This window comes from Aquila chrysaetos, chromosome 12 (genome assembly GCF_900496995.4).
Source record: "Aquila chrysaetos chrysaetos chromosome 12, bAquChr1.4, whole genome shotgun sequence".
In the NCBI taxonomy this organism is placed as follows: domain Eukaryota; kingdom Metazoa; phylum Chordata; class Aves; order Accipitriformes; family Accipitridae; genus Aquila; species Aquila chrysaetos.
In genome coordinates, this window is record NC_044015.1 from 17994636 (window position 1) to 18196654 (window position 202019).

The 202019-nt window shown below is 39.1% G+C and overlaps 6 long non-coding RNA genes across 7 annotated transcripts; 2 read left to right on the forward strand and 4 right to left on the reverse strand.

Annotated features, from left to right (window-relative positions):
* Positions 1 to 61174: 61174 nt before the first annotated feature.
* On the forward strand, positions 61175 to 77520 carry LOC115349208. Its single transcript, XR_003926032.1, has 5 exons — positions 61175 to 61353; positions 62771 to 62913; positions 69310 to 69413; positions 76023 to 76254; positions 76657 to 77520. It is a non-coding gene; the product is annotated as an uncharacterized LOC115349208 (long non-coding RNA).
* Positions 77521 to 81738: 4218 nt separating this feature from the next.
* LOC115349209 lies at positions 81739 to 113582 on the forward strand. Its single transcript, XR_005933713.1, has 4 exons — positions 81739 to 81776; positions 99519 to 99620; positions 111803 to 111854; positions 112643 to 113582. It is a non-coding gene; the product is annotated as an uncharacterized LOC115349209 (long non-coding RNA).
* LOC121233711 lies at positions 93273 to 107773 on the reverse strand. Its single transcript, XR_005933710.1, has 3 exons — positions 99356 to 107773; positions 94758 to 94826; positions 93273 to 94560 (listed from the first exon to the last, which is right to left on the reverse strand). It is a non-coding gene; the product is annotated as an uncharacterized LOC121233711 (long non-coding RNA).
* Positions 112148 to 114102, reverse strand: LOC121233713. Its single transcript, XR_005933714.1, has 2 exons — positions 113944 to 114102; positions 112148 to 112234 (listed from the first exon to the last, which is right to left on the reverse strand). It is a non-coding gene; the product is annotated as an uncharacterized LOC121233713 (long non-coding RNA).
* Positions 114103 to 114780: 678 nt separating this feature from the next.
* Positions 114781 to 128054, reverse strand: LOC121233712. Of its 2 annotated transcripts, none has more exons than XR_005933712.1 (4): positions 127504 to 128054; positions 126575 to 126930; positions 119747 to 119871; positions 114781 to 114807 (listed from the first exon to the last, which is right to left on the reverse strand). It is a non-coding gene; the product is annotated as an uncharacterized LOC121233712 (long non-coding RNA). The 2 variants fall into 2 exon arrangements; XR_005933711.1 differs by lacking the exon at positions 114781 to 114807 and adding an exon at positions 118388 to 118575.
* A 602-nt stretch (positions 128055 to 128656) lies between these two features.
* LOC115349210 lies at positions 128657 to 190815 on the reverse strand. Its single transcript, XR_003926034.2, has 5 exons — positions 190680 to 190815; positions 145481 to 145564; positions 144332 to 144499; positions 137485 to 137563; positions 128657 to 128739 (listed from the first exon to the last, which is right to left on the reverse strand). It is a non-coding gene; the product is annotated as an uncharacterized LOC115349210 (long non-coding RNA).
* Between the last annotated feature and the right edge of the window lie 11204 nt (positions 190816 to 202019).

Genomic DNA, 202019 nt, shown 5'->3' on the forward strand with positions numbered 1-202019 from the left:
GCTGCGATGTTTGATCTGCTGCAGTAGGAAGAGCTGACCTTCTCAATGCCCCCAAAAAGATATTTTTATTTTTCTTCTGTCAAGTCACTGGAATATGATCTGGTGTCAGATTCTTCTTTTCCTTAATTAATTGAAAACTTAGTCCTATAAATGGCTATTTGTTTAACACATTTTTTTCCTCATGTTTCCTCATCCTAATGCTCAGTAATTCTAAAATACTTTTGGAATGAGCAATAAAGGAATTTATTTTCACATTTGAATGCAATATTTGTTTGTATAGCAGCATCCTTTCTGGGTAAGAAATTGCTGTATTCATTAATTTCTAAATTCATTCATTTCATTACTAAAGTAATTGAATGATGGTTTGATCTTTATTATAATCTTCTTTAGAAGCCTTTAGTGGCTAGTTTCACTGCGTCTTGTTCTCTGATTCAGACTTTGCTGTTAGTTACTATGTTGATAAGAGAGCTCTGTGTGCTCTACAGAAAGCAATTAATGTTGACTTCTAATGAAGTTTGAGCTGTGAGCTTTCAGGATGCCAGACAACTGATCACGCTGTCCACCACAGTAGGATACCTTTTCAGCAAGGCTTTGGCAGAAGACACCGCCTCTCTCTGGAGAACTTTGCCTTCGTAGCACCTCCAACGCAGGGTAGTATTTGGGCCACTAGGACTTACTGCTCATTCTCTTCTCTTTGGGATATGAGTCTTCTCCCTAGCAAAATTTCTTCACTACCCACTCCCCTCACAGGTCCCATAGATCACCACCAACATATACAGCAACTTCTGTTTGGCTCCTCTTCTTTCCTGGGGAGAGAGGAGAAGGGAGGGGAGTCCTGGGCACCCCTGGGGCTCCTTGCCTCTCAGCTGCAGTATCAGAGAAGCCACACTGCCCTAGCTGTGACAGAGGCAAAAAAGAAGTAGCCACAGCCCTGCTGTGCTGTTGGGGCTGCACAAGGTGGCACAGTGAGTATTACTGTTACCTTGGTCTTAGCAAAATCTGGTACTCGGGGTCTTGCTTGCTCCTGTTGAGCTATGAAAGTGTCATGGTGTCAGTTAGTAGCAGATACAGGAGTGAGAGACGTAGGTAGGGATATTGCAGAAGGAAAATGAGTTGTCATGGGGAAAAAAGGGCCTGAGACTGATCGTTGTGAAGAAAATGCCTCTATCCCTGCAAGACAGCAAAATCCTTAATGAGAAAACCACTAAGCTAAGCCATATTTTTGGAAGCCATTATGTGCCTTTTCTCATTCAACATCCCAAGGCCTGCTGTCATTACCTTTTACTTCTCAGAGATAGGCCCTGACACAGGGCCCCACTACCAGCTTACATTGCCTTTAAGATGTGGTAAACTAAATGCTCCCTGGTTGACAATACTGGGAAAAGGCAGGAGGTCTGAAAGGTTCCTGCCTAATTCTGCTCCTCCCAGGAAAGTTTCTGGAAGAGTATTCCATTAAAATGGATTATTTGTTAACTTTTAAAACAAAGATCCAAACCTGTTGCACCTTTTCCCCTGCGAATGCTGTATGTGTTTGATAGTTCATGTTAGTCCTGCCTCTCAGTTGTTTGAAGGTCTGGGCAGTGCTTCTGCCTCATTTAAAATGTGTGATGCTGCAATGCATTGCACACAGTAGACTTTTGAACCTGAAAGGCCTATGAATATGTTACAGTCTCTGTTCTCACCCCCAATTTCTCCCATGCCCTCCCTGTGTAAGCTGTATGCTGAGTGCAGGGCCATGCCACATGCAACAGAAGTTCTAAAAAGATCTAGATATTTATATTCTGAGAGTAGTGTGCAGGAAAGGGAAAGAAAACCCGAAACAAACCAAATCTGAGTTGCCAGCAAAAGGCAATTGTTGTTTTCTTCCTTTTTCCCCTCAACTAATTTTCTTCTAAGGTGAAAAGATGTGTTTCCTGTAAAGCTAACTTCTCATCCCTGAAACACCACAGTCACTTGTGTTCTGTGAACAACAACAACAATAAACAAGCAAATAAAACCAGGGGCTGTAGGGATCACAGATCCTGGTAAGGAATTAATCAAAGCTAAACAGAGCAAAAGGCGGGGAGGAAAAGGAGGTATATTTCCTTGTAAAACTCCTTCCTCTCCCAACCCACCCTAGGGGATGCACTGCACAAAAACCTCTTCAGCCATATTTTCCCTCCAATACTCTGCCTTGGATATCTTGACTTACATTCAGGTTGCATTTCCAGAGAAACAAGAGTATACCAATGTGAACAAAAGCCACTGCATTCCCTCTCAGATTCAGTGCTTTAAGTTATTTTGCTTAATGTACGTTGGCTATTTTTGTCTGAGATATGTTGATTTCATGCTTAAATAATTCAGCAAACTCTTTTTGTTGTTGTTGCAAATTGTACTGTTGCCAAAACCTCATGGAACTCCGCTGTTAGTGCCCACGTGGGAAACCTATAACGCTGCTCTGAATGGTCTGCAATTCACTCTGCTCCATTCATTGGGGTTTCACATTTCTTTTAGCACAGACCCCAATTCTCTATGCTCTTTTACATTCTGTGTTTAGTCTAGTACTATTCCTTGCTTGTTGGCGGTTGTACTGGAAAAAGATTGTTGATATTATTCTGGCATATATAAGCAGTAAGGATTACACTGCAGTCACTTTGTTGCTTTTAACTTATATTTGAGCTTGCTGATGGAATCCTCTACTTTTTTTCCTATTCAGATGCAGTAAACTTGGCCGTCTCTCAGAGTACAAAAGGTATACCAGGCACAACAGAAGGTATAATCGCTATTTACTAGATGTATTACACTGTTCACTGTACTGCAATGTGCTATCGTTCCCCTTAAGCATTACAGGAGTCCTCTAGAGGGAGGAATTCAAGTAGTTAAAAAAATTCAGATGCCTGTTTCTTTCAATTCATTGATGCCTGTATGTTGAGGGTCCTGGTTTTTACATTTGCAAGTCAGTTAAATGTTAATTATTATGCTGACTAGAACATTATCTCTCTTGATTAGTATTGCAGACATTTATAGTAATGAACGATATGAATTTATAGTAATGAACTATAGTAATGAACTCCAAATATTAAATTCTGCTCTTAGCATAGCTCTGTCTCTGAAATGCAGGGACTAAATGCTCAAACAAATTTAGCTACTTACATCCATCAACTGAAATAACCATTCAGGTTACTATTCTGCAAGACATTTGCTTGATACAAATGAAAACTCCTTTATACTTTGGATTATATCAACAGACTTTTCATGCAAGTGAAATACATACTATTTTTCCTTTCAAGCTTCAAGTCAACATAGGACTCAAGCATACATGTAATCCAACTGGAACTGATTTTTGTGTACACTAAGATTTTTTTCCTCTGCAAAAGTGTTACTAAAGAGTCTGTAGTGAAAATGAGAATTAGGATCTTTCACCTTAAAATGCCTTGCTGAATCAGTGTTACAGAAAAAATAGATCATGGGCCTATAATCTTAAATCATAAAAACAGAACTGTCATTTAGTATTAAAGTTTATAACTTTTTATACTCTCGTATACTGTTGTAACTGGTTTTGTCCTACTGTGGCTGTAGTTATATTTGAATTAAATTAGATTGGTTGAGGCACAGATTATTTTCTTCCAGAAGATGAGATATGCCATTACATGAATTTATATCAGCTTGGATAGTAGATATTGTACCTATTTATTGAAAAATTATAAAAGATATTCCTAGAAATTGGGAACCAGAGGACTTCACTGAAGTCCCAGGTAAATGGACTAAAATAGTAGATAGAGACAATAATAAAACATCTGCAGAAATAAAAAGAAGTTATAACAGCAATAGAGGATATTTTAGTGAAAAGAAAAAAATACCCTCAAATTTACTAGTATCCGTTTGTTGTGTCAACATAAGAGTGAATAAAGGGACTGTTTGTTTTATGGTATTTTAATTTTTTTTAGTGTTTTTTCAAAGTCTCTCAAAAGCGGTTAGTAAAGCATCTATGTATACAAAGGTTTAGAGGTAGATTGTTCTCATAGATTAGAGATTGGTACGGTGGTGGAAAATAAAACAGAAAAATTGGTAAAATTCCAAAGTGGCAAAGAATTAACTGAGGAGTGCCCATAATAAGACCAGTTGTTTAATAGAGTCTGGAAATCAGGGAGAACATTTGCAAATTAAAATTTGCATATGGCACAGAATTTGTTAGGTTAGCCAAGAATAGAGAACTCTTGAGGGACCTATACAATTTAGGCACTTGGGCAGCACAATGGCAGATGGGATTAAATGCTGACAAATACATATTGGAAAGGATAATTGGGTTAAAATGTGATTACATCAGCTCCCTTAGCTGTTTAATGGTCTCATTTTTAAACACTTCCTTTGAAGCAGTTGGCAAACACCCATTTGTTTCAGTTAGAGAAGACCCAGATCTACTGTCTGAAATCCGAGTGCGGCCCTGTAGCTTGTTTGGGAAAATTATGCAGATAACAGACTCTGCTGCTGCATTTTCTTTCAACCAGATGCAGAGATTTCGCATTTTTTTATTTGCTGTGTGCTACCACTATTCTCCTCACCAGTCCCTGCAATATTATTATTGGGTCGCATCGCAATGGCCACACTCAACTTTTACTCATACAAACAGCTATTGAGTTCGATGGAGTTTTTCATTCAGTGGGATCTGCGGGATATTTTGTGCCACCACCATTATATCTGGTGCCAGCTGCTGTGAGCAGCCATGTCCTGCCGCCCGTGGCGTGGCTTGAGCCGGGCTCTCCCAGGGCTGTGGGTAGTGCCTGTCTGGCCAGCACATACCAACTGATGCACCAGAGGGCCAGATATGTGCAGCTCTGTGTGTGCCACCACTAATCTGCCAGACACGCCATATGCTTGTTGTATGATTTAGGGTAACTTAGGAGCTCACCCAGCAGGAGGAGAAAGCAAGCAGTGTTGTGCTCATTTCAGTTTTCCCTCGCTCAGGTGTTAGTGGTTTATTTGTCTTCTAGGCCATGGCGAAGATTCTGAATGCTGAAGACACCCAAACAGGCCTGGCTGTGGGCAATCATTTTGTGTTAATAGTTTGGATGCTGTCCCTGGACCACAAACTTTGTTGTTGTTGCCAGCTTAGTCAAATCAGCCAGTTGTGAATTCTGATACACTGTGGTCTGCGAGGGTGTCAAAATCAGCTAGCTACTGCAATATTTGTGACTCAAAAGGATGGATGCTGAACTAACAAATCTCCAGGAAACTTCTCCAAAAGAGCCAAACTATGCCTATAAATGAAAGTGATTTCAGGTTCACTGCCACCTCCCTGCAGTTCATTTGACTAGGTATTCCCCAGCACAGTGTTTTCTCTGGGTGTCGCTTAAGTTCTGGGATCATATGAAGAAATGATTATTCATATTATCTCTTGGTTCCTGAAATTATCTATTCACACTGTGTAGCTCAGAAAGGTATCTTCCTATTCGAGGACAAAGTCTCCCTTTCTCCCATTTCACCCACTTTTTCCAGGAACTTATATAATCATCTTGATGCCTTTTTTTCCCTTACTTGTCGCAACTCCCTAAAATTACTTTTCTCACTAGATTCATTTTCTTTACCAGATTTCCTTCCAGCCCAACACTGCCCTTCCTCCTGTCCCTTGCCAGCTCTTAGACGTCCTCTGGAGGGACCATGTGTGCCCGCACCCTCTGAGGCTGAGGCCATGAGCACTGGCCTCTTCATCCTGAGCAGAGTCATCACCACCTGCCCCGCAGGGAAGGGCTGGGGGAGGTCCCACTCTGGGGACTCATTCCTCTGGAGCTGGCTGCAAAGCTGTTCCCACACTTGCCTTTGCCTCTTCAGCCCATCCCTAGTCTTCCCTCTCCACTGTAGGCACCAGGTCCAGACTGGCCCCTGGCACTGGTCTCTTCTCTCATTTCTTCAGGAGCTTGGGGAAGGGTCAAGAGTGAGCAGTAGGCACATGGGATGGAGGAAGAGGACACTTCTGCTGGTGTGGGGTGGAAGCAGAAAATAGGGCTGAGGAGAGCAGGTATCTCAGACATCCTGGCAGAAGTAGCAGTCCCTTATTCCAAGCAAACAGGGGAGGACTGAGAAGTAGTACAGGTAGGGAAGAAGGAGAAAGGAAGGGCAGTGTCCGTCTCCACAGCTCTCTTGTAGCCCCCTCCACCCAGGCCCGTCTGATGCCTTTCTGCTTGCCTCTAGATTCTCCTGAGATTGCACTCTCCTCTCTCCATCCTGGTGTTTGGCTAACCTTGGAGATCCTTCCTGCCCTGGAACTACTCTGTCCCTGATTTCTTCTTGAATCCAGCTGACCTCTCCAATCCTCTTCCCCTCCAGCTCCCTAAACTCCATTTGCCAGAAAATTAGACTTTGCTTACATGGCTGAGATGTTCTGAGCCAGCTCTGCACTCCTTGAATTCTTCCCTAGTGAGTCTGGTAATATCAAACAGATGTCTGAAGGAACTGGGAACTTTGCCCATTCCTGAGGGAAGCAGAGCCCAGGCTTTTACATGAGTAATGTCCTTGGTGTCCAAAACTCAACTTGTCCCAGGCTCTGACTATTCACCAGAACCGTCTTCCTTTTCTCTAATGACCATTTCAAATCTTTCTAACATACTTTTTTTGTCAAGTGGAATAGATGACTGGCTTTACAAAACATTTCATTTGGCCATCGGGTATGTGAATAAACCGGATAAAATAAGGCAGCAGGTAGGCTTGCTAGTGTGTGTGTGTAAAGTGAGTGTAATGACTATAGAGCTGTTGTCAAGTCATGCCCAGCCATGCTTTTTGCTAAGAAAGGGACAATTTTGCATGTGTACTATAACTTCATGGGACTTTTGAAAATAGTATATAAAGTCCCAAGATTATGGTAATGTCTGCTTTGCTTTAGCTTCTATTGAAATTTCATTCTCCATTGTTAACCAACTTCTATTTTAAGGATGAAAATGCTAAAATATTTACAATATTTACAAATACACCACAGCTCACTGGTATCTTAACATAGTTACAGTTTGCATTATGTGTTCATCACACCATATTTATTCTTGATTTCTAATTCACTCCATTCAGATTTGCAGTAGGTTTGCCTCAATATGGCTAACAGCTGAAATAACTGGTTTGAAACTTCACCCAGATATTTAGGAGGTTTAAAGATGTCTAGAGAAGCTTTTTCTCTCCACTTTTTATGTTCACACAGTTTCTCTTTTCTGATTCTTGCTCAAATTGGAGGCAACATGCACCAGAAAATATACATTTTTAGCCTAATTTTTAAAATCACCAGGTAGAGATAAATATGGAAACTTATTCAAATGAAAAATTTAGATATTTCTGATTTCTGCGAGGGATGAAAGTGGACCAAGCTGCTGAGTCAGAGACACTTTGAAGTCTGGATAACTGAAATAAAGACCAAAATGTCTCAAATTTAGTCCATTTCTGGTCTTCAGAAATTTTGCTGAAAGAAAAAGCATATACTATTAAATGTGACTGCTGTTGATGAGTACAAAATTGCTAGATTTATTATTTTTAATTTTTACACTGCATTGTACCAAAAGCTAAATCGGACTGAAGTAGAATGTCTGTTCTTATTAAAATGGGACTTTTATTTTCATAAAACTTAAAACTTGTGATGTAAATAGTCCTGAGAGTATCTGCAGACCTTACCCAATCTGTTTTCTGCTTTGGTTGCTCTTGCTGCTGGGGTTGCTATATCTGAGCTGTTACTCATTCTTTTTCATTGACATTTAATGTAACGGGCTGTTTTCTTTAAAGGGTTGCTGTCAACCAAGCTCATACTTTTTATAAAAAATAGAAAATGCTGACCTTCCAATGCAGTTTATTACAATGGAAACAATTTAAAAATACTTCTTTTGTGATCTATCATTCTCTAGTTTGTTTTCTGTATTTCACAAAGCCCAGACTGTGACAGTGGAAGACACTCAGCCTGACTTTTCTCTCCATCCAGTTTTATTTTCTGCTTCACTTACCCCTGCATAATAGTACTGTTAGACTTCTTAGTACTTGAGATGGATGTTTATATTAAAAGACATAAAATAACTGTTTTGAGTTTTAATTGATATTTTGTATTTCATCTTAAGTTTTGTAAAATCCTCTTGCAGTTTGGGGGCCCCAGACTAGGGGATAGTGTCCCTTTAACAATGGTGGAAGTTTCACAGACTTCCAACTTGGCTCCCTTACAGTTTATTCTCAATATAAATATACCATCTGGGAATGCTTGATTCAATGTTTCCCACATAATTGCTTTCTCATGTCAATTCTCCATTCTTTTACTGTGTGAAGTAGCCTTTTACTGCACTATTTTGGGGGACAACGATAGCAGCCACCAGTACATCAGATACTGAATCAGTTGAAAATAATGGTAGCAGCATGAAATGTTCATGGTTTGCAGCATTTTGTCAGTAAGATCAGTAGCCTTAGGATGGGAAGGGATGAGACTACATGTGTGCGGAAAAGTGAAACAAATAGGCTCCTTCAGAAAAAGTATTGAAAAAATGCACAATATTAACTGTATATAGATGCACTTGGAACTTCATGGAATTTAAGCTTATGCTTAAAGATAAGCGTGTATTTAAATGTATTCTTAAACTGAAGCTTCTTGCAATTTTTTTCTAACAGGAGTTTTCTAAATTAATTTAAGAAAGACTGTAGCAAGTTACTAGAAATTGGTAGAAAGGTAGAGGTAGAAATCAGTTTTACTCTGTATTTAAAACTAATATCTCCAAAGACTGAATTTATTTCTTTCTTTTTCTATGGCTTATTTGTCTCCCACGTGACTAAAATGTTGATTTTTGTCATTGAGGTGGTATAGCACAAATGCAAGGTCCTGTTCTGTAATCAATAAACTAAGAGATTTTTGCCACAGAAAAAAAAAACCAGTAACATTTCAGTTGGTCATGCTGAGACACACAACAAAGAAAAAGGGTAATTTTTAGCATATTATAAAAGAACAAATGCCACATTTAACATTTTGGTTATTTATTTCAAATTAGTGGCTAAACTTGTTCCCTTGAAAATCACATCTTCTGTTGGGGCCTCTGGTAGTTTGTGTCCATATTGAGTGCTCTGTTGACTCTTATCAAACTTTCTAATAAATACCCTTTGGGCAAGCTTTAGTCAGCACCCAGATGGGGACTGGACAAAAGGATCTTCTCTATCCTCTGGAGGCTTCTCAAGAAAATAATCATAGAAAACTAAGACTGGAGTGGACCTTTGAAAGTCACCTTGTCCTGCCTCATGCTCAAAGCAGGGACAGCTTCAAAGGTAGGTTGGGGCCTTGTTCACATAGATTTTGGAAATTTCTGAGGATGGAGGTTGTGCTCTCTCTCTGGGCAATCTGCTCCACTGCTTAACTTTTGACGGTGTGAGCACTGTGAAAAATTTCTTCTTTACATCCAATACAAATTTTTGTTGCTGCAAATAGTGATTGTTGCCTGGTGTCCTTTTGCTGTACATCTCTGAGACGCCTCACCTCTTGTGATGGCTTTCCATGGCTACTGGCTTCCCTGTGGCCTGGGGATGAGACCTTCAGCTGGTCTGGCAAAGCCATTCTGTAGTCAGTTTGTGCAGAAAGTTACCAAAACAGCTATGAATCTGTATATTTCCCTTTGTCATGTAATACCTTATTGACCTGTTCTATTCTGTCAGAAATACATGTAGTATAACCTGATGGCAGGAAGTGAACTAAGCTTAAGAACCTTTTATTTCATGTATGGTGTCTATGAGTACACGGTGTAATACACAACAAATTCCAGTTTTGAAAGAAAGTACTGTTTACTATTTAATGATGCCAGTGCCATTTGGGTTATGTCTATTTTTAAAGTAGCCATGTATAAATTAGGTGAGTTTTATTGTTCAGCTTCTGTGTTAGTGCTAGATGTCATGGACCTAAACCTATAAATAGCCTGTAAGACAATATTGGGCCCTATCTAATTCAATGGAGTGCTGGACTAGTGCTTAAGACTTCAGTTGAAGTAGAAAGCATGTAATATTAATTAGTTGCATATTAAATCATCAGCAAGGACTTTTCTCATAAATGATTTTTTTGTAACTACATAAATTCTGTAGATCTTTTAGAACATTTAAAAAATTCCTGTAGAAATCCATCTGCATCTTTAGGCACCCAAGAATCTTTAAAAGTATCTCAAAAGTACTGTCAAAAACTTTCCACTGACTTTCACATTGGGTAGCTTGTTTTTGTTAGAATATACACATACTTTGGTGCTTAGATGTTGCATATTTATCTTTCTTTTGATATGCAATATTTAAATAAATACAGATTTTGCATCTAGACGGACCATGACTTTGAAAAGGTTCTTAAGATATTTGGATAGCTGTCAAAAATTATGTTGACTTATTAATAACTACCACATGGCTTAAATATTTCTTTTTAGTCACATTCACATCATGCTTTTATTCTACCTAATTGTTATTAATCTAAACATTATTCAACATAATAAAGCTTAATAAATTCTAGCTCATACCCTGTAGTCTTTCCATTATAATAAAACTGTGTCATAGAGGAGAAACATTTCAAATATACTTTTATAGCTTGCTTCATAAGAAAGCCCTCAAGTGCTTTAGAGTGCATTGCAAAATCTTTAATCCACCAACAGAAATAATAAAATGTGCTACACTCCTCCATGCCCACAGAAATAACCTTAACAGTAAGACTTTTCTTAACGCAGGTGAAGGGATTCACTGCGGAATTGGGACAGATTGATAGACATTGTAATAATTTGAGTTTGCCCTGTATTCCTTCCCTCAGAAAACTATAGAAATACATAGTCCTTTTTTGTATGAAGTAGTAGTCAGCTTTGGCAGAGAGCATTAGCATGTTGTGTCTGGACAGTTGACTTTGAGAATTGGTATATTTTGAGCAAGAAGATGAAAAGAGTAAGTAAGGAAGGATTCATCAAGCAGTCCGAGAAATATCATCAACTGGTGGAACCTTAGCTGAATTTCTGGATACTTCGTTTTTCAATTTTATTTTACTTTGTAATATATTTATAATCTTTTTTAATTATAGGTCAAAATTTTCTGGAGGTGACATAGTGACCTCTTCCCTCCATATGCACCTTCCTTTTCCCCCTTTCAGTCTTCCCCCATCCAATTTAAAATCAATGCTATTTATTCTGTTACACCAAAGAAACAGAAATATAATGGCATATTAGCGTCTTAAGTATGTGCCAGGTTGGTGATAATCAAGCCTTTAAGATCTCAGAAATGTCATTGTCTTGGGTTTAAACAAATGGGTTCCATAAAATTTTAATTTTGGTTACTGAGTCTAGATGTCTGTTTGATTAACTGAATGTTGCTCAGAGCTCTAAGCATCTCCTGTCCTCCTGTCTGTCTTCAGCAAAACAATGCCCATCAGGAACCATTCAACACGCTTGTGTTTTCACATTCTGTGAGCATTTCAGTTCATTCCACAGATACTGCTTTAGGAAGTCCTGTGATCTCTCTTGTAGTAAAGGTATTCGCTCTCAGTCTTCTCTCAGTAGGAAAGGTACTCTTCTTTAAAGGCAGCACCTTTGGTTAAGTAGTCATTCATGGTAAAAGTTCAAGTGACCTGGAAGATTTAAGACAGAAAATAAGGGAAATTGGCCTAAGAAATCTGCAGATGATGTGTTGTTTAAATTGCAATGTTTTAATCTTCCACCTTTTTGAAACCGATAATTCATGTATCTAACAATTTCATTCAAATATGAATGAATTGCAAAAGATGAAATTGTGTTGCACCAACAATTTTTCCTAAAAGGTTCTTGGTGTTAAAAATAGCATACCTTATTGTCAGGGCTTTGATTAGAGACACTAATGCTTCTTGAATCTTTTCTTGAGGCTGTAGCAAGTTATGCAGTGACAGTAAGATATTTTATATGTTCTTGGTGGAGGAGCAGGGGCAGAAGGCACTCCACCACAATACCCCTTTTGAATCTCTAGGCAGTCTTCTGACTCCTTCACACAACACAGTGGAAATGAGTTTCCAATATCTGTGACTGTAATGGTTTATTTATTTTGATTTCTGCATTAGCCTTCATCATCTGGCTTAATAAATCTCTTTTTATAACAACGATCTCTCCTTCATTCAGAGTCCTGCAGAACCACTCTGTGGGCTTGCAGCTTTTCCTACCAATGGCAAGAAAGTGAGGCAGGTCACTGTTCCCCAGATGATATCTACGTGAGCTCCTCCCTAGCATACTTCAGTCCAGTACAACCTCGGGTGAAGTTGTCACTCCTATGTCCATGGCCAGTATAACTTCAGCTCATGTGAGCAGCACAGAATGCTTCCCTGATGCTCTGCCATGGCTTTCCGCTCTCTGTCGTCTTATCCGTCTCACCTGTACTGCTGCACTTTAGCATTTGGGTGCCTTAATTCCTGCACTGATAATGGACAGTTGCTTTCCTAGTGAGAGTCAACACTAATAAAATGGTTACCTATGTTCTAATACGGAAGCAATTGTATACACAACTGTTACAGCCTCTGTTTGCCTGTCATGCCTGATCATGCAGTGCCTGGCTAGAGCATGCAGAAGGCAATAGCACTTCACCTGTGATTAATAACTACCAGAGGCCATGGTGCTATCATAGGCACCCTTGTCTATTTGTGGGTTTTAACATAGATCACTCAATGAAAAGACAAGTGCACTTACCCAAGCTAGCTGTCTTTTTCCTACGGTCAGAAAAATGTGTGTGTGTGTGTGTCTGTCTCAAGAGGAAAAGAGGGAGGAGTAAAGGCTGGTAGCTAAAGTTGGTAAAAACATAGGAAAGTGAAGGATCTGCCCCTCTGCCTTTAATTTCCGAGCTTATTTTGCATTGCCTTTTACCTGATCCTTTAGAAAACTGGGCACAGAAGTCAGTTTGCAAGCCAGGTGACAAAAGATTTTATGTAAACTATGTTAGTTTTCAAAGCACTCTCCATCTCAAAAGGTTATACAAACTATGGGGAATTCAGTCCCCCGCAATGTCACGAAGGGAGTCTTCTTTTTGTTACGTAGGCTTATAAATCAGTATAACCACAAACAAAGAAATTAAATGACAGGATTTATCCCTGACCTAGAAACCTGATCCCTTTGCCTTAAATCCCTGCTTACCCCATAGACCACACCTGTTTCTCTTTGCCTTCCAATAAACACAGGTATAACAATGTATTCACTACAGCTGCACAGCATTTATCACTGCTGATGTTTCCATTACATGGGAGTACATGACTTTTCACTTTACATTTAATTAAATGTTTTTATGGTTTTATTATGAGATAATTAATCTGTCAGAAAACAACTAGAGATTGTATATGAAATCTTGGAGATATACCAGCTTTTCTCAAGCACTATTTACATTATATTTATAGCCTTTAATTTTATAGGTAATAACTATCTTCTCTAACAGTGGATTCATTTGGGACAGAGTTCTGTTATTAGATACACTACTAGCTTTTTTCACCTACTGTTCTCTGTCTTCGTTTCTTTCTCACAATGACAATGAGCAGTTTTTTTAAGCAGCTAGAGTAACTATTTTCAACTGCACATGCGATTGGTTTAATTCTTCCCAAATAGCCCAAAATTCACCAGAAATATTGTCTGTGCTGTCTCCCCTTTGTTTAATTATGCTTCAGAAGTGTTACTTTACTTTTAACTTTTACATCTGGAGAGCAAGCCATTCTCTTCACAACAATGTGTGAAGGCAAGTACTAGCTTTTGTTATCTAGAACCTGAACTAGTGAGAGAGTAAATAAGTGATTTATCTCCTGGGTTGTGGATCCTTCATCTCCTTCAGACAGAGAATTCACTACTATTCTGCTTTAAGACAGTGACCCAAATCAGCAAGTAAAATGAAATTTTGTGTTAAGTTGGGCCAAATTTAGCCCTGAAGTAATCCAGGAGAAAAGGTTGTGTTATACCTGAGCTGACCTTATTACTCTGTCATTAATCTGCTTTGTTATGCCTGAAGAATCGTGGGGGTCTCAGAACTGCTGGTAATCTCCTCTACCATATGTGTGGTAATATCTGAACACAGCGGGATAAATTAAGAATAGTCCCATCCTTGCTTTATTACTTGTAAATCAGCCCATTAATGTTATCTGAATGCAGTTTGTTAGGATTAACATAGATGATATTTGAATTGCCACAGTGATTACTTCTTAAAAACTCTTTACTAACTGAATTTTGAAACTTAGAAATAAATTAGTACTGAAAGTTAAAAACCCCCTCAACTGCAGCAAAAGGAAGAATAAAGAGTTGTCCTATCAATAGGAAGAAACAACTTGAATTAAGGATATGTAAAATGTATTTTGCTGTAGTTTATTTGAATGCCAAAAGACAAACTAAAGACAAAGTATTGGCTTGGGAGCCAGAGTACTTCTTGGTGAGGCAGCAGAGCTCATAAATCACAGCTCAGTTTGAATTAGTGAAGTAAATTAATCTTATGGCTTTCCTTTTTTTTTTTTTTTTTTTTTGTAAACATGTCTTTTGTCTGATTTACAAAGAAAACATTTTACAGTACTCCCCACCATGTTCTGATCTGGCTTGTCCTCTGCACTCTCGTTTTCTACTGTGGGGTTTCAGTCAGCTGCACTTGAATTTGAGAGATGATTAAATTTTTCTGATTTTTACAGCTTCTTTTTTAGAAAAAAATCCTATGATTGTCATAAAAGATCATGAGCAAAGATGGCCCAGGATGAGCAGTGACTACCCATGGGCACAGACATTAATAAAAATATGCCTCCTCTGTAAAAGGCAGCACCGTCTTTCTCTTGTAAAGATATGCCAAGGAACAATATATAAACAATATGTCCGTAATGTGATGAAAACTAAACAGAAAAAAAAGTCTGTTACGCTATTAGAACTACTTCATAGCATTAACATTTTTATTTGCCAAGGTCCTGCCAAAATTCTTGTTTTTATTGAGCATTACGTATAAAAGTTTCTGAAACTTTTCCACTGTGATTGACTTTGTTATATTAATAAAAAGCAGCGCTTTGGCACTGTACAGTTTGATGGCTTTCTTTGTCTTTTTAGTTTTGTAATTGTTTACAGGAATATGGTAGAGACTTTATAGTGATGAGCACGTTGTGACAGCCCAGTGCTTAGAAGGGAGGAGAGGATATGAACTGCCTCATCTCAGTAAGTGAGTTGCAGGGGGTAGTGCGAGGGGGAGTGTCCTGCTGAGAGCCCACACCTCTCTCTCTCTCTCTGCATGTACACCCTTTGTAAGGAGGGCAGCAAGTTCTTCTGCTGTGACCAGCCTTGCTGGTCAAGCGTTTCATGTCCTTCTGCATACTTTGACCTGAAAGCCTCTAGGAAGCCTCAGTCAGAGTGTGAGGGGAACCTTAAGGCAGCTGATGTTATAGCATACACATAATTACCCACAGTTACTCAGTCTTGTCTTGAAGCCTGTGTGGACAGTATGGGCATAGGCTGGCAGGTCTCTCTGTTTTAATAAGCCTTTAGTTTAAATGTAGGAGATGTTTTTAAGAAGTTCATAACAATAAGTTGGTTTCTACAATAGAGTGTCTCAGATTTTTTTCCACCTGCAGTGATTTTTTTAGAATCCCAACAGGCTAGATAAAGTGTGAAATTGAAAAATGGCACAAAAAGGGGTGAGCCTTTTTGCAGGGGGTCTTGTCTGCTAGAACAGGTCCTGCCATTCCATAGCAAGCTTGGCAGCCATCAACAGGCAGGAGGGCATCTTGTTATTAACTCCTGTCCTGCTGCACCATGAGACCAAAACCTGTGAGAAACTTTGTTTCCAAACAGAGCAAGACTTGTACCTTCAGATTTTTTCTGTTTACTTTTCCTCTTAAAAATAGCACTCTTGCTACCAATGTCATGGTACTTGCAATCAGATCTTATCTGGATATTTGTTTTATGTTCTTTCTAAAGGTGGCAGTTTGAGCAGCATGTTATACCATACCTTATCCTGGGTGATTTGGGGGTATTCATATAGGAATAAATGCTCAAATAACTAATTATCTTTTGTACCAGTGTATGAAAAATTTAGTCACTGATAATCTCTGAAAGTACTAATCCTACCTGATCCAGTTTAGCTTGTAATATCTGAAAGCAGCACAGAAAATATAGCAAGTCACACTACAAGAGCTCTGTATTCACATTGATGTGAGGTAAGATTTATTTTAATGTACTCGTGGATTCTTAGAACCAGGCATTTGATATCATATTATCCTATAACATGTCAGAGAAGTAATGCTTCCAAGAGAAAGATGGCAGATTGTCAACTACTGGTGATTGTAATTCTGGGATGCAGCATTTTTATGGATAGAATTACAAAAGAACAGCATTAACTGCCTATGGCAAACAACAGTGTTAGGTATTGACAGCATAGTAAATTAAACTGAAAATCTTGTGCTTGTACTAGAAACAGGAACATTATGTTTAAAATCACCTATTAGAAATACTGCTGTTACAAGTAGGGTCTGGGCAGAAAGTTACATCCATTGTTGTTCAGGACAACAAATTAAAAGTACACCAAAAATGATGATTCAGCTATTAAATGTTAAATAGAAAGTGTTCTATTTCACTTACCCTACAGAGGGAACTGCAGTTTGTTTTTTAGTAGGAAAGGCTAGTTTACTCAGCTGAAGAGAAGGCTAAGGGCAACCTAATAGCAGCCAAACCCTGCTTGAAGGGGAGTTACAAAGACAACAGAGTCAGGCTCTTTGTCGTAGTGGCAAGTGGTATAGCAAGGGGCAGTGGCCACAAATTGCAGCTTGGGAGGGTTTAGACAGAACATTGAGAAACACATCTTCATTAGGAGGGTAGAGCAGCACTGGAGCAGGCTGCCCAGTGGAACCGTGGGGTCTGCATCCCTGGAGGTTTTCAAAAGGTGATTATACAAAGCCACAGCTAACCTGATCCAGTGTCACTGTGAGTTCTTAAAAGGGTTACACTAAAATTAAAATTGAATGAAACTGGAATTTAAAAGTAAACCTGAGCACACTTTTAGCACTAGGTATTATAATTAAATACTTTGGGTATGGAAATGTCACAGTCAAAAAAAACATTGGGCACCTACAAATGGCAATTGCAAACTGATAACAGACTACTGTTAAGTCATGTATCTAGGCATGTGTTTCCCAAGGCAGCTGAGTATTCCAGCCTCCATCTCATGTTTTTTTGCTTCTATTTCATTCCTTTTACATAAATCTTCACAAAAAAAAAAAAAAAAAAAAAGCAGAGACAACTTCTTTGTACCAAAAAACAAGAGACAAATTCTTTCAAATGCTGTAAACCAGCACTTTTCGATGGTGGTGTGAATATATTGCAGCCACACATACCAGTTTTTAAAGTGGGACCGATGTCACTGTCAAGATATTGAGAAAAATTGATTGTCTGAGATGACTGTATCCTGACAGAGGTGCAGACGTGGCAGCTTGGAGCAATACAGAGATAATTTGTTAAAAAAAAATTCAGACAGGAGCTTGCATAAGAAGCATCATATCTGGCATAGATTTCATTCTTTCATAAAAAATATTAAATATTTTTATAGTACTTTTGTAAGAGAGATTGGGATTCTGTTCCTTTTACTGTTTGGTTAATGACAGTAGTATCTGCTCTTGCCTGTATTAATTTTTTGAGACTGTCTTGATGTGTTTTCTTACTGCAAGTCAAAGTATCTACAAACCTTAAAACAGATATAGGTATTAATCCTGAGGTGCAGGATGCCTGCAGCTCTCAGAATTGTCACTCCCTGTGACAGTTGCCAGACTTGTGTGTGCAATTAACTGGTTTTGTGTTGTTTAGATGAATCCACAGGGCTGAGATTTAGAGCCAAGAATTGTAGGCCCACCATTTTATTCTTCATGTCCTGAGTTCTATGTTGAGGTGTTCACATTTTATAGTAACAAGCCCTTGATATATAAGGTACATTTTACTCTACACACTGCTGTTATTTATGCACACAAAATAATCTTAGATATTCTCAAATAAACCAGTTGAAGTTAATAAAAGAAAGCAAGACACAAGAAAACTTCTGAATAATCTGAAGTCAAGGGATTCTCAGGGTAATTTTTTTTTTTTTCCATCCAGCACCTAATCCTCTGTTTTCACCTGGCTTTGCCTCATTGAGCCTAATAAGCAAAATCTTGTCTTACTGGACCCTTCAGAAAATAATGTATTTTTTTGAGTTCATTTATATGCTAGCCCCCCTAGTTCAGAGCAGGTCCTTCTTAGGCTCTGTTGCTCAGTGCTGCGCCCACTCCAGTTCTGCCTCTCTCCAAGGATAGAGATTCTTTAGGCAGTCCCTTCCACTGTTTGACAATCATCATGGTGAAGATTTTTTTTTTTCCTATTACCTAATGAGAATTCCCCCTGTCCACAGTTGTGTTCATTGCTGCTTGTTCTGTCATCAAGCACCTCTGAGGAGAGTCTGGCCCCATCTTTTCTGCATCCTCCCCTTGGTAGCTGCAGATAATGGTAGGGTCCTCCCAAAGCCTTCTCTTCTTAGGGCTGAACAAACCCAGCTCTCTCAGCTTCTCTTCCTTCATCACATGTTCCAGCCCCTCACCATCTTGGTGCCCTCCTCTGGACTAGCCCCAGTATGTCAATCTCTCCTTTACTGGGCAGACTACCTCTGGACACTGTTCTCCAGATCTGGTTTCACAAGTGCTACAGAGAGGGGAATAATCACTTTCCTTCACATTCTGGCTACACTTTTGCTAATGCAGGTCCTATGTGGCTGGCCACCGTCATTGGCAGGGCGCACTGGTATGCAACAGTCAACCCTAACTAGTATGTACAAAATCATGGTTGTGGATAATATAGGTTACTTTTTGAGCTCAGCCCATGCTGAACAAGGAGCCTTTAGTGGAAGGTACAAATAAGTGCATTTGGAAGCCACATGATGAAGTATTTTTTCATTCTGCAGTGATATAAATTTCCAAAGGTTTTCTGGACAATGTTTCTGAGGGGAAGGACCCAAAGGTTGTTCAGGAAACAACCAATACCTTGCTAAAGGTTGGAGGTAAGATATCTTTTCCCAATTCCTTTGCATAAGAATAGGCAGATGATCAGTGCCAATGCCCTGATTGAAAGCCCATCTGAAGCATGATGTCTACTAAAATATCCATATTAGAGATGGTGAGAAGAAAAAAATCCAAAAAACATTTTCCTCATCACAGTTTCGTTCCATGAAACAGGCTCATCACTTGTGAAGTAGTAAGCCTTGTAAATGGTGCTGCATTCATTTCCTGACCAAATGACAAATATAAGGGTAAAACATCTCTTTTTACCTGCTCCACTCTTATCCCAATAGAATTCTGCACTCGGAACTTGGCAGATAAACGTCGATTATTCTGCTTGCCCTCTTATACCACCATTTAAATCAATGATGTCTTGGACCAGAAGCTTTTATGCAAGTTCATATGAACACAAGAAGAGCAATTTAGGTAGCTAAATGTAGGGTACCTTGCCTGACCTCCAACTCCTACTCCAGCTGAGCATGCGTCAGCTGTAAGTTCTGGTCATATCTGCCAGTCCTATGCGGATGCTTTAGGTGACTAACAAGTCTGAGTTGAGAATATATTTGTCTTCAAGTCTCAAAATGTTAACTTACAGAAAGTTTGAACTGGAAGTACTTGCTAACGTGTAGCCATTGCAACATGTCCAATCTAAAATGCAAGGCAAGAAAAAAATAAACAAAGAAAATTAAAAAGCCACTATTGTATAAATCATAGTAAAAAATAAGGCCAATAATTTGAGTAAGTGAATTGCCTAATACAAATATCAAGGACTGCAAAAAGAAAAGCAAGCCAATTAAAGCTTTCTGATATTTGGTTTATTCTGCCTAAAAATCCCAATGCAATAAAGGGCACTATCTTCCATATACAACAGAACATATATCTGTGTTCTTATGCCTTGTCAGGAAAAAGACTTCTATGATATTCATATATCAACTTGCAAAATATTATGTATTTTATGTTTTCGCATTAGAAGGGACCCAAAGCAGTTAAAAGAAACTTGCATCTCTGGCTCATGAGTTGACCTAAGTCTAGGATGAATTTTTATACAATCACATGCCAAAGTTTTCATCTCAAGGCCCCCCAGCCTCCTACTGAAACAGTTACTGAAAACGTGAAAAAACAGGATAATGATGCACTGTTTTGTGTTTGGACTGAACCTCTCCTGATGAGGTGAAAATATGTGTTATCTTCCCATCTCATTTTTTGTCCATACACCAGTATTCTTTTAATAAGCAATTTTCTTTCTGCAGTAGAATAGCATAGATAAAGTTAAGGTGCATGTCCAGGAGATGTCGTTAGCTGTCAAGTAGCAAGATTGAAGTATTGATGATTTAAAAGCCTCTTCTCAATACAGAATTTTTAGATTTAGATTTTTTTTTTTTTTAATGGGACACTGGGTTTGTGTACTGGATATTTGGATTGAATTCGTTGCTGGTTTCATTTAGAAGAAAGAGGTTATAAAATGTTCTAACACTTTGTAGAAAGAAAATAATCTATTCTTCTGTGTTGCATACTCATTGTTTTCAAAAAGCTAGTAGGATTTTAACTAATAGCTCTAAAAATAGGTATATCTCAGATAAAGACAAGTTCTTTATCTTTCCATAAAGAGAATGCAAATAAAGGGTCAAGTGAGAGTACTTTTATATAACATACAGATACTTCAGTTTTGGAGTCTCTGACAGGGTTGGTAACATCATTTGCTGTGTGCTGCCATGTGCTTTCTAGTTCATTGGAACCATTTTAGTAATTAGAACATGATTTATTCTGTAGCAAATGTCTGAAATCCATTTTTAATGTCCCTTAGAGAACTTATTTCTACATTATCAAAGCTACAAAGTTTTTTTAATTATTGGCCCATTAATTACATTGTAAATTTCTGCATTACTCTATCAAGTCTTTATAAAGATTATAGTAAGTCTGATTCTTGATTCAAATTGCTTATATATATTCTGGGATCACACCAAAACATTGATCTTTGTCAATATTCATGAGTGCTATTCAGCTGAGAAGCCTAATGTTCTGGCATCTTCTTTCAGTGGGATTTTTTTGGTATAATTTGGAATTCCAGGAAGAAGAAACTTCCATGCAGGAGAAGGAAATCTTAAAATGTCTGGAAAATGCTGTAATTGACAGCACATATATGTATATATTTATATGAAGATTACAGTGACAGCAGTCCATTTACTGACCTGAAACATCTGTGAGCCATGTTTTCACTGGAGTTTATTGGTAGGGGAAAATTGACATTTCTCAGCTGCTTTATAAGACTTTTCACATAATTCAATGAGGCTGATCATTTGTGGCATTTCTTTCACCTAGAGACTTGTTGATAGTTGTCTCATAAAAGTTGTATCAATCTGTTGTTTGTCTGAAAAAAATATGGATTGGCAGTTAATTGCAAAAAGCAACGTTGAGTTCACAAATCAGCTCTAAGATGCTGATTTGGGCTAAGGTAAAAAGTGTACTTTCTTATTCGGACTCTGTGAAAAGGCTCAGTGCTTTGTTAAATTAGGTGGCTAAAGGAAAATGAAAGGAGTGATTTTGTGTTGTGTTTTACTGTTGATGATCTTCAGTTTGGGAGAAAGCATTTGTTTTAATATTTATTAAAATGTGATAGTTAAATTTTGCAGAACAAATCTAGAAATAACTGTAACAACTTGAAGTGTGTGTGATAGTTTCTTTGTAAATTATAATTAATACATAATAGATTCCCATATAAAAATTTGCATACAGTTCAGGCAAAGATTTCAAACTGCTTTACATAGGCATATAAATACTGCTACAATGGGGAAACTCAAAGAAAAGTGACTGAAGGCCAGTTCTAAAGGTATGATGTAGTTCCTACTCTTTTAAACCTCTCAGTTCTTAAACTAGAAATGAAACACAGGTCTCCTAAAGCTCTTCTCTGATCTTCTGCCACAAGAATATATCATCTCCCTTGAGATATAAAGCCCCAGAGGACAGGAATTACTACGCTGAAGAGTCTGTGAGTTGAAAAGACATTTATTAGTCTTTCAAAGAAGTCACATCATTTTTCAGGAGAGATATATAAACAAATTCATTTCATGACCACAGACCAGATCTCATTTTGAATATTTAATTTAGACTAAAAAGAAGACCTCCAATTATGTACCAAGTTTATTCATTTTCAAAAGTAAATGTAATATATGCCCTAACCTACTAAGATATGAGCTCTTTCCATCTAAGACACATCCTGTCTATAAGAAATGAATAAGTACTAGTTAGTATTAACCCAGTCCTTGTCCTCTGCAAAGCTGAGTAAAAACGTGGTTTTGCACTATGTCTTAAAGGTCAATAGATGGAGTGGGCTGTTTTTTCTATGTTTTAGGTTATTGAACACAACAGAAAATGCTAATATAATGTTTTTATTTTTAATGGGTAGAATATTTATTTAAAAAAAAAAAAACCTACAGAAATACAGGCACAAACATTCACACATCTAACAGTAAAATTGATCGAATTTGCTAAATATGTATGTATTTCAGAGCTCAGACCTTGAAGATTTTGAACACCCTGTATTCCCTTACCACAGTGGGAGGCTAGGGAACCCATGATCTTCCAAGATGCAGGATTAGATATTGCAATAATCTCCCACCCCCTCAATATTTACATCCTAATATTTCATCATCCTCCCAAGTCCATAGCCTTCTCTAGTATACAGTGAGACAGATGGCTCATAAGATTACAAGCTATGGAGATTTGGTTCTACAGACAGGTCCCACGGTATCCTAAGAAAATTAACAATTTATTTAAAGAGCTCTGTCAGATGCAATCCTCTTTGCTTCATTTTGTCTCCTGCTGGCTCTGTCTCATGTAGGATTGCCTGCACATAGATTCACTGGTTACAGATTAATGATGAAGGAAAGAAAAGAAACATAGTCATGAGCTATATGACCTATGGGTGCACTGGACAAGCATGTGAGCATAACTGGAATAACAGACAAAAAAATCACACTTCTTATTTTCGTAGCATCTTTATGAAAGAACTCTCCCTTTTCTGGCAGCTGAAACAGATTCTTGCCTGTTGAGCAGCTCTAAAATAAGTCAAAGGATTATCTGTATCACAGTGGTCCCAAGGAACATCAGACTTCAGGTAAGGAGGGCACCAGTCTGACTCTGCACCCTGCAAAACTGTATTTGCTGCTGCCTGCTGATCTGGCCCTCGTGGCCAACAGAACTGCTTGCCGACTGGTGGACAGTGAGTACCCAGGAGCAGGGCACACAATCAGCAGGTTGTTGTTTCGCATAGAAAAATATTACACTTCACTGGTTATTGCAGCATTGGGCAGTCTTCTGAGCTGACCAGCGAAAACAGGTAGCCGAATTAAGTGTCTGGTTGTCACAGGACTGTAGCTGTGCACTGATGAGAGGCCATTTATAAGATGGAGTGATTAGCCACATGGCTCAGTGTCACAGATGGGGATCACGTTCTCCCTTTCCACTTCCTTGTCACTGCTGTGCTGCAGAGGTCTTACTCTGGTCACTTTTTCAAAGGGAAGCATGATCATTTGCTGCCTTGTCATTTAAATCTAATGCCAGAGGTAAATAAGCATGCATGCCAGCCAAAGCTCTTAAATTCAGTATATGATAGTTCTTTCAGCTGGAAGGCAGTCACTTAACTGCAGAGTCTGCTTCCCACTGTGAGGCATGCTGAGAAAGCAGAGCTGTACTCAAGGCTCTCACTCAAGTAAAAGCCTCATGGTTCATACTGCAGCATTTGGCTTTGGCTTGAGGAAGAGCAACATAGTAACTAGGCAGAGACATGGTTGCTCACTGAACTCTCCTGTTTCTCTGCATTTCTGATGAATGCAGATTGGTGGTTAGGCAACAAGGATGCAGCAACACCTGGGAAATGAGAGGCTGCAGCCAGTCACTCTCCAAGACCTGAGCAAAGGGGAGCAGGTGTCTTACGAGAGTGTGCAATAGTCATCTTGGTAGAAAAATGGAAACTGGGATGTGTGATTTTCCAGATTTGCTTACTATGGAAGTTCTCTTTGAAAATAGTGCTGTTCCTCTTTTACTTAGCAAAATAAGCATAGTTTGAGTAACCCTCAACTGTCATGTATTTTAACATAGCTTTTCTGAGTGTGAGTTGTGCATGCTACACAATTTGCCAACAGTATTTGCTTATCACTGGAAATACTACACACTAGGATTGCATTTGCCTTTTTCACAAATGAATTACAAGAGGTGTATAACTATCCTGTGATCCTCCCACAGACTGTCCTTTTCCACTCTATCACTTTGGGTTTAAATGTTCTTGGTTAACAGCATCATTATTCCCTTTGAATTTTCTACTATTGAATTTCTGACTGTTCCTGTCACTTTTTTTCATTATCACCTACAATTTCCTCCTATATTTACAGTTTATCCCTCTTCGGTGCCATCATTAAATTTCATTAACATACTTCTCTCTTTTCTATGACAACCATTACTGGAAACATGAAACAGCATCTGTTCCCACACTGGTCCTTGGGGAAACTCAGCTCCTAGGGAGTCTCCAGTCCAGCAGTTATGTTTTCTGCATAACACAATGGTGTCTCTCTCCACCAGTCCCATCCCCATTTGTACTCTTCTCAGCTGAACTAATGATTTCTCATGTGGCACCATCCTCAAATGCCTTAATCAGAAGCATCTAATCTTTTATAATTCTTTCATCAAGCAAATCAGTTCTGCCAGGTAGTTTGATGGCTTGATCTGGCATGAGTTCTGTACAAAATCAATGCAGCTTTTTATCCCATTTCCTATTTTTTTCTGTGTTTTCGTACTTTTATGCATTTACATGAGTCTAGTCCATGTTTCATCCTTTTTCTCAAATGCTTAGTGACACCACCTTTACTTTCCTTGTTCTATTTGTATACAGTTGAAAATCCTTCAGCAATCTTCTTAACTTCCTTTGCAATACTAGCTAAACTTCATTTTTGTCAATTCTCTGTTTGCTCCTACATTTCTAAGCCTTTAAGAAGTACTTTTTTTCCTGCTGAGTAATGTGGGTTTTTTCTAATTCTTGTAGTTCTTGTTAGTTTTATTCTCGGTCCTTCTCCCTTCTAATGTCTTCTCAGGAACAGTTTTTCATCCAAGGAGGTCTGGAGCCGTTTATTATCAGGTTCTTTTTTTCTTCACTTGGGAAACAGGGTCCAAATAGTTTTCTCAACATTGACAGGAATAAATTTAAACTTCTGCTTAGGGCCATCTCCAGCCTCCCTCTTCTTTCCTACTATGATTATAAAGACACACACTGTCCCACAGAAAACAGATACGTCTTTACTTTCTAATTGGCATTACAGGAGGCAGTTTTCTGTAAATGTATACACATATCCTTTCTCATGTGGTTTTCCACATGCAGTTTGGAAAAACTCATTCAAGGAAAACTGAACTTCCCACAACTCTTCTTCGTTTCAATCCATGATATACTGAGAGTTTTTCTATTCTGCCTGTAGCAGAAAACTGCTGCATTCTTATGCTACAGATATTATTGGCTGCTGTAATAAAAGTTATTTATCATGAAGTAAAAGAATATTGTCAGCAATTCTATTAATCTAAGATCTACAAGCATTACTTATTTTATATTATTGCTTTCTCAGTAATTGCCCCAATATACAGCTATACTAAAGCAAGTAATTTATCATGGTAAATATTTCGGTTCTTAGCTGCCTTATATCACGTTCGGTCCTTTGTACTTTTACAAAGAAAGTTTAACTAGAGTTGTCCACAAACTCACAGTCATCCACCCACTTTTCTCACCTGTGAATTACTATATTAGCTTCAAGGCTATAGAGAGTCAGACACAGAGTCTTATTTTAGGCCCCCACCAAAAAAATCCCAACAGTATGAGTCAATGCACTATTTTAATTTAAAAAAAAAAAGTAAAAAGCATTCCAGCACAGCACCATGTCCTAAACTGAACTGTTTAAAACCAAGTAACAACTCAGACCTGGAAGACCAGGTGTGGAGGAAGAGAGACAGCATCGAGCTATTTCTTAAACCTTTTCTGACAAAGACAAGAGGTTGCGGGAAATCTTTGGCTACAGTGCCAATAAATCTTGCATCAAAGCATAAGCTTTCTGGACTTAATTTTCACTTAGCAGGGACATCTCCTTTCCATGAGAGACCATTAAGGTGTGTATAAGTCTTACAGTCTCTTAACTATCTCTTTGAAATAAGTGGCATTGAAAGGTCTTCATAAAACCAAGAATTCTGACTTTGACATTTCTCTCCACCCCAAAACCTAGAAAAATCAAACGTTTCATGAGTCTCTTAGACTGTATAAAGAAGTTCTCATTTTAATTTATAGGATGTCCTGCTTTCCCTTAGTTTCTCAGACAGCCCTGGTTTTAATTTGGCACCTTTCAGTGGTCTCTGCAATGTGATTCAGCTGTGCACTATAAGAGCCATCTTCCCATATGAAAACATTTCCAAATACAAAGTGTCTTGGATATCATTTCTTAAAGAAAAGCATTGAAAAATCCATAAATCAAGACCAAAGAGTAAAAATACAGTTACTGTCACAGAGTATCCCCTTTTTCTCTCCCCCATCTATGTCTAAGAAGGAAAATACAGGTAACTGGTGTTATAACTGATCACATTGGAGTAAAATCTGTTGAAAAGGCAAGTACTCATTTATCCATTTTCCAAAGGCCATCACCTTGTAAGGGAGGAGGTCTCAATAGCTATCAATGTTCAGGTGAAACAATAACTTCTCCCACGAAAGATTACTGAATATCCAAAGATGACATGATATGACTAGATCTTACACATTTCCTGCAGAAGTATGTTCTGGTTGTAGGAAAATCTCCAGAATAAAATTGATAATTTGTTTCATGGTATAATAAGAAAATGACTCACTGAAGGGGACAAGGGAACTCCTTCCCCCAATGTTTTTTGTTCTCTAGGCTAGCATTTGCTAAAAGCTGTCTGGTGCTTTGGGCTCCAAAACTTTGGGACAAAAATGATGGAGAGAAGATTGAATTGTCCTTGTTCAGAAAAAGGCAGAAAGCACATGGGATGGATATGCCTCTCTGTTAATCCAAGTGTGTCTGTCTCTTCTGCTGTCTTTGCCTTCCTTCTTATATTGATAGTAGCAGCTAAATGTGAGTGATTAGCATTCTAATCTCTGAAGCACCTGCATACAGCTAAAGATTTTCTAGCCTACCTACAGGATTAGCAGGCCTAGTGCTGAAGTTAATGGAATTTGGGTATTAAAATAACAGAGGGAGTTTTGAAAATCACAAGAAGGGTGATTGGCACCCACCCAAGGCTGTTTTTAGCTTAGGGAAGAGTTCCTTAGAGGATAGTCAGCAAGTACAGGCCTGAAAATCCTCCAGCCCAGTTATATGCTGGATATCACTTAGTAGTGGCCTACTTGGGACAGTTTACTTTTCATTCTTAGTACAAATGTCACTAATAAACTTTAATTTCTGAAGTTTAATGCGTTATTCTGAGGGGAAAAATTGAAGCACATCTTTCTTTTATACACAGCAAGAATGTACAGATTTGAGTTGCTTAATTACACTGACATTTTTTAGTAAATGTATAGCAAGTGGCTGGATAAGAATGAAATATGAAGAGCATGGATGTTTTGGTTCAAGCTTGTGGGTAGCAAAGAGAAAAAGTGAGGTTATTCTGCTGTAGAGAGATGCAGTTCCACTGAGATTGTTAACGACTTCAAAGCTGAGAGAATTCTAATTGGTGACCTGGAATAGGAGGTCAGACAAGGTCAAACCAGTAGGAATTCCTGAAGGCACGGGCAACCAGAGCAAATGTGATTCCTCTCTTTGCCATGCAATGTGAAGGAATTGAGTGAAGAGTGATTTTGAACTCCCTCTATGGTATGTCATGGTGTGTTGTATGCCTAGCCAGGCCAATGAAGTAATATTCCGCATGATGCTTACACAAATGGTGAGTTGTGGAAGAATGAAAACATTTTAATAGCACATAAATGTGAGAAGATATCTAGCAGCCCTTCAAGGGAAATCACCATGACGTTAATCTGAAATTTACTTGGAGCTGCCATAACACCTCTGTGGTGTTCCATGAGAAAAAGACTAACTTTTTTTCACCTTGGAGGAAGCTTTGTAATATCAAGATTTCCTACTCCTGTAATGTTTACCCATAAAATATAAATAGTGTATAAAAATACAAAAAGATAATAAGCACACTTGGCACTCAGTATGTCTGGGGCCAATCATTGGGATGCTCAGAATCTGTTCACAGATACTTTGCCTTTCCTGAAGTCTAAAATCTGAGGGATTAAATTTTAAATTATGAGTCCCCCAGAAATGCAGATCTAAATCAGGACTTTTTCCAGCAAGCCTGGGCCCCCTGCACTATTACTTAGGTAGGTCTTCCACTTCAAAATGAATGTCAACTTCACCACCCACTTTTGATCAAAGAACTTTAGCATCCTCACTGAGTGATAAATGAGGGGACAAACATACGAAGTATGTCAGTCAGGTATTTAGTTGTTAATGGGGAGATTTAAGGGAATGTTGGGCAGAGGTTTCATATTAAGAACTGTTCTGAGCCAGGACTAAGGTTGAAGAACAAGAGATGTTCAGGTTCCCCAAGACTCAGGCTATCACTGATAGTTGTCGATCAACAACATGGCAAGAAGGATGAGCAGTAGGTATTGCACACTTCAAACTTCTCCTGTAGGACTTGATAATTCAGTATCTCCTGTGGGAACACATTGATAGCAATAGTCCTAGTGTATATGAGCACACCTTATGTGAAAATATTGAGTGCATTGCTGAAATCTTGCATGTGCAAATGATTGGAATCAGTCATGCTGATAAGAATCTGTGGACTCCTTGCCCTTTCCCTTTCTTGCCAGTCTGATCTCAGTGTAAGAAGTGGGTCAGGATTGTAAAAGATTATGTTTGTCACAGGAAGGCATATGAACTTATTGACTCCAGTTGCAACTGCAACAAATTACATGAACTTATTTATGGAAGCTGGTTTATGTATATACCCATTCCTACATTTTAGTTATTTCACTTGTGCTTCTAAACTTTCACCCTAAAAATCAGAAGTCTATTAATGAGAAAAAGATGCTGGGAATAGTGGTGGTTTATGTCAGCATTAGTGCACTAGAGATGTTGTATTGCAGAAAGTGTATAAAAGGTTTTAAAGAAAGAAGTGACAGTTTGATATTAAGTAATTCATCTTCTTCCCTTGGAACCAGAGAGAACTGACACATTCATTGCAGATATTTTAATAAGAGCATTAGTGAAACTGAATTTTTATCAAATCAAGTTGCTGTAATCTTACTATGATCTTAAATATACTGTATTTCTCAACTTTAGCATCTCTATACAGAGAAAGACCCTATTTATATTATGACAAGTATCTCTGAACACAGTGGCTTTAGGAGCCAGAACTAAATAAATATCAAGAATTTACCTACCAATCTACTATAAGTGTTGCTTTGCACCTGAGCAGTGGGTGCGTGGGTCTCAGTGTTGTGTCTTACTCATGATCCCTGAACCTCCTGTGGGCACTGTTTTCGCTTCTGGAGCCCCCAGCTGTATTACAGACCTCACCTCGGATCCCACCAGACATTTAACACATACCTGCATGTTTACTCTCTATAAGGAGAGAAACTTGCAAGAATCCTAGGAACATACTGAGACAAGTGTGAAGCAGGGTTTTAGTCACAGATAAATTCATGGTCTGAAGGGCACTGGCCATGGCCCTGGAGGGTCTGTGTCTGTGGTGCTTAGGAGACTGCTAGCCATTCAAGCAAGAAGTATTGTGGCAGTGATCAGAGCAAAGGAATAAGAGGTTGGAGAGCATATTTCAGTGTAATTATAATAATTTATAACTTGAGGTTGTTCTCCTGTTAAAATCTCAAAAGGAGAATATTTTTACTTTCTTATAAATTATTCACAGCCATTTGCTTTGTGTCATGACAAGTAACTGCTTTTCTTCAGACAGGATTTTCAACCTGGAAGAATAAAAGTGTTGACCCAGTTATGCCTAACAAACAAAATGTGAAAAGAACTAAAATTAGAAATTGATAAACTAATCTTAATGTGAGCAAGAAGTAAAGCTGTTTTTTTTTTACCTTTCTGTTCAATCTGAATTTAAATTTGGTAATGGTATTTCATTTAAAAAAGAAAATAGACTTTAAAATTAAACCACTCAGAGAAGGATGAGGTAACATGTATGGAACATGCTGTACCTCTTCTTTATAAAAAAAAAAAAAAAGGTTTCAGAAATGCCCTAAACCAGAACTTAATCCCTAACCAGTTCTGCAAAATGTCCATGATGGCTTGCCAGACTCTTATGCCCCATCTGTGGCTTCTCTCCTGCAGACTATAGCCCTTGTCATACATGACATGGATTTCAGATAGAGTATTGAGGGCAGTGTATAGGAATTGAGAAAGTATATACCATGTGATATTTTTTGGGTAAAATGCCCAAGTGGCATTGTTTTCCAGCCTCTAGAGTACTAGATCTAGAACTGGATCTACTCACTCCCAGATTAAGAAAAATCATGAAAATGAAAAATAAAAAAGGCTTCATGGAAAAACTGTGCACCTTTTAACCTTCTGGTATACTCAGTGCTAATACATGGGATGTTATTCATGTATTGATTGCATATTCCATTGAAAGAGTCTCAATTAGTTAATGTAGGTCAAAAAATTACTTACCTTCCAAGACATAGAGATCAAGACATTAAAAATTATGAGACTTTCTTAAAAATCCTAAAGCCATAGTTAAAACATTTAATGGCTAACAATATTTTTTAAAAAAATTGCACTTAAAATTCCCACTAGGATCAAGGATTTAGGTTTTATTATCTGAAGTGCTTCAAAAACTGGTAGTAAATAGCACTTCATTAAATAAGAAAATGATTGTTTACATTATTCTATAAAGAAAAGAATCCCACAATTTTTGTAATGTGGACTGTGTTTGCTCTTCTAAGGAGTTAACAGAAACAGGGTGGCAAGCAGTTTCTTGTCTACTTATTGGAGACATTCATGATCATATTCAAAATAAGAGAGAGGAGTTGTATATATATAAATGACTTGCAGACCCAGTTCGTACATTTTAAATTGGCCAGATGCATCTACTTTTCATTTTTCTGCTACCACTATTCACTGTATTTGAAATCTGTGTATAGTTCATAAGTCAGCTCCCAACATGCTTGAACTGCTATGTAAAGACAACAAAAGATTGGGGTTTTATTCTGCTCTTTGTAATATATATTCCATTTTTGTATCTCCTTGTGCACATACATTTCCTTTTTGGCTAAGTATTTTGCTGAGTTTGCCCTGTTTATAGTAATTTCCAGTGGTTTGGTAATGACCAGTTTAAAAACTCCAGGCAAATACTGTCTGAATTGGGAGCTCTGGATTATTAGAGGTCTTTCGGCTTGCAGTTTAAAAGAATACACTGGAAAAACTATGAAGTGATCACTGCTTTGTGTGTTCCCTATTTACTTTGGATATCAGACCAAAACTTGGCTGTATTTATGGCTACTTTCTTAGGTGTTTAGAAAAGCACGTGTTGGACAGCAGGGAACCATTTCACTTGCAGCTGTTTATTTAGTATTTATCATTTTAACAGTTCAGGAAAAAGAACATTTTCCAACCTCATTTTTTACAAGAATTTCCATTCAGTACAAGCTATCAACACCTTCACCAAGTCAGAAATGTAAAGCTGGCTTCATTCTCCTTACCTTTTAATTTATAATGATGTTTTGGTAACTGGTAATCTCAGCATGTGCAATGGAGTCAGTCAAGAGAATCATGTACACAATTAGTAATGTACATAGTGGCTCTGAAAATGATTATAACATCAGGATTCTCAACTGTATTTTGAAAACATAATTACTCTGTAAAGAACCTGAAACTTTCAAAGAGACAAAGCAAGCCAGCTGCATGGCAGGCAGTGATAAGCAAAACTGAAAATCAGGCTGTGCTAATATAGAATTGTAAGCCTTTTAGCTGCATTTTAAACCTTAGGAATTTACCTCCAAAAGAGGAAGGCATAAATATCTTCTTCATTTAATGACTGTTACTTGATATTCTGATGGAGGAGAAATTAAAAGGGTTTAGTTTGGGCTTTTGTTTAGCGTAGTTTTTGCTTTCTTCTATTTCTTCCAGTTCTTGACTGCTGTGTTCACACTCTGGCTCAGATGTTGTGATTTTCCTGTAAGAAACCTGTGCAGGTTTCCTGAATGTAGGAGATTACTACTGCTTAGGGAACAACATCATCGATGCAATGAAGATAAGTGGATTTGTGACTTAATGATCCCCTTTCTTCCATACTCTCCTCCTTTCAGCAAATGAAAAAGAAGTTCATCTGGATAAAATTAAAGTGGAAGGAGGAAGAGTTGAAATAATATTAAAAAAACTGATCTGAGCTAGGTCAAGCCTTCCACTGACATTACAAAATAATATATAAATTCCCTGAATTATTACATCCTTGCCAAAAGAATTTTTTCCCCTGCAAATGCCCTTCTTCAGTTGCTTTAGTTAGATTTACAGTGAATATTTGTGTATTTCATGCCTTGTTGACCAGGGAAATGGTTGCCATTGATTGCAGTCATAGGAGATGAGAACTTTTAATCCCTTTTAAAGGAAAACTAATTACTGCTGTGCAGTAATGCAGTATGTGAGCTGATCAGATGGGTAAAAAGGGCACTTTCCATGATAGGCAGGAGTCGGTCAGAGATGAATGTTGGAGAGTCTGAATCTTGTCAGCAGAGTAGCCACCAAAGCCTTGATATCTCAGCATTAGCTCATATTTGGGAGACTCCTGCATTTACTGCTGTGCTGTTGACTTCATCTGTTAGGACCACAATTGCCCCTTCAGGGGTCTGTGACACCAGCATATGGAAAGATGTGGGACTGTTTACAGACTTAACATTAGGCATGCACTTAAAGAACTTGCTGATTCAAGCTTATGATTGAAGTTTTCTTCCTGAGAGAAAATATTGCTTGCTTCTCTAGCATGTAGTCAGAGCTGCATTTAATCTCTCATTGACTGTTGTGTGCTATCCCTAATGTGTAAAGGAAATGCTTACATACTCATAACTACCTTTATTTTAGAGATGTGACTGTGGCACTTGCTGCACTAATTCCCCAGGATATTTATTTATAAAAAATTACTTCCAGAGCCTTTTAGTGCATTGACCTTGTTTCAGGGTTTAGCTGGGAGGAGGGAGAGCTGGGGTTTTTTCTTTAGCACTGCAGGGGATTTCTGCCAGGTTGCTTTAACACTTCCCTTCAGATTCTTGCCAGGCTTTGGGGCTAAAGAATTTTTAGATGTAGCTAGCCATCATCACATAGGTCTTTGCATAGTCTCTTTTATTTTATAAATCTAAAATTTAATTGGCTTTCAAGAAAAGAGAAAACAACAGAACATAAATAAAAAGCTACCAGTTCGGAATCATAAATGCACAGAAAAGTATAACTTCTGTTGTATCAGATATGTATGATACAGTGACTGCTGCATGGACTGGCTGCAAAGATCTGGAAGGCTGTTATACCCCTGAAGAATAGAAGAAGGAAAGTGACATGCTAGGCTGTTGAATTTTCCTTTCAAAAACTAGAGGTTTCTTAGTAATAGGACACCAATTTTAGAAATCACTAAAATACTCATTCTTTACAACTATGAAAGTCTTAGTCATCTTTACCCCACTCAACCATGACCCTAACAGGTTAGCACTGCAACTGCTATTAGCAACACCTTTTGCTCTCCCTTCCTGAGTGCTTTTGCATACATACTGATACATGTATGGAAAATGTATCCAGATAATTCTTGAATCTCATTCTCTGACTAAAGTATCTACCATACAGTAGCATAGGGTGCATAGGGGTTTTTTAGTGTGGATTACCAAATTTGAGTCTCTTTCCCTCCCGCAAAATAACTGGTTACATCCAGACTGTGAAGAGGTCCCTTGCATGTTCCTGCATTAATGTTAAAGGAACCCTATTGAAATGGCAACATCCTACCTCTTCATAGAATCATTTAGGTTGGAAAAGACCTTTAAGATCATCGAGTTCAACCATCAACCATGCCCACTAAACCATGTCCTGAAGTGCCTTGTCTATGCACTTTTTTAATACCTCCAGGGATGGTGACTCAACCACTTCCCTGGGGAGCCTGTTCCAATGTCTGACAACCCTTTCGGTGAAGAAATTTTTCCTAATATCCAATCTAAACCTCTCCTGCCACAACTTGAGGCCATTTCCTCTTGTCCTATCTCCAGCCACCTGACAGAAGAGACCAGCACCCACCTCACTACAACCTCCTCTTCAAGTAGTTGTAGAGAGCGATAAGGTCTCTCCTCAGCCTCCTTTCCTCCAGGTTAAACAACCCCAGTTCCCTCAGCCACTCCTCATAAGACTTATGCTCCAGGCCCCTCACTAACTTGGTTGCCCTTCTCTGGACACGTTCCAGCACCTCAATGTCTTTCCTGTAGCGAAGGGCCCAAAACTGAACACAGTACTCGAGGTGCAGCCTCACCAGTGCCAAGTACAGGGGAACAATCACTTCCCTGCTCCTGCTGGCCACACTATTTCTGATACAAGCCACGATGCTGTTGGCCTTCTTGGCCACCTGGGCACACTGCTGGCTCATATTCAGCCAGCTGTCAACCAGCACCCCCAGGTCTTTTTCTGCTGGGCAGCTTTCCAGCCACTCTTCCCCAAGCCTGTAGCGCTGCATGGGGTTGCTGTGACCCAAGTGCAGGACCTGGCACTTGGCCTTGTTGAACCTCATACAGTTGGCCTTGGCCCATCCATCCAGCCTGTCCAGATTCCTCTGTAGAGCCTTTCTACCCTCGAGCAGATCAAGCCTCCCTCCCAACTTGGTGTTGTCTGCAAACTTACTGAGGGTGCACTCAATCCCCTCATCCAAATCATTGATAAAGATATTAAACAGAACTGGCCTCAATACTGAGCCCTGGGGAACACCACTTGTGACCCGCCACCAACTGGATTTAACCCCATTCACCACAACCCTCTGGGCTCGTCCATCCGGCCAGTTTTTTACCCAGCGAAGAGTACACTTGTCTGAGCCATGAGCCGCCAGCTTCTCAAGGAGTATGCCATGAGAGACAGTGTCAAAGGCCTTACTGAAGTCCAGGTAGATAACATCCACAGCCTTTCCCTCAATCACTAGGTGGGTCACCTGGTCATAGAAGGAGATCAGGTTGGTCAAGCAGGACCTGCCTTTCATGAACCCATGCTGATTGGGCCCAATCCCCTAGTTGTCCCGCACATGCCATGTGAGCACACTCAAGACGAACCATTCCATAATGTTCCCTGTACCAAGGTCAGGCTGACAGGCCTATAGTTCCCCGGATCCTCCTCCGACCCTTCTTGTAAATAAATGGGAGTCACATTGGCAAGCCTCCAGTCCTCTGGGACCTCCCCTGTTGACCAGGATTGCTGATAGATGATGGAGAGTGGCTTGGCAAGCACCTCTGCCAGTTCCCTCAGTACTCTTGGATGGATCCCACCTGGTCTCATAGATTTGTGAGTGTCCAGACAGCATAGTAGGTCACTAACTATTTCCTCCTGGATTAAGGGGTGTATATTCTGCTCTTCATCCTTGCCTTCCAGCTCAGGGGGCAAAGTACCCTGAGGATAACTGGTCTCACTATTAAAAACTGAGGCAAAGGCGCCATTAAGTACTTCAGCCTTTTCCTCATCTCTGGTGGCAATGTTCCCCTCTGTATCCAATAAAGGATAGATATTCTCCTTGGCTCTCTTTTTGTTTTTAACATATTTGTAAAAACATTTTTTGTTGTCTCTTACAATAGTGCCAGATTGAGTTCTAGCTGAGCTTTTGCCTTTCTAATTTCCTCTCTGCATGACCTAACAAGGTCCCTGTACTCTTCCTGAGTTGCCTGCCCTTTCTTCCAGAGATGATAAACTCTCCTTTTTTTCTTGAGTCCTAGCAAAAGCTCCCTGTTCAGCCAGGCTGGTCGTCTTCCTCAGCGGTTTGTCTTGCGGCACATGGGAATAGCCTGGTCCTGAGCCATTAAGATTTCCTTCTTGAAGAATGTCCAGCCTTCCTGGACCCCTTTGCCCTTCAGGACTGTCTCCCAAGGAACTCTCTCAACCAGTGTCCTGAACAGGCCAAAGTTTGCCCTCCGGAAGTCCATAGTGGTGGTTTTGGTGACCCCCTTCCTTACCTCACCAAGAATCAAGAATTCTATCATTTCATGGTTGCTAAGCCCAAGACGGCCTCCGACCATCACACCTCCCACCAGTCCTTCCCTGTTCGTAAACAGTAGGTCTAGAGAGGTTCCTCCCTTGGTAGGCTCACCTACCAGCTGTGTCAGAAGTTATCATCTTCCACACACTCCAAGAACCTCCTAGACTGTTTGCTCTCTGCTGTGTTGTATTTCCAGCAGACATCTGGAAAGTTGAAGTCCTCCACGAGAACAAGGGCACACGATTCTGAGACTACTGCCAGCCGCTTGTAGAATGATTCATCTGTCTCTTCAACCTGGCTGGGTGGTCTATAACAGACTCCCAGCACAGCATCTGCCTTGTTGGCCTCCCCTCTCATCCTTACCCATACACACTCAACCTTGTCATCACAATCGTGTAGCTCTGTACAATCAAAACACTCCCTAACATAGAAAGCCACCCCACCACCTCTCCTTCCTTGCTTATCCCTTCTGAAGAGCTTATAGCCATCCACTGCAGCACTCCAGTCACGGGAGTCATCCCACCATGTTTCCGTGATGGTGACTAAGTCATATCTATCCTGCTGCACGATGGCTTCCAGCTCCTCCTGTTTATTGCCCATGCTGCGTGCATTGGCATAGATGCACTTGAGCTGGGCTATCGAATCCACCCCTAACATCGGCATGCTGCCCCCAGGCTCATCTCTGGTGCACCTAGTTTTATCCCTTACCCCCTTCAAACCTAGTTTAAAGCCCTCTCTATGAGCCCCGCCATCTCATGAGCGAGGATCCTTTTCCCACTTTGAGATAGCTGGACTCCATCTGTTGCCAGCAAGCCCGGTGCCGTGTAAACATCCCCATGATCAAAAAAAACCCAGAATTCCACCGATGGCACCAGCCTCTGAGCCACGTATTAACCAGGTGTGTTTTCCTGTTCCTTTCACTATATTTCCCTGCCACTGAAGGGTTTGAGGAAAACACTACCTGTGCTCCTGATCCTTCCACTAATCGCCCCAGTGCCCTGAAGCCCCTTTTGATTGCCTTTGGATTTCTCCCTGCAATCTCATCACTGCCAACCTGCACGACCAATAGCAGGTAATAATCAGAGGTCCGAACCTGACCAGGGAGTTTCCTGGTAATGTCTTTTAGCTGGGCCCCAGGGAGGCAGCAGACTTCCCCGTGGGATGGGTCAGGTCTGCATATTGGGCCCTCTGTCCCGCTCAGAAGGGAATCACCTACGACAATTACCCTCCTTTTTCTCTTAACAGAGGCTTTCAGAATGCGTGGGGCTGCCTGACTCAGCCTAGGCACTCCCCTGGATAGGCCTTCATCTACAGCCTGATCTTCGCTGGCCTGGTCCTCAAGTTCCAGAGCCCCATACCTGTTGTGTAGGGGCAACTGGGAATGCGAGGGAGACCGGGAGGGGATTCGCCTGCCTCCCCGAGCAGGGACCTGTATCCATTCCCCTCCACCTCTTAGTTCCCCTCCTGCCTGGTGGCAGGAGGGCAGGGGGTCCTCCGCTTCTTGCGGAGCCTCCGTCTGCTGCCTCTGCCTCAGGGATGGCAGGGTGCGGGCCCACCAATCGATCTCCCTCTCACGCTCCCTGATACTCCTCAACCTTTCCGCTTCCTCCTTCGGCTCTGCCACCAGGCCGAGCAGATCATCCACAGGAGCTGTCCCTGCTGCCCTCCGGCCGCAGGGATAGGCTCCGGCCCTCCCCGCAGCCGGAGACCCGCACAGCTGCACGTTTGCTTGGGAGCTCTGCCCGCGTCGCCACGTTCTTGCTGGCAGTGGCTTTCGCCCGAGCGGCAGCCGTGCCGGGGTCTCCTTCCGAGACCGACGCCCACCGCTTGAGTAGCCTTCTCCAGCTGGGAAGGGGCGGGGCTGCGTCCTGCCCGCGCGCCCCTTCTGAGGCGCCGCGCTCCTCAGGGCCGTTCAAATCTCCCGCGGTTGCCCCGGCAACGCCCACGCCGCGCCCGCCTCTCTGGCGAGAGCCGCCGGCTCCGGCCGGGTCCCTCCGCTCCTCCCCGGGGCTCCCGGGCCTCGGGAACCTCCCCGTCCGCCTCAAGCTGGCGCTTAGCCGCCCGCTTACACCGCTGCCGCTGCTGGCCTCGCCGCCGAGTGATTGCTGCTGACGGTTACGCCGCGGTTAAATCTCCCGCGGTTCTTACGGTGAAACAGGTATAATTGTAATTCTTTCCTATTACTGCCTGATCTTTGAACTCCATCCCTCACCCCTCTGCCTTCGCTCACCAGTTTCACACAGGGCTGCCACATATGGAGAGTGGATATACAGCCTTGTTCACGGATGGGGCTTAGGCAAAATGCTCAGCTTCATGGCTTTTCTGTGCTAATGCCCGAAGGCCTTTGGATACCCCCTTGCGACAATGTACCTACATATACTAGTACTACTAGAAATCCTGCTTGGCCCCACAGAAGCTTGGCTTTCCTGGGGTTAATACCGAGAAGATTTCAGTGGTAGTTAAGCTAGATGTAGGCAGGTGAAAACGTACAGCACTGCAAAATCTAACTTCACTGCCTCTTGATTTTATTAATGCCTCAAAGAAGGGCTGGGTTATTCTAACTGCAGTGTGAGGTCTAACTAGGAAAAGATACATTTGGAAAAATCATTCATTTATTATATTTTTCAGAAAAAGGTAATCACATCTTTCTTAGCAGAGAATGGAAAGAAAGCAGTAAAAATCACAGCTGCTCCGTGGTAACTAGAAAAAACATTCGAATTCAAAGCTTGCTATTTCTATTCACAGTGAACGACTTAGGAGGGAAAAGATTATCATGATCCTGCTAGGTGTACAGTCTGAAGACAATATTGCTGGTAAAGTTCTAAGGTTGTCTCTTAAAATGGGCAATTGCTAACCATGTCAACTGGGCTCAAGTTTGTCACGCTCGATGTCTATATGCAATATGGTGATATATTCAATTTCAGTCATTCTTTCCATCTCTAAGTGGAATTTATCTGAGTTGCTGTCGTACCCCAAACTGTCTGCACTTTCATTAAAAGAATGAATGTTTCTGTCATCAGCTTGTAAGAACAGCAACAGGAAATAAGCTACCTCTGAATGAAAAGATGTATTTTATTGTTCATGAAGCTGGGGAAATATTAGCCAAACATATAAACTTAGCTGGCAGATAGGCTGTTTGGAAATGGGAGTTAGTGCCCTTGCTGAAGTGGAGTTCTAAAAAACTGCCTGGCATTTCTTATGATGCACTGCCATCCTGTTTGCTGTAAGATCTTATGAAGGTTATTCAACTTCTCTGTACCTCAGTTTCTTCATCAGTAAAATTATGATAATTTTTTTCTACTGAAGTTTCCAAGTAATAGGCTTAATTGTCATGCACTGCAAAACACTTGGAGATCTCAAATTGAAATGTACTACAGAAGTGCAAAGTATCATTACTATTACAAGTCCATTACAGCTCTGGTTTTCTTTGTTCAGACTGGTCCTTTGGTACGTGCAGCTAGACATCTCCTAATGTTATCTTGATGCACAAAGCACTTTTTGTGTGAGGTTTGACTCACAGTAAAATGCCAGTTAGAATTTTTTCCTCAGGAACTCACTGGAGCTTGGCTTACAAAATCTGAAAATTAAATCAACCAAAATAGGTCAAACACAAAACTATATGTCCTTAGGTGTCCTCTTGTCCTCTTTTAGCAGTACAGCAGATAGTTGTTGTTTTCTTTCCCATAAAGTTTAGGCCTGTTTTTTTTCTCAGTTGGCTTTGGTAACTGTATCATAGTTACATTTTGAATACCTGCTCATGCAAGTTTTCATTCCCTATTAAATATAGTTTAAAATGATATGCTCATCTGTTAGTCATCCGGAAATAATGTGCTGGATACACAAGCAGCTGATGCTACTGAACACGACAGAATAGTGTATCGTTGTGTTACAGCTTGTTGGTAGCCATCATTGCAGAGATATTTTTGAACCTTAAAAAACTGAACAAAGCATCTGAAATGTAAGAAAATGTTAATATAAGCTGCAGTTTTGCATATACTTTTCCCCTGTAGCTAATTCTTTAGGAATTTATTCTTATTCACATAATCCTTTAAATTGATATGTTTATTCTGTACCTAGTTTATAATTTCTATTCATTCCTGTGTCAACTAGGTGAAGATGCTGCTTAAATTAGTACTTACTTCAGTATTACACATTTTTTAATTGGTTGTTCGTTACAGTCATAATGCAGTGAACAAATTTGTTAATATTTGAGGTGGGAAAGGAAGTAAAAAGGGAAAAACCTTCTATACCAGTCACAGCCCAGCTTTCTGGCTATAACTTATTATAATTTATTTAAAATCAATCAATACTTAATCTGGACTTTAAATTCTGCTGAAGATCTGTGGCATGGCTAAAAGCAGCTGATGCCAGGGAATAAAATTTTCTTCAGGCTGTAATTCTGATGAATTTATAATGCGCTCTAAGGGTGATGCAATGACCTAAATTCACAAAAGCACTGCTATTCCTATTTATTATTATGAAAGGTATCGTACCCACAGTTTTGTTCTTTAAAATGTTGTGAGGCTATATGGAAAAGATGACAGGTTGCAGCGAGGTTGACTGGAGAGGAAGGAGCTGCACTCACATCCCCAGCATATACTGGGTGCCCAGGCAGCCCCAGGGTTTGGAGGGGTTTGCCACACTCCCCCCTAGGAGGGCAAATCCGTGGTGAGGGGGTGGGGAAGCAGAGGACAGCCTGAGCCCCCTCCCACCCTTGCTCCACCGTGGGAAGCACCCAGCACCCTCTCCAAGGCTTTGTCTGGGCAGCGTGTAACCACAGACAGGGTGGTGTCTCACTAATTCCAGGATTTGGTGCAGGAATAATTTCAGCACTGTAAAAACCCAGCAAATGTTTGAAGCCAGCATTGAGGGCAGACTTCCTGAGAGGTGCGTGTTTGTGGTGATCATTTGGATTTGTTTTGTTGGCAGCATGAAAGATGTTGTTACTGCAGGAAGAAGACAGTTGTGTTGAAAATTGTTTCTCCCATTTTTTTTTTCTCTCCTGTAGCCTTACAGGGGAAATAGAGTTAGATCTGTGCGGGGTTTGGTTTTCTGTATACAGTTCTTTAAAATCCCTCAAGTCCAGCCACCACAGGGCAGTACCCATGAGCAACTCATACTGAGGTGGCTGGGAATCACACACACTGATCTCTTGTAATGATTAGGCCACTTAATTTTTTCCAGTGCGTTTTGGCAAACTTTTCCTCAGCATCATCCAAGGGCTTTTCATAGTAAGTGGTGTTTTCCCAGTGACCTGAGTCCTTATCCAAGCCTTCTTTGTTACCTTGACAGTTTGCAGTCATATTTGTCTATTTTTGTGAAAAGCTATGTGTTTTAGCAGATTCATAAATGTGGGAGACTTGTTTTTTTAAAAAAGCAGAGTGAATAAGGGAAGTGTATAGTGAATAAAGGCTGACAATCCTCCCCACTTCTTTCATGATGTGATATGATGCCTCTCATGTAAAAACCAGGAGAGCTCAATTCTGCTTCTTTATTGGTACTTGACCACTTCTCAATTGTTGCTTTTCCAGACAGAATCTGTAAGGCAGAACTCTCACCTCTGCATTGTTTATCCCCTGCTCTCTCTCCTGACTGCTTTTGGGGCATTAATATCAGACACTGTCTTCCAGCATGTCTATTCTCATTGTATTTTGTGCCCACCTCTGCCCATATTGCTACTGTAGTCAAACTCCTGTTGTGATTTATGCCAGAATAACTGTGGGATAGAATAAATCCACAGAATTTAAAGGCATTAGCCTGCCTTTACTCTCACACAATCGACAGCTGTACCTAGCACTACGACCTTATTCCACCCCGATGGGGCAACATCCAAAGCCATGCTGCTTTGGAAGAGCACCACTGTGTGCTTGCTGAAGTTTGCTCCTCAGGGCCAGCCCAGAGGATGAGAACAGCGTGCAAACACAGCTTCTCAACAGGAGCAACTGTTTGTTTCAGCTCTAGCTTTTACTTAAAAATATGAGGCTATTGAGCAAAAATACAAAGACTTGGAGTTCAAACTCATACCTAACTAACTTGGAGAGCTGGGCTTCTAGATCCAACTGTGCATTTCAGTCTAGCAGCAAGAAAGTCTGGGTTCCACTTCAGTTGGTTTTCTTCTAGCTGTAATGTTCAAAGCGAGTGCTTCAAGATTCACATGCAAGGGTGCAGATATATTTACCTGCTGTAAAGGTGGAATGGCTATTTATAGAGGTCTTGGACACTTTGCTCTCCCTAACATGCCAGTCTGATCCACATCGCAACTTTGAACTGTATCAAGCACAACTACAGATCATGAGTGATCATTGGCAAAGTGATATCTAAAAAGCTGTGTTCTGCCTGGTAGAGTAATAGATTAGGAACATCTGCAATTAAATATCTGGAAAAATAATTTAAATAAAGATAACTGGAAGTTCCAACAAAGGACTAATGTTGTATCTTATTTCTTATCATGGTGGTCTGACCAATTGAATCTTCCTAATCTGCCTTTAATGATTAATTTGTATGTAGATTTTGAATTTTTCTATAATTTTATTAGAATTTATGATCTATCTTGCTTTCTGACAGAAAAAAAAATCTCATGTTTATTATAAGTCTCTGGTATTTCTATTGCAGCCAGTGGAAAAGTGGGCTGAAGCTAGTTCATGTACAAGTCTAGAGAAAAGCATATTCCTTACCCCAAAGAACACCAGCTGATGAGTTGTAACAGATGGATAAGATAAAAATGGAGTATAGGTTGGGAGAGACAAGCTGACAAAAAATGATAGAGTGTGCATAGTTTTTAGCTAATCAAGAGTAGTAATTGTACTTTGCTTACTTGCCTAATCATGATTAGGTACCAATTTTCTCTCCATATAACAAAAGATGTGTCTCTCAAGACTATGATTTGAAGGAGGCTGGGGGGAGTGACAGTGTTTTCTTAAATTCAGAAAGTTTTTACCAGACAGGTCTACAGACTGATTTCTGTCTGTAGTTCACAAAACTGTACAATAATGTTTTTTCTTCCCACTGTGCGATGAAAAAAACTTTTGGCTTCAGTTCACGTGTGAAACCTTTTGCACAACAAAAGTGGTTTCTTGTGGCCAGTAAGACTAAATGTTCTGAGCATTCCAGGAAGCACATAAATAGATTGATACCCTTCCTAAGGTTATGGAGCCTTATTTCTCTCTTTTTTTCTTTCAGGTTTTTTTTTCCCATTTATGTTTTCTTCATCTAGGCAAAGACCAAGCAGAGTACAGTGTTTTAAAATCCTGACTATCATTTTCCATTTTACATGGGTTTTCCTTAGTTATATTTTTGGAAAAAAAAAGTTGTTTCAGTAAATGCAACATAGTAAATTATCTTAAATTACTTCTTACAGTCCAGGCTAGTATTATAACATGAAAATTGTTACTTGGAGTCTCCCACGCCCCCGGCTGCTGCAGACCTATGTCTCCAGGCTGGGGAGAAACCCATCACAGTACTTATCCAGCAGAGCCTGCAGGCCAATCCACAATGTGGAAAGCAGAGTTTACATAAAGATTTCTTATCCTTCCCTCACAATCCTGCTAGATTCAGTAAAGTTGTAGTGATGGTCAAAACCAACTAAAACAGTGACTCTATACCAATGGGTAGGCAAATGTCTGTGTGGAAACCAGATGAGAATTTATTCAAGCCAAAAACATTAAATCTCAGCTCATCTAAGGATACTATAAAACAGCCATCCCATTTCTTTGATCTATGATATTTGAATCGGAACGTGTGTTAATAAGACATATGTGTTGGGCATTGACATTGTCTTCTGTTGAACAAGGGTAAACATTGCATTTGTCTCTGTAAAAATATACTTCAATAGCTGGGAAGAAAGTGGAGATTCATTATTTTTGCAGTTGTAGAAGACATTTAGCAGCTGTGTTTATACTGGCAGACAATTTGGATATTAGGTGGCAAGACAGAGAACTGCAGATGCACAATATTGTACAGACATTGTGCACTTACAGCCCATTTCCAGGGAAACATGTTATTTTATATTTCCCTTGGTGTCATTAATCACATTTCATGATGTATCTCACTATTTCAACTTGTTCCCCTAGATTCATTCATTTTTTGGCCTGTTTGTTTAGTAGTTATTGAGCTCCGTTTCAACAAATTCCATCTCAACTACAGATAATAAAGTTCTTTTTGCTTCAAGGGAGAAAATTAAGATGGCCCTACACTGATTACTGAGACTACCTGTAATAATCAGCATGTCTGCCACATCAGAAAGATATTTAGCTTGCCTTTGTCAGAAAAATATATATACTGTTCTTTGGTATTTAGAAATTAAACTCATTTCCTGAAAGTAAAAATATGATTCTTATCTTGACCTACAAAGGAAAACAGCTGCTCTTTTCGCTGTTCTTGAAGATCTCTAATCTCTCAACAGGCTTTGTTTTGGTTTTACAGGTGAATCCCTTAAACTGTAGCAATGATGGCCCATCCCCTGGGAGAAATATGCTGATACAAACAGTGAGGAATCCCTCTGCTAGGGAGTTACAAGCCTGAGGAACCTCAATGTGAGGGACATAACCCTCGCCTTTTTTTGGCATTACTTCTACATTTAAATAATGGCATTAAATGTTCATGAGTAAATTTGGCTTGTAACTGCTACTGTGGGTGCCCTGTGAGCCACCTCACCCTGGAAGGATCACCTGGTGGCATTGTGCTGCTCCTGCAGCTCCCCAGCCCATGGGAAACAGTCCTGATGCATCACTCTTCAGGGAAAGACAATGTATGTTTCCTACACAGTTGACCAGTTGTGTTGGAGAGGAGCTAAAAAGGGACAAAGCTTGTGCCAAACTTTTGATCTCCTTTGACCAGAGAGCTAGCTGTGCAGGAGCTCTGGCCTGGGGAGGTGGGCAGCTCCCTGGAGGATTCTGAGATGGGAACAAAAGACCTGCCAGGCATGCTCTGTCCTGGCCGAGCCTGGGTGTCTTGCTAGGTAAGGTTTTTCTGTTGGTGGACAAAGAAAAGGAGTTTTACTGACCTCTGAAAAAGAAGGAAACCCAAAGAATTCAGTGCACAGTGAATTAATGGCTCTGCATACGCGATGACTTACCCAAGATGGTGTGATCAGCAGATTGCTTGAAGAAACCACGAACCCTGCCCAGTGCCCCTTCTCATGACTGATTCAGAATGCTAAATATAACTAGGCAGTATTTTTCTTAGGGATAAATGAAAAGCAGAGACAAAAATGAGCTCTGTTTATGTTATGTGGCTTAGCCACACCTAAGGAAATGCAACTTGCTTTCACCCTTTTTGTTTTAGAAGATGGCTGTGAGGAGGCTCTGTCCACTACAGTGAAAGAAGCAAACCAGTGTCTTATAAACACTGTTCTAGCATTGCCACGAGTTGTGTGGAAGAGATGGCCCCATGCATCTGAAGGGTGGGTGGGGTGGATTTTAGGCTGTGCTAAGTGCTCTTCAGAATACTAAAATCTCAAAAAGAGATTTACTTTCAGGAAGGTCATGGGGTTTGGATTTGGGAGGAGAAGACTCTGGCGATCACGTATTTGTTTCTAGAAACTAATATATATTTTATATATCTTCAAAGATTAAGTGGCTTGCAAAAGTACATTGGAAGCTAGTGGCAGAACTGGAAAATTAATACAGCTCTGGGGAACTTGATAGAAGTGCCTTAGTCTAAAAGTCATTTATGCAAAGAAAATAAAATGTCACTATTACTCATGCTTTTGTGGACCCCATAATTTTGCCTTCTCTAAATGCTTGCTCTTTCCTGTGATATTTTCTGTGTTCCGCTCTTTCTCCAGCGTTCAGGTACAGCTCTCTTACGTGATGATGGTTATACAACTGATGCTTAACGCAACCTAGTGGAAGCTGCCTCCAAGCAAGTAATGCTGGCAGCAAGGCTGGAAGTATGATCACCTGCCAGCATACTCCCTACATAGATGGTTTGAGTTTTGTTGTACACAGTATAATTTAGTGGGGTGTTAAATGACCTCTAAATGTCTAGTCCAAGCATGCATAATACAGATTAATGAATTATTCATTAAAAGATCTATCAATGTGTGCTGCAATTCCCACTCCCTTCAAATATGTTGATCCCATTTCTTTCCCTTAATTCCTATGTTTTCATCTGCAAAACGCCTGCCTTTCTACTGCAAATAGCTCAACAGCCCAAATCAAGACCAGGTTTCTATTGCCTCCACTCTCCTAGTAAAGACAGGCTCCTCCAGTTTCTTGCTATGTAGCCTGCTTCTTGCACCCTAGCCCTCTACCACATGGTCACTGTTGCTGAGCCATCATTTTTACACAGCTGAGCAACTTACTGAGGAGGTTCAGGGAAAGGAAAGGGGTCTGTCTTGCCCTGCTTTGCGTGATATTCCTTACAGTCCTTCCGTAACACATCCTTTTCCTTATCTTCAACACAGTGATATCCATCTCCCTGTCCTCCTAGGCACTGCAGTGCCCTCCCTCAACATGACCTGGGCCTGTCACCTGTGCTGTTGCCTTTGTTAACACTGGTCCCCTCTCCAGTCCCCTGGCTCACCTTCCCTTGCAGAGCAAGAGCTGCTCCTGACAATACCATGTCAAAAGAGATGCAGCAAGCTGAACATGTATTGTACCAGTGCCATGTGAAGGTACTTACTCAGCTGCTGGCTGTGCAGGTCTCATCCGTTTCAGATGGCATTGGAGATGGTACCTTCAGAGCTGCGCTCCTCATGCAGATAGCTCAGGCAAGTCACCAGTGCCTCACAGAAACAGAGTAAATTAAATCTCTTACAAAAGCTTTAACAAGAGCCTAACTGAATGATCACTGAACACCACACCTGGAATCATTTAAATTTTAGCATTACTAGGCGTGTGTTTTATTTTTCCTTTTAAAATAAACCTAGGAACTGGCTAGGTTAATGCATACGGCCTTAGCCTAAAGGATAAACAGCCAAACCAATAAATATAATGTTCAGGCTCCTGCCTATTCCTGTCTATACAGGCAATCATCTATAGCACCTGTGTCCTCTCTGATAGATGTTTTATGACCAACACATTAAAGTGTAGAGAAAGAGAAACGCTTGTCAAGTACAATGTATTTAAGTGAATTTTCTCCTAGGAATCAAAGCATTTCGTTGCTGATTGTCAGTTCATGACAATAGTGTTTTTCTTTTCAATTGTGGAATTGAAATATTGCATTTGTCTAGTTGTTTGAAATTTAAGTAAGATAAAGCCTGGGCTGAATACAAGGGACTTTCTGTGCTTAGAGTACTTAGGGGGGGAGAGGGAAGGAGAGTGCAAGGAGAGCCGCTTCAGTATCCCTGTCCAGACCAGCTACTCTCACGTGCTCTGGGTGCCAAAAGTCTCCAAGAGAATGCTGCAGCAATGGTGCCCAAGAGGAGTTAAGGCTCATGAAATAGGCTGTTACCCATTACATTGCACTGACTATGGACTTAGCCAGCCTACAGTGATCTTCTGAACAAAGCAAACGATCAGAGTAAGTGTCTAGTCTGGCCCCACAGTTATTGAGTTCCCTTTACTGTCCTTTAGTCAGATTAAAAAGAACCTCAAATTCCAGCTGTCAGCCACTTCAGGGTCTATCTAAGCAGCAAAAAAATTAGAAACACTTGCATTTCCATCCCTGTCCCAAGCAAACACACACCATCAAGAGAGGGCAAGAAGGAGACAAGGATATAGCTCTGGTCTCTTTTACATGAAGTGGTCAGACCTGGAATAATGAGGAGGAAATCCACCCCCCATTCCTGCTCCCCTCCCCCCAAGACACAAATATTTTCTTTTTGCATGATTCTCTTACAACAACGGAGCTCCCAATGGACTCCATGCTATGGTTTGGTATACCTAAAAGGAACAAGAAGAAAAATGTGGATTTTGCACTTAACAAAAATCAAAGTGTATCATCTGACAGCCACTGTTCTAGCTGAGATGTGAAATGAATTGTATATGTTCATTACTTCATAATAGAGTGCAAATACGTTCTTTGATATTTTTCATCCAGAGTTCAAAAAGTGACAGCAATGCTCTATTGTTGAATTACAATGCTTATCACTCAGATCTGCTACTGTTACATCCATGAGTAACTCCTATATATGTACATGGATGTATATTTAACCTCACTAAAGTAAGACAGCAGAACCAGTCCCTCTTCACATCCACAAGAAATTGCCAAGTGTGATTTTTTTTTTTAATTGGCTTCTGGGGATGTTACCCAATTATCTGCAATTGCAGGTTACATATAATATCTGTATTATTTCACACAGTGCAATATAAAGGAACTGGTAGGAAATGTCATTCAGTAGTTGAGAGGAATGCTGCTGGGCTTAATAGAGGATGATTGAAGGTGATGAATTTGACAATAGCAGAATTTTAAGCACAGCACTCCAGTGACCCAAAAGTGAGGAGAACAGAAGAAATTGCACAGGATGGTCTTTTAACAAAGTCCATTTTCCCTTGCTCTTCTGTGAATCACCTCTGATAGCATGGCCACAGAGGGAGAGAGGCAGTGGGAGGAGGGAGAATTGGGCAATGGAAAGGGAGCTGTGGTTAAGGCAGTTGGCTTTGGAGACCATCTGACTGGATTCCTTTTCTGTCCCTGCCTAAGAAAGTCATTTAGGAGATGTCTGTGGCACAGTGCCATTCTGCATTTAGTTTGGTTACTAAAAGCAGCTGCTTTTGCTGTGCTTACTGTGAGCAGAAGCAGCCAGCTTCCCCCACAGGCTCTGCATTCTCTGCCGATGAAATGGGAGGAGTAATATTTCTTTTCCCTCACTCTGCTTAGTGCATGCTATCTTCTGTCTTAATGTGTTGGTACTAACAGGAGGCCAAGCTCGTGGGTCCCAGTCTTCCTTGGCACCTCTTGGCAGCACTTGGTTTTGCTCCAGAAACGACTGGTATTGGAGTCATCCTGATATAGTTGCCAGAGGCAGTGTACTCTTGTTTTGCTGCTGGAGGTTGACTTCTGCTCACCTATGGAGCCAGTGTGTAGTTGATCTACCAATTAATCTCATACCTGATTGCAGTATTTGTTGTAGCTTTTAGAATCCCTTTAATCACTGTGACCAGATCCTTGTCTATGCCGTAACCCTATAAAAGGAGAGAGCATCCAGCCACAGTTTTCTTGCTATCTAGTCATAAGGGATAGAGACAAAGACTTGTCATGAATAATATATAAAATCCAATTTAAAATTAATTCTGTTGTAATATTTAATTCCAGAAGCATATATGGAAGCAAATATTAATGCATTAGATGCTTTGAAATAATTTAAACTATTTTTATTAAACATATTAAAACTATAAAGTATTAACCTTTAAATTTACGACAGCTATTGTTAAAAATTAATGATTTATTGCTGAGTGTTACTGTATTATTAAGGTTGCACTCATGCATTCAAAACTGAATCATCTTCACCTACTGCCCCTAGAAATTTCTTTAGCAACACATAGGAGACTACATGGAAAAGAGTTAAATACTTTTGTTATCAGTAAGATCAGCTACCCCAATTAGAAGTATCTAGTCGAGTGATAAAAAGGCCTGTTCAGATTTTAGTTTGTTTTTTACCTAGTGTTGAACTGATGCAACATCTGAATGTTGTTGCTCTAAATGAACTGTGGAAACTTAAAAAAAAAAAAAATTTTAAAAGGACATGTCTAAACATGCCCAATGCAAATATTGTAAATGGAATGCAAATGCTAGTACAGAAAATAGTAGTTGGGCTTTTTTTTTCTTGTCTTTCTGGTTTTGAACACCTAATAGGAGGAAAAAATGTCTTCATATGTAGGAAAACCTGCGCAAGAAAAAACAAACATTTTCCCTTTAACACTTTGGAAGATAAGTTTACAATTATGGTTTCAGTTAAAGCTGCAAGGAAAGACCTTTCATCTTTTCAAGCTATGAAGTCCTGTCCTCAGTGTTGGTGCTTATGACTTTTATTTCTTTAAGTACTGCGTGGGGCTTGCAGGAAGGAAACTAAGACAGATGGGAGCAAGCAAGAAGGAACATGACTCTAGGGTTTACCGTTTAAGGCACTCACCTGCAGAGAGGAAAGGAAGGAGGAGAAAACAGTTATATACTGGTCTCTCTTTCAGAAAATATCTGTGCCTTCTACCAGAAGTATCACTAGATGAAAACCAGAAATATTTTAAACGTTTAAACTTAAAAATAGAGCTGGGGGAGGGCATGGTCACATGAAGTCTCCCCAGCTAATTTTAATTTTATCTCATTTTAATCTGTCTTAAAGATTAAGATTTATCTGTATAAATACATGCAGCTTCTGTCTGATCAACATTCAAAATATTTCACTGGGATCTCTAAAACTGCACAAATTCATGACAGAATGCAGTCTCCATCCATTTACATGTGCGGTCAAGTTCCAGTTATTTAACTAGTGTCTTAGCAACTGCATCCTTTAGCAGTACACATAGCAAATCAGAGTTCCATTTAATAAAAAGAACTTCTATTAATCACTCCTAAAGTCCATTTAAACAAGCATCATGTATTTCTTAAAAACAAGAGTATGCCATAAATGACAAGATAATTATTGCGCATGTCTAATTCTGGAAAAAGGACAGGACTTACAATACATGTTTTAAGATATAACAATAAAAAGTTAATTGAAATACTTTTACGACACTCCCACAATTCTTTTCCTTCCTTATTTATTGTAGGCCCACAAACACCAAACCTCATATAAATTAGAGATTAAACATGCCTTTAATAAAACAAATGGCAAGACTGTAGTATGTTTTTATCCGGTATCCTTTAACAGATAATGAATTTGTGTCTAACAGCATATTTGCTTGTAACGTATTAATATACCACCTAATTGACAGCCACATGGTTTGCAAATTAATTCAGTCTTGTTTCCTGTGGTACCTACTTTACATTATTTAGGGATTGACTACATAGTATGATTATTTTGTCCTTATTTAGGTTTGATGCAGTAGGTTTATTTCATTGTTGGCTGCTTCACAATGACATTCGTGTAACAGTGTTCAGGTTGCAAACTATTTAGTTGTTTTACAGTGCCTTCGCAAACTGTTTTGCACATACTTCAGCCAGTTTTACCTTTCTTTCCTGTTCTAGAGACACTTTGATTAGATGCTGCTTTTGTTCAATGTTAGTGTTCAAGCAGATTCAGTCGTCTTTGTTTTTTCTTTTTTTCCCCCCCTTGCTTTCTTTCTTGTTTGTTCCAGAACAAAACCATTAGCATTTTGCACTAGCCCTTTGGTAGGCCATCTGCTTGTGAGAGCTATACGGAAGTCCTGGATCTGTTCAGGATTAGGGATGGGAAGATGAAGCGCGAGAGAGTCTGTAGGGTCAAGAGCCTGAAATGATGTACTCCAAGGAGGCACAAAGGGCAGGACTGTGTGAAGACGTGCATGGGGTACTGGGTACTGCCTCATTAAAACTAACAATATGAAAATGTCTTACAGAAAGCACGACCCACCCATCCATGTTTTCATCAGCTGGGTAGAATTTTGTCTTGGGGCACCAGCACACTCCCCCATCCTCACAGATGCAGCTGGCTTGCATGGGGAGCCGTGGCGGTCGAGCCGCTGCCGCCATGCCTGGCACTGTCTGACAGCAAGTGATGCCCGTGTGACAGTTCTTAACTTCCTTTTCCCTGCTATCCATTCTCATCCATTAACTATTCTTGCAACCTCCCAATTACACTATGGAAGGTAAGAGCATTAATTGGCAAAGTCACATTCCTTAGCATCTGACAATATTGATGTTACCCTTTCTGTTTTCAGGTAGGTCTTTGGCCTTTTATGCTGTTTATTATTTCTTCCATGTTGACGATAGGCAGGAATGGATAAGCAATGACTGTACCTTCTGGTTTGAATTTTGGGCCATTCCTTTTGATTTAGAAGCTTTCTTTCAGTACATTAAAACCTTTAGTTTAGAAAACATTTAGTTTAGTTTCCCATTTTGCGGTATTTCCTCATTAAGATATTGCTCAGCTGAAGTAACATGGTTTAATAACTTCTCTAGCAGGATCAAACAGGCAAGCCCTAGCTTTACTGATGATGATTAAGGGTGGGAGTCATGCTGTGAAAGAGTGACTAAGTGCTGTTATTGAGATCTGACAATTTTCCTGCAAGATGGATCTGATAACTCTATAACAAGCATATTTCAGTGAAATGACCCAATTTTAGAAGATTAGTATATTTTCCTAAATTCATTAAGCTTTTATAAAAATCTCATGTCTACAAACCAGTAGGACTTCTCTAAAAGGAATTCTAAAAAGGGAGACTTGGTAATACATACCTGGCAGTCCCAGAGAACTGCAATACAGAGGAGCATCCTATAGGAGTACTACCATTTTATATTCTGGATCTGTGAAGATGTGTAAGATTAGTCGATGCTGAAGGCGGGAGAAAATCAAGATGAAAAAACAAGGATTCTGGGAGGTCAGCATTTGACAACATTCTTCTTAGAAAAGAAAAGTTAATGCCAAACAAAGCCTCAAGTTGGTCTTACTCTTGTAATTAATTAATGTGGCCATTATAACTAATAGTTTTTATGAGCTGGGAGAACTATCTCACTTGTGTAAATTAATTACATGATAATTTGCAGTTCTTATGCTGATAGAGATTAACGGTTAGACATCAACAAGGATACAGGGTATGACAAGAATACAAATGAGAGTCCCGATATAATTGGACAGTGGATAGTCATAGACCTTATGAACGTGTAAGAAAACATAAGTATTTTTAATAGATATGAGGTATATTATATGGTTTTAAATGTTTGTAGTTTGTTATTTTCTGCAGCTGTAAAAATGCTTTGCCTGAAACAAGCCATTTGGAACTCCCCTTTTGTAGCTAACCAAGTGGAAGCTTAGTTTCAGTCTTCTATAGAGAGAGGATTTGGTTCCTCCTTTATGCCCCTCCCTGCCCCACCACCCGGCCCCAGGATCCTTTTCACATCTGTAATGGGACTTTTATCAAGAAAACGGGTTTCTATCCCATATAACAAACTTTGGCAGGGCTAGCTGGTGGCCCAAATCTTGAATTCAGCATGTAAGATGCTTCCACTGAGTCTACATCTTTTCTTGGAGGAGGCAAGGAGCAGTTGTTCGGGGAATAAAAGATCCCAGGTTATGTCCTAGGAAGAAGGAGGGAAGGCTTCATGCCCATCCATGGCCCTGCAGAACCCTGAGCTGCTGCTGCTGTAGTGCCTGCATCAGTAGAGAGGGGAAGACAAGAGCAGTGACACAGTTACACCCAGATCTGTGGCTGTCACTCTCAGAAGAGCAGTCAGAAAATTGCCCTCAGTCCCAGCTGGCTACTAAGTGTAGTTATCCTTTGGGGCTGCTAAGTGAAGGCCACCCAAACTCACCTGTACCAATGAGTATCGCAGTCAAATCCCGATCTTTTTATCTTAAAAAAAAAAAAAAAAATCCTCAAGTAAATAAAAGATGTATCCTGAGGTTGTTCCAATGGCATTTTCATCTTTTTTTCTGAATAGTAGAGAAAGTCATGACCTAATTGTTTATTCCAGCAGTGGGCTAAGTTCTATGCTGGTATAAATGGGTGCAGCCCTATTAGCAGTAGCTCCTATTTAACTCAGTACTACTGGCCTTTAAAAGTTAAAAAGAACAACCTTGTTTATTGCCTTGGCCTCAGGTTAACAGAGCAACTGTGAAAATGCATAATAGAACCTAATAAATAAAAACCTTCACGTTTGTCCTCCAAGCTAACACAGGTGAATCTATGCTTTCCATCCTTTTCAACCCCCATCTAATTTTTTCTGACCAATATAATTTTCATTATATTGTCCATAATGTTCCATTGATCCAAAAATGTTCTTTCCAGTGTTTTTTCTATTATTCTCACTCTAGGCAAAGTCATGTATTTGAAGATTCATTCTGCAGCAGGACAGTTTGTTTCAGTCTGTCCTTTGAAAGACATTGTAATGCTAGAAAGTTCTGAGTCCTGAACTTTTTTATTTTGCTGCTACAAACAGCAGACAATTCCAGAGATGTCTGTGGTTCTTGGGTACTGGAATTTCATCATTCTGGGTTCTGCCCACTAGTCCACATTTTCAAGTGGCAAAATAACTCCCTGTATGAAACGTAATACTCAGTGTGATCTGAGTTTCTCTTATTCGGGCTTCAAGGAAATCTTTAATATGCTATTTCAGTTTTTCCTGACATTTGCTTCATTTTGTTGCTGCATGTATGACTGGCTCATTAGTCCTTCTCATGTGAATCATGCTCTTTAATATGTGTGTTTGTATCTGTATAAGAAATATTTTTAAGACTCTAAATATGTCTGGAAAACACAGAAGACAGTAGCTCTGGAAAAATAATTTGGGGAGATCCAAGAAAGATTTCAAGAACTTAGCTGCTTTTGCATTTTATTTTTCTGAAATTCTTAGTCTTTGGATTAGGAATTTTATGCTGTGTTCAAAATATCTTTGGGGGAAAAACAGTGTGTGTAATAGTGACAGAATCATTGCCAGATTTAAAAATAACCCCAGCAGCAACAGCAAAATGCTATCCCTTGCAATTTGTCTCCCTGCCCCAACATTCCTTATATATTTTCAGTTATCGTCATTCACAATTAAATAGCTGTAAAATGAATTTTATGGGAACTTAATGTGCTTCTGAATGCACCAAAAAACATGTGGTGTGTATCACATACACAGCTCGCTGAACTAAGGAGAGAAATTATCAAGTGAGTTATGTGGAAGCTTTTCATAGTCTCCTTATGTGACCTTGTACAAGGCCACAAATGTTTGAGGTCAGAGGGAATATAAATATTCATTTCTACATGACTCATTCTGAATACTCTGCTAGACAAATTTTAAAATAATTCTAGTTAACCAGCACTGAAAACATTTTGGACATTGATCATTAATGTTCTACATGTTGGTTTGGCAAAACATTTTTTCCCAATGTTTTTCCTACTAGAAAACAAAACAAAAACTTTGATCAGACTGCCCCCTACAGAAAGTACAGCAATGGTTTTTTAATACCTATAGTTTATTTTCAGTGATAAAAGAGAATTCAGAGGCAACATGTCACAACAGTGAGCTCATCTATAGCTTCCAAAAAATAAATGAAAGTTAGACTAATAGTTATTTTTCAAAATATTTTAAGTCCCTATTTATGGAGGTGCTTAAATGTGTCTAGATGGATATTCATTTCAGGAAATGTCCTTAAAATGCTGTTATTGTACTGCTTCTAAAGTAAAAACACAGTGTGGAAGCACAGGCCCTGCTAGTTACACTACTGTGATTCTACATGCTCCTTGTAATTCCCTTTTTCTTGATCATCGTCAGTTCCCCAGACAGGAATTTACTAGCCCACCCACAGCTTTGTTCTCAGCTGGTATCAAGAGATGTAGTTCCACTGAAATGTCACCATGACTCTGTCTCTGACTGGACCTAAATATGTGTTCATTAAATGACAAGTATTTTGAAAAACTAAAATGTAAAGTCCTGTGAAGCTCATGTCTTAAGTTTCCCTCCCATGAACAGATTGAAAAAAAAGAAAAGTACCATCAACGGCTTACATGTCGTAAGCATTTGCTGTCTTTTCACTCTTCCGAATAGGTTTGTGTATGACAGAGGAACGTTTCTTATGAAACTTCATATAACTAGAAAGGAAGGTTGTAGTTCAGCCTTCACCAAATATGTTTTCAGGAACAAGAGAGGAGGGCATTCAGACATTTCCAGACACTACATAGATTTAGGGTAAAATGCAAATTGGGTTTGGGATGGAAAGAAAAAGACATAAAACAGGCATTACAAGTTCTGATTCCTGATAAAGGCTGTTACTTCTTCCAAGTAGGGGCTTATGTTTTACTTATTTATTCAAATATCAGCTCTGATAGAGCCATTAAAAACGTGAAAGTTAGCTCTAAAATCTTCCCCTATCAGGTACTGAGTCCTCAGACTACATCAGGGCAAAAGTTTTCCATTTGGTAATGCCGATCAAGGAAGATGTACCGAAGTAGGCCATGTTCCTCATGGTTATGGATGAGCTGGGAAACACTGTTGTCTAAAAATGAATTATTTCAATTTTAATGGACCCTAAGTAGTAATAAAAAATTGTAACTTTTTTTTGAGGAAAATGTCAAAACCGTAACCCTGTTTTCTCCACCTTGCAGTGCTTTCCCCAGAGACTACCTGGCTTTTATGACATCTTATGGGATTTCAAGTCCCACCAGCTGAGAAAGGGTAGGAAGTTTCTCAGAGATTGCTGCCTTTCCTATTTTCTTTGGCTCTTGAGCTGTACAGTTTTTAAGGCATGCTAGATGCTGGCTTCATATAAGATACTTGCCCAAAAAAGATCAGAGAAAACATTTAATATTTTCATCACAAATTTGGCACCCTTGAATATTTTGAGAAACTGAATTGTTCAGTTAGGTTCTTTATTTATTGGGGAAGGAGAAGGCTGTTTCTTTCCCACCAAAAATGAAATACTCCATGGTTAAATCTCAGATCCCACAGTTAGGTGACCTTTTCCCAGACAGAGCATAAACCAAATGGACTCTGACATTAGTCCCTTTCTGCTTTGTGAGATTACTGTCCTCTGTTTGGATCTAGAAGGAAACACCCTAGAAGTATAAGTGCTTATTCTTGCTTCAGAATCACATTTAGCACCACTCACTGGAGTAGCATTACAGCTTTTCCAGCTAAGTAAAATGCAGTTATCATATTGAGAAAAAAAAGAAAAACAATACACTAAACATCCATTGTCTTTCATCATCCATTAGGAAGGACATCCTACAAAGTTTTTCACCTGTTGGAAATTCAAACTAAGTAAAGTCCGTGTCTTACTTATTGATGATCATAGTCATTTCCAGATTTTTAAAATGAAGGTGATTGTCATTAGGAAATTTGGTCAAACTGCAGAAAAGCCTGTTTGGATGTTTGCAGCTCTGTTTCTTTAGTCTTGGTTAAGGGCTAATTTCTGAGGAGTGCTGAGCACCCTCAGTCCCCATTCGAAGAAGTTGTAGCTGAGGGTATTTGGCAACTGAAATGAAGACTCCAATGATTGACACGATTTCTCTCCTACTTGCACTTTGGTTATGAGAATGGGACACCTTAAGGTTTAGGGTGACACTTTTAAGTTTTTGAACTACATTTATGGTCATACATATTTTTTAGCCTATTAAATCTACAGCTTGCTTCAAAATCTGGTTGAATATGTGATTCTGTTGGATGTAATCTAACAAAACTCCAAAGTTTTTAAAGGTAAAGTCTGGCTGCTTGAGTTTTATTTTCTTTGAAACACTGCTTCATTTTCTGAAGTTCAGTCTTTTTATTTTCACAAATTTTTCACATTATATTTCTAGGCATGCACCCATTACTCCACTTGTGTTCCTTAGTGGCAGAGAAAAGATTTGTTTTAGAATCAGTATTGTAAGTAAGTGGTAAAAAAATGGAAGGTTAAATTTTAACATAATGCATAAAAGGTATTATTCTTCCAACAAATGTAAGACATTACATCAATGGAAACTGAGTCAAATAGCCTCCTTACTGTTGATCTTCTAGCTCTAGCTAAATTTGCTACAGATTTCTTAAACTGTGTTCCTACACTGTGTCCCTATCATAAAGTTTCTGTTCTAACAGTCTTATTGGATGAAGGACATATTTTACAGAAGTGGATTCTTTCCATTTTCAGTTTAAAAGTGATTCTTGGAATCTCATAGAGGGCTCCATTGCTTTAGAGGCTGTTTATGCAAAAGTCTGAATTCTTGCTTTTCTTTGTGGTGAGACTTGTACCTATAATGTGACAACAAAAAAGTAATGCAAACAGTTTGGGGTTTTTTAATGTTTGGAAACATTTTTTTCCTTCATTTCTTCTGGGCAGGTTGCATAAATAAGTAATTTTATAATTAATTGGCTAAGTTTTGTAATGAGGTGTCTCTGATTTCTTTTTTATTGATTAAACAAGTATGCATATCTTTCAGCTGGGCATTAGAAAATAGTATTGATATATTCAAAACTTGTTGATAATAGCTGGGACAGTAACTGTTTCTGCAGAAAAGATCCTCACAACTTAGCTTATAATATCAACCTTTATACTGTCGTCATGAGTCTTAAGAGATGTTACATTAAATAATTGGGGCAATTAACAAATTTCTCAGGATAATTCTTTTATTTTGACATCTTTCAGTGCTAGTTATATTCAAAATAAATTATTCAAGAAGGACTACAGGGAGGCCTCCTTCATTTTTGCTTTTCAAGGATACATTTTTTGATACATGTAAGTATTTAGAGATTGAAACACCTAAGTTGTAGGCCTAAGCATTTTTAGATCCCTGACCATGTCTCTGTAATAAGAGATAACATTAAAAAGGAAAGAAATATGTACTGAGTTTCAAATATGTTAAATGTGAACAGAAACTTTTTTCTTTCTGACTGGGGCTATTTTCTGTTGACATCAAAATGACCTTTGCCTCATATGCATATTTCCCTCATTTTCCCTTCTCTGAATACGCAAAGGTTTCAACCCAAAAGACATGTAATTCTGTAATTTAAATTAAATTTAAATAATCTATAAATAGATTTATGTTTATCTTGTAAATTAGAGTTATAATCTTGGCAGCAAAAATTCAGGAGCTGGCTGGTGGAAAGAAAAAAACAACTTCTTCCTTCCCTTGTTTTGTCCTAGCTTCTTCCTTCCTCTGCCAACAATCACAATTCTTTCTTCAAAGGGAACACACAGTTAGTCAAAGCCTGACTTTTCAGCTTTTCTGTTGCACTGAGCAAGCTGAAGCAAATTCAGCAGTGTAACTACAGGCCCTTGTTTGCTAGACTCCTAAGGAAACTTCTAAAATGTTTTCAATGACATGTGCCAACACACTTCCTTAAATTACATCTCCACTAGTCTAAGTAAAAGAGAAAACATAAAGCAAAAAGTCTTTTTCTTGACATTTTCAAACTGAAATACCAAAATACCTAGATTCCTTTTTGCAAAAACTAAGGATGGTGAGGCCCAAATATGCAGGATTCATGGCACAGATGCAGGTGAACCTATACGTGCATGCCACAGATTAATATGCCTGCAAAGTGTCAGACTTCTGGCCCTTAACTCTGCTTTGAATATAGGATGAGTCTACCTTTATGGTGGGTTACCAAACAGCCAAATGGCCAGAAATTCACAGATAATTGCAGTAGGGTGATGCGTTACCATGAAACATGGCAGGATCGCCAGACCTGTCTAATTTGCAGTCAAAGGTGATGTTTCAAATTTTCTTGTTCCTCTTAGATACCGCACAGATATGGGTTTGGTCCTCGTGGACATCTCCCACAGGCATGAAGCACCAAACGGTTTATAGGACTGGGGCCAAGGATTGTTTTCTCTAGGATAGTGTGCCACATCATAGAGCTTTGTATTGCATAACTTTTGCTGTTGATTAAAATCAGCCTTATTCCCTATTGCCATAGCTGCTGTTCTCTTTTAACTTTAGACATCACCTTTGAGTCTATGTCACTAACTAAATTAAGTAGAAAAGAAAGGTGAGGAGTGTCTATAGTAATTGTAAAGGTGAATAATTGATTGTAAAGTTATTTTTTCCCCACGTGTGGCTTTTATTTGTTACATTTTATTAATTTCTGCTTTTCGAGTATCTGAACTGCAGGCAATATTCAGTATTCATAAGGCAGCCAAATGATCACTGGTTAAAATATGCATACAAAATTCCTCCTCACTCCCAACAAATTTTTTTTCTCCAAGGATTTTCTTCTACAAAAATATTTCTCTTTCCTTTGAGACACTAAATCTTTTATTCTGCTGCTTTTGGTCACAAGTAGCCTAAGAAGAAAACAATGAAGTTGTAAGTTATGTTAGCTATGGAATTTCTTCCTTTTCTGTTTTTCATACCAACATAAACCTCTGACTGCCAATTTGGATCATAAGGGGAATTGAAGTTGGACTTATACTGGAAGTACAGAATGGCATATCCTAAAAACCTAAGAAAGTGCAAGCATGTATGCCTGTCAGCTGGCCATGGTCTTATCCATTCCCTAACCTGAATGAAAAGATCTGGCAATGTTACTTTTCAAGAGATATTTAGAGAAAGACAAAGCAAAGAAGGAAAAAAATACAGTAGAAATGCATGGGATGAGTGGGAGGAAGTAAATGGAAATGCTGATTTTTATATTTTCTAGTTCTCCGACTCTGTTTGCACCTAGCACTGGACGACTTGCCAGGAAAATATGATTGCTAGCTCTAATGAGTCAAATATTTGTGAGGAATGCTGATTATATAACCACTCAAAGAGTCTGAAAGAGCACATTTCTTTCAACTGCGCAGCAGAGATGGGCTGGTTAAACAATAATAGTAATTAATATAATTTGCTTAAAAAAAGATAACATTCATCCACTAGTGTTTTTTACATTAGCAAAGGAAAGTTTGCAATATCCTACAATCACAGGACACTAAATAAATAGTAAACAACTGTATTCTAGTTTTTACAAGTTGGAAAGCCAAAGCAGAAAAACATGAAGCTGGCCACAATTTGAAGGCAGTTCCAGGGGAGGGAAAAAAAAAAAAAAAAAATCAGAATTGGTACCTTAATATTTGTGTTATGGTAATGCTCAGAAGTTCTATTCCTGAGACAGCACCCCCATTAAGAATACATTAGAAATGTATGTAACTTCATATGATGCACAGAATAAGTAAATAGTTCTAAGCACACTTAAATAAACATGTTTGAAAATTTGAGTCTGAGATGTCAGCTAATGGTAGGAAGCTATTTTTCCTCTCAATCTTGCTTTATTTTATTCTCTACTAACAGGATACTATAGCTTATGACATATGGTCCACTTAATTTAGGCAGGCACTTGAAACCTTGTTCGTTCATCTCAGTGTGTGAAGCCAAGTTGCCTATTAATAGGAAAAGCCTTGCCCTGGAAGAATGTGTATGCAGCAGTCAGTCTCTGCATGGGGGAAATGAAGGATATGATACAATAGGGAATAAAACAAATTTCTTATGTATTACAGCCAGAACCACTGTAGTGTAATACCGTTCCAAACAAAGTGGAGAAGTGCTGTTAAATCTGTATGTCTAGGAGGTGGTATTTTTAGTGACTTGATGGCTGTGTTATCCAGCATACTGACTTTCCAGAGTCATCTCCAAGTTGCAATGGACAACCTCTCTCCTTCTACCAGAGCCCAGAGAGGAATAAACCAAGACCACCAGCTAAGACATTATGTAATTGCCATGGATATGAGCACTGAATGCCCTCAGGTATTGTATTGAAATGAAAAGCTTTAGCCAAAAACAAAACAACAACAAAAAAAGATGCATGTAAAAAGGATTTTTACTTAAGTATGTAAGTTTTTTCTTCTATAAAACTAGAAATTTTACAAGGATGTTGCAGTGAAAATGCTGACCGGAAACAATCTTACTAGAAATATGCAACAAAGTGCCCACTTCCCCATGCAACATGCTTCAGTGTAAGTTTCAAAAAAATCGTTAAAAATAATTGTCTTTATGGAAATGTGTTATAGAACTGACTCAGTGATGATTATTATGCAAGAATTAATATATATGTAAATTATCACCAAGCTCTGTTGGTTACTGCAATATCCATTCCTCTGGTTTTGAAAAATGCAGTTTTGCTGGCATGGTTCTATACAGCATAGCACTGCAGAGATCATTTTCCTAGCCCATCGCTTTGACTGTCAAATATATAACACTCCTTTTCTATCAGATATAAGCAGCTTGTCTTCACTTTCAAAGCCATTCATAGCTTCACCTCATCCTACCTATCATCTCTCATTCAGGATCAAGAAATCACTTCTTTCACTGATTAGCGCATGATGCCAGCCTCCTCCATCTACTTCTTAGATTTTCAGTCACTCAGTTTCAAGCTTTATCCCATGCCATTCCTTACATTTGGAAAGAGCTTCTTTAGACATCTGCAAAGCTACCTCATTATCTTCCTTCTAATCCCATCTGTGAGGTTCCCCTGCCATTATGCCTTCAAAAGAAGTTTCAGAGTTTGGACTGAATCTGTCTAGTTATAATGAGCTGCTCCCAAACAAGATTTCTGGATCAGATTCAAATGGAGCACTCCCAAAGATATGAAGGTTGGTATTTCCTACTCGGATGCGGCACTGTCGATTCTGTATGTTTACTTAGTGCCCTGTTTTCAGAGGATGTTGCCTTGCTGTTGTTGGGGACCAATAAATTTCTGCTTGAAAACAGAACAGAATGAATTTAAGGGTGATCCGTCTGGATTGCAGGAGCAACTGTGGTAGTCACTGACATACCGACATGTCTGAAACAAGGGAATAGTCTAGAGGGTGTCTTGGCCTTTTCCTCCATATGGCAAGTGATTGATAAAATATTATTTGTATTGGCTAAGTGAAATAGTAGTCCTGCTGCTGGACACAGGCATTAGGAATTGTCCTATACTTCTGAGGAAAGACTGACGGGACATTTTTAGTTTAGTGACCAATTTTGGGGGAGTTGGGGGCAGGGTGTTGTCTCTGGTTTGTTCAAATTTCCATTGTGGGATGAATGAGTAGTCATGGGAACCATTGTATTGCACTGGGTCATCATCTTAGCTGAGTACATTTTTCTTTGAAGCAATTACATTTGTAGCCTGTAGCCTTGAACATGTTTGCATATTGTGTCATGTTTGTGTTCCCACCTCCAGTGGCAATGACTCAGGACCAAGTCATCCCTTTACAAGAATTACCTACAAAGGAAATTGGAAACTCCATGGCATCTGTCTGTCATCTTTCCCTCCAGCTGGTGCCTCTGAACCTCTTCTGAAGGAGCTTGTGCAAAGCAGAGCATGTAAGTACTTCTGCTGGTTTTGATCTAAGCATCTTTAATTTTGGTGAAGATTTTATTTCAAGATGCTGGAGAGAAAGGTGCCTGCCTCCTCCTCTCCCTCATCTGTCCCTCCTGGCACCCAGCCCTAGCCTCCAGGGAACTGTCATGAGTCTTGAAGAGGCAGGAGGCCGCAGTTCCCCAAACTCCTCACCTCAGGTTTTCTTGGGCTCCTCTACACAGGGTTTTCATCCCCCAATCCATCAGCACTTCCAACTGCTGAAGCGCCAGGAAGCTCCTCAGTTACTCTGCATGAAGATGCTAACAGAAACATTCAGACCCCTCTGTTACTGCAGGGCACTTTGTTGGTCTCACGTATTAGTATGTCTGGCTAAAATCTTCTGAAAAATATTATAAATTTCAAGTGATTAAAATGTCTTACTGAGAAGCAGTGACTAGATCCAATTTGAGAATCTTTAACATAGGGAATAACCATTTTTAAAACACCCTTTTACATTGCCTTTCTGTAATTTATCAGAAGTGGATCTGCACTCTTAGAAAGTCAGGCTGGGATTTCTCCAAGGCACCAATGGGATGTAGATAGCAAGTGAAGGTTCCATTCAGAACTTTAGTCTAAAAACACCACAGAGTTGAGCCGATTTCTCAAAATAAAAAGTAAAATCGCTCCCAGACTGAGCTTGTTTTGCCAAGTTTCAGGATAAAACTATATTTTTGTAGCCAAGCTGTAAATCTCTGAAAATAAAAGTTTATGTGGAAATGCTGATACAACCTTAGTTATAGCACTGGTAATGGCTATAGCACTCAATGATTTGATGCTGAAGGCTATTAATCCCAAAGAAAATTTTCTTGGAAGAAGTTGAACTTTGGAGGTCAATGAGATCTCAGAGGAAGCTGGACTGAAAACTGAGAAAAGCTGCTTTTGTCCATGTAAATCAATTGTTATTGTTTTCCTGTCTGAGAAAATTTTAATGCAAAGACTAAGGATTTACAAACAGCAAAAGGGAGAACCTCTAAAGGTCTTGTAAGAAGTGATGATTCATAACATTGTTATTTTTTTAGATAATGCTATTTTAAAAACCTTGTTCTGAAGCCATGCTGATAGTTTAACTGAAGGAAAAACTATGCAATTCACTTATGTGCCCTGGTTTTAACCTTATGATCAATTTTAGGCTGTGGTACAGTAATTGCAAATACTGTTTTATAAGAATTGACCCTCACATTTCAGCAGAACTTACAACAATTAACAGAGGACATGCAAGAATTTTTAATAATATGGCCTAGAAGATCTAAAGAAGTTTTTTGAACGATATTTTGAGGCAAAAAATGTCAGGCAGATCCATTTTAAAGGGGAGCAGTAAGAGCATGTGGCCTCACAATGAGGCTGCATGAGGCAGAAGTGCAAGTCTTCCGGTGCAGCATGAGAAGCTCACTTCTTAGCTTCTACCAGGGATATCCAGGACTCTAATGCCATTAAGCCTCTGTGACTTAATTCCTTAGAAAGCCATCACACTATAGTTTTGCAAATGGTCAAGACTCTGCCATAGGGCCTGACTGGCTTTCTGTCATTAGAACTGATGAATGCTTGAAAACATAGCAATAAATCCTCTCCTTTGCTATAGCCGGGTAAATCAGAGCAACTCATTTGGGAGCCTGAAAGTAAAACATAGGCAATGAAGACTAAGTATTTTTTTATATCATCTACAGGTTTTTGGTTAGGCTTCTGGTTCCTTATCAATCTAAATATCAGGATCCTACTGTGTCCCTTCTCAGTTTAAGAAATGTAAGTTTTTGGAAGCAATGACAACAGACAAGCTCATTGGTCAATTAAAATAGCAATGATTAAGGTATTTTGAAATTTGTCTAATTTTATTGAATTCATGCAAGTAAATTACTAGAAATTAAGGTGGAGGGGCTTATAATTACTAATTAAACACAGCCAGCAATTAGTATGTCTCGTTTAGTGCATTTTCTTCATTTTGTGTTGTTTTCCTGGTTATTCCAGAAAAGTCGAGAATTTAAAAAAAAAAAAAAGAAAGAAAGAAGAAAGGCTGCTAAGTGCAAAAACCATATCATACTTAAATGGAAGCATGGGTGAACTAGTATTTATACAAGACTGTATCAGGCACTATCCAGCTAGTCTAATAGGATGTTCTACACAGTGTGGCTAATGTCACAAGTTCAGAAGCTTGTACCATACACAATAGTGCAGAGGGCAGAGGAAGCACAACCCCCAATAGATCTGTTCCTTCTCTCCTTCAGGAAATGTGGATGGGACAATAGTTAAGTAGAGTGAACTGGGAATGTTGAGCATGAGGAGGAAGATGTTGTATCACAACCAAAATATTAATCCTGAAAGTGATCGTTTGATAAATATTTTGGAGATGACTCAGTAATCCATGAAGAAAGATCGGCAATTATGCTCCTGTAGACATTTTCTCTGAGCTGCTACAAGTGCTACTTGTACAAAGTGGTCAGTAGTACCACTTGTCCTAGTGTCACTAGTACAAAGTCAAAGCTTGACTTTCTGATGTTATTGCTTTTTTAAGAAGTACAGCATAATGTAAAGAAATGTTTATGTGAATTCAAAGGGAAAGTTATTTTTGCAGGACTGTTATAGGTACAAATAATATCAGGGCACCACAAATTACGCAGTTCCACTGTTCACATAGAATTATATCATTTGAATAGTCAAATGAAGCCTTTAGGTTACTTTGACTCAAATTTTTAGGATGCGCTTTTGTTATTGGAAATTCTGAGGTTTCAGACTTTTTCCTCAGTGAAAGAAAACAGATTTCAGTGTGTCAGAATTCCCTTCTGAATGGAAACACAGCTTTCCAACCAGTTCTCCTCTTGGACAAAATTCCTGCTCTCCTAATAGTATGAGTGGCACAGTGGAAGTAGAGCAACATGAAGCTTAGCAAACCAGTATTTCCCTAGGAGGATTCTGAGCCACCACAGACAGATATATACTTTTACATTCCACTAAAGTCAGTAAAAACTGTCAGGATGGCTCGTCTCCTAACAGTCTTCCAACCAGAGAAAATTTTTCAGTCATCAAAATCATCAAAGCAGTGCAAGCTTTCCATGTGGTGATACAGTAGGTATGGCAGTGCAAAGATGTGCTTTATACCTTGAACTTCTTCAAGCATCTGCGACCAAATCTTTCCTTCAATAAAACAGGGATAATAACGTCTGCCTCTCTTAAAAGGTCTATATTATTGTGCCCTGTTGCTGCACACAGTATTTTGGGAAATACTACATTACCTACAGAGCTGTACTGCTGATCCCACAGATTTGCTTCCTTCAGTTTCTGAAAGCTAAAACCTCAGTTAATCAGGTTGCAGTGATGCAGAGAGCATAAGGACCAGACACATCGATGACCATAAAATGCAGATATCTATTCTTGATGCATGTTTGACACACAAGTTTGGAATTATATTTTTTAATAACTTGTAGTAGAGGAAACAGCAGAAGAAAGAAAATCAGAATGCTTAATCATTTGTAGTAAAATTAAATAACTGATTATATATGCACAAGTTAGGACCAAAATGGTACGCAAATGCTAACATCTGTCTCAACATTGATCCTTGTATATATTTAAATACATCAGTTGAGATTAGGTTTCTTTCACCTCTACTTTTCCTAACATACCTGACAAGGCATAGTAATTCAAAATTTGGAATAAGAAGGTAGGAATTTGTTTCTTTATAATTAAATGAACAAGTAGCACAAAGAACAGTTATGTATAAGCAATTTACATTGGGACAGTATTTTGTAGCATCTCCTGTACTTTCAATTCCTGTAAAGGAAATGAAGGTATGTTCAAATTGTATGTTCATTGCTATACAGCTTTCCGAAACTCTCTTTTCTATTGCTAACTCTATTGTATACACAGGGCTAGTGTGACTTTAGTGTTTGGATGCCATAGTGTGTTCAGTGTCTGAGACTGGCTTCTGTACTAATCCAAGCCAAGGAACCATTTCATAGCCTTTTTTTCTTTTTTTTTCCCCCTACAAAAATGTTCATTTTGTGCCATTCCTGTTTTTCAGTACATATCACCACTGAGTACACATCTTTCAGCCCTCTATGATGGCAATGCTCAGGCAACTCAGGGACAAACAGAAAACAAAACCAGAAATAAGAACTTTAAAATATGGCTGGAGAAACCCAGAGATGTATGTATCTAAGAGACAGAGAAAGAAATGTGAGATATGCAAATGAAAAAAACTTTAAGTTTTTCCTCTGAAACCATTTGACTTGTACTATGTGACTTGTTATTGTTTTCTACAAAACATTCCTTTAAAAGAATTTTAGAAAAATCATTGATGCTTGGTAGGATGGTTCACAATAGTCATATGACTAAAGACTGCATACAGAAGAAGCAGGAAGCACCTAACCCTGTAAAGACTGATGTAATTTACTTGTCCAAATTAGTGTTTGAATAGTCATGTCATGAAGAGCTTAAGATTTCTGAGACTACATTTAATCTTTTATTCATAAGGAGTGTTTTGGGTCAGCTGATTTTGCTTTTATTTAAATAGGAGAAAAATTCTGGAAAGATTAAAAAAATTAGAATTAAAATAAAAATAATAAACCCTTGTTTTACAGCACCAATAGAAGAGATTCTGTCAGAAGCCTTCTCTACAGAAAAATGGACTTCTGTCTCATAGCTGTTAAATAAGAGAAAAATACTTTCATCAATCCTATCAAATTTTCAACACTGAAATAATGCCTAACACTATTTTCCATTGATAATTTTTTAAATCAAAAGATGTGCAGTTTTGGCATTTTCTGTTTGCAATCAAATTCTCTGTGGCTAGTGTTTATTGTTACCTTTGTGCTAGAGAAGAGATGCCAAAAATCATTAAAACTGATATTGCAACATAAGAGAATACAACAGTTTAATATGAAGCCATTTGAATATCTTTATTGTGATTTTTTTTCCCCTCAGAGTAAAGCAATAGCATAATACCCAGCTGCATGATAATATTGGCAAGCAAGGCCATGAATTTCAACTGCAAACCCTAAACACTGAATGTTCTGTGCTTTTTAAAGAAATCCCCTTTTGTATGAGATATGTAATACCCTTTTGTGCTGGAGTGGTTTGCATAATAATAGTTTTCTTTAGTTATTCGCTGTCATGTGATGGAGCTGCAAAGTGAGCTAGGCAGTAACAGCATAAAAGACAATTTTCCATTTTTCTCTAATTTTTCAGAGATTGTCTTGTCTTTTAAATGTAAATACTTTTAACTATCTTCAGAAAATATATCCAGTTATTAACATTTCAGACCTAATTGTTACTTTTCTTAGTATCTACCTTCCTGTTTGAGCTTTTCTTTTTCAGAAGAAACAGCAACATTATTTCCTGTGCACTCATGAAGAACCTCAAACATCTTAAAATAATTGGACATATGATCATCTGATGTAAATCAGTGTAACTGTATTCAGAGACATTGATACCTTGCTCAAGACTTTAACAGTAGAACTACTTGATCCGAGAAGCCAAGCAAAATTTATGTTATTAACTGTGTAACTTACATTAGACTTGTGCATATGTTACACTGCACCACTGAGATAAAAGGTACTGACTGAAGAGCAGCCTTAAAAATTAGACATCTAGGACACATCTGAGACCAAGAATAAAATACAATTTTAAGAATTTTCTGATGAGTTTTCCCATGTAAAAAGTTTTTAAGATTCCTCTTGGGCTCTTCAATGTGTTCTAGTCTGGGTAGTAAGTAAGGAATATTTCCCAAAGGAGATATAATTACATTGAAATGGAGCTCAATCTTATTCACAGTGAAAGCTATAGAGGAGGACTAAAGCCAGGGGAAGTTCCTCACTAATGTACAATAAACTAGCCATTATTCTAACTGATGCTATCAAAGGATTTTTCCTTTTAAATCAGTGGAATTATGCCAAGTACTCTAGTTGTGACTTTGGCCATAAAATTACATGTGGTTTTCAACCTCTGGCCTGCAGCCACTGCAAAGGGACCATTCCCAAGCAATCCCTGAAAAGTAACAAAGGAAAGCAAGGCTTAAATTAGCTTAAATTCAGAGTGCAGAGAGGGTTCATAATCTTATTGGAAAACATTTAGAGGCTTGAAAATTGAAAAAGGTCAAAACCAACAGTGCTAGATTATTTCAGAAAAGCTCACAACGTGGATTAACATATAACAATACATTATCAGATTTTAGCACTGCAGAGAATACCCAGGCAGAAAAGAAATGCTCCAGAGCCCAACAGTCAGTCCTTTTACAGCTCCATGTGTCAAAATAAGAGGCCATTATACATAGCCATCCTGCAAAACTTAGATGAATAAATCAACTTATCCCTTACCAAGCAACCATATATTACTGTTTTCTAAAATATCTAAAATCTGTCTTTGCTAAATAGGGCAACAAGAAATTTTCACAGCTCCAATCCGTGAACATACTATCAATTAATACCAGAGACAGAAATACTATCACTGAAGCCATGGAGGAAGCCCTGCAATCTAGGTAAGAGAGTATTATAATGATTATATGCTCTGTAAATCTTTTAATCTGGAATCTCACAATTGAGCCATGGGGTTCTATCATATGAGAAATATGAGTTGCCTTATATCAGTTGGATACCAGATACTATTAATGCACTGCAGGCTAAGCAACATGTTACGCTTTCTGTTAGTGGTAGTGAGATATATTAGCTTAGATCATTCTCTTCGCCTAGAGAACCTGAAAAAAGTCTTTCAGGAGGAAAACATTCAGTGGAGTTTTCTGAAATATTTTACTAGGAAGGTATAGCCCATGCTTTACTTATTATGTCATTATAAGGCACTCTGAGCTTTATTGGAATGAGTGCTTGTGCCTCACGGTTACAAGCACTGGGATGCAGCCAGTATCCCCACTCTGTGGTATCTGGATACAGCCAGATACTGCCACTGCTGGCCAACTCCCCCAGGTTTATATACTGAGCATGACATTCTATGGTATGCATGGAATATCCCTTTGGCTAGTTTGGGTCAGCTGTCCAGCCTATGCTCCCTCCCAGCTTCTTGTGCACCTGCTCACTGGCAGGGCATGGGAAACTGAAAAATCCTTCACTTGGGATAAAGCACTTCTTTATACACTGGGGCCTATTCAGCATGCATTACCTCCTACTCTGGTGGCATTACAAAATCTTTGCCTTCTGGACAGTCCGTGATCACTTCTAAAATTCCTCGATGACTGGGGTTTCCTATGCGAGCCCATTGTGTGATCAGTGCAACCCACTTACTCCACGTAGCATCAGTTCCATGATGTGTTGAGGGGACCTTCCCTTTGAACATCCAGCCCAGCACCAGCAGTCGGGGTGCTAATAGGAGCTGTGTATCACTACCAGTCTCTTCCAAGGCAGCTTGAACTCCTTCATAGGCAGCGTCTGCGGCCTCCCAACGGCAGGGCTGCCAGCGCACCATGCTGCCTTGGCTTGTCCCTGTGATACAGCCTTTTCCTCCAATTTTCCTGTTCCCCTCCCCAGATTTCCAGGGTTCTGTGATTTTTTTCTGCTCCCTAACAGATGCAGCCAGAACCTTATGTGCTCACCACTTTCTTTTATAATTTTTTAGAAGTGTTGAAGTTTTCGTTCACAGCAAACTGTGAATGAGAATTAAATGTTTCTGTTAAAAAAAAAAAAAACCACAACTTTTCAAATATGTCATTTTTATGTGAATATTCCAGAGTGACGCAGATGGTCAAAAATTGGAAGAATCAGCCATGGCTTTTGTTTGATTTGCTGAAACAACTGTTGCTTAACTTGTAAGTTAATGAACTCTCTACTAAAGGCAATACATCCACTTTTTTCTATTAATTATCATCCTTCAGTTGATTTGGCAAATCAATTTAGGTATTACATAGTATACACACTTTTTCTGATATTTTGACTGATACAAGTCATTTTTATTACATGGGAAGTATAAGTCCATTCCAGAATTAAATCCTGATACTGTACATTTAGACTTAGTATAAACAGGCACCTTGGAAGAATGTATCATATAACAGAGTCTAACTGTAAGAGAGGCAGCCTAAACTTGCATTTTGTTCAGTTAAATTTAAGGTGCAGAAGCACCTTTCTGTCCTGTATCCTCCTTTGCAAGTGATGATGCTGGTCTCTCTCATCTTACACATATATTGCCCCAGACAGCTTTGTCCATTTGAAAAGGCTCCAGAAAAAGGGCAAGACTTGTTCTGTAAGGTAGTCAGTTATCTCCTAGAACAAGCCCAGCTGTAAGGAGCATTGCAGTTTGAACATTTCAGTGACTTGGAATGACTGGGGTGTATCACATGCAAGTTCACTGTACTGTAAAGGAGGGATCCGCAAGCCCTTAGTTACCTTGTAAAGTATGCTTACTGTAAAGTATAGAAAATGTTTACGCATGAGCATGTAAGCAAGGAGGAGATGTCCTCTGTGCATGACTGCGCTGTTCTTAGCATTAGAACACAAAAGACAACTGTACTGAAAATCTGGAATCCGGTGCTGTCTGGGAAAGTTTGTATGTGGATCCAAATATTTTTGTTCATTTTTAGCCCATATCCTGATTACTTCCTGCCTCCTTTTTGAAATGTTTGTGGCTGACTGCATTGAGAGAGAGAATATCACTTTAGATGGGCTACTGAGATGTTCCTATGTTAATTCCTGTGACACTTCCACTGTAACAGCTGTCATATAAATTTCGTATGACAGCTTTCTAGTGCAATGAAATGTTTTAACACTTTTTAGGTGAAAAAATACTCATTTGTTTGGCAGATAAGTGCAAACACGTTAGCCATTACATTCGTCAAGTCCATAAGAAGTCCAGGTGCAGTATATCAGAAGACTTATGAAAGTCCCCTACCCTCCTGGAGTGAGCCCAAGACAGCAAAAAGAAGCACAGGATGTAGGTGGAAAAACATGTCTTCCCTAGTGCTAGCTACACTGGATAGGGTTGCAAGGAAAGGACAGACCAGGACAAATTTATTTCTACTCTCTCTCTATGACAACTTAATAAGAATAATACCCAATTTCAAGTAAACTGAGCTATTTCATTAATTTGCGGCCTCTATACATGAAAATGCAGAATTCACCCCAAACAGTCTTCTGGTGATACAGTCACTGAGAAGGACTTCCAAACAGCCAAGGCCTGAGTCTTAATGAATTTTAAAACCTTATAAAATGTTCTTTGGTTATATATGCTTTAAAACAAAAGGTTTATTCTTACATGTTGGCATGTCTTTATTGGCACCATTTACTTACTTTTTATAGGAGTGAGAGCATGACTACTTTTATGCCAGCATATTTGATTGTGTATGACTTACTTTACATTTACAGGGATCTATTGTTGCTTATGAGGAAAAATAAAATTTCTGTAGAGTGTTTAGTTAACTCCCTGTTAAAGTTAAGCAAGACATATCTTTGGAAATCTCTTAAAGGATTATTTCTAATGGTGCCAATGGGACCCTTGCTTTGCTTATAAAAATATATGTGAATTTATAATGGACAAAGATACAATTATCCCAGAATAGCTTCAGGAAAAAACATCAGATTTCTTTCAGAGGAGGTGCACAGATATGGATTGCAGTGTATGTTACTGTTCTATGGGCAGGCTGGCTTTTTTTTTCAGTGTGAGAAATATTCTTTTACCACTTTCCATAGTCAGAAATAATTCCCTTTAAATCAAGCTGTTGCATTTCCTAAGTGGAATTAGTCCTTATTTATATGAGTACAAGACAAAGAACAATCTTATACAGGGATTTTAATATTGCCACTGATGAAAAACTGAATGCTTGAAGTCTCTCAGTATTCTCAGATCTTTCCAGCCTCTCAAAGTCTGTCCCAGTTTAATCCAAGAAATTGCAGACTCAGTCTCATTGTAACAAAAGAAACTATATTCATGGACCCTTTTCTCTTTTATAGATTAGGAGTTCTGTCCGCTGCATTCCCACTAAAGCTTTTATGCAAAGTCCTTATAGAACTACATAAACCTTGTTAAAACTTAATTATGTGTTGTATTAAAAACACATTGGGAAAGGACATTTCTCACAGGTTGGTGTTTAATTATTAACAGTTATTTCTGTTGACTCCCCAATGGACTTATTAAATACATATTCATTCTCATGAAGATGGAGGGACTCTCAGATGTGCAGAACTGAAGTTTGCACTGAACAGGATTTTTAAAAGATCCTCAGTTCTCCCAGCATCTGAACATATTTAAACCTGGGACCTGGTTGTCCTTCTTTATACCTGGTCTCAAGCATGAATTACTGTAACGCCATCTCCACTGACAGTGACGTGCTTCCTCAATAGATGTGAGCTTATTGTCTAGGTACTGTTGCTAGGAAAACCAGCTGATCAGAGAGCCAGTATAGCAGCCAGTTGATGTAATACATGCTTGATAAAACTCTTATCAGAGCTTCACACACTTTCAAGAATGGTCATGATTCCTCTAGATTTATTAATACGGAAAGAGCTCCATTCTTTCTTCATTTCACTCACCTGTTGAAGCAGCCTCTGCAGAGTTAAGTTTTAAAGCTTGAAATCAACACTCTGTCATCTCCTGCTATTCATGCCCATCACACAGTGACAAACAGATGCAGCAAAGGAAATGCTGGGTCAGAGAGAGTTTTTTCCCCCTCTATATCTGTTCTGGTCATGTGAGCAAGTCAGAGTGCTTTAAGCTGCTTTATTTTCCATGCGCAGACATGCAGTCCTTTGAAGGCCTATCACGTGCTATCTGCGGTGAACCATGTCATTCAGATTCTGAGGCCAACAACAGAGGAAAACAGGCCATCAGAAGTGAAGTGGGGACAAGTCTTGGGCATAATGTTCAACTGCAATTGTCTCTTCCCAAATGGTATGACTGATCCAAGGCCTCAGCAAGGGACCACACTCAGGGATGATGATGATGATGATGATGATGATGATGATGATGATGATGATGATTTTACTTAGCCACCAGATACTTTTGATTAGTGCTATTTAAGGATATGAAATCAAAGACAATCCTTTATTTTTTATAAAAACTCGTGTTAATTCTTATTAAGCAAATTCTTATTTAGCAAATCAAGGCTAAGTGTCAGGTGCTGCACTTGGGTCACAACCACCCCATGCAATGCTACAGGCTTGGGGAAGAGTGGCTGGAAAGCTGTCTGGAGGAAAAGGACCTGGGGGTGTTGGTCAACAGCCGGCTGAACATGAGCCAGCAGTGTGCCCAGGTGGCCAAGAAGGCCAACGGCATCCTGGCCTCTATCAGAAATAGTGTGGCCAGCAGGAGCAGGGAGGCGATTGTTCCCCTGTACTCGGCACTGGTGAGGCCGCACCTCGAGTACTGTGTTCAGTTTTGGGCCCCTCACTACAAGAAAGACATTGAGGTGCTGGAGCGTGTCCAGAGAAGGGCAGCAAAGGTGGCAAAGGAGCAGCTGAGGGAACGGGGGTTGTTTAGCCTGGAGAAAAGGAGGCTGAGGGGAGACCTTATCGCTCTCTACAACTACCTGAGAGGAGGTTGTAGCAAGGTGGGTGTCAGTCTCTTTTCCCAAGTAACAAGTGATAGAACAAGAGGAAACGGCCTCAAGTTGCACCAGGAGAGGTTTAGATTGGATATTAGGAAAAATTTCTTCACCGAAAGGGTTGTCAAGCATTGGAACAGGCTTCCCAGGGAAGTGGTGGAGTCACCATCCCTGGAGGTATTTAAAAGACCTGTAGATGTGGCACGTAGGCACATGGTTTGGTGGTGGACTTGGCAGTACGATGTTAATGGTTGGACTTGATGATCTTAAAGTTCTTTTCCAGCCTAAACGATTCTAGGATTCTATGTCATTTCCTTCAATTCCTTATGCAGCAAACAACTTCCATCAATCAAAAGGGAGTATTTCTTTAACTCATGCAAAAATGACATTCTTTGCTCCATACTGCCAAGAAAGATGACCAAATGAAAACCTTTAAGCTTGGAGAAAATCTAAGAAATTGTGTGCTAGATACACTAATGGCTTGCTGATCCGTGATTTAGCATCACTGCTTCTTTTTGCAGCTGCTTTGTAAAATGCAGATTATCTCACAGATACCTTTCAGAAGGGTTTTGATGGATCACATTGGATTGCCATAGCAGTCCTTGCACCCTTAAATTAAATGGTTACTAAGGGGAGGCACCCCCCTTAGCCAAGAACTACACACCTTGGCAATGTTTGGCCTTTGAAATGGTTTCACGAGACTTTGGCCATCTGGGTGCAATGGAAAACGCCCTGTTATTTCCACCCATCTGAGGAGAGATCATTGAGGGGACACTGCCACAGTGAAAAACTGAGCAATCACATGCTTTTAAAATTTGATTAGAACGATACTGGGATAAGTAAGTCATTTTGTAAAGATGTAAAAGATGTGAAAAGGAGGAGAGGATGTATTGATTACCCCCAAATGCATGAAGCTTTGCTGCCTCGAAGAAATTATATAAAGGCATTCTGGTCAGCCTTCCAAAATCACTAGGAATGAGTTAAATAGATTTTGGTAAATGCCAGTGCAAACTTTACAAATTCAAAGAATCTGAGCATGTTTTCCCATGCAAGGGTTTGTATCCTCATGTCTTTGCTTTATTGAACAGCCAGTCTGTTGCTAACAGAATAATTACAGACAATGCAAAAGTCCATTATCATCTCAATGCTTTTCAGTTTTTCTGTGTCCCTTGAAGCAAAGGAGAGTATGAAAAGGCCTGATTTTAATTTTCATGGGTTTTTTTGTTTTATCAAATACATCTGTCTCAGTTGTGAAAAGTTGGCTGTAACAAGCAAGAACAGTGGAATATTTGGGCTTACAAATAGAGTTGCATCAAAAAGTATCACTACAATTCGATTATATCAGAGAAAAATTTGTAACTTTGAAGATCCTTTGCTACCTTAGCAAGGTCCATAGAGTGCAGCAGGGGACAGAGCAGAGGAAATCAAATCAGGTGGAAAGTGCAGGTACACACAGTACAACTGGGGAGGCTAGCAGCAGGGGGAGGTATTGTATACTGCTGATTTACAAAGAAACCAGTTTATAAATCAGTTTAAATATAACTTGGACATCTATCATAGGACATATGCTTCCTGCAAATTGACTTTGTCCTTTCTTCTCCCTTATAGTCCCTGACCACTGAACTGCTGTGGTTTAATTGTGTGAAACTGGGTTTCAAGATTCAAGGTATTGCTCAGATTGTTCTGCAATAAGTTCTTCAGATTCAGCAGTGTCGACAGGAGGGAGCCCATGAATGTTGATCTGACCCCATCTCTGCAGCCAGCTGTGCCATCACATGAAAAAAGGATTCTTTCTTCTGGATCGCTCATGGTTTTCCCAGCAGCCAGCCCTGTTGTACAGGTGATTTTCTGGATGTGTGCCTGTTCTCTGTATTTGCCTTTGATTGCTTTCCCCTTTATACTTCTTTTCTTGCTAACTTCTTCATGGCTTGCAGAAAGCATTAGTTTTATATGTGTCGTCTCTGCCTTTGCAATCCTCACTCACAAAAATGCTTCACCACAGTATGCCCTTTTATACCTTAGTCATTCTTGCTTACTGCTGTACAAAGGGCATAGCCGATCCTGAGAAATCTTTTTCTGTGGCATGCTGATGTATTGTGCTTAATGTATTATCAAGAATGACAAGTCTGCCTCAGGCAACTCCAGCAACCCAGAAAGCATAGGGGGTTTTTATACAACAGCTCTTTTTAAAACAAGTGTATATCCCATGCAGAGAGAGTTTTTTTCCTTTGATTTCCTGCAGGTCAAATCAGCAGTTGATGCTACACAGAAAGACAAGACAACAAGACCTTGCTCAGGTGAAACAAACCTGAAAGTAGTGGTAACTGTGATGAATTTTATTTGTACTGTCCATTTGCATGACATCATTGCAGAGAACTTCATGCAACAGCTAGCAGAAAGCATGTTCTAGAAGGAATGCTACTGTTACCCCAGCACCAAAAGGGCAATTGTGCCCTCATTTCAGGAAGGCTGTGCTGTAAGGTCCACTCCTACCACTGCTTTTGCATGAGAAAGCAGGAAAGCTTATGCCTTGTTGTAAGGCCCTGGAAGGCTGCTCCTGCTAATTAGTTTGGGGAAATAGAAGGAGGCATTTCAGAGAAACATCACATTTCTTGCACACAGTGCAGGTCATCTTGCAGTTACATTTGAGCTCCTAGGGTTGCAAAACATCTCTAGTCTGGGAGACAGGGCTGCTGTCCCCAACAGATTTTTTAATTATTTTTCTTTATTTTAAAATAAGTCCAGAGTGAGTGTTTTTCTTGACAAACTGTTGGCAGTTTTGTAACTTCAGACGTTAGGCATGCTAGCACAAATCCCGTACATGTATTTCTAAATTAGAATACAAAATGACCATATCCTCTGATCATAATTTAAAGAGTGATTCAGAATTCAGAAATAAACCAATCTTTCAGAGAGTTTCACTTAATTTAGGAGCTTGTAATGAACAGGAATTTTTAATAGCTCTGAAATCTCCTTTCAAACCGAGCTCTAGCTATAACCTAACATTCTGACTAACTGGGTATAGTTAATAGTGCCAAGAGCTAGAAATTCAAATGCACAGTGCTCTTCTGTCCTCACAATAAACTTGAAATCTCTCTATTTTGGACCTCAGCCTGACGTGTTTTGCATGCCTTCTCTTCTGCTGACCTTGGCTGTCACAGTGGCACCCTGCACCACACAGGAAAGCATCTTTGTTTTCCATCAGCCTCCACTTTAGTATATCAGGGAGATGAAGAATAGAATTTTTAAAACATATGCATTGCTGCATGTGTTCTGTCTGTATTTCTACTATGCCATGTGTACATATCACCATCTAGGAAATGGGTAGACACATTGTCTGGAGCTAAGGGAAAGGGGAGGTTTATGAATTACATCTTTTCCAAAAAGAGGCCATGCAGAATGCTGCTCAAATTGCTCATCAGGCAGCTTGAGAGAGCTGAGGTATTTGGTAGCCCAGTGTTATATGGCAGAAACCTTCTTCCCACATCCTGGACAAAGCTTATACTTAGAAAATTATACAGTAAAAATAAATCTGCAGCTGACCATTTAATCCATTTAATATTTTTTACCATGTCTGTTCTTTTACCTGCTACCATGGTGAACAGAGGCAAACTCACACACTGAAGTGGAGAGAGCGTGCTATGTTAAATAGGACAGAAAAGAACTTCTACATGCCATCAGTCATGTATTTTCTCTCTGCTTGTTTGGGGTGGGGTTTTTTTCCCCCTTTTTTTTTTTTTCTTTTCTTTTTTTTTTCCTCCTGAGCTCGGAAGTCAGCATGAGCAGCAACAGGCCTTCACAAACGTGCTAAGGTGGAACCTTTTGGGACGGCTCCTCAAAGTGCTTTATCTTTTGCTGACAAATTGGTGCCAGAGCCAGAACTTAATGAAGTCTTCAGAGAAAATTTTGCAGCAAATCAGGGAATCTCAAAGGTATGGGCCTGCAGTAACACCAGTACAACAAATGATTTATCTACTTTTATTTGTCTTTTGAAAGGCTGAAAGCTCAGCTTTGTGGCAAGCTGTAATATCACCTTCTTAGCTGCATCCATATTATTCTTTTTCAGGTTTCCTGACATTCCAAAAAAAGAGGCCAGGGCAATAGCTTGCAGTAATTTGCAGTTTATCTCCCACTGATATCTTCAGTCTTTAAAGCTTCTTGAGCACCTCTGCTATGGTCCTCAAGAAAATTACCTAGACAATAAAGCAGGGTAGGTCAAGATAGTATGCCAGTGATTCTCTGTTTCCTTCTGCACTGTGGAGCTGGATTCCTGTCAGCAAGTAGGTGCCACTCTTTTTCCAGGATGACAGTAACAAAGTTTGCTCCCCTGTCTGTCGAAGAAACTCAGGAGACTCCATGCCTTCCCAAAGCTCATCGTTTCCAGTGCTGAGCTGATGTTTCTAACACCACAGAGGACTTCCAGTGCTTAGGTAGGACCTTTTATGGGATCGGCTTGTTTACCACAAAACTATTTTGCTTCCCTCACTAACAGTTTGGAGGGAAAATGTAAATAATGTCCTAATTCTGGAGAAATTAGTGTAAACTTGCCAAATTTGCCAAATTTGTTTTTTCCACTGGAAAAGATACGGGCAGAAATGTTTTTCTCAGTTCTAGGAGCCAAGTTTTTTTTCTCCATTTGAAAACAGATAAGGTTTTCAAAGGAGTTGGCAGCATCAAGCTCTTGGTAGAAAACACCACTTCTCAAAAAAACACTCTTAGATCCCCACTGGCCATCCCAGCCCATAGACCAAGAACTGAATGCACACATAGAATCAGTTACTTTCTCCCTGATAGAATAATATATATTACGAAACAGAGGCACCGTTTGCTGTTGCTGAACCAGCAGCTGGGAGCACTGCCCTCGCAGCGCTCCAGAAATCAGGCTGGCTGCTCTGGGTCTGAAGGACAGACCTCAGCTGGCCAGAGTCAGTGGGAAGGTATCAAGGGACTTGGGTCACCCCCAAAGCATGGATTTAGCTGTATAAATATAGGCACTCATCTTTGGAAACTGTTGCTCTGAACTGCATCGTTTTCACCAGCAGTAAAACAAGGCAATAGAGCTAGTCCTGGCTGGTGAGAAGACCAGAGTCCTACACGTAAATGTAGCTTTGTTACTGAAAAAATGTTATTTGGTCAGATGTGGAGGGAGGGCGGCTTAATTCCCCCTCATACCTCTAGTTTAAACTAACTTATGTGGCTGTACAGTGGGTGTTTGGAAATCATCTTCACTAGATGTATTTTCTGTTTTAAAACTTCATGTTGTAATGAAAAGTCAAGAAATCCATATGTGCTCTGTTACAATGAGAACGTTTTAAAGGGGCAGATGTTCTGGTACACTCTCAGGTCACGATGTTTCTGTATCTTTGGTATTGCTTCATTGCTTAATGTCAAGGAATTCGATTTTCTCAGCAACATTCGTTAATTTTTATGAAACATGTAATCAGATACAAATACCCAGCATCAATTCCTTTCTTCTGATTCCTGTTCTGTTTTTATACATAGAACTCATGCAATTGGATTTTTACATTAAACAGATCCCTTATTTGAAAGCTTACTTCGCTTTCAAATTTAGATTTGAAAAAACATAGAATGAATGAAATTAAATGTTTCTTTTGGATAGCACACCAACAAAGAAAAGGAAATCCCTTGCTGCGGGATATTGCAGTCATGGGTCATGAATGTTTAAGCAGGAGTTACTGCCATCCAGAGGAAAAAAGCCATAAACTGTCATATTTCATTATATTTTTTAAGCATAGAAAACTAAACCTAAATGGTTGATTCAGTTTATTTCATATTAAGGAATCAAAGAATAGAGAAATAATATAAATGTACCCAGAGGTTTCTGTGGGTTTTTATGTGTAGGTATTTATGACACAAAGTTCAGAGCAACACTGGAGAAGCACAGTAAAAAACACATCTGTAGCAGAAGAAGCACCCGGTCATAAACTGGATTTATTTTCCTCTCTGCAGTTTGAGATGTTTAAGGAAGAGGGTTTAGAAATACCTGTGCTAGGTTCCAAGCTTTGGACATGACCCAAAAAGTGGAAAGGAGATGTATAATCTACGTGGCTTGTATCCCAGGCCTCTGGTGACGTGCAGGCAGAGGATGCCCCTTGTCACAGGGAGCTCAGCGAGACAGGAGCAGGGAGGCTGTCAGGCATGGCCTAGGCATCCTTCCACCCTCCCTGTGGAGGCACACGGCAGTGCTGGCCTGGGGCGGCTGGCGGCAGAAAGTACCCAGGACACGCAGGGGGGCTGTTAAATTGGGAGACTCCGTGTTGCTGTGGCCTGAAGGTATTTTTCACAAGTCCTGATAATCCAACTAAGAAAATAACTTCCGGGTGTCCAACTCCAAGTAAAAGGCCCCTGCTTCTTCAGTCCCTCCTTCCCCCAAAAATGCCAAAACCACAGTAGAAAACAAAGAAATAGGTGATTTGGGGAAAAATAAAAGGGAGAAGGGGAAGTCGTTAATGTCTTCTGCCCAGTGTGTCCCTGCAGTTGAACAAGAATAAAAGTTCTCGGCTGAAGGGGAAAAATACATCAGAGGGAAAACATTAAGCTATTGAAATGTAATGCCTTTTTTGGACAGTCCATCTTCAGTCACAAACGTGTACAAAATGCACGCATGGCAATTAATTTTACGCAAAAGCCAATGATGATAATCCTCCCAAGAAGGGTCTTTCTAAATAGCATCACATCTAAACTGTATCTAAAGATCCTTCTGAGTTGTAATGTTTCACCATTTTTTTCTTCATCGGAAACTAATTTCTGGGTGCCCGTATTTCTCCTTGTGTATATCCTCAATATGAAAAAATAACGGGTGTATTACAGATTTTCCTGATTTTCCACAGGTAAAAAATAGCTGCATCTTCTCAAAAGCGTCAAGCATGTTTACGCACCTACAGCTGTCGTGAGAGGTGTTCACAAAACGGCCGTAGGTGTTTATAAAACGGCTGTAGGAGTTCACCACAGCCGCCCGCGCTGCCCTCCCGGCTGTCCCGCTGCGGCAGCCGGGCCCCAGGCCGGCGGCGAAGCCGGGCCGGCAGCGCCCTCTGCTGGGCGCGGGGGGCTGCGGCGCCGCGCTCCCCTCGGCTGTCCCCAGCTCCTCCTCCTCCTCCGGCTCCTCACGCCTCACGGTATCGCAGGCCTGCCGGGAAAGCATCCAGAGACATACCGCCGAGGGAGATCCGAGGTACCCCGCAATTTGTATGGGGCGTTTTGTTGCCCGTCCCACTTTTGGGGTCTGTCGCGGGGCGCAGCCCTTTGGCGCTTCACTCAGCGGGGCTGCGCCTGTCCATTCCTGGGTCATTTCGAAATAGCCAGTGGTATCAGAACAACCACCGCTCTGTAAATGTGAGACAGGTACGACGGGTGTCCTCACGCAGCCGAGTTTATGACGATTGGTTTCCAAAATGAACCAAAAGAAAGATGTCACTCAGCTAAGGCATGGTTCCCCCTTACCTGTACAGAAATGGTAGAAGCGCAGGTATGTTCAACCCCTGAACTTACAGCAGAGGTTGGAGAGATTTGAATTCTCATTCTCTAGGTGAAGCACCCTATAATTACTTTGCCTTTTTGCTACCGAGTAGCAGAGTCTCCTGGCTCTCAAAAAGATCATCAGAAGGAAGGTGGGGCTTTCAGGAGGGAAAATTTCCCAATCAGAGGATAAGTCTCCTGAATTTTAGAACACCTCTAATGACACCTACTTAACTTTCCCTATCAGATTTTACCCACAAGTGTACCAAACATTTAACCCAGGAAGCAGACCGGAGCCCAAATCTTCTGTGAAGGCAGCCAGTCAGAGGTGTGCTCATGCTTCATATGCAAACACAGTACCAAACCAGGTTAAATGAATTAATTCTTTCCTCAAGGGTGTCTACTTAATGGGGGAATTTCTAGAAAGACCCCAGCCTGAGACCTGTGATATGCCTGCCCTAGCCTCAGATTTATTTGCTGAGGTGGGAGAGAGGTCAAAAGCACTGAGCCTTCCACTTCAGTAAAAGTTACATGCCTGGTGACCTTCTGCAGGAATAACTATCGATCTCCACTTACTTATAACTCCTGTTAAGAGTCCTGTATGTATCGACAGTCCTGGAACTCCAGATTTAAATACCAGGAGTGCCAAAGACAGCCAAGCAAATATCTTAACTTGCTGTCTGCAAACTTTCCTTCTGGCAAAATATTTCTGTTGTGATTACTTCCAATGATATTGAAAAATACTGAAATTTTATTAGTTTATAGATGTGCAAAATAATGTAATCTTTCAAAATAATGTTTTAGGTTTTTTAGGTTATTTTCCCTTCTCCTCCTGTATAATACTGAAACTTAAGGGGAAATGGGAACCTCTCCATTACTATATAATTCTTGTCAATAACATATATCATAGTCCATTAAAAAGTCCAGCAGATTTCACTCAAGTACCCACCACACAGAAATTTAATGAAGTTGGTACTGAGGCAGGACAAGCCCCACGTTTTTTGCCACTGTACCAGACACCTTCAGTATAGCATTGTGTCATCTCTAGCTCTATCACAAGATGATCTATTTCAATAGCATGCGAGGAGCAATTGTTCTTACAGGCAATAGATAACCCTAAACCAGCAGCATCCAAGAAAAGCAGAGCAGATATCACTAGCTACTGATTCCAATTAGGGGAAAAAAAAAAAAAGAAAAAAAAAAAAACAACAACAAACCAAACATCAGGAAGAGCTACATTTTACAGAGCCAAAATAACATTCTATTTCATATAGTCTATTTTTTAAATATTGTAATCCAAATAAAAACAAACTTCATTTAGTAATCTGCATTAAAAGCTGGAAGAGGCACTGTTGAGATGTAAGGAGGTGCATGGGCCAGTACCCAAAACATTGGATATAATTTTCCACCCCATTCGTCCAAACAAATCCATGTAAACTTTGAACAAGTTTGGCAAGAGCCATAGTGGTTTTGGTTTTACTGCCATATGAAGGCAAAAAGTCCCTTGTATATCGGGTATCCCTTGAAACGGGAAAAATCATTGTGGTAAAAATGTGTTTATATATTTTAAGACAATCATCAGGACTCAAGACAATTCTTTGAAGACAATTTCTGGTAATAATTTCATGCCCATTTCTTACGTTGCATAGTCTACATAGCTGCCTAAATGGGTAAGTGCCAATGTAAACAGTCAGCATTAGGTGCTGCCAAATGAAATCATCACCCATTTTAGTGCCCCTTACCAAAGCATGCTCCTCACTGGCAGCCTTCAGTACATAAACAAACTGATGAATCATCTTGCTAGCTCAGAGGGTGACAGTGAAATTAAATTCCTCCTCCTCTCTAATGCAACAGTTTAGTCATTCGAGACAGGAAATCACTTTGTGTTGGGAAGCAGTACTGGGTAAATCTCGACCAGTTTCCAGAACAGTGAAAGCCTGGGGTTGCAGCAGGAACGAAGTGATTATGATGGGCAGGAAGCAGAACAGGATGAGTTCCAGCAAAAACTCCACAGAATGCAATAGCGAATATTATTCTTGATGTAGATCTTTAATAGGTGGTTCAACAAATTATACCAAGACTAATTCTACAAATACATTAAGCTCCTAGAGTTGTTTCTGTAGAATTCTATTCAATATGGTAGGATTTTTCTATAGAAACACTTAGCTGTGGCGGGCATCGATCACCCTGAGCCCAGTTTTACAGAAGTATCTTCATGAATAATGGTGTAAAGGAGGAGATACGGAGAAGTAAATGGGGAAGTATGAAAACATATTTTGTTCTTTTTCTCTCCCACTTCTAGTCAGCTGTGGTACCTCACTATCAGTGAAAGCTGGTAGGGGGATCAATGAAACTTTCCACAAGATAAGGAAGGCACAGAGTGCTCAGTAGCACCTTCAGAAGTATATTCTGTGGAGGATCTGCACCAAAGCTGATTTTGATTCCTCTTTGTCAAGGCAGAGGCTAAACTTTGGAGTAGTGTCAAGTCTATTTTTATGATACTAAGATCTCCCTGGGAATTTATGAGACTCTGTCGTCAAATTTAATTTATCCCTTCCGGAAGTGTGGGTTATAGATCAGTCATTTTAAGCCAGCTGACCTCAGTCACCTTCAGTGACAGGTAAACTCAAGCTTAAAGTGAAAGGATCCCCAGGGTCACTGGTTTCTGCTAAAGGAGATGTGTGTGCTATCAGAATACTCAGACAATAAGAGAAATGTGATGTGAACTGGGGGCACTCGCTTGGAGCAGTGCTGCAGACACAAAACACTAAACTAATGTAAGAACCAGTGACATTTAATTCCAGAATTATTAATTCTTCCCAAATGGTCCAGATTTAAATGGAATTAAATTCAATAGTGAATCCCACTTTATATGATGATACAAGGGACTAATAGCGATTACCTGTTGAATGACAGTGGAGCTGAGCAGTATCTGAGGCATATGGGTTACTCAGAGCAGACTTCAAAGACTGCCTGAAAAGGTGCTGCCTTTCATACAGCTCACTGTAATCTACCTGTAAATCTTTACAATTTTCATGGCTGTTTTACATGCAAAAAGTTCAATTTCAAGCTGAAATGCTAGCCTCAAATATTCAGGGTGGGTTCATTAAATTACTGAAAGCACAGTCAAGCGTGAAAAAAAGACACTTGTAGAGGTCTCGGACTGCTCATCAATCCACCAGTTTCCTTGCATGTCTGATGGGCAAGGAAGCATTCCAGTATTTTCAGTGTCTTTGCAAGGCTATTTGAAAGGCAGCAAAAATATTAGGTATGTTTGGAGATACGGTGGAAGTAAACAATGCAGTGCATTTCTGGAGTGAGTGTTCTTACTAGTTTATGATTTTAAAACTCAAAGCTCCACGTTACAATTTAAGAATTTGTAGTTATTTTGAACAAGGGAAAAATTAGTAGAAAATGATGGATTCTATTATAGGAGACTTATTTAATGCCCTATTCGAACACTATCCAGATACTTCATCTGAAGTCTTCATCTAGAGGAAAGATTACATGGGATCAGCTATCTGAAAGAAATTAAAATGATGGAACATTTTCTTGGCTGTTAGACATCTGAGAAATCTAGAAGTGGATGATGCCATGGTATCTGCCATACATGTACTTCCTCTAGTCTTATTTTCCTGAATGAAATGTGGTTACCACAAAGGATATTTGCAGTTGAGAAGGAGAGATCAACTAGATTTGGCTTTCCTAGATGTGATCTATCTCTTAGCAAGTGTTTTACAGTTTCTGTTACAAATCTGAAGGAAATTTTTTCTCATTAACAATTGTCACTTTACATTTTCTGCACAGAAAAATTAAGGATATTGAGGTAAGTTTCAAGCCACCATTTTAGAGTTTAAAGCAAGCAAGCACTCTCATTGGCTCATTGGGATTACACCACAGGCACCCAGTATACTTACTGGACCATTTACAGATTTTACTTCTATTTAATCAATCCCTTAAACAAAAAGTAAATAAATAATAAAAGTACATTTACATTGTCCAGGTTTCAGCTGGGATACAGTTAATTGTCTTCCTAGTAGCTGGTACGGTGCTATGTTTTGAGTTCAGTATGAGAAGAATGTTGATAACACTGATGTTTTCAGTTGTTGCTAAGTAGTGTTTAGACTAATGTCAAGGATTTTTCAGCTTCAAACCACGACAAATGCCCAGCCAGCGAGAAAGCTGGAGGGGCACAAGAAGTTGGCACAGGACACAGCCAGGGCAGCTGACCCAAACTGGCCAACGGGGTATTCCATACCATATGACACCACATCTAGTATAGGAACTGGGGAGTGGGGGCGAGGGAATCGCTCCTCGCGGACTAGCGGGGTGCCGGTCGGCGGGTGGTGAGCAATTGTGCTGCGCATCATTTGTACATTCCAATCCTTTTATCATTGCTGTTGTCATTTTATTAGTGTTATCGTTATCATTATTAGTTTCTTCTGTTCTATTAAACCATTCTTATCTCAACCCACGAGTTTTACTTCTTTTCCTGATTTTTTCCCCCATCCCACTGGGTCGGGGGGGGAGAGAGTGAGTGGCTGCATGGTGCTTAGTTGGTGGCTGGGGTTAAACCACGACATACATATATAATTGCACAAATATAATTTATAAACAATTATAAATATTAAATACATCATTCCAGCCTTTAAACAAATTAGACAAAAAAATGCACTTCAGTAAAATTTAGTTTTATAACAACTGTAAGGAATAGATTTCTGATTTCTTTAGGTTGCTTTTAGAATCATAGATAACTCAGGCTGGAAGGAACCTCTGGAGGTCGCCTAGTCCAACCCCTTCTCAAAGCAGGTCTCATTATGTTAGGTTGCTCATGGCTGTGTCCGGTTGAGTTGAACCCTCTGAAGACAGAGATTCTGCAACCTCTCCTGAATGCCAATTGCTGCAATGTATTGGTAGAGCAATCCACAAGCAAAACTATTCTCCATTTTTCTGGATACAATTTGAAATGTTCCACTTTCTATCATCAGAGGACTTTCTCACTCACTAAATTTTCTGGATTGCATATATACTGCTCAGGAATTACGTATCAGAACTTTGTCTCTGGTGGTACCTAACAGATGCCAAGAGGTACTTCCTCCATTTAGGCTTGTACGAGCCTACAGCAGTAATAATTAGTTAAGTAGCTCGGAGTGCAATAGTTAGCACAGTAAGTAAAATCTTTTGGTTACTCTGTGAGAGTAACAGAGACAGCTGGTTTGTTTCCTTGTTTACAAAAGTAGTTGGTTTTTTTCCCAAGCTATTTTAAAGCTGTACTTCATTGTCTCTAAAAGATTTTCTAGATATTTAATTTAACCTACAGAATTTTGGTTCCTTATCCAAAGTTTTAATGGTAGGTCTTTTATGCTTCACATGAAAATATTAGCGAGAGCCTTAGCCAGCATCAGAACCTATGTGCTCAGCCCTGTACAAACCATTCAGGAGAATTTTTGCAATGCTGGCAATTAACCTCTCCTTATATTTCCCAAACTGGTTTTCCCTTCCCTGTGGGTCAGTTAGCTCTTTCTGCCTCACCCTGCCCTCATCCTTGGATCTGAGGGCAGTTGTGGCAATTTCTGGGTGAGCAGGAGTAAGATTTCATTCCTTTTTTTCCTCCTTACCTTGGATCACAATCCTCAGTTTATATCTAATGTAATTTTTCTGACCCACAGTCTCTTTGAATTAGCAATGCTATAATCAAGTTTCCAGATTTAATTCTCTCTTAGGCTTATTGGGGAGATGATAAAAATCTGTACATTGTCATTGTCACCAGTATTTAAAAACAGTCCCTTAAAAAGCTTGCAGTGATTTAACTCATATTTTTGGACAAACTCTGGAAACTCTAGCATTGCTGCTAGAACCACTGGTAGTCCTTCCCAGTCTGCAAATCCCCTGTGAGTTCACAGCCCCTGTGCAGACTGCATCTGACCTCTGCAGAAGTGGGGAGCAGAGGTTTTGCCTCATCCCTACTGATCTGTCCTATCTCCCCTGAACTTCTGTCCCTTCTTCTGTGCAGATCCCAGGTCAGAAAAGCCAGGAAAGCAGTTGTGATTACTTTTGTGGCAAAATGCTGCTTCGAGACACACATCTCAGAGGCACAGTTGCTCCCTACTACTTTGGTCCCAGTTACTTGCAGAGGAGAGGTTTTTATCCGGACTAATACTAGGAGCCTCTTCTTCCACCTTCCTGGCAGACCAGTGCTGCCCTAGATTGGTTCCCCTGCAAGAAATGAACATGGGGCATTTTGTTTAAACAGGGAAGCTGATAGTGTTGAACCCATCTATTTGTATAAACTAGCTGGCTATCTTCTTGCCATCTCTAATGTAAATCTACTATGGTATTGTGAAACTTTTTATTTATTTTAAGCTTGCAATATTTACCAAAGCAAGCCATACAAAAACGGGTCCTTTCCAACTTCCATACCATTTTTCTACTGAGTTATTTGTTGGAAAGATATGTTCATGTATAATTAAATGTGGCTTGCTTAAACCTTTGCAGTTGGTAGCTTAATATATATTTTGTTGTACTTCTTCAAGTACAAAGGCTATATTATGCTTTTGTTGGCATCCTTGCTGGTTAGTATGCCAACTGCATAATTTTGTTCTCTGCTCTATGTCAGGATTTGAGTGCCGAGGGCTCAACAGGTGGTGCTGGGATAAAGTTCTGGCAAATCAAATAGGTAATGCGGTTATTTCTTTTGTCAAATTATAATTGAAAACAGAGACGAGTAAAATGAAACTCACATTCTCCTGGTGCAAAACAGGGTTTAGAATTAAATTCAAATCAGTTTCCATGACAAATACACATTACTACTGGAGCTTGGTCTGTAAATAAATATGCAACACCTTAGTTTTGATGCAAAATTATTTGTTCCCTGTAAATTTAAACCTTAACCATCAGTGTTTAAACAATAACAGAAGGCTAGAGTCCTCCGTGAATCTTCTGTCTTTCTTGTACACATTTTGCAGAAAATGTGCCAAAAGCTTCAGGAAAACTTTGAAAAGAGTTAAATCTACAAAGTCAGAGAATTTGAGACAATCTGTGATATATAACTCAAATGTTTAACATCAAGAGTTTCCTGCCATATTGTTTTCTAATCATTGCTATAACCATGCTCCCAGCAGAAAATGATAAATACACTGGAAATTCCAGTGAATGTGCTGAATGAGGTGCTGCTCATTTTATGCTTGACTTGGATAATATTTATTAATCCTAAAATCATAAAAAATGGGATAAAGCCTTCTACAACAAGAGTGCAACGAATCATATATGCATAGCTTGGTTTTTCCAAAATTGCATATAAAAAGACCTATGCACTTGCAAGCCTATCCACTTTGTTAATGTAGCTGATTTTTTTACACTGAGGTGTTTTTATTTTCCTCTGAGGTTCTATCTAAATCTAATACATATAATCTTATCTATGGCTCCTGCAATCATTGCGGTTTGATTTAGTTTTCTCTTGCTCCTCATTCAAAGACATTTCTCCTCAACTATAATTTTCTCAACTCTAAGTTCTGTTTTGTCAGATCTGAATGCATCATCCACTGAAGCAGCTTCCTGCAGTGGCTTCCAGTTCCTTAGGCTGGTCACAAACATCTTTATGTCCCTTTCAAGCTCTTATTTAACTGAAGGCTTTACCTTTGTATGGGACCAGATGGTACATCATCTTCTCTCGCTTAACTCCATAAGTGATCAGGAACTAAGCACCATGAGAAAAGGATATCACATTCAATCCATAAACTTCATTATTTTTACTTTTTGTATACTGTAGTTACTATTGTTTAGTCCTAGCAGAATACATACATTCCTCTCCCACAGCAGCAGCAGGCTGAGGTTGTGATGCTGACTGCCAGGGCTGCAGGCCTAACAGAAGACGACGTGGGAAACTAGCAGACATGGTACAAGAAATTGCTGGATGTGACAAGTCACAGGGTGAGAAGCTGACAGATTTACAGGTGGTGCTGTGAGGAAGTCATGGGTGGTTAAGGAGGAGTTACGTGAGAAACAGCCAAATTTTACAGAAATCTGGGGGGGTGCGCTGGGGATGTTTTGGGGAGTGGGATAGTGCAAGGCCAGCAGCACCAGGTATCTATATCAGCTTACCCACACAAGGCTGAGATCACCTTGAAAAGGTATCAGAAATACCAAAATTCAAATTCAACATCTATAGGAGTTGAAAATGGAGCAGACTGACTGAATTCATGGAGAGCTACTAAATCCATGAACTATTAAGCTGTTGGCATTTGGCTAGTCGTCAGTTGAATTTCTTCACACTTTTCAGTATGAAGATACCCGGGAACAACAAGACATTGGCTGAGACTAAGGATCCCAGTTCAACATAACCCTCTTCACAATCCCATGCTTGGACTGACTGTTCCTGGGGAAGCAGGGCACAGCTTTGTTAACCCAGCAAAGTTGCACCCAGTTGCCTCAGGAGTTAATCCAGCAGCTTCACAGCAAGGGACTGACTCAGAAGGTACAAAGTATATTACAGTATATTATTAAATTCTTTGCCTCTTTAGAAATCCTTTCACTGCACTACTACATTTCTAGACTGTCCTGGGACATGCTGTGAAGACTGATCCCTGCTCTCTATGATTTGCCACTAATGTTCAATGCATGAAATAAAGTGTTCTGGGTTTTATTTTTTTCTTTTAAATAACTATGTTGAATATTTATCTTAAACCTCAGGTAGCTGTTTAGAAAAGACACAGCTGAGAAGCAGATCATGTGCCCCTTTCATTGACAAAAGATTTATGTCTTGCCTGGCGGGACTTCATACTTACAGAGCTCACAGCTGACATAGTCAAACACATGTAGCACATAGTCCAGCATTTATCCAGGGGAACCAAGACCACTGCTCCCACACTTTTTTCTGTGAAATTAAATCAGCCATGTTGAAATTGGCAAAGATTTAAAAACATGATAAAATTCCTGTTAAAAGGGTGGAGAGAGACTCATAAGCAGTTTGAATCAATGAATACCCTGCAAAACTAAGTAGGGTATGCATGAACATTTCTGCTGACCTTCTGTAGGAGCCATCTGCCTAGTTGCAAGGCACCCTCTCCCCCACGGGAACGGGTGAGGAGTTCAGCCACAACGCTGACCACCCTTCTCCCACAGCTGTCAAAACTATTGTAGTTTGGCTCTAGCATATGTATCATTAAATTCCATGGTGTGACAAAAAGAGAAGGGAAATAGTATGAAACGAGCTCTTAGGTACATACTTGCTACAGACTACACATAGCTCAGTGTCACTGACTGCTGAGAGAGAAGGTTTATCTGCATTTTAGCACAACATTTTAGTCAACATGTTAAAAAAAAAAAACACAAACTTTTTTTTTTTAAGTAGGGGGTGAGAAAGGTAGATTAGAATCATAAAAGTCTGCATTTCCCAGGAGATCCTTAATTTTCTTCAAGGATAATATGACAGTTTCCACAAGAGTTGCCACAGCTCAAATGAAGGAGAAGGAATATATGTCTTTTAGGTATAGTGCTGATACTTAGAAGGGCCCTCAAGGGAGGCCAGAAGTAGGGGCAAGGGATTGAGTATACCTTCATTTCATGAAGTGAACAGGTAAACCTCTGGATTTTGTCTCCCTGCCCCTCATCACTCTGCCAGTCCAGACAGCTGTACCCAGAGAAGTGCTACTGATGACAGCATAAACCGTGCACTGGAAAGCACAGGCAGAATTTGCCCCAGAGGAAACAAATTAACTATACATTGGCTTAAAATACCTCCTCCCATCTAATACAAATAACACTAATTTCTTTTTGAAGTATTACCATTATCCTGGGACTGAAAAAAAAAAAATAAAATAGGTAGGAAATTAATTTTCTGGTATGCATCACACTGCTGGAAAGCCTAGAGGTTAATGCACACAACTAGATGGCCACAGACCTGGGTCCCATTTCTTCTTCAGACAATACTCTTCTGCATTGCATCAGGCAAGTCACAATGTTTCTTCTTAAATAATTTCATCCATAAAATGAGAATGAACCTACATGACTGCTGCTATAGTGAGGATCTGGAGCTAATCTGACTTGGTTGTGAAATGAGAACGCTCACATAGAAGCAGGCTCCTGAAATTCAAAGTTTTATTATTCCATGCTGTTCCATTATACAAAAATGGCAGATTCTTCTGTGGTACTTAGGAACAAAGTAATAACAAGTTTTTCTGGTTTTTTTTACATTGCTACAAATTTGAGTATTTTTTCATATACGTTTGAGCCTTTTCATATTCAGCATTTGATTAATTGAGAATTTGAAATGTAATATTTCTTTTATATTTATGTCTTAGAAACAGCCTATACTAGGTTTGATGGGGGGGGAGATTTTTCTGTGTAGTTGTTTGCCATTGTTTTCTGTGAGGGTGCATAATGAAACACAGATATTTGGAGGCAGAGAAATATAGGGGGGCAGGGTGGTAAGTATGCGTATGCTTGTGTGAAAAGGTGTTTGTACATACATACATCTCACTCCTGAACCTGGAACCAGATTTCCAATTGTTCTTGAGTTTACATACAAACAAAGGAATGATTTAGACTGAAAATAAGATCTGTGTTATTTAAAAAGAGGGCGAACAAATCCTCCAGGACAGGAGTAAGATGGATATCATTTCTCCTCTCTACTAGTCCTCTTGCAGCCCAGAAATATATACTTAGAGTTATATTTTCATCTCAGTTCAATGTAGCAGGTTTTAGCAATTCAAATCCCTTTTTTCATTAGTGTAAGTTAAGCCACTCAGGCTTTGCGTGTGGATGTTGCCCTGCTTTCGTCACTCTGTCTCTGTGTGCCTTCAGTTCAGTTTACCTGCTCTGGCCTGCCAGGTAAGTGAACCCTCACTGGGCTCTGGCTGGCGTGGGCCCACAGGCTAAAGCATCACCTGCTGTGCCTCTCCAACCTGTGACACGTTTAATGCTTTCTTTTCCCCTTCAGATGAGGACAACTGCACTCACAGGAACACAGACCTGGTGAGGACCGCTGAGTCCAGCCAGCCCCAGGAGGCAGCACCCCATGGCTGGGGCTGGGAGGGCTCCCAGAACATCTGCCCCAGCTAGTCAGGTCCAAAGATTAGCAGAGGAAGAGGCTGGGAATCAAAGTCTGAGCTTAGACCTGTCTGTGCGTGTTCCCAGACTCTGTTCTGCCATCCCACCTCTCTGCTCACAGCTTCCCATTTTCTTTCTTGTTGTTCTTGTATACCTGCACCTGGCACAGTGCCTTCTGAATACCTCTTAACTTGTCCCTCACAACTGTCCTCTCTATTTTCCTTTCTATAATTTCATCTTTATTTATTTTTACTACAAATAATCTAAGGGCTGGGGACTTGATCCATGCAAAGTCCTGTCATTGCAAGACTTGAAATGGCAACGTCTACCCTGAGGTGTCTGGTTTCCAGTGACAGTCACTGGGATAGGCGTTGCCTCGTGTCACATGCCTAAGTTTCATAACAGTGCAGGAGAAGGGCTTGGTACCTTACTGAAATCCATTTCAGCCTTTTTTTTTTTACAATTTTATTATGATTAATGGGTAAGACTAAACCATTTGTAGTGCTTTTATTATCGGAAACAATACTGAGAGTAATTTGACCCCTACAGTACTTTCTTTTTTTAATAATACTATACAGTGGCAAAAAAAGGCTATGAAATCCTGTGTAGAGATCTTTATCTTAGCTGAACTGGTTGAAATATAGACAATGGAAATCCTCTGGGCTGACATTGGTATAATAGGAAGCAGCATATGACCTGCTCTTCTGAGCAATGCGCTGTCACCACAAACTACATCACCATACATGCCTAACATATAAAAAGTTTATTTGTCAGCCTGCTCCTCTGAGCTCTTTATTTATGGCTACTTTATCATCTGAATAAAGCCATGTTTTTCATTATTAGAAACATAACAGTCTTGCAAAATCTGAAGTTGTATGGGTGAATGTGAATGCTTTTATTATGAAGTCACTTTGCTGTAAGCACTGGAGAAATCAGATAATGCCATACCGTGTTACTCAGCTAGCTGGTCAAGTGTAATAATATGAAAGCACTGAGGTCAGAAGACCTGTCCTAGCATGTTGCGTTTCACCAAAGGACTAATTTGCTCTGTTTCTCACAGAACTTGAAAAGTTGGAAACTCAAGCTAATATTTTTGTCTGGAGCTTCTTCAGCTGAGGACTGTGCCTCCTCTAGCACCTGTGCACAGCACCTCAGCTGGGTATGGTCTAACCCTGAGAAGGTTCTTTCACAGCTGCCACAGAAGATAGTGTTGTGTGCCACAGCAGTCCATTTACTACTGTGAGCAGCTGTACCATTTAGCTGTGGAGTGATAGTCTAACGGCTTACCTGAGGAGAGAGATCTGAGGTAAGACATTGACTGAGATACCTGGATGCCAGTTCCGCTTAGTGGTCAAATAGATACATTTAGCAGACCTAAGCTGCCAACTTCCTAAGTATAAGGACAAGAATTATGTACTGACATTGCCATTCTTAAATTCAACTCCTCACAGAAAGACAAAGTCAAAAATATCAAGCTTTGCAGCAATTTACCTTAAAATGGCAAGGTTAAGTAAATAAAGGAGCAGCTAGCACAGTCCTTGTGGAGTCTACTTAAAGGCACAATAAAGGTTCAGTGTAAAAGTATATCATTAAATAACCTCTTTGAATATCAAAAGTAGTTATCCTGTCAAAAGGGCAGAGAACATGGTTATCAGGAGTAAAAAGCCATCCTTCAGAAATTAAGTCAGTCATATCCAATGGAGAAAAACAGATAAGAGAATAGACTTGGGGAAGTTAATTAAAACCACAGTAAATAGGCTAAAAACATTTTGAAGAGTTACTTGCTAAACATACAAACCTAATAAAACTATGTTCAGTTACCTCAGACTCTCAAAGGCTACTGGTGAACTGGTGGTGCCACCACATGACAGAGGTCCAAAAGGAGCAGTTCTGGAAGAGAAAGCCATTGCAGGAAACCTAAATGTGTTATTTGTATCAGGAACCAGTAAAGGAGGTTCACATATGAGACCGAAAGTGTCTCCAGGACTGCATCAGATTAAAGTATCAAACAAGTACAACACTTGGAGCAGAGGGTACTCACTCAAAATTTCCAAATGAACTCAGATATGAAATTGCCAGTAATGGCTCTGTGTAATCAATTATTTGCACTGTCCTCAGTACCACAGGCAGGGAAAAGGAAGTTGAAAGTCTGTGAGAAAGGCTCTAAACGTGACCCAGAGAACTAGGAACTAGTAAACCTGACTGCTGCAGGAAACAAACTGGTAGAAGTTGTAAAAAGAACCAAATTAGTGTGGGGAAAAATATGTCCCTCAGTGAGGGGTCCACCTGACTTTTGTAGAGGACAGTCATGCCTCCCAAACCTACTAGAACTCTGCAGAGGCATCAGCATGTTACGCTTTATGAGGAACCCCCAGCAGCCCAGTTAAATGTGCACCCTCTGAGACACAACTGCATACTGTCTACCTTACCGAGTGAACTAGCTGTGTTAGAGTCAAAAATCTATTGCAGTTATAACTAATATTACAGGGGTTTGGTTTTCTTGTTGGATGGAACAGAATTCTCTGCGCTTCTGACTTTTTTTGAAAGCTGCAAGCCAGATCTCATATGCCTCAATTAGGCTATGAATATGTGCTGCTGGAGCTGCCTATGGAATATAACTTAATGATAAATTGCATGCATGCTGTAGAGAGACATAACAGAACGTTATTGCCATTGTTCATCCTTTGGTATTTGGACTGCAGAGTCTGAGCTTGTTAATCAGCAGTCCATCCGGCTTTTACTCAGGTGCGTTCAACGCCAAGAGTGAATTCCCTCTATATGTTTTTCCACTGTAAGCTTTGCCAAAGGTCTTTTGTTCAGTATGTCAGTCAGCTGGGCTCTTGCTTTAATTGTGCCAGTAACTCATGTCTGGAGATTATTCATTCTGGTCTGGTGCAACTAGCATTGTGTCAGTCTGAAACTGATGGAGACATTGCGACTTGTGTAGATCCAGTCAGGTCTGGGGACAGCAAGTGTGATTCTGGACCCTTCTTCAGGTGCCCTGCAGCCCTAGGCAAGGGTATTTTGAAGGTGCACTAAGACTGTAAAAATACTAATTTCTGTATTGTGTACAAAGAATAAGGAGTACAACAGCTCATGTAGGCTGAGTGCTGCTTTTGGGAAAGATTTGATCTCACTGTTTGTTACCAAGAAAATAAGTAAAATTACTGTCAAGAAAATTATTTTGAGTAGTATCTATTACAAAGCACTAGCTACAGCAATACTAATGCTAGTTCTAACACTAGTATTCTTCCTTTCTCTGTATGTCGGGGGGGGTGTTATATAATGGTTGCATGTAACTTTGCAAAACCAGTTGTATATCACAGACTGATTCTTTTAAAGAAAAGATCAGCTGAAAGAGATCAGCCATTCCTGGCCACTGAGAATATATCACTTATTTGATAAAAGATATAAAAGTGATTCAGACATTGTTGTCTACAACTTTGAATTCTACTTAGCAGTAATCAGGAGAGGTGTTAGGTGCATCCTCTCCAGTGAACTAAGTCAGTAATCGTCACATGTTTAGAGATGAGCCATTAAAAAGACAACAGATTGACTCTCTTGGTTTACTCCCTTTCTCAGACAGAAAATAGAAAAAGCTTGAAAGAAAGCTTAGTGAAGACAAGATTCCCAGAATTTAAGGAAAAAATTCAAATCACAGAATCATAGAATGGTTTGGGTTGGAAGGGACATTTAAAGGTCATCTAGTCCAACCCCCTGCAATGAGCAGGGACATCTTCAACTAGATCAGGTTGCTCAGAGCCCCATCCAACCTGACCTTGAATGGATCCAGATCTCCAGGTATGTATTTGAAATATTGTTCACCCTTCCTATGTCTGCTGAGCTCAATGAAAAGACCACTGAGTAGAGATCCTCAGTAAAAATATATCCAGGCTGAGGTTCATCTCCTCCTAAAGGATTTTGATGTCCTGTCCCAATAAAAGTTTAAAGCAAGATTAGGTTCTTTTCATTAGCTGTTGAAAGTTTGGATGAAAACATGTTTTTTTGCAGTACTTACTTACTTTTTCCTTTTCTTCTTTTTTCTTTTCTTTTTTTTTTTTTTTCACAAAGGTACTTTTGAAATAGTCTTCTGTTGGCATACATGCTGTTCCAACTTTCATCCTCGATAAAAACTACATTAAGGGGCAAACCTTACAAAGTAACTCATGAGTAAATGGAATTTAATGGGGTCAATTAACCCCACATGCTTGTGCACAGGTTTCATTAATATTAATAGGTCGTAGACATGTGTATTGAGCTGAAGAATAGGCTATTGCTGGCGTCTACACTCTGTTTTGTGTGAGTGCTGATTTAGAATTATTCAAGAGAACATGTTAAATTTCAGATGTCTAGCATGCTAGTGGCAGAAAAAACCACATTTGTCCATTACACCTGCAAGATACAGAAAGGTTAAAAAAAATAGATTAAACATGACTGAAACAGTGCAGATTCCATTTGTGCTTTTTCCATAATTTGGAATCACATTACATGCATGTCTCTCCATAAATATTTAATGAAATGGAAATGAATATGTAGCAGGCTGGGTTCTTCCCTCTAAGGGTTAAGTTCCATTTCTGCAAATTGGTTTGTGCCCTATTTCTGTTCCTGCGTCTCTGTGCATCTAGACATTTTCTTGGCATCTCTAATTCTTCTGAGGTTTCGGGAGATCTTTGGAGATTTGCTAGTAATTGACCTGTTTGGATTGCACATGACTGGCATTTGCTAAAAGATAATAGAGTCCTGCATTTTGTTGTTAAGTGCTGGTCATGTTATTAACTTGTGGCCAAACCAGAATAAAGGCTCAGGAGACATCCTTTTCCCTTAGACAACTTCATTTGGTTTTTACTGTAATCTCCATTATAAATGAAGCACTTTGGTCTCAGCTGAAGAAAGTCACATATTCTTTAACCTGTCAGCTGTGTTTGTCCAGTAATGAATACACCCACTTTGCTTCATTTAAGATGTTACTGTACACTAAGGGTAAACAATCAACATCACATCAAAGTCAGATGATTTAACCTTCTGCCACTTCTAACCACTAAAGAGTTCCTGCCACTGCTAACTGGGTATTGGAACATATGTAAATGTTTTCTGAGAAAACAGGATTGTCAAATGAAGGAAACCTGATGTTTTCTCCTTAGAAAACAGGAATAATTAATAAGCTTAGGTCTGCCCTATCCCAAAGGAGTCTGAATGAGCCCTATTTGTTTTAGGTTTATCATGTAACAGAAACAAATCTTGCCCCCAGCTACAATAGCATAATTCTGGAGGACCCTTCAGGTTTAGTTCTGCTGTAATTTAAACTGGTACTGTCTCAGTATAGCACATCTGATTTCAGCAAAGTTCCCCAAGTTTAGCACCATCATTAATAGCCAAAAAAATTAAAAATTAAATTAGAGCCTAGAAACAATGAATTAACACTAGCCAGATAAGAACATGCAATCTACTTTGTGTAACACAAGAATTAAATACTGCTGATCTTTGCAAGTAGCAATGACAACTCAAACACAATGCCTTGGGGCCTGCAATAACCTGGAGGCTAATTAACTGCAGAGAGGGCTTTTTATATTACACTTTGTATTAAATAAATTCAGCACAAATCTGTAGAGACCAATAAACATTTTTAGGCAGTCTAGCTAAATTTTACCCAAAAAGTGATCAAACTACATAGGATTCTCGCTTATGAGATGTCTGATTAATATACTGTCCTCCAATAATGCAGGTGCTTAAGATGAAAATAAGCAAATAAGAGATGGAGACAGAGGAAGTCTTCTGTCAGTACAATTTTCATTATTTGGTGTCTTTCTTCGGACATAGTACTAATAGAAATATGTTTTACCTCAGGATTTTGTAATACTGCCCTAAAATGCATCATCATGTTAAAACCAGAAGCTGATGTGATCAAGTGAGGAAAAAAAACCCAACAAACCAACCAAAAGAAAGCAGGCACAGCACTCTATATCTTAATTTCAGTAGGACTCTAGATCTTAATTTCAAGGCTTACCCAAGTATCCCATTACCTCATAATCTCTCTGTGAAACCTGAAGATGCATACTAGCAGTATGCAAGCAAAATGCCGTAAGGCCAAGGGCTGAGCACAGTAGGGATATCAGCAAGGAATCTCTGGGAGGTGAATAAACCCCTGCTTTGTTCATAAAAGGTCTGATCACAGTCAACAACAGGGGTGCATGCAGATCAGTATCCAATAAATACAGCAGTCACCCAAAAAAGTCTATGCCTTGGCTGATAAGGATGATGAAATGGCATATAGTAAAGTCTGTAATCCTTCTATCACAATACCACAGAAAAGAGAACATACTTCAACAGGTTTCTTTTTAATCAAATAACACACTGGGTACAAGCAATATGCTAGATATTAAGCATATCTTTTTAATGCAAAATAATTCTGTGTAGTATACCTCTTAAAATATTATAATTCTGGTGTGACGATTCAGCTGACAGGGCATTCAGCCTTCCAGGACAAGTCTAATGGGTTCTTTCTTGCTGTTCTCTGGAGATGGGAAATTGTTTGGTAACTGTTACAGTACTGCAGGGCATCTGACTCTTTCTCTTCTTCAGCAGGAATCTGAAGTCTCTGTAACTGAACTGGATACAAAAGCATTTTTCTTCACTTGCAAGATGATGTCCCTTTTCTTCATGTATACAAAACTCAGTAACATTTAAGTAAGTTTGGGTTTGTATCTGTTACACAAAACAAAGTTCTTTAAGAAATTGCTAAAAGATCCTTTACTTGGACTCCTGCTGATCGTTGTTAGAATGACCAATTTGTTTTTCTTGGACAGCACCTTCCCCGTGGCCTGGTTGTGACAACATAGCAACCAGAAAATGGAACAGCTTATCTCAGAGCTGGAGGATGAGAAAGGGCAAATGCAAGTGCAAACCTTGCAACTCCACAGTAGAAGCTTTTCTGTGTACTAGTGGAGAATAGAGAAGAGTATCTCTAATGATGTCTCCCTGTTCTTGGAGGGCTAAAAAACTTGGAAAGTAAGGGATAATGGCATCAACTAAGCCACTGAAAAATGCACACCTGGAAAGAGGAAACAATCTCTGTTCTGGTAACAAAGAAATATTCCACTTCTCTTTATAGATGTCTTTGTCTTGTTCTCATTCTCTCCTTCACACACCCAAAAAGACTAGAAGTAGAAACAAGGCAGAAACCATGTCTAATTCTAATACTTAGCTGAAAAATAAGACATCACTCATTTTTCATTTCCAAACCAGCAGGTATATGAATCAGAAGCAGAGAGCTAAGTTTGAAGTTATTATAGTGAGCTATGCCTTCTTTCTGAACACTTCCAATGCAGTTATAATACATTGAACATAACAAGGAGGGGAAGCAAGTGGAATCTGGCTTGAATCTTGTTAGACCCTTCAGGTTGAAGAAGCAGTTTCCCAGCACTTCTCTCCATTAAAAAAGTAAAACCCCTTAAAAGAAAATCTATCTCCTTCCAAAAGAGATGCCTGTATCAACAATATCTGGTGTAGTCAGCGATGCCTTGAGAGACCTGAAATATCAATAGGAGCTCCTCAAGCACACCTGTATAATCTTTGCAAAACAGAGCAGGATGAGGCAAAAAGAAGCACCACTGATCTTGCTTTACCCCAGACTTCTCAGCTATCCTTATGCCAAATTCAAAAGAAAAGGAGTAGACACTGGTGGATTTCACAAAATTATAATAAATAAAATAAGCCTGTCCCTCCTATAGAATCTTTCACAGAGGCATTGTCACCTTCTTTTGGAAAAATGAGACTTAGCCACCAGTATGAGTCAATTCTCATTTAGAACCTTCAACAAGTAATAACTGCTGAAATCTATGCAGGGAGTAGATCAGTGAAACCTTATCTCTCCTCAAGTTATGACCCCACGAATAAACAACTTGACAATCTGCATCAGGATAGCTTTATCCACAAATTAACACACAAGCTGTTTACCATCAGATAGCCTCAGCTGTTCCCAAATGGAGGCAAGCTGGTTTCACCCTTCATTCTCATAGGCTTTCTTAGATATTATGGCTAAGGCAAAGTTGTCATGTTCTGATTTCCATACAGTCAGAATGGAATAGCAAAGTAGCAGAAAAGTAGCAAAGATCTATCCATGGGCAAAGGTTTGGCCCTAATATGCAGCTGCCCTTTTTAACTTTTTTTTTTTTTTTTTAAAATAGATGCTTAGCAGTTTCTCAGTCTGAGTGTTAAGATAAATCCACTATTCCCTGGAATTCCTGTTATGCACTGTTTGCACTGTTTGTCTTGACAGTGTGGTCATCATGAAGTCTCCCCACTGACATCATCCTACGTCACCACTGGCAAGGTTTTGGCTGAGTCCACTGGACAAAAAACAACAGATAAAACCATGATTCCAAAGTATTTTTTGAAAAGAAGAGCTGGATCTCATGAATACATGAATAGTTTTCCAAAAAAAGAGGAGGGAGTTTCTCCTGTAGTCAAGAACTTTCATTAATGAGATCCAGACAGATTTAAGTTTTTAAAAAGCACGAGATTTGGGGGGTTTGCCATTTAAATCATCAACTACTGTATAAATTACATTTGTAAGACCCCTTGGCTCCAACCAAAGGGTATTTAAGAGTCTGTCTGACTGTCTGAGTTATGAAAGGACCAGGTAAGAGGAAGTGGAAAAAAGGACAAGCTATAGAATATCCATTAGTAAGACAACTAATATTACTACAAACCTGAGTTCCCATTTCTTTGGCTTCTTTCATGGAGATTTAAAGATAATTGTAGCAAAGGTTCAGGAAGAAAAGCTAAAAGAGAGGCAAATCCTGCAAAGGGAGGTCATATTTAGAAATGCTCAATATTCGTTCAGGTTTATTGTAAATTATTTACGAGGTGCTTTTCAATATTAAAGTTCTTCATGAGTTCATTGGAGAGATGGTCAAGATTAGTAATGAACTAATTGTCAGAGAAAAAATTTATTGCCAGCAGTCTCCAAAAATCTAGCAGTTTGGCTTCTGTGGGTAAAAATGAGGTAATGTAGCAAAGTCCTGTCTATGAGGAAATATATACAGTTTTTTAGATCACAGACAAATAAGATTAATGTTATATCCCACGCTGTGCTTAAAGGGATATCTTGCATAGTTAAAAAATATTTTAAAAACACCTCATTTCCTTGTTTTTTCCTATGTTTTACATTTTTTTACAAAAAAATTCCCTGTCACATAGCTTGCATTTTCCTCAGTTTCAGTAATGAAAATAAATTAGTTTTGTTTAAAGCAAATTTCTCATTCAAATTTCCATTCAGTGGTGGATTATATTAACACTGAACTCAGAGCTGGAAGTGAGGATACTGAGGACAAAATCAAATAGATTTTTTTCTTCTAATTGATGGAAATATTTCTACTGCTTTTCTGTTTTTCAAAAGCTTGGTAAATTTTGTCCTTGAATTGATCTGACAAATTGGTTTAAACTGAACTTGTAAAAAAATGGAAGATCTTTCAGGATAGTTTGATACATTTTCTCACCATGTTTGGACAAATATACATTGATCTTTTAATCATCATCCAAGGCAGCTAATAACAAATTCATAAGCAAGGCAGATGGATCTGTGAAAAGCAAGAACCTTCCCTCACTGGTTGCTGTGCCTTCTCCTCAGCTTTTGAAGAACTTGTACAACACATTTCAGCCCAAAATCCAATCCCAAAGCAAATGCCAAAAAGTTTAATTCATCACTTAGGTTTGGGTTGTATGTGTGTTCTTTTTAAGCTAGTTGTTCTTCATCTGGTCACGAACACCAGTGCCTTTTTCATGCTTTGAACATCAGGAATTCAGCAGAAATTAAAACTGTATATCTAATTTGAATTTTTTTTTTATTTTTCATCCATTATTTCAGACTCAAAAGGCTTAAATAGCCTTATGAAAGCTTGAGGGCCCCAACTTTCTTCTGTGATTCACTCAGTTTGGACATCAGAGAGCACCAAGTCAAGAGATTCAAACAGAAAACACTACTGGATAATCTGTTATAAATAAGACTTCCCAGTGACATATTGGAGGATGATATATTGTAGACTGGGGCAAGTAGGAGGGACTTCAGCACAAGGCAAAACTGACTCACTAAAAATGCATTCTGTGGAGGTGCATACTTAAGTAAAGAGAACCTCCAAAACTTTCCATATTAGTTTGAAATTATCTGTAAATGCCAAGAAACTCCAGGTAATCTACAGTTACTAATTTTCACCCTATTTATTGCTTTTTAAAAAAAAAGAAGGAAAGAAGAAGGGGCCATACAGTCTTCTCTGGTGGCCTATAGCACTGTAAGAAACATTTTTATATAGATATAAGATGTCTTTCATTAATAATTGTTTCAGTTTTAACACAGCAGGTTACTTCTCAAAAGAAAAGATTATGTTGATAACATCCTGCTAGAGCTTTTGTGTTTCATCTTTAATGTGAAACAGTCATGCTGTGACACAACCCAAGTTGCACCCAGGTTAAGACTTGCTTACAAACGCACTTCTCTTCTGCTTTTTTCATGCATGTTTTCAGAGCACTTCTGTCTAATCTCACCGGGTTTTGTAATCAGGAGTGCCTTTTTTGGTTATTTAGAGGAGAATTTTATCCCTAAAGCCCCACACTGATGTTCTCTGTAATGCCACATCTGTCATGCCATTAACTCGGCTTCCAGGACACTGACTACTGACGCAACAAGCAGGCAATTACTACGCTCCCTCAGAGTGACCAGGAGAATAAGAAAGGTCTGCTTGATTATATCACCTTTCAGCAAATTCAGAGAATCTGGATCTCTCTCATGTTCACAAGACCTAACTACTTCCCCATAACTGTAGCAACCTCTTTAGCATTTGGAGAAAATTAAACTAAATACATCTTGCCAATGGCAAATACTCAAAGAACAACTTTTATTTTAATTACTGTAGACATAGAAAAAGGAGTTCTTTAAGGAAGTCTGTCAACTAAGAGCTATACATAACTCTTGAGGAATTCCTTAGTGATTTTCCTGGTTAAAGAGATTTCCCTAAAAATACATTTGTTTGCTGCACAGGGTGCAATTATTGTAAAATCAAATACTTATTTTTCAAAAGCCTGATCTGACTTCTAATGCTAACACAGCAGATAGTAAATACACATCCGTTGCACAATTTAGGTTTGTTGTATTGATCTTAAAAAAATGACTAGGCATTACAGAGCCAATGCTTGTATCTATTGAGAACACAGCCAGAATGAAGTGTTAACTGTTGGAGTTAAAGCTTTCTCTCATTGATTTCAGTAAGCATTTTTCCAGATCCAAATCCTTTCTATTAAGTTCAGTGCTCTTTCAGTCAGTGCTGTGATACCCATTGAAGCCAAAGAACAGCAAAGCTTGTCTGATCTTTTTTGAGACTCTGGTTTCAGTTAAGTAACCCAGCGGACCATTCTCTGAATTAGCATTGCAGAGTATGTACCAGCAGAGAGGGCACTACTAAGCTGCGAGCTATCCGAGAGGTACTCCAGAACAAGGAAAGCAACAGAGCATGCAAGCTGCATGCAGTCTTAATTTTGTGCTATTATGAAGGAAAGCATCTTTTTAACCCTTCATTTCTTTCCAGACTTGGATGAATTTATTTCTTTCTTAGCTTTACATTCCCCTTATTTATTTCTGAATTTCTATATCAAAATGAAAAAGATTTAGATTTTTTAGTGCTTGATTTTTGTAAAGAGTTGCCCGCTATGTATTTATAATGGTGGCATTACTTTAATGACACAACGCCAATCTGCACTGCTGTAAGGATATGCAAAGGACCTGTGAATAGACACTCACAGGGATGAATTCAGAGGTGATGGGTAACAAACTGAGGAAAAGAAGCCACACAGAGTCTGTGTTAAGGTAAATCATAAAAAGAGGGAACAGAAGAAGCAAAGCAGTTAAGTGAATGGTATGTAACACCTAATCTAAAGCATATTTATCTCTCCTTCAGAACACACAAAACTTTTACTAGTTTCCTTTTATGGTTACTGAATACCCTCATTATCTGAAGTTAGAACTTACTGTGCTGGGCATTAAACCCTAACTAAAACCTTAAAATAGGCTTCATAATAAAAATATTTATTAATATTTAACCTACACCGACTCTTACACTCCCACTAAATTCATCCCATTGTCTCCCAAGAAGAATATCATGGATATATGACAGCTGCAGAAATATATTTGAGACACTTATGCTAGAATAACACTGTTTGACTATCTTCTATTACTTACAACTTTGGCTCTATTTTAAATCCATGTGTATGTTTGCTCAGCAGCTCAGCTTCTGAAACACACACACACAAAAAAATTTACTAACTTCTACAGCTGTGAAAAGATTCTGGAATATGGAAAATCTCAATAGCTACTTCAATCTTCAATCAATTTCCTAATGAAAGCAACCCAGGATTAAAGAAATCCAGGGAAAGAGAAAAGATTAACCTAGAAAAGGCAAACAGGCAAGTCAAGTGGATAAATCTGAGCTTCATTATTGCTTCCCACTTCAACAGAGGAGTCCTACAAGAACCGGGCCATGGTGTCATAGCTCTCACATGCATAGCAGGAGTGGGCACAGTTCCCCTACATGCACATCAGCTCATGTCACACTAATCAGGGCCACACTGCAATTGTTCAGAGCAGGAGGAATATGCAGTCCATGGCACAGAACTGCATTTTCTCTCTGGTTTCATGCAGTTAATGCACGGAGCGCAGGAGTCGGAGAGATGGCATGGCACTGTAATGGAAGAAAATGACTTTGCAGACCCAATGGAGGGAGGTGGGAGCAAAAAAGCATCCTCATCCCCAGCCCCAGTAGCTGTGTAAATCTGTCCTTGCCAGGCAAGCTCCGGGAAGTACTCTGCATCCACTGCCTCCCCAGGAGTCAGTGAGAGTTCAGGTGCTTACTATGTCATCAGGCTTGACCTTCAGATGCGACACCACTAGGACGTTTGTTTTCCCACAGCAGTGATTGCTTCAGTCAATTATTAGTGCCCATCCTAGAGTGCAAATACATAAGGACTTGATTTACAGTGCAAAATATACATCCTGAATTTACTTCCTCTTTTGTTTTTGGACTGTCGTAGCATCTCCAACTTAAAGAGATGACAGCAAATTACTTCATAGGTAAATATATCTATGTATAGGGAAGGATAAATATCAGTCATTCAGGTCATCCCAAGATGAAGGTTCAGTTTAGCTTTGGATGTGTTGTGTCGGACGTGACAATATATTTAAAGTTTTTCACTTTTTCTTTTAAAAGTTGTATTTTTTCTGCTCCTCCCTGAAGAAAAAATCATTAGCAAATTTGTTGATTTGGCAATCTAACCATTAAATCCAGTTTAACGCAGATTTAAGATTGTACATTGAGTTCTTTAAGCAATGTTTAGGTATTACCAATATACTGAAAGACAGATGAGACAGCCTCGTGGTAATACAGCTTTTAACCTTTCCTCTCCTCTACCATGACGGGGGAGAATTACAGTAAATGATGGTTACCTTGTCTGCAGTATGGACAATTGATTTGACCTCACAGCATCTGATGCTCTAATGGACTTCGTGGCTGAATCCCTGGAGATATAAAATATGTCCAAGTGAATTGGGGCAGGTTAAAGAACAGACCCGATTTTCATGGCTGGCTCAAGCTATAATAGATCTGCTGGTTGTTCTGAGAAGAAGATTAAAAATGATCAATATCCAAATCATTAAAAAAAAAAGTGGTGGCTTCTGTAAATCTACCTTAGCTATTTTTTTTCCTGCTAAATCCTGGGGGGGGGGGGGGCTATGTTGATGACGTGTTTCTGTAAAAAATATTTGCTTCTGTTTACTCTCTTGTAACATGTTCCCTTTTATTTTAAAAATCAGACACTCGGATGGCGTGAATCAGCATTGCTTTCCTGAAGTCATGCTTGTTTACACCATGAGGAATCTGGCCTTAGGTTTTTTTAATATAGATAAAATGACAATACTATAATATTTCCTGGAGCAGAAAATAAAATCAAGGACAGATTTCAGAGAATGACGGCAACTATGATAACTGAATGTCCTTACAGCTCTGCTAGCCACAGTGCCTAAGACAAAAACAAAGGTCTAATTTTGTGAGGGGAAAACAAAAAGATTTTCCTTGGCTGCTCTGAGCCCTTCATTTGGCAAAGTGTAATTCAACATCTTGTTTATCCTTGCCTACCCTCTCATGAATATGTCTGTGCGCTTTTCCCACCAGCCTTGCGTACATGAGCTTGTAACATCCCACAACCCAGAGACCTTCCTCTCTACACACAGCAGTAATGGGCCAGGCAACTTCAAGGGGATTATATACATACATTTACTTAATTTCCTGTAAAACCCAAGCCTTAAGAAGACAGCTGTACAACTGTTCCATAGGTGGTACACGTATATTAGATGACTTGAAATCTAGGGGATCCCAAATCTTTAACCTGCAAAGTCTGACATTGTTTGGATCTGACATTTCTGTTTGTTTAATGACAGAAATAAGAGCTAATCCCAAAGTCTGTATTTGAAGATGCATGCCCATTTTCAGACGTGTCAGGATATAGGAATTGGACTGACCTAGCTCAACTCCATTAGATTAATTGAGTGAGTATGAAAAACCTTCTATTATGAAGAAATAGGTTCTCAAGAGTCAGGCCATTTCTAGATAAAATTGCATCTACATAAATGGCGTGTAAACAAATTAATGGAAATGTCCAACACGTTGAGAAAGTTTAACATTATTTTATCCAGTTGTTTGTTGAACAATATTTACCTTTTGTCTTTCACACATTGTTTGTTTAAAAATAGGGATGTGTAACAACGGCCTCTGAAAGGAATGTTTATTTATGCTAATGTCCTGTCCCTATATGTAGAAAAGTAAAGGCATTTACAAGCTCTTTGCTCAAGTCTCTGGGATTGCCTATGCCCTGTGGCGAGGGCTGAGCTGAATGCCTAGCATCCATGCGTAGAAGAGGGAACAACTGCTGAGTCTCCGATCCAGCTATTCTTGTATCTGGAAACATTGTCAGGTGCTGCAAGCATCAAGCCATCTGAAAGGCCAAAGTTGAGCACTACATTATTGGAGTAGATGACACCTTATTCTTATTCTTCAACAATTCTAACAACTTCGAGTCCCTCGCTGTCCCTTTATGAACACAGATGTCATTTTGATGGGGGGACAGCCAAAATGACAAGAAGGTGACCTATCAGTGAACTCAGGAGCAGGTGAGGCCTGTCAGCTTCTAATTTGAAACTGGTGTCAGTCCTGAGGAATGGCTGGTATAATCACATTTGTAACTGATATCCTATAAACTCTGCAAACATTCACAGTGCGCCTGTTATGAGTAATATGAAATTAACAATTCGTGTTTATGACATGAGACACCAACTGAATCAAGTAGGTTTCAGTAACTGGATCAGCTCCGTCTGTCTTCTAGAGCAGAACATCAAACTGCCTCAGTCGAAGCCAAATGACTGTGTGCTTATGTTACAATAGGCATTGTATTTATTTTGAAGACAAACTTTTGTAACTAGGGGTAAAGTGAGGACCTAAGCACTGACTTCTAGTTGAAATTATTCCTTTTAAAATTTCTCTCACTTGAGGCCAGCCCTTAAGACAGTTGTGATTTTAAGTTGGAGTTTGGGACCTAACAAATCACGTACATACATACTGTATCTCAAATTTTCTGAATAACTGAAGGGAAGGCTCTGTGTAAATCTTCTCTCTCAGACACATAGATTACCAGCTGCATGAATCCTGCCATTAAGACATGCAGACAAGTGCAAGGGGCGGGGACAGGGCAGGATGCCCAAAAGAGGTGGAGTCACAGAGAAAACAAGACATTTGCTCACTGAGTAATTTATCCTTAATCTGCTTTCACTGTAGCTGAGCAAGAACGAACACCATGAGTTAGCCTGTCAGGCTCCCTCACTTCTCTAGCATCAGGGCACTTTTTTCTGCAAACTAGGCCTTTTCTTCCTGTTTCTATGTTGCTTTACCAGTACTTTTTAATTAGGAAAAGACAAAATTGCAGTATATGTGAAGCTAAGATTTGAATTAAAATCAGGTTCAAGTACAAACTTCGGCTAAACTGCATTTCTGATTTAAAGACAGCAGAAATCTCACAATCTTTTCCACAATTATTTCAGCCCAAATTGGCAGAAATCCTGACCGTTCCCTTCCTGATGAAAGTGCTGCCAAGCTTGGCGCATATATTAGAAGTTCCTTTCCAAAGACTTGCAAAGTTAAACAAGGACCAGAAAATTGATCCACTGCACTTGGAATTTAGTTAGTGGCGCTAGATAAACTCAGGTTCAAAAACCAATTAGCTAGTGGAGCTTGCTGAGCAGTTTAGTACATTTTCAAACATATAATCCACTTGAGCTACTAGCCCATTGTAGTACTGCTCTGTGATAGGAAAATAGCACTGATTCTCATTTTCCAAGAGCAAACTATGTCCCACAGAGCTTCAGTAATGTAATCAAGGCCAGGTACAGTATTACAGGTGCGAGCCAAGCACAGACATCCTTTGCACTCCGGCCCAGCACTGACACACCACACTTACACTGCTTAGCTCAGGTTTCTAGCCATGAACCCCACCTAATAAACAGAAGAGAGGTACAACTGCAAACAGGCATTTTGGGAGAATGTCAGCCCTGATCCCACCAGCAAAAACAGCTTGCAAAATTCACATTAACTTTGGGTGCATCAGAAAAACATAGGAGCACTTTGTGTTGCTGCTACCTGAATCACAGGAGTTCATCCTCAGCAGCTTTAAAACTCACTCGAAACAGCCCATCAAACCTCTGAAAATCAGACGTCCAGCTCTAATCCTAGCAATCATTCTCCACCACCCAGAAACTCATCTCTGAGCATCAGCCTTGAATCGTGAGACAGGGGCTACAAACTGTGCATACTGCCGTTGATGTAGTCACCTCTAGACATGTAATACAACCGCTCACTTTAAATCTGATGGTGCAGCACAATTGTTTGGGTTTTGGATAGGGCACATAAAACCTTGATAAAAATAACATCCATTCAGAGCTTTTCTAGAACCCAGTGAAATATGTTTTAGTTTTCCTCCTACTTACACGGTTATAATTCAACATATGGTTTAAATAGAGAGCTTACCTCTGTGGAACAAAGCCCAGCACAACAGCACACGGTCCCGCTGCTTCAAGTCAACACTGAAGTGTGGCTGTGGGGCAATGTGCATGCTCTCCCTAAGGCCACAGCAAGTTAGGCAGGGCATAACACTATAGTCAAAAGAGGGCTTGAGCTGGGTTGCTGGAGGCAGGACTGGCTGACATGTAGGACTCTTCTGAAGCTCTATTCCTGTACAGTGGTTCTCTGTCAACAGATAAATCAGTTACATTTTTGATTATTGGCTGTAAATGTGCATTATCTTTTGATTTCCTAGTAAATCAAGTTTATGTGTGTATACATCCTCCACAGTGTTCATTAGAGTAATACTAAGCTCTGGTACAAGCCTAAAACAGCGTAACTTAAAATTATTGCTAAAAACTGATATTAGCTTCCTTCCACTGTGGTGCTTGTTGAGCTACCCGCAGAGTCATGCAGATGAGCTACCGCAAGTAGGAGCCCAGGAGGTGCACCTGCCCCTTGTGCTCCTGAGGTTAAAGGAAAACTGCCACCATTTAGCTCAGCCCATCACCTAAAAAGCTGACATCGAACATGTTGCACTGACCGTTAGGAACTGCTGATGACGGGTAGCTGGCAATACCGAGCTGCTCCTCTCAGCACTACTCCCTCTTGTGTGAGAGCTGCTGTCGAGGGTCACCGCAGCACAGAGCGGAGCCCACCACTGCTGTCTGCCCTAAGCCAAAGCTACATGCCACAGGGCTGGTGTGGCATGTTAAGTCACTCTCCACAGCTCACCTGGTGCCTCCAGCAGGTTAGGATGAGGATGCCTTTCTTTTTTTTTTTTTTTTAAAAAAAACAGGCAGAATTTCTGTAGAATAACTTTGGAAAATTTTTCACAGTGACCAGAAAACCAGGCAGGAAAAAAAGCACTAGGATCCCTTCTGAAATGTAGAAAGTAGAAGAATGAGACAAAAATCTTTGTTAAGCTGTTCAGAGCAGACCCTGATCTTGAGACTATTCCCCATACACAGAAAGGAGTAACAGAGCACATCTGTTTTCATGACATAGCTGATGGTATTTTGAGCACTCAGGTCCTGCAATTCCCCTTGACCTCGCATCACCACTTTCTGTTAATACAATTACTTTTGGGGCATTCTCAGTTCCCACCAGCTTTAGTTTTGAAGTTAAGCAAAATCAGTCCTTTCAGGACAATCGTGGAATGCACAGTGGAGCATTTAAAAGCAGGAGAGATGTAGGAGGAAAAAATGAGACTATAAATAGACATCCTCATTTTTAATTCTATTTGTCTCCATTACATTGGGGTAGGTGGAAACAAGGATGTCTGCATCACAAAAAAGAGTTGAGGCATTTGAGTTTGCCTCCATGTCATGCTGAACAGAGAACAACATCACCCCTAGGTTCATTGCATGGGAGATACCTGTGCATAAGTCTTTCCCCTGAGAAGCTTGAATCGAGGGTTTAAGCCTGACTGGTCCCTACCTCACCCAGCTGCTATAACTGCGGGCTTACAGGCGTTTTCTCCCTGACTTACTGAATTTTTAATTAGCTCTACAAAATGGATTGGCACTAGCAGGATATACTAAGACCATGCACCAATGATTGGGAAACTAGTCTGCAAAGCAGGTTCAAATCCTTGCCCGGCTTGATTCCCTCTCAGGCTCAGTGGCTATTATTTCACAACTCGTTGCGCTTTGCTGACTACAGGGCTCCCACACACAAGGGCCCTAATCACTGAAGAATTTTTTTTTTTCCTACATACAGAAAGTCCACCCTGTTTGGGAAACTTTCCCCTCAAAATCAATTCATTTACAAGGTAAGTTTAAGTTTTTGTGACACAGTGTTTTCTTTTAAAAAAAAAAAAAAAAAAAAAAGCATGTTTCAGTCAAAAAGCTGTAATCAACTTGAACTGAAATGGCACAGTTTCCCCTGCCCTCACCTGCATGGCAATGTGTGTGCAGCCCCAGGGAAAGTTCCAAAACCAATGCAGTGACACAGTGAAAATCCTGGAAGCAGGAAGACAGCATTAAAGACGTCCATTAAGTAGTGTTTACATATACTGCTGAGGTGAATTACAAAACTCCCCAGAAGTGTTTGCAATGTGATGGCCTTCAAGCCCTAGGAACCAGAGCTGCGGAGGCAGAGAGGCATGCCCGTGGCACACAGCCTTTCCCATTTCCTCTCATTGGTGCAAGTCTGCAGAATGACGACACAGACTTATTCAAAGGAGACATTGTGGAAGCAGACCTGGACACAAGCGACAGAGCTGGAGGCATCTCACTGTAATTAATGAGTAGTGAAACAAGTAGTTATGTTGCACATGTCTAATGAATAGGAATTAGTCATATCTCTGATTCTTGGGCAACTATTTATGCTGCTTATCTGATATTTTAAAGGAAACTGCGCTATTTTCTAGTCCAAAGAGGGATGGGTGGGTAAAACAAGAACTGACTTCTGCCTTTGACTAAACATTAGGAAACTGGTTTCCAAGTTTGGAAGTATCTTTAATTTTGTACTTTCTTGGAGTTTTCCTGACTTCAGTCAGGAGGTGAAATGCCAGAAATACCCAGAGACACCCTATCTAACCAGATGGTTTCTCCGCAGGCATCGCAGCCCAACAGGTGTTTTTCCAAACCACCCCTGAACTCTGAACCTTCAAATCATTTACAGATCTCTTCCACTCAGAGATGAAACCACATCCCTGCATGACTTGTGAAAGCAGGGGCGTGGTGGAGAGCCCGGATCAGCAGAGCTCCTGTGCCTAGTCCAGCTGCTTTGCAACCGTGGCTGGAGCGACCGTGAAGGCTGCTGTGGTCTCAGTTGCCTTCTGGAGCTGGGAACGGAGGAGCTGTGGATGCAATTGCTGTGTCATACTCTGCTTGTGCTGGATGCTGTTAATGTCTGTGGGGCTAAGCACAAGCTGGACACCCATTAGCTCTGTAATTACCCAAACTTTCACCTCTTCTGCTCAGGCTGGAGCCTGAATGGAGCTTAACTAGCCAAAGGCAACTGGGAGACCCTAAATTTCAAACTACAAGCACTGTCTGGTCTGACAGTATTTTCTGTAAGAAACTAAAGCCTTCTGTCCCTGGTGATAAGCTGGTTTTTATTATGAAATATAACAGTTGTATTGTACATGACTGTTCTGTACAATGCAATTTACAGAGTTGCTCTGGTGACAGCTGTCATTGACAGGGTGCCCTTTACAACAGGACTTGTATAATGTCAAAATTTTCATGATTCTAAGGGAGCAGAAAAAGAAATATTTCCATGGTTGAAAATTCCTGTTAGGTAACTATCATTGAAGCGTGTACAAGATTGCATGTCAAAACATTCTTATTGTTAGCTGGTGGGAATTACATTGACTGACAGCAGCAGTTTAACAACTGAGATGCAGTGTAGTTTGTTATTTTACTTGTTTTTCCATAGATCAGCTCTAGTATTTTCGGAGACTATCATTTTGAACTTATAAGCCTCTCTTTAGAAATGCATACTCCCTTCCTCCCACTTTCAGTATCTTTATCAAGTTGGCACAAGACAAGCAATAAAAAAGATTAAAAAATAATGCTTTAATTTTGTCTTGTTATATTGTGCCAGGGTATCATGGCCGCTTCATAACATAACCAATGTGACTACAGGAAATACAGTTAAAATGAAAACGAGCAACACTTTGGGTTTGGGTTTTTCATAACTTAGGACCCGATTCTGTTTCCCTAGTTAGGCAGTTAACCAAGATACTCCCAAGAGAGGACTTGGTGGAAAGCAAATGGAGTTTTACATCAAAGGGAGCTATTAAAGGGAAAAACAGTCGATAGGACAGAAAAAAGACAAGACGTAGCAGTAGGTTTGTCCAGTAAAACGTCACTTTTAAAAGCCACCCGGCATTACTCGTGTGCATTACTTACGCCGCGTTCTAAACTCTCTTCCCTCATCCACTTACAAACGAACACAGCGCCCACGGTGCGTGGCCCTGCTCTCAGGTGCCGGTCCCGGCCCGGCGGCGGGGCACGGGAACGCGGCCGCACGGCCCCGCCGCCCGCCGCAGCAGCCCGCCCGCCGCAGCAGCCCGCCCGCCGCAGCAGCCCGCCCGCCGCAGCAGCCCGCCCGCCGCAGCAGCCCGCCCGCCGCAGCAGCCCGCCCGCCGCAGCAGCCCGCCCGCCGCAGCAGCCCGCCCGCCGCAGCAGCCCGCCCGCTGCCCGCCGCCGCCCGCTAGGTGGCGGGCGAGGCGCTGGCATGGCAGGCGCGTTCCCCGCCGCCCCCCCCGCCGGCGGCCGCCTCCCGCCGTGGGGACGCGCCTCAGGTGCTGCAGCCGCCTGCCTAGAGTGAGAAGAAAGCGTAGCTTGCTTTTACCAGACCGAGGGTGGGTAAAAAAACCGATTAACTCCCCCTTTTCTCCACTGCTGTGAAGCCCTATTGCTCGAACTTCAGAGGCTCTGAACAGTAGTATGTCCTGTTCCTTGGATCCTTTGGTCTGCGAGCTAAGGAAAACCGTTCCCTCGGAGTTCACCTTTTGTTTACTATCTTCACTTGAAAATATTACCTGCTATCATGCAATCATCCTGAAAAATCCCCAAATCTTTTCCCCGGAGCCTTCACCATATTCACCATATTCAGAAGTAGGAGCCTGTGAAATCCGCGGCATCGGGCTGTGATGACATCTCCATCCACATTTAGGTTTTCCACATTTGTTTTACCTCTATTCTTGATTTTGCTCCCAAGAAACTGTTTCTTCAGCGGTTTTACAGCTTGCTTCAGCATAAAGACCACAACTGTAAAACAGCATGTGTGAAAGCTACAGAAATGTTTAGGACAGGAATCTTCTAATGAGAAGATTAGATTAGATTAGATTCCTTCTAATCTTCCAATGAGGTTGGCCTGTTTGTCAGTTTGTTAGTGTACACAATGTTTTATCGAGGAAGTCATATTAACTACACTGCTGACATTGCATTAATATCTCTTGCTTCCTGTCTGTTCACATTACTAACCTAAGTGGCTGTGTCGTACCTGTGTGCCGAAGTCACAAAAACTGACTTAAAAGCCTCTCAGAGATGCTGAGGTGGTTGAGTTCATCTGAATTTGTGCTTCTGCAGCAGTCTGCTCTGGTGGGACTCCCACATTTCAGAACAAAAGCACGCTTTTTACTCAGTCTCTCACATCTGACACGTTCTTAATGTGTCCTGGATTAGGTCTGAGTTGCCATGCACAGAATAAACTATTACAGCCTAATTTTGGATCTAATTGGGCCAGAATGACCTAAGAGTAACTTCAGGAAGGTCACGGGCTTCTGCTTTTGGCTCCAGCACCACAAAAAGCAGTGCCAGTGCACTGGAAATGAAAGCAGTTTGGGATTGCAGTTAACCCTGGATTCACAGTATCAGGGCAATTAACAGTGCTATAAAACGCTAGCAGAGAAGGTGGACAGATATAAAGGAAAGGGAAAAAGAAAGGGAAGAGAGCAAGATAAGGAGAAACAAAAAATTATTCAAGAGTTATATATAGGGGAGTTATAAGGTACTGGTCTTCATTTTTGAAGCCTCTTCATGTGTGTGCACAAGGGCATGCACATGCGTGTTGCCCCAGCACATGACCATAGTAGATGCTGCTGGAGAACAAGAAAGAAAAGGAAATGTGGAAGGAGACAATGAAGAGAAAAGGAAAAGTTCTCTAGAATAAGGAAGCCTGTTATTTTTTACTTGTCTTTGAAGACTGATGGACTTGCATAAACTTGCATAGCTTCCACATGGAAGAACTGATTGTTTTGAAAACGAATGCAGAGATTCACTGCTGGGTAGAGCTATTTCAAAGCAGTAAAACAGCTGGCTCTTTAAAATGTTTTTGAACAGTAACACTGAAAAACTCTTAACGGTAGCAGCGCAAATAAGGCAGCATTAACGAATTCAGTCCTTGCTGGTAAAATACTGCTGTGCTTTTGAAGTAAAAATTTCACACTGGTTTTGTTTGTTTGCTAGGAGTTCATCTCCCTTTTTCACTTTCTTTTAATTGAATGGGATTTTGATTCTGCCTGTCATTTTGAAGTAGACTGGAAAAGAGGGAAAGGCCCTGTGAGAAGTGAATTTAACAACCAAATGCTGCCCCTGAGAAACCAGAGTGGTTCCTCTGTGCCAGGGGCCACCCGCACAGAACAGGGGGGCTGTACGCTGCTCACAGGCTTAGTGTTGCCCAGCTCCCATTTGGGCTTCAAAGGTCATTGGCAACATTTTTTAAAATGTTCTGAAATTTTAGAGATTTGAAAGTCTGTCCACAAGAGTCGTGAGGAGCTCTGGGTGGTGGAAGCTTTTAGCTGTCCCTTATTTCATTTAGGTGCCTAAGGAAAAGCTAACACCTAGTATGAATCTTGCATCAGTGCCCAGTTGTCAAGTTCTGGTTTAGCTCCTAAGTTCTGTTCAGGTTTTCTTTTAGAAAAACTGAAACAAAATCCTGTACTTTCAGTACTGTCAACACACATGAAGTTTCAGTTCAAACTGAATTAAAATCATTAAGATCTATTCAGCATGAGTTTGGCTCTGCCTGAGTTGCCAGGATGCCTTATGTCAAGTTGAGAGGAAGTTTGGGGTTTGGTTTTTTTTTTGGTTGGTTGTGGTTTCTTTGGTAAAAAGGTTGTGTCCAAGTCCCGCTACTCAGGACTACAAAGGTCACCCTGCTTGCTCCCAAGAGCAAACCCTAGAGAAATAGACCACTCACTCAGAAATCTCCTACCTCCACACTCAACATATTGTTTCCTCATCAGGAGATACCAGTTTTGGAAGAACTTGATTTCAGAGTATGAAGCAGTTCCACAGACCACTTAGGCTTGACCTTCAAATGCCTTCGATAGATACAAGCCTTGAAAATGACCCTCTGCACCCTGGGAACTTTTGTGGGAAAAAAAAGAACTGGCCAGGGGGTATATTCTTGACTGTGTTGTTGAGTCAATGAATTGCAGTGCTCTAAAGCAGCTGAAGCCTTAGTCAACCATGAATAGCTTTTCTTAATCTAGGAAAAGAGAGTAACAGTACTAAGACTGACAGTTTGTGAATGTCTATGTTAAATATATGCATGCCCGTATATGACAGGAAAGGAAAAGGAGTCCAGAGGTGGAAGAGCAATTTTGTATTCCAGTGTCTATTATGTGGGAAGAGCAAGGAGCCGAGGAGACACACCCGGGAGCAGACCCATGGCTTCTGCTGTGTTGCTCAGAGTCCTGGCAGTATGATGGGCCCGGTGCCACACGGACATCCCAGTGCCCCCCCAAGAGGCTGCCAGGAACCTGGCAGGGGAAACAGCTGGAGTGGCTAGAAAGCCCATCCAGCTCTCATTGGCAGCATTTTCAGCATTGCAAACGCTTGCCTACCTGAACTTGCACCGTCAATGCTTCAATGTGACGTGCCCAGAAACAAGGAGAGGCTTTGCCAGACCTTCCCAGCAGCACAGGAGTGGAATATGGATCTGGGACAAGTGTGACTTTTGTCTTCGCTACAGCTAATCCCAACACTATGCAGGCAAGCACCCTTAATGAGAGATAGGGACAATAAATTCTGTGGCTTTGTTTAAGCATCGACATTTGGGTATTTGGGGCAAAATGCTTCACAGAAGCAAAGGGGCTGATTTATCTTTTCCTCCATCTTTATATTTTGATTTCAAAATACAGCTTTTTCATGAAGGGTCTATGCTACCCATTACAAACCTGAACAGTTATTGTGGCTCATCTATCATATACATGTTTGCAGATCACAGCATTTAGAATGTGCAGCTGCAAATGGGAATGTAGGAGGGATCAGCGTTGAGGGGTTTGCATTTAGCATCGCCTACTGGAATCCCAAAACTAAAAATGAGCCAGAGGAAAACAGCAGTGCTCTGCTTTGCATACACTTATGGCCAATGAGCAATTCCAAGGATCCGGGTCTGATTTCACAATTCTGCACATGCACCCCTCCAAATCTTTTCAATATCTGCAGTGATAAATGTGTAGGCATCTGAGGGTTGGATTCAGATCTGAAATTAATATTTACTTCTATCAATTAGGAGTAGACAAATGCTCTATGATCATTACCGTAATAAAACCAGAACTTTACCTGTGGAATTGAAAAATTGTGTTTGAAGAGAACAATCACAAGATCTTTAAGTATGCTTAAGTTCCTCTAACTCCCACTGATTTCAGTACAGGCACCTAAACTGAAGTTAAATATGTAAATACTTGTCCCTATTGTATTAGGCCAGAGAGAGAATTTTGTTCCTGTTAAGATTATTGCTACTGTGACATGAAACTGTGTGACATAAAGTAAATCAATATAGCAAGAAAGTCAAAATGTCCACAAAAAATATGTTCACATACCTGCTCTATCTTCCTAGCCCTTTCTTTCTTTCTTTGCTTATTTGTTGTGCTTCTTCCTATGATCTGTTTTGGTCACTCTCAACAGGAAAACCCCATTATAGTAGGTTTTCTTCAAATTGATGCCAGCTAATTTAATTTCAGGCAGAAATTGAACCTTGTTAGGACTGGCTAATTCTTGCAGCTTTTCTGATTTGAGCTCCAGGCACTAATATATGGGAAATATTTAACAGTATTTCGTAAATTGTATTAGTAGTAGGAACATGACTTCGAGACCAACTGTAAAGCCTACAGCAACTTCATGATCGTGAGTATTTACACAGCTAACTAATCCAGAGAGTTTTCATCAGCCAGCCAGGCACAGGAGCAGGTCACCCAGCTGCTGTGGCCAGTTTGCTCGGGGTTTATCTTGTGAAACTGGAAGACTTGCCACAACGCTCCTCTAATCACTTTAGCAATAATTTCTTGGGCAAACTGTTCATGAGATGATAGCCTCAAACCACAAAAGAAGCTTCAAACTTTTAGTCAAAAAGCACTTTCTTTCTTTTCTTTTTTCTAAGGGCTAAGTGCTCTGTGCAAGTTCTTGGCTATGAATAGCTCACCCTGCCTTCTAACCCACAGGCTGAGGCAGTGCTGTAAGCTGGCCCCACACAACCATCCCCACACAGCTCTGCCACTCACCTGCTGACCCCAGGCACTCACTGCTATTCCATCAGTGTGGTATTGTTATCCCAGCCCTACTCACATATTAGGCAAATTAATCTTTTTTTGTTTGTTTATTTTTTGCATGTCGCAGATATATTCTCTCTCATTTAGGCAAAGAATACCAGATGTATGTTTATGTGGACATAACCGTCTGTATCATTTCTGAATACCTCAGCACTCCTCAGGATCATACTTAGGCCCATACTTAGTTTGTCAAAACCTGAGGAAAATCTCTCCCTTTGCATCATTTCACTGATTTGCATGAAATGAGTTTGCATCATTTTACTGATTGATGGTCTGATCCTTACTGTCTGATATTTTCTTTTGTGAGTGCAACATAAACTTGGGTGCAATTGAGCCTCCTGTTTCACCTTCATTGGAAAAGCTGATCTTATGACTGGGCTTGTAAATGTTCTTGATCACTTTGCAAGGTTGCAGTGTAGCGTATGGGGCTTAGAATTCCAGTTACAGAGTCCATCAATGATTTAATATTTAACAAGAAAATGACGTTTGCCAATCACATCTATTGTAAATTTACGCAGCCATATTTCCCCCAGCCATCTATGTGAAGTGGACAGATACTGTATTAACAGCTCAACATGTCTCCAGGTATTTTTAATCCCTTTCCTCCCACTCTGTTCTTCTATCAGGCAATCAGCTTAGGTCAGACTCACCTCAGTGGCCCAGCACAGCAGTCTGCGCTTAGAGGCAGAAAATCTGAATCTTCGCACTGCTGACCTTATTGTTTTACAGACTATTGATTGCAAGTCATCAGGTTTCAGCAGTTCAAAAGTATCGACTTCTGGAAAAGAAAAGCAGAAAGAAGGAATGAAGTCATACACAGGATGAGGGCACTATTGCAACTGAACTGACCAACAGCATTGGGCCGATTTCATGTAATGTGGATAAATAGGAATGAAAAGTGGTTCTCTAATCTCTTCTATGCAGCATCTGAACACAGCCAGCAGCACATCAGTGTGCCTACATGGCCTGCAGAGAAGGGGGTGGTGGCGAGGACCACAGCACGGGTTGGGTGAGACAGGTGTCCTCCTCCAGGGGCTCCAAATGGAGCAGAAGCTCCATGTTTCTCCCCATGGGCCGAGGCCCACCTTATGCTTTGGTCTAGACAGAGCAAGAGGCACCACCTAGTACCAAAGCCAGGGTGGAATGAGTAACAGGGTTGGTAACAAGCCCACCAGCCCTGTTCAGGCTGCTCCAGGAAGGGAAAACGGTGACAGCAGATGGCAGTGCCCGGGTGAGGGCTGGGGGTTGCTGAGCAGCTTCTCAGGGCAGTTTGACTGCTGAAGGGCAGTGGGGATGGGAAGGGCAATGCCGACAGCTAGAGCAGAGAGCCTGAGCGCCCTGGAGGCAGGGTGAGGCCACCTCTGACAGACCTGTCTGAATCTCCCAGACCTAAACGCCCCTAAGTGCCCACCACTTCCCTCTGGCTCTGGTGCGGGACAGAGGGAGCTGTTCCAAACGTTTAAAACAAAGATGGGAAAATAACACGTTTGGCTGGAAGAAGGGTTTTGCAAAATTTCATAAACTCATCATAGGGATTTATTTAAATACTAGGCTTCAAAAGTTGCATAACAAGCAAATAGATGCAGATAATTTTTATGCATCTCACCAGCACTACAAACAAGACCCTTTTTTTCCAATACTCAATCACAGTATTGAAAATATGTTTCCTCCCTTGAGATACTGGTAATCAAGATTGTCAAAAGGGGATTTTTTTTTTTTTTTTTTTTTTTTTAATTCTTCAAGCTGCGACTATTTAAGACAACTTCGAGAAGATCTTTGTTTACATTTTGGTTTTCTAAGTCTCCTTTCATAAATATATTTAATGCAATCCATGCAAGACAAACAAGACCAGTTGTTTCCCAAACATACTCACCTACTGCAATGAACTTACACTATATAAACACATCCACATCCACCCTTGTGCAGTAACTCAGAAATGTGGCAAATGTTGTACCCTCTCGAGACCATGAATTGCAGGAGATCAGTGTCACTCTGTCCCGCCTCCACAGCAGGGACCTGAGATCCACTGAGGCTCTGACCTTGGTCCGCAACCTGTGCTACTCAGCTGTGCCTCCTGGTCTTTCTAATAAAGTATGGTAGCAAAATCTAGCTTTTTTTTTTTGCTATGTTTAAATTGCAGGTTTTGTTTGCCCTTTGTTCCTGTTATTATATTGTATTTATCAAAACTGCGGCATCAAATGTCTGAAGTGCTGCAGGCTGGAGGAGGTTAAAAGTAACAACCAGCAATGCAAATTAGCAAAAATTCTAATTTTGAGTCCTGTTGTACTTGAACCTGATGCTCGTCCCAGCCTGGAAAACTTTATCAAAGGGAAGCAGCATAATCCCAGCCAAAACTAAGAAAATGGCAGTGATAACTAGTTGAGAGTGTGTGACCACATCCTCCAGTTCCTCGGTCAGAGTCATCATTTTTCTCATCTCACAAACAGAAAAGTCCCGTTAGAAGATAACTAGCAAAGACCTCTCTCCTCCTCACCAGCAGCCCTCTGATCTCCGCCCGAGCCACAGCTCAATACAGTTGCATACATTTCTACTGGCTTTTCTTTAAAGTATCTTTAACTTTAAACACTTTAAAGTGCTTTTCACTGGCTTGGCTTCTTTTTGATGTTGCTATACTTACAGAGTGAAATGCACATTCTACCTTTCATTCAAACAGAGATGGTATTTCCCTAGAAAATGGTTTAATTTTCCCTAGAAATGTTTTCATTTTCACAAAAGAGTCAATGAAACTAAATTTCTGAAGTTACATATAACTTACCAAGGTTTAGACTAACAACAGAAATAGTTTGGAAAAGTATTCTTTTGTGGTTTTATTAACAACTGCTTTTCTCTACAATTCTTAACATTTTGTGATGTTGCATGTAGTAAGAATTTTAAGACATCAGCGTTACAACACGGCACTCTGATTCAGGATGCACCATTTGATATTAGACCCATCAGGCCTTTAGGACACAAGTTAGGCTGTGAATTTCAAGGGTATTTTTTGATAAACTATTTGCAAATGAGATGTATTCCAAATGTTTGCTCATTTAATTAGAACATAAAAGATTTTTCTCTTTGACTGGAGCTTGCTTCTGACCCTTCTTGCCTGTGTGTGGTTTGTATTGTTCTTGGCTAATGAGATATAGGATATGTACTAAACATTTACACATTAAAGGCATCCTTCATTCAGCATGAAGGTGTTGATACATCAAGGATACCTCAAACATGCTGAGATTCCAACAACTTGTCAGACAAATTAGCACCTTACCAATCGGGGGTAAAATTGAGTTTCACATTTCTCCCTGGTGGGAAGAAAAAAAAATCAAAAATCACTGTAGTTTAATGCTTTCTTTGTAAGTACGAACACAAAAGGCTTTATCACCTCTGTAGTGTAAATTATAGCCCTGACCAACTATCTGATTTTTAATTCACTGGTTTTAAATGATCCCAGGCAGTTTAGAGCAAATGCATTGTGTCATTCCTCTCTTAGGGCAGACATCTCCCCTCTTTTATTTCTTTCACAATTATTTAAAATCTACACCTATATTTTAAAATGGAAGAAAATCAAAGTCTCAAATCTGTATGTTCCACTAGCATATAACTACCAGGGGTTTTTAACCAAAACTCTAAGGAGTATGTAGAATTAAGGGACTGTATGGCAATGAAACTATAAAGGTTAAATTCTTCAATTTTTTTTTTTTTTTTTCAGCTGACTAGCACTGAAAGTTAGTGCTCAGTGCTTCAGATTGCTGGCACTCTGCATGAGACATTCAGAGCACCAGAAAGACCTACTGTCAGATAATCCAGCCTAATCAAGTATCCCAATCGAATAACTGGGCTGGGAGTAAGGTTAAGATCAACCTTAGGGGCTGTAGACACTGCAGCATGAACCAATGACCATCCTGTACCTCTAAGTCGCAAATCATGTATGTACTCGGGAGACCATGACATAAATTGCTGCCTACACAAGATTTGGGGAGAGGGGGGTTACTATCATAAACCTCTAAGATAGGAATTATTCATGCATCAAAAGGGCTTTCTTGAACTTACATAAGTCACCATAATCCCATCACAAACATACATTTTCCAAGATTATGAGGTCAGCAAATCAAATCAACCTATAATCAAAGCAAAGGGGGGCCTAAGGTTTCTACAGAGATCAGGTATGTACCTGTAGGTCACTCAGTTTCCCCTTGGCAGCTTCTTCATTCTCAATAATCTCAAATTGAGCAGATTTTTTTTAAATACAGGAAAGACATCTGTGGAGGACCTGCCTGGTTGAAGTTGCTTGAAACTCCTTTCAGAAGGAACTGTCATCACACTAATGAATTTTATTATCAGCCCTTCTTCATTTATCATTAAACCCTAGTATCTAAACAAAACATACATACCTTCCTGTTCCACACCTGGGTATCTGCTCAATGTGACTGTTATCCTGTAGCCACAACTTCCCCTTAACTAAGACAGGACACCTTAACTGGTGTCCTGTGTGCGATCACCTTTGTTCAAAGATTCAAAGATCAATTAAACTCATTACAGAATAGCTGCCTGGGAAAAGAGTGTTACCAGAAGCAGGTATTTAATTCTGAGGATGCCAATTCCTTTTCTGCATGTGTGTTTTTCAGAGTTCTCACTACAACAAAATGAGTAGGGCTGTTAGTGCCCAGCAACCTTAACAAGGCAGACAAGGGCTGCTGAAGCAGAGATATAGGATTGAATGCTGACCGTATGGGCATTGCACGGGCATGTCAGACTTGTAAACAAGATTCTTATACAAAGAACTTAATACAGAAATCTGGAGAAAATCAAAGATTTCTATTTTTCATAGTACGTTTGTATGGAAATTCAGAGCATCGCTCCTGCTCAGTAACATATATTACATATATTAAAACACTTGCACAGGTTTTTGCCTTGAGAGAAAAAAATCACAAAGAAAAAGATGTAGAATGTTTAAATGCTTAAAAAAGAAATTTTGGTTCCCATACATATTTATAAATCATTTCACTATATGTAATTAAAAGGTACTGATTCACTGACAGGATCATAATTCTGTAGATAAGTGTTGATATTTGACTAAAACAATAATGGCAAGCACTAATTGTATACGGTCTGTTGCATGGCTACTGGAATCAAGTAGTGAAGAGGATCACAGTTCCTTATTAGTTAGGACCACCTAGTGTGATGGAAAGCTTGAATGATCAAAGAGAAGACAGTTTTATGCTGCAAGTGTTGATATACTCATGAGCTTTCTAGCACATTTTAAGATCCAGTATGAACACTTGACATACTAACTACTGAACAGGGAAATGAGTGTAGTATCAGACTACAAAAGTTTTGTTTGCATCAAAGATAAGTGAATAATATTCAGTGTTATATTCCTATTCCCTATTGTGTCACAAAATACTTTTGTGTTAGTACCAGAGCTCAACAACTTATTTTTGCCTACCTTAATCGAGAATAAATTAACCTTTTTTCCTAATACCAAAGCATGAGAGATCCTATCCTGCTTTCTCTGAATATCCACAGTGATCACTGGGTAGATGGGCTGAAAAAATTTCAGGACATAATCTCTTTGTAGAAATCCATAGTAATCCAGAGTAATTATTTACTTTTCATAACTTGGTCATCCAGTCCCACGGAATTGTTTCTGTGTCTTGACTGAATAGCTGAAATGTTCCAAAGAGAACTATTTATGGTGTCTCTGCAGTATTGTTGGTCATGCCTGGACTCATACAAGGCACAGCCTTTCCTTAAAACACTTTTGTGAACAAAAACCTGTTCCCATGAATGTCTGTAAATACTAACAGAAACACAGACACGATTGAAACGAGCTCTGCTTTGGAACTGAAGCACAACTGAACAGTAAGAATTGTCTTGCAGAATTCAAGTGGCTCTAAATTCTATAAGCAAATCTTTAATTTATTCACGCATATCTGAAGTTATTTTTTTTGTTGCTGTTCAGTCTCCAGCCTTCAGGCTGTTCAGCAGGTCATAGCTTTTGATTCTGTGATTCATCAAATCAAATCTACTCTGTGGATAAAGAAAAGCCTTCTAGTTCAAGTGAGAGGTGCTGGAAACAAATCTGTGTTAAGAAACTTGAATATTAATTTTAGACTCTATCTTAAAAAGAAAAACCTTAAATTATGACTGAATAAGAGTAGTGATCTCCTTTGAGCAAGCTTTTGTTTAACATAACTGAGGGACGTAAGCAGGACACATACAGTCAAATAACAACTTGATGCTTCCAGTAGGGGCAAGTTTTACTAAACAGTTTTACCCTCCATACATACCAGTTTAGCATTTCTCTTTGAAAGCTCTTCACAACTCTTAGCCTGACCACCTCTAAATTCTCTAAAGTCACTAGAATCTTAAACGGTTAAGTACCTTGTTATATCAGGTATAATTTTTATATTTAATATATTGTTGTTTATATTTATACTACACATTTAATATATTGTTATATAAACAAGGAATATATTTCATGTCTCCTCACTAAATAAGCAACATACGATAGCTGGAAAAATATTCATAGATATTAGGTTTGGATTCTTTGAAGTCTGGAATCTAGCAAATAGATCTCAATATAAAATGGACAGCTGCCTAACTAGAGAAGTTGCTACTGCCTCCTTGCCAGTATCTAAAATCCACTTTCTCACTCCTAAAATGTCCGGATGTCTTTGTTGCAACAGCTTGACAGAAGCTTAGAAGAAGAATAAACCAGTGCATATGATCATGTGCTCCACTACAAAGTCAGCATTACTTCACAAAGCCCTCAATCTTGGCATAGAGATGCGCCAATCTCATTCAAGTTTGCTTTTTCAGACTGTTTAATCCTCAATCCTGTGCAACACTACTACAGAATCAGGAATGAGCCTAACACCTAAATTCTGCTATTTTGAAGGCACAATGACAACCCTGGTTTACAGTTCAACTAGAAAACAAAATATTCCTGTAGAGATTTGGGGAATCAATTTAACCTTTTGGAAGAAATTAGAAGCTGGGGCTGTCAACTTTGAACCATCCCCATGTTTAAGGTTCAGACCTCATTAGTTTTGGCTAGGAATACTCTCTTATTACTAAGAGAGTTTCCTCAAGCTGCACTTTAGAAATTCATCTTTTTTGTAAGCTGTAAAGTATCCATAAAAAGCTAAAAACTGTGGGAAAATTAGCATTGACGGATGTTTTCTTACCCTCCATCAGGATCTTATGTACTTGAAACTCATTACAGATCTTCATAGAAACTCTGCTGAATGTGCCTTGGGCTTTGTGCTGATCAGCACACACAGAGTTTACTGCATAATTCATCTCTCTTGTGTCACATTTAATGTATAACATGTATTTCCTGTTAATTATGAAAATAAAAATGTGTTCTTTCTTTTAGAAACATAATCATGAAATTACTACAGAAATTAAGAAACATGGAGTTGTATTTTACCCATTTTACACAAAACTTTTGTTTTCTTTTAAGTCAGTATTACCTCCTGTGCAGAAATAAGAGGAAAGCATTGCATTGAGAACTCGCCAAACATGCTTTGCTTCTCCTTCATGCACCAGGCACAGCCTCTCCCCTGTGGTCACACAAGGAGACTGCGCATGGGATCCCTGTTGTCCCACTGGCTGCCAGGGCCACCCTTCTCACTGGAGCTGTGGGTTGGCATGTGGTCCCCTTAACTTGCTTCCTCAGAGAGGTTTGGATGTTTTCATGTCTCTTTCCATGGATGTCAGTGAAACATTAGGCATCTTGTATCTCATTTTCCTCATTCAAGATTGAAGATTATTCAGTAATATTCTACTTCGCTTCACCCATCCATCTATATGAGTCTGTTCAGCTTCCCTTACCAAAAGAATGAAGAAACAAAAATCCCATCTGAGTATCATACCCACACCAATATATCTTATGAAGTTATATTGTATGCCATACTGAAAGGGTAGGAGAGGGAAAGAGTAAAGTGATGGAGCAAGAGAAGGAAAGGAGCAACACCATAAATCTGAAAATATACCATTCTTATCTGGAATAAGAAGGGTGAGGAGGGGGCTTATCTGTACACAGTGGTACATTTGGCCCCCATATTTTCACTGATACACTGATTATTCCGCTTTGGAGAAACAATCCTGTGCCGGGATTATTTGCTCTGTGGCTGGTGAGGCAACTGGGTTAATACTGCTTTCGCAGTACACACCAGCATCACATCAATATCGGGTTTTTACAGGGCTTTACTAACTACTGAATCAAAGTTGATAGTCCAATAGATGTCATAGACCTATTCTAACCATAGGATTGTATTGCCTGCTTGGAGTACACTCAAGTACTACAGTGTTCAGTTCCCCGAGGAAATCATCTATATTTTGTGATCACAGGTATGTGCATCACTTTCAGAAATGCAATCACATGGAGCTTGAAGCCTACCTCAGATGCTATGGCTCTGTACTGGCTACAAGACACGTGGGAGCCACGGGGTAATCTGAATGGGAGGAAGCAAGACAGCTGCCCTTGTATCCAGCCAAATCTTCTTCCTCAGGAAAGTTTGATGGAGACCAACCAAGTATTATCTCTCGCTTGTGAAGCAGTCCCATATTTCTCCCTTTTCAGAAACTTTCAGGTGATAATTCCCTTTTGACTCTCACCCACATGAAACTCTTCACTCATAATTGCTGAGGTCAGCAGCTGCCTAGAGCTGCCTAGAGCTATATGAAGTTGTGTTTCGGCAAGAGTTCCAGTGACCTCTAGAGAAACAAGTGACTCTGGATAAAAAGACATATTATCAGTAGTGGTGTCCAGGAACCAGGATAAATTTCCATTTCCCCAGCTGTAGAAAGACCTGCAGCAGAACCCCACCAAAACGACTCTGCAGGATGAGAGCACAACTTTGGTAGCTTCTCCAGGCAGTTTCAACTTCACTGTTCTTTGTACAGATGTGAAAAAGAGATTTAACTACCAGAGTTGATGGTTACAGGGATCTGGCTGTAAAAAAAAAAAAAAAAAAACAAAAACCAAAAAACAAAAAAAACCAAAAAAAACCAAAAAAAAACAAAAAAACAAAAAAAAACAAAAAAACACTGAGGGAAAGATTTCATTCCTACACAGCTGATCTCTGTAAGACACAAAAACAGCCTTGGCAGAAAGAATTTAGGTGTTTTTAACCTTCTCCTTCAGAGCATTTAAAATCCAGGTTAGCCAACAGTACATTTACCACTAGTTACTGTAGTATCTGAATTTCTTATGGCCTACTTAATCATCAACTTCTAGAGTCACAGGGCTATGTAAAATCATCCAGTGCTCATTTTAAAAAAAAAAAAACACCTCTATTCATGATTGTGGGAAAAAGTTAGGAAGTGAATTCTAAAACCACAAGGCTTGGAAGGCTAGACATGCCAAATGTACTCACTTCACTTCAAACTCAGCTTTGAAGCAGATCTCATGATTTCTAGATGCTTAAATCATATTTTATTGAAGTATGGGATAGCAATGCTGTGAATGTTGGGACATAATTTTAGTCACTCCAAACCCAAAAATACCTCTTAAAAATCAGTGGTATAAGCAGTCACTCCTGCCTTTACGGCTAGCTGAACAATGCCGCTTCAGCCTATTTAGAAGGTGAAGATGTAAAATGTTTCTGAATAATGTAAGCAGACATGAAACAACCTGTAAAAAAAAAAAGATCATTAATTATTCTTTTATGAAATGCAGGGATTTTGCATAGTCATCTTACAATAAAAGCTTTTCCCATCACCTTAGCATTTTACCTCAGGGCAAATTCATTGATTTTTTTTCAAGGTATCAATTCTTTTGTATATCTTAAATGAGATTTAAGTAATAATTCTTTTTATTTTTTTCACCTGTAGCTCTCAGTTTTGGGCTGCATTACCTTAGAACAGGCCATTTCATCATTACATGCTGCGCTTATTTTACATTTCTTGCATACTTAATGGTATTTTGTCATTAAAGTTCCTTTTGGCACTTTTTATCTGTTGAAAGTTGGTTTAAAACATCAGAATAAAGCAATAGAATGATTAAGACACATTCCACGCTAGAAGTCCAACTGTTCCAAATGTTCATTATTTTTCCTTCCAAGCCCACATATTTCATGAAACCTTGTATTGTTTTAATTTTCACCTTCAGGTTTCTTTCACTCTTCACTGGCGTAAACAGTGAGACTGATATTCTTTGAAAATATATCTGCGCAGATCATTTGTCCTTGAAGTACAATATCTTACTTGCAAGAATATTTTATATAAGAGCTGAATTATTGATAGAGAGTCTTGCATAACATTTAGGACAAAACATTGTTGCTATGTTAAACTATATTGTACTACTTTCAGCTCAACTAATGAAATAGTTTAATTTTTGTAGTTTTGATCACAGATTCAGAAATTCGACAAATCAAATTGAATCTGGTGGATTAAAATGTACTCCTCCTTAGTTTTGCTGAAGAAGGACTCCACCAATCTCTAAATTTAAGAGGAAAAAGATCAAATCTGTCCTCTCTGTAGAAATAGGCAGTTCTTCGTGCCCCAGCCTTTTAAAGCTAAGAATTCCTGGCCAACAGAATTACGTTGCTCTAAAAGTAATGCACATATTGTAAAGCTCCTACATAATGAATGCATGAGGGAATTTTAAATACAATTTTTCAACATTCTCCAAAATTTCTGTCAGTACACTTAGCAGTGTGATTGAAGACAGACACACTCAGAAGACATCCAAACCTCAAACAGTACCATAATAACAGCACTTCACAAACGTGCTGTCTCAGGTCTCCTAAATCCCCATGCTCTCTTCTAGCTCTAATTTAAATTTTCCATTGACAACCATTATTCAGAGGAACAAAAACCATGGGCTGATTCTGAACCCACGCAAGGTTTAACTCCTGCCTTTTCACTGGAACAAAAGTCCATAGGCGTAATGGTGCTGGGTCAGGCCACGGGGGTAGATAGCTCAATGTTCTGGATCCAGCAGTGATCAACAGTTGATCACCATGGAAATACCTATGAAAATGCCTTCTTTTTGGTCGGTTGAAGATAAGAGTCAAAACTATCCCTAGCAGCAAAGATAGTAAATTGCCTTACCCACCCATAAAGCATTGCTAAGATTATTCATGCAACTGTTTTCTTCTCAAATTATTTTACAGACCATTAAAAACCAGTATTTCCTCTGCCACTATCATGAACAGAATTTTGCCAATTTTTCTTGACTTGTCAAAGGGCACTTCTCCTGAATATGCATCTGGGCTTTTATATGTTTGATAACACTGCTGGCTTTTTGGTGTGACTGCTTTATAGAATACATAGTAAAGCAAATTTTCTCCCAGATCCTTAGCACCTCACCCTGAATCTAGAGACTGCTCAAACCAAAGCCCCTCCCAAGTCAATTTAGTCATTTTGCCTCCACGTCACAGTTACATTGTCTATACGCTTCTCTTTCAAGAATGACAAAATGATGCAGAGGAAGCCAATTACTGATATCTGAAAAGGCTGCCTTACTAGGGGGGGGAGTTATTTCCTCAGCAAACAGTCTGACAGTCAGAGGACCATTAAGCAACTCTTTCTGCATCTTTTACTCAATGGAGAAGTGCCACCAGAGGGTAATTAAGAAGACTTACATTAGAAGAATCCCAACTTCAGTATCATAATATATAACCAGAAATTAATGTCTCCTGGGCCAGACTCGTTCTTCCTCTTAGAATAGCACGTCACTGTGCATCATGGAAATAAAACAGCAGATGTTTCCAAATATAGAGCAAGATTCACTGTGTTTGTCAGCTGCCTTCGTGGACTGCAGACATACATTATAACTGTAGGCAGAAAGCCACTTCTAAAATACCTTACAAAATTGGGGAAGAGATCTAAAATTTTAAATAATGAGCATATTCAAAATATTTATAGCTGATGTTTGAAAGATGCAGAGTGGGAGAGGTGGAACCGTTAGTAACATCGTTCCTCCAGCAAGCCCTTTCAGCTGAATCCCCCCAGAGAGTCCAGCTGGATGTCTGCAGAAGAATTTGACACTCAAATCTACAGCAGCCATTCAGTTGGTGCTAGCTGATGAAAGATATGGAGCTCTTAGAGTAAGAATCCCATTGAAAACCTGTGGCAGCTTTAAAAACAAAACCAGGCAGTGGTTTCCAAAAAGGAACAAAGTAGATTGTGAACTTGATACTCCTCTCAAAATTTATAGTTGATCTTTAATCTGTGAACCCACCCACAAAACAATTGCTAGTTGTTTTTCGTTTTATATCCTGTTGAAACAGAGAAGGCAATTGGTGATATGATGCACTTTCACTATGTTAGAAATAGCTGTGCAATTTGGAAGTGGTGGAGAGAAGGTATGAGCTGGTTGTTTAGGACCATCTGTCTTCAACATACGCCATATAAGATTATTTTTTATTTAGTTAGGAGAATTCTTTTTTCTAAAAGATGGGTATATGCCATGTATATCTATATGTTTGGGACATACATGGACAGAGAATAACTTTGTTAAGATTCATGATGACAGTAACTACAATGAGAAAAAATATTGGAATTACAAATGGACCCAACCTCAGAATTTGCATGCATACAAAAATCAATATTCTTGGGATTTCCAAAACATGTGTCTCTGTGGCTCCCCAAGCTGCTTTTTACCAGCTTTGAAGTCAAATGAAAATCTCATTATTCCAATCCAATGAGTGTAATCTCCTCACTTCTCAATAGGACAAGAGCCATAAGGGGATACCTCTTACTGAATGGCAGAGCGTGTTGAGAAACAGTCAATATTGGGAATAAACTCAAGGGTGGTCTTGTATAAGAAATGAAAATACAAGATAAGTCCAGAGTAACTGTAACTGCAAAATTTGAATATCTTATTGGTGTTGGGTCATTTCTCAGACATGGTATGCTGGGGGGGGGTGGGGAAATCTGTGTAATGCTCAGGATTACAAAGTTTCACTTGAATAAGAAGACAACACCCACTGTGGTGTGAAGGACCATAATCTCTTGCCATTTATGCATACACCTGCTCAAGTAGCCCCCTTTTACCAGAATTAGATCTATTTCCTCTCTTTTGAAACTGTATTTGTTGATTTTAATTGAAATTTCAGAAACAGGAAAGCCTTTTGCTGTTCTTGTTTTTGTTGTGCTCATTCCACAACAAAGATTTAGCTTTTATTTAAACTGGATGGCCCAATATATTCAGTTCAGCTGCTAGATTGACTGTCACTGTCAAATGCTGTTATGAATAGTATACAGAAGGAGAACAAGTTGACCTTGAACTCGCTAAATGTTTTATGAATAGTACCCATTTCCAGAAAAATATGAATATGTTTTCAGATTTGCTCTTTTTGCTCTCCTTAAGGCTGTTCTCAGTAACAAATGCCTTTCATCTTACTGAGATGCTTGTTACATGGAAGGTTTGGGAAGGGGAGAACAACATTTTAATGATTAATTTAATGCTCGTGCATTGTAGAGGATTGATTATATAGTAGGCTGAATTCCTGGACTTAGCCAAAGGCTACAGAGAATATTGTTGCTATAACGCTGGTATTGCTTCCTAAGACCTGTCAAATTCTGTATTATCATTTTCCATCACTGGGATGATTTGGTCTTGGTGACTATTCTTTCCTCTTAATTGGCACTTTCATTGTTAAGCAAAATCAGAGTAGATGATGCTATTTAAATAGAATAATTAAAAGCAATCATAGTTTTGATCTGTCCAGCTCACAAAAACTCATGCATTGCTTTTAAACATAAGAACGTGGCCTCAGCGCCTCCAGCTGGTGCTGGAAACACGCAATTCTCACACATACACCAAAGAACACAACAGCAAAGGGGGGCAGTTAGTACTATAGGATCCAGGTCAGAGGATCCGGTTTGTAACCAAGAGAGAAGCACTCTAAATAGAATTAATTTAAGACACTTGTACTCAGCACTGGATTTTGATCAAACACTTCAAAAGTAAAAAATAGCAGCTAATTTACTCTGCCATGAAATATATTGGTTCCTTTTCAAATACACTGGTTCCTTTTCAAAAGCTACTTTCAGCTCTTTCAGAATTTGTGGACAAAGTGGTTTCTAGCATATATATATTTTTAAATGCTTTTTTGAAAGCCTCTTACATGATCATGAGTTCATAGCAACAGCTTCTGCTACTGCTTTAAGAGCACAATAAGGTTTAATAAGAAGGATGCACTTCAGTTCATAGGTTGCTTGTTTTGTGCTTTACTTTATTCATCATAATCCTTACCTCTGCTTAGTAAAAATAATAATAAAAAAAAAAAATCAGAAATAAAAAAGCCAGTGACCAATATTGATCTTCTCTATCCCAAAAGCAGGTTCTCTTGATCTGGATCAAACCTGTCTCTGTCAGTAACAGCTTTTCCAGGAGACAGTTCTATTTAAAATGTTTCACAGGGCATCTAGTTATTTGTTCATTTGTCAGGAATGGTGGAAGGGACTATAATAGACAAGCAGCCTCAGCTGGCTGCTGGATGTAAGACTAGATCCAGTCATATCACAAAGACAGAATAAGAAGATATTTTGTGTGCACTGTGGAAAATAGTTTTATGATACATCTTGACCCAAGACTTATTTAAAAACCCATTATTGATATTAATTGAAATTTAAAATGTCCTTAGGAATTTCACTGCAAACATTTTTACTCTAATATTGGTTTTGATGTCATGAATGAGAGGTGAGTGGCATGGGTTGCAGTATGGTACAAATGGCAGCTATCAATTCCACACTGCAAGATCTATTTTCTAGTTGAATGTAAAAGGAAATACGTTTTCCTGTAGAGCATATCCCCCATCATCTGTACCATATACTCATATAAATCTGGGAAGAGGACAGAGACTCTCATTATAATCTTGTTTATCTAATGAAAGCTATCTTAGTCTTTGTGGTTTTTGAAGAGCTTCATCTGAAAGATAGCTTCAAATGAACACTAAAGTACACAAATAGTAGAAAAGAATGTGAGGTGCAAGTGTAGTCCAGACCGTCCCATGTCTTTGTAATATCAAAGACCACTAATGTCACTTAGAGAGGCAGTTGGAGTGCCCATCCTACATTAGACATGGTGAGAAGAAACCCGAGACCTGTTCCTTTTCTTCTGACACACTTACAAGACAAACACATGCTCCATTAAAAATAACACAGCTCTGCTCTGATATGTTTCCCTTCCATGTGTCTGACTTAAAAATATGTCTCAGTTCACAGTGTTATGCTTATTAAGATATAATATTACTGCTCTGCAATGAGCCACTTCAGAGAACACAGCAGGGAATCTGGCTCCCATTGTGCTAAAGAGGGCAGCCCCTTCAAACCCAGTGCTAGAGCAAAACATTTTCCTCTTGCAACACTCTCTCTTCTTGCATCTGGAGGGTTGTTTTTTTTTTTCCTTCTCTTTTTCTTGTTTTGTTATTTTCTTGAGTCATGCTAGTTCCACCTCTGAAAAGCTGTAGTGACAGAATTGACACTACAGCAGCTGGGGCTGGGAGCATTAGAAAGCAGTGTATTACATTTTCTTTTCTTTGCACAGGTCACTGAGCATCCAGAATGATTTTTGTGGAGAGCTTTTAATGCTAATTTGTTACTATTACTTAAGAATAGTCTGCTGATGGGGAAACTACCAGCGTGCTGTCTAAACATTAGATATTATTTTGACGTTGCTTTATTCCTGCAGTAAAATCTGATCGCAGGTTGCAAATGCATGCTGTTATTCATACATTAACCAACAATAGGGGCAACCTAGATCATAACTGTACGTTGAAGATGAGTGTATGGAAATGATGTAGGGTTTTGTTTTCTTCTTTTTTGGTTCAACTATATAAAGGAACTCACAAGTGTTACTGAATTTTTGCATTAAAAATGATACATCAAAATGTTAGGTATAAATAATGCAGAATGCCACTGCTCATGTGGGGCCGTATGCAAAGCTTACATTTGAAACAATAAAAAGATTGGCTGAAGTGATTAGAAATATGATTCCTAAAGAAGCAGATTAGAAAAGTATTCTGCTCTGTATCTTAGTAGTAAAGACTGTTTAGCTGGGTTTGTTGCACAGATTTTTTGAATGAACACGTATACAAGCACAGTATATCCTGGTTTAGGAATGAAGGGACACCAGTTTTTCCTCAGCAGGTTCACTAGCACAGAGATTCCTCACACTGAAATTACCAGAGAACATCCTGACCCCAGGGACAGGATCGCTATCATGTGGCAGTGGCTTGGAATGTTTCAAATATTTAGCACTTACGCATACACTAGCTCTTCTTAATTGTTTTTGCTTCAAAATGTCTGCAGAAAAGCAATTCGTCTGGTTAAAGCGTTTCAGGTTTTTGTGACTTTTTTTTTTTTTAAAGTCTTTATGCTTCTGCAAATTTAAGTATCAGTATAAACTTCATTTTTCAGTGCAGAAAGTTTATCACAAATTGAGAACATTTATAAACTTTCTCCTTTTTAGTATAGTTTGATTAACGTCTCTCTTCTCGCTCCCAGCCTGAATTAGTATTGCCACTGACAGCCTCTGTTTGGGAATGATCATTTATGAAGAAAGATCCTCCATTATGATTTAGAGCAGCTGAGGATTTGGCATGGGTATTTATTCACTCCTTACCAAATCCAACTTCCCATCTCAGCTGAGCAGGGTCTTCAGTTTCAGCCTCTGCTTGAGCCACATTTTTGAACTGAAGTTTTTTCAAAAAAAACTTTGTCCAGTCCGCTAGCTCTCCATAACCACTGGTAACATGATGAAGATCTCACACATCTGTTTCTCAAAAAAAAAAAAAAAAAAAAAAAAAAAAAAAAAAAAAAAAAAGCAGCCAACTAGCCTAACATCAACATATTGATGCTTCATATCATACATTTCAAACCTTTACTACAAATTTGCACGTCTCCATCAAGTCCTCTAGTCTTAGACATGCAAAAAAGGGTTTTTTCGGGCTGCCAGAGTAAGAATTCACACAAGGAATCTTTACATGAATTCACATGCTAGGGCTGGTAAGTAGGTTCACAGGGTGGGGCTAGACACACCAAGGAACTTCATACCTGGTCTGGTTCACCTCATGTATATCAAATGCCTTTATTCTCAAAACAAAAGTAAATATTAGCAGAGGGGAAATGAGGAATGGTTCAACTCTGCCAAGACAACAGTCATTCTGGAGACTAGACCATAGTAAGCAAGCAAAAAGGTAAGCCCGCAGGATAACAGGGGAATCACTTAAAAGAGTCCAAAACAAGAGACATCCTTCATCTGCACACAGCCGGGACTATAGCACTACCTAGTAGCACTGCTCTGGGGCCTGCCAGAATGTCATTATATCTACAAAATAAAGTGCTAGCATTTGGCAGTCTATCTGACGGAGTATTCCAAAATATTGACCTTGTAAGCCAAGAGGGAAAAGAAAGTTTCCAGACAAGACTTAAGGACAGAAATTTAAAAAAGCCAGGGCCTTCTTGGAATAAGAAGAAAAGAGAAGAGGCACAACTTGGATGGCACAGCTGGAAAACTGTGATGAACGTGAAAAGGTGTTTCAGTGCGTTTTAAAAAAAAAAAAAGCTGAAAGCTTTATTAAAAATACAACAAAAGAGAGGGGATGCATAATAATAATCTCAGACTCTGAGAAAATAGCCAGAGCTCTGTAGGGTGACATGTAGAAGACAGACATTTAGGAAGCCCAAAGGGGTGTAATTATGTCTGTCATGAAAGGAAGCAGTAAAGATACGACTGAAAATTTGAAGAAAGGCAAGGGCTAAGTGTAAGCAACATACATAGGCAATACCTGGGAGATACTGCTGTGCAGGTGTCTGACAAGGCAATTTCAGATTATCTTTATGAAGATTGTAATGGCTAAATAAAACTCAAAGAACAAGGAGTACTTAAGTAGTCTCTCATTTATCACAAGGACTCCACTGCTTTATAATAATTTTAAAATTCAGTATTTTGAATTAATTTGTTAAGGGAAAGGTAAAGTCATTTTTACTGGATATTTGTACACCTAGGCAACCCTTTTCTCTGGGAAGGCTACAAGTCCCACAAAATGCCCTAAACATTTTGTTGTCTGTAAATCACCTCAAACATTCAGTCAGTAGGCTTGACCAATAAGTAACTTTTGCAAAGCTCTCTAAATACTGGCAGAGTTTTTGCCCTAGGCTCTATTTCCTTTTTGCCTAGAAATATATGTAGAAGATTGGTCCAAATTAAATCTGATTATTTGGGATTTGTCTATTAACAAAAATAGGTATCTAATTTTGTGTTGAAATACATATAACATTTGTTTTATGAAAATCTGGTTTTATAAAGGATTAAAACATCCCCAGTATGTATAAAGACACATCAGCATATACACATTCCTTAATATTATTTCAGAGTGAAAAAATACCTATATATTTGATACCCATCATATGGGCATACACAGACCTGAGAGTATGGAACAGCTCTTCCCGCTTATTAGGTGAATCATTCCAACAGTTCTTCATTGTTCTTCATTTACCTGTGCCTAAAAAAGTTGAAAATTAGAAAACACATATTGAGCAAAGCCTAGAGAATTGGAGGGATAATGGAGGGCAGAGGGTAGGGAAAAAATGTTATTTTCTATTTCTCAGTGGTAAAAGTCCTGATAAGGTGGATGTTTGTTTACATTCCTCAGACATGCCCTCTGTCTAACATTGTGAGTCTTCAGCAAACACAAGCACTGATATGACAGGCATCTATTCAGCTTTCTAATTATGTAAGTACAAATAGCTACAATTTGGATTTTAGCAATTTCAAACAGTAGAAATGAATCTGATAAGAAAGGGAAAAGGTGAATTTTTATATTGTAATTATCTCAGGAGACAGGGAAGGAGAATTAAGCAGAAGTGTTTGTGATCTTAAAGGCAAGTTGGATGGCATTTTGAAAGATATCTATAATTCTCTCAGGAGTCAGGGAAGGAGAATTAAGCAGAAGTGTTTGTGATCTTAAAGGCAAATTGGATGACATTTTAAAAGATATCTATAAAAGCAAGGTAGTGATTAATAGAGCTGGCAGTGAATTTTTCCTCAGAGTAATTAAAACTTCAGTTTTTCCTTTTTTTTCTTTGCTCATCTGTCATTCAAATCATTCACAGACAGTAAGAAAAACTTCATATTAAAGATTCTGCTTTCATGTCATTGAAATGAATGCCTGAGACAGCTTCTAGGTCAGATCCGGGAGCACATGAAGAGCATTTTCCAGTCAAAAATAAGGCAAAATGAAACCAGGATCTTGGCATGTGCTCTTCCCTCTCATGCTGATGGTTACTTGGCACACTGATATACGCGCACCCATGGCTGCCTACCCCAGCTCACCCACAATGGCTGCCTTGACATGAAGATTCACTTGGCAAATGTTTACTTGCATCACCTTCAGGACCCCTGTGAGTTACCTTGACTGAAAGTCAAGCCAAAAAGATTCAGTGTTTGCCCCCTTCGGGTCCCGTTCTGTCTCCTCAGCAGCAAACTACTCCACTCAGATCAAAAATCAATTTAGTTGCAAGGTCATATGGAAATACCTCACAGTATGAAAAACTTGACTCTGTCTTAGCAGAGGCCTTTGGATTAAGCAGGCAATTGACCACCTAAAAGCTTTGGCCATACTTCACATGCAAAGAACTTTGTGTCCATCTCCTGTACAGCCAGAGCATAAAACTTCAAAAACTCTTTATGTCATAATCAATCAAACTCAGCAGGACATGTCTGCAGTTGGCACTCCAGCTGGTTTTGCTCTTGTTGCATTTGCTGCAATTCACTAGTAAAGTATGACTACTTATATTGGAAAACTGCTGAATAAAATATTGTCTTTGCATACGCAAAAAACAGTTCAGATGATGCTATGAGTAAGGGAAAAAAGAGCTCAGTTTTTTGATGTTTTTAATATTTGCATTACTTGCATTTGTTGGAAGGTTGGGTTGGGGATTAGTTGTTTTCCCCCACAGCTGGTCAGTTGTTTTATTTCTTGTTTATTACTTGTATTTTCCAAATAATTTATGAATAATTGTGAGGCCTTGTGAAGCTGATCTATTTTGACAATTTGTCAAAACATAATCACATAACGCAACGCAGGCCAAGTTTTAATTGTGCTCTAATTGGAGCCCTTACAGCCTTAAAAATATAAAGCAGAGGGGATTGTTTCACTTACCATGTCTGTAGCCCACAGCTGCAAGTGGCCCTGTGATGAGCTATCATTGGGGAAGGCCCACCAGATGGGAGGCATGAAACAGAAATACTGTTTATTTCTGCAATCAAGCCAAAGTGAGCTGAAAATCCTGAATGAAAAACTTTCTACATAACTTTTACACAAAGATCAGAAACTTTTTCTTGGGACGTACCACTTGGGAATTTGTGATCCTTGTTCTTACCACAGTTGTATAATTTTAACATCCTACAGAGCTGACAGACTTTGACACTAACAACTGTGCAGGGAGTAAAACAGATTTACAAGTGGCAGTGACCTTTTCATCAAGGGAAGTAAAGTAGACTTGAATCCACCATACCCCCGACTCACAGTCCTGACAACATCATTCAACATACAGTAGGAAAAGCACTTCAGCAAAAGTTTATGAAAGTGACATTGACACAGCACAGTACATTAAATTGATCCCACCAACATGCCATGAGTTTTAAGTAGCATCTCTTTTTTTTCAGTGAGATTTGAAGTGTTTGCTGGCTAGTTTAGTGTCATCTGTTACTCAGAGAAGACAATTAAAATGCTGCAGTATCAGCACCTTTTTAATTATGAATGTATACATATTTTGACCACCCTTCTTGCAGTAAAAAGATAGATAAATAAATAAATTAAATAAATAAATAAATAAAAACTATCTATAATTGAATGTTCCTGCCAGCATTTCCTTCTTATCTTGGACCCCCATAACACTGTGCTGCCTGGACAGGCCTTATTTACTATCTTGGATCTTGTTACCCTAGCAACTAATAGCCAAGCTGGCTTCAAAAAAAGTAATAGAGGTGGCCTCTCCGATTTTTAAAGGGAAGTGGCTACTTTAAACCCAGTGAATGCCTGTTTTAATTGCACTGTTCATGGCTGAGAATCTTTCCCTCAGCATTTTTTTCACAGCTAATAGCAGTTTTATTCATCTGTGTGGTTTGCTGTGTAGAAGCAGTAAAGCAAAACTTCTCCTGCCAGAAACTTCAAGCATAGTTGATTAATTTTGAGGCACCTAAAAGCCAAAAATTAGGTCTGCATTCTGCTTATGCAGAATATTTACAATTTCATTATGATTTAAAATAAGGCTATTATTTTAAGCTTCTGTAAGAGTAAGAATAGTTTACTAAGAAGCATTATACAAGTAAAGTTAATAAAGATAGTCCATCTTCAGAAGAAAGACAATTGTTGGACAAATTTATGGTAAATTTTTCCTATCAATCAAGCCCTAGAGGGGCATTAACAACACTTAAGGGAACAAACTGCAGAAGATGGCATAACTGACACATATAAAAGAGTCGGCAAGAGAGCTGAGCAGGGCTGGGAGAAAATGGAAAACTTTAACATTACATCCCAGTCATACCAAGGTCCATTGACCCTGTACTCATTCCAGATAATTAATTTACAACACATTAAACCTCTGTGTGAAGAAGGATGTTATGCATCAATTGCATAGGAATAAAAAGTGTTATTGATTTAAGATTTCTACTGTATCATGCACTGACAGAAAGAAACAATCTAGCAGTGTTTTAAAGACAAAAAAAACCCTTTTCTGAAGGACAAGTTTGCTAAATAAGTGCACTTTACACTACATTTAACTGAAGTATTGTTGACACCCTAAAATAAATGCTGTTAGGAAAGAAACCCTCAGCATAATTAGGAGAATATGGCGTGACTGGATAGTATTGGCATTCACTCTAGGAACCAAATGCTCTGAGGTGATAATGCTCTCTTTTACAGTAAGAGTTTAAAATAGAAAAACACATTGACAAATATTATTTAATGAATAAAATATGAGTGAACCAGTGCCATTAATACAGTACAATGCCTAATGACAATCAAGCCCATTTTCCTCATGGAGGCATTGTGCTCTTAACGTGTAAAAGAAGGAAATTGTTGCAGACTGGCAAAGTTTTAAGATTCATGAACATCAGAACCAGCTTCATTTACAGACTCTTTTTTTCTTTAATTAAATTGCAATTTTCAGATTACAGTTCAGAAAATTCAGAAAATCAGGTCAAGGTTCTAGGCTGCTTAGCATTTCTCACTGCAGTTTAGCTTCCCTAAAAAAATTCTGCCCTCCATCACTTGCAACTTTCAGCAAATATCTGCTTCAAAGTTCATTTAAGACTTGCAGTGGTTAGAAAGAGATTTGAATCAGCATACATGCAATATGCTCCCAATGCAAAAAGAAACAAGTCAGTTTCAAGCAAGCAGTACAGAAAGAGAGAGAAAACACAAAGGTGTCTAATTGATCTCAGGCTGAACTACAACTGATCTCACAATATGGAGGGAAGGGTTAACTTCCTGGTAGAAAGCCAGATGGTGTTTGGGATTTGGTATAGAACACTCAAAAAGAGAGTATGGAAGATCTAAAATGAAGCCTGGAATTTTGCAAGCAAGGGAAGCTACTCCAGCCAAATTGAAACCAATATGGGAGCATCCCAAACATAACAGAGAAGTCAAAGCACTGCAAGACTCAAATAGAAAAGCCTGAAGAATCTGAGCTATAAAAGCAGAAGAGTGCACAAATACCTCCAGATGAACTCATGCGCAGCAGCAGATAGCGTGAACAAAGACAATCCCTAGTGCTTAGAAGACTTTAGAACAGCAATTCACATTTCTCTGCAAGAGTTTGTGAGCATCTGCAAGTATACACAGTATGGGCAAAGTGGACGACAGTGGCAGTATTAGATCCAGGACCCTTCTGTAAAAGTATACCACATAGCCCCGGGACGTAAAGAAATGATAACTTGAAAGGCAGCCATGACCACACAAAAAAATACAATGGCAGCAACAGGGATACCAGTGCTGCAAGAAAGGCTGCACACATCAGGAGGTAAACAACTTAAACTCAGCAAAGTAATTAATTTAAAAGAAAAATAAACTTTTCTTTAGCATTAGAGTTGGCTATTTATGGACATCTTCAAGAAATACATGGTAGTTTCTCTCAATAGTACAGTCAAAACTGAAGTCAAGTACATTATTCATGATGGGTGCTAATAAAAAAATTTAATGTCAGTGCTCTCAAAGAGTGAAGGGAGCCTTTGGCCTTAGTCTACATGTGTAAAAAGTTATGTATCTTATTTATGGAAGGTTTATGTTAACTGAAATTGGCTATAAACTACTTACTGCTATCCCCAAAAGGAATCTGATAAGCACCTTTATCTCACCCTCTCCTGAAACCACATAGATTATTTCTCAACTACGAATGGTTGATTTACAAACCAAATATAAATCTAAATGAAATTTGTTGCCTACAGATACATATACTGGAGCCTTTGATACAAGCCCAGTGGAGCAATGGACTACGCCTTAAACAACATGTGTATCCATCTGACATTTATTGCCTCTTCAACCATTTCTGGTCTCAGACAAGGAACCTTGAATAGCAGAGAAAAATCAGGGTATTGGCTTAGGTTGCTGTGTTCCTCACTTTCCTGAGATGCCCCATATGAAGATCCTCCAGTTAGGCTGCAGGGCACTTGTTAGTCCCTTTTCATTAGTGACAATGACCACAGCTCTGCAATACCTCTTGCGTGAGTGGTTTGCTGCGGGTTTTGCCTAGTCTGCCAGAGACTTCCCACAACAAAGAGTCTTAGGCTCACACCATCAACTAAAACAACAATAACAGCAACCAAAAACCGGCCTTGGCAGTTCCCCAGTGGGAGAATTATATCCTAATACATGTACCATGATCAGCTGTACACATAGTAATAAAATGGAAACTGTCAGTCATACGAATAGATAGGGTTACCCCTCTATAATATCCCTATTATATATTTTCTTAAAACTTGTATTTGTCTGTAAGACTCATACAAGCTAAAGGGGAGAAAAGCTCCTGTTTTACTGCAACCACAGGTCCAGTCTTGACTCTAACTCAGCAACACAGAAAAGCCCTCTCCCAAAAGTCTTGCTGACTCATCATAGTAATTTCTCAAGTAGGTGTAGTCATCACATTTTCCCTTCTGTGTACACTGAGACATCCACAGGATTTTTATTCTCTAGCAATCAAATTATTATCCACCCAGAGCAACCAAATTGCTATCCACCCAGAGCGCAGGAGATAAATCATTTTTTAATGGATTTTTGTTTCAGTTAGATATCTTACTGAAATCTCTTATTTTTAATTTAAAAAATAAATTCTTTGGCATTAGAGTTTGAAACATAACAGTCAATGATAATTATCATCTAGTAAAGTAATTCAAACCAAGTTTTAAATACCTCACATCCTTGCTTCAAAGTGTAATGAAATGAAGGGCACATCTATTTTTAGTATAGAATCAGAAGAAATAAAAGTGTCTTATTCTTTTGAGGTCTCATCAGTCCATCTAAATACGCTACAATATTACTGACTTCAGTAAGTACCTAAAGTACTATTTCAGTATTTCTCTGGACCAAACTGTACTATTAGTTTTTGCGGGAAAAAACCCTCTTCCTTTTCATTTTACAGTGAAAAATTTGAAAATATGAAAAAAATTGTGCATTCTTAATTCAGGTTGCTTAAGTGTACCAACCTTAACTATCTGCAGCTTAAATGGACAAAACAGATGAAGGACAGTAAGGAAAAGCAAAATAAACCGATTTCCTGGGAGTATGTGATACAATCCCTGATGGTAGCATCAAGAGAAGAGTGCAGGTTCCCTTACACTTAACCCATTTGAAGACATTGTTTCCCCAATCCATATCAGAGTTATATGTTACTTAATAGCCTGTTCAATTATGAGATAGCGTTAATAAGTAACCTGGGTGTGTTCGCCCTTCACTAAATTATAATCAAGAGTCCTACATTTTACATTTGTTTTTCTCTCCCTACATGACAAAGATAAAGATTTCACATTTAGTACATTTGTGTGGATAATCACGCTACTATGTTAAGGCTATTACCATAACTAGGGAAATGTTCCTTTTCTCCTTGACCTATAAGGCATGGCACAGTCTCATGTAGTATTATTTCATGCTTTTTAAAACGTTTTTCAAATAACATGGTACTGTCTAATAAGAATTTTAAAACTTCCCTTGGTAAACATGACAACGTGTTGAGGAAGGCTACTGAACTGCCACACCAAGGCACAGACTGCCTACCTGCAGTTCAGGGACCTGTGCTCCCCTCATATTTGCTCTCCTTTGCTCACTGTATTCCATGGTAAGCATAGCACATCCCACAATATATGCTTTCACCACATTCAGCTGACTCACACCAGTTAGATGACTGCACATGCCTCATAGGAAAAGTCAGTCCAGCCAAGGAACCTGGTCCAGAAGAACAAACAGAAAGAAAGGCCCAAGCTGTTAATCAGGTGAGACAGTGCAACCATGGCAAAATACACATATGAGGTTTAATGGTGGCTAAAAACAGTCTGAAAATGAAACTTTTAAGTTCAGTTAAATACACCAATGTTTTCTTTTTGCTTATTTCTTAAGTTACTAATTTTTCACTTTTCACTCAGAATAAAAAATATCTATATTGCAATATTAGTGTTTCTTATGGGATTAAATTTCAGCTTTACTATCCTTTATTGAGTGTTTCATGCCATGTGCAATGCCATGGATCACGAGCACCTCACTGATCAGACTAGCGCCCTGCGTATTAGTGGTGTACAGCTGATGCACAGATGGTCACATTTGTTATAATGGACTCAAACGAACACCCAGTCATGAATCCATAATATACTACTCACTGACTCCTTGAGATCTAGCTGGTGGCGAAATTCCACTTAAAGTGTAGTAGTACAGTGATTATCCTGGAATTGCCCTGGTAGCTCAGAGGTTGGGGCTGCTTTTCTGTTCCAGTGACCATTATGAACAAATTATTTACTGCACAACAGAGGGTTTCTCTACTCAGATTTTATTAATTAATTGCAAAGTGGTTATTCACAATTGCAAAGAGAATAACCAGATCCCCATTAGGTGTACATTGCTAGAGTTCTACAATATTCATTTATCCTATGGATATATATTTTATATGTGAACTCCGTACCTTTGGAATACTACCTGTCTGTTACATGAATCAGCATATCACACACATACATCCAAGGGCAGGATTATTTTTATATTCTGTTAATTTCATGGAAATCACTGTCTTGCTGTCCCTTCAAAAAACACTTTCCTAATGGAGTATTATGTATGTAATAAATGCATCAGGCTCAAATAGTAAGTCAAACTTTCAAACTAGATGAAAGAATGCAAAGTGCAGATAATAGGGGTTTTTTTAAATTATTCACCCATACTTACTGTGCCCCTCTGTAGAATTCATGGATCATTATTCTTTGTAGCTCTTTTTTCTTCAGTGTAAAATAGTGGGATGAAGTCCACATTCTGAAATTACACACAAATATGTTAGAAAAATGGAGTGTTTGAAATCAATTCTAATGTTAAATGCAAAGGACATCCTGGGCTCATTAAGTAAAAATATCTCATTTAATGAGCAGGAAAGCACTGGAGCACACTGAACCCTGACACAAAGCAAATTATTTAAGTGATAAATTATATTTTATGGGGAATGTAAAAGTTAATAATACTCAGGGGTAAGGTAATAAATGCAGAGGTGTAACTAACTTCATTGACTGCTTTACTTACAAACATGCCATATGTATCTGGTTACTTGAAATAGTAATAAAAAGAATTGGCAGAAACTCTTGGAACCAAAGATTCACATGGAGACCTTTGTAGCATTCTTTTCCACTAAACAATCTGTGTTTTATTCCTTTCAAACTCATTATTCTCCTCTCTCTTTCACTTTAGGATACATACCTCCGGTCTTTGCTTTTTACTTTTTGTCAAATATTTGATCTTGCATTCATTAAAACTGAAACCTTATCTACCAGACAGGCCAATAAAATCAGTGCTCATTTACCTGCGATCATGCCCCAGAAATGACCTGAAACTTTACTTGAAGAGAACCAATCTATGCTGAAGGAAAACAGTGGATCATCTTTTAATCTACTGCCCTTCTAGTGCATGCAAGTTCAGTGGCACTGAATATCTTAAAGTTATTGTCCTTGGAAATCAATGCAACAGACCAGCTCACTGAGGATACAGCTCACGAATACACCTCAGCACGTTAGAATAAGGGTTGTTACCGTGAATGTAACTATCTGCGTTAAAACTCTTTCTCTATATTTCAGTGGTGTAAAAGAGATGGTATTAAGGTATGGATTGAAACAGAAATCAAAAGAGGAAGAGTATGCTCAAACACAACTATTTCCTGTGACTATTTCCTTAATCTTAAAATGGAATTTACATTACTAACATTGTCCTTTTTTTCCAATTTTCTTTTGTATTTACATTTCCAGGTCAACAGCTAGTGCTTTATTCCCACTTAGGCATCTGGGAAGTAAATACAAAGCCATTGCACTGGGTGTTACCCTGAATTGGTACGGATTTTACATGAACGGAAGCAGTCATTCACACAGCACGAGTATCACATTTGTCAGAATTCTTCAGCAAAGTTGTTGTACAAAAGCAATCAGATTTTATTCACTGCATCGAAAACTATCTACATATGTGCAATTGTTTTCTAGGAACAAGAGCTGACATTCAATCCTGAATTAAGTCAATTTAAGCTTAGCATACTTTTTAGTTTGCATCTTTAAATAGTCTTGTGATAGTGGTCAATGGTCTTGTGACACCATCTAAGTGAGCTAGAGCCATCACTTTGAATTTGGAGAGTGAAAATATATAAAATGAGGAAAGTGTTTCTCACCAGGTCCTGGACAAAACAAACCTGTTGGAAAAAAAAAAAAAAAAAAAAAAAAAAAAACTCATCTAAACTCTTCACTTACGGTTGGACTTGATGATCTTAAAGGTCTTTTCCAATTTAAATGATTCTAGTAAGCAACAATAAAGATGGTATATAAGATATCATCTTCTAGCAGAAGAGACATGCCTTTGATAGATAACGTAACTAGACATAGAGTCTTTGGAGACCTACAATGATTATGCAGCGCCACTTGTAAAATAGCCAGTCTGTATGCCTGCAAAAAATAGCAGTAGACGACTCATCCAGCCTGGTTATAAACTTTCAAATAAGTGTTTATCCAACTTATTCTCTCCTTCTAAATATGCAGATAACTTACTAATGTTATATGCTTTTTGAATCTGGACTGGAATATTCAGATTTACAGGGTGGTTTTTAAGTTCCAGAAAGCCTGCGTTTCGAAGAGAAGGTGAAATTTTGAACTAATCCAGTGACCCCAGGAGCAGGAATTTTTAAGAAAAGCTTTGATTATTGTAATCATTGTGAGTTGGAAGTACCAAGAATTTCAGCAGACATATATGTCTGCTTCTGTGCGCATATAGATATAGCGAGATATATATATGTGTGTGTGTGAGTATATATCTGTATACATCAGAACCAAAAAATTATAGATTCATGGCAGTAGAACAGTAATAAAGGCAACATGTTCAACCATTTCAAAAATATTTTTAATTTTAGTGAGAAGTGAATCCAAAGATGGAAAAATAAATACTGAACATAAATATGTATATGCTTTAAGCATTATTTTAAATTTTTTATTGGCAGATTTAGTAGGTTAGACTAAAAATATCTGGCATCACAATCCAGTGCTCCAGGACATCAGCTATAGTGAGTAAATAAGACTTGTACAGCACATAAGACTTGTATTATAGCTCAAGATGAGGTCACTATTGAAGGCCAGACTACTGAAATAAGCAAATATGTCAATTCTTGTATTCCTGTCAATATAGAGATACAAAAATATATAAAGGAGCCAATATCCAGAGCCCTCTGAAATCTTATAGTAAGAGCCTTTTCACTGGTTTAACTGCCTTTCTCATGGTTTTAAACCATTTTTATGGTCAATAGTCTTTGTACCTGGGAAATACTTATTATCCACTAATGCTTGTCTTCTCTGTGCTTTGGTGTTTCAAACTCCCAGGTTATCATATGCCTGATAAAGAGGATATAAAAAAAATTATAGAAGAAATTAATCCCTGAAAAAGCAAGATGTACCTATTATTTACTTAGCAAATATTTTAGGTTTTTCCAAAGACCTTTTTAGATCCAGAGACTGTTTCTCTCAGGTGTTCAACAAAAAAATGTTTTCTTCCTTTACAAAATGTATATTTTGCCTGCAACAACTTCTTTAGACAGGAAATAGTTGAAATTTTAGGTAGTTAAGGCATGAAAAATCCTCACACTGATTTGTCTTATATCTTTCTTCTGATTTGTATCTATCCAGAAGACAGATACAATATTCTGATTCAGAACTGGCTCCCTGATATCTTTTATGAGCAGCAAGTACATTTAAAAAGAGACAGAGTAATTCCCCTCTTCAAAGCATGACTGTGCTGCCTGTAGAAATATTCTTGTGATGTTCATAGACTAGATTTTGTTAGGAGGTAGATGAATGTTGTCTTCCTTAACAAAGTAGACAATACAGCAGTTTTCTCTGAAATTTCTTAAAAAAAAAAAAAAAAAAAAAAAGGAATATTGCACTTCTTTTTGGTGAACTTCAAAATGGTGCAGGGAGTAAGAGGCTACATAAAGCTGGGAAGCTGAGGGACAGGAGGGCTCAGCGTGTTCTCTGCTGAACTTCCCCATGAACTTACAGCACACTTGATAACAAAACCATGTCGTCTGCATCTTTCTAACCAGTAGATGCTGCTATCTCTACTTCTTCTCCAAATATTGCATTTATGTTTTCAGTTATATGTAGAATAACTAATGTACTGGTGCCAGTCAAGTACTTTATATCACCAAACCCCCACAAGCAAATTTGTTTTACACCGCAGTTGAATGAAAAATATCCTGTAGAGTGCAAACACAAGGGAATGAAAACAGAAAACAGCACTAGCAACATGATTTAAATTAATTAAGTGAACATTGATACCTCTAAGACATTGCATTATTGCTTCATACATTTAGCGGGAAAAGCTGTAATTTACACGTACAATATTTTTAACATTATGTATTAATTAGATATATATGGTTACTCTGATTAATTGATACTGTAAACAAAAGACTCATTTGAAAACATATGCTGCAATAATTAAAAAGCTATTATGCTGACAGTGCCTTTCTTTGAGGAACTCGTAACATCTGTATTGACTGTGATAAGAATTGATTATCTGGAGTGATATAAATATTTGGGGAGCTAATAACAATCAGGTAGGGTTTCAGTGCATGCTATAGACAGCAGAGATAAATCACAGGAAACCTAGATCAAAGCTGGTTTGTGAATAAGTTTGTTTTTGTACTTAATGACTCAATATAAAACACACACACAGAAAACTCTTCAGAGATTTAAAGCACACGGAAATGCCATAAAGAAACATCCCATCCTGTGCAGCATTTCTGTACATCTGTAGATTCTCCCTATGCAGTGAGTAGGATGTCAGCACACAAAGAAAGGAATTAATTCAATCCGAGTACTTACCACGTGCATTTACCAACATTAGACTTTTCTTTGAATTATTAAAACCTTTTTTAAAGCAGAAAAAAAGTACATAACTTTCATCCCTTCCCCTTGAGGAGGTTAATTTAGCAATGCAATGGGTCAACTGCAATTTAGTTTCCATTCAGACTAGGTCATCTGCATCTTGATTCTGAGTCAGATACTTATTTATTCTGACTTACTTTCATTAAACCACCATAGACTGTACTAAGGGTTTACATCACCTGCTGTGGTCCTTTCTAGGTGCATTTTCTCTTCCCACCCTGATGTCCCACTACATAAACCTCCACTTTCTTGGTCCTGGCACTTAGCCTCCCAAAGGCTCTCTGGATTTCTGGAGGTGATGCAGGCTTGAGAGAGTCCTGGTAAAAGAGGCAAGATGGCCTTGAGTTCAGTGGAGTTGAAAGGGCATGACTGAAAGCAAGATCTGTTCTGTATGTTCATTAATGACAATTCTTATTGCTACTGTTTCCTTCTTTGCATATAAGATGAAAGCTCATTCCTGCCAGTAAGTGAAAGAGAACACCAGAAACACTTTGGGAAGACACACAGCAATGTGTGCTGACGTACAGGAGCAACGGCTGAGATCCAGCAACGGATCCCCACTGCCAGCACTCTGTGTCGCTCTTATTGAAGCCAATCCTGGCAACAGAGGTGGAACCTGGTGCATTAGTGGGATTCTGGCCCCAGTGATAAAATGGGAGCTTTTTGCTGACAATTAATGGGGCCAGGTTTTTACCCTGAATGACTGAATCCAAACATGCCTAATTTCAACTGACTGAGAAGCCCTATTGACTACCCATCCTCATAGGACTTCCCACATACTTGTGATCAGGAAAGAAGCCCAGTTTATGTAAACCTTTGCCCACAAGTAAGGGTTGAGTAAACAAAGACTTTTCCATATTTTCTGCAAGCATTCCAGTGTTAATACACAGCATGCAACATTTGTTTCTTATTAAGTTGTATTTTCATTTCTTTGCTCTTGTAATTTAGGTCTTTCTAACACTCTTTGTTTCTTTTTTTTAAGCATTGCATTAACTTGCCTTCCTATAACCTCTGTACAGCTTTCTCTGTGCTTGTTGTAACAATTTGTACTATTCCAAAGCACAGGGATTAATTGCGTCTCTAGTTATTATCTTGTCCTTGTTTCTTTCAGACTAGTGGCCTCTGAATTTTTTTTCAAAACAGCTAGGAGGCTAAAAAGACATCATCTTCACAGTAGCATAAAGTAACATTCTGTAGACACAACAACAGCTGTTTATTGCACCTTACATAAACTACTTTAATTACCTTCAGATTACTGGTGTTATTCAAAAACATTCATTTACAGCTGAGAGGGTCCATGGACATTTACTGAAACTCTTTACAACACATAGTACTTTGTCCTAGGTTGCAGCAAAATGTATTATAGTCTTTGTCTATTCAAAACTAGATTGATTTATACAAAGGAAACTTCAGATATTTGTATAGTTTTGATTATCTTAATATTATAATGCCTTTTGTTGTTCTAAATTAAATAAACTTATAGCAATGTAACTGAGCTGAACATTGTAATTTGGTAGGGCAATAGCAGTGTCACCATAAACATATTACTACATCTAAATCGGGGGGGGGGGAGAGTGCATTTTAGCTCAAAATATATGAAAATCCACACAGTTATATACACCGTATTGGCCACACAGTCTAGTTTGCTTTGAAAGCCAAAAGGATTCGTATTATTTTCCGCAGACCTATTAGCTACAGCAGGGCCATGGCAGCATGGTAGTACACATTATGTGGGAGGACAGGAAGCCTAGGAACGTATTTTAAATGGCTGGGGGGGGGTGTTCCCCCTCTATGACTCTCTCAAGTGCTTCTGCAACAATAATGTTAATAGACTTCCACAGGGCACAAGACGAACTGAAGAGATTATTATTGATTATATGTTGCAGAGTACCACAGAGATACAGCTGAGTTGAGGCCTTACTGGAGGTGATGCTGGGAGAGGGGAAAGGGTCCTGAGGAGTACTGTCTCTTTGGGCACTTAAAAGACACCAACTGAGAAGGCAGAAAACAGTAGTAAAATGTGGAAATCTGATCTGTCCTATCTGATTTTTTGTGTACTTCACAACAGAACTATAAAATGAATTTCTGTAACGATACTAGTGCAGTTAATGACTATAACCTCTTCTAAGTTAGTTTCTTGGCACACTGTATTTTGCAGGAGGTTTGTATTTATCATTCAATTATCATAAATAGTGCAGGATTGGTTAATTCTACATTTTAATTATGATAATCATATTTTAAATATATAAGTGTTGCCATGTCTCATATAGCTTCCCACTACAAAACAAGGTGATTCTCACTCGCAAGATTCTACATCCATTTAATGAATTTTCTCAACAATGTGGAAAGTAATTCCATTTGCATGTTATGGGAAGGTGGAAATTCACATTTAGGTAGATATTCCCCTTTCATTTCTGTCTTGTGCAGTTACAGAGCGCATTGAAAGCTTCACAGGTTTTTTTCAATATGCTGGATAACTCTTATGTGTTAGTGTTATGTTAATGATTGCTGTAATTTGAGACTGCTTTTGTAAGTACCAGAGACGTCTGAATGCATTTGTTTCTAAACAACGGACAGTCTGTGACAAACACATACTGAATAGTAAAAGGAGGCAGAGGGGCTAAGGGATTGGAAATTAAAAAAAAAAAAAAAAAAAAAAAGAAACAAAACATAGCACAGCAGTCTGTCTGAACGACCTTGATACAGAACCTACTATTTAACTATATATAGGGCTTCAGCTATTCATTCTATTTTACTTCTTTTGGATGATGCTACCTCTACTAACAAAGAAATTTGGGCAGAAATAATAAGATTTTGTCTGAAAGAAAAAAAAAAGTGACTTAATAGTGGCATTATAAAATCTCTTGCGTCTCCTCTGCAAAAGGAGGAATTTGTACACAACTATAAATTTTTTATGTTTCTATCAAACATTGATAATAAAGGTTTTAATATTTATAGTTACCCTTGGCCAAACTCTGAGAGGTCCCTCTCCAGTAGGGTGCATTCACAGAGGTACACGTCGCCTTTGGGTACCACTGACTGGGACAGTAAGCACATGATGGATTTCCCTTTGGAATATAGCACTGATATGCAGCTCTTCTTAATCTTCTTAGTATTCAATTTTACGCATTCCTCTGTAATCAGCTTTATCCTGAATTCTAATGAGCTCTGTTTTTACACTGGGAGCTGTGTCTTTTAACAATCAATGTTATTAAAATGACCCTTGATAGTGCATGATTCCACAGTGGGGATTTTCAAAGCTATGTACAAAAATACAGTTCCTTACCACTTTAATATGGAAGTTTAAAATCAGAACTTCTCTCTGCCTTGTTCAAAGCAATTTCTCTGGCTTTGAACAGCTGCTTGGCATACCATAGCGAGTATTGCAAGATTTTGTCTCTCTCTCCATAGTGGCCCAAGAACTCAGAGCAAAAGAGGAAATATGGTGCTGGAGATTGGATAGCTGGTAGATTTATGGTCACTGGTCTGAACGCAGGCCAGGAAAAGACTGATTAAAGGGCTCCGTGATGCAAGGTGCTCTGTATTTGTTAGATTTTTTTATTGCATTGTTATAACTTCATGGGAGTTATTTAATGACCTTTTAACTAGTTTTATTGCTTACTGTATATAAGAACCACCAAACCACTGGCATAGATAAAATATGTCAGGAAATGAGTTTCATCTCACTTGCCCTTCTATTGAACAAGTCAATCTCTCTCAAGTTTCTATCGTACAACAAATATGCCCAATACAATAACAAGGAGATTATACATCACCTTGTCGCAAGCATATGAACTGAACGCTAGTTTCTAGATGGAACTCAGGGAAGGCACCAGCTTGTAGTGCCAGCACTGCATGTGTCCTGCTGAACAAAATTGCAACATGCAGATCTCTGATTCACCTGCTTCTTACTAAGGAAAACGCATTGTTTTAAGAGTTGGTTTTTTTCATAGCTGAAATCAGGATACAAAAAATTGTGCTTTAAGATAGGCAGAGGGAATAAACAAAAATGAAGCAGTGCATGAGGGAAGTTTTCATATGTCTGTCAAAGTACATAGCAGAAGAAATCTGCTCTTTTTTGTTGGTGGGTTTCCTTTTTTTCTTTGAAGAACGTAGTAATGGAGAAGATTAGCAGCTGCTGTGCAGGTAACTATTAGTTAGGAGCCTGCTACCAATAAAAAGACTGTTCAGAGTGAGCAGAAAGGGTACTTCACAATATAAAACAGAGTAGGGTAAATATAGACCTCTGAAAACCAAATAAGGAAACCTTGAAACTTCTTACCCACCCTGCAGTTTCAACTCTAATTTGTTCCGTCCTGAAGCACAGTTCAAATATTTAAAAAGTGTAATATAAAACAGAAATCCTAGGCATCCCGTATTGAACAGCAGTTTCCTTTTCTCCTAAATGTCATGAAGGGAAAGCCTAAGAAATCAAAAGATTGTTTCAAAAACAAAGGAAAAGAATGCTCATACCAGAAGAACATGGTGCCTGCTCAGTGTGTGAAACATTTCCCCTTTGACTTATTTCCATTACTGAGAGTAAATAACCAAATTAATCCCAATGGTAGATTTAAAGTAAGCAAGGCAAAGGCGGCAACACTTCACTTGAAAAGAGGACATATATCAAAATACCAAACAGAACTAAACAATCCGTAAGTGGAACTTGTGACGTTGCAGTAGCATTTAGGTAGAAACACATTTATCTGGGCGACAGTAGAAGATCCTTAATATGGAATTACATCACAGAGGTCTGCTTTGAAAGAAAAATTAACTCTATGAATAAAACTTCCAGCACAAAGTAGTAAGAGAAGTTTGCCAACACAATTTAATTACACTTCTCCTTTTGTGCTTATGTATTTGGATGCTGCTAACACTGATGTGATTTTTGGGGTTTTTTTTTTTCCCCTCTGTCTCACTCAGTGACCAGGCAGGACACTGCTCTGGAGGTAGTCAAGGTTTCTGTGGCAGAGGAGAGGACCGTTATCACCAAGATCCCCATCTCATTATGTCAGAAAACTAGAGGTGAAAGCGCAATAGGACGCAAAAGGATGATGTCATACTTAAAGTAATTTGATGGTGTTGCAATGTCCTAAAGTAATATAATGATGTCATAGATCAATGTCATTGTATTCTACACCACCTCTTAAGCAGGTTGCCACTCTAACTAGCCAACTCATTTAACCAAACACACAGGTTTGATTGGCACATGTTCCCACCTTTGCCTATGCTTGGGTTTCTGAATGCTCAGCCTATGATCCAGGGCCTGGTTTGAAGAAAACCAGCATGTGCACTCCCAGGTGGGTGCTAGAAGTGCTCTAGACATCAAAAGGGAGATGTGGGGCTAACCAGCCTAGGACAGCAGCAGCCTGAGCTTCTCAGCTTTTCCCAGCCCCTGTGGTGATGACTGAAGTTGGAGGAATTTTTAGGATATTGTCTTTCAGCAGATGTTCAGCATGTCACAGAACAGAGCTCTTGGTCTTGTCACTTAATGGGCTACATACTAAAAGATAGATTTGATGCCAGGTCCTGAAGAATGAGGAGGGCCTGTAAGCCATTTCAAAGTTAAATTTACTATAGTGTCTTAATCTGCAAAACTAGTCTGGAGGACACCAATACTTTCCCATAACACTCAAACCAGTATAACTTCATGGACTTAAAACTCCTTTATACCAGTGTCACAGGCTTGAACCCAACTCTGTGTCCTTGTCTGAACTAGACTGACATTTCTCAGCCACTCAGCTCTTCATCCAAGAGCATCTGTAGTTTATGAACTCCCTAGCAACTTTTCATCTAATTACAGTTGTACCTAAACAGGGATGAGTTTTCCTTCAGATATGTGTTCCAGAAAAAATATGACAATTAAGCTAAAATGTCATTCTTGAAGAAAACTTGACATTAGTGATCGTTTGGAGCTCTCAGTAGAGAAAGACCATTGCTCAGTCTAGAAGACAGTATTCTCACATTTCTATAGGCTCACCTGGAATAATCCCTCGTTATTCCCTTTGCAGTCTCTTTCCGAGAAGGAAAAAATTACTGGCAAGTGCCTTAAATACTAGGATGCTTACCAGTCCAGGACTTTATTACTCAAATTCAAGGTCAAATATATCCTCTTGACATTAACTTCCTAGTCAAAGAAATTGATACAATTTTTAACATCCAGCAAATTATAAAGAGGGGGGTATTTACTGCTACTTCAGATGACTGCAGCACAGTTGATTTACAGCCAATATAAAAACTGAAAAATATCTGTTATTGCCTCATTGATCAGTATTGAAATCCAGAGAAAGAAGAAAGTGTGAACATCAGCATTTATTATCCTATAAAACCAGTTTACTTCACTTTGTCTTTCTAAATGACTGTAAAATAATAACGGTTTGTTCATTTGTTTATCCTTAGGGAAAAAATCAGGGCACAGGAGACTGTGCTATAGTAGTGGCTACTTAAATACATTCAATAATCAGTAATGACTTGTGAAGTGAAAAAAAACCTTGCATGAACTTCACATCTGTAAAGCTGTAAGAAAGAACTGGTCATATACATTGATTGTTCTTTTTAAAAATCTAACCTGGTTTATGCAGTTTAATCTAGGAATTATATGGAAAATATTTTTTTAAAAAAGAAGAAGAAACTATCTTCTTAGAAGTCTGGATGCAAAACCACAGAATTAAGCAAAGTTGGTGAAATTATTTGTTTAGTGTAAAGAATAATGTAAAGATCATAAAAAAAAAATCTAAATTTCATCTAAGATTACTTGAAGGTTTACTTGAGGCTATATTGTATTTCTTATTTTCCTGATTAACAAATCATCACTGCACAAAGCAACACAGGTGGTCAGTCCCCTTGGGCTTACATCAAAGGGGCCACCATGAAGCTTTAGATGTTATTCAAAAGCAATCTGAAACTTGTCTCTCACTGTTTGTCCCATCTATTGTACTCCACAGGGTCATCTTTAAAGGACTGTCTAGTACACAAAAAAAACCTCTCATAAAAGATGCTTCTAAAAATGGTTTCATAACTGTTGTCTGTCACAAATGGTTTAATTTCAGAATACTCGCATCATAAATTATGCCATTCTAAAACTCTATTTTTACATGAAGCAATGCTTGCTGTCCTTAGACACAAGAAGAAATGGGGCTTTGCTAAATGATAGCTATGTCTGTAACCATCTCCAACAGATATCAGCCATTGTGTCTATAGGAAATAAAAAAAACCAACACCAGAAAAAAAGAAGAAAGAAAAAAACCATGGATTTCAGAGTAGCCCACTCTTCTCATAGCTTTTACAAGAAATTCCAGAATATATTATTGTAAAATTAAAAAAAAAAAAAAAAAACAAAACAAAAACCAAACAGTTGTTGCATTCTTTGGATCAGGGAAATTTTAACTTATTTTGGAGTTTTATTCTGGAACTTCAAAATATGTCAGGGTTTTTTTAAAAAGGAGTTCTCAGAAACACTGCACATGAAATAATGTTTCAGTGTACGTCCTACACTCATGGAGGTTTTTTCTGTGTGGGTTTGGGGGTTTTTTGGTTTTTTTATGTTAGCACTTTGAAGACCCTACCAACATTGTGCCTTAGTATATGTGAGTTGCTTGAAAAGATCAAAGTCTTATTAAGTCCCCAGTTATTCCATCAATACCAACAGGATGTTTATAAACCATGATTCATGTTGGGTATACCAAGAAGAGAACACAGACTCACGGTTCTCAGTAATAAACAAAGCCAACAACACTTCAGCTATGGAAAACTGATTAAAGAGTTATGCGCAAGCTGTCATAGGAAGGAAAACCCAACAGGGCTTCCCACTTTTAATAGGCAGGAAGCTGACTGCAGAACACTTTCTGGGTTTCTAACTTTATTCTATGTGCAATAAAATGATCTGATAAACTCTCTAGAGAGAATTTACTAAACCCCATAATTATTCATACAGAGTTGAGGAATTTTTTCAGCAAATAATACATTCATCAAATGTGGTTTTCAGCAAAAACCTATTCAGTTATTTCCAAAGTTACAAACAGCTTCATCTCAAAATAACATAGGGCTAAAATAATAAAACTGAAAAGGTAGCAATCCCTGCCTGGCCAGGAGGACCCCAGAGGTCAGGGCACGTCACAGAAAACAGACTGCATTTGAATTCTTCTTTCCATTACGGAGGGGTCTTCAATCCACATCTCCCATCTACTCTGAATGCATTCAAGACAGCAAGCTAAAGGAAAGTCTCATTGTCTCTTGAAACATAAAAAACGTTGAAATATTCACTGAAACAAAGAGATATAGTTTAGTGGTCCTACAGTTCATGTTCTCTCTTGGGACGTAAACTCCAACTGAGCTGAGACATTTTAGATAAGGGGAGAATTTGACCACTGTTTTCAATTTCCTGATGACATGCTAACATTACAAATTGTAGACTTTAAGACTGATGGTTAAAAGCCAGTGCAAGGCAGCCCAACATACATACTTTCATTCTCAGGTCACTTAAGCTTGCGGGGGGTGTGGGGGGGGTGTTTTTTGCGTTTGGGGTTGTTGGGTTTTTTTTGTTGTTGTTGTTTTTGGGGTTTTTTTGGTTTTTTTGTTTTTTGTTTGTTTGGTTGGTTTTTTTTTTGAGGAAAACGTTTGGTAAGGAATAGTGGAAAAAGAAATAAACAAAAAAACCCCTTTCATTATGAAATATGAAAATGAAATTTTCCAGTTTCCAAACTTGTTTCTCAGGAACTGGGGATGGGAGAAGGTCTGCAACTCTGGAAGAGGGGCACTGCAACACTAGTCCAAAATCTACCAATGAAATCATCAATTTCTGACAAAATTCTGTGCCATGCAAGCATAAACAGCTTACAAATGTACTTTTCCTGTAGTTTCCTGGACTTCTAAGTTATACAGTGTATGCGGCACATTCCGGCAGAAATACCTCGTGTATAAATGTGAAGTGCAGCTTCTGACTCCCTAACAAATATTATATCACTCCTACACTGCAAAATACAATAAATATGTAAGTAGTGTTGTGGAAAATATATGTAATTTATATTACTGCGTTTGTGTTTTGTAGTCAAAAATTATTTCCTAATGCATATAATAAGATTTTATAATTTCAGTATGTTCTGGTTTCAGCCACCCTCTGGGCCAATCACAATGGGGGAGACATTTCTTCACCTTCCCCTTCTCCTCCAGGCAAATTACAATAACTTTTGAGAATTTCTGTCATGGTTTAACCCCAGCTGGCAACTAAACACCACACAGCAGCTCGCTCACTCCCCTCCCAGTGGGATGGGGGAGAGACTCAGAAGAATAAAAGTGAGAAAACTCATGGCTCGAGATAAAGACAGTTTAATAAGTAAATCAAAACAAGGAATTCATTCACCACCTCCCATCGGTAGGCAGGTGTTCAGCCACCTCCAGGAAAGCAGGGCTCCATCATGCATAACGGTTACTCGGGAAGACAAACGCCATCACTCTGAACATCCCGCCCCCAGTTTATATGCTGAACATGACATCACATGGTATGGAATACCCCTTTGGCCAGTTTGGGTCAGGTGCCCTGGCTGTGTCCCCTCCCAACTTCTTGTGCCCCTCCAGCTTTCTGGCTGGCTGGGCATGAGAAGCTGAAAAAGCCTTGACTAGTCTAAACATTACTTAGCAACACCTAAATACATCAGTGTGTTATCAACATTAGTCTCATATTAAATCCAAAACACAACACTATACCAGCTACTAGAAAGAGAATTAAATCTATCCCAGCCAAAACCAGGACACAGTACTTCCGAAATCTCTTCTTTGATCACAGAGCTTCCTCTTTATACAGTCCACCTGCTTCCATTGAAATAGAGTTTATTTTATATATATATATATATATATATATATATATATATATATATATATATACTGCTGCTAGGAAAGTGACCATCCCTAAACAGAAAATGACTAATTTAAGAATCATATTAGAATGAAGGGTAAGTCTTAGTATAAACAAGTAGTGGAGCAATAGCCTGAAACAATTTTACTCAATCAAAAGTCTGTGTGTGGTCAACACTTGCAAATGAAACAGCAGAAAAGTGTGTTCTTACATTTACTGTATTGCCTGAAGCACTTGAATTGACCTCTTAGGAGGGTAAACATTGGGTCTATCCAGTTGACTATGTAGTCAATACCAACTGGAGCAAAGGGGTTTTTTTCCAGCCTAGGAAAGTAACCCCTCAGTGAGACTAATTAATTTCTCTGAAAACATCCAGGATATTGATCTGAGATTTGAAAACACTGTTGATGTACAGTAGTCAACCACACATGAATGAGAACCATCTTTGAGGGAACTTTAAAGAAATGGGGTAAATAGTATTTTACAGTCTGACTTTCACTGTTAGGCAGCAGACAGTTCACCTAAGTGAAGAACCTGAGAATTTTTTCAAACACTTTCAAGTTTATGATTGCTCAGAAAACCCCATGATCTTCTACAAATCTTAATCAAATTTGAGACATTTACTGAAGATTTTAGGATATAGTTAGGAAACATAAAAGCTTCTGAACTATCTTGTTTCTCACCCTGACAAGCATAGTTTATTAGTGTTAAGTGCAGAAGTTTGGTTTGTCTGATACTCTAGAGGTATGATGCCCCTACACTGAATGAATATGTTTGAAAGAATGAATGTGTGATACTTCCAACAGCCAAAGTCTTCTTTGCTAATAAAGTCTTTCCAAACACTCTTGAGTTATATTCTGCCCTTAGACACATGGTCTACAAGCATCTATTTAAATCACCAGCGATAAAACATTACTTGCCACATCAAAAAGTACGTATCAATGTTGTTAAGTTACAGAATTCAGCTTTTTGCAGAGGATGCAATTAATCAAGGCAGCAAACTACTTGAGGAAGAGACTGTGAAGCATCTGCAAAAACACTGATGTCTCTCCACATCAGTGCAGTTGCTGAGTTTAGTGTAGGGTTTAGGATGAGGTTCAGCCCCAAGGCCTGTACAATGGGGACGTCAGGCTGAGTCAGCCCAGCACCCCTTTGGGCTTTAAGCTCAGTGGATCTGTGCATCACCCTCAGCCCCCTGGTCTGGGGCAGAAGTAGGTCCTCGTCCAAGATAGACAGTGCAGTTGCTCTAGAAGTCTTAATCAGAAGCTGCAGTGCTTCCAGCCATCATCAGATCTTTACATATAGAATCTGCCCCCATGCCATGGACAGTCCCAAAGCTCCATGGAAGATGTTTCAAAGCAAAATCACAACAGCCCAACAAAGGTAAATAATGCAGAGAAGTCAAAGATGGCACAGTAAATGGAAGCAGGACAGATGTTATGGACTTCCTCATTGCAACAGTGGATGGGCAGAGGGGGTCAGCCAGGAGAGAGAGAGAGAGATGGAGGGAGGGAGGGAGGGAAGAAAGGGGGGGGGGGGGGGGAGAGAACACTGGTTTTGCGGTTGCTGACATTGGTAATACTTTGCAGTGGATATGAGATGGTATACACCACTGTGGACATGACAGTTCACTTCTTTTCAAGATATAAAACATCTAAACAGAATTAATTTTTGAGAATATGGTTAAGGAAGCCCTTTTGTCAAATGCAGCCTGAATGCATTTTTATGTGTGTTGGAATTTCCTGTTAAATTATAGGGGTTTTTAACGGAAATGCTGACAGAACCTTAACCATTGCAGTGTGAACAAATGAATAACAATATACATATTCTTCTTGCTAATAAAGTTTTATAGCCTTGAAATTCAGTGTAGAATTAGTCTATCGATTCTAGAGAGAATTTTTGAAAGAAAGGCTTCATGGTGCTTTCCTCGTTCCATGATGCGAAAAACAAACTGTTCCGGCATTTTAATTTATTAGCAGGTTTTTAGAGATACCTTTAGATTTCTCCCCCCCTAATATTTTTTGTGTTCTTTCTGTTTATGACAGTGTTAAAGACATAAGCACAATTTCAAAAGGATGTAATGTCTTTCTCTGACTTGAGAAGGAACAAAATATCCAATTTTTTATTCATTTAACTAGAATCATCACTTACATCTCAAGTTTATCTTTTTCTTTGATTTTACACTACATTTCCCAAAAGGTTTCCCCATTAATATTAACAGATTTATGAATCTCATTATTCTGATTTATGTCTTTTCAATATATTTAAGGCTATGTCAATATTAAGTTATTTGTCCCTTGTGAGCACCTTCTACAGAGTTTGGATTAGAAATATTTTTAAACATATCATACTGAGAAGGACCACTTTGGGCTCAGAGGTAATATACTTATATAACTAAACTGCTTCTCCAATTGTTTAGTTTAATTACTGAATCTGCTTTTAAAAAAAACCCAAACACAACATTCTCCAGCAATGGGACAAATTACTTTTAAGATAATCAAACCATTGTGATCGAATATCACAACAATTTTCTTTAAGGACACCATTCTAAAGGACATACTCTGTACATGTTACCCCCGTAGAGTTTGAAGTTCCTCCACAGCTTTCAGAAGGCCACAGTGGCCTTGCCTGGACCCTTGCATGGCGCTGGTTAGCTTGATTCTGCATGCCCACACAGATATCCTACTGCCAAGTTTAATTCCCAGTCTTGAAGAAGTGAAAGTAACCTGCATGGGATGAAAGAGACAGCTTCAGTACTGCCAGGAGTGGGTTAGAAGCTGTAGTCCGTAAGGGCACTTGCCATAACACATTGCTTGCATCTGAAAGTGCTAAACCTGCAGCATGATACTCCCCTCTCTGTATGCAGGCATGAGAATGCAATTTTTTAAATTTTTTTTTTTTTTTTTTAAATGGGGCTCATTCTCGTCATGAATTTGAGATACAGATTCCAGTAGAGCAAGTTAGAACTTGGCCTATCTCTATCAATATTGTTCATAACTTGTTTACATTTAACAAGTGTTGTACATTGATATATTATTGATTTTCATATAATCATATTGTAAAGTTAGTATGAATTCCCAGACTTTCTTAAATGGTCCTAATGACTAGGCTACACAAAGAAACAAGGAAACAAAAAAGCTGATTTCTCAAGCAAAGTACCTATGGTATGTGAACAGAACAGTTTCTTTACAGAAGATCTGCATAAGACTGGAATCGATTGCTTTGCTAATTACTGTGCTTGCCTTTTTTCTATTACTGTGTCAATAATAAAGATAGAGTTGGTGTTGAAGCATTTCAATATAATTGACATTTTTATTAAAATCTGGTTGTACAACCTTTGCAAACCTTTCTATGTACATACTGAAAGTGACCAGAAAATATGTTGAAAGTAACTCATATGTACAATGGCAATCAATGCTTGGGAAAGAACATCCCTCCATGGACACACACTAGTAAGTCTACCAGAAAGTGATTAATGCAAATTGCTTATTAGAGCAATGCATGGACGTAATTTCATCTCTTGTTAGGTGAGTTGCAGCTTTGTACTTCTGCTTCCCACTCTGACCTACCACTGACTGGCCTCTCTAATTCCCAGGGATTAGTCCTTTTGGTTGTTTGGGGTTTTTTTTTTGGGGGGGGGGGGGGGGGGGGGGGGGGGGGGGCGGGGACGACAAAAAAAAAAAAAAAAAAAACCACACCATACCAAAGGAAATTTCTTCCAGGAATACCTGTTCATTCTTGGATGATGAAACAAAGACAATACAAAGATTTGTCCCAGTGGTAATGTTTCCCAACAGTTTTTGTTTAGCTTTTTGTGATACGAAATATGAATTAATCTGTTCCTCTGACTCCATCATCATACACCAAACTGGCAGATCCTCATCACAGAAGAGATCTGTCTTCTGTCTAGTCTCCAAACATGTAAAGAGAAAATAGTTCCTTTGCCTGCAAATGTCCACTTCACATTTATTCTGATAAACATAGTGACATTTCTAAAATTAATTGTTAAAGAAAATTATAAGAATTCCTTAATTATAAATCCCATATTGCTATTAGGCAGAGCTAGAAAAGACCTTACCCGTTCCATACATGACAGAATTTATTTTTAAAGAGTATAAATATCTCTTATTAGAATAAAAAAACACCATGCCATCACTGCTGATTTTTGAAAGTTCAAATAGAAACCAATTGCATCAGGAAGTTTCTAGGGAAGATCACAAGCAAACTTTTTAACTCCATGAAACCTGGACTTCCATTGCTTTAAGAGAACTGAAGGTGTGCTAGTCTTAGTTTTCCCTCTCTTTCTAGGTTACATGTCTCTACGATATCAACAGAGAACAGAGCTCCCTTTTTTAAATGTTTACCAAGTCATAAGCTAATATATATTTTTTCTGTACCTTCTAATTATCAATAAAGGCTTGTGAATATATTTTTTGTATACATTCTTCTAAATACACCATTTCTATGTTTGGAAACAATAAGCATTGAGCTCATTTAAAAGGAAATATCTTTTTCACAATAAAAACTTTATTCTGAAATAACTTGGCCACAACTAGCATTTCCTATCATTCTGTCATAATGGTGAGACACATTTGCTTTATTAAAAGGAGATACCTCAGGCAACACAGCAAGATCTACAAAAAGAATCAACTGTGCTGCAATTTATACATACCCCGTGTTAGTAAAAGTAGGCCTTGAGTCCAGAAATCTTAATGTGGACTTTAAACAGTAGCACACATTACAATGCACACAGATAAAATAACCAATACCAATCATAACACATTTGCCACTGCTCTGTGTTTGACAGCTATTGACCGTGGGGCCTAAGCTTTCAAATGACCCATGTGCACAGATCCTGGGACAGAGATGTTTGGCTGTGGGGGGACTAATTGGAATGAAGGAATTTGCATCCTGCCTTGTCAAGAGACATCATCTGTCTAGAGGGATCCTTCCATCATCTCTCAGGGCAAAACCAGTCTTACCCTTTGCTGTGGAAGCTCCTACCAGACAGAACTCACTCACCCCTCCTGCATTTAACTCCTCTCCTTTTTCATGATATTAGAAAATGACTCACATTACTTAAAAGGATGATCATCCCTACCAGCCTCTTTATAACTATCTTCTTCACTGCTTATAATTTTAATGCACAGTTTCCAAGACATTAAAGCTAGAGGAAAGTATGATGAACATCCAGGCTGCCTTTCCACATACACAGCCTTTAAGGTAACATCCAGCAACTCCCACACCTTGTTGAACTACAGCAACCATTCTCTTTCTGTGTTAATATAAAGGTTTTCTAAAGATCCAATTGGGAAAAATTCCTCTGTGCATTAATTTTATTGTATTATTAACGTCAATTTGAAAGTAGCACTTTATTTATAAGGGATTATTATTTACTGTTATTTCTGTAGCAAGCTGATTTCAATTTAGTTCACTAAATTGTGGAGCTTTCTCTCAGAATGAGCAGAACTACAACCTGGTGCCCAGAATTCATTGAAGTGTTGCTCCTGAGGGCAAGGTGGGAGTCTCTGCTACCGAGACCTTGGTGCAGACTAAGGGGAGCAGCAAATGCACGACTCCTCACCTCTGCAGCACACTGGGGAGGCGGAAGAAAAGAAGCCCCGAGACTAGACTGACAGAGCCAAGCCTGCGCATGAGCTACCACCACACAGAGAAAAGAAGTGACAGCAGCGGTTTGAGCTTCCCGAGGCAAAGCTGCTCCCTACGACATCCTCTGGCAGTGCGCAGGTTTTACTGCAGTCTGCAGTGCAAGAAAGAGAGCAAGCAGAGGAACCCTAGCCCCATAAATGCTATACTGTGAACTGCTGCATTTCTTCAGCTGAAATGCATTTCATTTGGTTGCTCTGCTTCATGCTCCTGGTCCCAGCCAAGGAGGTGGCCACACTAAAGAAGAAAGGCAGTGCAGTGCAGAGCCAACCCTCATGAGCCGCATAAACTGCTTTTCTGCACCAGCCTGACATTGCCAAAGCCCACCCTGGGCTATGGTAGGGAAGGTAAAAGCCAAGAAGCACAGCCCTGGGAAAGGGCTGAGAGAGGCACTCGCACGAACAGCAGCAAGAGCCCAGCCAAGGACAGAGCCCAGCAGCCCCATAAGCACAGGCCTTGCCCTGCACCTGCAGCTCCAGCACTGCTGCAACAAGGGAGAGGGCAGCCATGCCAGTGAGCCAAAACCAGAATGCTGATGGCTGTAGGAAAAATAAAATAAAGAGGCAGTAACTGTGCAGGTAGCATAGACTTCCAAAGTCCACCTGATCTGTGGAAAACTAATGATATCTAATAAAAGAACTTGTCAGATTCCTTCAGAAAGGTAATGGTGGTTGAAATTCTGCTTTCAGGCAACGTAGAAAATTGTTCTACATAGTTTACAACAGTACTCTGGATAAGCATCATCAAACTCTGCCTTGAATAATCTCTCATCAAAAGCTTTATTTCAGCTGCAAACTGGAAAGATTCAGTCACTGAAACTCAGCTAGTCTTAACCTAGTCAGTATTTGAACATGGGCATTTCCACTGGAAAAAAGCGGTCTTTTAGACACACTGCAGCTCCAGAAATATAAGACAATTTTATGTTACATAGGCTGAACCCAGGCTACTAAAAGGAGAGATATAACACGATCTCTGAAGAATAATTATGAAAAGCCAAACTGGCTGAGTGGTCACTCTCATATCTGTAGTTTTATTAGTAATTTTTTGTTTCCTCTCCAAAACATTGATTGGATTATTTGTACCTGCAAATGGTGGCATGGGATACCAACAAATGGAAATTATTTTGGAGTAAGAGAAAGATTTTGCAATTATATGAAAACAGATTGCTAACAATCAGATTCACTTAGCAATCTAAGAATTGGGCATTTTATCCAAGCTATCAGCTAAACTCTTTTGATAGTTGCTAGAAAGACAGAAATCCTCTGTCTCAGTAATTCATCCCACCTATCTCAACAAATGACTGAATTACTAGAATTCATTTACTGAAGGTGCCTCTCCTTCTCTATTGATGAGACAGGAAGCACAGCTGCTGAGGGCAGACCACATGCCCAGCTTTAGACTGCTCAAGTTAGGCAAAATAAATCTCTGTGTGTCCTTTAACCTACTAACTTATCTGTAGGGTAAGTGACAAGAGGTTCTCCAGAGCTGACATTCCCTGCTATGGGGAAAGTCAACATATGATCAAAATGGGAATTAAGTTTATCTAAAAAAAAAAAAAAAAACCCAAAAAAAAAAAACACCAAAAACAAAACAAAACCAAAACAACAGGGTGAAAAGTAATTGTACTTTGCCCAACAAGCATTAAATAGTAACGCAGACAGTTTAGAACATGCAAAATTTAACATTAACAGCAGTGAACGCATCTTAACAAGTACCTCATAACACTTGCAGTTTCAACCATAGTGGTAAATATCTAGTAAAACAAAATGAACCCCACCAAAAAGTTTGTCTCATCATCAGCCGGAGCAAATCATGCTACTGCTTCTATCTCATCTTCTCCCTTGCTGTGTTGTAGATTAATATTTTCCTTTTCATAAGTCCAGTAGCAAAGAAAAAAAGAAAAAGTTTGTTTTCAACTTTCTGGTATCAGTAGGGAAACAAAGCCACGATAAAAAGGACAAACAGGAACCCCACACCTGACAACAATGAAGAATCTTGCTTTCAAACATCACACAATTGGCTGACACTTTTTTTTTTTATGGGCTAGCAGCTGTGTGACTCATTTATGTATGTTTTGCCTGCCTTAGCACTAAGTGGACTGATGTAAATAGGAAGTGATGAGGAAAATCAATTCAGGGCAAACACATTTTTTTCAAGGCTGTAACAGGAAGAGATAGGAAGCCCAGGAAGATACTTGATAGATATTCAACTCTGTAGAAAAGAGGAAGCAGCATGTTGAAGCACTAAGCTGGTTATTTTGAGTTGTTGAACGGAAACGGGATACAGCGCAGAAAGGATGCAGATAGGATGCATTTTGTTGCGTAGCAACCCAGGGAATAGAAGCTCCTGCATATAACTGGAGACCATCTGCTAGTACGAGAGGGAGAGGAAGAAAAAAAAAAAAAAAAAAACCACCACCAAAAACACATGTTTAAAAGGGAAAAGGGAAAAAAAAAGTGCAATACTGAAGAAGGAAGTTTAACCACACTATATGTGCCCTGGCCACATCACCCCTGGTAAAAGTTTAAGGGATAGAAGAACTTAAGTAGAAGTCATTGTGTGCAGCTTCCTACTACAGTATCTTTGTGTCAAGTCTGTTCTTACAGAACCAAATTAGGCCTTGGGGCAATAACAGGCACACTGCCAGTGAAGATACTGCTGGTTAATTCATTTCCACTAAAGGCAGATTGCAGCTTCTTTTATTTCCTCAACAATATTTACAGTAAACTGCATCAACTTTTAACATCAGTATTTTCCACAGTGGTGTAGTATATTATCTATCCTCAGAGCACCACTCAGTCATCAGCTTGCACAAGAATATTATTCACTATAACAACTTCAATTCTTGGCACACCACAAATACCATTTTGCTCGTGTGATTAAATGTGATATATAAATAAAATACTTATCTATTGAAATAAAAAAGATCTAGACTGATTTCATTAGTTTCCTGAGTCAAATTTGATTCAGGATTTCCCCTGATGCATTGCATTGATGAAAAGTTTAGAGAAAAGAATTTACTAAGCAAAGGAAGAAAGAGAAACACATTCTGAAGAGATATCCATTAACAGGTGAGGTTAGGAAAGAACTAGGAAAAGAACAGGAACCTGAGTCCTACCAGATGCTGCTGGAGCTATTGGTTTTACTTAAAAAAGACAGTTCTGGTCCTGGAATAGCTGGGACCCATTAACTGTTGAACACCGGAGGACACCAGAAGGATAGGGGACAGGGAGCAGGACAGAAAAGTGAGACTCCACTGCAGAAGCATGTCAGTTATTGAAATGCCTCTGCACACACAGTTTAGGAAGGAAGAGTCTCCAGGTACCTAGGTAATCTGGAACACCTCAATCTCCAGATTTTGCTGCTGTATTCTGCTCCTCTTGGCACAGACCATAGGAAGAAGTGCTGGTCTCTGCCTTTGTGTGTGTGGCTGTGGACATGGGGAATACAGTTCTCACTTCTCCCCGTCATTGTCCCCCATATGAGTTCATGGTACCCCCTCACATATGGTTCCCTGATACTCCAGGAGAAAGTGAAATACAAATAGTTGTCCTTGGTTTTCTTATTCCAATTTTCCTTTCTTTTTCTAATATTTTATTATAAAGACATCTCAGATGAGCTCACTGTCATTTTCAGAGTCATACAGTGTGTAATTGTTGAGGAGAAAATTGTTATAACATTCATGAGAAATTTATGGTCATGTACTGTGCTGCAATGAATAGCTTCTAATAACATTATGGTATTCCTTGGATTGTGTTTTTACTTATCTAGTAATCACTCACATGGGACTAACAGTGGTCTTTCATGAAACATGGGCTCTTCTCTGCTTCTCATACACACCACCCTGAAGCTCCCTGAGCTGCTGGAAACTTCTTGTGCTCCAGCCGAGGCAGATTTCCCTGTTCTAAAGGAGAACATCCCCTTCTTGCTGCCAGGTGACCGTAAAGCACAAGGGGTCTAGGACAGCACCTAACCCAGCAGTGAGAAGGAGGCAGAGGACCCTAAGTGGTACTAGACTGGTGTCAGGAAGCCTGTGCTGCTCTTCTGCTTCATTAAAAATTGGGAGCATTGCCTCTGTCTCCCACCTCACGCTTGCCCTGACTTTCTAACCCCTGAGCTCTCCCAAGTAGGGAAGATTTCCCACTAAGGTTTGGTCTAGCAGCCCATGCCTTGTATGTTCCTTAATACCTATGTGTCAGACCTACTTATATCAAGGCATATGAGATTATGCTTCAGCATATGTCCTGGTTTAAGTACTACTGGTTATGCCACCAGCAGAGTTCACCCCCAAGGTTGCACAAGCTGATTACTGTATGCAGGTGGCAGCATAAGCATCTACTTTTGAACACACACATCAGCACATATAAAAATTATAAAACAAAATGTTCAAGTAACAGCAATTACGAGAAGTCAGAATGAAAACAAGTACTCATTAAACTTAACACCAAAACTCACACTGAATTCACATTAAAAATTCTCTCTCCATTGTATATGCATCAGAAAACAAAATGTTGTAAAATGGATTTATTGGTTTATTTCGGGAAAGAAAATCCTGAACGTGTCCCAGAGCTGCTTGACAGGAAGGACATAGAAAGCTCTCATCAGATGATTATATTCCCCTCAAGCCTGTAACTTGAATTGCTTTACTTCACAAAGGGTTTCTCCAACACAGATAAAACAGCAGAAATCTTCTGATGCTTGCAGAGACAGGAGGACTTTGCATCTCCTACCATAGACTGAAATGCCATGTGCCCCCCAAGTAAGCCAAACCAAACCTGCAGTAAGGCTCCCCACAGATACACAGCCCGGATGTGTGCAAGCTGATCCCCAAATATCTAGCTTCCAGCAGAGAAAGGTAGAAAAGCTGTAACATGTTTCGATACTATTATGACGTTTGAGCTCCTATTTCCATGAAAAAACTCTCCCCTGAGCTCATTCCTTCATTCATCTTTATTATTGCTTTTGCATCATTGGTCAACTTATAAAATGCCTTTGTCCTGCCTGCATGCTGTACAGCTAGGTTGCCAAATACAGCCACCCAGATGTGAAGCTGAGCTAGCAAAGAGGATAGTTATACCAAAATTCCTGCACTGAAACAACAAGAGTAATAGATTTATTAACTTGTCCAAGGAAACATAGAAAAAAGCTGGCAATAGTTCAATGTTTAAAATATCTGGGACTTGTCCACCTACAAGTGTTTTTGTCAGGCAACGTTACACAAGGGCTCTCACAGAAACCAGCTGGCAGGTCTACAAGCAAGGAACACCTACACTCAGCCAGCCTGAGCGGTTTTACCATGTGCTTTCCTCCCTCTTCTCCCCTCTACCTTCCCCCCTCCCCCAAAAAAAGCATTGCATGACTAGAGGAAGTCATTATAACCCTGATGATGCTCCCAGGGTTCATATTCAGTTGAGAAAATCTTTGGGAGAGCTCAGTGATGACTCTTTGTAATGCTCAGCTGCCCTTGGGCAGTAAAATACTTCCTAAGTAACTTCTCCTGCTGTATGCTAATTATCTAATACCAGTATATATTTTTCTCCTCTAGCACACTGTCAGACTGCAGATTATTCTAGCATGACAGATGGTAGGAGTCACCCTCTTGGTCAGCAGCATATGCAAACCCCTAATGGCCCTCAGGAAAAACCTTTACCTTAAGGAACAGAAAGCCATAACTGGCAAGGGTAGAGTTTCCAGCACTCCTTTTGGGAGCAGCAGGTGTTGGCCACAGCCTGAGAGAGGTACTGGTCCAAGACTGAAGACTGGTCAAATGAAGGCCAACAGCTCCCATAGCAGCTACTCATTCTCAAAAAAAAACCAAACCAAAAAAAAAAACCACCCCAAAAAAAACCCCAACACACAAACCAAAAACACACCCAAAAAACCCAACCCCCCCAAAAAACAACACGCACAAACGCACGCACAACCCCCAAAAAAACCAAAACACAAACCAAAAAAAAAAAAAAAACCAAAAATCCAAAAAAACCCCCACAAAACTAAAAAACCAAACCACACCCAAAAAACCAAACCCCGGCAACAGTTAAGAAAAGCATGCTGGTCTGTCTGGCATATGAAAAATGCAGGAGGTAGAACATACATCCAATCAAGCAATGATACATCAGCCTATCCATGTGCACTCTCCCCTGACACTGGCCTGATTACAGAGGTAAGGAAGCCAATCTGGAACAGAAATAAAGAAATTCATCAGTCCTGCGACAACGCATTGGTCCTACAGGAAAATAGCTAGCTTGGCTTGCAAGGAAAATGTTTTTCTCCTTCAGAGCTCGCATAGGATACGTAGCATGTTCAGACAAGCTTTTTTCATCATGTACCACTGTCAGGTAGTCCATATGCTACCATGATATTTGGCTGTATTCTTGCTCATTGGTGGAGGCATTCAGCTCTTCCATGGAGGACCGTGGAAAACTCTGCTGTATGAGGTGTCAGACAAAATTAATCTTTTACCCAAATACAAACCACAATGCAAGTAAAACACTTACTGAAACTGAAGTCATGCCAAAACAATAGTGCCAAGCCATTACAACGGCATAATGTTTTGATTGGTTTTAATTGTTTTGAATTTAAAGTGTAGGCTCCTTGTACTTCAGAATTCTTGTGACTTAAGGTTTAGCACAGGCTTAGGTATTTTGCTGTATCAGTCATTAAAGAGAAGTTGATAAAAGTAACCTTTCTTATTAGAAACCGTATCACAATGTGACTAAAGTAGCCACAGGAGAAAGGATGCCCTAAAGCTAGACTTCCTTGTTAGGTAGGTATTACCCCAAACTGGTGCCAGGACAGTCCAAGTAGAACACATTTCTAAACAGAAAAGGTGGTATTTAAGTGACAAAAAGCCATGGTTTTTAGTGAAGTTGAACAGAAAAAAATTTCCACCTGAATAGATGTGAAGTCTTTTAGCTGTTATGAAAAGGACTGCACTGAAATGACACATAGCATGCTCTTGTAGACAGTGTATAAAGACATTTCGAAGAGCTTTCAGCGTTTAAATAAGGTTGAATTCTCATTTCCAGTAATCTCAAAGTAAATCAGGAAAACAAGCATGCGCAATTGTTCTTGTAGTATAAACATACTAACTTTGTATGTTTCTGAAATGAGAATCACTTCGAAATTTTGTGGTCTTTAGCAAACACTTTTATAGTACCAGCAAACCAGAACCTTAGCAGAACCTAAGTTATGCCATCAGCTCTGGTCTCTCTTGTATCAGGTCTAATTAATCCTTAATAATGTCTTAGACTGACATAGACAGTTCAATTTTTTAAGAGTGTCCATACTTCATTTTGCCCCTAATGGGCAATGACTTCACATTTAGCCTGATTAAGGCAAGTCCCCTAATCCTCTGAAACATTTATCTACTAAAAGAATATGCCTCTCTGTATGCCACAGATGTCCATTACATTTTTCAAAATGTGGTAGAATATTCCATATGTTGAGAGAATACAACTGCAAAATCATTCCTACTTTTAGCTTAATGAGCAAATACATTAAACACGATTATCTGCTCAAAGTGCAGTTGCACAACAATCTAAAAAGAAGAGTAGCATTCACGGAAGAAACGGGGCCTGTTGGATGGTTGATGTTCCACAGATTATATTACTTTTCCGTGTGTGTAGAATAAATAGGAAAAAACGTAACCAGCAACAGGATAGTTTGAAATATTTTCTTCCTAGTATAAATCAATCTTAACTACACTCAAAGTATTTCCAGTTGTTTTTTGCTAACTGTTCTCTTGTAAGGAATGTCTGTGAAAAGTTGCATCAGTTGTCCCATGAAGGATCATTGAGTCACATCACAAACAGAATAAAGTACATAGTGCAGGTTTTGGTTGTTTTAACTGAAAACTGAAGCTCTGCTAATAAAATAGAATTTATTGCATCATAGGGTAAGAACTTTGGCATCCTGTTCTGTGCTTCTCTAAGGCAAAGCCTGAGCTAATTGTCATGTACATCCATTTGATATTTGAGAAGAACATTGCATGGACGCCAGTGAGAATGTTCCAGGATTATTTTTTTTTCTTTAGCTTAACATTTTTCCGTTGTATTACACTCCATCTGAGAAGGAAAAATCTACATTGTACATTTCTCCAACATAATTAGAAACATAATGAAAGAGAACACTTACAATGTATAAGTATTAATAAGAACACAAAAAAGCCCAAATAAACATTCTGCCACATTTTTACATGCATCTTAATTCATTAAGACAAATTGGTTCTCTGTATTCCACATCAAACTGCAGGTTTCTGACATTGTTTTCTGTTGTCAAGAATATGTGTCCTCCTGTGCTATTTCTTGAAAAAATCTCCACCCAACTAAATGAAGCAATTTTATTGGATGGATCCTTTAATTGTTTCCAAACCTGTTTTCTCCCAAAAGATCACTAACAAGTGGCTATAATGTTTGTACACTTTATGTACATATATGTTTATAAGTATATAAAAATATATGTATGCTTGTATATATACATATATGTTTGCACACATCAATACTGAACTTTATATATATTAAACGTATCTTAATATATACATATACACACACAAACACAGAGTAAACACTGTTAGGCATTTTGATTTAGTGTTTGTATTGAGCACAAAATTTTGTTAATAAAATTCTCTTTACAAAGTTCCATGTCTATAAGATGACTAGGAAAATGAAACAAATAAAACAGCTTAATAACAAGCAAAACAAATTCCTGAAAATTAAGATTTTACCTGAAGCACTTCTCAAAGATTTGCTGAGTGAGTTAAAGAGGCAGTAGGAACAGGCCCTAAGCTTCTTTAGAGACTGTTTTGTATAGCTAAAGTTATTGCATATTTATGAAGTATATTAAGCCTTATCAAGATACATCAGGATGAGAACTGCTGTTTTTTCTATTAGCTTGGGGAGATAAATCACATATCTTCATTTTATGAAAACTTATCAAATGTCTAAAAACAAGTTCAGCTCCTTTATTAAAACTGCCAACACTGGCCATATCTCCTTTAAAATAACAGGTGGTATAGAGTTCACTTGCTGCAATAATTTCTCTTGTATAAGTTTACTTGCATGTTTGCTTTTCTGATTCGGTCTTGAAAATAAGTTTGTGTGAATGGTTCTCTTTGGGATTGTCCAGCTTCCTTCCACCTCCTTCTTAATGGCCCCTCCTGCAGCAGGACATCCTGCATTTTAGGAATTTCAGTTTGTTATCTCAGTAGCTTTAAAAGCATTGTCTGACTCAGGAGTTTTCTTTTTTGTCTTAAGTGTCTAGTATGCAGCTGGCATCTAACCTCATACATGTGTGTTCTCTCAGATCTGTCTTTTGCAAGCTGATATTCAATATGGACATAATATGCATGTGTGGCAGGACATTCTCCCCCCCACCCCGTAACAGCATGAGAGAGACAAGTAGGACACTGTTCCATGACAAGCAGAGTGTCTAGGATGCTCTGTGAGTTATTCTTTTTCCTAGCAGTAGCGCTATAGAGTCTTTTCTCTCCCTTCTCAAAGTCCTCTAATGTAGATCCTCATATTGCTAAAAAAAAAACAACAAAAAAACTGTTTCATATATCCTGTACATTGATACACATGCATGTGTATGAAAATATATTTACACAGAGGAATTTCACACTTTTCCTTTCACTTGGCAGTTTGTTACCCACAGTTATCTTTGTTAACAGTGACACTATAGGCTTCATTGCTTCTAACATCATCTGTGATCTTAAAGGTGATCCCACACCAGGGTTAGCCAATTCAGTACTATTATATTCATTTTGGTCCAAAAGCATGCATCACAGATTGTCTGCTGGGGGATTACATGACTTTCATCTCAGTCAGCATTCTCTCTCTCCAGTAAATTGCTCTGGATACAGAGAAGTGTCTGAAAAATTCTTCCACAAATATCCAAAGCGGGCTAACTGCTATCAGTCATAAAAACAGCCTTGTGCTAAAATGGACTTGGAGCTGGGGCTAAAAAGGGAAATAGGAGAGACACTGCCTGGCAATGCCACTTTTTTTGGTCTTTAAATATGTTGTCAAAAGACTGTGTATCTTCTATGTTTCATAAAGGCTTTATGCTTGCTTTTTGAGACAACAGCAGCAATGTTTCCAGGAATAGATCACTGGATCAGGAACCAGTACCCAAGTTTTATTTTTGGCTCTGCCATAGGGTCACTGTATCATCTTAGGCAAGTCATTGAAATGCTTCACACCCTGTTACACCAGTATATGACATGACCTAGAAACCACAGCAACTTGAGGACCCGGTATGATAACTGTTCCTATTATACTTGGCTTAGAATAAACATGAATTGAACAAAGTTATTTTTCTAACTTAATTCAGCAATAACAAATATTTTCTCCTCATTTGGAATAAATAGTAATTCCTAAAAAACAATGTAGGTTTACAAGTCAAAACCGTCAGCTATTCATTAAAGAGTCTTGACCCTACATTAAGGCTTAACTGATAAATTTACATGATTTGACATGAAAATTTAAACTTCCTAAGGCTGAAAGTCGTTGGGGGGGGGGGGGGGGGGGGATATTATTAATAAGTCCTTTTTACCTGTTATAGATACGATACACCCAGAGTAGTCAGCAAGCATTTGAGAGCAATGTGGTCTTCACAGGCAGTAGAAGAGTTGCATACATTTCCTTTTAAAAATAATATAGCAAATGCTTTAAATTAACCCCCCTTTCACATTACTGTTCTTACTGTCTGTGAGGACTGTATTGTCCATATTACTACTTTTCTCTATAACAGAAAAAGATGGCTTCCTTGTTCATTGAAAGAAGCAATGTCTAGATCACTTTTACATGCCTGTTTAGATTTCATTCTTTGTTTTGTATTGGTACAAACCCAGGTTTTTGCATTTGCTTTGTGCATTTATTTTGGTTGTAACTCCACAGCTCCTATTGAAGCCCAGTAAGTAGTTCTACGAATCAAGACTTTTGTGCAACAAACCGTGGCACCTAAAGATACTCAACTCCTTGTCACTCCAGTAATGAGATACTCGTCACCTACAGGACTGTGAAAAAGGATAACGAAACATTCGGCAGCAGTTGTAGCCCACTTCACTTCTTTTTTGAGGATATGAGACAAACCTATAGATAATGTCATCGCATTAATGCCAACGCCATTCCACCGACAGCAATGGCACTGGAAGTTTGTAATAGTCATGTTTTGTGTTCTTTCCCTTCAGGAATACTTGCTCCTTAGATATGTGCAATGGTGTTAAGCTGTAAATTATTCTAGGTAGGTAATTTAGTTAATACTTCATTAAGATGAGTTAGCCATGAAAAAAAGTTGGTTTTGATCTACTGAAAAGTTTTCCACAAAGTGGAACAGCAGTACAGCAAACTATTTGCAATGGAAACTTGTCTTTTTGTTCACAAAGTTCTAGGATGGCTTAAGACCACAATCCTAGCATCCATTGCTCTATTCAGACATATATTACCTTGCACCTCTGTCAAACAGCAACTTCTAAAGAACAGCTAGTACTATGCAAGTTGGCACCTTACCTGACTGCTCAAAAACCTTTCTGTTGAAACAAATATCTAAAAAATGTTACAGGGATGCTATTTACACACACACATATCAATAGAAAGGGAGATTATTTAAACGCAAAACCCCCACACTTTATAGTAGACCAAGTACAGAGTATTTAACTAACAATTTGCCAGGTCCTTTGACATATGACTCACTATGGTACTAACCAACCCATAAAGGCAGGCTGACAAAAGTACATGCCTTGAAGGGTTCACAGTAAAAGCTAGGTAAAAAGTATATTTTAGGATGCCAAGAAATTCCTATTGATACTATTTTTGAAAGTGGTGAGCCCTGCTTGAGCTCAGTGGGTGCTTACGTGTTGAGATACTTCTGTTCATTTGGTTTGCCCCAGCCTATCACAGTCATCTGTATATGCCCTGCAACATGGTCCAAAATTAATGCGAAGCTGGAAAACACTAGATGATCACCAAGACACTTCTGCTTGTGTCCTCTCAAACCAGAGATGCTATGAGGTCTGACAGCCAAAATAATCCGTAAACTATAGACTTCCATTGAAGAAAACTAAAACCCATGAATTAGCAGCATTCACAGCTAGAGAGATGCAAGATGGAACAGTGATTTGAATAATGAAAGCTGAGCCTTCAGCAAGAATACCATGTGCCAGGAAGGAAGGTTGGAAACACCTGTTCTTGAAAAACTGATCCCTAAGCTAGACACCTGAGGTTTGCCTCCTGAAAATGTACTAAAACAGTTGTTCTGGGATGTAACTTCCTGTGGATATACTTATTCTGGAAGAAGAGTGCTCAAAATCTGTGGGAAGGGCACAGGAAGACAGGCAGGACAAGGGTTCTACTGAGATAAAAAGTGTTCCAGGATACTAAATATTGAAATGTGTTGCTGTTGGTAAATTTTAGGCACTGGTGAGCTCTATCCATGATTTTCAAAAATACTGGGCATCTATGATCACTATATGCTGCTCCACTGAAAAATCAGATCACATTTAGGGGTCCTAGAGGCATTACAAGGTTTCAATTACTAATCTGCCGTGAGGCAACAGATTAGAGATGAATCCATGCCCTTTTCTGGATTTTATTTCACTTATGATGTGCCCTCTGTAGTGACATGTATCATATTAATACAGGCTGGTGTTCTAGTACTTGCATTTTTGTAATGGTCTTCATATCTGGGTTGTTTGGGGGTTTTGGGGTTTGTTTGGGGGCATGCAGGGGGGGGAGAAGGCATTCGTTTGGGTTTTTTCCCTCCTTACAGGGTGTCTTGTTTGAGGCATTTGGGGGAAGTTAAACTGTAATAGCAGTTCTAGTTATTAGATCTCCTCTCTAGTTCCCCATATTATTCTGATTACAATTTTGTTGCCATCCTGAATAGGGACATCTCATCATACCGATGACCCATACAGCAAATTTCTCCATACCCTTCTGAGGATCATCATGACTGTGTCACATCTAAGTGCAGAGCTGCTGAGATCCAGGTAATAGAGGTAGGATTGCCAGCATTGTTCTTTGCTATATTGTGATACTGTTTCTCTGCAGTCCTTTATTTCAGAGTAATTAGTGCATTTATTTACATAGCCCCAAAATAAGACTCCTGTAGTTACTTTCTGTATAACCTCCCTTCCACATAGCATAAACGAGTGAGGGAAAATAGAAAGTCAGAACAAGCATTTTTACAACACAAGACTACCTTATTTAGAAAGCTCTACCCCAATATGGCTCTTGGACTTCAGAGTCCTCAGCACAGGGATATGCAGTCTGAGACAGCAGGAGGAAATAGTAATTCATGTGTTAAAATGCAAAGGTTTTGAAAAGGAAACATGCAGCATTACTGATAGACTCTTCTTTGGGGAATCAGGACACTGTTCCTCTCCACTACCCTGTCCAGCCATACTCTGCTGCAAATGTTTTGTAATCAGAGCCATGTAAAACCAGGCACTGCAAGGCTGCAATCCATTTTGCTGAACGTTATCAGTCTTTCCTAACAAAACATCAGAATCACGTTGGCTTTTAATAAAAATGTCTCAGTTAAGAAGGATTCTTTGGAGCCGAATCAAACACTAGTATATGAGGACCAGAGTGACCAAAGCAAACGACAGAAGGGCATCAGAATAGTTTGTCCACTGGTAGATTCAAGATAAAACACTAGTTTACAAACAGATAGATAAGATTTTTTCATTGCAATGGCTCCTCTGCATAGCATTGAGGAACACTTAGTTCTCTTCACTTTACATTGTAGTTTTCTCAAGGGTACAGTTAAAACACATTTATTTTTGACTGTAAGCTACAGGCTAAGAAGCCTCCATTGCTTCAGTTGTAATGTCTTGGTTTTATCTTATCAGTGTAGTCAAGTCTTGTCAGTTCAAAGCGTAGTTAAAGGGAACTTGATCACATCTTCCCCACGCCCACATGCATTTTGCCCTGATCACTTACCCAAAAGTGTAATTTTCTACAGAATTTGGTGGCTTTCACTGCAATTGCCTCACTGGGGACTTTATGTTCTACACTGCCATTAAATGGCAGAGTACTTGCTCCGGGTATATTTTAAAGAGTTTACTATAATTACTAAAGCCCTTCAGATAAATGAGGCTAGAGGTAAGAACAGGCTGCCAAGGGCACAGCCCTCTGTACCAATTTGCCTCTGAAAGTCAGCCCAGTAAGGCTCCAAACCCTTTTGCATGCATTTGAAAAGTCCTCTGGAGGATCCAGATCCCCTGGACAGTTCCAAAAAATCTCAACACCTAACCCTGTCAGGAAAAATAAAACCACAGAGTCATTCCAGCTGGAAGGGATCTCAGAGCATCTCTGTCCAGTCTCCCACTCAAAGCAGCTTCAACACTGAATCCAGATCAAGATTCTCAGGGCTTTTCCAGTTCCAGAAAACCTCCAAGACTGATTGCACAGCTACCCCCCAAAACCTGCTCCACCGCTTCATTATGCTCATAGTGACTTTTTTCTTTTCAGCCACACCAAACCTCCCTATTCAATTTATGACCACTTTTGCTTTCCTGACATGCACCTCAGTGAGACCCTGGCTCCATCTTTTGCTGCTAGGCCCCCCCACCATCCTCCCTTCCCTCCAGGCTGAGCAGGTCCTGTACCCTCAGCCTCTCTTCACAGGGCCACTGCTCCAACCCCCAAGGAGCTTGAGGGCCTCTGCTGAACTCACTTCAGTTTAATCCATTCTTTCCTGTACTGGGGGACCCAAAACTAGATGAAGTAATCAGCTTCTTGCCAACACAGAAATATCTGTTGTTATACTCAAACATCGCACACACTGTATTTGCTTACAAGCAAGAATATCACCGTACAAACATAGCCATATCTCAATATACCACCTGTGGGTATGCATTTCTTTTTATTTCATTTCCCCAATAGTTTTTAAACCCTTTAATTTCATTGCAACTGAGTTATAGTAAAGATTTTAAACACTTCAGAACCAATGAAGCAGGCTAAAGATTAATTGAAGCGTCTCAGTTGAATATTTCTTGATGCTTAATGGACAAGGGCTCAAGCCTCCACTGTGCTGAAGTTTATGCAGACTTTTAGATCAGCATAAAGGGAGCACAGGCTGACTGTTAAATGCTGCCATTTTGACTTGTATTTTTACCTCCCCCTGTTGTAAATAACTCTACAAGGTGATGGTCAATAGCAATTCAGGCCTAGTACCAGTATTGTTTTAGAAGCATCTTCTGTTCATTGCACTTGATGGCATCCAGTCTGAATGCTCTCAAAATATGTCCAAATTTAATCAAACTGTTGATCAACAGATTGAAAAGAAATATTAGCTTTGTGTTTGTGGCTTGATCATAAAAACATTATTCAGTGACAAATATTCTAAAAGTCCCATAAAAAACAATCCCCTAGTATAAATCAAAGAGGGTAAACCTTGTAAAGCAATATCACTGATGTCTATTATCCAGATATGATTGATAGCTACTTATCCCAACGTCATCCAAGTGCCAATCTATGGTGCACAATACAAGCACATTCGTTTCCAAAAATAGCAAGAAAATAAGTTGGCCAGACAAAACCTGCCACCTTTGTCCTAAAAATACTTCACAGGTGAATCAGGAAGTTCTTAAAAAATAATATGGTAAAAAGGAACTGGTTAGCAACGTCTATGGCTCCTACCAGGCACTAAAAAGATGCAAGGAAAACACATTGCAATTTAGAATTGATTAATAAATATAAGCAAAACAACGGTGGTGTTGCAGACATCATTAAGTGGTTTCTGTACTAACAGGACATTGAGAAATCGGAACTCTTGACATTTTATCTAGATAAGTAAAAAAGTGTCTGATTGGTAGTTTTATAGATATTTAATAGTATTAACCTATATATACTGGGAAGGAAGGATTATCCACACATTTGATAATAATTTAAGGTCCAAATAGTTTTGACCCTGGGTTATACATCAAAGTTGTGCATGCCTTCTCCTTTCATAAATCCTGTGTTCTATACCTCCTCAATCTCAGCTATAATTCTCAGGGATGAGCAAGCCAAAACGTGCATTACACCGTTAACTGAAGAGAGGCTTCAGCATCAAGTTTTATACTCTTATAAAAATTAGAAGTGTTCTAAGTTTCAGTGTGTAAAGATATACCTCCTTCAGTTGCTGCCTACAACTTGCTATAGCCTCATGGAAAATTCAGTATCTTGCCACTTTCTAAAATGTAAACTTCATTCTTAAGGGAATACTTGAAGCAGACAAAAGTACAATAGATCTTTACTGAAATGAATACAAACTGCACCTCACAGACAGAACAGTATTAGTATTGCTTAAAGGGTCTCTTGTGACATTTCCAGACAAACCTTCCTCAAATTCATTCCAAAAATTACAGAAAACAGCTCTATTTATGGTGAAATACCTTAAAAACACAGAAGACTTTCACAGGTCTCTTTTCTACTTATGCATTACTTCACTGTTGTAATTTGGAATTTTGCCACATGCAATTTTTTTTTATGAAGTGATTAAAAATCAAATATTAAGGTATTAAGAAGAGAAACCATCATTTCAGCATAGGAATACCTACATGTCATAGTTTTAGATCTGTTTCCTTGGGGTTTTTTCTGTCTTTCTGTTGGTCTTCCTACAATAAATTTTTACTTTTACATACAAGTTAGTTCCAATCAAATTTGAAAGAGTGATGAAAATCTGAAAGATAATGAAGTCAGTATCAAAGGAGGGAAGAAAATAGGCACTATTAGGCATCTGGAGGGGTAAGGGAAAAAATGTCAAATTATTGCTGGCAAGGGGAGTAAAACAACAAAAGAAACACTTTTACAGGACCCCATGCTTCAGTTCTTTCACAAAACAGCTTGATTTTTGTTCTAGATCAAAACTTTTTACTTTTGGCTTCTTGCTTCCATAGTTTCACAAGTAGCAATTTTCCCTGCAGTCTGTTACTGTGTCACATGGCTTCTTTTTGGTTAGAGTGAAGTGTAAGCTGTGAGAGGTGAGGAGAGCCTCCCCTTGATTTTGCCGAGTGATGGACCAGACCCTTCACTCCTGGTAGCCTAGTCTCAAACCTGAAGGAGAAACATAATGACCTAGCTCAAACACATGCAAAAGCTATACTGATGTTTCTTTAGGGTGATATTAAGCCTGAAAATAAAATTAAAAAGAGACACCAGAATAAGTCTTTACACAAGAATTCTAACCTACACATTTACCTCTTCACTGATCTGTAGCCACATGCTGAATCAGATACCAATGGAAGGGTCAGATTTAGAAAAGGGCTTTCACATGTCTCCTGGCTATTAAGTTTCAGCCAGGATTTTCCATAATTTATTTGGACAAGTTTTTCTACATTCAAAATTTAGAATTTGCAAGAAAAAATTTGGAAGACACCTTTAGAAACTAATCTTTGACAGTGGTTTTAATGAAAGCAAAAAAATCCCAGAATACATAATATAGTAATTGAAAAGAATAGATGAAAGCTTTTCTGGAAATCTGACCTCAGTTAATAACTTATTACTAGTTTGGGTGGTGTTTTTTTTTTTTCTGGGGCTGAGTTTTAGATGGAAAAGAGTTAATTCAGTTTTCCACTGAATGCTAATCTGACACGGAGAGTAATCTAGTTTATTTTATGGGCACGTATCAAATACAACAAAAAACATTCCTGAGCACAATGGCAAAATTTGGCACACTCACAAAATTTGGTACTAAATCTTAAAGCCAAAATTGAACAAGATATGCTTGAGGCATATTGGTGACAGAACTCTTTCATTTCCTTTTTAATTAGAAGTAGGGGGAAAAAAATCATAGTATCAGGATAAAGATCACTTTCAGCATTCTCAGGAAGGAGTGAGATGAAAATGTTGCTATCTAATAACAAGTTTAAGATACTTTTTTCCAGGATAATTTTGTTGACTCCTCAAAGTGGAAGAATTGCTGAAAAAAGCCTAATCTTTTTAGAGCATGAGTCATGAAACTTCAGTTAAGTGCTTTCAATCCAGCCTGGTCCTCTGCAGTAGAAAGTTCTGACAGTGCATTTTGGCGCAGAATTACCACCAGAATTTGGCACTGCCATGTAGTCAAGTCTGACTAAATCAATGGAATTTATATTTATGCTTAAAATTATGGTAAACTGATTTCCTTAATGAAGCCACAATGAACAGAGTATTATCAATGTGTATTAAAAAATTATATTATGTTCATATTATAAATCACTATTTTACCTTCTACATGATTTTTATCTCAATGTCTTTATGATGCATTGAAAGCGTACAGTACTTTGCCAGCCTTGATATATTAAAATGTCCTCGTAAAGCATACCTAATATAGGATAATACTGGTAATGCCTAATGACAAGTGATAGCCTGAATCATAAGTGCTTTTCTAAACACATTAGAATTGGTTTTTATCATTGGATGTTCTGGTCTGATAAGACAATCCTGCACTATGGCAATCAGCAGAAATTAGCAATTGGCATGAAAATTACTGTACAAGAAATTGTGTTGGCTTTACCCCCCACACTCTCCTTTCTTTATGCCTTTGCAAACTCTATAAAAAAACAGACTAAAGTGAAAATTCACAAGGAGAGACTGAACAGCAGGAAAATATTTTCCAGAATTAACCAGCATCAGTTTTAATTTTAAGAGAGATTTGATACTTAAGAATAATTACATAAAAAGAAGTCATTTTTTCAAGCTTTTATTTCAAACCATGTTCAGCTGATACTCCAATGCAAGTCAGACTTGAACTCATTGAACATATTCTTTGCAATGGATGCAATCTCTGCCAACTTCAGTTATGGCACTGAACCTGTTCTGCTATTTCTTTTTTTTATAAGATACATGTAAAACTATTTACATATAGGGTTATGTAGAATAAATGACGGTGGGGTAAGAAAGAAAGTTTGGGCATTTGTTTCTTTTTTTAATCAAAAACAGTTTGGGACTGTTACTTTCAAACAATGAAACCACATATCCCAAGTGAGTTCTGAGACACTCTTCGTGTGCCACATGCAGTACTAGGAAGTAATGCTAACACCACCTTGAAGAGATTTATGTTGTTGCTTATTTATTGGTTTCAGCCTTCCTGGGAGTTTGGTTTGAAACCCGTTTTCTGTACCACTGTACAAGGTATACAGGCTGCTAAGGGCATCTGTACTAAGATACTGTTTTGAATTAAACTATTTATGCCAATTCTAATGTGTATTTCATTTTTAATTGCCAAATTAAACCCATTGTCCCTTGTTTTCTTTCTTAGAATAGATGCATAGTGCAGTTACTCTGCATGCTGACAGGTTTTGGCTGCTTGTAAATCCAAAAAATATTGATCAGTTAAAAATATTCGGATGCTTGCATCCCTCGATTCTGCTTACCACAGCCTTTCTTCCTGGTCAGCTAGGAGAGCACCAGCAATTTTGTTATAATGATAAATGACCCTCATAGGCAGGTCACTCTTTTTTACCTAAAGCCACAATTTGCTCCTTCCTTTAGGTCACAACCTGATTTTTCAGGGTGACAGATTTATTACTTTCTTTGTGTGCTAAAAAACAAATCACCAACAATTGCTCAAAATACAGTCCTGTCACAATAACTTTGAACACTTCCCAGCCAGAATGATGCAACACAAGAGTTTTTTTTCCTGTTTTCAACGCAGCAGAATCACTTGTACATTTACCACAGCTGTTGTGAAGAGCCACTTGGCTCATTTCATTATATACAAGATGTCCAGGCTACTCCCCAAAGAATAAAATATTAAAAACGTTATTAAAAGCACCATTAAGTCTCTCATAATAAGAGATGTCACATTTTTTAAGTGAGGGTCATGGAAGAGTAACTTCACAGTGGCCTGACTGTGGTCATAAAGAAGAGACTTTGGGGTGAAAGTATAAAAATGTTTGCCAGAAAACAAGCGAGCTTTATGGGCACTTCTATCACACCCCCAGTATCTGGACCACTGGGGAAACTCAGGATTATTCTCCAGTAAACACTGTATTTTTAGTCTCCTCATGTGTCTCCAGGACAACTTTTTTCTGATGGATCTGGATAACACAATGGTCTCAGGATGCCAGTCCCATGCAGTATCACAGAAACTAAGACCTATCTTTTGGATTTGAGTAGAACCCAAATACTCAGTCCACAAAACCATGGTCCAGCTGTAGTTCCCCAAATGGGAAACTCATTATGACTAGAATAGGGCAGGAGAGGAGTACTCAAGCAGAACTACATGAGGCTTGGTGCCTACTTCCCACATTACATGTTAAGGAACTTTACACTGACCTTCCACAAGCATGGCTGGAAGACAGGTACCACAGCAGGCAACTCATGAGTAGCCCCGGACCAGGGAAGCCTGACCAGAGCCTGCCAACATAATTTGCCAATATATCAGATAGAGACATTCAGGATCTACACTACTCTAGTGCAGAATCAACCAGTGTCCTCAGTGTCCACAATGTATCCACCACACCAACAGCATTTAATTTCTTCACGCTCAAAACATTAAATCTTGCAATGTTAACTATTATGCTGGGGAGTGGAGGGGGGTGTATGTATTTTATAGGAATACAGAAATGGCCAGGAAGCAAGCCAGTGGATGGCCAAGACCAAGCGTTTTGGACCAAATATACCAAGTAGACCAGCTGTAACAAAAATAACACTTGTGACAAAAATTATGCCATTTTGTGAGAATCTTATTTAAAAGGCAAAGAAAGAGCTTAGCTACAAAGCAGTGTGCCATTTGTTATGAAAATAGTCATTTTCTTAAGCAAAAATTCTCTTGGAGTCTCACATCCCTAACAGTCTTCCAGATGAAGACATCAGACCACAAACAAAAAACTAAGTCAGCTTCCCACCTCATTCTCATTTGGGCTTGGTAAAGTACTTAATCACTCATACCTAGCCCCATCAAAAAACTAAAGCAATATAACACTTACTTTTACCCTCATGTCCTCAGATCATAAAAACCTCTGATCAAATAGTAATATTCACCATACATAGTAATAGCTAACAGAACAGGGACACAGATTGGTTTGGATGCCTGGATGCTAGTTCAATACAACCAAGACTAACTAACAGGAAAGCAGAGGCAGGCACACATCTCTATTTCCTGATGCAGCTTGCAAATAAATGGCTTTGTCTTATGAACCTCTTCATTAATCTGCTGCCGAGAACAGTTCAGTTATATTTCTCAGAGGCTTGCAACATTTGGTCATATGAGATCCATTGTCTGCTTTCAGCACCCCTTTAATGTGATGCTGATAAAGGTGATTGCTTTGTGAAGAAAAGCACTAAAACATTTTTCAAATAACAGTTGTAAAAATGTTCGAATCATTTCAAAATACATAATTTGGCACAACTGAAGTTCTATAGTGCTGCAACTGAGCTCCAGCCCTATAACCCTCACACAGGCAAAACTCCTACTGAATCCAAGGTGTTTTCCCACATAAAGACAGGGAAAGACAGTCTGCACAGGCTACATTTTCTAGTCTGTAAACTCCTGGGGCTGGTCTATCCAAGGTTCTCATTTTACATAGAGTTCCAAATCCTGATTAGCTCAGGTTTTTAGCTCATAACAATGTACCTTTTACTTAGCTATTGTCCTTATACTATGTGAGGTTTGTAGTATTATGCCATTAAACACACACACTGTAAACATGTACTGCTAGTTAATGCATAATTTAATAGAATAGCTTTTGATAATCTGTGTGTAGTACTGTAGAGTTCATAAGGTAGATGATACAAGCACAAGGAAACAAATGAAGCAGAACTATTTCATTTAGAAACTAGTTCATCCTTTGGAATAACTGCCAAATAAGATCACTGGAGTGAATAGCATAGCTGAAACTTACGTAAAAAGAGACTCTGCAGGAACAAGTGATAAAAGGTGGAAAGCAAGCACTGAGAAGTCCAGAGGTAAAGCAATTAAGTGAGGCTGAGAAAGAAAAGCTTCTTGGGCTAAAAGACCTGCTTCTGTGTGTCAATTTGAATGCCATTAGAAGTCCAAATATACTGGGCTGGAGAAAGTCCTGATTTTCAGTGAATAACTGATACTATGTCTCAATCTTTTGGGTACAAATAGAGTCATTCTGGTCCTGTAGAGGTTTTTCTACCTATCTGTGCTTGACATGCACATGGGGCTCCCAAGAGATCTGGATATAATGCTCACTTTGTCCTACTACTTATTTAAAATATAGTTGTTTGCAAACATGACCCTTTTCTTGCCATTTCACAACAGATTTCCCTGCTCCTGGGCTTTACTCTGCACATAGTTTCCAATAAATACGAGCACCATCTAGCTGCTTTTAAGGAATTCAGATTGCCCTCCCAGCTGCAATCTTGTACATACATATGGCTGCCTCCGCCTGGCAACCCTCCATTTCAGAAGAGCCACATAATGAACACAAGTTATTTCCATCTCTCTCTGATGGTTCTAATGAGTTTGTCTTCTCTGAGAAGTCTTCAATGAAAAAATAAATTCACACAATCCTAAGACATGCAAGACTTCCACTGACTTCCATAGGAGGTCTGCATTAAGAGCAGCATGGGCTTGAGATACAAATACTCAGAAACAGATCTACCCATCAAGCTAGCTACATGCACCATACTTATACTCTTTACATGAAAATACAGGTGATAAGTAGCCTAAAAAAAGGCTGCTTATCTTTACTGATATGTAATGAAGACTATTTTCTCTAAGATGCTTTTTGTATTGTTGAAAGAAATTACTACCTTTTCAAACTATCCCCTGAAAGAAAAGAACATAAAGTTAGTGATCATTAGCCAGCTTTATTCTATTTACTGAGATAAGGTTTATAGCTCTGATAGAGACAAAATTCTCTCAAGACAGCTTACACTAACCTTTTAGCACAGAAAGTATCAAGATACTAAAAGATGTTGTCCTACCATGACAGCTGCTGCAGGATAGAGAGACTGACTAAACGAGCAAAAAGTAAGTGAATTGGGTTGTTGTGTCAGTTTATTGTCACTGAGTCACAGAATACTCCTCTTGGCAGACAACTGTTTTGCAAGCTATAACAAGACATGAAGTTAAATTTGCTGCTTTCATTTAACCTGTCTTGCCCATATTTGTACAGGTCACATTCTGTGACTAAATATCTTCCATTTCTCACATACCTGAAAACTGGCAAAAAAGGGTCAGTTTATTAAACTTCAGATTTTTCCTTTCCTTTCCATTAAGCTAACAAGTGAACACCTAAACAAGGTGCTTTAAACTAGTAAGTAAACAAGCCTTCCCACCTAGAGTCACCAGAAGAAGGAAAATCTAATGACTTGCAAGCTAGTTTGAACACACAATACTATAGGGAGCTGCTCACTAGAGTTGTGAACAAGCATCTCAAAAGCTCATCTGCCAGGCCCTCTCATGATTACAAGCCGGAACGTGCCCATTAGGCTCAGAGCAAAATAAAAAAATCATACTGTTGTACCAATACAGTGGGAAATGCTAAATTTCCTTGCATGGGTGCCAGCCAGCACAGCTGCTAGAACAAAAGTTAATGTTCAGAACAAAATCACTGTGCTGTGACCTCATTCTGAACGTAGCTGTTTCCGAGTTGAAGGGATAGACAGACAAGAAAAGAGGAGAGGAGTAGCCCTGGGGGCCTGCCCTGCTTCTACCTTTACTCTGGGTGAAGCAAAACTGTGCCTGCTAATCCAGATTAAAGAAATTAACGCTGCTACGTGTGTGGACTAACTTTAAAACAGTTTTCCCTCAGCTAAACTTATTTCTGTAGAATTTCAGGAATAAGAAACTAATGTAAGCAGAAATAAACCTTAGGAATCACCTATACACAGGCTTTTATCAGTTTAAATTGCTTAAACGGAAACCTTGGGAATTACTGGCATCAGAGGAGAGAAAAGGGCAACTACAGAAACCTAGAGGCAAGAAAATTTCTGTTGGCACAGTTGCATTTTTGTTTGCTCCCAATAAGCCTTCCCCAATGTTTCTGTTTTTTCCTGTTGACTCTAACTGAGATCACTTCCTTATAAAGGTGACTTTGTGCCTCCTTTTCTTTAGGAATCCAAGAAAGTCAAGGAAGTAACCAGTTAGAGAAGTCTGGCAGCCAGAGTCATGGGCTTCCCTCCCTGACTTGGCTTACACATCACTAAATTGTTGATAGTCTTGCTCAGTGCTTCCCTTCCTATTACAAAACTTTCTGTGGTTTAATTGTATGTTTACCAAGCTGTTTGCAATCTTCAAATCAAGGCCCAAAGAGTATTACTCAGTTACCTCTTGAGATCAAGGATGACAAGGATTTATCTCAGTTTACCTCTTTCAACCAAAAATCTATATTAGTAACAAGACAGATAAAGTTCTACTCACATCAGTTTAACTACATTGGAATAAGGACCAACACATAAATACCACACATTTCTAAAGCACGTTTCTCGCTGCATGTTTTGCTGCACTTAACATAAAATAGGCAGTTCTGTGTTTCTGCAACAGCCCTTGCAGTAGACTCTCAAATGTGAGAGATTTTCACTCAGATTCTCAGTTTTGATTATGTGCACAGGGCTACCTAATGCTTAATTCACAGCTGTAACAATGCCTAAGAAGAGCTCAGCTGCAGAGAATGAACATAGACATTTGCACCTATGAATATCAGCTGCTACTTTCAGCTATAGCACAAATTTCTGGCACTATCAATCACTAGGACCCAGCAGGACACACACTATTTGATTGCACAAGACACTTACATGTGCCCTGTGGAGCCAGAATGGTGAAATCCCAGCAGAGAGAGAGAACCACCAAATACAAACAGCAGCAGATTTAAATGCCTACGTGCATAAGATGAGGCAGTCTTATTGGGGAAGACAGAGGTTTTTGGCAAGACATCCCAGACCATACTCCCCCCCCATTTAACTTTTGCATGCCCACCCTTTAAAAACCTCAGTCAAAAATCACTGATGTCAATAAACTTTAAACTTAGAAACACAGAATCACTTTTCCACAAAGGATCAAGTCACACCAGATACTGAACCATCACACATTTGCTGTTGGCTTTGTGCACACATGGGGCAGTTACCATGGATCAGCAGTCACAGTTGCTTATTCCTGAGTAATATAGTCATATATATATCAAAAATGAGAGTTTTGGCTTTTATTAAATGATCTAAAATTCAAGTTCTGTGCACAGAACCCAAGTTCCTGAGAGGCAGCCTAACTAAGTCAAGGTAAACCAGACTGTTCTTTCTATACCTAAAGCACTAGTCTGACACTGGCTCCTTTCACTTGGACTTTTTCTAGCTTTCACTGTCTCCTCACAAGTTACTGAAAACCAGTCTCCCTTTTCCCAGGCAGCAGTAGCAGGCAATATTTACCCCCCTTCAGTGTAACTCTCTTAGCCTGCTCTTGTTACAGAGTATGTGTGGCTACAGATAATACAGGAAGCAATCCTCATTGGAATAACCAAACAGATAAAATGCACAAGTTATTTAACAAACAAAACATTTAAGAGAGCACTTTTCCATACCTTGAATGGCACTAGTTGTTCAGACCATAATAATATGATGTTGAGTTTTATTCTTGGGTCTTTGAACTCCTTCCCACTCTCCACATCAGATCAGTAAGCACTGAAAAACTTCACATTGCATAGCCCTCTTTTTAATTTTTACCTCCTTAAATCTTCAGTTCTCATCTCTTGGCAAAATCCATTTAAACAGAGCTCACAAGTTAATGGTTAAACTTGTTGTTTGTAGTCCCATTAATATAGGTCAAGCAGCACAATAGTTACAACTGCTGAGAGGGAAGGTACATAAAGACACAGTAAGCAGTTCAGGACCTTATTACAACACGTCTGTCAAATGCAGGGGTACAAACAATGTGCCTGATTCATCAAAAAGATAACTTCTGCTGACAGTACACACTGTTCCCTGGAGTCTCTTACACATGGCTCAAAAATTAAAATTGGAAATGTAAACTACACAGACACATTCTTGCAAATGTGAGTATGTTTCAGCACAGCGAGCATTTCTATGCAAAGTACCAGATATAGGCAGTGGGATGAATTCAGCCCTCATTTGCATCACTGAGTACTGAAGAAATCAGTAACAGCTATGACATTACTCTCCATTTTCTCTCTTGTAACAAAGGGAAGAATTTGTCCCACCAGGCCCAAGGACACACATTTTTCACTGTGGGATGCACATGCATATTGCCTACAAGAGGGATTACCTTATGCTTTATTCAAGAATATTCAAAAGGACAGACCTCTCTATGCCTCAAAAAGTTAGTATTTCAGGAACACTGACAGTAAGTACTTCTTAAAAACTAATGGCACCTTAAAGCTTCACAACATGGATTACTTATGCTCAGCACCAGTCATTCACTGTTTGCCAGTTCAAATAGACATCATTCTTGATTTGGCTCCCAAGCTCCGTGGCCAAGGTTCTAAAACTAAAGTAAATTCCCAGATACTCGGCTGGAGCGAAAGCAGAAAGAATAGCCAGGCCTCAAGAATGACAGAGCCTACCACGTGTCACTGAGACACCTTCCTCTTCACAATTACTTGTATCATGATAGCATGTAGAAGCATCAATCAAATTTGCAATGTGAAGTGCATCCCCCACACACACCCCCCCAGCAAAACCAAACATGATAAAGCTGGCTTTTCTGATCAAGCATTTTGAAAGTACAAATAGCATTTCTGTTTCTCCCTTTTTAACTTAAATACTTCTCAAATCATTTTGCATCAGTCTATTCATTAGAAAACTCTATTCATGCCCAAGATCTAGCAACTGTAATTCCAAGAGGACCAGTTTGACAATTGTTAATCTGCAGTGGAGGGATTAAGTTGAATTAAGCAGGATATTTTACTGTGTATAACAAAATACAGAACCGATACCAGAAAAACAGAAGTCATTGCAGATTAAAGTTATAATGTACCTAAGACTTTCTTTCAGACTTTTGTGTTTTTCCATTGGTAAAAATCAAAGACAGTTTTCTTCCATTTATCTCACTGACATAATATTTTGCATTTCTGTGGTACCTGTTATCTCTTATTTCAATGCACTTTATGAACCTTGGACTAGATCTTCAGCAAGTGTGAATCACCATAGCTCAATACTGACTTTAACAAAACTCTTTTGAATCACACTACCTGAAGCGTGATTAACTGATCTTGCACAGTCATGTAGACAGAGAAGGAACATGTAACAATAACATGACATTAAAACACAGTAGATGTCAGGTGTTTATGAGATAAAAACATCCTGTGGGATCATGATTTTAGGCACCACTTAAAGCTCACCAAAAGCATTCTAACCACCTTGTGCATATTACACACTGTTAAGCATATCTCATCTGGGATGTTTTTCAGTTAAAAAAACCCCCCCAAAAAAATGTCACACATTTAAAAATGCACTTTTGACACCTTTCAAATTAACTCCAGTACATATTATATATACTCTACATAATAAAGACAGATCAACAGACTACTCTGCCTTCTCATTGTACATATCCTGGTAGGGCAGCCCCTCATGACAGCTTGAATTATAAAATAGTTTGCTTCAACACAAATACCAGCATGATAAAGGGATTTTTTTATGCATTCATCTGAATGTTTTTTTCTCTTCCATATTACAGGTCATCTCTAATAGCTTCATACGTTGCAATTCCCTCACTAGGATGAGATGTGCTCCACTTTAGCACAGATGTACAGGAAACCCCACTACAGAATTGTTCCTCCCTATTAATAGAGATGAATCCTTTTTGTACAGAAACTGCTTATATTAATGAAAACAGCTTTGCCTCACACTATTGTTTTTCCTGAACATCAATAAAGGTTTGATTTAATTTATTTGATAACTAAAGAAGGAGAAATAAAGTAACACAAAGTCAAAAAAACTGTCCACAGAAAATTATGAATAAAAAAAGGTAAGAGTCCACAGAACACAATGGAATTGCCTGTAAAAACACGTGACATGGTGGGAGTAAGACTGCTTCCTTAGGTACTTGAGGGATCTCTCTGCCCAGTCATCCAGGAAGCATGACGTGAAGTTGTGCCCTGCTGATGTTCTTCTAAGGGAATAAGGAAAAGGCTTTGTCTTCTCCCACTCACCACCACCACTTCACCCTAAGAAGATATCTGCTGAACTTCAGCTAATAACACTTCATCCCATTTAAAATGGGGAAATAACAAGACACTTATAAATCCAGGAGAAACCAAGTCAGCCAAAACAGTTCTATTAGCCTCTCTAAAATGTTGTTCTCATTCCAAAGATGTGTGTTATATTTCAGTGAATTTCCCCTTCTGTTATTATGACTGTCCTGTTTAAACACAGTTTTAAGATGGATACAACTAAAGTTGTTGATGTTGCTAAATCACTTGGTAAATGTTGATAAATCAGTACAATTCCGCATTCAGATATACTTCCATTGGGTTAGCCAGGATGACAACAATTCACCTGGTTTCTACTGAAATGTCAATAGAAGCACATCTGCCAATAATGCAGCCCTAATTTAACGTCACACCTTTGTAAAACCGGTGCAAATTTCTGTGAAAACCATTAGGCCATAATAAAACCCTTAATATATCTAATGAAACCTAGTTTCTTACTAGTGAATCTGTGTACCCACTTATGAAGCAGGTGGATGGTCCTGGAAATATGACACTTCCTGTGAAGAAATGTAGACTGTATTAGCGGTACCTTATCTAAAGACATGTTCACACTGTGTGGGAAGGGTACCAAGTAGGCTTCATCTCTAAGTTGTGTACTTTATTAAGGATTCTCCTCATGTGGCATGCTTGAAACGTGATAAACTGTTCAGAAAACTACAAGTAGCAAACTCTCCTTTACAACACTTCAGTAACCTGGTAGGATAACAGGGCCTTTGTGCTTTGGAGTGACTCTAGGACTGAATCATATCACCAGTGATTCAAAATTCTCTAAACAGCTTCTCAGAACAATGGTATAAAAGCAATTGAGGCTTAAGGAGAAGTACAAAGTACTATACATTGCAAACAGCTTTCAACATTGTGGGTAATGAAATCAAAGATAAAGTGAGGATCACCTCATTCACTATCCAGCCACTTCAGTCTGTCTGCTTTAAAGATGGTTCTTTTTATCTTCCATAAGCAGAAAGCTGCAGGTTTACAGGTCCAACCTGTGAAAGTCTGCCAGGTCTCAGAGTTCACATGTGCACACAGAAGTCTTGCTTGGAAGGCTCAGGTCTCTCAGAGGTTTCAATTTTAACATGTTTAACTTGTATTTTCTAGTCAGCTCATCTCAAAGATGGTTTGACAGAATCAAAAACATAGCTGTGGAATTTCTGGGATGTTTAGATTTGGGGCAGGTTGGTCAAACTGTAATATGATGAAGTGGGGTCATAACTGTTTTTATAACAATCAAGGCATAGAAGATTCACAGATAAGATATGACACCTTCTCATAAAGCTTGTATAGAACTCAGCCCATTAGACCACTTGCAGGTATGATAAATGTGTATTCACTTTTGAAGTTATTAACACAGTTACCTCCCATATATGAGGCAGTTAAACATGTTGACATGGTTGTCTGAGCTGAAGCCTTTCTCAGCAAACAACCTTTTGCAATAGGATCAGGATTAGCTTCATATCCCATGAGAATCTATTATAAAGCCCCAGAGCTAAAGCTTTTTAGCATTTCCTGTGGTATTTGGGGGTTCTTTTTTGGTTGGGTGGGTTTGGGTTTTTTTTTTTTTGTTTTTTGTTTTTTTTTTTTTTTTTTTTTTAACAGAACAGGACCTTTTTACATGGCAGAACCACTGAGGCTGTAGCTTCACAAACTGTCTGCTCAACAAAAGCTCCCTGCAAGACAGGTTTTCCCTGTGCAGCTTCTTTCAGCATAGACCAGATCAGGAATGAGGTCCCAACAGCCCCCAGTGTCCAGTGTAGTCAGAGGGACTTGGGAACTGAAACAACTTTGTTAATTGTAACTTTCCAGCAGAACAAAACTATGGGGATCCAAATGCTGTGCTGCAATTGAGGCCAATGATATCAAAGGAGGTGAAGAAATACAGTACAAGCTCAAAGGTTAAAAGCAATCCTTATTCTTCCAAAGACTACAGTGCAAGAGTACAGCCTTAGGCTACTAGTGTTGCCTGCTATTTTAGTATTGCATATATAGAATAATTACTGTACCCCTTTCTTATATAAAGGAATAATTTCTGGTAACAGCAGCAGTGCTATTACTGCAAGCAGCACAAAAGCCTAACTTGAGAACATCCTCAACATCTGCATTTCAGAATGTTCTCAGTGCAGGTGCCAAGATAAGATTTCAGACATATATGGGAATAAGCAGCAGCCAGAGGAAAGCTGTCCACAACAGAAGACAGTAAAGGACGGCAAAGCGGGGGGGGGGGGGGAAGAAGAGATCTAAAGTCAGAAGGGGGGAGGAATAAGATCAGGCAGCAACAGAATGAAGAAGCAAGAGATAAAAATGTTTGTGTTTGAAGTAACAAAATGTGCTTTTATTCATGTTGTGGAAACATTTTAAGCTACAACAATTCTACTTGAATTCTGCTAGTTTCTTAACTCCACTGATACTATAGGAGAAATGATATAGAAATGTTTGACTTCCTGCCAAAGCCCTACAGTCTGTTGCAAAATTATAGAACATTTTCCAAACCTTTGAAACTTCAAAACAATAGTCTCAGCTCTTGTCCCTTCCCAACATTTCATACAACTGCAGTTTCAGTGACTAAAACAGTTCTCACCAGGATAAGTTAGGAAAGGATTCTAGGTCCTTATTTCTTTTTATAAATAAAATGATACAGCTGGTTGGAATCTCCACCAGCTGAAATCAGTTTCTCTCTACATTTGCCTGAACACTGATCTTGAGTCAGAAAGAACTTCCACCCCATTCCATCCCTCTTCTGTCATTCAGTGTTTATCATTTGTCTCAGTGTGCTTTGGGTAAATAATTGATCCAGTATATTTATTTATTTTAAGCTTAATGGATGTTTGCACCAAGATGAAAATCATCACAAAATTGTGTATATTTTATAGTTTGTGAAACTCTGATGCTTTAATGAGAGAATTCTATACAGCTTCTTGAAATACAAGGTAAGGATCCAGGGAAGGCAAGAAGACACTTCTTTTACAGCTAAATAGGAGTGTCTACACTAGCATCCCACCCTCACTATCAGATTCAGAACTTGCCATGCCATTAATATGAAATGAAAAATCAATGGTTATTGTTAGTCATTACCTCCCATCAACTGATGCATGAGTGTCAAACATGGCAGCAAGTTAATGGTAACACAAGGTTCAGGCATTATTTTTCAAAAATGGGTTCCAGCCACACATTACACACGTCCTGGCCTTAACTTCTCACCTGGACAAGCACTCTGTCCCCTCTCAAGGCACTAGTGAGCAGCTGAGAAGGGCTGTGTGCCCACACAGCAACCACCTGGTTTAGAGCTGGTACAAGCTTTTCACAAGCAAGATCTTGTGAAGGTCAGTGGTGCCCTGTCCAGACACCACACAAGGGAAAGAGCATGTTCTTCTTAGCTGCTCTTCGTTGTGAACTATACAAGCAAAATAGCTTCCCCCTTTATAAAAGAAAAAAAATCCAAGACTATATATCTATAGGGAGAATCTCAAGCCAATCAGACTGCTATTTGAAAAGCTTCCACATGCTAAATGAAAAGCACACCCTAGTGCACAGCAAGTCCCTATGCTTCATTATAGAAGTAGTTATTGCCCATTCCTAGGAAAGGATGAGGATACCACCCACAAAAGCTGCCAGGAAACACCAAGGGCCAGCTGCACCCTACAAGGAGGCAAACTGGGAGCTAAGGGCAGCAACAACATAGACTGAGTAGGGAACTCACTGACAGAGCGCAGTCCCACAGCACAGGAGATGGTCAAGCAGAGTAGTAGCAAGTCCTACCAATGCTCCAGTGGTGATTGGGTGAGAGCAATAAAATCAACCAGCTCTGAGGTCAAGCCAGGAAATCCAAAGAATAGTTCAGGAACAAGTCCCCATGCAGCACAGCTCAAGGAAGAAGTCACCAGCTGGAGCTTAAAAGAGCCCATGGCCCCTTGGTTGAGGAGCATATGAGTGGGGACCCAGGTGAAGCTAATCAGCATCATTATGGCCTATTAGTGACCTCAGGGCCCTGAAAAAAAGCTGCTTTTTTTTTTATCATCCTACTATTGCTCTGTTAAATATCTCTCATTGTGTATATATAAGTATATATTTGTAATATAGTATTTTCTAGAGGTCATGATCAGGTCTCCATCTTAATGCTGTTGTCTGGACCACTGAAAAGCATTTCAGTCTAATGGGAGGTTAGGCAGTGGTGACCAGAGGAAAGCAAGAGTACCTGTTTTAGGATGAGAGTAATGTGAGTTTACAGTTAATAAGGGTACTTGAACATCAGTTCGTATTTCCTGGTGTGGTAGAAGTACCCAGAAGCCCTAGTCTGAGACGAAGAACTCGGTCTAGGCATTATACAAACAGAATGGCTGAACAGGATCTAAAGATTTGCACGCCACTGCAGATGCATTAATAGTCTGATTTAAAGCTGGTCCCTGAAAGTCAGGACTCAGAAGTCCCAGGTGCTACTGCTCTCCCCAGATATACAGGGACTCCAATTCTAGGGTCATCTGCATTTTTTACTGTGGCCTAAGCATATAAAATAAAATAAGTATACTGTACAACAAACTGTGGGCACATTGTATAAAAAGATACAAAAATATTAATTAATGTTATACTAATCTATTATTCATGTAACTGCACTAGGGAGACTATGTTCTTGAAGGAATGAAGCATTTCTCAGATCTTAAGTCTACTTGTTCTGGTTTTTAAGAACTGCAATATTTACCAAGAACGGTGCCTGGATGACTTAGAAGATAATGAAAAAAATGTGTTTCTTCAGTGCTATATATCCTTATGAAATATATCCATTGGACAGAATATATATGGTTTTTTATTATGAAGCTTACATCTAAAGTAGTTACTGCTGTTCGTATTTCAGCATACACCTCCAGAAAACAACCACCTTAAATTTTAAATTGCCAAGAGAAAGACTAGTGTTCTGTTTAATTATTAGTGCCATAAACCAGAGCAATATTTACTTGCCTATAACAGAGCTTAGGAAAATCCACTTATCTCTCCTGCCAGGTGCTACATTTCTCACAGTTATTAACGAAATTATCAGAAATGCTTATTTCTGAATGGCCTTTACCCCACTTTTCTCTCCTGTCCAGTGTCCTTCCCAATGAAAGTCAGCTTTGAAACTGGAACAAATTCTGCACTTGCACATTGGGAAGATAGAAAGAAGTGGAAGCCCTCCTTTGCACCAGATCTGACCCATCACTTGAGCACTAAGCCTTGATACCTCTTCCCTCTGACTTGAAGGTGGCTCATCGAGTGTGTGTTACATGCTGTTCTACAGTTCATCAGCCTCCAGATATCCTTCTACTCCTGGTTCAATAAATGAGTTTCAGTAAGGAGACCCCCTTTGCTTAGACATGAAATGCCATTCTGAACTGTTTTCTTTTGCCAGTCTTTCACCTTCCATTAGCATTCAACTTGCTTTTACTCCGTGGTCTCAAGCAAAGCTAGTCCGCGTGCAGCGTAGCACACATGCAGCTTCCTTCAGGGGTAGAAATTAGTCAGAAACTCATCATAGCACTCAGGGTCTTTCAGGATTTAGTTTCCTGAGGAAAGATTTGGTATTTCCATCCTGCCTCAAGCTAAGGTGTTGGGGGTTTTGGGGATTGGGGGGGCAGGGATTGTAACTTGTCATCCCTGTACGTATGTAGGTATCTTGAAAAAACAGAGAATCTAGCTACCAAATTCAAAAGATTTTAAGTTCCACTTAAGATCCTTGTTGAGACTCTTTCTCCTCTCTTTCTCCTCTCCTCCTTCCAAAGCAAGATACTCCTGATATTTTATTAATAGTGCTCTAAGAAGAAACTGTTTTCTGCTCCTGAGTGCTGAGATGATGGATGAGTTCACAACACCTGTTGCTGCTACATACGTGGAAGTAATTTCCCCCTGCCTGTTTCACAAAAATCTGTTCTTTTCTCACAAAGTCAAACACTCTGCTCCTATTTATAGTAAATATCTCCTAGATAAGCTTTGAAAGGGTTCTGTAACTAATTAATATCATTTCTCTTTGTATGTCAATAAGTTGGATTATTGAAGAAAAGGAGGTGTGCAAGAAATTAAAATTGAAGCTACTTACATAGATAGACAGGCAGATAAAACTTGCCTAGATAGCTTTTCTCACACCAAGAAAGTTTTATTTCTCCACTGCAGAGAGCTAGCACTGTATCTGTGTCCTACCAGAGCTCATGCTACTCCTTCAGTTAAGGCCAAAAGAGGACTTCTGTGATCCACAGATGTATTGATTCCTTCTGCACAGAACTGAGTTTTCCTCCTAAGCAGTCCTGAAGGCTTCCTAATTGCTCATTTAACCCAAGAAAGTACTTACAAATGTCTGCATTTACCTCCTCTTCCAGATATTAATTTATTAGCAGAAATATTCACTGAAATAAATTTTTGTAAGTAATTATTAGGGAAAAGTCACAGGAAGCAATTTTATAATTCCTACAATTCATTATTCATCTCCAAATATCGTTTCTATCAAATCATGTTCATCCAATCAGAGAACAGAAACATATGAGAGACTAAAATATTCTGATTAATGTAATCAGGGAAAACAGTTCACATTCTGAACACCCACAAAGAACTTACCATGCTTCTGCTCACCAGAGTTGCATCTGAATATGCTGAAAATCACGAGTAAGGAGTAACATATGCTGAAATGCATTTCAATGCCATTACATTCTGTTACTGAGGGCATAAATATAACATGTAAAATATAGATATGTAAGAAAACAAAACTAGCAAGACAGTCAATAGTGCAGTCATAATGGAAAACCAAACAGGAATTGAGAATCAACCAATGGAAACAACTTAATAAATTTGAGCTTTACATTTCAGTACTGTAATTACTTCACTGAAAAACCCAAAAGGTGAAGATCAGCAGATATACCAGATTCTCTTAATTTCTTTTACAGAACTACTGGGGAAAAGGCATAAAACTGTATTTTTAATGCCTTGATTTTGCACATGTAAAATAATATAAAATTCATGAAGGTGGAGAAAATACACTGAAGCATCCAAAAGAATTTTAAATGTCTGTGATAGATCAGGAGGAATATTGGAATGACTGAAATGAAGAAAAGTTTTAAGAGTGATTTCCAGATCAAAGAACAGAGTTTGCAAATCTCTTTCCACCTAAGCAAACCTCCAGCTGAAACCAACGGGACTACTCTCAGGAGCAGACAGCTCATGCCTGGTAGGTGCCATGCCAGGGTCAATGCCACATTTGCCCTGGACTTTCAGTAGAACGAGGATCATGTCACTCATTTGATGTGTGCTGTGCTGAACTGTTACCTTTTCTGAGATGTATTTATAATAAAGGTAACAATACCTTGAAATGGCATAGAAAGACAACAAGGAACATACTGGATTTGGAGGATCAACATCCAAAATCTTACAGGAAAATTACAAAATCCTGACTGACCTCACTAAATTTACACGAACATATACAAGTCAGGGATTAAAACTCTTTGACAAGGTCACTGTTCATTCATCAGTCCATTTCCAGAGCTTGTTTCTTAACACCCTTACGTGCCCAAATGAAATGCCACTAGTGAAAATGCCCATGAGAGAAGAAACTCCTTCTGACTTCATTTTTGTGGTCAATGGTTGCAAAATAATTTTATGTGCAAGAGTCAAAGGAGGGATTGTTGCCAAGCTTTTGAAATCAGGTACACTTTCTTTGAGGGACATTTGTCTGAGGGACAAACAAGGGACAATTTCATCATACAAGAACTGGCAAAAAAAAAAAAAAGACACTAAATGTTTTTCAATTAATTATCTTCCTGAAAGACCTGAGACAGAAAAGCATGTCTGAAATAATAAAATTACCTTTCAAAGCCTTGTCTCACCCTCTCAGGATGAAAAGAGAAAAAAAAGGGGGGGGGGGGGGGGGGGGTTGAGGAGCAGGGCGGGGCGCTGAAAAAAACACCGAGCTGGAAAATAAGTTTATGATGCTTTAACCACAGTTAGGAAAAGTTGCTCCGAGTAAGGTCAGTGGTTGTTTTACCAGGGACTTCCATGTGAAAAGCTACAGTTCAAAATTCCTGATCAAGCAAAGTATTCAGCCCTAAACTCAGGTACTTAGCGTCAGTGGTACAACTCCTATGCCTCATTACGCACACCCTTATGTACTTTTTTCAGCTGGGGCCCAAACATATTACTGCTAAACATATCGAGCTGCTGGAGCTCAGGCTGATATAGGTTGTCCTGGAGTTTCCCTGAGGTTCTTTTCCCCCACTGGACTAGGTATAAAGAAAGGCAAAGAAAGTTTGTCTGGTTATGCACCTGGCATACATTCTTCTATCCTTGGAGACAAAGTATCAGAAAGGAAAAAAAGAACATTTTTCAGTGACCCTGACATTTGATACTGATGCAAAAAAGGAAAGGAATGACAGAGTTTGAAGCCAAAAGCATGAAGTTTCTTGATATTTCCTATGATTTAATATCTTTCTCCCCCACATACGGCAGATTCCTTTATCGAGATTCATATATGGGCCAACAGTGCTCCAGCAATGTCTCTGATGACACAGTGAAAAGTTTCTAGCCACAGTATCATTTGCAGCTTTTCTCATTTATCTTATCCCCAGTCCCCAAAGACATGCTTTTTCAGATGGAATAAATTATTGTTTTCATTTTTTATGAATAGAAATGAAAATCTATTTGCTGACCAACTGAATTAGAATAGGCAGAGAATCAAATTCTTTAGGTTTG